The sequence below is a fragment of the Podarcis bocagei genome (genome assembly GCF_964188305.1).
Source record: "Podarcis bocagei genome assembly, chromosome: 8".
Taxonomy (NCBI): Eukaryota; Metazoa; Chordata; class Lepidosauria; order Squamata; family Lacertidae; genus Podarcis; species Podarcis bocagei.
The window spans coordinates 8,583,172-8,871,529 of NC_138133.1; the positions used below are offsets into that span (position 1 = coordinate 8,583,172).

Consider the following 288,358-nt stretch of genomic DNA (forward strand, 5'->3'; position numbering starts at 1 on the left):
AGTTAGTTCTTGGTATGAGCTTTTGTGTGCATGCACACTTCTTCAGATACACTGAAACAGAAGTTGCCAGATCCTTCTATATAGTGAGAAGGTGGGGAGGGGTATTACTCAGAAGGGTGGTGGGAATGGGAGATTGGCAGATAGCTGAGATGAGCCTGTTGACGACTCTAAATGACTGCAATAGGTCTTACAGGAAAAGGCAAGGGGTGAGAAGGTGAGAAATGGCTTAGTCATGTATAATGAGATAAGAATCCAATGTCTCTGTTCAGACCAGGTCTCTCCATGGTTTTAAGTTTGGTAATGAGTTATATATCTTTTCTATTTTTAAATTACTGGGTGATGCCCAATGTTCTGCGTGCAGACCTCTGCTTGGGCTATGAGCCCACCGCACCCTCCCAGACCCAGATAGGGTCTGGAGGCTCCTCCAGCCTTCCAGGGCATTTTTTGGGGGGTTGCATGGGGATCTGAGAGTGGGGAAGGGGACGAGGAAGCCTTGTTGTATGAATAGGCCATTCTGCTGGAGAGCTGACATTGTTGGCTAAAACAAAACCAAAAAGTACTGATTCTGCATACAGGATCACCTCCATGTAGAGAAAAATGTGATTTAAAATATTGTTAAAGTCAGAGTAGGCAGGCAGATCCCAGGCAAATGGAGCAGCTTTGTAATGCACTGAAATATGAACGTGAAGACTGTCCGGACGCATGTATATTATGGATATCATTTCAGAATTCTGTGGAAACCAGTTGCACTAAGGTAGCTACGTAAATGTGGAATCATGCTTTTGGGTATTACTTATTTCTTTCCTTCATAAAATTTAGATACTGCTTGATCGGTGTAAAAACTTCAAAGCAGTTTATGCAAAAGGCGATTTTGTGTTGGTTTTGTCATGCGTCTGTGTGAAGTGGCTCTGAGTTTGCCAGTGGAACGGAGTGACTGAAAGCTTGCTTCCGCTGAAGGCAAGATTGTACGTTTGCCAGAGGCAGAGCTCTCTCTTGAGCATATCGAGGGGAAGCGGGTGAAACTCACAGAGAGCTGAGTCAGGGGTCAAAAGTGTCCATTAAGCGCAGAGCTAGGTTATAATGTTGGGACAGTCAAGCATGAAGGAAACTGAGCAGCTTTATCTCAAGGCTGAGCTAACATGGGGCTTTTCCAAACTTACGTTTTGCCCTGTTCTTTCCAGACACAGGTCTGCACTTTGAAGTTCTGAGCACTCTTTTTTTCTCCTGAGAGCTTTCCCTGTGAAAGCCCGCTCTTTAAATGACAATTTGGGTTTTCAGCAGATGGCTGTTTGCTCCAATTCAGCAGTAAAGAGCAGGTTTTCAGGGGCAAAACTCCAGAGCAAAAAGAGAGCGCTCGGACGCAGTCTTTTAAAGCATCAACCGTGCATGGAAAGGTAAGTGTGGATGAACCCTTTGTTTATCAGATCTCTGGGAATATTGTAGGATTTAAGTTGCCTCTCTGTGGATTCCTAGCAAAAGGATAACTGGGGATAAAGGCCTAGAAGCAACAGAGCAGGCTATTTATCTTGCTTTCTTTGTATTTTTGGTGAGGAGGGAGGGAAAGATGTGAGGAATATATAAATGAAAGAGGGAGCCGGAAGGAGAAAAACAGGGGAGATGGGCTACGGAGGTGAAAGTAGACTTAGAAGGAACTTCACAACACTTCAAGGTCAGGATGGGCGGCATGCATGAGGAAGGGACCTCTTAGCCTTACATAGAGGTAGGCACTCTTTTCCAGGAAGCCAGATTGCAGGCTACTTTCATAAATGTAAAAGGTAAAAAGGTAAAGGACCCCTGGATGATTACGTCCAGTCAAAGGCGACTATGGAGTTGCGGCGCTCATCTTGCTTTCAGGCTGAGGGAGCTGGTGTTTGTCCACGGACAGCTTTCCGGGTCATGTGGCCAGCATGACTAAACCGCTTCTGGCACAACAGGACACTGTGATGGAAGCCAGAGCGCATGGAAACACCGTTTACCTTCCTGCCACAGTGGTACCTATTTATCTACAGTGGTACCTTGGGTTACAGATACTTCAGGTTACGGACGCTTCAGGTTACAGACTCCACTAACCCAGAAATAGTACCTCGGGTTAAGAACTTTGCTTCAGGATGAGAACAGAAATCGTGCGGCGGCGGCACAACGGCAGCAGGAGGCCCCATTAGCTAAAGTGGTGCTTCAGGTTAAGAACAGTTTCAGGTTAAGAATGGACCTCCAGAACAAATTAAGTTCTTAACCCGAGATACCACTGTATTTGCACTGGCATGCTTTCGAACTGCTAGTTTGGCAGGAGCTGGGACCGAGCAACGGGAGCTCACTCCTCCACAGGGATTCGAACCGCCAACCTTCTGATCGGCAAGCCCAAGAGGCTCAGTGGTTTAGGTCACACAAAGACCAAGTAGCCGAGACCCTGGGCAGCTGGAGCAAAATGGGGCCACCACTATTGGGGCCTCCGTTTAAGGAAGTGGGTGGGCATGTTTGGCAAAATGTGCATCAGACAAATGATCAGTGGAGTAAGAAAGGATAAAAGGATCTACAAAGATCTTATGTTGATCCTTCCATACAGCCCTGCGTTTCGGAAAGGATAGATTTAAAAACCCTTTTGGTTGTAAGCCTGTGTGCCAATAGGGTAACGGGAATTCTCTTTCAGAATCAGTAAGATAGAATCTATTTGCTGGAACCTTCCCATGAAGGGAATTAAGCCACCAGACCAAAGTTTTGCAAAATTTAACCGCTCTGAATTATCTATGTGACCTAATTCAGCCAATTAATATATTGATAGAGATATAATATTAATATACCGTGTCACTGTGACATTAAGTACATTCTCATTTGGCAATGCAGCCTTAATGACATTAACACTGAATCCTGAGGGCTCCTTTGATGACTCTTCCACAGATCCGTCCTAGCAAATTGATTATAACTATGAATCATCCTTTCTCTTGGGATTAATCCACCCTTTTTAATCTCCAGAACATTCATCTTGAAATTCTTGGTGTAGCAGTAATTGTATTATAGAAACCCGAGTATTATAAATTTTCTGTACTTCCTTCTTGCTACTTGCTACTTAGGTTTCTGCCTTGGGTTTATACTCTGGCTCAGAAAGGCTTTTGATTCTGTGATATTTTGTTTGATCCCCAAGTTTTGACCAGTCATTTTGACCAGTCTGGGCACCACAGTTCAAGAAGGACACTGACAAACTGGAACGTGTCCAGAGGAGTGCAACCAAAATGGTCAAAGGCCTGGAAACGATGCCTTATGAGGAACGGCTAAGGGAGCTGGGCATGTTTAGCCTGGAGAAGAGGAGGTTAAGGGGTGATATGATAGCCATGTTCAAATATATAAAAGGATGTCACATAGAGGAGGGAGAAAGGTTGTTTTCTGCTGCTCCAGAGAAGCGGACACGGAGCAATGGATCCAAACTACAAGAAAGAAGATTCCACCTAAACATTAGGAAGAACTTCCTTTTTTTTTTAATAAATTTTTTTATTGGTTTTACAATTTTTTATGAACAATACAAACAAATAAAGAAACAAACAAACAAACATGTATAATTTCATACCCTTTTTTCATAAACCTCACTTCTCCGACTCCCCCAAACCTCCCCTTTCTACATCCCAATTTCCAAAGTTATTTCAGCAAATCCTAAACTTAACATTAGGAAGAACTTCCTGACAGTAAGAGCTGTTCGACAGTGGAATTTGCTGCCAAGGAGTGTGGTGGAGTCTCCTTCTTTGGAGGTCTTTAAGCAGAGGCTTGACAACCATATGTCAGGAGTGCTCTGATGGTGTTTCCTGCTTGGCAGGGGGTTGGACTCGATGGCCCTTGTGGTCTATTCCAACTCTACGATTCTATGATTCTATGATTTGTTGTAATTTTTAAAAATTTCATCGCCTACCAAATGCACACACACAAACACACAAGCAAACACACAGAGAAAGATAGAGAGAGAGTCTGAAGAACAGTAGGGTAACTAACTCATGTATTCACCAAAAGAGGACATGAATCACAAAAAGAGGATCAAAGAAGACACAGACGTTTGCAAAAAAATAGGAAATTTATGAATATGCATGTCTATAAGTGTGTGAGTGTGTATTCAAATTTAGAAATAATTACTGTAATTAAAAAACAACAACACAATACATCTGATCGGTGACTTTTTAAAATAAAAAAAGCTTCTGACACTCACTATGAAGTTGTTACAGTAAGTGCCACACAGTTAACATGGGGGGGGGGGCGTTGTCAGTACTCCATACCCTTGAGTACCCCCATAAACACTCCCCCTCCCGCTTTCTGGGCACAGATGTGCATTTTCCAGCTCCATATCCAAGCACTTTCACCGCACCCAACTTCTGCTGCTTTCCTCACTCTTTAACGTTGAACAAATGGCAATTTGGGTTTCGCACAGTTTGCTGTTTGCTCCAATTCCGCAGTAAAGAATGGGTTTTCGCGGTGAAAGCGCAAGGGCAAAAAATTTAAAGCCCTCTGACATGGAGCTTTACAGTGCGGACCTGTGCCTAGGACTTGCTGATCAGAAGGTTGGTGGTTTGAATCCCCACGACGGGGTGAGCTCCCGTTGCTCAGTCCCTGCTCCTGCCAACCTAGCAGTTCGAAAGCACGTCAAAGTGCAAGTAGATAAATAGGTATTGCTCTGACGGGAAGATTAACTGCATTTCCATGCGCTGCTCTGGTTGGCCAGAAGTGGCTTAGTCATGCTGGCCACATGACCCGGAAGCTGTACTCCGGCTCCCTCGGCCAATAAAGCGAGATGAGCGCCGCAACCCCAGAGTCGGCCACGACTGGACCTAACGGTCAGGGGTCCCTTTACCTTTACCTTTACGTGACTAGGAGATCTGTGTCCCTACCCTAGGCTGCTGTCCAAGGCTGGGGCCAGTCGTATTGCTCTGCTTTGCTTTGGACCACATAAGCAAGGTGAATAGGGGAATTTTTTTTGTGTGTGTAGTAACATCTTTATTGAAAGTTCAGAAAGTACATGTCAAAACATGGGTTGGAGTTTAAAAAGACATGTCAAGATGGGACAAGTTAAAATTGTCATTGCTGGACAAAATTTCAGTAATAAAAATGAATGTTTTGCCTAGAATGATGTTTTTATTTCAAACAATACCTTTTGTGACTAATGATTTGTCGAAGAACATCCATACCTTCCTACTCTGTTCAGTACAGTGGTAGATCGGGTTACATACGCTTCAGGTTACATACGCTTCAGGTTACAGACTCTGCTAACCCAGAAATAGTACCTTGGTTTAAGAACTTTGCTTCAGGATGAGAACAGAAATTGTGCTCCAGCGGCAGCGGGAGGCCCCATTAGCTAAAGTGGTGCTTCAGGTTAAGAACAGTTTCATGTTAAGAATGGACCTCCGGAACGAATTAAGTACTTAACCCAAGGTACCACTGTAGTGCTCTGGGTTTTGTATGCTAACCTTTTCCTTCCTGGGTTACTGGCTTTGTTGGGGTTCTATAAAGGCTGCTGTTTTTGGAGCTGGGAAGCAATCTGCCTGCAAACAGATTAAAAAAAAATCTTTATTGAAAGTTCAAAAAGTACATCATAATATGTGTACTAAACATGGTGAGACGTAGATAAAAGAGAGAACCTGAAAAGGAGAAACAGAATCCATGTAGAAAGGAAAATAAAGGGGGACACCCCCAAAAAACTGTATATTTTACAAGGTTGTTATTGTACTTCACCAGATCTTAACCTATTACAGTATTTGTGAGACTGGATTCCAAATATCATTGCTTTGTCCATGGCAAGTCTGTGTTTATATGTAAGGTGTTCATATGTTGTGAGTTTGTATAAGTCTTCAGTCCAATCGTAGAAGGGAGCCACATTTTTATTTTTCCAATTCATCATTGTCAGTCTTTTCGCTGTGGTAAGGGCTCATATTGTCCTTTTGTAAGGTTCCATATTCTGGGTATATAATTCAAGAGGATATTTTGCTCTGTAATTGTAAGGTTGTTTCCATACAATTCTATTGATGGTTTCAGCTACCTTCTGCCAAAAATCTTTCAATATAGGACAGTGAATTTTGTCGTCTGGGCAGCCCAGGACCTCCAGACACACTTCCCAGGCTTGCGCTTCAGAGGGGTCACTTTGGTGCTGCTAAGACAAGAAAAACAATGAAGGAGGCAGCAGGCGCTGTGATTCTCCAGCGGTTTGACCATTCCTGAGGCGCATGCCATTGTCTCTTGAGACAGACAAATGCCAGCAAAATGGAATGTCAGGGTATGTTGTTGTTGTTTAGTCATTTAGTCGTGTCCGACTCTTCGTGACCCCCTGGACCAGAGCACGCCAGGCACTCCTGTCTCCCACTGCCTCCCGCAGATTGGTCAAACTCATGCTGGTAGCTTCGAGAACACTAGCCAACCATCTCGTCCTCTGTCGTCCCCTTCTCCTTGTGCCCTCCATCTTTCCCAACATCAGGGGCTTTTCCAGGGAGTCTTCTCTTCTGATGAGGTGGCCAAAGTATTGGAGCCTCAGCTTCAGGATCTGTCCATCCAGTGAGCACTCAGGGCTGATTTCCTTCAGAATGGAGAGGTTTGATCTTCTTGCAGTCCATGGGACTCTCAAGAGTCTTCTCCAGCACCATAATTCAAAAGCATCAATTCTTCGGCGATCAGCCTTCTTTATGGTCCAGCTCTCACTTCCATACATCACTACTGGGAAAACCATAGCTTTAACTATGCAGACCTTTGTTGACAAGGTGATGTCTCAGCTTTACTTTATGATAAAGACGTAAGGACAGAGCCAGACTTTTCCCACTGTGTGTGAGCATCCCACGAGTGGAACACACCTGTTGGCAGAAGAAACAGTCTGGATCTAAGCCGTAGAGTTTTATTATGACACGAACGTCATGTCATTCCAATTTGCCTGCCCTCAGACCTTCACTCCCCACCCCGAAATAGAATCCTTATGAATTGTGAACTTATCTGATCTTTTCTTTCACAGATGTAAACATGCATTTCTATGCAGCACTTCTCATAGGGACTGTGTACAAGAACACAATATGTTTAGCGTATTTTATCATTCATTTTTAAAAAACCGCTTACTAAACGTATGTCACAATCTTGACAACATCCCCAAATTAGCCTTATTTATTTTTAAACGCTTGTCTGAGTGAATAAATTGGCACATTTGATTCCCTCGTTTATTAAAAGAATAAACAATCTTGCCACTCTTCACCTTTCCCAGTATTTGAAGATGGTCAGTATAGATTCAATTAACATGTTGTCAAAGGCAACATTGAGTTCAGACTGCTGTTCACATTACTATTTGAGAAAAAAAAACCCCACTCCAGTGCAGTGTAACTTTCATATCATCTTTTTTCTTCAAATTCTGTGAAGAATTTTTTGGATCCATGGCCCGGTCTCCGTTTCAAATAATACAAAATGTACCAGCCTGAATCTTATAGGTTCCTTCAAAATGGTGTGTGTGTGTGTGTGTGTGTGTGTGTGTGTGTGTGTGTGTGGAATAGTGTTAAACGATAACGGGAGAACTGGTTTCAACTTCTCATGTTCTGAAAGAGAGAGTGTGTCAGGGACCGGGCAGAGGAGGAGTGGTGGAGACCGCCTCCCCTTCCAGGGAGGAGGAAGAGGAAGACAGTATAGATTTACAACAGGGGTTTGCAGGAGGTCACAGCTCAGAGGCAGATGAGGGGGAAAGCTGGGAAATCATGGGAGAGCCAGAGCAACACTCAGCTGACGCATTGTCATTAGAAAGCATTCCAGACCCACCATCTCCCAGAACCCGGCGAGCCTTAAAAGTAGGAGAGCAAAAAGCTCAAAGACAGAGGGCACGTAGCAGCACCCGTAGAAGAGACGACGAGAATGATGAATGAGGAAGTGGGAGAGATGTGTGGGTGGTGATTCACTCGGGACAATGCTGTTATCCAAGAGGCTGGGTTCTATAGCCTCTCTCTGTAAAAACTGAAATAAAAAAGAAGTGTAAGAAACCTTTTCTTGTCTTATACTTTTTTGGGCAACCAGCCAGGAGCATCCTGACACAAGCAGGCCTTTGGCTAATTAAACAATCTATGGCTTTTGAAACTGTAGGGAGTGGGTTATTGTTTTCATTCATTACTATGTTATGTATTTTTGTGTTCTTATATTGTAACCACCCTGTGATCCTCAGATGATGGCGGTATAGACATTTAATAAATAAAATAAATGAAAGTGAGGTGGCCACCTCAGGTATCAGGATCCACAGGGGCAGTGGATTTGGGGTCCATAGTCTCTCTCTGTAAAGATTGAAATAAAAAAGAACTGTAAGAAACGTTTTCTTGCCTTTATACTTTTCTGGACAACCACCTGGGAGCCGCTGACAGCATACTGACAGAGAGAGAGGGAGAGAGAGAGGGAAAGAAAGAAAGGAAGGAAGGAAGGAAGGAAGGAAGGAAGGAAGGAAGGGAGGGAGGGAGGGAGGGAGGGAGGGAGGGAGGGAGGAAGGAAGGAAGGAAGGAAGGAAGGAAGGAAGGAAGGAAGGAAGGTGGTTACCTTCATTCCATCATAAAGGTAAAAGTAAAGGGACCTCTGACCAATAGGTCCAGTCGTGGCCGACTCTGGGGTTGCGCCTCTCATCTCACTTTACTGGCTGAAGGAGCCGGCGTACAGCTTCCGGGTCATGTGGCCAGCATGACTAAGCCACTTCTGGCGAACCAGAGCAGCGCACGGAAACACCGTTTACCTTCCCGCTGGAGTGGTACCTATTTATCTACTTGCACTTTGACGTGCTTTCGAACTGCTAGGTTGGCAGGAGCAGGGACCGAACAACGGGAGCTCACCCCGTTGCGGGGATTCAAACCGCCGACCTTCTGATTGGCAAGCCCAAGGCTCAGTGGTTTAACCCACAGCGCCATCCCATTCATTCCATCATAGTCCAATACAAAATGGGCCTTTGTGGTAAGGACAAGCATTGGTTCCTAGTGGCTGGGGTACAATGGGCAGGGAAAAGATTTAGCTCCTAGTCACAGATACTCCTCATGCATTAATGGAAGTGAAATGGCCTTGTGCTCACCCTACACCGATGCAGAGACTGGCCATGTGCCTGTCAACTGTGTGCTCGGCCTCAGTGAGAAAGAGACACAGGAGACTACAGTTGTTGTTGTTTAGTCGTTTAGTCGTGTCCAAATCTTCGTGACCCCATGGACCAGAGCACGCCAGGCACTCCTGTCTTCCACTGCCTCCCGCAGCTTGGTCAGACTCACGTTGGTAGCTTCGAGAACACTGTCCAACCATCTCGTCCTCTGTCGTCCCCTTCTCCTTGTGCCCTCCATCTTTCCCAGCATCAGGGTCTTTTCCAGGAGACTACAGATGTGTGCCCTAAGGCTACTTCCTGTACCCATGCATAGCCTTTCGCACTTGTGCTGAATGTGAGGACCTGGGTGTTCAGCACCTACATTTTAAAGGGGGGGGGAAGATGGTAGACATGACCCTGTTGCCCCCCTCATGAATTGGTTGGTGGTTCTGTGTACCCCCTAATGAGATTATCCTTTAGATGGCAGCATCTGGCGATCTCCCCCAGCTATGAAGCACACAGGGTGCCTTTGTGCAAGTCAATACCCTCAGTGTTGATGCGAGGATGGGGGCCAGCATGCCACATATGAATGAGCACATTAAAAAAAAAACCCAGAGCTCTGCAACACAGGAGTCAATCAACGGAAGGAAGGAATGGGACTTATTCACATGGGTTCAATAAGCCAACAGATGGGTCTGGGCACACCCCCTAGTTTACCAGCTGGGACCCAATTAGCATGACACCACATCTCAGATCATTGCCATTGCATAGACTTAGCCAACCCGGCCATGGCAGAGGCCTGATGAAATTTATCACCTCTGTTTCAGCAGCCTCGTATTCCACCCATCCCTTAAACATTATTTGCTCGCATAGAGTGACCATGAAGTCGGAAACTAAACTCTTAGGAAGCCTTAAATGTTCAGTCACTGGTTTCTCTGCATTGTTGTCTGCAATGTCCAATGTGCATCTCTTAACTCTCACGGCCAGAGAATGTTTGGTTTGCCCCAGGTAAGGGCCTATCCACACTTCTGCTTGTTCCAAAGAATCATAGAATTGTAGAGATGTGTCAGGGAACTGACATCGGAGCGAGAGGCGAAGGGGAGGCTCCCAGATGATGCTGGCGAAGGACCCAGCAGCAGGGGGAGAAACAGCTCAGTAGAAGGGGAAGCCAATCAGCGCAACACCAGGGATAAAGGGGGGCAGACGGGGGAATCGGAGGGAGGGCTCCAGGACTCTTCACTGGACATCAGTGAGGAGAGCCCAGGACCTCCGCTACCCGCGCCTTCCCTGCGCAGAAGACTCCCGCGCAGTGAGAGGAGGAAGAGACTGGGTGTCAAACAACTTTTATGTTGGAAGAGGTTCAAGAAACGCCCACTGATGGATTCTGCCAGTGACTGAGGCAGCCACCATGAGAAGGGGCTGTGCAGTCAGAAAGGTTTAACAAGGCATATTAACCGAGAAAGGCACCAGTTTACGCACGAGTAACTCATACCTATTACAAGATGGAAGGGACCACGAGGGTCATCTAGTCCAACCCCCTGAAATTCAGGAAGCTTTTACTCAACATGGGGCTCAAACCCACAACCCTGAGATTAAGTCCCATCTTCTACCAACTGAGCTATCCCAATGGCCCAAGTGATTTAAAGTTGTAGGTCTGAGAGCCTTTGCTTTTGTCCTCCCTAAAATGAGAGCACGGGTTGCGGTGGGGGCTACTTCCTGTTGCCAGGCAGGTTAATGGGTATTGCCTGGCGCAACGATTGGCTGACCGGGTTGCTGGGGCAAATTGCATGTAGCAAATTGGGTGGGAGGGACCATAGGTATTAAATATTGGGTCACACTGCTTTTGCTTTCTCTTTCGCAGAGTGCATCGGATCACCCGCCCGCCTGCCCTGTGTTCCAGTTGACCTTGCTTTGCCTGTCATGGGGTCGTCTGCCTTGGTGCAGGGGCCTAGTAGGAATTTTGCCATTTGGCTGATTGGCTGGTGCCATCTGGTTTTTTCCTACTACTTAGCAATTCATCACAACTTGTAAGGTTGCGGTTAGGCATTGGTTATAAAAAGCTGGTGGTGGAGGGGTCAGGATAGGCTGTGCCTGCCCCTCCAAAGGTGCTGGAAGGGAATTCCGTTAAAGGAATCCTGGGGCTTGCCACGATTTCGTCCAATCCCTGAATTGGGACCAGGGCCGGCAAGCCTTGGGGAGCTGGTTGGGTGAGCGGTGAGGGACTGTCACTCAGCTCAACTGATCCCCAACATTGTTTTCCCTTCACTGCCTTCCCATGGAGTTTGGATAGTCAGTTCTGTCCCAGGCGGGGGGACAGATAGTCATAACCAATGTCTAAGCAACCACTTACAGATTTTGTATTTTAATAAAGTTGTGGCCAAAATAGTGTCAAAAACCTTAAACTAAAATTATGTGTGATTTGTGAATTATTTTGAGGGGTGACTTGGGGACCTCCACACGCAAAACCTGTGGTTTACTGCTGAATCCAAACAAACGTCAATCTGCAGAAAACCTGATTTACATTTGTTCAGATTCAGCAGTAAAGAGCGAGGTTTCTCAGGGAAAATGGGGGGCGGGGAGGGCAGGAAACTCTCGGACCTGTGACTTAAAATCACTTGAAATCACAGGACAAACAGAAGTGTTGCTGGGCCCTAAATCAAAGAAAGACTTGGTTGGCAGGTGATGGCATAAGCAATATTGGAGGATGTGCTGGTGTATGATCTCTGGATAGTATACTGTAGCTGGCATTTGCGTGGACAGGCGGAGTCCCCAGATCCCGAGCGGTCCCCCCCGTCATGTGAAATAATGACTCATGACAACGTGCTATGGGATTAAATTGGCCACAACTTTATTAACTTTCAAATGTGGGTAGACCTTGGCTCAGGCATTGGGCGTTCTCCCTCCCCAGTCCCCAGCCGGGGACCTAGGGAGCATCAGGGTTATCCAGTGTGTGTGTGGGGGATGGGCCGGCTCTGGAGAACATATGTTCAAGCAGAGATAGCCGCCCCCGTTACGCCGCCGCCGCCGCAGGGGAGAGCAATGACGACCTTTCGGTGTACGGCCAAAGCCTCCCTTCAGAAAACCCCTTTAACGGGGAACCCTGGTATCGCCGCCGCAAAGAGGAAGATGGACTAAAGGATTCTGCCCAAGGCCTGAGACCGCCAAAGTTGTGGCGTTTTGCTACGGGAAAGGCGAAACCTGCCAATGCAGGGAAATTCCTTTCCGGCCCTTAACAGCGACCTTAACGTAGCAGCGCCCGCATACCTGTGAAGAAAAGTTAACCTGCAAAACCTGTGAAGAAAAGTTAACCTGCAAATAAGACATTAACTGAGGGTGGGTAGGGTGGGAGAAGCTCTGGAGCCAAGTGAGGATTCCCAGATAAGATCCTCCCTCTATTGTGTGGGCAGGTAATCCCTCCCCTACCTGGCCTGGTCTCCTTGGCAACGCTTCCCCCAGGTGGGATTGGACAACTGACTGAGGTAGGCGGAGACCTCCAGGTATCCCACCTGAGGGAAGGCAAACCAAGCCTATGCTGTTGGAGCCGCTCCAGATCTAGGGGCTGCGCGCGTCCACGCAAAGGGTGCCCCCCCCCGTTTTAAGCGTGGAGCGGTCATTTCAGACCTGTAATTACAGTGAAATTGGAGGTGTGTGTTTTTAAATGCACACTTGAACTTTCTCTGAACACACCCCTATATACTGCATTAATAGACCACAGCTCTGTGTTTTGCATATTTGTTGCTTCCACGGGCTAAAGGATTCCCACAGTTTTGTGTCAGATTATTAGTAATCAAATCCTCAGCTAATTGCTACTCTTCCGGTTTGCATGTCGTATCTAAGGCTGACGGCCATCTGCTCCTGGTGGTTTATCCCCTCTGAGGTTTACTACCTTTCTCACATAATTCTTACTATCTTTTGTTTTTCATCCTGCACTGCAGGCATACAGACAGCTTGATGTGTTTGACAGAGAGAGTCCTATTTAGTATCCCCCCCCCCATTGAATTTTATCACTTTGAAGCCACAGATGTGTTAAAACATTTTTCATAAATGCATACTTCACAACGTTCTACTTGGGGGACGTTTAATAAAATAAAAGCTTTTAGACCCAACAGCCTGCACATAAAAGTGTTTTAGGCAGCCCGTGGCCCTGATAAAAAGCATTTGTTTCCTCTTTCAGTCTCTGATCCGTTTATACTATCAGTGGGCTTAAATCACCCGCTGAAGCAAATTCAAAAAGAGGTTAAAATGCCCCTGAATGCATACAGGCTGAAAAATCTGCCTCTTTTCATCTTTCCCAAAGTAGCTGGGCAAACAACATCATGGTCTTTATTTCAGTTAGACCGAATGGTGGCGAGCAAAATCAAACATGGGCACAGCGCTTCTTGATAATGAGCAAAGATGCAGAAGTAAACTCCCTTGGCTTTCCCCACTGTGTGTAAAGAAGGGATTCGAATCATGTTAGAAATCCTGAATCAACAAATCCTGAAAAGATAGCAAGCGGCTCTGTTTATAAAAGCAAACTCTTACATGGATCCTAAATGGTGAGCTTATTTCCTCCAACTCCTCCTCTCTGAATTTGCTTAAAATTAGAGTTCTGTCAAGATTCGTGTCCAGGTATGCAATATTTAGGTTTGCTTGAATTTGGATTTTCTAAAAAAATAAAAATTAGAAGTTAAATGGAAGTGTGCTTTGGTTTTGCCGGTTTCGCAGGAGCAGTGAAGGCTGGGCAAATGGCAAAGCAAATTGATAGCTTTAAAAGCCCACCTGGGAGGGATGCTTATTCCTCAGCTGATGACTGCAGAATCCAGTGGTGACATGTACCGTATTTTCCCGTGTATAAGATGCCCCCATGTATAAGCCGACCCCTATTTTTTTAAACCCCAAATTTAGAAATTAATTAGCTTTTGGGGGGTGGGGGAGGTCACTTCCGCCAATTGCTCACCCACCTGCCCGCCACTGCCGATCGCTTGCCACAGCCACTGCTGATTGCACACCTTGCCGCAGCCACCATTTGTCTGCCCATTCGCCTCCACCAACAACCCAACCGCCCACTTGCCGCAGCCGCCAATCACCTGCCCACCTTGCCACAGCCACCAATCACCCACCCAATCACCGCTGCCAATCTCCTGCTTGCTGCTACCATTAATCACACGTCCCCCCCTTAATCACATGTTTATTATTCTTGGTGAATAGGCGTGCTGCTCTCTCATACATAGGCTTGGACAGCAGCAAGCCTATTTGCTGCAGGCACCTGGAGATGGGCGGCACGTAGACAAGGAGGAAGAGGAAGAGAAGCTGCTGCCACTTTGCACAGCTGCTATGGTGACCCCACTGCAAAGCAACATCAGGGCAGCGGCTTCCTCTTCCTCCTTGGTGCTGTTGCTCTTGGGTGCCGCCTGAGGCAAGTGCCTCAGCTCGCCTCATTGGTGGGCCGGCTCTGTTCTTCACCCGGCTGTTTTTATATTCTTTAGCGTCTATTATGAGAAAAATCATAACTGTCGCCCTCCCCCTCGCACATCCCTGCACATTACCAATATTTCCACTGAGATAATTGGTTTCTTCTGCATTGCAGCCTAAAGGGTAAACAGGGTATTAAAGCCCTGACAGCTATTTAGAATGAAAAGCAGCCTCAGGAGGCTGCAATTTGGGAAAGAGGGGTGAGAGAGGGAACGCTTAGTTTTTAAAACATGCATCTGGAACGGGGGCGGATGGGTGGGAGGGAGAGAAAGCTACTATGAGGGGGTTTTAAGTGCGAAACCAGCCATCAGAAAGAATTAACCTACACACACTCCTCTGCTCCAAATTGAAGCCTGTGAGTGCTTATTTCCATTATTTTAAAAATTAGTCAGCTCTCAAGCTCTCATTTATATAAAAATAAATAAACCTCTCCTCCCAATCTTCTAGGAATATTGAGACAACCTTGAAACCACAAGTCAAATGTTGTATTTTTATTTTTTAAATCGGAAACTGGCTTGAAGCAAAAAGCAAAGTGATCTGTGAAAGATTTGATTCATCTTAAAATTCCCACCCTCTCCTGAAAAGGCAGCCTGCCAACTGCTCTGTTTTTCTTTTAGCTGGCTTATCCAGCAAACATGCCTATTCCCATGTCCAAAGCTGCCTGGAAGCCTTTGTGAGTGCCAAAGCCACCTGCTATCGTTTTGACAGCATCCACCAGGAATTTATGGGGCATCAACTCCAACATCTGTTGCATGCTGAGAACAAGGAGGAGAGTGTAAAAATCAGACTGTTGTGCTCATTGGCTTGCAGTCTGAATTGTAAACAAGCCCCACACAGATGAATATTGGTGTGCTTCAGAAATTGGGCATCTATTTTACCATAAACTGTCATGGGGGAGATGTGGTCATGGACTGGAGGCAGATAGTTTCAGGTATTGATCCCTGGGATCTCCAGTTAGAGATTTCTTGTAGCAGGATCTCCATTTGAGACCCTGGAGAGCTACTGCCACTTGGGGTAGACCTTATAAGGCTATGTCAGGGGTGAACAAACTAACGCCCGCAGACCAGATCAGGCCCAATGGCCTTCAGGATCCGGCTCGTGGACTGTCTGTGGGGAGAGGGGGCATGGCCTAGCTAGGTCTATCTAGTAATACAACTCTATGGTCCTTTACCCCTTCATGCACTAACTAGAAGTCAGGCATAGTTATGTTTGACTACCATTTCCTTCAAAGATCTAGCATGGAAAAAGAAGGGAAAGGGGCTATCAGAGCAGGATAATGAGAAATTCAAGGATTCCTCTTCCCAAATATGGGATAATTGACTCTCAGCCTTTTGATTTATAGCTTGTATAGCTGGGGATGTAGCACCCCCCCCCCAAGGAAGGTCTGGAATAGACTATGGGCTATTTTTCAGCCCGGGATGACTAGCAACTGAATGTGCCGCTCTGTTAAAAAGCAACACCCTTGGTGTTAAGATCTGCAGTGCTTTATATTCATATGCAGTCTTCAAGTAATGAAAATACTTATGTGAACTAGCCTTGAGTCACTGAGATAAGTAGAGATTTGTGGAACACACATTAGGCATGGTTATTACCGTGCGCCGGTATAGACTGAAGAATGCTAATCACACAGTTTGCCACATGTTGTATTGTGGAATCCTTACGTTATGAAGTATAGTCCATTTTTAATTTGTGGGTTTTCCCATAGAACACACATTTCCCATTCAGGGCAAACAAAAGTGAGCACAGGTTTCTGTCACATAGTAAGTAACTTGAGTTTCAAAGCTCCCCCAAGACTCCTGCTCAGAGGCCATATAATAAAAACCGCAATTTTTGTAGTTATGTGGAAGGAAGCAGAAAGAGTTACAGTCATGATACGAACTTTTATTCTGACATGTGCATGATTAAAAGCTCAATTATTGTAGCATGACCTTCTTATGCATGAGGATATGTCATAATAGGAGTCTAGAGACTCTCATATAATATTGGAAATGAAGGTGGAGAAAGGCTTGTTACACAACGATCAATGTGAATGGCACACTGGGGAAGGGAAACTGGGATGCAGAGATACCTTTAGCCATCAATTGTGTTAATGTAGTGGTTAGGAAGGCTAATGGCAAAGTTACCATTCTTGGCCAGCTGTGGGGCGAGTGCAGGTGGAACATGACATTTCTTGACTTTCAGTACCAGGGGGAAATATGAACCTGTTTTTATCAACCTCCAAGCAGCAGAAAAGAACTAAAGATGCAGAAGTTATGTTGTAGAACCCATTCACTAGAAAATTCCCACCCCCCTCCCTTACATTTTTCTAAAAAAAAAATTTATACTTTTCAGATATATACATTTCACTGATTTTACAATCATTTTGACATTTAAAAACTTGACTTCCTTCCCCCTCTTTCTATGATTCCTTAAATTTATTTTTAGTATCTTCTGCATATCCAAATTAACTTAACTTACTCATTTATTTATCTTCTTTAAACATATACTCATATGTAGCTGCAGGTTATTACAGCAATCCTGCCAGTGTTGTTATCTGTTTACAATTTATCTGCAATTATTCAATAAACCATTTCCATTCTTTTATATAAAAAAGTTTGTTATCTTGATTTCTTATTCTTCCAGTAAGTTCTGCCATTTCTGCATATTCACAAGTTTTTGTATCCATTCTTCCTTTGCTGGGACTTCTTCTTTCCATTTTTGGGCAAGTAACATTCTCATGCGGTTCGAATCCCCGTGAGCTCCCGTCGTTCGGTCCCAGCTCCTGCCCACCTAGCAATTCGAAAGCACCCTTAAGTGCAAGTAGATAAATAGGTACCGCTTTATAGCAGGAAGGTAAACGGCGTTTCCGTGTGCTGCGCTGGTGCCGGTTTGCCGGAGCAGCGTCGTCACGCTGGCCACGTGACCCGGAAGTGTCTTCGGAGAGCGCTGGCCCCCGGCCTCTTAAGTGAGATGGGCGCACAACCCTAGAGTCAGACACGACTGGCCCGTATGGGCAGGGGTACCTTTACCTTTAACATTCTCATGCACTCAGTGCCGGATTTACGTATAAGCTAAACAAGCTATAGCTTAGGGCCCCACTCTCTTTGGGCCCCCAAAAAAATTAAAAGAAAAAAACTCTGGATACTTCTTAATTGTATTTCAGTTCAACAATTACTTTGATAAAATACATATTTTGTTACATGCAAATGGATTTAGATACCTATTAGTCCATATATTACCATATAGCATATAAGGTAAAGGTAAAGGGATCCCTGACCGTTAGGTCCTGTCACGGACGACTCTGGGGTTGCGGCGCTCATCTCGCTTTATTGGCCAAGGGAGCTGGCGTACAGCTTCCGGGTCATGTGGCCAACATGACTAAGCCACTTCTGGCAAACCAGAGCAGCGCACGGAAACGTCGTTTACCTTCCCGCCGGAGTGGTACCTATTGATCTACATGCACTTGGATGTGCTTTCGAACTGCTAGGTTGGCAGGAGCAGGGACCGAGCAATGGGAGCTCACCCCGTCACGAGGATTCGAACTGCCGACCTTCTGATTGGCAAGCCCTAGGCTCTGTGGTTTAACCCACAGTGCTATCCGCGTCCCATATAGCATATATTCAACACAAAAAACAGCGACAATTTGTTGTTGACAAAGGACAGCTGGACATATAAAGGGCCCCATTACCTTCAGTAGCTTAGGGCCTCGTCAAGCCTAATTCCGGCCCTGCATGCACTAGAGAAAATTGTGATAAGTAAAAATAACCCAATATACACCTGTAGTTGCTGCTGGCGTAGAAGTGCATTAGCACATTCTTTTGTGGGTCAGAGTAAATTGTCATATTATCATTATTATTTTTGGTGGTCTCTATTGCCACAACCCTATTTCCATTTGCTGATGTCACCTGAGTACAGTGTTGCCTCGCAAGACGAAAAGAATCCGATCTGTGATTCTCTTCGTCTAGCGGTTTTTTCGTCTTGCGAAGCAAGCCCATTAGCGCCTTAGCGGATTAGAGCTATTAGCGCTATTAGCGCTATTAGCGGCTTATCGGCTTATCGAATCAGCTGATAAGCGGCTTAGCAGCTTAGAAAAAGGGGGGGGGAGAGGAAAAAACCCCGCAGGAATTCGCAAGACATTTTCGTCTTGCCAAAACGGAAAACTCTTTCGTCTAGCGAGTTTCCCGTCTTGCGAGGCATTCGTCTTGCGGGGCACCACTGTATAGCATCACCATTTTTGTTCTGGTGACCCCACCCCACTCCCAGCCAACACCAAACAAATGACAGGCCTTTCTTCCGATTGCTGCATGCTGAGGTAATGCCTGGTTCAAGGACTGCCACACAAGTGAGTCCAGGGGTTGGGGGGTTTACCTCAGAGATGCCAAATTGCACCCACAGAAAAATCTTGCCTTTATTGCTCCACTGGCAATATGAGCTCCCTGCCTGGAAGCATTCTTCCGCGTAATCATAATATTTATATTATATCCGCTCACTTGTGTGTACGTGTCACCAAAATTAGAATATTGGCCAAGGAAACTTTACAAGAGCACATTATCTGATTGCCCTTCACTTAATACATGATATGAGGGGCAATCCTATGCATGCTCATTCAGAAGTAAGTTATGTTGTGTCTTACGCGGCTTGCACTCTAGTAAGCATGTTTAGGATTCCAGCCTTAGGGTACAATCCTATAACTACTTACCCAGGAATAAGCCCACTGAACTCAATGGATTGCACTTCTGAGTAGCTTTGTACAGGACTGTGCCGTGCATTTTCTTTCCAGAGTGTGCCCGTTGTGACATATGAGAATACTAAAACAATTGTAAGACTTGCTTTGATCCTGTTCCCAATAAAATACAGTGGTACCTCGGGTTAAGTACTTAATTCGTTCTGGAGGTCCGTTCTTAACCTGAAACTGTTCTTAACCTGAAGCATCACTTTAGCTAATGGGGCCTCCTGCTGCTGCTGTGCCGCCGGAGCACAATTTCTGTTCTCATGCTGAAGCAAAGTTCTTAACCCAAGGTACTATTTCTGGGTTAGTGGAGTCTGTAACCTGAAGCGTATGTAACCTGAAGCGTATGTAACACTGTATTAAAATCACAAAAGAATGGTTCTACCTTTTCCCCAGTACAGTGGTACCTTGGTTCTCAAACTTAAGCCGTTCCAGAAGTCCGTTCCAAAACCAAAGCGTTCCAAAACCAAGGTGCGCTTTCCCATAGAAAGCAATGCAAAATGGATTAATCCATTCTAGACTTTTAAAAACAACCCCCAAAACAGCAATTTAACATGAATTTTACTATCCAACGAGACCACTGATCTATAAAATGAAAGTAATAATGTACCGCAGTCACACAATCAACCATTCAGTAGATGAACAGGGTTCCACACAGTCACAAAAAAGAGCCACAGAAATGCAAAATAAATAGCAAAACCAGACAGACCTCAGATAACACTCAAAATGGAAGTGTAGCACTCAAATCGGAAGTGTAACACTCAAAATGGAGCATGTTCAGCTTCTGAAAAAAGTTCGCAAACCAGAACACTTACTTCTGGGTTTGCAGGGTTTGAGTTCCAAGTTGTTTGAGTACCAAGGCGTTTCAGAACCAAGGTACCACTGTACATACAGAAAATATTTTCCTCATCTATTTCACAAAAATGCACATCATTGTTCTGTCTCTATCCTACCATGAAATCTGTAGTTTTGGCTACTTGTGCAAGTGATATTTCTTCTTCTTCTGGGTTTTCGTCAACCTGTTTTGTCATTGATTGTCCTTTATAATTAAATCTCATTTCAGCACCATCTGGCATGTGTCTCTGCTCCATTTAAGGTGTTCCCCCTTTGGCCAGGAGCAGAACATTAGGGAATCTTCAATTACACTGGTTATTTTTTCCTTCTAGATATCACATTAACAGCTGCGATTACCACCTACTGCAGGTTCCCTGACCACCCGGGACATCACTGCCTTAGATTCTGAAACAATTCAAGAAAAGAGTGTGTGTGTGTGTGTGTGTGTGTGAGAGAGAGAGAGAGAGAGAGAGAGAGAGAGAGAGAGAGAGAGAGAGAGTTGATCAATTCAGATTGATTTGGATGTGGTGATCTTGCTCGATTCCACGCTGAGATCTCCCCTCAGGAAAACATTTGTTTGGGGCTGTGATCTTGCATTGTGCCTTTTGGGGTGCCGTGAGAGCACAGCCCTGGAAAAGCCACATCTTTTGGGCTCCATGATCTCACATGGGAAAATGCGCATCCTGGTTTTGGGACTCAGCATGTAAGTCCTGTGCTAGACTTTTCCACATACAGTAAACCTGCAACTTATTGCACATTCAGCTTGATGCGCTTGGCAATTTAAAAATAAAAATAAAAGAGGGTGGGCATCTGGGGGGAAAGACTTTGGCAGTCCCACCTGCCATTGAACCCAATGCATTTTGACTATATGCAATTTTACCTTAGGCACTGTTAAGTTGTGGGTGAACATATCAGATGGCACAGCGATTCTTCAAACAGCTCTTGTTTATTCACAGGCCAGAAGAGAACTGAACTGAAGGGTTCAGCCAGCCTGCTTATATAGAGCTCCACTACAACGCAACAGTAACCATTTTCTGTAACTATCCAATCACTGAACATCACTTTCAATCCCTTATTTGCATATGTGGACCTGAGTGAAAACTATCTACAGTATCCCCCTGCTGGCCCACGGTGAGAACTTCATAACAGGCACGATCCTCAGAATGTAACCCCCTCATAAGTTGTGGCCTAGCTGTATTAGACAGTGCCACTCATTCATTCATTCATACATACATACATACATACATACATACATATAGGAGGAAGTAAATGGGTGAATTCAGGGATATCCCTGATCTGGAGGCTAAATCTTTACCTTCACTCTGGTGACAGGTGGTTCCCCCGCACAGGAGGCTGAGGTGAGGGGGCGTAAAATTGAGAAGATCCATTTTGGGGTGCCAAATTTTGGGCTAGCTTAGGGCACCATATTACCAAAGATTACCAAAGTCCACTCCTGCTGGTAACTCCAGTTTCTGACTTAAGGGTAGGTTTATCTGTTTTTCTACTTTAGTCCAGGTTATTGAACCACCTAGTCTTGACTTCTCTGCCACCTCTATCTACAAGGTTATTTTCCAGAGTATAATGGCAGAGATACAAGGTTGGTTTCCTCCTATTCTAGAGAGATAAATAGATAAGTAGTAAGGTTGAAAATAAATATTCTCTTCAGAGATTTCCTTTGGAAGGTGTTTGACGGTGTTTCTGCCTGTTGTTTTGAAATGTTTTGCCCCCACCAAAGGTAGGTTTTGTTCAATTATTATCAAGAGAAGTCAACCTCCCAAAATATCTTCGTCATCACTCTTGACATCACCGAGGCGGCTGCCTCAGATATCATCCATTAGCTGACTCGCCTTACTAATGGCCTTGCAGCTTTTGACACTGCAAAAGCCATTTTGTTCTCAGCTGTTTTTGCCTGATTCTAGGAAAACATTTTGCCATCTAATGGGTAGAGTGCAGTATTCTTAAAGCCAATGGCTCTCTGTGCAAACAGTTGTTACGTAAGCAGAGCCAGATAATGTAGTGGAAAAATTGCTCCCGGACAAATCTTTCAAAGCATTAAAGGGGGGGGGGTGAGTATTCTGTTTTGTATGTGTATGTTTAATGTTTGAAGGGAAGAAAGCACTTATTTGAACAGTGTTTCACGCTCACTACTTCCTCAAGCACCAGAAAGTTTCCATGGCAGCCTTTTAAAGGTTTGGTTTTCTTGAATCTTTGTGTAATATCTGTTTATTTACAAATATACATGCTGAGCATGGGGAGGCAGACTGACAGCCAGCTAGACAGCAGAAAGCATCCTCTACTCAGAAGTAAACAGCATGCCCATGGCTCCTTCTTATCAGGCTACATAATTCTTTCTCATGCCTATACACAGGACCGTCCCACCCATGGGGCAAGGTGAGGCAACTGCCTCAGGCAGCCAGATAGTTGATCAGCTTGCTACGCTTGATTACATTTATCTGTATAATTAAACAAGACCATTTGACTGTTTCTGTAGGTGTAGAACTTTATGAACTTCCCGAAAGAAGCTACATAAGCCCCCCTCCCGCCCCACTGCCATGACTTCAAACTTTTACATTCAATATGCTAGATGGGAATTGAAGTGCTGGTAGTAAACTGGAGAGGTATCTTCCTTGTCACATAAGATGAACACACACAATTATAAACTCATTCTAAGGTAAATAAGAGGGAAAGATTAATCAGCTTCTTATTATCTTGTCAGGAAAATACTAGGAATGTCAATTATCCTGCTGTGAATTGCTTTCATTTGATGCAAAACAAAAAGTCCTCAACATGCCTTCAATCACATAACCATTAGATGACAAGAGGGAGTAGACATCAAAGAGGGAAAATAACTTCATAACCTTTTCTGTCTTTCTTGAGGCTAATTCAGGCATTTGAGAGCAGGAAAATGCTTACTTGGGTGCCACATGCTCTACAGTCATAGCGATACAGGGCAGATTAGCATGGCAAGAGCACATTTTCTCCCCGCTTTCATTCATTCATTTAAGAAGCACTTGTAAGATGCTTAATAATCTCTAAGCTGTGTACTGTCGAAAAAGCAAGTTGTCATTAAAACACAAAACAGCAGCAGCAACAACAAAAACACATGGGAGCAAATAAGAGCAAATAAAACAGATTTGGGAGAGTCAGACATGTAAAACGGGGTCCAGTCTTACTAGTGAAGTATTCCATATTTGGAGGCGGAGCTTGTTGAGTGCATGCGCTTCACACATAACAGGTACAAGCAGGCAGCCTGGCTGGGAAAAACCTCCCCATGAGATCATGGAGATAGCCAGCAAACCTATGCAGCTTACAATTCTACAAATTCTATACTCTTTAGCCTTAGCATAGCATACCCACTGCATTAGAGATGGATTGGGAATTGGCCCCACTGAATATGGAGGGCAAATGCTTGTAAATAATATAAAGTAAAATAGATGAAGCTAGGAACTCTCTCTTTCTTTCTCTCTCTCTCTATATATATGATGGTGAATTTATTCTGCCATCATTTCATATCCTGTTCAGTCCAGGAGTTGCACAATGATAGCTGCTTCACCGTAATAAACTGTTAAGCATGCCAGCCAGACAGGGAAGGATATTAAAGCAGATGAAATGAGATAGGTGGGAATTGTAACACGTATTCCTATAGCAAAACACCCAGTCTGCTCTTCCCCACTCAGATGGAACCCCTACGAGAGCATTATGAAACAGTTTCTGTTTCATAAGGCTGTTGATGGTATCAATATCAGACACATGGCAGAGGCAGAACCAAGTCACAAAACCACAGTAGACCTGGACTTAGAATCAGGTTCTGCATTACACAAAATATTCACGTCACGTTTTCTCCTTGGTGGTGACCCTGTGTTTAAGCTGCGCCTCTTCAAGCTGCAGATCGGGGTCTACATTATTGCATGCTCCTGTTAAAAAAAACACCCAAATAAATCCCTGCACATAGAAAATGACCATGTCAGGGAGAAGACCGGGTTTATCTAGTTTTCTGTATGGAAGTTTTCTTCTTTGCATATGGAGAGTTATTTCATCATACAAGTCCACATCTGCAGTCTGCTGCGGTACAGCTCAGACACAGGTTGGCTACCTTGGTGACATCTAGGCAAGTGACTTATGACAAAATAAACGAGAGCCCCTTCCTCTTGTTGAGGTCAGTGTTGCAAGCAGTACAGGCCAGAAAAGACATTGTGTTGTCTTTTGCTGTTTACACGGAAAGTCATCACAAGCTGAGATAATGGTAGAACAAAACTTTGTCCTTGATGAGGTCTTGAAGCCTGCAGAGAGTAGTGTCAGGGAACTGCCATCAGCCCAGAGGCGAGAGGTGGAAGGGCAGCTGGATTACAGAGAGCCTCCAAAGATCGTGGGAAGCAGCACTTCCTCAGTGGAGGAGGATATTTCCGTTCCACCTTAAAAGGGAGCAGGCTTTGTGAGTCACAGAGTCTGCGTATTTCCTGTTCACAGGATGTTTCTGTTGTGTCTTTGCTTTTGTTTCTCTCTCTGTCTCAGAGACACTGAAGCTGGCAGTCATGTTTTCTTTGTTCTGACCAATGCTGAATAAACTTGTAAATAATGCTCTCCTGAGTGCATCTTTCGCTGTGAATTATCTGCTGATAGAGCGTGCATCAGCTCTGGAATGTGGCATTCTATTTCTGGAGCTCATGTCGCTAATAGCTGATACTGTGTGTCTACGGGAGATCGATGGACGTCCAGAGACGACGTGGGGCCGAGATGGACTTTGTCTCCCTGGCAGTATCCCAACAGGAGGCCCCTCCTCTAGTGGGAAAGAGCTGCAGGGCTTGGAGGATACAAGAAAGAGCCAAGACACCTTGCCTGAGCAAAGCGGGGAGGAGGGAGGTTCACCTTTACCCAAGCCTTCCCTGCGCAGTAGGTTTTCACGCAGAGAGGGGAGGCATCGGCTGGGGGTCAAGAAACTACTCTGCTGGGGAAAGTTTAAGGACCACCCACTCTCAGATTCTGCTAGTGACTGAACCAGACATGGAATAGAGGCGTTCTGCATTGTAAATGTTTTTGCACCAGTAATAAAGCCTTTGAAAAGACCAGTGAGGGATCTTGCCTGTTCGCTCTCGAGCAACCACACCAATAGGCATAACAAGTAGTGATAAATTTATCAAGCCAGGTCTCTTGGGCCATAGATAATTTTTAGCTCATTGCAGAGAATTTGTTGATAATAGTGGAAAGAGAATATAAGGAGGGATGGCCACGGTTTAGAAGAATTAAGATTTCATGTGGGATGTTGCGGTCCTTAGACACTGACTCCATCACTTAAGTGAAGATGCTGAAGAAGTTTGGAGATGGAGACTTGGATGCAAAATAATTGAAAATGAGATGAGTCAATGCGAAAGAAAATTTAGCTAAAATGAATAGATAACAAAATATCCATTCTATTTCCATCCCAGCATCTCTAGGGTAGACTATTTTGATATTAACACCAAGGTATTTCAAATTATTGTATTTTCCATAGCTCTGTCTCCCTGTTTCAAAAATCTATAGTGTGAATGCCACCAAATAACAGGCATTTGCTTGTGCTAATACAAGTTATTTCTCCAGTTTCCGTGCTAGAAAGGACCTGTTGCAATCAGTAGCATTTTCTTGTAAAAATATAGCCCCCAATTTCCTTTGTTCATGGAACAGCAAGAAATAGGTTATATTTGTTGGTAGTTACATAAACTGAAAGAAAGGGCTCGGGAAAGCTTGACAGACGCACAAGTAATTACATGTTTTGTGTTTTGACTCATATTATACAGGCTGATGACTTGTTCTGGCTGAAGGCCCATCATAAGTACAAAAATAAGCACTTCAGACACATTCATTCTGCACAACAGACGGAAATTAGCGAACCTTTCTTGAGAAGGCATCGCCTTCCTCCCACACATCCTCTGCCACCTTCCATCTCCCCTTGAACCGAAGTAAACCAGAACTGAATATGCTCAGACTCCTCACACTAAGGATGTGTGATTATGGATGATGGACAGATCCCTTCTACGTCGACTCCATAAATAATCAGGAGCAGCTACCTGGTAGCCCAGAAGGCAAATCTAACCCGCAAAGAGCCTTTATTTGGCCCCTAGGAGACCTAATTTTTTTTAACTAAGAATAACCACTTTGCTGGAGGAGACTCTTGAGAGTCCCATGGACTGCAAGAAGATCAAACCTCTCCATTCTGAAGGAAATCAGCCCTGAGTGCTCACTGGAAGGACAGATCCTGAAGCTGAGGCTCCAATACTTTGGCCACCTCATGAGAAGAGAAGACTCCCTGGAAAAGACCCTGATGCTGGGAAAGATTGAGGGCACAAGGAGAAGGGGACGACAGAGGACGAGATGGTTGGACAGTGTTCTCGAAGCTACCAACATGACTCTGACCAAGCTGCGGGAGGCAGTAGAAGACAGGAGTTCCTGGCGTTCTCTGGTCCATGGGGTCACGAAGAGTCGGACATGACTAAATGACTAAACAACAACAACAACAACAACAACCACAGCTCACAGTTCAGCTCCTGAAGAAAAGAAGCAAGGATTGGGCCATGTCATGTTTATTATATTGCTATGCATTCTGGAAAGGCACAGTGCCATGGTTGATCTGTTTCTTTGGGGCAGCAGAAAGACAGGTCAAGATAGAGGATGGAGAGTTGCAGCAATGATGAGCAACATGTAATTGCCCATAAGACATAGACAAGATGGAGGTGATGCTGACAGGAAATGGCCATGGTTTGGAGGGAATCAGACCGCCTGTGGTTGTTGTCTCTGATTAGCCTGGGGGTTCTTCTTGATGGAGAAGCAAGCTGGAGTTGTTGACAGAAGTACCTTCAACTATAGTTTACTCATTAGGAGGTTTTTGACTCATCAGGAAGCATTTCCGTTTTTCCGGGCAAGCGAGAACTTGTTATGTTGATCCATACTTCTGTAACTTCCAGACATGATTACTGAAATGGGCTTCACTTGGAGCTGCCCTTGAAGACTACTCTGAAGCTTGAGCTGATGCAGAATGTTGCTGACCTTCTGACAGGTGCTACAAGGACCATCACTCCAATCTCTTCTGGACTGATTGGAGTTCTTGTCCAAAATGTTTGAAAGGCACCAGCTAAGGCGAAGGCTGCCTCACAGCTTCCCACGGCCACATATTTGCCACCTAGCTCTAACAACTTCATCTTCATCTGGCTATGTTCAGTATTGCAGGGTTTTTTAAAGGACTTTTGCATATTAATAACCTGCTTGCTTACTGCCAATGTTTCAGTGTGAAATTCCTTTTGGGGCACCAGCCTGCTAATATAAGGCAGCAGAGATTCTTGAAAAGCATATCTCAGACAGAAATATGTTTCAGAAATTATAAATAACTCCCCCCCACCCTCTCGTCTCTTTTAATTTAATGCTCCATTAGTTACTTCCCAGCTGCTTATATTACTTTCTATTCCTCCACATCCTCCTGCAGTTTAATATTTCATCCTGCTGAAGCCTGAAGTTCTGCAAAACCTTTACTCCAGTGCGGTTCCATTGATACCAAGGAGATAACTGCAGAGCAGACAGTTGGAGAGTCCCTGGCATAAAGCTGTCCTTCCCCCAATTACCAGCATCTTCAGACAGAGTCCCTAATTACTGCACGTCATCCTAATACTTAAAAACCATTGGGATATATTTGCCAGTGCCGTTTTAATAAGCTGCATCGTGTAACCTCCCAAGAGGAGCACACGAACAGCTTGTTATAAAGATAATTCATGGAAATTATATTTTTTTTTTTAAGTTTCTTAATTATATGCTTGCAAAATCGCAGCCCTTTAGTAAAGTGTGCTTCATCCTTGGCTGCCTGATTCTTTTAAGGTGTGTGTATAGCCCCCCCCCCAGTCTTCTGAAAATTTGTTTTCCCTTTTGTCTTTATCTATTATATGTATCAAAGGTGGACTGGAATACCGATCCCTCCATAGGCATGCTGGTGTTGGTGTCAGTTGCCTGTTATACTAGGAACAGACAGCCATCCCTAGGGTAAGACTTGAGGCTTCCAAGCCAGAATGTTACGAAAGCTGCTTGGCCTTGAATATCATTGGAAATCCATTCCTAGTGGTGGAGATGGTGTCAGCAAAGATGAATGAAGACTGACATATGTTCTAAAATGTAGAGCAAAGGTGGGGGAACCTCCAGCTCATGGGCAGACCCACTGTTGTTGGCATCCGTCTATCTGGAGAGGCAATGGAGTGTGCCTCCGGGGGTGAAGTCAGACCACTGTGTTAGCATCACCGAAATGACTTCCCTGGAGCGCATGCCTGGGCAGTGTGCATGGAGGCCCTGAGCTGCCCAGATGAAGACTCCCCCTCTCAGCCTCACTGATGTGGTCCAGAGGAAAGCAGAGCAATATGTGTGGCACCAGCTTGGCTGCAGGAATTGCTGGAAAGAGGCGTACAAACAAACAGCCGTCTTAGGGACTCCGCTCTGGTTTCTGTAGCATTTACTCCTTAGCTTTCGTTTCTACCAAAGATATCCTTCAAGGCAGCAGAGGTTTTGGATCAGAGGTTTCCTTCTCCTAGGTGGGCTACCTTCCCAGGTTGATGAGCCCCATCTGCCCCTCACTTCCCTCTACAGCATGTGCAGAAACAGCCTCCTTGATCATTGGACCCGCCATTGTTCTTGTCTACTCAGTCCGCCAAAGCCTGTCTCACTGAGAGTTTGAGACCCATCAGCTACTCTCACCTGGCCATTCCCAGGGTGTGGCTGCTCTTGCATAAGGACAGGTGAGAGCTGAGTGCAGGGTGGGGACCAATGGTGGACAATGTATCTGGTAAAGTACAACATGTTTCTCTCTCCCCCCCGCCAGAGGTACTACCCCTTCTCTAACACAGAGAGAGATCTTCATATGACATCAAACGTCAAATGCGGGAAGGTCTGGCCACAAAGGAAGGCTTAGGGCATTCTCCCGGTTCTTACTTTGTATTCAAAAAGTGCTGCAAGAAGCACATTGTTGTATCACAATGGAAGAGCTCACAACACCCGCCCACTACATTATGAAGCCTCGCTTTTCATGTCACCTATCTGTGGATACTGTGGGAATGTTCAGGGTGGCAGGAGAAGATATATTGTTTATTAATATCCTTCCTAACTTGCACTAGTTCCTTTACTTAGCAGAGTTTACGTTCCCTTTTTTACATGCACAGCAGATAGCTGGTTGCAGGCTCATGTGAGCCTCTCACTATTATACAACTCAATCTGTCTCAGATTGAATTGTACGTTCCTGGTAAGTTCCCGTGAGTCCCTCTAAAAGAATAAAGACCATAATCTTATTCAAAGTCAATAAAAGAAATTTACTTACATCAGTTCACAGTTGGATCCCTGAAGGCAGACTTAGTTACAAATATGTACATGTAGATCTAGCCCATATGGGGGGATAATCCCACTGCCTTTGCTAGCTAAAAGCTAGAAGAGCAGTCCTAGCTAAAAGCTGGTCAAACGACGAAGGAAGTGGAAAAGAGGGAGAGTGCTGTGTGACTAGTCCTTTTGTTACCTGGACAGGTTAGGTCACACCCACCTTCTATCACATGCAAAAGGAAGGATGCTCTAGCCTAGAGGAACAGGAAGTTTCCACTGACCAAATATTCCCTCACATGTCTTGTCTAGCATTACAAGGAATGTTGTACTTGACTGCCTCTCATGCATTACATCCCATAGATATGAAAGTGAATGATTACCTTCATTCGCAGGTGGCTAACTGGAGTGTGAATTTCAGTTCTTTTCAGAGGACTGTATGTGAGAAGTCAAACTAGTTCATCCGATTCAGGTGTAGGTGTAGGGGCTTTTCAACCTTTCCCGCTTTTATACTTTATGTGTGCCTATCAGGGTAGCAACAGAGGCCTTTCTCCCTCCCCTCTTCAAAACTACAGCTACAGCATGTTTCAGCTGCCACCATGCTTGCCAGCAAGCAGTATATCTTTTAAATCATTCCAGAAGCATGCTGAAAGTGGGTTGGAGGTCTTATTTTAATTTTACACGTGGGAAGTTGAGTGGGAGAGAGGAGGTGGTTTGTTGGCATCTCTCTAGGGAAAACAAAGAAAGGAACAAACAACCATCACAATTCAAGTAAGTTCCTCTCTCCTATACAACTTGTCTGAATGAACCTATTGACTTCCCCATCCCCTGAAATCAACCCCCCCAAAAAACTCAGCATAATAAACCCAATATTTAAAAATAATTCATATTTTACAATATCTAATGGCTGCCATGCAATGGTGGTTCTCCCCCCCCCCTTTCATCTGACAGTGTTGGATGCTTGGCATCTGACGATATTTAGTAATTGGCTGTATTTGATTGTTGGCATGTAGCGCTGTTTCATACGCGTCAGCATTTGACAGATGAAATGCAGTGATGTTCAGTGTTTGACGCCTTGTGAAGTTTCATATTTTATGCCTGCCAAAACAATCGTAGAATCACAACTTTGGGAGATACCTCAGGGGCCATCTAGTCGAATCTCTGCCGATACAGGGAATCTGCTGTTACGCTATGGCCTCTGCTTTAAAATCTCTGATGAAGGAGAGTCCACCACACTCGGAGGCAGTCTGCTCCTTGCTGAACAGCGCGTAACATCAGGAAGCCCTCCCTAAAGTCTAAAATGAAATCCGTTTTCTCATAATTTAAACTCTCCTGCGCTCTGGAACAACAGAAAACAAATCTGCTCTAATGTCTATGTGACAGTGCTTCAGATTTCTGGAGATGTGGCTCTCAAATCACCACTTAATCATTTCGTCTCCAAGTTAAACATAGCAGCTCCTTCAACCTTTCCTCCTAGGACTTGGTCTCCAGGTCTCTCGCCTTCTTTGCTGCCTCCCCTGTTCCAGTTTGTCAACTCAAGTACCTAATTACTCAGACATAAGGCTAAGGCTGCATTCAGATGGCACTTTGTTTCCCTGACGTTTTCTTACCTGATAACTCCTGCATTTTATGCGATAGTTCCCATGACATAAAAGTCACTTGTGGAAATCTAGTGGAGGTTTAGTGTTCATTTCCATATTAATTGTTTCCAGAAAGAAAGAAAAAGTAAACTTGCAACCCTGTAACCTCAAAACATCGCAGGAGTTTTGCGCTGTAATTTCAAGTGATGAAATTTTAGGTGGTATTCTGACATACAGTTCATTTCCGTCATTTAACATTTAGGGTGAGAAGGCAGTAGCAGAACGGGAACTGTAGTGTGAAAGGAACACTGGAGACTGGGACAGAAGCATTATACACAGTAAAACTAACACAATAAACCCAACGCCTGAATGCAGCCTAAAGCACTCCCATTCAAACTCTGAGGCAAAATTTAATGTCTAAAATGTGAATTGAAATGTCGTATTCAGAGAGAGTCTAGTAGTTCAATTCTGTGTTTTTCAGCTACATTAATGTACATTTTTAAATTAACGTCATCAAGTGTAACTGTCAACTGTTATAAAATGTTTTAACGGTCTGTTGACTGTTAATAAAGTAAGAAAGAGTGCAGGGCAAAAGAGACAGGGCCTTTTCAGTGATGGTCCCATGACTTTGGAATGCCTTCTCTAGATTGGTATAGACAGCTCGTTCATTGATGATTTTTCAATGGACCTTGAGGACTTTTATTATTCCAAACTGCTTTTCATTGGTGTTATTTTACTACACTTCTGCTGTGGTCTTATATTGTACTATTTTTGCTGTCTGCTTTTATACTTGTTTTATTATGGTCTGCTGATACTCTTTTAATCTGCTACTGTGGCGATATTTTTAGATGCGCTGTTGAGTTTTATATTATTTTTGCTATTGTTTTCTTATTCGTAATGTTACAGATATGTTTGAGAGCTTCCTTGAGGGAGTCAAAACCTTGAAAGGCAGCCTATAAATATCGATGGTAGTAGCAATTATAGTAAACAATATTGTAAATAATAATGGTGACATGCTGTTGACTAGTGATGACTTGCATGGGAAAATATGATACAGTCCTTCAAGCTAAGATTTTTGCAGGGCAATGGAGTAAGTTCATATTTATATCTTGGGCTAAAATGGCCGTGTTCCTTAGACTGTAGTGATGACCTGCCTATGTCAATAAACCAACACAGAGCAAACCGCAAATAGAATTGTCATGTGCTCCCCACCTCCCTGAACTGTGAGTCATTCCAGGGGCAACACTGAAGCTTTTGTGGGAGGTTAGCAGCCACTTCCAACAATGTAGATTCTTGCTAGTGAAGGGTTTAAGACCATAGAGCTGTGCTGCTGATAGGCAAACCCACACCACAGAAATGTATTTGATAGAGGGGGATCTGTGTAAGGTCATTTCCCTTCCTGTCCTCTGGGGGAAGGAACATATAGTATTTCCTGTTCCTTTCTCTTCCTCCTTTTCTCTTTGGCCAGCAGTGGGAGTAGACGTATATCCAATTGCTCCAGCACAGGCATATGCATAGCTGTCAACGTTTTCCCTTTTTTAAGGGAAATTCCCTTATTCTGAATAGGATTCCTCGCAAGAAAAGGGAAAAGTTGACAGCTATGGACATATGCATGAGCTTTCTTATACAGTTGTACCTTGGAAGTCGAACGGAATCCGTTCTGAAAGTCCATTTGACTTCCAAAACATTTGGAAACTAAAGCACAGCTTCTGATTGGCTGCAGGAAGCTCCTGCAGCTAATCAGAAGCCACGGAAGCCCCATTGGAGGTTCAGCTTCCAAAAATAGTTTGCAAACCAGAACAATCACTTCCGGCTTTGCAGCGTTTGGGAGACAAAACATTTGAGAACAACCGGTAAGCTGTTCGAAAACTAAGGTACGACTGTATTGTAAATATAACTATTTTGCCTGTGATTATTTGACTGCTGTTGTTGGGGAGAACAAGTGCTAGACTATGAATGAGTAAGTAAATCATATTTTAAACTTACTTCTTGGTCTGTTGTCTGTTTCTTTGTTAAGCAGTCAGAAAAGGGGGAACCAGCTTGCTTTGCAGCTGGACACAAAAGAATTCTTCACAGCCTCATCCCTGTGCTTCCAGTTTTTCTGCTAAAGGCAGAAAAAAATTAACAAATTTAATAAATAAAAATAAAATAATTAGGCCCACGGGCTGCAGAGGTCTTCCAATTGTAGCAGCAGCCCACCCAGCCCATTGCATCCCCACCAAGCGTCTATGGTTTCAAAGCAACCTCAGCTGCCTTGTAGCATGCCTTCTGATGAAAATCCAGGCCAAATCCAGAATAGAAATCTGAGCACTTGCGCCATTCAGTCATACTAGTAACACACAAAAAACTTCTACTGTGGTGAGCCAGCATAAGGATTGTGAAGGATGTTAGAAAAGGGTCCCCTCCCACTCTTAAATGCACCCTGCCAACTATTGATATAAGCAGCAAACAGGCATGTGTCAAGACACAGGAGGAGTCTTCTAGCAATCCCGTAGGACGCTTCATAAGACAATAAGGGCTTGAACAACTTGGGGCATCTTTGCTGGTCTCTGACACTCCCCTTCTGGATTTAGGCAGAACAACCAAGGGAACATGCGCATGGGGATTGTTAAGTTGTGGGTGAACATATCAGATGACACAGTGATTCTTCAAACAGCTCTTGTTTATTCACAGGCCAGAACAGAACTGAACCGACGGGTTCAGCCAGCCTGCTTGTATAGAGCTCCACTACAACGCAACTGTAACCATTTTCTGTAACTATCCAATCACTGAACATCACTTTCAATCCCCTATTTGCATATGTGGACCTGAGTGAAAACTATCTACAGTATCTCCCTGCTGGCCCAGGGTGAGAACTTCAGTACATAACAGGGATAGTTTGTAAGCAAGCATCATATGCAACACTGAAGAAGAGGAGAAGAAGAGTTTGGATTTGATATCCCGCTTTATCACTACCCGAAGGAGTCTCAAAGCGGCTAACATTCTCCTTTCCCTTCCTCCCCCACAACAATCACTCTGTGAGGTGAGTGGGGCTGAGAGACTTCAAAGAAATGCGACTAGCCCAAGGTCACCCAGCAGCTGCATGTGGAGGAGCGGAGAAGCGAACCCGGTTCCCCAGATTACGAGACTACCGCTCCTAACCACTACACCACACTGGCTCTCTGAGCATCGTTGCTGATCCCTGGGCATCAACCTTCACTTCCAATTTCCCAGCTTTGTGGTGCTCGAGGCAACATGAGATAATCTCAACTCTGATCTCAAAATGGAAAGGTTAAAAAAACCCCCAACAATGCAATAAGTACACAGGGGCAGACAGACACTCCCGCAAAACAGAAAATAACTGAGACAGACGTCCAGGCAGTACCCATTCCAACCAACTACAGCTGAAAACTCTCATCTCAGTTTGCATTTCTTAGTACAGAAAATATTGATCTTTCCTATTCTGATTAGTTCAGGACTGTTCTGGAATATGTCTTTCTTTGTGAAAGAAGCAAGCAGAGGGACATGATGTTTTGGTTATTTCTGCTGGGAAGCTGAGCACAGCTGGTTCTGTTATCTTTCTGTCAAGGTCGTGCTGACTATAATAGTAAGAGCAGGAGGAGTCTGGGTCTCACACACTTACTTACTTACTTACTTACTCTTTCTATCTCCTTTGTTCTGGTATTCTCTTCTGTATGCTTAGTTTAGTCTTATTATAAGTTCTTGTAAGTTTTATTGTAAGTGCTGCAACTGGATTTTTATGGACTGTGCCAATCCTGAATATTCTGGATTCATGATCATTATGCTTACCGTATTTTTTGCTCTATAAGACGCACCAGACCACAAGACGCACCTAGTTTTTGGAGGGGGAAAACAAGAAAAAAAATTCTGAATCTCAGAAGCCAGAACAGCAAGAGGGATCGCTGCGCAGTGAAAGCAGAAATCCCTCTTGCTGTTTTGGCTTCTGGGATAGCTGCGCAGCCTGCATTTGCTCCATAAGATGCACACACATTTACCCTTACTTTTTAGGAAGGAAAAAGTGAGTCTTATAGAGCAAAATATATGGCATTTTGCCTTCAGTATTAGTAAAGCTCTGCTGGATGAAGTACAATTGCCTCTGGTCTATTTTTTTTTAAACTCTGCTATGTGTTTAGGTTTTTTCCTACTCCCCCTTCCACGCACCGCACTCCCTGTCCGGTAGCAGACAGTGAGTTTGCTGTGGCTGAGTTTGCCTGACCTCCTTATTGCTGAGTTGCCAGGAGGGAGAGGGGCAAGGTGGGAGGGAGGCTCCGCCATCACAGCTGCATTGTGGTGATCTCACTCACCACCTCACCCCTCTCCTCCTGGTAAACAGAAGCTACTCAGCCACCTGGAGGTCAGGTAAGCATAGTCATTCCCCCGTGCCATTGGCTACTGTCCTTGCCTCCTTGAATTGCAGCCAACTTTCCCCGCGGCCTCTTTGCCCCCTTTTTCAGCTGGAGGGGGGGTGCCACCTCCAAACTCTGATAGTTATCTTTTAGAGAGGTTCCTAAATGGGGAGGTTCCTGTTTCCTGCCAAGGAATTATCAGCCAGCCATATTGGACGATCAGCTCACAACCCATCTGACAAAGGAATAGTCTGCCAACAGTTGTAACTGATACACGACGCTTTTCAAGGGAGTCAGTATAAGCACTCAGTTGATAACTACGCACTTAATGACTTGCCGCTGAATAGGGCGGCCAATTCTGCACCTTCACAAGTGTGAGCTCAAATAGTGGAATGCGAAGGGAGAAAGGTCTGCTCAATGATTTCCCCCTCTGGCTGTTTTTCAGCTAAAAATTGCTTCCCCGGGTACTTTTCTCTCACTTGGAAAAACATGCACTCCTAGTAGTGGGGAGGGAAAGATTCATTCAACCGTATGTTACATGTGAGGCTAGGAGAAATGTTGCAGTCCTGAAGTAATGAATATGCCAATAATAATAATAATAATAATAATAATAATAATAATAATAATAATAATAATAATTTATACCCCGCTCATCTGGCTGGGTTTCCCCAGCCACTATGGGCGGCTTCCAACTGAATATTAAAAACAATACAGCATCAGACATTAAAAACGTCCCTAAACAGGGCCACCTTCAGTTGTCTTTTAAAAGTAAAATTGTTTATTGCCTTGACATCTGCTGGGAGGGCATTCCACAGAGCAGACACCACTACTGAGAAGGCCCTGTAACCTCACTTCTCACAGTGAGGGAACCACCAGAAGGCCCTCGGCGCTGGACCTCAGTGTCTGGGCTGAACAATGGGGGTGGAGATGCTCCTTCAGGTATACAGGACCAAGGCCTTTTAGGGCTTTAAAGGTCAGCACCAACACTTTGAATTGTGCTCGGAAACGTACTGAGAACCAAAGAGCCAATGAAGATCTTTAGGACCGGTGTTATATGGTCTCAGCGGCCACTCCCAGTCACCAGTCTAGCTGCTGCATTCTGGATTAATTGCAGTTTCCGAGTCACCTTCACTATGTGAACTAGTGCCAAGTATTTCTCACTCAGATATCCAGAGAACAATTACTCAAAGCTTGTTCATTATAGGCAGCCCAAGACATGGTCAGCCTATCTCAGTCGACCATATTCTGCCCCTGCCTCTTTGAAGGATGGGAACACAGGGTTAATTAAACCCTTTGCTTTCAAAATGCTTGTGATCAAAATTATGAGCGCTATGCTTTTCCTACTAGAGTCAATACTATGGAGCACTCCCAGGAAGCAAACTCTGCTGGAGCTTATTTGAATAGATGAAGAACATGAGAGTAACTAGTTGCCGAGAGTAGATTAGAAAGCTGCTGTTGCCATGGATATGCCAGGATTCTCTTTACAAATTCCTTGCAGCTAAAGAGCACTACGTTATGCAGATACACCCAGGATCATGGGCTCTGTGTCTCCAGAGACCAGTTGCTGGGGAAGACAAGTGGGAAAAGGCTGCTGCGCTCAGGGCCAGATTAAGACCTTTAAAGGCCCTGGGGCACTAAAAATATTATGGTGTCCCCTCCATAAAAACAACACTAAACCGTAACACTTTTTTCAAAATGACACAAAATTTACATGCATGTCTGCATGTGCATCATATGACAGGATTTGATTTCCTTGTGTTAGTTTGATCTACATTAGTAGTGTTATAGGTTTGTGGGAGGCCCAGATTCCCCAAAATTCCTGAGTGCTGGACCCTCCCCATAATTCCTGGTTTTAGTAAAAGTTAGAACTAATCAAGGTTTGATAAAACTTTGCCAAACATGGAAACCCCCTGGATTTAGTTGTGCTAAAGAGCCAAGCTGGCTTGGCAGAGCTGGATGGATGGGCATTTTTGTTGTTGTTGTTTAGTCGTTTAGTCGTGTCCGACTCTTCGTGACCCCATGGACCAGAGCACGCCAGGCACTCCTGTCTTCCACTGACTCCCGCAGTTTGGTCAAACTCATGCCGGTAGCTTCGAGAACACTGTCCAACCATCTCGTCCTCTGTCGTCCCCTTCTCCTTGTGCCCTCCATCATTCCCAACATCAGGGTCTTTTCTTCTCATGAGGTGGCCAAAGTATTGGAGCCTCAGCTTCAGGATCTGTCCTTCCAGTGAGCACTCAGGGCTGATTTCCTTCAGAATGGAGAGGTTTGATCTTCTTGCAGTCCATGGGACTCTCAACAGTAGACAAAGGCTGGTGATGGCCCACCCAAGAAGCCATCAGGGATCAAAGGGGAGATGTGCCCCTTCTTTGATGGGTGCTAGTGGACAGAGGCGAATGCAAGGTCTAGGGCTTCAGCTTTGAACACCATAGGCTTGGTCCTTGGAGTTGGTTGGCAGCGAGAAGGAGAAGAAGGGGCAGAAGTCCAAGTGATCTGGGGAGGACAAGCTGGAACAAAGAGACACAGAGCATGGCTTTTTGCTGTTCTTTTGAATCCAGTGCTGCCCTTAAGGGTGAAACCAGACCCTCATAGGATGTGAATGCTCTGCAATCCCCCCATCTAGGTTCAGGTTGTGTATATATGTGTAAATATCATAAAGACACCACAGTCTCTGCCATGCCTCATTTCCAACAGGAAACATGGACCCTGGGTAATCGCCTGCAGCCTCTGGAATCTCACACCTCTCAGAGACAGGGGTAGCCTAGGGCTTGCCAATCAGAAGGTTGGTGGCTTGAATCCCTGTGACAGGGTGATCTCCCGTTGCTCGGTCCCTGCTCCTGCCAACCTAGCAGTTCGAAAGCACATCAAAGTGCAAGTAGATCAATAGGTACCGCTCTGGTGGGAAGGTAAACAGTGTTTCTGTGCGCTGCTCTGGTTTGTCAGAAGTGGCTTAGTCATGCTGGCCACATGACCCTGAAGCTGTACGCTGGCTCCCTCAGCCAATAAAGCGAGATGAGCATCGCAACCCCAGAGTCGTCCGCGACTGGACCTAATGGTCAGGGGTCCCTTTACCTTTACCTTTTAAGGAACTAAAAGAAGGTGTTGGCGCAGGTTCCACAAATCTAGGTGGCTCAAGAATTTGATAATGATGATGAAAAGGACATATCAGAAAGTCTGAGGGATGGAACATTTCTAAGAGACTGTAGTAAGAATGACCCGTGTGCTTGAAAGGTAATGAAGCAAGAAGAGATTTGCTAATCTGTGGTTTAAATGGGGCAAGAACACAACTTCCATCATCATGCATGGAATACTCTGGGAAATAGGGAACTAAGTGCAACGTGGATAGTTTGACTAATGCACAAAATATTTGTGCTTGGTGTAGCATACATTGTTATCATTAATTTCATTTCTACGCTACTTTATATTTTAAAGGGGGGGAAATCCTCAAAACTGTTTACAACATATAGAGACATCAAAGCAATCCAGAATAAAGTCAAATAAAAATATGCATTCAAAGCAATGTAATTAACATGAAACATTATCTTAAAGATTTTAAAATAAAACATTACAAAGGAGTCAACGCAGCAAAGTTAACAGAAAAAAAACCTTAAATATTTCAAAACAAAATATTACTTAAGGAAGTCAAATATAAAACTCACATTTAAACTATCACAATTAAGAAGAGAATAAAATGCTGTTTTAAGCATGAAACGTATCTGCTGCTGTTGCTGCCAGTTCTGCCAATGATGGTTCATGGCAGCTGGCAGCTGTGGAAGCTCAGGCTCAGTGACCTGGGTCTGCACTAAGAGACGGCCAAGATGGTCTCTGGCCTCTTCAGCAACCTCAACGTTTGTAGCTGGAATCAGTCAGGATCTTGCCTTCCCAGGCCAAGTGGGAAAAGACCTGCAAGGCATGGCCAAGCTGGGAGAACAAATAGGTTGCCTTCCAAATCTATAGACTCCAACTCCCATCGTTCCTTTTTTTGTATAATTTTTAATTTATTTTAAAAACAAAAAACAGTTCAAATCGAAATATCTAGATTACCCCGAATCTCCTGACTTTCCCCCATCCCTTCCACGGGTCCTAGAGATATTATTTACAACTGCATATCAATACTTATCCAAAATTTTAATCCTTCTATATTATCCATATTTTTCATTACTTTACAAGTGTGATTAAAATTCTGTTAGTGTTTTAACCTGCTTACAGTAAGTAAATTACAAATTTCCCCATTCCTTATTAAAGTTCTTGTCTTCTTGATTTCTGAGCTTCCCAGTTAATTTTGCCATTTCGGCATAGTCCATCAACTTGGTTTGCCAGTCTTCTCTGTTCGGGGTTATTTCTTCCTTCCATTTCTGGGCTAGTAGCATCCGTGTGGCTGTTGTCGCATACATAAACAATCTTTTATGGTCCTTTGGTATCTTGGTACCTATAATTCTTAGTAAAAAAAACCACCAATGTTTTTTTAACAAAAGTTTTTTAAAACATTTTTTCCCCATTTCATTATATACCATCTAGAATTTTTTACTTTACACGCCCACCACATATGATAAAAGGTACCTTCTCTTTCTTTACATTTCCAGCAGATATTTGAACTTGTTCTGTACATTTTTGCTAATTTGACAGGTGTCAAATACCACCTATACACAGTGCCAGATTTATGTATAAGCTAAATAAGCTATAGCTTAGGGGGCCCCCAAAAAAATTTAAAGGGGGGAAAAACTGGATGTACATTTCCAAAATATAAGATAAAAAACAAATAAAATAAAACCTACATACAGCAACCTTGTTTTGTGTTGTGTAGATTCCTGTGATGTAAGCAATGGGCCCCGCCCTGTAATGGGTTAGCCTGCTCCCGAAAATCTCACTGGTTCACTCATTTCTATATATAGGGTGCCTACATTCTGCATGGACTGGTTTCATGGCAACATGTGCAAATGGCTTTAGATACCTGTTAGGTCCATAAATTACCATATGGCATATATTCAACACAAAAAACAGTGCCAATTTGTTGTTGACAAAGGACAGCTGATGGATCCAAAAGCTGACAGATTATGTGGAGTTAGATAGTTTATCAGAAAAAATAAAGAACAAACCAAAACAGGAATTTATCTCAAAACGGGAAGTCTTCAAAGTTTGTCTGAAAAACACAGTAGTTTAAACTCTGTCGCAGCATTTGAATAACTTTAGTAGTAGATTTAAGAAAGGTATGAAACTTAAGATATATCAATAATTAGTTAATTTAAGATAAAAATGTGTATTCGCAACAAATAATAGATAATTGAAATAAGGAATGGATGGGATGTTGGGTCTATAGTCTAAGGACTGCTTTTTGCTTTATTGATTTGTAATTAATATTGTCTTTATCACTGTTTTGTTTGCATTTTTGTTTTGTTTTTTCCTGTTTGGGTGTATCAATAAAAAAACTAAAAAACTATAAACAAAACTAAAAGCAAAACAAAGGGCAGCTGGACATATAAAGGGCCCCATTACCTTCAGTAGCTTAGGGCCTCATCAAACCTAAATCCGGCCCTGCCTATACATAATTTTCATATACAGTGGTGCCTCACAAGACGAAATTAATCCGTTCCGCGAGTCTCTTCGTCTTGCGGTTTTTTCGTCTTGCAAAGCACGGCTATTAGCGGCTTAGCGGCTATTAGCGGCTTAGCGGCTATTAACGGCTTAGCGGCTTAGCGGCTATTAATGGCTTAGCTGCTTAGCGGCTTTAAGAAAAAGGAAACAAACCCGCAAGAACTCGCAAGACGTTTCGTCTTGCGAAGCAAGCCCATAGGGAAATTCGTCTTACGGAACGACTCAAAAAACGGAAAACCCTTTTGTCTAGCGAGTTTTTCGTCTTGCGAGGCATTCGTCTTGCAGGGCACCACTGTATCATATTTTTCACTCCATAAGATGCACTTTTCCCCTCCTAAAAAGTAAGGGAAAATGTGTGTGCATCTTATGGAGTGAATGCAGGGGGGAGGCAGGCAGGGAAAGCCCCCAAGAGCCGCACACAAGCTCCACGCGGCTCTGGCGAGCTTTTCCCCAGGAGGGAAAAGGACTGACGCGGCCAGTCAGTCCCTTCTCCCTCCTCGTAGAAAAGCCCGCAGGAGCTGTGCGCTTCTTAAAGGGTGTGCGGCTCCTGTGGGCTTTTCTACGAGGAGGGAGAAGGGACTGACTGGCCGCGTCAGAAAAGCCTGCAGGAGCTGCACACCCTTTAAAGAGCGTGCCGCTCTTGGGAGTTTTTCCCCGAGGAGAAAAGCCTGTAGGATCCGTGTGCTCCTTAAAGGCTCCTGCTTTAGCTGTGCACAGTCTCTCCGGCCGGGAGAGGCTTCGCGCAGCTAAAGCAGCCAGGACAGCGAGCAGGATCCATCCCGGCCGGAGAGGTTGCGCATGGCTAAAGAAGAAGTCAGGTTAGCGAGTGGGATCCCGCTGGCTTTGCTCTTTGGGGCTGGGGGGGGGGAACCCGGGCTTCCCCTGGCAGCCCCGAGAAGCTCTGGGAGAAGCGGACAGGCTATAATAGTTTTTTTTCTTGATTTCCCCCTCTAAAAACTAGGTGTGCCTTATGGTCAGGTGCACCTTATGGAGCAAAAAATATGGTAATTTTCTTTCAGTGAACAACATGCCGCGAATTTCAGTTGTGTTTTCTACAGCTCCCATCATTCGTGACCATTGGCCATGCTGGGAGTTATCGTCTGCAGCATCTGGAAAGCAACATTTTGGTTATGCCTGGACAGAGAATGCCAAGAAGCAAGTGCAATAGGCACTTTGCTTGTTCCACATGCGAAGGCTGCTGAGTGTGGCAGGAGGGGGGGGGACCCGATGATGATACTCTTCAAATACCCAAAGGACAGTCCAAACAGCTTGCCCTCTTCTGCCCAGGTGACTCTTGAACTGGGTCTCAGGGGCTTAGCGTATGAGAGTAAATTCCTGATGAACATGAGAAGCTCTTTCAGAGCATTTTTGGAACCGCTGCGGTTGCATACAAGAATACTTGTGGCCAAGGGATGGAAAGATCACAAGGCTCCAAAAATAACAGATTGGCAAATCAAATTACAGGAATTGGTGGAGACGGCTCAACTGACTAGTAAACTCAGAGGAAACTCAAAGCAAAAATTTGCAGGAAGATGGGATGGTTATAGAAGATATGTTCAAAAATACAATAATACTTTTGACTCCGTGCTAGCGTTCGAGTGATAAAGGAACTAAAAGGAGGTGGACAACAATTAAGGATTTATTATGTTTTCAGAATGTATTGGAAAATTTATATAGAACGGTTTATTGTTTTGTGTACATTCGCTTGTAAAATAAAATATATGCAAAGGGACTTGACAGGAAGTCAAAGTTGAAGAAAAGATTTTGTAAGATAAAAGGGGAAAAATATTTACTTTCATTATTCTCTCTCTCTCTCTCTCTCTCTCTCTCTCTCTCTCTCTCTCTGTGTGTGTGTGTGTGTGTGTGTGTGTCTGTACATATGTGTGTTTTGTATGGAATGTTTGGGAGGAAATAAGACGGTAAATAACAAATAACAAACTAAATATTGATGTATGTAATGTTTATTTCTCCATTATATTTAGTGGTAGCATGGTTGTAATGTTTTTTGTAACATAAAACCATTCAATAAAAATTATTATTATTTTTTTTAAAAAAGCATTTTTGGACAATCAACCCAGTTCCTCAGGATGGGCAGGCACTTCCTCACTGGAGGTATTTAAGCAGAGGCTGGGCTGTCATCTGTTGGGATTGCTCTGCCCCAGGAGGTCTTGCATTGAGCCCCAGGGGTTTAAGGTAAGCCTCTGGAGCTGTGCTGGGATCTGCCAGAGTCCAGTAAGCCCAAGTTCTGTTTCGCTGGTGTTTTTTCATTTTTAAAAATCTTGTTGTTTGATGTGACATAAAAACATCTTGCAAACCTGCCATGCGTTTTACCTCGAGACTTGATTGATCTGATTCCCTTCCAATAAACTCCGAAGGGGCAACGGCGACTTGGCGCTGTGCATTATTGTAATGAGCACTTTAAACTAAGCCTTCGCCATCTGCTGCGCTTCTCTGCAAAGAGGGTCTAATTTGCAGTTAAAAGAGGGAAAAGGGGAGAAACAAAGACGTCAACGTGCTCCTCCACACCGGCATATTCTTCCTAGCATTTGTTGTATTATATCTAAAGTGTGAACAAAGAAAGAGTTGGGCGATTGCAAAAATAAAATAAAACAGTGTTTCATGCTCCTCACTTCACCAAAGTGGTAGAAAGTTTCAGGTGGTTAAATTCCTTTGTAAGGAGGAAATGCTGGAGAATTGTGTATTTTCACATACAGTGGTACCTCGGGTTAGGTACTTAATTCGTTTCGGAGGTCCGTTCTTAACCTGAAACTGTTCCTAACCCGAAAGCACCACTTTAGCTAATGGGGCCCTTGCTGCTGCCATGCCGCTGGAGCACGATTTCTGTTCTTAACCTGAAGCAAAGTTCTTAACCTGAAGCACTATTTCTGGGTTAGTGGAGTGTGTAACCTGAAGCGTATGTAACCTGAAGCGTATGTAACCCGAGGTACCACTGTATACAAATTGAGCACTGCAGAACCACCTGTCTGGGAAGCAGCATCCAGTCTGAAAAGCTTGCAGGTGTTGTGAGATTTCTCTTCTTCTGATTGTTACTGGATGAATTATATTTAATTAAGGTGGTTTCCATGCAAGCTTCCCACCTCTAGAACTGATAAAAGGTGCTCCTTGGGCATTCAGACCTCCTGCAGTGAGGACCTGTTGACCTCCCCCCAAATCACATTCCTCTTCCCACCTTCATCACTTTCCATGTGCTGCAAAGGGAGCTTGGAGATGCAGACACAGAACCTGTGTCTCTGGTTGGAGGCAGGAAGATACTGATTAGAACTCAGGTCAATGGAAAATTGAGGTGATATCACAGCCGTCTCATTCAATTCTGGTGCTTTCTAGCTAGAGATGGGGGAGAAGGCTGATTCCATTTGCATTTGTAATTGAACCTGCATAATTCACACCAAGGCGGAATGCGGGTGGCGCTGTGGGTTAAACCACTGAGCCTAGGGCTTGCCGATCAGAAGGTCGGCGGTTTGAATCCCTGCGACGGGGTGAGGTCCCATTGTTTGGTCCCTGCTCCTGCCAACCTAACAGTTTGAAAGCACGTCAAAGTGCAAGTAGATAAATAGGTATCGCTCCGATGGGAAGATTAACTGTGTTTCCGTGCGCTGCTCTGGTTTGCCAGAAGCGGCTTAGTCATGCTGGCCACATGACCCAGAAGCTGTACGCCGGCTCCCTTGGCCAATAAAGCGAAATGAGCGCCGCAACCCCAGAGTCAGTCACGACTGGACCTAATGGTCAGGGGTCCCCTTTACCCTTTACCTTAATTCACACCAAACCTGTACAGTGGTACCTCGGGTTACATACGCTTCAGGTTACAGACTCTGCTAACCCAGAAATAGTGCTTCAGGTTAAGAACAGTTTCAGGTTAAGTATGGACCTCCGGAACGAATTAAGTACTTAACCTGAGGTACAACTGTATATGAATCAAAACACAGCCATTCGTTGAAAATTGCACTTCTCAGAATTTTGCAATGCCAAATCTCCCTCCCTCCAGGGCGGAGGACGGGTGTATGTGTGCGGTGGGTGCAGTCCGCCCCAGGTGTCACCACTGAGGGGGGTGATGAAATGCCAGGTGGCACTCACCGTGGGGCCTGCAGCACGCCTGAGCCACCTGTCTCTCCTGGGAGAGACACCTTTACTCGGGCACATGCAGGCTCCGCGCTGCCTAAACGGTCCACTCACTGCCTCCCCACCAGCTGTAGGGTGGCTGGGTGAGAGGAGGCAGGCAGACTCCGGAGGCTCTGTGGTGTGCCTATTGGTGGCTAGCCCTGCCCTTGCCCCGCCGCTATGGGCAGCTTGCCCTGCCCCTGGTGCCCCAGCGCCTTCCTCCGCTGCTCCCTCCCTCCCTCCTTCCCTTCCATCTCCTATATTCATTCTCCCTTAATGCCCATGTCCATGTTGACATGGTGCCATCTCTCCCCCCATTGTAGATTAAGACCCTCAACCTTAATCCAGACCAAAAGGGAAAGTTACAAGGCCAAATTGATGTTTTGGCTACAAATGTTACAACTCTGGACTTAACAAATAACATTATTGAATTTGATAAGGATTTGAATCAGGAAGTCTATTCAACAGGACAAAAAGAGAAACTTGAGAGCTTTGAGAATTTGGAGAAGGAGATATATGTTGTCCCTGAAGAAAAGGATGGAGGAGCTGTAATTTTGCAGATGACCAAGGAGAGCTTGAGGCCAGACATGACGGCAACAAACTTGATGTGGAAAATCTGGCCTGAACTGGAGATTGAAAAATGGAGAGATCTCCTTATGTGGAGATCCGAAGACCTAAGGATTACAAATTTGCTTAAGGTGGAAGTTGGAGCTTTGGGGACATTTGGACTTGAAAGGAGTAAGAAACAAGATTTGGGCTCCACTTTTAAGTATGGAGGTCTGGCTGGAAGAAACATGGATCCCGTTGGGCCAGAGCTTCTCCGAGATTTGGTGTTCAATATTAAGGACTATCAAAAAAACCGGCAGAGAGGAATTGAGAGAGAATTAAGAGCCTCGGATGTGAGATCTCCAGGCTGATAGTAGATTAAGACTGATAGTTCTGGATGGGTTGTACTTCCGGCAGAGAATCAAGCTTGCAGTTTGGGGGTTCTTCTGTTTCCCAGCCACCTGTGTGGAAGCCCTGGTGCCTTTTACCAGCTTCAGATGGTATGCCATCTGCAAACCTACCCAGAGAAAGGACCTAGCCTTTGTCCTTCATGCACTGGCTGCTCAAGCCTACATTATTGTAATGTGCTGTATATGCCTGAGCTCTATGATGGGTAAGCTGTATGCCTGAGACCTTTCTATTTTCTGGAATAGCTGCCCAGAGGGGCTCGGACAACCCAGTCAGATGGGCAGGATACAAGAGTAAAATTTTTGTTGTCAAAAGGAAGTGGTTCTGTGCCAGACAGCACTTCCCTCTCTCAACTCATTGGTAGTTAGCAAAACAAAGGCCAGAGTGGAGAGTTGTGTTATGTGAGCTGGAAGCTAGAAGCTGCAGGCTGGACAGCGGGGAAACAGAACCATGCCTGGTTTCTGTGGGAATCCAAGGCAAGCAAGTACCTCTTGTCTGTTAATGCTGTGAACTCTTGAACTGCAGGCTCAGGTTGTACATATGTGTAAATAAACCATACAGGTGAAACTCGGAAAATTAGAATATCGTGGAAAAGTTCATTTATTTCAGTAATCCAACTTGAGATAGACTCATGACACGCAAAGCGAGATATGCCAAGCCTTTATTTAATTGTGATGATCATGGCGTACCACTGATGAAAACCCCAAATTGTATATACTAAAGAGATCACAGTCTCCGCTGTCCTGCAGGAAACACAATGTAAGAGCCCTGAACCCCCTAGAACCTCGCACTGCTTGGAGGTTAGGGTGATGTGCAACAGGATGAAGGGTGGTATAGAAATGTAATAAATAATAATAATAAAACCTCAATAATATGAGGCTGCCTTTAAAGGAAACCCAGAAACTTGAGCTGCTGCAGAATATGGCTGGTCTTGTGTTCATTGAAGCCAGATGGCTGGTACATATCACATATCTGTACCAGTTGGGGTGGTTCATTTCCCAGTCCACATTCAAAGTGCTAATTTTGCTCTTTAAAGCCCTCCCGTTGCTCTGTCCCAGCTCCTGCCAACCTAGCAGTTTGAAAGCACACCAGTGCAAGTAGACAAATAGGTACCACTTTGGCTGGTGAAGTGTCCCGTTGCACCAGAAGCGGTTTAGTCCTGCTGGCCACATGACCCAGAAAGCTGTCTGCAGAAAAACACTATTTCCCTTGGCCTGAAAGCGAGATGAGCGCCACAATCCCATAGTTACCTTTGACTGGACTTAACCGTCCAGGGATCCTTTACCTTTTTTTACCTTTACTCATGCTTTAAAATCAGGGAAACTGGCAGACAACAGGGGGGAGGAGTTTCTCAGCGGTGGGTGGCCAAGAGATGGTCACTTGGCCCCTTCCATTGTAGTATTCAAGGGGGCTTTCTAAAAACCACGTGTTTCAAAAGGCTTTTAATTGATGGTCACACACATTGCTGTTTGATTTTATTGCTGTTGCTTTGGAAATGGTACTATAGGGACCGAATTATATTTTAAGGCTTACGGCATCTGTTATGATATTGACTGAAACAAAATCCCCATCTTCCACCTTAACCTCCCATCTTAACAGAGAATAAGTCCATGCAATTGCATTCATCCCTTGAGGTCTTGGGCAGTGTATTTCTTGATTAACGTGTGTTTATGAAAATCTAAATGCACTTTGATGTTGCTGTAAAAACAATGTAGTATGTTAATCCTAAATTAGGCTTTCTGCATAAGCCCTCAATAGCCAGTCAAGTGAATTTCCCCACTCATGGAAACGATTGTTTTACCAAAGTGCCCTCTATTGGCAAGAGGTAGATAATGCAGAACCTGATGTTAGTTTTGGCTCTACAAAGCAAACGGGTCTTTCCATTTTTTTTGTTGTTTAGTAATTTAGTCGTGTCCGACTCTTCGTGACCCCATGGACCAGAGCACGCCAGGCATTCCTGTCTTCCACTGCCTCCCGCAGTTTGGCCAAACTCATGCTGGTAGCTTCGAGAACACTGTCCAACCATCTCGTCCTCTGTCGTCCCCTTCTCCTTGTGCGCTCCATCTTTCCCAACATCAGGGTCTTTTCCAGGGAGTATTCTCTACTCATGTGGTGGCCAAAGTATTGGAGCCTCAGCTTCAGGATCTGTCCTTCCAGTGAGCACTCAGGGCTGATTTCCTTCAGAATGGAGAGGTTGGATCTTCTTGCAGTCCATGGGACTCTCAAGAGTCTCCTCCAGCACCATAATTCAAAAGCATCAATTCTTCAGCAACCAGCCTTCTTTATGGTCCAGCTCTCACTTCCATACACCACTACTGGGATGTATGTTAGAAACTACTGGGATTTCCATGTTAGAAACCCGCTTTACGGTATTAGGCAGTCTCTTGTAACTATTCATGAAGGCACTAAGAGATGCCATCAGGGGATTGGGGGTGAGGTGCCATCGACAAATGACACCCAGCTCTCTCTGTTCCATATGAAGCAGGAGAGGCAGGTCTGGCGTTGCCTGGAGGTGGCAATGTGCTGAATCTGGAAAAGACAGAGGTGCTGTGCCCTGTGGGATCTCAGATTAGGAAACTGGAGAAATGACCTCTTTTGGATGAGACTGCACCCCGCTTGAAAGAACAGGTATGTAACTTGGGGGCGTTCAAGAGATCCAGCTTCAGCTCTGGAGGCGCAAGTGCCTTCAGTGGACCTGAGCTCCTCTTTCTAGCTACAGCTGGTTTGTCAGCTATGACCATTGCTGGACAAAGAAATCCTGGCCCCAGCAACTCACTTCCAGGCAGGAATGTTGCAATGTACTGGGTGTGTGTGGTGCCCACAAAACCTGCATTGGTTACTAATTTGCTCCCAACCCTAATTCAAGGGACTTATATTGACAACGGAAACTGCTTGGGTCCCAAATATATGAAGGAGTGTCTCCTTTTGTATCAACCTACCCAGCAGGACGCGGGTGGCGCCTAGGACTTGCCGATCATAAGGTCGGCAGTTCAAATCCCTGCGACGGGGTGAGCTCCCGTTGCTCGGTCCTAAATTAAAAAAAGAAGCAGTGGTCAGAGCTCCATGCCCCAGGTGCCCAGAAATTGGAAATTTTAGGTATATCCTAAGTGCTAGAATAAGGGACACGGGCGGCGCTGTGGGTTAAACCACTGTGCCGCTTGGGCTTGCTGATTGAAAGGTCGGCGGTTCGAATCCCCACGAAGGGGTGATCTCCCGTTGTTCGGTCCCTGCTCCTGCCAACCTAGCAGTTTGAAAGTATGCAGTGCAAGTAGAAAAATAGGTACCGCTCCAGCGGGAAGGTAAACAGCGTTTCCGTGCGCTGCTCTGGTTTCGCTAGAAGCGGCTTAATCATGCTGGCCACATGACCCGGAAGCTGTACGCCAGCTCCCTCGGCCAATAAAGCGAGATGAGCGCCGCAACCCCAGAGTTGGCCATGACTGGACCTAACAGTCGGGGTCCCTTTACTTTTTACCCAAGTTTTTGGATTGGCAGGAGTCTCTCTTTAAGACAGCACCACTGGCAGAAGTTCACGTGGCAGCAAACATGAGAGGGCCATCTCCGGGGCAGCCCCCCAGGGTCATAGAATGCCCTCCCCTCCAAGGTGTATCGTCCACCAATACGATATGCTTTCTGTTGTCAAGCCAAGTAATACCACTTTGCTGAGCCTTTAGGGTGTGGAGTGGAAGTACTCAAGTTTCTGCTGCAGAATGCTGTTAAATTCCATATTCATTGCAGGTGTTAACTACAGTGGTACCTCGGTTTTCAAACGCCTCCATACTGTAGTCAAACGTTTCAGAACTCGAACACCGAAAACCCTGAAGTAAATGCCTTGGTTTTCGAATGCGCCTCAGAAGTTGAACAGGAAAGGCAGTTTCCGTTTTGACTTTTCCGAATTGAGGCTTCCATTTTGAGGCTTCCACTATCAGTTTTGGAACTTGAACAGGCTTCCAGAATGGATTGCGTTCGAAAACCGAGGTACCACTGTATTGCTTTTTTGTTTTCTAATATTGTGTATTTTAATTTTATACTAATGTACATCCCTTGCCCTGGGACCGTTTGGAGAAATGCGGTCTATAAATGTAATTAGGTAGTTAAGTGCTTTACAGAGCATGCTTCCTTCTTACTCACCACCTAATTTCCAAGTCTGTACTGTCCAGTTTCACGATCAAGGCAAGAACTTACCGGGTAATACGTGACGCTGTTTCAAGAACTTTAGGCAGGAATGGGATATCCTTTATTATCTCTGACCCTTGTCAGTGTTGGTGGGGGCTGATAGGAACACCTATATAAAGCCCCCAACAGTTACTCTTTACATGGGGGGGTGGAGGTCCCATTCACACCCATGGCAGCTTTTCTTCAAATGCAAACAGCAGGTACAGTGTCTGCAATCCAGATCAGAAGCCCCCTGTAAACACCACAACCAGAGCCAGGGTCATGGACTGCATCAAGCCCTTCACAGCTGCAATTCATTTTTTACACATCTAGAACATTAAAAGTGCTTTATTTGGGTATACAGTGTTTATTATCTGCACCCCCCCCTCCTGATATGTGGCAAGTGGGCGCATCTCAGGAAATGCCCTTTGTGTAGTTGTTAAGTGCTTTTCTGCCTCCCCTTCACTGGCAGCTTTCTGGCACGCTTTTAAGAACTAGACTTTTCACAAAGCATTGGGCAGGACAATGAATTGTACCTCCCGATTTGATTTTAATCTGGGTCCTCGCATTTTATTTTGTTGCAATGATTTACCTCCCCCCCCACCAATTGGGATGTGGGTGGTGCTGTGGTCTAAACCACTGAGCCTCTTGGGCTTGCCGATCAGAAGGTCGGTGGTTCGAATCCCCACGACGGGGTGAGCTCCCGTTGCTCTGTCCCAGCTCCTGCCAACCTAGCAGTTCGAAAGCACGTCAAAGTGCAAGTAGATAAATAGGTACCGCTCCGGCAGGAAGGTAAACAGCGTTTCCGTGTGCTCTGGTTTCCGTCATGGTGTTCTGTTGTGCCAGAAGCAGTTTAGTCCTGCTGGCCACATGACCCAGAAAGCAGTCTGTGGACAAACAATGGCTCCCTTGGCCTGAAAGCGAGATGAGCATCACAACCCCATAGTCACCTTTGACAGGACCTAACTGTCCAGGGGTTCTTTACCTGTACAGTCATACCTCATGTTACATTTGCTTCATGTTATGTTCTTTCAGGTTACGTCCCGCGGTGACCTGGAGGTACCGGAAAGGGTTACTTCCGAGTTGCGCCGCTCGCACACACGCATACGCGCAAAATGATGTCACGCACATGCGCAGAAGCGCCGAATCGCAATCCACGCCGCTGCTGATTGCCCTCTTTTCATGTTGCGAACAGGCCTCCAGAACAGATCCCGTTCGCAACCAGAGGTACCACTGTACTTTTTACCAATTTTTTTACTATTTTGTTTTTTTTTTATATAAAATTTTTTTTATTGGTTTTACAGAATTTTAAAGAACAAACAAACACTTAAAAAGACATACAAACACGTATAATTTCATAACATTTTTTCATAAACCTCTTTTCTGAGACTCCCCCATACCCCCCCTTTCTGCATCCCAATGTCCATAATTTTGTAGCAACTCCCAATTGTTGTTTTCCAACCTCTGTCATCTTAGTCATCTCTGTATTCTGACCTTATATCACTGTATCCCTTTGTTCCTAAAAACCACAACACTCTAACATTCTTCAAGTTTATAATAGTCCTTAAGATAACTTTTGAATTTTCTCCATTCTTCTTCCGCCGTCTCTTTTCCTTGGTCACGGATTCTGCCTGTCATCTCGGCCAATGTCATATAGTCCATCACTTTCATCTGCCAAATTTTTTTTTTTACTATTTTGCACAGTGTTCTTATTTGGAACTCTTCAGGTAGCAGCCCTCATGGAGAAGAGCCTCGGATATAATCCAAAGTTGTTGGGTAAATGTGTAAGGGTTCGTGATAAAACACAAACAAGCTTTTCAGAAGGATGCTGAGGGTGGGGGGTGCCTTATGTCTGCAGGACAGTATTTTTAGGATCTCAATAGCAACACCCACACTCTGGAGCAGGGGTAGGCAACCTAAGGCCCGTGGGCTGGATGTGGCCCAATCACCTTCTCAATCCGGCCTGTGGACAGTCTGGGAATCAGCGTGTTTTTACATGAGTAGAATGTGTGCTTTTATTTAAAAGGCATCTCTGGGTTATTTGTGGGGCATAGGAATTCATTCATCCCCCGCCCCCAAATATACAGTGGTACCTCTGGCTAAGTACTTAATTTGTTCCAGAGGTCTGTTCTTAACCTGAAACTGTTCTTAACCTGAAGCACCACTTTAGCTAATGGGGCCTCCTGCTGCCGCCGGAGCATGATTTCTGTTTTCATCCTGAAGCAAAGTTCTTAACCTGAAGCACTATTTCTGGGTTAGCGGAGTCTGTAACCTGAAGCGTATGTAACCTGAGGTAACACTGTAGTCCAGCTGACCACATGGTCTGAGGGACGGTGGATCGGCCCACAGCTGAAAAAGGTTGCTGACCCCTGCTCTGGAGTGTGCTGCTACAAATGGAGCCAGTCCTTTTAACTTCCCTCCATCTGTTTCAGCATCCAGCCAAGCTGTTTCTATTTGCGAAAGTGTTTGCTAATTGCTGATATTTTAACGCTGTGGTTAAAATCTGCATTGCAGTGGAGTTAGATTTGATAGCTTTAACTTCTAATGATTGATTGCTTTAAACATTTTAGCTGTTTTACAACTGGGCGAGTTTCAGATGCTCTGAGTAGTTAGAAAAGCAAAGAATGAGTCTTTTAAAAAATAAATTATTGATATCCTTATCACAATCAACCAACATTGAGGCAAAACTTAAAAACAATACATATTTTCAGCGTGCATGGGAGTGGCAAATGAAGTCTGATCCCTGCAAAACAAACAATCTAAATAGTCGCTTCAATTACATTTTGACACTTATGCAAATATTCATCTGTTAAATGTACAAATAATATTTATTAGAAAAAAATTATACAGACATGTAAAAAATAATCTGAAAACAAGTGAAACTACGTTAGATGTTTATACAATTTCAAGGTTTTTAATTATTATTTTAAACTCCAGTTTCTATATATATGTAGTAAAATTCCCAAAGCGGAACAACATGAAATGTGAAACACATTATATGAATATACCATATATACACATTCTCACAGAGAAAGCATCTCATTTTTCTATATACTGTAGATATTGTGTACAGAACTCAAACCATGCTTCAGTTAAATTCATTAAAATTGAAAGGCCTACTAGCATGAATAAAGGACATGATTTGATCGAAAATCTTCTCTTTTCCTTTTGAGGCAAATTAACAAATTTAGGGAGTAGACAAATCAGTTTTGAAAGTGGCCAGAGAGTTATCACTTCTCATTATGTGAATTTATTTGTTTTGCTCCACTGTCATCTCTGGTCAAAAAGACGCACTTGATTTAGAAACAATACCTCAAATCTACAAAACCTGTAGATTGATTTAGAAACAATACCTCAAATCTACAAAACCTGTAGATTCTCACATCATGAGAAGGAACCCTTCTTTAAAAGTGCCTTAAGCTTTGCAGAGACTAGTGAACAAAGAAGCAAAACAAATGTTTTTTTAAAAGTTCGTTTCATCCACATTTCCAGTGAAAGTTGTTTGGAGAACATTTGGCGTAACTAAAAAGAGACTTTGTAGTCTCGGGAATTCACTTCCTGCAAGAGAACACTTCTATTTGCATAGATGAACATTCCCCCCCTCCCTGCCCCGACTTAAAGAGCTAGTAAGACAATCTATTGTCTTCTTGTGGCATTTAAGGCAATGCTCAATAGCTTATTGTTTCTACTGCCACACAAAGTACTTCAGGCTACATTGAACAAAGATGTCCTCACGACATCTCAACAAGAGTTTATGTTTTCTGCCAGCCTCCAAGGAGGGAGGTTCATGACTCTTCCCATCTGAAGGAGGTTATTTCAGATGGCACTGCCACATTTTCCTGTATGGTAAAAAAAAATCCGTCCTCCAGGAACTTTATGAGCAGCCTTCGGTTCTCCCAGCACACTTCAGTAGACTGCGGACTTCTGCTACGCCGCTCGTGACAGCAGGAGGAAGGCTCTTCGCATTGACTGCTTCCCAAGCTTGGATGGCCTCCAAGACTTTAGGTGGATTGCTAGGACCCAACTCGCAAAGCGCATATGCCGCTGCCAACTGGACACCCCAGGCCACATCTGCAAAGATGGGAAAGAGAACCATTAATAATGCCCTTGACCAAAAGCCATTCAGGGTTGCGAAAGGAACACAGTCAACTCAGTGGAATATGGCACTTTCTTCTGGCATCCTGGTCTCTTAAGCATTTGCGTTTCCCAGGTCAAACTCACTTTTCAATTTCCCCTCACACAGAAGCTGGGCTTCAGTGCCTCTAGAGAGATTATTATTTTTATATAGGAAGCGCTATAAAGGTAAAGGTAAAGGGACCCCTGACCATTAGGTCCAGTTGTGACCGACTCTGGGGTTGCGGCGCTCATCTCGCTTTACTGGCCGAGAGATCCGGTGTGCAGCTTCCGGGTCATGTGGCCAGCATGACTAAGCTGCTTCTGGAGAACCAGAGCAGCACACGGAAACGCCGTTTAACTTCCCGCCAGAGCGGTACCTATTTATCTACTTGCACTTTGAGGTGCTTTCGAACTGCTAGGTTGGCAGGAGCAGGGACTGAGCAACGGGAGCTCACCCCATTCGAACCGCTGACCTTCTGATTGGCAAGTCCTAGGCTCCGTGGTTTAACCCACAGCGCCACCCGCGTCCCTAGGAAGCAGTATAGAAATGGTCTAAATAAGCAGAATGCCCACGAATGTTCCTGGGCGTCTCCTTAGCACAGGGCAATAGCTGTCAGATGCTTCTCCGCATTACAGTACAGGGCAGAATGGTTGTTACCTTTCTCTTTGGCATGCTGGAGAAAGACCCCAATAACGGAACTGATGTTTTCGACCGCAGAAAAAAATCCTTCTCTCAGTCCTATTTGGCCTAGGCGACCTGTGAAGAATCAACAGAAAGGGGTGATTTTTATGTAAAGTACTTCAGAGTGTGGGGGGCTGGGGGGCACTGACATAACTACATACGAAAATGAATGAGGATGAAGCGAGGCTAGAAAATCTCTTCTGCCCTACCATTGGACATCTAGCTGCTGCATGGAGGAGCTTAAAGGGATCGTCTTCGTCCTGCTGAAGGAAGCGAAGATCTCCTGGCACTTTATAAACAAGGAACTTGCATAATGTAAGGGAATGGGTAAGAGTCAGATCCTGGACATATTATTTGGTTCCGATAAGGCAGCAAGCGTGAGAGAGTTGTGGAGGGCACAGCTAAGAAGGCAGCAGAAGGGAGACAAAGAAGGAAGAGCAAAGACAGCCAAATCCACGTTTATTAATCAGTCCTTCTGCCCTCTGACTCCAAGAAGCATGTTGCCATTCAGCCAGAGATAAAATGGATACAGGACGCTGCAGAGATCATTAATAATAATAATAATAATAATAATAATAATAATAATAATAATAATAATAATAATAATAATAATAATTTATTTATACCCCGCCCATCTGGCTGGGTTTCCCCAGCCACTCTGGGCGGCTCTCAACAGAATATTAAAAACACGATAAAACATCAAACATTAAAAGCTTCCCTAAACAGGGCTGCCTTCAGATGTCTTCTAGAAGTCAGGTAGTTTTTTATTTTCCTTGACATCTGATGGGAGGGCGTTCCACAGGGTGGGTGCCACTACCGAGAAGGCCCTCTGCCTGGTTCCCTGTAACCTCACTTCTCGCAGGGAGGGAACAGCCAGAAGGCCCTTGGCGCTGGACCTCAGTGTCTGGACTGAGCAATGGGGGTGGAGATGCTCCTTCAGGTATACTGGGCTGAGGCCGTTTAGCTTTAAATGTCAGCACCAACACTTTGAATTGTACTCGGAAACGTACTGGGAGCCAATGTAGGTCTTTCAGGACCGGTGTTATGTGGTCTCAGCGGCCACTCCCAGTCACCAGTCTAGCTGCCGAATTCTGGATTAATTGTAGTTTACGGGTTAAAGGTACAGTACTTTTTCATGTATAAGATGAGGGTTTTTTTTGCTAAAGCAATGTCCAGAATTGGGGCTGGTCTTATGCACAGTTAGCGCATTGTTGGGACGGGCGATTGGTTGCTGCTGCGAGCATGATCTCGTCAGCTGCGATTGGTGGTTGCGCCAAAGGCTGCTGCTGCAGTAATTGTGTGTGGGATTGGGACGTCTGCTGTTGGTGAGCGGGATAGGTTGTCTCGGCGACACGTGCAATAGCCACCATTGGTCTGGCGGGTGAGTGAATTTTGGCCGCTGAAAAGCTCATCAACTCTGGGCAATCCTCCATTTTCTTAATTTTGAGTCCCCAAAAATAGGCGGCGTGTTATACACGGAAAACGATGGTATATGCAACTACGTGGTCTGCAGTCTTATTTTTGGGGTGGGATGTGGGGAGAGATGCCAACAACCCTCTCCTATTAGTTCTCAAGAGACTGCAGCCAGAATGTAAAAGCCATCACCACCGCAAGTTACCGGCTCCTTTTATTCATGCACACAGACGTGGACTAAGTGGGGATATCAATGTCTCCAGCAGACAAATGGAAAGAGTAGTCCAACAAGCCTGGTAGCCACAGAGAAAGCGCTGCAGGAGTGCATACTCACCAATCAGTCTGAGAACTGTTGCTACAATTATATCAGAAGGGGAAGATACGTTGCCATTGCCCTTTCTGTTCTTTATCCACTTATCCATGATAGGCCAGAGTTCTTTGCTGTGGAACGAAGCGGACAATGAGTACATATGTGCTGACTGCCTCCCTTTTTGCCTTTTGAAACCAGCTTGACCTGCCAGACCTATACTCCTTTGGAATGAAAAACCTCCAAATGCTTTCGAATTGAGAAAACATATTACCGTATTTTTCACCCCATAGGCCGCACCTAGTTTTTTGGGGGGGAAATAAAGAAACCCCCCAAGGTGCGGGGCTGGGGCGGGGGAAGCCTGAGCTTCCCCCGACCCCAGCCCCCCGAACAGGCTGCTATCCGCAAGCCGTGGGAGAGCTGCGCGAAGCCCGAAGCCTGGGGCGTGCTGAGCTCAGCGCGCCCCAGGCTTCGGGGTGCAGGCAGCTCTCCGCAAGCCATGGGAGAGCTGCGCAAAGTCGCGCAGCTCTCCCACAGCTTGCGGAAAGCTTCCTGAAGCCTGGAGAGCAAGAGGGGTCGGTGCGCACCGACCCCCCTCGCTCTCCAGGCTTCAGCAAAAGCCTGCATTTGCCCCATAGGACGCACACACATTTCCCCTTCATTTTTGAAGGGGGAAAAGTGGTCCTGTAGGGCGAAAAATACAGTGGTGCCCCGCAAGACGAATGCCTCGCAAGACGGAAAACTCGCTAGACGAAAGAGTTTTCCGTTTTGGAGGTGCTTCGCAAAACAAATCTCCTATGGGCTTGCTTCGCAAGATGACAACGTCTTGCGAGTTCCTGCTGGGTTTTTTTCCCTCCCCCCCTTTTTCTAAGCCGCTAAGCCGCTTATCAGCTGATCCGATCAGCAGATAAGCCGCTAAAAGCCGCTAATAGCGCTAAGCCGCTTATCAGCTGATCCGATCAGCAGATAAGCCGCTAAAAGCCTCTAATAGCGCTAATAGCGCTAAGCCGCTAATCCTTCAATGGGCTTGCTTCGCAAGACGAAAAAAACCGCTAGACGAAGAGAATCACAGAACGGATTCTTTTCGTCTTGCGAGGCACCACTGTACGGTAAGTTGCAGAACAACAAGGTTGGCTTAGCAACAGCTGCTCCCCGCAAGCGTATTAGAGGAAGCAGCCTATGGTGAATGGATGAGCCAGGCTGCACACCTTTATTTTAATTATTAAGTACAATAAACAACAAAGACTCGTAATACCTTATGATATGATCGTGGGTCCAGCGCCACTTTTGATGTGAGCACAGCAGATCAACAGCAAACACATATTCCCATGTGCTCTCTTTCAGGTCTTCTCCAAATTGCTCACTGAGCTGAAATTCCATCTGTGGACACAACTGTATCGCCAAAAGCAGGCTAGAGACCATCATGCCAACATCTGCTGGTGCATTCTGGAAAAATGAATGAATGCTGATTTTGTTCTCAAACATTCTACCCACAAGACCTTATAGAGATGGCTAAAGATTAGTGAGACAACTGGTCACAAAATGGTAGTGCAGATGAACAACCAGTCCCAAAATGGAGCAGAATTGGGTATAATCAGCTGGCTATCACTGACATCACATTCAACTGCTATCAAATCCATCTTTGCCTTTAGAAATGGCTAAATTCTTTGCCGCTGCATTTTCCTTGTGCCAAGGAGTTCCACGGCTCTGATTTCCTCTCATCCGCAGGCTCTAAGTGGAGAACATGTTGTCTTTTATATTTCCCCCTTTCTACTACCCAACATGCTTATAAAAGTATTTTTTTACCCACCTCACAGTGAAAATGGCAATATTATAAGTAGTGGTTTTTTCAGTGGTTTTATTTGGCTCATATTTGGTTCAGCGGCATGTGAAACTGCCCCCCCCAAAAAAAATCAAACCCACTTTCTTCAAAGTGATGCCCAGCTCTTCAGAAAGCAGCATTTGATTAATAGATAACACAATAAATATGCACACTGGCCCTTTCTTATGCCTCTGTGAAAAGTGAGATTCTGCTCTTGTAAAATCAACAACCAACTCTCTTCTGGACAAACGCAAAAAAGGGATCCTGTCAAATGCTCATACCTCTTCCCAATTCAGGTAAGTTCTCAGACATTTCAGCACCTCCCCTCTTGCACGCTGCCTGGCAACCAACTGGATAGCTTTGCTGATCACACCTTCCGAGGAAAAGATCTCATCCCACATGTTTGCAATAAACAAAGTTAGTATGGCCGACTTGGGAAAATCTGGCAGGGAGAAATTAAAATAAGAATAATCAATATGTATATATATATTTCAAGTTGGACTTGAAACAAAATGTTGCATTCCCTCCTCTTGGAATACTATATAAGCAGTGAGGGGCTAAATCTTTTCCCCTTTCCATGTCCCTTTTCCAGTTTACGCTCAATTCTCTCTCTCTCTCAATTCTCTCTCTCTCTCTCTCTCTCTCTCTCTCTCTCTCTCTCTCTCTCTCTCTCGGAGACCACTGAGCATGCTCAGTATATTAATCACACCTCCATACCAGCTAAATGTGTCTCCTGCACATACTCACAAAATTATCTATTTAGATCTAAGGATCTTAGGCTCTCCTCAAGCAGCCATACCCTAAAGGTAGCACCAAGGATTTAGGCTGCAATCCTAACCCCTGGGTGGCAGTGGTGGGACTTGTTTCTTATTCTATTCTATTTACAAAAACAGATGTTAGATACAGTGGTACCTCAGAATGCGAATGGGATACGTTCGGGAGCCCCGTTCGCACCCTGAACAGAACGTAAGATGCATCCGTGCGCTCGCAGCCGTGAGCAACGAAACCCGGAAGTAACACGCTTTTTATTCCGAGGTATGACTGTACTGCTGTATGATAAATATATATACATATATCACTGCAGTTTACGATATGAAAACATAAAGCCAAGCTACAACATCATAGGATGTTAAAAACAAGTTGAACGCAAAAAGAAATTAAAAGCAAACATCCAAAAACTTTATTGCCTGCATAGGCGGCTGGTGGTGCTAGGGTAGAATAGGCAGCCAGGAAGCGGGAGGGGCAACGCTCCCAGGTTGGCATAGTGAAGAGACCCTGATAGAGCCCACTGAGATCACCATGGCTGTGCTGACTTAGGATCCAGTGGGTCCAGTGGGTGGGCCTCTACCTCCAGGGCAGTTTACAATCTTTCATTTAAAAACAAAAACATAAATACGTAAAACCACAAATCATTTTGTTTCCCCTGCATTTGTGTATGCTGATGCCTGGATGCTTACAGTATATTCCGATTCAGGTTTTTAATATGCTTGTGTATTTTTGTTCTGGCTAGTGAATCACTTCGGAACTTTTTGTAGCGGGAAGCAATGTATATATATATTTAACAAATCCAACCTAACCTCAATGCAGTAGAGAAGGAGATCAAGCCCCTCCGCTAGGGAGGAAGCCCCAGGCGTGAATAAGGTCCTCTGCATTAGTTCTTTATCCTGCAGACGCCCAGTCCACGCAATTATTCCCCATTTTGTTTCTTAATGGAGGGCAGGAAATCACACAGACCAGGCCCGCTGCCCAGTTCGCCAGTTGCGTGGAGGGTGTGGTTTGCAGTGGAGGCTGCGTCACAGAGGAGAGGGGATTGCACCACTTCTTCTCCATAATACTGCAGCGTTGCTCTGACGGAAATGTATGAACCAGGCCTGTGGATTGTTTAATCAGCCAACAACCCTGGTAAACAGACCTTTGACAAAACAGCGAGTATACGTTGATTTATTTCGTTAACGAATCGCTTCCCATGAAACATCCAAAAGCGATTAACATATCTGAGGAGGATTCAGCTGGAACATAACGCGTAAGATGCTTTCCGCCGTAAAAAAAAGACAAAGACAGATCATACCTTCCTTAAGAAGACTGTAGCAAAACAGGCGTGCTTTTTCAAGGTCTCCCAGCTGCCGGCATATTCCAACATACACCCTGCAGAGGGCCTGAATGTGATTGTGGCCCAAGGTCATCTTCTGTTTCTTCAATTTCTTCAGAATAGTCTGCAACGCTGTCTCGGCTAAGTGCTGTAACATGCAAAATGGTATTTTCCATTGAGGATATTTCAACATGCATAATATACCTTATTATCAGAAAATAATATACTTCTGTCCTTGAACAGAAATGCTGATGATCTTCAGAGCTACTTCTTTATCAGATACAGGTGATAAATTAGAGAAGAACAGAACTGTCCAAGCAAGGACAAGGCTAAACATGTTTTAAAACCACTGGAAAAGTGCACTCGTGGCAGTTTGCAGCTGAAACTGGTAAGCTGCAAAGGTTAAAAATTCAGAAAACCAGCAACTAAACACCACAATAGTAGGAGCAAAGGACTAAACGCATGGCAGGTACAAGAAGTAACAGCAGAGTGAATGTTCTTTTAATGAGCCATCTGAAACGTTATATGAAAGAAGACCAACTGGCCATTCCACATGCAGGCCAATGTAGGTCAAGTTCTGATACAACCTCTGCCAGTGATGTGTGTAAAGGAATCTATGGGGAGGTGTCATAAGCAGAGCACAAGCAATGCATGCAGAAGATCCAATCCCTATCACCTCCAGTGAAAAAGGATCTCTGCCGGATTCTGAGATAACTTCACATTTGTGCACAATTGTCACCTTAAAAAGTTTGAAAGAGCTGTAATCCATGCAGGGCATTTTTGAAGGCCTTAATTAATACCAATATAAGGTTGAAGATATTCTAGGGCCTAAGTTGGGAGCCAGCACAGCTGAACAGTGGCTGGGTGGGTATGTTCCTGGCTTCTTATCCTATCCAGACATCCAAACACAAATGAGAAACACTCTCAGAAATAAAAAATCCTGAAAACAGGTTGACAGCACAACTTTGGCAGTGGACCTTGTGCTGAATCTTTCCCCTCAAATCTTCCCACGGTCTTTCTTTTTTGGGGGGGAGGGGGGGGGTAAAAGCACTCTTAGATGGAAAGACCTTAAGTTCCCTCATCCTGAAAGATGCAGTAACAGGGAATCTTACCACCTGCAGGAGCTTCCAGTGAGATTAATTTCAGGTCTGAGCCTAAGCAACTGGGGAAAGCATGTTTAGAGAAACACCAAATGAGTACTGATAGAAAATGCGTTGCCAAACTTTGTTGTCGGTTAACTCTTCTTTGGCTTAGCATTTATGTACTGAAGCCTGGATCGCGGTTTCCTTTTCTTGACCTATTTTTGGGGTAATATCAAATTTATTCTGTGTTTGTTAAACTGTTGACTTTTGAATTTACTGACATGCTCTGTATTCCGCACATTTGTATTTTGATGTTTTGAATGTTTGCTGCAAGCGGCTTTGGCTGCAGCTGATTGTGGAAAAGCAGCATATATGTAAACTCAAACAAACAGGAACTTGGGAAGGTGATCACTCCAGAAGCATGCTGCCACTTAAAAAACTGGCCATCACGAACTGGCTCTTAGTCAATGAAGTGGAACCCAAAGAGCTCAACAACTCCACTAAATGAATAAGCTATCAGACAAGTTGAAGTGTTTCAGAAATGTCTCCATACAATTTTAGAGCCAGTTCATCTAAGGCAGGGATAGATTCACCTGAACCAGGTTTACACAACAGCCCTCCTCTTTGCGCAGTTCAAGGCACCAATGTTCCTGGGTGTTTGGAGCAGGGAGGGTCACAAGATTTACAGATCTGATGACTGGGTTAAGATGGTTTCCCTACTCCCTCCACAAGTTCCGCCTTATTACAGATATCCAGATAGAACTTGGATGTGCGAACTGTTCGATACATTTGGATCACAGTGAAATCTGCTTTCAGAAGCCTTTGTAAACCAAGACATAGGCTTAAACCTGTGAAACACAAAACTAAAGGACAGGACTCTCACTTGGGGGGGGGTCTGTGGATCACGTGGAGTGGGGCGAAAAGACAGGGGTCTGAAAACACACAGCACATTCTTTATTACCAGCCAAAGCCCATATTGACTGAATGCCCCTCGCAAGGACCCTATCTGGTGCACATCAGATTTCTGGGGATGACTGCACCCCCATCACCCCAGCAGAAGATGTTGCTTTATTTTTATGGTGTTTAAGGGGGGGGGGTAACAGTTCCTCTGCTCTGAATGCTAATGTCGAGATTAGCACTTCAGCCTGCAGATTCTCATATACAACAGGCTCAATAGAGACAACTGTGAGCAAAGTCCTTGCGCACTTGCTCACCTGTGGAAGAGACGAGCCGGGATGGGTGGCGGTGGCAGCAGCTAAGTTTGCAAGAAATGAGAGAGTGCAAAAAGTTTGAGAAACACTGGGGTAAACACAACATCAAAATCCCCATGGATATTAGCTGTAAGGGACCGAAAAACTACCTTTTGGTCAAAAGTGTACGTCTCTGTGTGTGTTAAGCCATGCAAATCCAGCTTCACGCCTTTAACAAAAACCAAGATATGAGTCAACATCCCCAATCAGCCACAGCAAACATAATTATATGTCCACATATGAACTGCAAGAGGCGACATGATAGCTTGGCAGAGAGGTGGGTTCAAATGGTCTCCTCTATGGCTTCTACCGTCTTAGCTACTATTCCAGAAGGTTCCATGCTCATTGTTTGGTTGTATGAGCTAAACCAGTTTACTGGTATTTTTTAAACAACAACAACAAGAAGAAGTGTAACTGACCTTCTTAGCAACGCCAAGTTCATAAACGGCTTCTTTCTCTTCATCTCTCATGGCTGGGAGCTTCGAGGTATTGCCCACCAAAACATGGCTACGGATAACAGGTAACAGGTCAAAACAGGCTTTGGAAACTTTCTCCAATGCTACCACCACAATGTTGCTATCGGAGTCATCGCTTTTCTTCGCAGCCACAAGCAACTGTGAATCGGCTTCACCGGTTAAGTGAGTACCACCCTCACTACTCAGATTGATGGTTTCCTCAGCAGGGCACCGTACGCCAGCATCTGGGACTCTAGCTGAAGGTTCCTCCTTGCAGACGTTTGATTTTGGCGACTTGCTATCTAGCCTTAGCCTTTTGGCATTCTTTGGCACAGTCACAGGTACTAATGCCCTTTTCCCAGCGTAACACACATTGGAAGACAGTTGCTCTGGGTCAGGCTTGAAACTGCTCCCCGTTTTAACAAAAGCAGTGGACACAGAAGCAATTGCTTTAAAGCCACTGATCTGATGGACCGGCTGTGGGGCGTTTTTGCCATCTAGAGAAGACGACCTACTCAGCTGAATGTTACCTTTCAGGATGCTGAGAGTTCTGGCTCGGGCGGATAGCTCTGGATACATGCTGTCCAAGATTTTCACCGAGTTTTCCTGGGGTACAGGTGGAGCAGTGCCGCCAACTGCTGATGGAGGAAGTCTGCCAGGCACCGGGAGGGCGTGCTTGGGAGTGGTGGCGCAAAACTGAAGAGGCGAAGACAGAGCCCTCTGGCGCATCGGCGTGCCAGAGGGAGAAGGGGTGGTAAATGTAGCGGGAGACTTGCATTTGGGGATATCCAACAGCGGCGACCTTAGAGGAGGAACTGGAGTTTCACGTAAAGGAGAATTCATTCCATCAAGTGGGGAAGGCAAAGAAGACTGGCTAGACGATGACATCAGTGGGGAGAGGGGCCTAACAGTTCTTGGGGGAGTAGGCATCAGAGGTGGGAGCAAGGGAGGTAATGGAGGGCCCATCTCTTCCCTAATTTTTGTCAGGGTTTTTGGAGGAGAATACACTGTAGGCGTGGAAGTATCTGCGTTGGCAAAAATGGTCTCAGTGAGCAGTGCTTGCCGGCTTTTCCTCTTCCCCTTGCAGCTAGGTATTCTCTGGAGAGGCCTAAGACCTGCCTCTGCTGAAACATTTATAGAGTCTGACGGTTCAAGCATTTGTCCTGCTCCGTTATTTCTGTGAGATGCAAGAGCAGTGGGAGATTCCACTTTCTCAGACACTATTTTTTGTGGTTTAGAGCTAGAGCTGGAAGATTCGGAGGCAGGTGGTACGGAATGCCGGCTGGTTTGAGCAGCAAGAGTTTCCCCCTCGTTCTTTATATGGGTTTCCTTGTTGTGGGAAGCACTGGCATCCCCATCAACACAGACAGGTGTTAACTGGTTCTGCGTCAGGCTGGAGCTGCATCCCGAAGGGCTAAAGCTTCTTTCTTCCTCAGAACTTGCTTTCCCTTTAAAGAAATCTAACTGGGTTTCTGAGGTTTCTACACTAGTGCCACTGTCTTCTGAGTGTGGTGCAACTATATCACTATTAAATTCTGGATCACTTGCAGGAGTCTTCCTGGAGAGAGATTTTCGGTCATGTGTTTGCCCTTGTCTCATCAATGAAACAACTGCTGAAATGCTTTGTTCTGCTTGCCTCTCTTCAGACTTCTCTATTGCTGCAAGAGATTCCGATTTGAAGGAGGTATTTTCATCGCTACACATCAGTCTTGTTGCGTATGAATGTTCCCATATCCCTTCCGTCACTTCAGCAACATGGGAGCCAGTGTCATGTACTGAAGCCGGCATATATTTCGGGGATGCCTCTTCTGTTACATGGGACAGCTCCTGCTCACCACCCACATCTGCTCTGGACACGGCAAGCGTTGGTTGTGGTTTTGTGCAATTCACCTGCCTTAATGCGAAAACCTCTTCCTCTGGATAATCAAAGGTAGATAATTTCATAAGCATTATAGTACTTTCAGACACGGTCAGTTCATTCACCCCTTCAGATCTTGCGCCTCTGCTTGATACTGCATCAGTTTCTTTAGCTGTTGCTTCACTCAGATTAGGTTCTAGCTCACACTTTCTTGAAGGAATTCCTGACGTCTTACCAGGAGGAACAAGAAGCTTCTCATCACTTGGAACAGATTCACTCACTACAAAAATGTCTACAGAATTAACACTGTTCAGACTCGATGCCTCAGCAGTTTGTGCTTTAGTGAGCTCCCCACAACACATTATCTGGGATTCCTTGAGAGTTGGCTGTTCTCTGGCTTGTTCGATTTCCATTTCATGGAAACTGCAACAATCTAGGGACTTATTTTTGTCTACCTCAGAATCAAGAACCTTTGCCTCTTTACTTGTCAAGTCTTCTCCAGAATCATGATCCCTATAATCAGCATCTTCTTCTCTGCTTGGAGAGGAAGGGGTAATGTACCCTGGGACAGAGCTTTGGCCATTTCTGCTGAAGAGCTCATAACTGATTTCAACGTTGGACACAGTGACATTGGAGGGATCTGCAGTGGACTTAGAACCAACTGTTGTAGTGACAGAGGAAGTTGTTTCTATAACTGCACTCTCTGCTTCTAATTCATCTTGAACAGACTGAGCAGGACCTTCATTTGTGTTCTGTTCTAATTCCACCCCGTTTGTTACAGAGCACTTGTAATTCGTTTCTGTCCCTTCCGCAGCATGCTTCATTTTATCAGATGAATTGCTTTCAGCATTCCAGGTTGCCTTTTCTTGAGGTGGTGCATCATTTTTTCCATACTGCAAATCTTTAAAAATCAAACTGGGCTCCACATTTCTGTCACACAGAGTTCCAAGAGCAGATGTTTTTTCACTTCCTTCTTCTATAATAAACTGTGCAGTCCCAGTTTCTGTTATTTTCAGCGCTTCACTATCTTCCTTCTCAAGCCGTTCTGATGTCAGGCATATATCTTCCTCAACAGCCTCAGTGTGCTGAAAGTTAATTGAAACGCTATGCGTTTTAGACTTACACTCAGGTTTAATGCCTGCATTTTCAACATACCCTAGTTCTGAAGCACTTTCAGTGACATTCTCTGATTCAAAGAGTGTGTGTTTACTTTCAAGAGACCCCTCAGGACACCCTTCAATACTAAATGCTTGTGCTGCTAACATAGAACTGCTTTGATAATCTGGCTCCTCTTGTAGCGATTTAACAGAATCTTTTTGGTCAATGTATTGTTCTAGTTCTACACATTCTTTTTTTACATCCATTGATTTGGGTTTCATTTTGCCTACAATGTTTTCATTTTCAACTTTCCGCTGGTCATCTTCTCCATGTTTAGTAGGCACAGAAGGGAGAGTGCTGCTTTCACCTATATGATACAATGAATTATTGCATTCATCACTTGCCACTGTAATATGAGAGTGGGACTTCAAGGTATCAGCATTCCCTAGTTTATTCTCCCCATTTAATTCATATTGCTTGCCACATTCCTCTTCGCTCTTCACATTTTCTTCTACGCATTGTGATTTGATGGCTGCATCGGAGACATGAGAATCTTTTTCAAAGTCCTGTGTAAATGTTATCTCAGCATTTCGTTGCTGGAGCAGTGCCCCAGAACACTCCATTTCAGAGAGGAAATTATGGTTAACGAAATTCATTTTCTCTTCCGTTAATGCTTCATCACTGCTGCCAGAGCAGATCCCTTCAGTTGCATTTTGTTTGTCTGTTGTTGCAGATTCAGTGTGTTCTTCACCAATACAATTTCCTTTCTCAAAATTAAATTTAGATTGGATATCACTGGGGCCATTCCCCATTCCTCCTCGCACATCACCAGAAACATCCTTAAAATTTTCAGGAGCTATGAGCACATTTTCAGTAGCTAAAATGGACCCTTTGGTTTGCTGCTGATTGCCACCTTTGGGTGTTTGAAGCCAATCACCTTCCACTGTCCCAGTGAGCTCTTCCTTCTCTTCTTTCAAGAAGCTACTAGGCTCTTTGGGCACATGGTCAATGCTGCTTCCAACGTCTTCTTTCATGGGCATTGACTCAGCTGTTTTTTCTTGACCTTGTGAGTTAGCCGATGGAGACGATAAAGCAGTTATCATGAGTTTGTCTTTCGCTTTCGTCATATTATCTAAGTTTTTGTTGACGTTTTCTGTACCGTGTGCTGCTGGTTCAGTGGCTGTGTGTGCCTCCAAAAAGTCAGAATTCTCCTGCAGACGCTTCTCACTCTTTGATATGGCACCTCCCTCATTAGGATATACTGATGTTTCTGTCACAGGGTCGTGACACAGCGCTGACTCTTCTTCCGTCAATTTGCTAAGTCTTTCAGGCGACTCCTGAGAATTGCCATTTGTATTGTTTGCGCTAAAAGAGATGCATTTGCTCCGAGATTCTGCTGAATGATTCTCGTAAGAAATTTCAGCTTTTGGTTCATTTCCCCCCAAAATATTTTCAAGCATTTGCACATCCTGGTTCATTTCATCTTCATCACTGGAATCTGTTAAGTTTCCAAATAACGTATCCTTAAAGAGATAAATGAGAAGAATTAATATAGTACTCATAACAGTTCAAATGTTTTATGAACAGCCATTCAAGTTACACTGTTCATTCCTTTCAAAAAACTGATACTGCTAAAGACACAGCACTAAAAACATGACAGGTGTAGTTCTCACTAAACCAGTAAACCTACTTCTGCGCTGTTCCGCTTCAGATCAGAGCTGCAGCTTTACATGGTGGCATTCTCTTTGAAACCATAAAAACCAAACCATAGAAAGCTAGAAAAAAGGAAGTAGTTCTTTCTGAGAAACATTTTTCTATTGAGGTTTCTTGAACAGAGGTTTTACCACTTCAATGAGAACTAAGACCAAGATAAACTAAGGAGTATCTATCAGAAACAAAGAGAGAGTTCCTTTTTACAGGGCTTAGCTCACTTGCAAAGGTTCATCTTAATCCATAAAAACATGAGTCATTTCACTATTTAAACAGCAATGCTCAAAGTGACGCACAGTCAATAAAACTAAAACACAGGACCACCACAAAAATAGCAGCAGCCAGAAGCTAAAAATCCAGGTGTTCAATATACAGTGGTACCTTGGTTTACAAACTTAATCTGTTCCGGAAGTCCGTTCTTACACCAAAGCATTCTTAAACCAAGATGTGCTTTCTCATAGCAGCGGAGGACTCAGTTTACAAATGGAACACACTCAACAGGAAGTGGAACATGTTCTGCTTCCAAGGCAAAGTTCACAAACCAGAACGCCTGCTTCCGGGTTTGCAGCGTTCTGTTTCCAAGTTGTTCATAAACTAAGCTGTTCTTAAACCAAGGTACCACTGTATTCTAAAACCAAACTGTTTTAACCTAGCAATGGAATTAGCAAGGATGACATCCTAACCGAGAAAGCTATCATTTTACACTTTAACAGTTCTTACTTAAGGAAGTCGGGGAAGGAGAAAAAACAACAGCTCCCTATGACAGAGCCGCTGCTCTCATGAATCACAACAGGAGCTGCCACCACATTTATTGTCTTAATTTATATCCCACTGTTTGACAATATGTTTAGGGAATTTAATATTTAATGCTGTATTGTTTTAAACACTCGATTGGGAGCCGCCCAGAGTGGCTGGGGAAACTCAGCCAGATGGGCGGGGTATAAATAAATTGTTATTGTTATTGTTATTGTTATTGTTATTGTTATTCTTATGTTCCATTAAACTGGATACAATGGTAACGATTCTTTTAGGTCCGGGCCTACTATACTCTGAAGGCAGGTAATTGTGGGGGTTTTTTGGATAGTTGAAAGTGGTATAACAGAGAAATCACTGCCCAGGTATATTACACATTTACTGATTTTATCCTGCTATCGGGAGGGTGGGGGTAGTATTTTTTTGCTTTTTGGAGCACTATGAATACCTGCAAAGCCTGTTCAACTGAGAATGAGCCAAGTGTGCTACCCATGGATAGCACTGCCTCTTTCTGGCCACCTGGCTCCATCCACAAGTAGACTTGCTGTACTGTATTAAGTCAACATTCAATCAAGATTATGACATTACTAGGGCACACGATTTTAACCCATATTTTGACTTACTGGAGTAGCAGCAGGTGAAAACTGTATGGGAGACAGCAGAGGAGGAAGAGGCCTAACCCACTTCAAAATATCTCGCAGATTTTCACCAACTTCGTCCTGTTCCTTGCTGAAAACATCCACGTTGCCCTCTCCCAAATCTGTCTCTGAGATGACTTCTAGAGATCTGTCTTCGTAAAAAGTGCCGCCACCATTGTAAGCGCCCGTGGTTTCCATGGCCTTGCTTTCTACTGGGCTACCATGCCCAGCAAGTCTGCCGCCCAGCTTTGTCTGCAACGGTGCCAAAGAAACGTGCGTCGTACAGGTTTCAGGTGAAGGACAACCAGAAGGCCTCTCTTCTCGAGGTTTCCTGAATTGTTGAGGATTCCGCGGCGTTTCTATGGGGCAGAAGATCATCTACAATGTAAACAAGGTTTCCATATTTCCTTCACTTTCTGAAGGTTTTAAAAAAAGTTTTCAAACCAATTTTAAAACAAATGGTTTATTATACATGTTACTGAGTGCCCTACCGGTACACCACTGTGCTGTTGAAAGGTTTTTTGCAACTCCACAGGCCCTCCAGAAAGTATCCCCTTAATTATTATTTTTTAATTTTAAAAATCCAGGTGTTAATTTTACTGACCACTCTCGGGGGCCCCCTGCTGTGTTTCTGGGGTGCCGTACAGTTTTTGTAACCTTCCCATGACCCTCACAAATTTTTTCCTTAAAAAGTGTAAGACATTCCTAGCGCAGTCTTGGAAGAAGGCATAGGAGGAATGAGGACACGCCAAGGAAGATTTCCCTGCAGGTATATATGCATATATTTTGTTCTTGCATTTAAATTATGCAAATATTAAAAGCATAGTGCAAAGTCATTCTAAAAGTTAATTATTGGCATCCGTCTGTCGTGAGATTCAAGGGCAGAGTGCCGTTCTAAAAGTACTCACTTTTTTCCCCACGTGCTCTTGAATCACCATGAAAATCTGTTGCTGCAGGTGAGAAAAGAGGCAAATTTTCTTTACGCTTCTTGAAAATTGCAACATACTTTTTCTCTCTCTAAGGAAAGCGACTACTTCCAATTATCTCTAGAGCTACAGTACTTGGGTCTCACCTAAGATGTAGTCATTTTTGTTGATTTGACTTTTTCCTGTCGAGCTGTCAATACACATCCAGAGCTCCTGCAACAGCAGCTTAATTTTTTCTGTAAAATAAACAAACTGTTATGGTACTTGCAGAGAAACATGGATTAATAGAATATATATCTATATCTGTATCTGCACACATATTTCTTCACTAATACAGGGAATAAGAAGCAAATCCCAAACTGCTGAGGTTATGTCTGTTCCAGTGATGGCAAACCTCTAGCCTACTAGGCCTCCTCTATTGACTTGCCAAGGCTTCTCAGTAAAGTTGAAGGAAGCTTGCTATGTCAGGATCTGTTACCTAAAGACACCTGGAGGTGACAACTCCCAACAGAGCAGCTCTCTCTTTGCTGCTGGTTAGCTATTTCCTTGGAGAGCTGAGCAGGGGACGGAGGCCCACCACTCTGGTCCAATGTTCAGGAAACATATGAGCAGTGATATGAATGCAGCACTTTCTTGCAAACTGCCCTTGGAAAATGACTGAAGGGCTATACAAAAATACAGTGGTACCTCGGGTTACATACACTTCAGGTTACATACGCTTCAGGTTACAGACTCCGCTAACCCAGAAATAGTACCTCGGGTTAAGAACTTTGCTTCAGGATGAGAACAGAAATTGTGCTCCGGCTGCGCGGTGGCAGCAGGAGGCCCCATTAGCTAAAGTGGTGCTTCAGGTTAAGAACAGTTTCAGGTTAAGAACGGACCCCTGGAACGAATTAAGTACTTAACCCGAGGTAGCACAAATGAGTCAGCCCAATTTCTCAACAAATCGATGGATATTCAGCAGAAGTTCTGACTTTACACAATTTGTTACAATCACAAGCTAACCAACATGTTCTTTTCCTCTTCTTGACAACTCCCTTGAGCCTGTGCCTCCTCAGAGGACTCAGCCTGTTGACATGATAAGCAATAGCAAGAAATCCACCTGAATCTATCTAAATTGCATCATTTCCTTCTTGCCTCTGCTTGCCTCTTTGCTAAGTAAGCGGCGATTTTTTAAAAGAATGGAATGAAATTAAGGAGCTCTGCTTGTATCCCTTTGTTGGTATTCTCAGCACTTTGTGGCATGATCACCATTTTATTTGCATGACACCTTTCCTTGAAAAGATTCATGCTGAAAGCGGCTTGCAAAAAAAAGGAATGCATCTCAAAATCAGCCACTGCAAGAACAATTCCATAGCAACATAATAGCAAATATAATATCAAACAAAAAAACCACACACCAATATTTCAGCATTATAAATATAAGAAGATGACACCTCCTGAACATTGCAAAAATAAGAAGGGAGACTGATAGCTTTGCCCATGATGTGGCCATGGCTTCCTGGTTGGTACTTGCACATAAAAGGAGAGGAATAGATTCAGGTCTTGTCACCCGGAGCAGGAAAGAAAGCACTTCCAGGCGACCAGGTAGAGAAGCTTCTTTGAAAGCAAATGTGTCCTTCTCCCCACCCCTTAACAGGTCATGAATGCACTCAACTGAACCTGGGTGGGCAGACAAGTCAAATTTTTGCCTGTTGATCTGAAAATGGCAACTGCACTTCAGACATGGCCTTCTAAACAAACAAACAAAAAAAGTTCTAGTGTCCTATACAGCTTGCAGTGGGAAGGGAAGGGTTGAAGAGATAGCCCAAACTCCCACTCGGCAGATGCCCAGCATATACAAAAGCACAAATGTTTTCGGCCCCAAATCACTAGCTTTGCCAGGAAGACCAGGGTTAAATTCTAAAACACCTCTCTACAATCCAACCCAAACACATCACAACTTTTCTTCTAAAATTCCCCCATGAGCGCAACAGAACCCAACAGCTTGTTCCTCACCCACGCAGATCAATTCCTTACAGCTCTGTTGTCTGCCATCTAATCCCCTAGGCTTCCACTCACTCTACAAAACTGGGGAAATTGCAAATGTTGCCTTCTGCTTGGCCGTCCAATGCTCTCCACGCTCACTGAAACGTGCTGCTAATTTCAAGGGAGCAGTGGTGACAGGCCACGGCTGAGACACCCAGCATTAGTGAGCAATGCATCAGTCTCTCAGTGGTTCAATAATTTGTAGGGGGTTAGATGCTGGAAAGCAAGGTCTTGGGTATCATGTCTGACGACCTCGTCTTAGGCAATGATAAATAATTTGTCTCCATCCAACTGCAGTTCTAAGAAGCAAAGAATACTTACAGCAGAGTAACAAGTTCAAGCTGACATAAAACCTATCGTAGGGGTAGGCAACCTAAGACCCGGGGACCGGATGCGGCCCAATCGCCTTCTCAATCCGGCCCGTGGATGGTCCAGGAATCAGCGTGTTTTTACATGAGTAGAATGTGTGCTTTTAATTAAAATGCATCTCTGGGTTATTTGTGGGGCATAGGAATTTGTTCATCCCCCCAAAAAAAACAAAATATAGTCTGGCCCACCACATGGTCTGAGGGACGGTGGACTGGCCCACAGCTGAAAAAAGTTGTTGACCTATCGTCATGCAGCTTGTTACATGTGGATGACCACAAAGCAAAACCTTTGGGCTTGCTGGCTGAGGCGGCCATGCTCTCAAGCCCTTTTCTCAGCCAGATCTTGGGGCCTTGCACATGTCCCATGCAGTGGGCAATCTCTCCTATTCAGCTGCTTTAGAGTCCATGCAATAATCCAAGTAGGGCTGAAGGGTGAGGCCTTGTAGTATGAGGATGTGATGTCTGTACAGATGACAACTCAAAGAACAGCAGCTATGAGCAATTGCAATCTTCTTATATTAGAGAGAAAATATTTATACATACCAACCTTTGTCTAGGTCTGCTACAGGACTCGCTCTCTCACTTTGGGTCTCAGCATTCTTCAGCACTGAGGGGAAATAAGACAGACACAGACATCAGATCAACAATTAAAACTGGAACCCTGCCACTGAAACTCTATTAAGGTAAAATAAAGTGAAGCATCACCTTTCTTTTGCTTTGCATTCGGGAAGCCATCAGTCTTCTCCTGTCAACATCAAGGGAAGAAAACCATACCACATTAACATCCTTAACTTGTAGTATTGTCAGTGGAAAGAGATTCGACTCGGGTTACTGTTTAAATTACCTCATGACCTCTCAAATGTATTATACAGTGGCACCTCAGGTTACAAACACCTCGGGTTACAAACGCTTCGGGTTACAAACTCCGCTAACCCGGAAGTAGTACCTCGAGTTAAGAACTTTGCCCCAAGATGAGAAAGGAAATTGCGTGCCGGCGGCGCGAGGGGAGGCCCCATCAGCGAAAGCGCGCCTCAGGTTAAGAACGGACCCCGGGAACGAATTAAGTTCGTAACCTGAGATTGGGAGCCTCCAGATTTTGCTAGACTACAACTCCCATCGTCCCTTACAGCTGGCTAGGGTTGATAGGGGTTGGAGTCCACCATCATCTGGAGGGTCACAGGCTCCCTGGTTTCATAGGCTTGGTGGAAAATCGGAACTGTCCCTTGTTACTCTTGCCATCTCCTATCCTTCCCCTTCTGTGCTTATTGTTACCTCTTCATTCCCTCTGTCCAAATTTAGACTGTAAGGTCCAAGGTGGAGGGAGGAGGAAAGAGCTGTCTTTTATTTTAACCCCCCCCCCCAATTATCATGGCACATGGGTACCGTGTAACAATAACTTTTTTACTTTGAAATAAAAAAAATTCCTTCCAGTAGCACCTTAAAGACCAACTAAGTTAGTTCTTGGTATGAGCTTTCGTGTGCATGCACACTTCTTCAGATACCTTTTTTTACTTTGGACCTTAAAGCAGCAACAATTCTGCCCAGCAGCCTAAACAATTTCTGTGATCAGTTCTCCCCACATTGTCTAGTCTTCCACCAGTTTACCCATTGCAATGATGGGAAATAAGTCATCAAAAGATAAGAACAGTGGGAAATGTAGGCATGCCAAGTCCACATTTATGACACACACTCTGCATCTTGGGGGGGAAATCATTAGGAGGAGATACTTACTCTGTAACTTATAACAAAGCATGCAAAGAAACACTAATTTGTGCTTACTGCAAAAATGCAAAAAAACCCATCCTTCCCAAACCCCTGCTTAAGAAAGTTACCTGTGCTTTCTTCAATTCCTTCTCAAGAACTTTCTTCTCTGCTTTCAGCTGCTTGAATTCCTGGATGTGCTTTGCTGCAGCCTCTTCATTTAAAGGAAAAAAGCAATCAAAATGCATGAAAACCATTAAGCTAGACTTAATGGCACAAAAGTCAGCAAACAAGGGCAAAATGGACTTGCATGGTGATGCCTTCCCTTTCAGATTTGTCAAACTCTAACAGTCTATCTAGGGGTTGCAGCATTCAGCTCTGCACTATCATGTATTTCATTAGGATTTCATCACACTGGATAAATGCCGCTTGGCTCGGTCAGAGATATGTATTACCCTACCAACTGAACACAACAGCTCCACAGCTTTTTCTCCAAATGCGTAAATGCCCACATGCCTTAGAATTCTGCTTAATGAGCCCTAGGGAACTCGAAGTTTATTCATACCAAACACCATTGACAACAAAACCTTTCCGTGTAATAAATATATATTTGCACCCTTCCATTTCAACAGGTCAAATTCTTAAATTGTGCTTTGTCAAGGTTTGCTATAAGACCCTAAAATGCATACAGATATCCTTAAATGGCAATAATTAAGTCTGAGTTCTTTGCATAATGTTATACTCGGATAAAAATTTATGCAGCAATCCAACTAGGTTTTTCGGAAGTGGTTATTCAGCTACCAGGGGTTTGGCAGAGGTACTACACTGACATTTAATTTATAAACACTCAAGAGACAAATTTCTTAACAGTTATTTTACTTTCCTTTGGACATTAAACAGGTAGAGTAATACGTGACATGAAAATAAGGACAAAAACAAACAAGAAATAATTTTAAGGAGCTTTCATTCTTAATTTCAGGATCTTGTCACGGCTACTAACAGCTGCCCAGAGCTAGGACAGGAGAGCACAATTGTCTTCCTGCTGTCATTTCTCATATATTTTCATGAGAAAATATAGTATAAACCTTTTATGATTTAAATAATGAAATTATTTTACAGCTTTCTAAAAACAGACCACTCTAAATTCTAACAATTCATGACTTAAGGCAATCTTGGAATTTTTATACTTTGATTGACAGTTTCATTAAAACAGGGACTCAGCTACACAGCTGCAACTAAAATGTTTTAAGTGCAATATACAATGTGACACTAGATGGTGAGCCTAATGGAAAATTCAATGTATTTTTAAAAATGCTTTTAAAAAAGCATTTTCAGAATGGTTTTTATATGTGTGTACATTCCACCCAGATGTATAATTAACCTTTTACAAGCCAATTCATTCTCGCACTAGCTAGCTCAATTTTATCTCAGGAATTGTTCTTTCTTTTATTCCCATGAAACAGAAGCAAAGCATTTGACACTGCAATCCTGATATTAGTTGAAATGGGGCAAAAGGTAAAGGCAACAGTGAAGAAAGCAAAAGGTGAATCAAACTCAGGTTTTTAGGGCAAAATTGTTGGTGTACCTCTCAACCCTACTTAAAATACACATAAACTATGCAATACTCGCTTTCCTTACAACAATGTATTACTTTAAACCTAAAGGTTTTCTGCATCTGAAATGTGAATTTATTTGCAGTGAATTACCTTCAAGTTTCTTCACTTTAGTTTCCAGTTTCTTCTTCCTGACCATGTTTAAAAAAAACAACACAAAAAAATGAGGATAGTATTCTATTGATACAGATTTTTGGCTTTTTGCTCAATCTAATACAGTGGTACCCCGCAAGACGAACGCCTCGCGAGACGAAAAACTCGCAAAACGAAAGGTTTTTTCATTTTCGAGTTGCCTCGCAAGACGAATTTCCCTATGGGCTTGCTTCGCAAAACGAAGCTTGCCCCGGGGACAGCGGGTCTTCTCTTTTGAAGCAAGGGGCGGCGGGGAGATCGCTTCCCCCACCGCCCCTTGCTTCAAAAGAGGTCCGGGGGCAGCGGGAAGCGCTCCCGCTGCCCCCGGACCTCTTTTGAAGCAAGTGGCTGCGCTTCTCCCCGCAGCCGCTTGCTTCAAAAGAGGTCCCGGACCTCTTTTGAAGCAAGTGGCTGCGGGGAGATCGCTTCTCTCCGCAGCCGCTTGCTTCAAAAGAGGTCCAGGGGCAGCGGGAGCGCTTCCCGCTGCCCCCGGACCTCTTTTGAAGCAAGGGGCGGTGGGGAGAAGCGATCTCCCCGTGCTCCGAAGCCGGGCGGGGGGGTGGGAACACCTGCCCCAGCCACCCCGCTTCGGAATGCTGCTCCGAAGCGGGGTGGGGGGCAGGAGCACCTGCCCCAGCCGCCGGGCTTCGTAGCGCTGCTGCGAAGCCGGGCGGGGGGTGGGAACACCTGCCCCAGCCACCCCGCTTCGGAACGCTGCTCCGAAGCGGGGTGGGGGGGCGGGAGCACCTGCCCCAGCCGCCGGGCTTCGTAGCGCTGCTGCGAAGCCGGGCGGGGGGGTGGGAACACCTGCCCCAGCCACCCCGCTTTGGAACGCTGCTCCGAAGCGGGGTGGGGGGGCGGGAGCACCTGCCCCAGCTGCCGGGCTTCGTAGCGCTGCTGCGAAGCCGGGTGGGGGGTGGGAACACCTTCTGAAGGCGGGCGGGGGGCGAAAGTCTTTGTCCCCCCCTGCCTGCCTTCCCAGGGGCTTTTAAATCGCCCCGGACAGCGGAGAAGTCCTCCGCTGTCCGGGGCGATTTTAAAATGCCGCCCGCCAGCATTTTAAGATCGCCCGGACAGCGGAGAAGTCCTCCGCTGTCCCAGGGTTTTTTAAATTGCTGGGGGTGAGAAGAAAAGCCCTTGTCCCCCCCCCCCCAGCCTTCAGAAGAGGTCCAGGGACAGACTGTCCCCGGACCTGGTCTGAAGGCGGTTTCCCTAGGAACGCATTAATTGATTTTCAATGCATTCCTATGGGAAACCGTGCATCGCAAGACGAAAAAACCGCAAGACGAAGAGACTTGCGGAACGAATTAATTTCGTCTTGCGAGGCACCACTGTATATGGAACATAAAAGCTTCCTTGATAACACAGGTTTATTATGATTTGTGTAGCTCAGGCTTACACTTCCGGTTGAGTTTTGAATTAGAAACTGGACCCGTGCCCAGTTCTTTGTGATGCTAGGACCCCACAATCGTCATCACTGCTACACTGTCTCTCCATAAAATATATCATACATCAAGGGAGAGGAGCAGGTAGAAAAGTCATGGCGAAGGAAAGACAGCATGCTGCCCAGCTGGGCAATGAGTTTTGGTTACAGGCCACTCTGAACATATCTACTCCATTCACTGCAGCAAAGAACGCACCATCTCCCAGAATGAGAAGTGGTCGGAAGTGCACTGTCAGGGAACTGACATCGGAGGGAGAGGCGAAGGGGAGGCTCCCAGATGATGCTGGCGAAGGACCCAGCAGCAGGGGGAGAAACAGCTCAGTAGTAGGGGAAGCCAATCAGCGCAACACCAGGGATAAAGGGGGGCAGATGGGGGAATTGGAGAGAGGGCTCCAGGACTCTTCACTGGACATCAGTGAGGAGAGCCCAGGACCTCCGCTACCCACGCCCTCCCTGCGCAGAAGACTCCCGCTCAGTGAGAGGAGGAGGAGACTGGGTGTCAAACAACTTTTATGTTGGAAGAGGTTCAAGAAACGCCCACTGACGGATTCTGCCAGTGACTGAGGCAGCCACGATGAGAAGGGGCTGTGCGATGAGAAAGGTTTAACAAGGCAAATTAACCGAGAAAGGCACCAGTTTATGCACGAGTAACTCATACCCATTACATGCACTAATTCAGAGTGTGCCCCAGAGTTCTTTGCACCACTGAATAGGGAAGTCAGGTAGGTCAGATGTAGCACATGTTTCCCCTTGCACACTGTTTTTGGCCAGGCTAGTACACCTCCCATCCAAATCCTACATCAAGGCACTGCGGGGCACATTCATGTTGTGCATTTCACGCAAGGATCAAAATAAACCTAGCCTTTTTTGTCCGGAAGACTAGAAGTTAAGTGAATGTCCCCTCAGCCAGCAACCATTTCCACGTAATCAACAGGACTTCATTTGTCGTACCACACTTCATGGAATGTGGGTTCTGATAACCCGGGTCCCAAATAGCGAGAAGGGTAGGTAGGAAATGAATTCAGAACGGGTTGCTTGCCTCTCTTTTTGGACCGCTAGGCTTCCCCTCCCCGAAACACCACCTAATATGGTTTTGTGTTTCAGTACTGGCTATGTGGCCCTAACAACTGATGTGATGTACAAGAAGTATGTATTTTTGGCTCCGTAAGACACACTTTTTCCCTCCTAAAAAGTAAGGGGGAATGTAAGTGCGTCTTATGGAGCGAATGCAGGCGGGAGGCTCTGCTCAGCGCTCCCTTTGAAGAGCAGCGTGGAGTGTGTGTGCGGCTGTTGGGGGCTTTTCCCCGAGGAGGGAGAAGGGCAGCCCGTCAGTCCCTCCTCGGGGAAAAGCCCCCAAGAGCCACACACATGCTCCGCACGCTTTTTAAAGGGAGCACGGCTTTTGCGGGAGGTGGGGGAAGGGACAGAGGGCAGCCCTTTAAAGAATTTTTTTTTTCCTGGCATTCCCCCTCTAAAAACTGTTGGGATACTGCCAGGGAGACAAAGTCCATCATGGCCCCCAAGCCGCCTCCGGACGTCCATTGATCTCCCGTAGACACGCAGTATCATTCAATTAGCGACACGAGCTCCAGAAATAGCCTGCCACATTCCAGAACTGGTGCACGCTCTATCAGCAGATAATGCACAGCAAAAGATGCACGCAGGAGAGTATTATTTACAAGTTTATTCAGCGTTGGTCAGAACAAAGAAAAACATGACTGCCTGCTTCAGTGTCTCTGACACACAGAGAGAAAACGCAAAGACACAACAGAAACATCCTGTGAACAGGAAATACGCAGACTCTGTGACTCACAAAGCCTGCTCCCTTTTAAGGTGGAACGGAAATATCCTAACAAAAACTAGGTGCATCTTATACTCAGGTATGTCTTATGGAGCGAAAAATACGGTAGCATATGATTAATTCCTATACTGAGAGAGTTCTTAATTCCCTCTCTTTCCCCGCAAACATTACTATAATCTGAACATAGAAGAATTTTTCATCTAACTGCAAAGGTGAAAAATAGTATAAATTCACTATTTGGTTCATTTATATGACTCACATCGTGTCACTTTTGTTCATTTCATCTTTCACCCGAACATATTCCAGATGAGTTTCCTGGTATATCTTGAGTGAACTCTAGTTAAAGAAACAGATAGTGATTAAAATACAGACATGCAAATAAACAAGTATTTTCTTATAGCTAATGCACTGATTCCTAATATCATGAAACAGCATTGTGAAACTCAGAAGACATACACTAAATAAGGTTGCAGGAGAAGGGGTGTCCACAGCTGTGGAACCACCACTAAAAAGACTCTGGCCCTGATGCCTACTAGGGCTGGGCGGTATTAGCTTGAAATAGTTGAAAAGGGGAGGCGCCGAGGGAAGAACGAGCTCCATTGGCCAGATACAGCTCCGTCCTCCGCACACCGGGTGCTGGTGACAGAGGGAGTCCCTCTACTGCCAGCGCTGGCACGCCAAGGGAAGAACGAGCTCCACTGGCTCCAGTGCCTTGTTCCTCCCTTGGTTTGAGGGCCAGAATATTTCAGAATAAAAAGATCTTCTCATGGGCCAAATGGGGAGGCCTGGAGGGGTTAATCAGTTAGTCCTGTGGGTCTGAAGCTCCCCTTCACTGCATGGATTACAGAACGACCCTCCAGCTACCTTCTTAAGGTCACTCTTGTGCAAACCCTCACTCAGGGACAGGCAATCCAGATGTCTCAAAGCAGGCCTCACCACTTTCTTTCTAAATATTTTCTAATTACATTGAAAAGAACATGGTACCAGCAACTTAGCTGAAAGGCATATGAGACTAAGTGATGTTTAAGAAAAAGATGAAATTTGAAGTAATATTATGTTTGAACTAAACTGATAAGTAATGGACAAAAATTATTTGAAGTTTGAGACATAATATTTGAGAAGTATAAATTAAGAACTGAAACAAGGTAATAAATTACTGTCTATAACTTTATTATTGAGAATGCAGGGAAGGGAGATGTGAGGAAGTCCAGTTAGGTTTGAAAAAATGTGTTATGAACAGTCAGGATGTTTTTATTTTATTTTAGATTTAAGTTCTTGCTTATGTATGTTTTTCTTTGTTTGTTATTTCTTGGTGAAGGGATTGTAGATGTTTGGTGACTTTTCTTTGTTTGAAATTTGCAATAAAAAATATTTATAAAAAAATAATAATTTCTAATTACCTTCTTCTCCTCCAGCTCTGCCTTCACAGATCCCAGCTCCTCCTGACACTTTTCTAGAGGCAAGATTTTCTGCAGCATTTGCTCCACTTGGTGACGAAGTGTGTCATTTTCTCTGAAACGGGGCAATTAATATAACAGAAGTGGAAACAAAACAAGAGACTTGCATGCAATATCTTACTGTCTCCGTGGACACAAAGTCACAGTAGTCCCATGCCCTCCCACCATGGCCCAAGCCACATAGCAAACACAAGCCAAAATGTCCTTATAATATCCCATTGCACTCTCAAACATATTTGCTTAAAAACTATTCTCAGCACCTCACTCTTTTGTCTCAGGGAGCAGACAAAGTACAGAACCAATTATTAACACCCAGAGATTCATCCAGCAGTGATAACTCCCAAGCCCAAAGCCGTGGGCACCGTCTCAGAATTCAAGCAGAATGAGTTCTTACCTTACAGCAAATTGAAGCTGTGATATCTGGTTAAAGAAAACCTGAAATGCAGAGATTAGCTCGATGGCCACAGTTACAGATCAACAAAACCCGCTGTGCCTCAGAGGCATTTCTTATGAGTCTGTTGATAGTCTGATAGCAATATTCATGTACGAAAAGGATGCATTTCATGTCTTGCCTCAAAGGAAGCACGAAGAAGATATTTTATTCTTACTCTCAAGTGCCCAAGAACTTGAGAACTGTACAGAGCAGAACCTGACATGTCAATGGTTGAGTTTGCTTTTACCATGTGTGTGAACGGCAGCTTGTCTTTGCTTGCTTAATTTTTCCTACCATCGTCTGGCAATCTCACATGCAAGATTTGAGCCTCTGTAGACTTGGGGGTCTACCTACAAACTACACCTACAACAGGAGAAACATTTTCTCTGATGATCTTCTGCTGACACGCAAAAAGCATTTTTATTCAGACAGACTTTTGGTCCAATAAGCTGACTTGTTATGATTTGCAGTTTGCTCAATTGGACGTTGTTTTTATCAGTTTTACCTTCTTTTATGCTGTTCCCATTTTATCCTTTGTATTTTACTCTGTTAACAGCCTTCAGCAGTATTTGGGATACACATATTATACATACCTAACAAACAAAATGTAATGTTGGTTATGATGAATATACTGAGCTTGCACTCTGGATTTTCCCTTTCAATCTGTGCAATTAGGAGCCTGGTTTTTTTGCAGCATGTATGCATTTTTCAATGAAAGCACAACAAGACTTGTTTCTAAAGCACCTGCACCCAAATATTAAAAAATTAACCTCAAAGCAGCAACCTTCAGGCTTTAGCATGACAGTGAAAGACGGGGTCAGGATACACTAGAGGCTTCAGTTACAGAAGCCTCTTTCACACAATGTTCACAAAAGCTGTTCCCGTTGCCAAGGAAACAGGATGCCTCCTTTCTGTCAAGGACACTGTGGCTGCTGTTCCCTACCTGTGTGCTGCTGCCTGATGCAACTCAGGGTAATCTGAGCCTTGGCAAATTACGCCACCAAGATTTCAAGTCACAAAGTTGCTACCTTTTCAACAACATCTGTAGGGTGCGCAGTTCAGCCACCCAGTACAGACATGCTCACTATGTATAATTAAGTTCTAACACTTAAACACACCCTACCACCACTTTAGATTTCCCACAACAGTGCTTTGCTCCAAGCAATACACATTCAATTTATTTCCTAGGAAAAGAAACGCAAAAGGATATCGTTGCACTTTTGCTGGTATTCTGTCAGCAAGTGGCTGTAAGAGAGAGAAGGGGGGGGGGAGAATTAAATGCAGGTCCATGCTGAACAAATACATGAAATATTATTGTGCCTGGTGTATATTGAAACTGATCTCTGTGCTTTATAGATTAATTAGCAAGGGCAGATATGCTTTCTCATGTTACTACAAAAAATCAGATTTATTTATTTATTTTAAAAATGTAACACATCCTTCCACTTCTCACACCAGTATATATAATATATTGCACATATGTTCACACATAATTTAAAGCCAAACCATGCCTTAGTGTGTGTGGCTTATCAGTGAGGTCTACTGGAGAGTAAGATATGGTTTGGCTCTCAGTGTGTTATCCAAACCCGGGCTCATGGACTGGCTCACTCCAGACAAATCACGAGCTGTAACCAAGGTCTGCTCCTGGTTTACATCTTGTACTATATTTGGGAGGATGCCACACTATGCCAAACCATGGCTTCGCTCTGGGTAGCACAACAGCAGGAAGAGGGCAATTGTTGTCACCTTCTCTTCAGTAGCCTGTGTGCTCGTGCTAAGCCATCTTTAGCTTAGCATTATGTGCTACCTGAATCAATGTTTGCCCATTTACAGTCCTTCCCCCACACAGCGTCTTTGTGGACTACAAGAACTCCTGCAGTCCTGTGCTGAAAAGTTAAGTCTGCTGCACTGCATCAGGGCCATACTGAATGCAATTTTGCAGAGCAGGGGATTTTACTCCCATTGGGTTTGAATAAGATTGAAAGCAGTCGAGCTGTGCACAAGAGCGGAAAAATGAAAACAGTTGTTATGCGTACACAGGTGAAAAATACATTTGTACAAAAATGGTGACAACGTACTTACTCGGTATCAATGATCTTTTGCTTTAATGCAATTAGGGCAGCTACATATTCATTTAAATTCTGAAAGAAAAAAATGTAGAAGCCAGTTAAGAAAATTCAGCCCCCACACTCCAATAATATATTTTAAGTTCATACTACCCAAACTGGGAATATGTTAGGAACCTTTAGTCTGCAGACAGCAAAAAAATAGGGAAACTGAAAGGCAATGCAATCACAGACAAGATGAAGCAGGTGGCAAATGAATATGTAAAAATCACTTAGATGATTTTTTTAAAAATAAAAAAATTAAAAGGGAAAAGAACCCGAATAAGCTTAGTATATTTACAGTACCTAAATTTAAAAAAGAAGCAGTGGACAGAGCTCCATGCCCAGGTGCCCAGAAATTAGGAATTTTAGGCATATCCTAAGGATGTGGGTGGCACTGTGGGTTAAACCACTGTGCCGCTTGGGCTTGCTGATCAAAAGGTCAGCAGTTCGAATCCCTGCAATGGGATGAGCTCCCGTTGCTCAGTCCCTGCTCCTGCCAACCTAGCAGTTCAAAAGCACGTCAAAGTGCAAGTAGATAAATAGGTACCACTCCGGTGGGAAGGTAAACGGCATTTCCGTGCACTGCTCTGGTTCGCCAGAAGTGGCTTAGTCATGCTGGCCACATGACCCGGAAGCTGTACGCCGGCTCCCTTGGCCAATAAAGTGAGATGAGCGCCGCAACCCCAGAGTCATTCACGACTGGACTTAATTGTCAGGGGTCCCTTTACCTTTAAGCATTAGAATATACAAACCCAAGTTTAGCCTTTTCAGTGGTAGCTCTGCATTTGTAGAATGACCTTCCTTTCCAAGGTTTGTCTTGCCCTCACTTTATATTCGTTTTGATACGGAACGGAAGGGGGGGGGCTCCTTTCCCCCTTCCTTCTAGGAACATCCGAGGCCCCGCTTATTCCTATGGCCCCGCTTTAGCCAATCACAGCCATGCATTCGTCCTGCAGAAGCTAGCTCAGGGAGCTCCTGCACACCTCATTTCACCCCTGACAAGCTGCTGACGGCCCCCCCACGGCGAGAACAATGGATCCGAAACCAGGGACCTCCTGTTACAATGTATCCATTCTGTTTCTGCTTTTGCCCTATAGTACAGAATGGGTTTGAAATCATTGAAATCTTTAGAAATTGATATAAAATCAACCGTAACTCCGATTTCTTCGCTCTCAGTGTCATTCAACTCAGTTCCCCGTGGACTCCATGATGCTATCCCTACTTCCATAATCCCCGAAGCGGCAGGTCACGTACGCAGGAACTTCTTAATTCGCCAAACCTTCCCTCTAGGCAATATTAGGTGGCAGACGATGCTTATCTCTGACCCATTGTCTTGCCACCACCAGTACTCAATAAATATGTATCTATGTATATTTCCCGCTCCGCATATCCCCCCTCCCTCATCCGAAAATGCTAATTAATGTAATCCCACCTTTTCATAATGTATTCATGACGTGTAAAGTATATTCATGATGTAACTTGTGAAACCCAACCTTCCCATAATGTATTCGTGACGTTTCATGCACTGTATTCTGGGATATGGAGGGAAATTTCAAAAGTTCATGTCACCCCTTTCTCTGGGTTCAATCTCGCCTTGAACCTGTTGCGCAATAAACTTGGATCTTCTGCAGTTTGCTCCTGCGTCCGGCTGAGCTCATTTTCTTCCGCAGGGACCCACGGACTTAGTCCGATGAGCTGGGTGGCAGAGTAACCCCGCACCCAGATTTTAGCCGTAACAGTTGGCGCCCAACGTGGGGCTTGTGGTTCTCCCGAGCTGCTGACTGGGGGCCCCGAAATCTTCAGCCGGCTCCGGGCCATTTTGCCTGGGAAGATCCTTTTGGACCCCCAGCCATCTTCCGGGCGGTAATCGAAAGCCCTAGGAGTTCAGCCGGGGAGCAAAAGAGGGATCCAGCCGGCTTATTCATCGATCCCGGGATCATCATAGAAGACGCGTGAGTATAAGGAAAAAGGAAAATCCAGTGCACTGGTGGGAAGGGGGTGGAATCTCCTGGCAACTGAATTCTCTGCCCTCCTCTCTATCGCTCCTTCTTGCCTTTCTCTTGGTCCGGTTAGTGAGAGAGACCGTGGACCGCTGCTCAACCCGAAAGGGGGGTTCTGAGCTCTATCTCTTTTCCTTAAAATCTCCAGCCAGCCGCACCAATTGGGAGCCCGAAAGTAAGACGGAGAGACCCGACTTGAAAGATAGCCGACTTTCCGCAACGGGCATCCCAGTTGAAAGCAAGGGGTTGGAGCTCTCTTTCCGAACTTCCCTAGCGCCCTAGCAAGGGGGCGGGAAGGAGTCTGGCTTTCTATCCCAATCCCAGCCGCACTGGTCGGTGCCATGTAACCGTGCGTGAGCCCGCTTCCAAAAGCAAGGGGGATTTTCAGTTCGAAATTCTATCCAGGGACCACCCGATCTGGCACCGCATGGCGCGGGCGTCCAGTAGGGCCCCTTTTCCTGAGATGTGACGATAGGTAGGAGGTTGCCAGGAGGGATAGCCCATGAGGAATTGGGCAGGACCGGCAGAGTGGAAAGAGACCCCAGGTTATAGGAAATAAGGAAATAGGAAATAAGGAAATAGGAAAGGGAACGCAAGGAACTGGATAGCTAGAGCTCTCTAAAACCCACTAAGGAAGTTGCCAGGCAACTAGAAGCCCCTTCTCCTCTTTACTATACGTCCCTGTACTAAGCATACCAAACCCCTAGACATACCAATCCTAATCAACCCCTCTTTTTCCCCTTCTCTATCCCAGACACCCCCCCCCCAAAAAAAAAGGAAAAGGAAAAAAAGCAACAACAGCAACGCATGCATCTATAAAGGGGTACCCAGTCAACCAAGCGTTGTGAGCCCTACCAGTCTGATTACCTGGTGGTGTGTTTGAAGAGGCAAGGAGGCTCATAAAACCATGTGGGACCTTCCTACTAATTTCACTTAATGAAGCCAAAGGTAGTGGCCCATCTCCTTGCAATAACCAACTAAAGGATGAGAATATATATGTTTACATGTTGTCTGTTATGTGTGTTGTCTGTTAATACATATATGAGAATATGTATGTTTACATGTTGTCCGTTATGTGTGTTGTCTGTTCCTTCTGTCTCTGGCAGACTGCCTTTCTTAAGTGTGCATAGTTTAAACTGCAAGCTTGCTTCAAAATTTAAATCTAAGGAAGCCATGCTGGATCTTAGCAGTCCTAAATAAGAGAAAATGAGAATGAAGTGTGCAAATGTTTACCCCACCTCTTGCTTTGCCCCAACTTTTGAGATTGTGAGTCTACAGTCTTATTTTGGAAGGTGCTGATAACCTAATGTTTCTGCTGCAAAAGCCTAGTTGAGCCAACTGCTCTCAAGCTAAAATGCAGTGTATGTATTTCATTAAGCATATGCCTATGAAAGTATGGTGTTCCTTCTAAGAAAAATATCTGAGTCCAGTTTTAACTTTGATTTGGTTGGACAGAAGAGTTATTGTAAGGCTCCTGATATCAGTCTCTATAAGACTTCCTGGCTTTTTTTTATTAGAAAATGCCCCCCCCTTGTTTCATTCTGTCTCTTCCAGGGTTTTTTTTTCCCCCTTCTCCTTCTTATTCTGTGCCAGGTAAATTTACTCCTGAGTAAGCTTCCTTTAAAGGAAACTGCAAGGGGGGGCATAGATTAGGCTTACTATTGCTCTGCAAGTTCAACAAAATTGTCAAATCTATGGCTGTTGTAATTATTTGTGAGTGGTTATATCAATTGAATTAACTTTGCTTTATAAAAGATCCTCTCCCTATCTTAGGAAAAATGTTAACTTCAATCTTCCTTTAAAGATAATTTCTATAGGTATGTGTGTGTTTCTGGTAGTACAAATCTTGCTACGAACCCTGTATTTTAGGGTTGGACTAGATGACCCCAGGTCCCTTTCAACTTTCCCAATTTGTGGCTGATGAGTTGAAATTCAGCCCAGGTTGGCTCTTTGTTTTTTAAAAGGTGTGATGAGAGGTGAAAGCCATGATGTTTGAAGCAGAACTGGTGATATCAGGCATTTAAGTGATTACAGTGTTTATCATTTTGTCTATTATTTACAAAAATCAGACTTAAAAGTCTACTCAAAGTTTAAGCACATACAAATGGATAATCAAGTAGAATTAGCCTTGACCAATCCATTTGTCTGCAAATGGTAAGGCCGAAATGACTGAGAATGTTTTTTTTAAAAAAAAAATCCTATGAATTCTAACTCCCTGGCCATTTTTACTCATAAATAAGAGAGCGGTTGATTGTTCCGCGAATGGCCAGAGGGATATTAGCCCTTCCCTGTACATAAAGGAAGCAGTCTCGTTTGCTTGGGCTGAAATCCCTAGCTTTGGTGAATACTTAAATTGCTGAGTTTCTCTTTTTTGTTTAAAATCAAACCCTGTTTTCAAAATCTACTCCATACCCTTCCCTTCCCTTATTCAAATGTTAATTTAGCCAAAGGATGCAACATTTTCAATGGTACAAAGGGTTTGCTGAGACATGAACTCTGCACATGCACAGAGGCTAGATCAACTAAAGAACAGAGAGAGAGAGAGAGGACGGGGGGGGGGACTGTAAGGAGGGAGAGGAGGTTTCTTCCAAATGTAAAAGAGAAGTCGGAACCATTGAGGGAAATCACCCTTAATCTGTCTTTGCTCCAGGGGCTACTTAAGACAAAAGGCTACAAAAAACAACAACAACAACAACAAAAACTAGCCCATCAAAAGTCAAGAGCTTTCCAGGTTCCAAATCTTAACATGCCAAATTCTTTTCACAGGTAAATATCAAAGCATTCCCCCCTCAATGGGAATTTTAGGAACAGCATTTCCTGACAGGCTTCTCACATGAAATAATTTTCCCTTTTAACAGGATATGTGAACCCCGATAACAAAGTGCTTGTCCCTTTTTCCTCCCACAGCAACTTTCTTTCTGTTCTGTGAAACACGTCTGAATCCCTGCTATATTAGTGACTTCCATCTCTTTGTGGCTTTGACACTTTTTTAAAGTTACAAATAATCTGTTTTCATTTATTTAATCCGTTTCTCCATGATGTCTATGAAGTTAATCGAAGCACAACCAAACATTGTTTGTGGAATGGTACTTGTTTACCTTCGGCCTGAGCATCTCTTATTAATTCTGTCATTTTGGCTAGTGCAAGGTACTTGCACAACTTTAAATTGCCATTCATTTTTTCCTTGGTATTAAGTCATTTTCCAGTATTGTCCTATTAACATTCTAGCCGATGTTGTCACATCAAGAAACACTCTTTTATTTTCATTGTTACTTCAGATTTCTTAAAATTGTGTGTCTTAGCATTTATTTATTTTTCGTTCCTCATAAGTCATTGTGTGTGTTTCATTATTATTTTAACCTTGTATTTTTTTTACAGTTCTCTTTCCCTCCAAAGTGAAGGAAAGCAAACAAACTTGGCAGATAATAACAGTAGTTATAGGAAAATGTGATAATAATATTGGAATGAATGAAACGCTTAATTCGCTAAGATTTTATTATTTGCAACTTCCAACAGAAACCGAAGGACATCCTTTTCGCCTTTTGCCCCCTCCCTTTTCTAACTGTCTTTAAGCCCCAAAACCCTGCCCCTTACAGGATATCACTTCTACAGATGTGCAATGATGAAAAGCAGCAACAACCCCTCATGGCTAAGGGGAGGAGTTGAATTGCAAGGACATTTTCTCACTTTTGAACCTTAAGACTGTGCTCCAGGATTCAAAAGATACATGCATAAAAGATCACAATTGTGTCAAGATATGTAACTGATATTTAATTAGTTTGTTTTGTATTATGTGTTATTATGTAAGAATGTTGAAATGTGTCTGACAGTGTGATTTCCACAAAGGGGGGCAATTTTTGTGTGTAATTGTTTTTATGTTTAATGTCTAATTGCTTACACACCAATGGAGAATTCTCATGCATTTTATACTTTCTAATAGCTCACACTATTGTGTAGTCCAATGTTTAGATCAATTTATAACCACATTTAATTGTTCCACCGCCAACTTTCCCTATCCATTTTAAAGTGTGTTAAACCTCGTTTTGCCAAGGACAAGCTTCTGGATCCATAAAACACCAGGTACATGAAGGTGCATATGCTTTGGTTTAGCAGGAATGATCCCTTATAGAGTTAAATTGACTTATTTGGACAACTGCCCTTGTTAAGAATGGTTTTCTTTTAACAGATTGGTTTGAAGAGTTGAGAACCATGGGGCAAGATAAATTCAAATTGGACTCAGTTTGAATTGGGCACGTGTATCCAGGCTGCAATTAGCCTTTTGGTCCTTTAAGTGCAAGTGAGCAACCCCCATGCGTGCAAAACCACAGCCTATAATAGAATCCCATAGGAAGGCCAAGGCGAAGACCTCTCCCTCACGAGATGCCCAAACCTGTGCCAGCTATGGTGAATGCCAGGCAACATGGTTAAATGAAAGCCCTGAGGGGATTCAACAGACAGGATGTGTTGCTGTAGCACTATGTCAGTGTGAGACCACAGAAGAGCTAGCTTGACACCTGAGAAATACACAAAAATGGCGAAGGACAAAACACCAACTGCATTTTTCAGTCATCAGACCTTCCTGCTAGGTGTAAAGCACAAAACACTATTGAGAATGCCACAAGTAATTTAGCAACAAAATACAAGAGGTGTTCTTTATATAATACCCTATATGCAGCTACCTGCACTGCTATACTTGCAAATGACCGTAAGAGGCATGGCTTGCAAGTCCCTTTCAGGTTTGCATAAAGCCACACATCCCATTCACCGAGATTTAGGGTGCGGAGAAAAGATTTGCAAGTTCTTACAGAACTTTAATGCAAATCTATCTCCGAATGGGGGACTGATACGGAACGGAAGGGGGGGGGCTCCTTTCCCCCTTCCTTCTAGGAACATCCGAGGCCCCGCTTATTCCTATGGCCCCGCTTTAGCCAATCACAGCCATGCATTCGTCCTGCAGAAGCTAGCTCAGGGAGCTCCTGCACACCTCATTTCACCCCTGACAAGCTGCTGACGGCCCCCCCACGGCGAGAACAATGGATCCGAAACCAGGGACCTCCTGTTACAATGTATCCATTCTGTTTCTGCTTTTGCCCTATAGTACAGAATGGGTTTGAAATCATTGAAATCTTTAGAAATTGATATAAAATCAACCGTAACTCCGATTTCTTCGCTCTCAGTGTCATTCAACTCAGTTCCCCGTGGACTCCATGATGCTATCCCTACTTCCATAATCCCCGAAGCGGCAGGTCACGTACGCAGGAACTTCTTAATTCGCCAAACCTTCCCTCTAGGCAATATTAGGTGGCAGACGATGCTTATCTCTGACCCATTGTCTTGCCACCACCAGTACTCAATAAATATGTATCTATGTATATTTCCCGCTCCGCATATCCCCCCTCCCTCATCCGAAAATGCTAATTAATGTAATCCCACCTTTTCATAATGTATTCATGACGTGTAAAGTATATTCATGATGTAACTTGTGAAACCCAACCTTCCCATAATGTATTCGTGACGTTTCATGCACTGTATTCTGGGATATGGAGGGAAATTTCAAAAGTTCATGTCACCCCTTTCTCTGGGTTCAATCTCGCCTTGAACCTGTTGCGCAATAAACTTGGATCTTCTGCAGTTTGCTCCTGCGTCCGGCTGAGCTCATTTTCTTCCGCAGGGACCCACGGACTTAGTCCGATGAGCTGGGTGGCAGAGTAACCCCGCACCCAGATTTTAGCCGTAACAGTTTAGACACCAGGCAAAAGCTCATCTTTTTTGCCACACTTTTAGAGTTTGGTGGGGAAGAGTCGTTATCGAGTTTTGATGCTGGCAGTTATGTTATTGTGCTCCTTTCCTGGCCAATTCTCAACAGGTTTCCTAACATTTGGTGGGAAACTTGGAACCTGAGCATCTTTAAGAATTAAGTAAAATCAATTTAAACGGAATGTGGGAGGGATTTGAAATCTATTTGTTCAGCAGCATCATACAGTGTGGTTTAAAACATATTTCAAAATGTCAGGGACAAGATGGATTAGAAGTTGTGGGCACCTTCTTTTTCAAGTATGAAGGCAACAAGCAATCACAATAGAGTTTTTAAAGCTATTTGTGACTATATGGCTCATATTCAGGCAGGCTTGTAGATCACTGTTTGCCGGCTTGGTTACAGCAAGTAAGAATCATCACCAGGTGACTAAGTAGGGAAGACTTTGTTCATTGGAAGATACTTTCTTCTCCTTTCAAATTGTTGATGTGTTACAAATCCTTGAAATAGGTATGCGTGAGCAGGAAGTGAGCCCATAAACATTTCCTACTTGTATATATTATCTCAAGCAGTTCCATCCAAATTTTATTGGGTTTGAATTATTCAATCGTCTTGATCCTTTTCTTTTTTCTTCCCTCTACCTTCTGTGACAAGTTCCGCTGCATATTTCTTTAAAGGACTCGCGGCCCTAAATCAGCATTTTCAGTGAGCTACCCACAATGACTTTGAAGTCTCTTACAGCACAATCCTAACTATGTCTACCTATAAGTAAATACTACTGATTCCAATGGGGCTTACTCTCAGGTAAGTGGGATTACAACTACAGCCTTAGGTTGTGATCTTACTGCAACTTCTCCAGTGCTGAGTCCCATTGAACTCAACTGGGCTTACTTCTGAATATACATATCGGATTATGGTGGTGCTCACTTGATTTTATAGACTTGGGTTAGTTATCTTTTCCTCCCCAACTCTCTGAAATCACCCTTGCAACATACCACTATTATTATTGGTAGTAATCTTTTATTATTACAATTCTTTAATAAATTAATTGGGGTGTATGGGTTGTTAGGGGAGGTGTAGCTAGGGGAGGACATGTTGTGTTCCTTCTGGGGTAGTTTGTCCACCTTTGGTCCCCACCCTGTACTCAGCTCTCACCTGTATCTCCTAGAAGCTGCCAGCATGGGACAGCGGCCACAATCCCAGGAAACGGCTTCAGCTGGCCAGCTAAACCAGGTGAGGGGAGCCAATGGGCCTCAAACCCTCTGTGAGTTAGGGACTTCCCCTGCATGCTCTGGCGGATTGTGTGGATGAGACCAATAACGGGTCCAACAGTCAAGAAGATGGTTTCTGCACATGCTGTAGAGGGAAGCGAGGGGCAGATGGGGCTCCTCAACCTGGGAAGGTAGACTATTTAGGAGAAAGAAAATACTGGTCCTAAACCTCTGCTGCCTTGTGGGATACCATCAGGAGAAGGCTAAGGAGTAAACCCTCCACAAATCCAGAGTGGAGACCCTAATACAGTTGGATGGTGTCATGTCTGCTACCTTCCAGCACATAGCTGTCAACGTTTTCCTTTTTTTAAGGGAAATTCCCTTATACCGAATAGGATTTTTTTAAAGGGAAATTCCCTTATACCGAATAGGATTCCTCGCAAGAAAAGGGAAAAGTTGACAGCTATGCTCCGGCAACTCCTGCACCTAAGCTGGTGCCAAACGTACTGCTCTGCTTTTGTTTGGACCCCATCAACAAGGGTTGTGTCATCTAGGCTCCCCCCATACACATTGCCCAGGCTTGTGCTCCGGGGAGGTCAGTTTGGTGATGCAGTTTGACTTCACCGCTGGAGGAGCATCCATTGCCTCCTGAGTCAGATGCCAACAACCATTTATTAATTGCCTTCTAAATCACTGTCTCAAGGCAATTTACACATAAGATAAGACCATTTACAAATTCCACGCCTGCTAAAAACATTCCTCTTTTAGACAAGGCTACCCAGATACTTAGAAAGTTGAGGTGATTTTAATCCATTTTTGGTTTTTTTTAACTTTTGTATCTTTTAAAGCATGGATATGAATTATTCTTGATTTTATTGTGTTATCTTTCTGTAAACTGCTTTGGTTTGTGTGTGTGGTTTTTTTTACAATGAGGCAGTGTATAAATTTTATGAACTACAGTAAATAGTTAAAAACACAAGAACAACAAATATATTTAAAATGAGACTAAATCTTAGCAAGTGGACACTCACAAAGTTTGGGGAGCTTGTTGAAACAAAAATCATATTCAGCTGCTTCTGAAAAGTGCAGATACTGGGTACCTGTCTCAACAAGAATGCTTCTCCACAGAACAGGGGTAGCCCTGCTGTGAGTTACTGTGGAGAGGGTTTCTGAGATATTTGGGACTTGAAGGAGACTTGCAGACTGCAGTGTTCTACTGGGTGTATAAGGCAGCCTCTCAAGTAACCTGGTATCGGCTAAGGACTACAATAGGTTCCTGGAATGCCTCATAACTTACTTTATCCACAATTTGCCAGAACAATTCTATAGCACCTGAATATGTTTTTTAAAAAAAATAAATACCCAGATCGCTCATATGAAAAACAGTTGAGAATGTGAAGACACATGCCTATATATCTCCCACTGAGACAAGTGATCAGCTATGCCATCCATCAACTCATATTTTACAGTGAGGTATCAAATATGAGAGGGACGCGGGTGGCGCTGTGGGTTAAACCACTGAGCCTAGGACTTGCCGATCAGAAGGTCGGCGGTTCAAATCCCCGCAACGGGGAGAGCTCCCGTTGCTCGGTCCCAGCTCCTGCCAACCTAGCAGTTCGAAAGCACGTCAAAGTGCAAGTAGATAAATAGGTACCACTCCAGCGGGAAGGTAAATGGTGTTTCCGTGTGCTGCTCTGGTTCGCCAGAAGCGACTTAGTCATGCTGGCCACATGACCCGGAAACTGTACACCGGCTCCCTCGGCCAATAAAGCGAGATGAGCGCCGCAACCCCAGAGTCGGCCACTACTGGACCTAATGGTCAGGGGTCCCTTTACCTTTACTTTATCAAATATGATAGATGAAAGAACCTCAAAGCCAAACTGCAGCTTTCTAGCATTTTGGATACAGCTTCTATTTGAGGTATGGACAGCTTGCCCTCTTCCTGTTATACAGTGGTGATTCCCAGAGTTGTCAATGAAGACAGGCTTCCTATAAAATTTGCTATGGAAGAACAAGTAGCATAAGGTCCTGGGGAAGAGAATCCTTTGAAGGGTCAGCAAAACGTGGAGGAAAAGGTGATGTAACGTACCTGCAAACACTGTACAGTTGTGATATTCTACAAACTACAATTAAGGGATGAAGGAAAAATAGGATGCAGTGGAGGTGAGCTGTACTACAAATTCTTATGCTAAACTGTACCTCAGAAGGCTTTCTCCTTCAGCTGACATATACATGCACAAACACAAATATGTTCTTTCACTCGTTCTCACTTTGCAGCAAGCAATGGAATTTCACAAATGAATTTTAAAGTCACAGCAATGGGAAGCAATGATCACATTAAAACCTTTATGTTCAGGAAGCTATGGCTCTTTCAGACAATGGTGCAATTAGGAAAATGGTATTGAGTTATACTAGAATTTCAAAGATATATTACTTACTAAAATTGAATAGCATATAAAGTAATTATATATGAGTTTAGGGTAGCAGACTTTGTCTATTGTTAGCAGAATATGCAAATGATCAGGCTGAAAGTGTTAACTAAGAAGCAAGTCCCAATGTGTTTAAAGGGGCTTACTCCAGGTAAGTGTATTTAGGACTGCAACCTTACTGTGTGTATTAAAAAGTTTGCTGTTACTTAATTTTATGAGGTATATGGTGTTCTGTACAATAAGGCTGAGATAATAAGTTTTGTTTTTGTTTACAACAGCACTAATAGTTTCCCCCTCCCTTTTTTTTGGGGGGGGGGGCTTATTTTAGTCCTGTATTCCCAGTAGCAAAACCCAAAATAGATTCCTTAGATTATAGGAGTTTACAGCTGTATTTCTCACTGCACACACACATATTTTAAAGCTATATTTATTTTCAGGGAATGACTAACAATATAAAAAATAACCAAGAAACCTACCCAATCCTCTAAGTTCAAATCACCAATAGGCCCTTTAAACAAAATAAGGGCAGATCACAAGCAAGTCAAAGTAGTCTTAACAAATGAATAAACACATATTCAAAAATGTTTACTGGGCTGCTTAGGACAGACCACAATGTAAACTTCATTATCTAACAGAAAATGTTATCGAAACCTGATAGACTGATTTAGCCACAGTCCACTTTAATTTAACTAATGTGCTTTCCCCTCACTAAAACAATTCAATTCAAACAATCTTTTTATACATCATTCCACAGTACGTTCTTTTATTAACAGACCACACAGCAAAATAATATGTGGAAAGTGACACTTGCTTTCGAAGTTCGTGAAACAGCGGGGAATTAGATTTGATGGGGGAAATAAATACACACCGAGGCATCAATGTTGCTCCAGCTCCAAAGCTGCCTGGAAGTCTAGCATTCGCACAACACATGCAAGAGTATGTGAGCAGCTCCTAATCAGGCACGTCCAAAAGGTGCTCTTTACATGCCCCGAGGCACGTCCCAGGGCACTGAACATGGAACTCTTCACGTGGTCAAAGGCACTGAACAGGGAACTCTTCACATGTTCAAAGGCACAAAACAAGGAACTCTTCACATGCTCAAAGGCACCGAACAAGGAACTCTTCACATGCTCAAAGGCACAAAACAAGGAACTCTTCAAGTGCTCAAAGGCACTGAACAGGAAACTCTTCACATGCCCCAAGGCACTGAACAGGGAACTCTTCACATGCCCCAAGGCACTGAACAGGGAACTCTTCACATGCCCCAAGGCACTGAACAGGGAACTCTTCACATGCCCCAAGGCACTGAACAGGGAACTCTTCACATGTCTCAAGGCACTGAACAGGGAACTCTTCACATGCCCCAAGGCACTGAACAGGGAACTCTTCACATGTCTCAAGGCACTGAACAGGGAACTCTTCACATGCTCAAAGGCACCGAACAAGGAACTCTTCACATGCCCCAAGGCACCGAACAGGGCACTCTTCACATGCTCAAAGGCACTGAACAGGGAACTCTTCACATGCCCCAAGGCACGTTTCAGGGCACCGGACTGAATTCAGAAGCCTACCACAAGCCCCCCGGGTTCGCTCCCTACCTGCTGGAGGGCCCCGCAGTTGGCGCAGGCCGTGGCCGCCTCCGCCGCGATCCCCGCTGCGGCCGCCGCGGGCGGGGTCTCCCCGGGCATCATGGTTGCCGCCTTCGCCCATCCGTCGCCGGTCACCGACCAGCCTCGGGCGGCAGCGGCACGAGTGACGGAATCCGGATGCAGAAGCAAGGAAGGTCCTCTCCGGGCGCCCCGCGACGCGACGCCCAGCGGGAAAGGTCCCCACCACCCGCGTCCTGGTGGAAAAGCTGTCCATGGCGCTGCCTAACAAAAACGATATATGAATATATTTTTTAGGCTTTTCCAGGGACAGAACGACAATGGTTCTCTCAGCCTCTGCAGCCACTCGCTGAACGGACTCTGCCCTTAGATGCTCCGCTGTGAAGGGGTTTCTGTCCTCGGACAAGGCACTAGGAAAGGTCAGGCGGGAAACCATGGCGACGACTTCCCTCGTTGCCAAGGAGCCGGCAAGGGAGCGGCCTACAAATCCCAACATGCCGCGCGCGACTCTCGCTTTTTTTTTTTTTTTTTTTTTTTGACCGGGGTGCCAAAGTTTGGGGACGGGATCGCCGGCAGGCCAAAAAGGTAAAGAAAGGAGAGTGGCTGATTTCCTTAAGAATGGATCGATTTGTTCTTCTTGCAGTCCATGGGACTCTCAAGAGTCTCCTCCAGCACCATAATTCAAAAGCATCCATTCTTTGGCGATCAGCCTTCTTTATGGTCCAGCTCTCATTTCCATACATCACTACTGGGAAAACCATGGCTTTAACTATACGGACCTTTGTTGGCAAGGTGATGTCTTTGCTTTTAAGATGCTGTCTAGGTTTGTCATTGCTTTTCTCCCAAGAAGCACGTGTCTTTTAATTTCGTGGCTGCTGTCACCACCCGCAGTGATCATGGAACCCAAAAAAGTAAAATCTCTCCCTGCCTCCATTTCTTTCCCTTCTATTTGCCAGGAGGTGATGGGACCACTGGCCATGATCTTCTTTTTTTGATGTTGAGCTTCAGACCATATTTTGCACTCTCCTCTTTCACCCTCATTAAAAGGTTCTTTAATTCCTCCTCACTTTCTGCCGTCAAGGTTGTGTCATCTGCATATCTGAGGTTGTTGATATTTCTTCCGGCAATCTTAATTCCGGCTTGGGATTCATCCAGCCCAGCCTTTCGCATGATGAATTCTGCATATAAGTTAAATAAGCAGGGAGACAATATTCAGCCTTGCCGTACTCCTTTCCCAATTTTCAACTAATTTGTTGTTCCATATCCAGTTCTAACTGTAGCTTCTTGTCCCACATACAGATTTCTCAGGAGACAGATGAGGTGATCAGGCACTCCCATTTCTTTAAGAACTTGCCATAGTTTGCTGTGGTCGACACAGTCAAAAGTTCTAGTGCTTTGTTAAAGAGAAAGTACCTGTTGCTCACAAGCCCCTATAGTACAGACTCCACAGCAAGGAGAGGGGCTGTCTTTGAGCATGTGAAGAGCTCCCTCTTCAGTGCCTTGGGGCGTGTGAGGAGTTCCATGTTCAGTGCCTTTGTTCATGAAGCTATTTGTGGATACATTCCTTATACCGTAGAACAGCATATGCTACATGAGAACGCAAGTGGTGGCTGATACCCCAAAGATTACCGACGTTTCTGTTAAGCTGTGGGTGAACATATCAGACGACAAAGCGATTCTTCAAACAGCTCTTCTTTATTCACAGGCCAGAACAGAACTGAACTGAAGGGTTCAGCCAGCCTGCTTATATAGAGCTCCACTAGAACGCAACAATAACCATTTTCTGTAGCTATCCAATCACTGAACGTCACTTTCGATCCCTTATTTGCATATGTGGACCTGAACTATCTACAGTATCCCCCTGCTGGCCCAAGGTGAGAACTTCAGTACATAACAGTTTCTTTCCCCTTTCTGGGCTCTGCGCCCAGCCCCCCAAGCTCACAGATAAGGTACCATCCAAGCAGGCCAATTTGTGGGTATCAACGTGAGCTGTGTATGAGCTCAATGCTGCAGCTACTGCTGCCCATTAAGAATGGCGTCATCTTGGAGGGGCCACTAGGGGCGCATCGGAAGATGGCTGACAATAACACCTCTCCGACCCACACGAGGTAATTAGGAGGCTGTGATGGGAGTAAATAGCCTCCCTACCCCCCAAAGGTTATGGGGGGGCTGCCCTTGTGTAGTGAAGTTATCATTGTTAGAAAAATCATTCCTTGGTCAAGTGAAAGAATGTGGCCTTGTGGGTACTTTGTCAGCCATAAGGACCCTGGGAAAGGGAGTTGTGTATCTTTAAAACCCAGACTTTCTGGCTCCTTGCCATGAGAGGTTTATGGGAGGAAAGGGGTCCTTGATTAATAGAAGGTTTGACACCTGGGCTGGTGGTAAGAATCTCTTCCTCCTTCCCGGAGGTTGTTTGTTTTCAAATTGCTGAGAATTGGGGATCTGGTTAATTTCCACAGGTGGGAGGAAGATCCTTTGATTAAGGGTTCAAACCTAAAACTGACCCAGCTGCAAAAGAATGAGCTGATCAAACTAAGACTCTTGATTGGCCAAAAGTTACGACGCAAAGTCAGAATTGTGGATAAAAGATCAAGGGATGTTTTGTTCGAGGCTCTATGCCATTGCTCTGCAACTCGCAAAGATGCCCGGCTGTAACTTCCATCGTTAGCAGCCGTTTCGTCCTTTTGAAATGGAAATCCTCAAACAGCTCCATTTCGCAACAGCTTGAAAGGACTCTCTCTGCTCTAAGTCTGTTCCTTTGTGGGTATGTAAAAGCTAGTTATAATGTACAACGTTGTTATTTTTATGTTTGTAAGACTCCTAAGATGTGCCTGTGGTTTTTCCACATGTTTTTGGTTTTTCTTTTAAAATAAACTTTTATAGTAGAACCTGTTGGTATTTGTGCCTTTTCCGGGGGAATAGCTAAATCCAAGCCTTCTGCTTAGTCACGCTTTACCGAGTGAACTTCTGCCTGCAAGCCTGTGGATGCAGCTTGTAAGGAGGGGGGGGATTGCCAGGTTAATTGGACACACTCTTCTCCCTGGATTGTGTCTCTGGGTTCCCCTGAAATAAAGGGAGTGGTGGCAGCCTTACCGGTGTGATTTCAGTCTGTGTTTGAGAAAAGTAAGTTCCCTCGCCAACCTACTCAAGAAACCTGAACTGGCCGGAGAGCAGAGTCAGGCGATGGAGGGGTAGTGTGGGCGAGTGGAACGTTACTACACCTTGCCTGCTGTGCCCTATACCACCCCCGAATTTGTGGGGATGGGGGCACTAGGCAGAATGCCCTCCTGTGGATCTCGGTGCTCCTGGACGCTGATCCGCGCTGCTAGCTGCAAGAACGTCAAAAGGAACAATTAGGAAGAAGCGAATGCACATATTTCAAGGAAGGAGGGGGAGTAAAGACTGCTAACTGAAGAGCTCTCTGATAAACAAGACGAGTCAGAGGAACAAGAATCAATCATGAGAAGATATGCCAAGATTCGGTATGGCAAAGGGACTGGATGGGGGAGGGGGAAAAAACTTGCCTTTCTTTCCTCTATGTGATTAAACAAGAATCCCCCTCCCTCACAAGTCAGAAATGCCGTTTTAATGACTTAAGCTGTGGATTTATGGCTGTGTGGAGATAAATTTTCTAACCAAAGCATGTTTTAAGAAAAGCGTGGAAAATTTAAGAGTTTTGGAATGACACAGTTAAAAATACCGTCGCCATGTTGGCAAGCTCTGTCGGAGGACTTGAGTCTGGGAGGAGGAAAAGAGCTGTTTTTATATTGTGGGTGAGACTCCTCAGTGGGACTTAAGAACGACAAATCCTGAGATTAATGATGGAAAGAGCGATGTTATTTATGAAAGTGATGATATATGGAAACCATCTCGATATGAGGATTGGACGAACGGAAAAATCCACACAGGATATAATTGGTGTTTATCTGCTTAAGGAGATTATCAGAAGAGATCATAAAGAAAAAAATAAAAAAATATACGAACAAGATGAGATGTGGAAACAGCAAGATAAGACTGGATAGAATTATGAACTTTATTTGGACTGATTTGGATATTAACGCAGTAGCAAGAAGATGATCAGAATCCCCCCTCCGGAACTTGAAATATGGGTCCCCTCAACAAAAATTTAAAATTCGGCTTTGCAATTCGGAATTTATGTGATGTGATTTGATTTGATTGGTTGGTTAATAAAAATTATTGAAAAAAAGAAAAAAAGAATGGCATCATCTTGAATATCAGCATGGCATACACAGCCGATCCTCCGTATGTCCCTGTTTTCCAGGGACAGTGCCTGATTTAGAGAAGCCGTCCCGGTTTCTGATTTGGTCCCCGATGTCCTCCTTTTCCTTAGGATGTCCCTATTTTCATTGGGACAAATGTTGGAGGTATGGAGCTCTCCGACCCCCGAGTCGTCTGAAGGCAATCCTGTATAGGGAAGGTGTTTTGTTTTTCTTAAAAAAGTTTAATGTTTTATTATGTTTCTATATATGCTGGAAGTGGCCCAAAGGGGCTGGGGCAATGCCGTCAGATGTGTGGAGAATAAATTGTAAAAATTTCATTGTGGAATGGGGCAAAGTTTCAACTTGACTTGAAACTTTTATTATATTTAGAATAAACTTTCCATGTGGGGATTATTTTTGCTAGACTTCAAAAAGCAGGCACACTGCTGTCTCCATCTTGCTTTTGCTTCTGAGACTACCCTCATATGTCAGTCATTTATCTGTCATGGAATCACACTGAATGTGTTAATTGATAGCACATTTCCATGTCTCTGTTGCACATAAACTTTTGGACTCTGATTATCTGAATGATTAAATGGAAGTAAGTTCCACTGAGTCCAGTGGAACTTACTACAAAGTACGGTAAGTATGCATAAGTATCTTGAATAGCATAGCTGCTATAAAGTCCGATCGTATGCATGTTTATTTAGAAGTCCCATTCTTTTCAACAGGATTTTACCGAAATAAATATGGATTAGACTGTATTGTAGCCTGGCAAAACTGGCCGGCAAGAGCAGGGAGGATTACATGAAGACAGGAATTCCTGTATCTGAATGGTGAGGCAAGACTTTGTACACCTGAGCTGGTGTGTATGTGTGCGCACACACACAATTTGGACTTCAATACAGGCAGCAAAATGTCTTAAGGTGGGATTTCAGCCAGGTATGTGCAACAACTGCAACTACACACAGTCTTCCAAAATCAAGCTACATGATAGTACTTATATTTAAAGCAACTCACTGTTTCCCAGCTGTGGGAAACCTTAGATCCTTCAGTTGTTGCTGAACAACAAATCCCACCAGCTTCATCAAGCATGGCCAATGTGTGCTGTAGTTCAGCATCATCTGGACTGCTAAAGGTTCCCCATGCTTGCTCTACAAATAATTATTAACAATAATCATATTTACTATCTCATATCCCATTCTTAGGGATGCGGGTGGTGCTGTGGGTAAAAGCCTCAGCGCCTAGGGCTTGCCGATCGAAAGGTCGGCGGTTTGAATCCCCGCAGTGGGGTGCGCTCCCGTTGCTCGGTCCCAGCGCCTGCCAACCTAGCAGTTCGAAAGCACCCCCGGGTGCAAGTAGATAAATAGGGACCGCTTACTGGCGGGAAGGTAAACGGCGTTTCCGTGTGCTGCGCTGGCTCGCCAGATGCAGCTTTGTCACGCTGGCCACGTGACCCGGAAGTGTCTCCGGACAGCGCTGGCCCCCGGCCTCTTAAGTGAGATGGGCGCACAACCCTAGAGTCTGTCAAGACTGGCCTGTACGAGCAGGGGTACCTTTATCCCATTCTTATGTCAATGAGCTCATGAATTTCTCATTTTCTATTCATAGTCAAAAGAAGTCTAGAAACTAGTCTGAAAGACCATGACTTGCCCAAGGCCACCTGATGAACTTTATGGCTTGGCAGGTCTGCTCAAACCAAGACCAAATATGGAACTACCTGTCAGCTTCATTTATTAAGTGTACGGATCACTTCCCGTAACGTAACGTCCCAAAGCGATTCACAAGAATAAAATACAATGAAACAGTAATAAATAAATAAGTGCTTAAGTAAATTAAAAAAACATAACAAGGGTGTCTCTGGACTTAAATTTGAGGCTCCTGCAACAACAACAAAATATTTAGAATATACTGGACCCCATTACATTTGTTTAAAAAGGGCTATCAAAGGTATTTAACTGTTGGAGATGTAATAGGGGTAATGTGGCTCCCGTCTGTGATTGGACTGAAGACTTATACAAATTCCAACATATGAACAACTTGCATATAAACACAGATTTGCCATGGACAAATTCAGTGATTTTTGGAATCCATTCTTACAAATACCGTAATAGGTTAAGATCTGGTGAAGTACAATAACAACATTGTAAAATATACAGTTTAGGATTCCCCCCAGTTTTATCTTCCTTTCTACACGGGGTTCTGTTTCTGTTTCTCTTTTTTGTTTGTGTCTCACCATGTTTAGTGCACATATTATGATGTACTTTTGAACTTTCAATCAAGATTTTTTTTTTCATCTGTTTGCAGGCAGATTGCTTTCCAGCTCTAAAAACAGCAGCCATTATAGAACTCCAGCAAAGCCAGTAACCCAGGAAGGAAAAGGTTAGCATACAAAACCCAGAGGACTACTGAATAGAGTAGGAAGGTATGGATGTTCTTCGACAAATCATTAGTCACAATAGGTATTGTTTGAAATAAAAACATCATTCTAGGCAAAACATTCATTTTTATTACTGAAATTTTGTCCAGCAATGACAATTTTAACTTGTCCCATCTTGACATATCTTTTTAAACTTCAACCCATGTTTTGACATAATTATTTTGGAACAATGTACTGTTCATATTTGTCATAGTACTTAACTTTTAACAGTATTTAATAGATAGTGATTCAAGGAAGGGGTGTCAGCTTATATCACAATCTTATATTAAGTTTATATTGAGCTTATCTGGTGCACAGGGGACATTTCAGTTGTTGAAGAGGATTATAAGACCATGTCCACCCTGGGCACCTTTGGAAATTACTACAAATTCTTCATGAAGTTCATCATCATAGCTGTCAACTTACAGATTTGAAAATAAGGGACCAGCAACCTCGAAAATAAGGGATCAGCAGCCAAAATAAGGGATCAACAATTACTTTGATAAAATACATATTTTGTTGCGTGCAAATGGCTTTAGATACCTATTAGGTCCATAAATTACCATATAGCATATATTCAACACAAAAAACAGCAACAATTTGTTGTTGACAAAGCACAGCTGGACATAGAAAGGGCCCCATTACCTTCAGTAGCTTATTTAAGGGACATCATCAATAAGGGACAGCAGCGGGACATGGCGCTGGGATAAGGGACTGTGCCGCCAAATAAGGGACGCTTGACAGCTATGTTCATCATGTCCACCCTGTGGATTATTGATTCCAGGTGGAGGTTGGATTAGGCTTAGGCAAAACCTGCAAGTTAATGAGTCAACGCAGAGCAGCATCTCCTTTCTATTCTGCAGCATCTCCTGCTAATCCACAATGACTATGAGGCCAGGTAAAGAAGGGAAACTGCTCTTGATTCACAAAAGGTGGTTCTGGAAGTATGTGGATAACAGTGACCCAGACCCCTCCAAAAAAAGTTTGCTGACCCCTGTTTTAAGATTAACCACCAGAAAAGGAAAATATTAATATTTTCAACTGATATTAACAACAAATAGCAACAAATAGTGATTGTTGCTATGAGGAAAGCAAAACCTGCAGATGGGGCCAATCTGTTTGCAGGCCAATTGCTTCCCGGTTCCAAAAACAGCAACCATTATAGAACCATAGCAGGGCCCACAAACACAGTACCCTAGGAAGCAAAAGGTCAACCTACAAAGCCCACAGTATTACTGAATAGGGTGGGAAAGGAGGGATGTTCTTCAGCCGACTGGGATTGGGCACAGCCAGCCTTTATAGGCTGGGGGCAGACTGGGGTGAAGCCCAGCCCACTTAGACTGGCTGTATTATTATTATTTAATTATCTTTATGTATGTTTATATATTTGTATTTTAATTCAATAAAAAAGAAAAGAAAAGATTAAGACAAGAAAGGGGGGGATACAATACAAGAATTTGCATTATTATACAATCGTTCATTGAATTTGTAAATAAAAGAAAATATTCAAAGATTACCTAAAAACATATTGTCCAAATAACAATCTCCTTGCAGAATTAAACTGATCCTTGTAAAATACAATGTGCAAATGTTAATTTGTTAGAGTACACAAAAACAAATTAGGGTAATAGAAGGCTGTGCGTTAAACGTAAATAACAATACAAGTACAATGGGAAGAATTGGAAGCCTTTTATTTAGCCTGGCTGTATTTGTCAGGAATCAAATAAATGGATGGTGGGAAAGCCTGCCAATCCAAGTGGCCGGCATAGGAATTCTCCAGCTGCCAGCCACCTAGTTGCAGCCCAGCACCAGTCTGGGTAAGCTGCCATTCTCTCTGGCCACCTCCTTGTTGGTATTTTGTGGGAGGGATTCAAGTGTGCACAGGAGATTTAGGTTGGTGCAGTTAAAGTGGATTAAAGTGCTCAGTCATTCAGATTGCTCTATAGAGTCCAGATATAATCTAACTTCTGCATAAGCTTTGTGCAAGCAAATCAAGATGAATGCCCAACAAATAGTATGTCAACTCACTGATTCCTACTCAAGTTGTTGACTATGCCTCCTGTCGAAGAACAATCTTCATCCGCTCTTCTTTTTTTAACATATGACCAAGTCCACTCTGTAGCTCCTTGGTCTTTTCCTGGTTGCCTTGGTGAGGACCACCAACTCTTGATTCCAGTTGTAGTTTGGATTTGGCTTAGGCACTGGAGGCCTGGAAGAGGGCTGGCACATGATTACTGGATTACTGGAGCCTAGAATTACTGGATCCGCCCAAGACACAGGTCTACACGGATGACTATGACTTCTGTCAAAGAACAATCTTCATCTGCTCTTCTTTTTTAATAGATGACCATGTCTACTCTGTGGGTGCAGGGTCTTTCCCTGTTTGCCATAGTGTGCACCAATGCTGAGGGAAGAAAGAAATGTGACCATTATTACCAAGACGTTTTGATGGGAATGGATGATAAATCATTAAGGCGGCTCATAAAAAAACTTTTTTTTTTTAAAAAAAATGCCTGCTCCAAAGGTCTTAACTTACTACAATAGAGATTATATAGCTATATTTAAAATTTCATGCATATCAGTTTATATCTTGACCCTCCTGCACCGAACTGAAATTTCAGCCTTTGCGGCATAGGAAAACGGCCAAGTAAACAGTTATTTTCGTCACTTTATGAAAAATTCAGCTTTATTTTATGGTCTTGTTATTTCTTGCATCCATTCACCATTTACTCATCCCCTTGAACACATCCTGCTTCACCCTTTCCCCTTGGCTGCCCTTTGATGATGCTGACCCTCTCTCTTCCTTTGAAAACTAAGGGCTCAGCAACACTTATGGTATCTTTGGTCCCACTCTTTCAGGCAGAGCTCCGGGGCTCACGCTTTAACGCTCCATGTCAGAGCACTTTGCTGGGGGAAAAACACTTGTTAAAGCTGAATCAGTGCAAACATCCATTTGTGTTTTCCACTGATTGACATTTGCTTCAGTTGGGCTTTAAAGAGTGTGTTTTCAGAGGGAATGCTCCAGAGCAGACTTCCTCACACTCGCCCCCCCCAGATGTTTTGAGACTACAATTCCCACCCCACTGGTCCTGCTAGCTAGGGATCATGGGAGTTGTAGGCCAAAAACATCTGGAGGGCCGAGTTTGAGGAAGCCTGCTCCAGAGCTAGAAACAGGTGCTCAGACACAGAGCTTTAAATTGTGGGCTGTGCCAGGAAAGAGCGGAGGAAAGATGAATGTTGATAAACCCTAAATTATTCCAAGAAGACATTATAGAGAAGGAAACGGCTGGCATACGGGCTGCCGATTAATCCCTGGAGTCTGCTAGCCCTGTGTTTGGGCGCACAGTATCTTATGGTGCTGGCCATCTCCTCTGGATACCTCATTCAGGGACAGGGGTATTTAGCTGTCTACTGGAATGCTTCAGCAGGGCCTCCTGCACTTATCCTCAACCTGCATGTTTGTAAATAAGCTCAAATATTACAAAACACAAGTAAGTCTCCAGTGATTTCCTTCCAAAGGAAACCAAACCTGGGTAGGCACCACACCTGGGAACTTTCCACTGCTCAGAGAAGAGCAAATATATTGGGCTGCTGCAAACTTCCACTGAAGAAAGTCAGGAGTGTGAAACACAAGGATGGGGATGTATCTGTTTGGTCTACACGGGAATATGTGTCTGTTTGTCTATCTGCTTTGTGTGCGTGATGCTTCCCTCAGCTGGGGTGCTGCTCCGAGTTGGTTTTATTCAGAATATTTACACGACGTACAATGAGAAATGTTCTTGGGGTGGTTCACAACAATAAAATACCGAAATACCACTATTTAGCTGCCCTTTATGGGCACGGGAGTCAACCCCACGGAACTCGAGTCAAGGAAGAAGACGCGTGTCTGGCGGTCACCTGGTCTCTTTTGACATGGGCCCCGCATTCTTGCAGGTTGGGGTTGGCACAAAAGACACGTGTGCGCGCGCGCACGTGTGAATGAGTGAGCGAGCGCGGGGAAGGAATGTCGAAGTCGAGCTCGGCCCCGTCCCTTCGCCCTCTGACCCGGAGGATCCCCGGCCCTCCTCGCCAAGGAACACGCCGCCACCACGGCAAAGGAGGGCGGCCGGGCGGTCCTCTCGGAGCCTCGCCGCCCCTCAGCTCTGGCCTTGACGCGCGCGCGAAGCTCGGCAGCCGCCGCGCGGGCCTCGGTTCCAGGCGGGACCGTTAGAGCGGGCGGGCGGGCGCAGAGCGAAGCGTCGCCATGAAGCTGTTAGCGGCGGCGCTGCTGCTCCTCTTCGCCGCCGGCCTCGGTGAGTGAGGGCGGGCTCCCTCACGCGCGCGCCCCGTTTAGGGACCCGGACTGGACAAGCCCAAGCTGCGGCCCTCAGGCGCTGTTGGACTACAACTTCCATCATCCCTGTCCTCTGGGCCCGCTCGCTAGGGGATGATGGGAGTTGTAGTCCAGAAACACCTGGAGACCCCAGGTTGAGAAAGGCCCGAGCACCTCGTTGTCTATCATAAAATGAACACGCTGCCCGATGGTTTAAAAACCCTCAACGCGGTTTACAAAAAGATAAAAGCATTGAGAAGAAATCACAACCATGCTTTAAAACATAACAAAAGTTAAAATACTAAAACGGGTTGCCTCAGCTTTCTAAGTGTCTCTGAGCAGGGAACGCTTTGCGCAGGCGCCTGCTTGATCTCAAGTGGCAGAGAGTTCCCAAGGGCAGGTGCTGCCACACGAAACGATCAGGCGCTGAGCAATAAGTAGGGCAGGTATTGCAGGTAAACGGGTCCCTATCTGAAGATAGTATGTGGAAGTTCAGTGTTCAAAGTATTCCATATATATTCTCAGCCATCCTTAAAACAGCACAGAAAACTGGTCTACTATTACCATTATAACACTATCTGAAGAAGTGTGCATGCACATGATAGCTCATACCAAGAACAAACATACTTGGTCTTTAAGGTGCTACTGGACAATTTTATTATTATATAAATATATTTCTACTCCGTCAGACCAAGCCGGCTACCTACCTGAATCTGGGTCCCTATTTGTTAAGGGCTTTACCTTGATCTTGGCCAGTGCCAATCTCTGAGTGCAGACACTCCATGCTGACCAGGCCTCCCTCCTTCAGCAATCGTGCTGCAGAATTCTGCCCTAACTGCATCTTCCAGCTCAGTCCCAAGGGAAGCCGCACACAGAACACATAGGCATCCTAACAGAGATGGGTACAGCAGATGGTTTAAGGCAGATGTGGGTATCCAGTTGTCAGCTTACTATCTAGGAAGAGGGGTCAACCTCAGTGTGGAGGAAATGTCCTTTAAAATCTATCTCTGCCTTGAAACATAGGAACCTAGGAAGCTGCCTTAACTGAGTCAAACCATTGGTCCATGTAGCTCAGTATTGTCAACACTGACTGGCAGCTTTCAACAAAAAATTAAAAATACATTAAAACTTCAGTCATTTAAATCTTCCCTAAACAGGGCTGACTTCAAATGTCTTCTAAACATCAGAGGGTAGTTTATTATTTTGACATCAGGTGGGAGAGTGTTCAGATATACTGGGCCGAGGCCATTTAGGGCTTTAAAGGTCAGCACCAACACTTTTAATTGTGCTCAGAAACGTACTGGGAGCCAATGTAGGTATTTCAGGACCAGTATGATGTGGTCTTGGCAGTCACTCCCATTCACCAGTCTAGGTGCTGTCTTCTGGATTTGTTGTAGTTTCCAGGTCACCCTCAAAGGTAGCCCCACGTAGAGCATGTTGCAGAAGTCCAAGCAGGAGATAACTAGAGCATTCACCATTCTGGCAGGGCAGTCCGCGGGCAGGTAGGGTCTCAGCCTGCGTACCAGGTGGAGCTGCCCTGGACACAGAATTGACCTGCACCTCCATGGACAGCAGTGAGTCCAAAATTACTCCAGGGCTGCGCATCTGCTCCTTCAGGGGCACAGTTGCTCCATTCTGCAACCCCGTCGAAACCGGGCCCCTTGGTTTACTGAGGAGCTCTGGAAAATGAAGTGGGATCTCAGACAGCTAGAGCGAGTATGGCGACGGACTCGTTACGGAGCCTCAAGAACATTGTATAGGACGCTTATGAAAGCCTATGAGATGGCTATGAAAGCTGCTAAGAAATCTTACTTTGCAGCTTCCATTGCATCCGCTAGCTCTCGCCCGGCACAACTTTTTAGAATAATTAGGTCAATAACGTCCTTAGGAGGACAACCAAATTTAAGCACAAATTCGACCCACAGCTGTGAGGCATTCGCGAGCTTTTTTGCTGAGAAAGTCCTGTTGCTCCGCCGTGACCTCCCTGCCAATTTAGATACAGTGACTGAACTGGAGGCTCCTCGACTGACTTCAGGTCCAGTGTTGGACCATTTCGATCGGATACTCCCTACTGATGTGGATAGATTCCTCCAAGTTGGTAGGCCCACCACCTGCCTCCTTGATCCGTGCCCGTCTTGGCTGATTAGGGAGTGTCAAGATGTTGCGCGGACCCCCCTGGTTGAAATTATCAATTTGTCCCTTGACACCGGGACATTCCCAGGGGAACTGAAGGAAGCAGTGGTGTGTCCACTCTTAAAGAAAACTTCATCAGATCCCTTAGACCTATCCAATTACCGCCCAGTTTCAAATCTTCCATACCTGGGTAAGGTAATTGAGAGAGTGGTTGCTGAACAGCTTGGTAGGTTTCTGGAGGAAACATCGACATTAGATCCATTTCAGTCCGGTTTCCGTCCTGGTTTTGGGACGGAGACGGCTCTGGTTGCCCTAACAGATGATCTCCGTAGACAACTGGATCGAGGCGGGTCAGGACTGCTGATCCTTTTAGATTTGTCAGCAGCCTTTGACATGGTCGATCATGATCTTCTGGACCACCACCTCACAGACGTGGGGATACAGGGCATAGCCCGTAACTGGTTGTGCTCTTTTATCTCTGGTCGGGGACAGAGGGTGGCACTAGGGAGGGAAATGTCGTTGCGCCACTCCTTGGTGTGTGGAGTGCCGCAGGGCGCAATTCTCTCCCCGATGCTTTTTAACATCTTTATGCGCCCCCTTGCCCAGATTATCCGGAGTTTTAGGCTGGGCTGTCACCAACATGCTGATGACACTCAGCTCTATCTTCTGATGGATGGCCACACCGACTTGGCCCCGAACACACTGACCAGATGCTTGGAAGCTGTAGCTGGATGGTTTCGTGGGAGCCGATTGAAACTAAATCCTTCAAAGACAGAGGTCCTATGGCTAGGTCAGGATGACATGGGAATGAGGGACTAACTCCCTTCTCTTGCGGGGGCCCAATTAGTGCCATTGCCTTCCGTTAAGAGTATGGGTGTAATCCTTGACGCCTCCCTTTCCATGGAGGCGCAAGTTACAGCAACAGCCAAGGCGACATTTTTCCACCTTCGCCACATCAAGCAGTTGGTCCCTTACCTTTCCCGCCATGACCTGGCCACAGTGATCCATGCGACGGTCATCTCCAGGCTTGATTACTGTAATTCGCTCTACGTGGAGCTGCCCTTGAAGCTGTTCCAGAAACTCCAGCGGGTACAGAATGCTGCAGCGAGGCTCCTCACAGGGTCTCTGCCATGGGAGCATATTCACCCAGTGCTTTTCAAGTTACACTGGTTCCCGGTGGAGTACAGGGTCAGATTTAAGGTGCTGCTTTCGACCTTTAAAGCCCTTCACAGCCTAGGACCCTCGTACCTACGGGCCCGCCTCTCCTGGTATGCCTCACGGAGAGCCTCAAGGTCCATAAATAACAACACCCTAGTGGTCCCAGGCCCTAAGGAAGTTAGATTAGCTTCAACCAGAGCCAGGGACTTTTCAACACTGGCTCTGGCCTGGTGGAGCGCTCTGCCTCATGAGACCAGGGCCCTGCAGGATCTGATTTCTTTCCGCAGGGCCTGTAAGACAGAGTTGTTCCGCCTGGCCTTTGGCTTGGAGCCAATTTGATTCCCTCCCTCTCTTTCTTTTTTCTTTTCCTTCTCCTCCTGCGATGAGGCTACATTTTAATATTTTAATGTTCCATTATTTTAATGTTGTATTTTATTTTTGTTTTAAAGTTGTAATCATTCATCTTGTTTTTATTATTGCTTGTAAGCCACTCTGAGCCCGGCCTTGACTGGGGAGGGTGGGGTATAAATAAAAAATTATTATTATTATTATTCAGGACCAGAGAGTCTCCCACACCCGCCCGCCCCCTGCCCCCCAGAAACAGTACTTCTGTCTTGTCGGGATTCAACAAAGGTTGCTCTGTTAAATTGCAAACCACCTGAAAGAGTCTCCTTCTGCTATTTTCTGCAGATGCAATAGAAAGTCCTCTTTGCCGTCGCCACTTGGTAGGCTCAACGTTGAGCTCTAACCCATGTCCGGTCTGATTCAAAATGAGGTTTCTGCCACCGGCAATCCTGCCGTCTCAGCAACTGTTTCATCACCCTCTGCTCTGGGCTTCATACAGTCGGAGAGGGCACTTCGGAACCAGACAGTCCATAGCCCTGGCTCAGCCAATCGCTGGGCAGCAGCAAAAGCAGCAATCCTTAAGAGCCTTTCAGGCCCCTCTCCAAGGCAGCTGTAAAGAGGCCAGGCAGGGCTTTCAGGGTCTTCTCAGGAGGCCTGCTGAGATAAAGAGGCTCAGCCAATCCCTGCCATAGCTTTTCTGCCGTCATCAAATACATCTCAATAGAGAGTGTTCATTTCATTTGTAAAAGTACTGTTTCAACATACCCTTCTGATTGTTTTGTTTTCTTTTGAATTGTCCAGAGCACACAGACTTACGTTATTACAATAAAAAAGAAGATATACACAATTCACCTGCAGCAACAGTAAGTGACCCCCTAGTCTTAACCCTTTGGCTTCTGGGTGTGGGATGTAAAGGTGCAGCCAAGTGCAACATTCAACAGAGGACTAACGGCCTCCATGTTCTAACCAGTAGCTGTGACAACCAGTTTGTCGGTTGCTGGTGGTTTTGAAAGATAACTGCTCAGTTGCAGTCTCTTCAGGACCAGCTCCCTCTGGTATAGTTTATTTGCTTGTTATGTAACCTAAGCCTGCCTTCAGGTCCAGTTCTGTAAACCTGAATGAATCTGAGAGTAAAATAGTGTTATATTAACATGAATCAGATTCATGTGTGTATTCTTTAAGAGGGATTCAAAGGGATTTTTAACCAGGAAGGCATCTTTATTAGTAGAACTCAGACGAGTCAGCAACAAGCTGATCGCTGCATAAACTTATAAAGGGGATTCTTTAACTCTGCTAAAGCAAACCTTTCCACAATGGGGAGGCTGTAGCTCAGTGGCAGAGCATGCGCTGTGCATGGAGAAGGTCCCAAGTTCATTCTCCAGTGTCTCTAGGCAGAGACCCCATCTGAAACCCTGGAGAACCATGGCTGGTCTTAGCGTGACACGTGACCCAGGCCACTTACTAATCTGCACTGGATTTTGATTTCAGGAGTCCATAATGGCTAGCTCCAGAAGGTGATCAGATTGGGCCTTTTCTAGTCCACTACTACCTCAACAGGGCCACTGGTCTTATATTGCTCAGAACTGTCCAGAAGGTCAGAGGCAGTATGAGAATTCTCAGTTTATGATTGCTCTAGACAAAAGCGCCCGACAAAAGATTTGTTTGTTTATTTCTTAGGAAACATCTTACCCAAACTGTTCAGCAGCAAGTTCCCGGAATGACTTACAAGGGTTCAAAGAAGCCCAGCAGCAGCAGCAGCAGCAGCAGCAACACAATAAAAAATGCCAACACATATGACAATGGAACTTCCCAAGAAACCAGCATGGTGGAAAAAATTCCAGGAATGATTAAAAATGGATGAATCTAAAAGGCACTGAAAGGAAAAGAGAGATGACATGGGAGAAGCCTCCTTAGAGAGGGAAACTGATAAGGCTGCAGGCGCCATAAGGCGGTAAGGGGTACTGAGAGAAAGGCCTTTAGCTTAGATTATTGCAGACAACCGCCGGTTCTCTCGGCCTGAAGCAAGATGAGCGCATCCCATAGGTGCCACCCAGGGGTCCTTTAATTTCACCTAGACGGCAGCTACATGAGAATGGCTGCGGTGGCTCCCTGCTTGGGGAATGCTCTCCCAGGGAGGCTCACATGGTACCTTTATCACATATTTTTAGGTGCTAGGCAAGAAAATACTCCTCTTCTCCCAAGCCTTTGGCTGATTAAACAATCTATGGCCTTTTATGTGGTGGGTGGTGACATGAATGAATGGAAGATGGTTAGAAGCACAGTTCTGGGTGAATTGAAACTGGGTAGGAGGGGGAGGCTTAAAAACTGCATGTAAGGCTAGTTAATAGAGAATTTCAATTGTGTAAATGCTGCATCAATTGCTTTTTTCTAATTTTAAAAAACAACTTTAGGACGAATGCTTCTATCAAGGATACATACAAGGGTTCCCAAACTCTGTTGCAATACTCAGCACCTGTTATGGGCTCAGGTAAGAGATTCCAACAGCCTAAGTCAATTACCGTATTTTTTTTGCACCATAACACTTTTTTCCTCCTAGAAAGTAAGGGGAAATGTCTGTGCGTGTTATGGAGGGAATGCCTACGGGTGGCATGCCTATGGATTTTCCTCCTCTAAAAACTATGTGCGTGTTATGTTCGGATGCGTGTTATAGAGTGAAAAATACGGTATCTGTCAAGCCTAGCAGCAACCTGTCTCTGGCATAATCCAGGTACCAGATGTTTCACAAAAGTACATGCAGTATATGTCCTGTCTCTCCAATCCCCATCCTTGTGTTTCACACTCCTTCAGTGGAAGTTTGCAGCAGCCCAATATATTTGCCCTTCTCTGAGCAGAGAAGAAGGAAGGAAGGAAGGAAGGAAGGAAGGAAGGAAGGAAAGAAAGAAGCCAGAGAGAAGAAGGAAGGAAGCAAGGAAGGCTGGATGGAAGGAAGAATAGAAGGAAGGAAAGGAAAGGAAAGGAAAGGAAAGGAAAGGAAAGGAAAGGAAAGGAAAGGAAAGGAAAGGAAAGGAAAGGAAAGGAAAGGAAACGAAGGAAGGAAAGACGGAAGGAGTTGGAAGCCAGAGAGAAGGAAAGAAGGAAGGAGTTGGCTGCCAGGGAGAAGAAGGAAGGAAGGAACAGGAAGCCAGAGAGAGGAACGAGGGGAGGAAAGAAGGAAGGAAGGAAGGAAGGAAGGAAGGAAGTAAGTTTGGAAGGAATTGGAAAGCAGAGAGAGGAAGGAAGGAGTAGGAAGCTAGAGAGAGGAAGGAAGGAATTGGAAGCCAGAGAGAGGTAGGGAAGGGAAGGAAGGAAAGAAGGAACTGGAATAGGGTGCGGGGCCACCTCCGCGGGCGAAGGGCTGGCCGGGCAGGACAGAGAACTTTCTGCGGAGAGGCGTGGCGAAGGGCCAGATTGCAGGCTGCTTTGGAAGAGAAGCAGCAAAGCACTGGGGCTGGTAGAGCAGGAGAGGCAGAGCTGCAGGCAGACCTCAAAAGCCAGGTGGATTGGGGGGGGGGCACAAAAGAGGCTTGGTTTTTGCAAATGAGCCACTAGAACTAGATGAGCCTTTGGTCCCTTCCAACTCTGTAATTTTGATTGTATGTATGTATGTATGTGCATGGGAAATGAGGGGCAGATGTAGCTCAGAAACCTGGGAGGGTATGTAGTAGCAGTAGTAGTAGTAATTTATTATTTATACCCCTCCCATCTGGCTGGGTTTCTCCGGCCACTCAGGGTGGCTTCCAACAAAAGATTAAAAATACATTGAAACATCAGTCATTAAAAACTTCCCTAAACAGGGCTGCCTTCAGATGTCTTCTAAATGTCAGGTGGTTGTTTATTTCTTTGACATCTGATGGGAGAGCGTTCCACAGGGTGGGTGCCACTACCAAAAAGGCCCTCTGCCTAGTTCCCTGTATGTAGGAGAAGGAAAGCTGATCTGAAATCTCTTGCAAGGCATCATCGGGGAAGAGAATGCTCAGGAGAAACCCTACACAAATCCAGAGTGCAGTCTCTAAAACGGTTGGATGGCACCTTGTACACCTCCGTCTGGCAACTCCTGCAACCAAGCTAGTGCTTTCCTTTGGGCCTCATCAGTGAGGCCAAGAGGGGGACCCTGCCATCTGGGCACCCCAGGACCTCCAGACACATTGCCCAGGCTTGTGCCTTGGGGTGGTCACTGTGGTGCTGCCAGCGCAGCTGTTTGACTTGTAGTTTCCATAGACATCAGGCTGGTGGCTCTGGATAACGGGAGGCCTGACTAGAGGGAACCCAGAATGGGGAACCTCAGGCTCCAGGTCACATGCGGCTTTCTAGATCTGAGCGTCTTCCCAGGCCACACCAGCCCTGCTTTGCCACCCTTTTTGTGTGTTTGCGCCAGGCTTCAATGTGTCCTCAAACCCAAATTACCAGAACAGGTACCAGAAAAGAGGAGCTGTCCTCAGTAAATTAGGTTGGCTGGGACATAAGATTTGCGCTGCCATTCTGCTCCTCCCTCCCAGATCACCTGTCTTAGCAGTAGTGTGCGAGGCGACAAAGTTTCATTCACAAACAAAAATCACTGTAAAGCTGGAAGAAGGGGACAAAGTACTGTGGTTCCTCGATTTAAGAACAGTCCTGTTTACAAATGATTCGGTTTACGAACTCTGCAAAACCGGAAGTAGTGTTTGCGAACTTTACCTCAGTCTAAGAACGGAATCAGAACGGTGGAAGGGCACAGGCGGCAGGAGGCCTCATTAGGGACAGCGTGCCTCGGTTTAAGAAAGGACTTCCGGAACAGATTAAGTTTGTAAACTGAGGTACCACTGTAATGGTTTCATTTCTGCTTTCCACGCAGCTGGTAAGCCTAAGAGCTGGTTGTTGGGGGGGGGGGCAACCTTAGCTGTGAAGAATGCTTGGATATGTGCCTAAGAATACAAACTTTGCTTGATGGGTAACAGGGACGCAGGTGGCGCTGTGGGTTAAACCACAGAGCCTAGGACTTGCTGATCAGAAGGTCGGCGGTTCGAATCCCTGTAATGGGGTGAGCTCCCATTCCTCAGTCCCAGCTCCTGCCAACCTAGCAGTTCGAAAGCACATCAAAGTGCAAGTAGATAAATAGGTACCGCTCCGGCGGGAAGGTAAACGGCGTTTCCATGCACTGCTCTGGTTTGCCAGAAGCGGCTTAGTCATGCTGGCCACATGACCCGGAAGCTGTCTGCGGACAAACGCCAGCTCCCTCGGCCTATAGAGCGAGATGAGCGCCGCAACCCCAGAGTTGGTCACGACTGGACCTAATGGTCAGGGGTCCCTTTACCTTTACCTTGATGGGTAACTGGCAGGACTTGCAGTCTCAGCTTGCACCTGCTGATGCCAACCCATAATGAAGCCCCTGCATGCTGTATACAAATGCAAAGAAGGACCTGGAGAACCATTCACAGAATACTTTTCACCTGTACTGTATAAGCAAGCAGTAATTTATTAGGCAGCTACAAGTCATATAAACAGCAGGAGCCTGGCCCAGGTCTGGTCACGTTGTGTCTTCTCGGTTGCTCAAGCTATTCACATGATAGGGGCAGCAGGAGGGAGAGAGGAGAGAAGACATGATGGAGCAATACAATAAGGAGAATCCGCAAAATGAGGCAAAAAAATAAATGGTGCATCTGCATTTCCTTAGCACCACCCAGAAAGATGGAGAAGAGATTGGAAAAGCCATCTTCTCCCATAGAAGCCTCTCCACTCCCTGCATTGTCTTTGAAATTTCTGTACCAGGGCTGGCCCAAGACACTTTGGCCCCTAAGGCAAACCGCAAACTGGCACCTCCTGCCTGTCAGGGAGGAAGGACTGAGTGAAGATCTACATCAGGAACTGGGGGGAATAAAGCTGTGCATTGGGAACAAGAGTCGGAGGAGACCTGTTCACCAAGAGGCCGCTGTAGAGGTGGCATGGGGGGTGGGCTGCCAAAGAAAGCACAGATCCGGCCTCCAAGGAGTGCTGTCACTGCCACCACAGCAGCAGCAGCAGGTGATGCGTACTTTGGAGGCCAGATCTGCTGCCCCTATGAATCCTGCTGCCTGTGGCAGTTGCTTTACCTTGCCTCTTGGGTGGACTGGCTCTGCTTTGTACCTTTCCTAGGTGGGGCAAGATCTAGTGTGGGGCTTTGCCTGGAAGTGCTGCTGCTGTTATGAAACAGTTTCCCAAGCAATGCCTGTCACTGCTTTGCTCAGCCTTCACCAACGTGGTGCCCACCAGATGTTTCAGACCACAACTCCCTTCAGCCCTGGCATCAAATGGCCAAGCTGGCTGAGGCCAACAGGAGCTGCACTCCAAAACATCTGGAGGGCACCACACTGGTGAAGGCTGGCAGAGTTTTAGGTGTGCCATTTAACATTTTTGAATTGATGAAACCACGCGATTTGAGAAAACAGTACAGTGGTGCCCCGCAAGACGAATGCCTCGCAAGACAAAAAACTCGCTAGACGAAAGGTTTTTTCATTCGCGATTTGCCTCGCAAGACGAATTCCCCTATGGGCTTGCTTCGCAAGACGAAAACTTCTTGCGACTTTGTTAAACCGTTTAAACCGTGCTTCGCAAGACGAAAAATTCGTTAGACGGCAAAAATTGCGGAACGAATTAATTTCGTCTTGCGGGGCACCACTGTATCTAAATAATTAGAATGGATACTATCCTATATTTTAAACAGACCAAATACAGTTAAAATTGAGTAATGATGAATAATAATGTATAATGTTGTAAACCAAAAATTCAAAAGAAAATAAGAAAAAGCAAACATTGCTGTCATTAATAGGACAGTATTTAATGAGTCTTTTGTTTGTAGTTGTAGTATTTATATATTTATGATCTATAATTTAAGGAGACTTATAGTCATATATCCCCATAGAATAGCAGAAGTCATGAACATTTTTTTTTAAATTCTTTGGAATCCTGCCTGACAGTCCCCTCCGAGCAAAATTCCTCCTTGTTTAGAAAGGCTTGGGGTTGTGCGATTGATTCCTGCATGCGGTATGATCCTTCCCAACTCATGTTCCATGTCAACCACAAGTGAGGCCCACCTCTTTGGGGTTGTGTTATAGCAAAAGGGTTCCTAACATCAAGCTGCTGCCCTAATATAGAAATTGCCCAAATAATCTGCTGTCTATAGTACCACTTTCTAAGGTATTGACGGACTCCTCTTGGTGTTAATGATGAGGGTCTGAGGGAAAATCAATGCCCCATGAGCTGTGCCATCCATTTGTGTTGCTTTGGCTGACTGGTTCAGGAAATGCCCTGGGCTGGAATCCATGTCAGCAGCCTCCTAAAAGTTCCCTTTCTTTTACCCCTGACATCACTGCTGGATTTCCCCCCAGTTAGGTATACAAAAGCTGAGTAAGGGTAATTCCACCTCAACCTTGATGTGGTACAAACTCTCATTTTCTGCATCACAGTCCGTCACTCAGTGCCAGTGATCAACTGGAGGCTGATGGCTGTGGCAGGGTGTCTGTGACTCTGCCTGTTGCATCTTCCGCTCTTGGCCTTCGATGACCTTGGGTGGGCCCTGAACCTTAGTCTCGGCTCAGGACGAATGTGAATGCTCTTTGAAGGCCTTCTAAGCCCAGAGCTATATGGGTGCTGTGTTGTGGGGGTTCTCCTTCCTCCCCTTTGTGTGTTGTGCTAAAAGAACAACAGCTGTGAGTTCAAGCAGTCTGGCTTGTAGGGGTGCCTGGAGACAAGCAGTAGAGGGCTGACTGCTGGCTGTGCCACTGGATCTGTGCCATTGGGGGACACTGTAATGCACACTGTGTGTCTGATGATGCAGTGGTGCATGTGGGGGCAGCCTGTGGGCATCATTGCTGGTGGAGTCCAGGATTGGTAAGCTTTGATGGTTTTCCAGGAATGCTGTGTCTATTGCGACTATTAAGCTGACTTCTAATTTTTGAGCTTGTTTGGAGGTTCTAGCAGGGGAGCGCAGCTATTGTATACCCTTGACCGAAGAACGGTACACTCCTTCTATCTGGGATGGTCGTCCTCTTCCACCGAGTGCGCAGCTTCGGGAGGGACGCACATGGAGCGGTGAGGGAGGAAGGGGACACCCGCCTAGCCGCCAGATCAGCCGAATCAACCCTGGCGATCAATGGGGTGACAGATGTCGCAGCCAGATCGCCCTCACATCCCAAGCTGACTTCTAATTTTTGGACTGGTGTAGAGTGAGACTGAATAGTAGATATGACAGTTACTTTGCTGGCAGAATAACAGAATCACTCTCTGGCCACCCCCACGCACAACCCCTGGGTAACCAGAGTAAAAGACTGCTCTGCCCATGTTTGTTTTCAGGTCTTATTTTACTGTGTGTTCCCTTGAGGCTCCTTGGAAGGAAATGCAGATTTTGCAGAGAAACCCAGTCCTTCCTTAATTGGTGGGAAAAACAAGGCAATTCAATCCATGTTTCGCTACCACAAAGGGAGGAAATAAATTAGGGAGTGATCCTTTTCTAGACTGCAACCAGCTCTGGAAGGAAAGTTAGTTTGTTTTTAATCAGTATGCTTTAAGTTAGTTGAAGCTTACCTTGTTTTGTCTGACGTGCTATATTCATCGGATCTAGTATAAGAACTGAAATGTAAAGAGAATTAAGTTTACCGGTACTTAACCTCAATTATATACAGATAAGCATACCTCGGCTTTGTCATGGAGTTAGCTTTACTATAAAGTCTGAAAATTAATTATTATTATATGTACTGGGGTGGGCAACCTATGGCCCATCAGAGGTTGTTGGACTATACCTCCCGTCTTTCCTGACCACTAGCCATAATGGGTTGTTGCAGTATAACAGCACCTGGAGGACCACAGGTTTCCTATCTTTGCTTTTCTTTCTTTTAGTGTTGGACATCATCTCCCTCCAGTATGGCCAACCACATCTGGAGGGATACAGACCCCCCCCCGATATATATGAACAGCAAACTCCTATCTGTGTTATTATGTAGCTGAAATGGCAGCTCTGACGCATCAGCAGGCTCAGACGAACCCCAAGGTTTGCAGAAATACAACAAAAATTAGGAAAAATCCCTAAGCAAGGGACTTCCCCCCACAAAAAACCCACAGCCCAATGCAAAAGTGGGTGAGAGGGGAAAGGGCATGTGGAAGTGGCCATGGCTGAAAAAGATTGCATTCTGTTGCAGGTCTTACTTGACCAAATTGTTGATGGACCAGAAGATTTCAGGTGTGTACAGGGCAGGCCCTGATAAACTGTGGCCAAAGTGACTTACTCAGAATCACCCAGGGACCCGCTGTCCTCTATGAAGTAGTTGCTGATTCGTGCCCATTTGACAATCAGGATGGCTGACCCAACCACAATGGGCAGAAAGAGAAATATGCTCAGAAGCACCCACGTCCGCATGTTGTCTTCGATGGCTCTTTCTGTAATATCTAGATGGAAACAAATTTCACAGCAAAGACTGAACCAGGAGAGCTGCCGCATTAGGCATTTTTAGCGTGGCACTGCCCAATGCTCCAATTTTATAGGATTTTTTAAAGATTAGAAAGTAAACTCTTTCCACGTTGCTAAAACAGCAACAACTAGAAAGGTTTTTTATTTTTTAATTTAGCATTATTGTGGTATAAAAATGCAATGACACAGTTTTACAGCACTATTCCTCTCTTTCATTAAAAAATAAATGGAGAGCTGGAAAAGTGTTAAATTAAAAGACCGTTTAAAAATATATATAAAATGGGGTTATAAAATGGCATCCTTCACAAAGGTCACAGTGAAGCTGCAGACAGAAGTTATGTCAAATCCACAGGTGTCAGCAGAACATAGCAGGTTATACACATAGAAAAATGCCCTACTACTAAAGATGTAGGAAATCAGTTGCAGTTCTGCTTGCAGCTTACAGCAGAAAAGCAGTAACTGGATAGCACTAGGAATGTGTTAACCTCTTTCTCTGCAGTGTTCTCTCTCTCTTCTGTGTCTAAGTGCTATCCTCATGTACAGCTCCTGTTCCTTTCACTGGGGTTTGGGCAAGAGTGTCTCCTGGTAAAGTGTCTCCTGTGGTCCAGGGTTATTACAAGAAGAAGAAGGTATTGTTTGGATTTTTTACTCTGGCACCAATAAGTTTTGTTCTGGCCCAATTAATCGTACATCAGCAAGTACACCCACGTTGACTTTGTACTAGTCCACAGGGATTCAGCTGGCACATCAGAATCCACAAGTCCATCACAGCCTGGTTTAGGGAGGGGCAGTAGTACTAAAACATTTGCTTAAAGAGAACTAGAAATACAGGGATGGAGAGAGGGGTTATGTCTATACTGAAAACATATACCAATTTTATACCAGCTTAACTGCCACCCTTCCCCCATTTCCTGGGAATTGCAGTTTAGTTCAGGTACCAAGAATTCTAAAACATTTCACTCGCACTGACTCTTATAAACACACAGCCTACAATCTTAAAGTTCCTTTGGAAGAAGGAGTGATTATTAAGCTAATGTGCTGTCACTTCTCATCTTTCTGCCTTGAGAAAGACAGAAAATTCAAGGGAAGAATAAAGAGGGGAATGAATGGCTTAAAACAAAAATCAAACGCAGTCCCATGGTTTCAGGCTGAGGTGAAAGGTGGGTCCTAATTCTAAACAGTTTGGAAACTACTGCAGCAGAGCTGTTTGTCAGGATGGAGGGTCTTGCTTTTACTAACCAGAAGCCAGCATGCGAAGCCCACTGTCAATGCTTCCTCCGAGGGGGCCTCCTTTTTCCTTGCAATTTGGAGGTGCCCATCCTGGATCACAGTGGCAGTTTCTTTTGTTGTTGCAAATCTGAAGGGGGGAGGGGGAGGAATAGCAAACATTTACTCCTTGCTTAGGTGCTTTATAAAGAAAATTATGCTTTAAGAAAACTTTATTATTCTTATTATTTCCTGAGTAGGGCCTCAGTTCTAGTCTAAAATAAAATTAAGGGTAAAGTAGTAGTAGTAGTAGTAGTAGTAATAATAATAATAATAATAATAATAATAATAATAATAATAATTCATTATTTGTACCCCACCCATTTGACTGGTTTGCCCCAGCAACTCTGGGCAGCTTCAAGCATATACAAAAACATAATAAAACATTAAACATTAAAAACTTTCCTATACAGAGCTGCCTTCAGACGTCTTCTAAAGGTTGAATAGTTACTTATCCCCTTGCCATCTGGTGGGAGGGTGTTCCACAGAGAGGGCACCACTACTGAGAAGGCCCTCTGCCTGGTTCCCTGTAACCTCACTTCTTGCAGGGAGGGAACCGCCAGAAGGCCCTTGGAACTGGAACTTCAAAGGTAGCCCCACATAGAGCGTGCTGCTGTAGTCCAATCGAGAGATAACCAAGGCATGTACCACTCTGGTGAGACAGTGTGCAGGGAGGTAGGGTTTCAGCCAGCATACCAGATTGAGCAGGTAGACAGCTGCCCTGAAAATAGAATTAACCTGCGCCTCCATGGACAGCTGTGACTCCCAGGCTGAGCACCTGGTCCTTCAAGGGCAGTTACCCCATTCAGGGCTAGGAAGTCCTCCCCCGTGTCCTCCAGGACCAGTACTTCTGTTTTGTTGGGATTCAACCTCCATCTGTTAGCTGCCTTCCATCCTCCAGCCGCTTCCAGACATTCACACAGGACATTCACTGGTTCTGATTTAAATGGAAGGGATCCAAATGTTCCCCACCCTCTAGACATGCCTGGAGTTGTTGAGCAACCACCTGCTCAATTACCTTGCCCAAGAATGGAAGAGCTGAGACTAGATAATAATTGGCCATAATGGCTGGGTCCAGAGGGAATCAGCTGAGAGGCCATCAACATGGGAACAAGACACCCCCCACCACTCTTTGGAAGTCATTTGGATCCATTAAGTGACCATTCAAATCAGTCCCACCTCCCTGCAGAGGGGAAGGGTCACAGAGAAGTCTAGTTGCACCAGGAAGTGATTTGACCATGGCACTTCTTTTGTTGTACTGGAACTTAATGTCAGATCACCCACATCCACAGTGGTAAACACCAGATCTAAGGCATGCCCATGATTATTAGTAGGGTCAGAGTTATTCAGGGACAGCTCCATGAAGGCCATGCTTTCCATGAAGTCCCAAGCGGTCCTGTGTAAGGTCATGTCAGCATGGATGTTCAAATCCCCTAGGGCCACCAGACTAGGTGTCTCCAGCAGAACATCTGAAGCAGCTCAGGCAGGGAATTCTTGGTTCAGTGGGGAGGTCGGTACCCCAATAGGAATCCTGTCCAACTTCTAGAACATGCATTCAGAAAACTGAGTCTCTTTAATAGGATGCCCGGTGAAAACTAATGACTTCCTAAAAATTGCTGCAATAACCAACACTCTGCCACCAACATACCCTGGGTTGCAGTGCTTAAGAGAAACCTGGTGGACAAGCAGCAGCAATAATAGCCCCATCTGCCACCAAGTCTCTGTTATGTATGCCAGATCAATTCCTCTATCCACGACCAAGTCATGGATGTGTTAGAATGTGTTAACAGATGCCTTGATCTCACAATTAGCAGTGGAAAGCATGCATTTAGGTCAGGGGTGGTGGCTGATGCTTTTCAGCCCATGGGCTACATTCAAGACTGGTCAACCCTCTACAGATCACATGCCAAAAGTGGTTGTGGCAAAAGCGATCATGCAAATTCTGAAGTCACCACACATAAAGTACACATGCAGACCAGAGACACACATGCAGGCAAGTAGCTCTATTTCTCTCCCCCGCAAACATACATGAAATCATACAATCACACCTGCGAAAGATGGGGGTTTCCCTTCCCATCAGTGTGCTGGGAGGAGAGAAAATTCTCCTCCCAGGCCATCATTCTATAAGGATTAAGAAACACTGTCTCTCCTCCCAGCTCAGGACTGTGATGCAAAGGTAAGACACCTTGCAAAGGCTTTCTCTTGCACCACCGCTGATGGCACGTTGGAGGAGCTCAGGAAGCAGGTAGGGGCACAATGTGCCATCTAGTTTTCTTATCTCTATGGCTGCCCTCAGAAACTGTCAAGCACCCTGAGTGTCTGCGGCTGGATATCTTCACATGAAGAATGGAGTCGAAGAATCCTAAAGCGGTAAGAGCTGGCTGTACCACTTCAAGCTATGCATTGGGGATTTTTTAAAGAAAAGTTCCCATATTAATTCCTTCCAAGTAGAAAATTAACACAGCAGTTAGAAGGATTACCTGAACTCTTCTTGCTGTGCTAGTTTTTCTACCCACACAGTGGTTTTCGTAAAAAATGAAACTCCCCAGCTGCAGTCTGAAGTAGGACAGTCCACTCCACCACATCAGAACTCCACCACCTCAATCTTTTGCATATGTACAACCAATTTCAAGCACACAAGAAAACACCAAATAGTTTCTGAAGGAAAACACACACCCCTCCTTTTTATAGCAGAAACACCAACATGGAAAATATAACATTCGTTTTACTTACTCCATGCCCCAAACACGTTTTTGTAGGATCACAATCATATTTCAGGACGTCATACTTTTCACATACTTGTTTGAGGCAAACCTTAAAAATAAATGAATCAATTTTCAGTTTTCAGAAGAGTTGCTGCCCTGCAACAGACCTTTTGCATTCACCAGACTGCATCTATGAGTGCTTCCAGACAGGTGTTTATTGCGAGATCTGTATGCAAGATTTTTCCATTGTATGTACAACGTCATCTGCATCAAAGTGGTAGTTTGTATTTCCCCCTCCTCCATTAATCCAGATCTACCCTTTTTACAGGAAAACCGCATTATCGTGGGAGGTTGGGGGGGGGGCAAGATTAACCACAATGCCATCCTCTTGTCCAGCACCAATGCCTAAAAACCTTTTCCTCTCCCAGTCTCCTCCACCTCCTATGAAAGTCAGAGGGCACGGCTGCCAGAGTAGTGATTACTACTAAATGGAAATCTCAGGACATACCAACAAAGGAAGAGTGGATTTGTAAATTAAGTGAGTATATAGAATTGGCAAAATTAACTTCAATTATATCAATCAAATCAAAAGTTAAGAATTGAGTGGAAGTATTTCGAAGATTATATGTCAAAATATTGTTCTAAAAATGACATGTTAATAGGCTTAGAATAAAAAATGTAAGCAATAACAAAACAAATAAAGAAGGAAAAATCAGAATTTAACAAAAATAATTTAGAATCATAGAATCATAGAATCATAGAGTTGGAAGAGACCACAAGGGCCATCGCGTCCAACCCCCTGCCAAGCATTTATTACAGAATGCAAGGAAAAAGAGGTAGAAAGAAATATAAAGAAGTCAAATTGCTATGGAGGGAAGCAGAGGGTGGGAGGTGGGTTTTATAATTAGGTGTATAATTATGCAGCTGTGCTGTTGTAATTTAGATATTATATTTTATGTGAGGGAATCATTGAGAATTTTGGTTATTATGTATACATGTTAAGTTTCAATAAAGATCTTTGAAAATAAAAAATAAAAAAAGAAAGTCAGAGGGCAGCTGATGGAGCCTGCAGACAGATTAAGTAGTGAGTGGCAAGTGGCTGCTGAGGAGATTTCACCCCTCCCATATCCAAGAATCTGCTGATGTTCTCTGCCGATTCTTCAGAGAGGAGGGGCGGTTTTCTGCTCTCTACTTATTCCGCTCCAGCCTCACATGTCAGTGTGAGAGAGAGAGAGACTGAGTGTTAGAGAGAGATCGTGTGTATAGATAAGGTTGCTGCTAAGAGCAGCTGCAGACACTCAGTGCAGTTCAGCATTTTTCGCTTAGACCTCCTTTAGCTCTGTATATAGTTGTGTATTATAGTTGTAGATAGAATAAAGAAGATAGTCTACAGAGCTGCTCTCTGAGTCATTTATGCTCTGCTATACTCTGCTGTGCGACGACTGTCTTCTTGTTGGAGTGAATCCGGTGCTCACAACTCTAAGCTGTGAGTCCACAGCACTTTGACCTGTTCCTGTGTAAAAGGTGGTCTCTGGAAGTGCTACCCAGCTCGCCTGGCCCAGTCGGGGCTGAAGTGTGTGAGTCCAGTTGGTGACACTGGCTCAATCGCGATGCTGAGCAGCTATTTTCTCACTTGCTTCCTCTTTGAAATCAGCAGTAGTAGCAACTCTCGCTTGGGCTCAGTCTGGTGCAAGAGGAAAAGGAAGAGGAAGAACTGGAGGAAGAACACCATGGCAGGAGGGGCACTGCATCATCCCCAACTGAAAGGAAGCCAAACATGTCAATACCTGAAGGCCAGGACAAAGAACCCCTTTCAGGCCAAAGGCCGTTCCCTCACTAGTCTTCCAAGGGCCATATGCTAAAGTGGATGGAACAAGAGGGGTGACAGAAGCCGGCCGTGCAAGTCTGTGGCCCTGCTGTGTGGGTTCACATGCGCACCCTTCTCTCCCTCTTCCACCCAGGCAAGCAAGAGGCGTCAGCACTGCTCAGGGACTTGTTGCAGCCAAGCAAAAGCAGTCCAGGAGGGCATGGCCAATGAGAGGTGAGATCTGTGGAGGGGGCATGGCCTGAGGAGACAGGAAAGTCTGCAGGGCTGCATTAAGACCCCTGGCCTTGAGGTCCGTCCCCCGTCCCCCGCTTTAGGTATACTTTATGAACAAACAACGTCTAACTGCATTTGCTGATTACCATCTCTGCTTCTCCCATCACTCCCAGCCCATCATACCTGTCTCCTCATAGCGGAAATTTAGATTTTAAGTTCTTCAAGCATGAGACCAGTGCTCTTCCTTTTGCTTGTGCTGCTCTTTAGGACACCATACGCACTGGTGACAACATTTAAGCAACAGCAGGGACGCGGACTTATAAAAAATATTGGGGGGGCCCGGGAAAGCTCATGAATAATAAATAAGCTCATGAATATGCAAATAAAGTGGCTCCGGCCCTAAATAGGGCAAGCCACGCCCCCCCAGCCAGCCGATTGGCTGGCTGGGAGGTGTGGCCAGTCGGGATTCCCCTGTTCTCGCGGGGGCTGAAACCGCCAGGAGGAAGGAAATTCCCCCCGGCAGTGCCTTGGCAGTGGCGGTGGTGCTGCGAAGCAGCGAGGCAGGAGCCCCCGCCCCCGGGATTCCCTAATCTCGCGGGGGACGGCCGGGGCTCTCCCACTAGGGCGCGCGGCTGGCTGGCTGGCTGGCGGGGGACGGCGGCGGCGCTCTGCTGGAAGGGCGCCCGAGATTATTGGGGGGGCTGAGCCCCCCCCAAATTTTTTTTGAGGGGGCTCGAGCCCCCTCAGGCCCCATGGAGTCGGCGCCTATGAGCAACAGTAATAGTCATGCTGTGTCAGATTGTATCCCTTACCTTTTCAGTTCCACATTTTGTACCCTCTTTCACCAGCATTGGGTCCGGAAAGCCCTCTGGTTGTTGAAGGTCCAGAGATATGCAAAGGGTATCTTGGAACGGAATGTACAGAACTGGAACGTCCATGTCAACATAAGGATTTCTGGTTGGATAGAGGCAAATTAACTTTCCACATTTGATATCCCTGTCAAAGGCATTTGGAGAAAAGAACAGGATCACACATTTGCAAAGAGTTGGGGATTATGTATTGGAAATATCTGTTTTTTTCACAATATCAGATTTGACAACGGAAGTACAGTGGTGCCCCGCAAGACGAATGCCTCGCAAGACAAAAAACTCGCTAGACGAAAGGGTTTTGCGTTTTTTGAGCTGCTTCGCAAAACGAATTTCCCTATGGGCTTGCTTCGCAAGACGAAAAACGAAAACGTCTTGCAAGTTTGTTTCCTTTTTCTTAACACCATTAATACAGTTGCGACTTGACTTCGAGGAGCAACTCATAGAACGCGGTGTGGTAGCCTTTTTTGAGGTTTTTGAAGACTTTGGTGATTTTTGAAGCTTTTCCAAAACTTCTTTTGCAGCCATTTGGTAAGTTAAACTTTTAAAACTTTTTTGGGGGGGTTTTGGATTTTGGGTTGGGGTGTTTGGAATTCAAGGACTTGGTGTTGGGGAGGGGTTTGCAAGAATCTGGAAGCTTGTGTGTGTTTTTTTCTGCATTTTTATGATTTTCTGTGACCATTGGGCCACTCTGCTGTTTTTTTTAAAAAAATTCTGGATTTGAATTTCTGTGTGGTGAGTGGCTGGGGGAACAGTTGAGGAGAGGGTTCTTCAGCAAGAAGCAAAGAGTGGAAGAGGAACCTTCTTCGAGTTGTCCCCCAGAGTCTTAGAAAATGTACTGTACACTTTGTTGATTTTTAAATGTTTTTCTGTCATGTTTAGAAACTTAATTTATTGTTCCTTCAATTTCTGAAATGCTCTCGACAGTATGTGTGACTTTAAAGAGCACTTAATAAACTCTTGTTGTACCAAATTTGGTTTTGTTTGGACTTTTTTTGACCATAGGAACGCATTAATTGAATTTCAATGCATTCCTATGGGATTTCGTGCTTCACAAGACGAAAAATTCGCTAGACGAAAAAACTCGCGGAATGAATTAATTTCGTCTTGCGAGGCACCACTGTATGTTTTCGAACATGTTACCTAAAAATGCATGCTCTTCATTACGCAGATGACAAACAGGAGGGGCTGGCATTCCTCAACCTTTGAAACATCTGGCATCAAAGATTATTGCCCAACCGTTTGTGCCCAACGGATATATTTTGGTATATCTTAATTTGTTGTTGTTGTATGGTTTTGCTGTATTGATTTTCTTATGTGAACCACCTTGTAATCATTTTGGTGAAAGGCAATCCACAATTAATTAATTAATTAATTAATCCTTCTCCTCAATCCATTTTTCTTTTGTGTTGTGTCCTCTATTTTTTAAATTAGTTTTTATTAAAGATTTCATTGTGTATCAAACAAACAGACAAAAAAGTACATATAGTGTCTCTACTTTCAATTCATAGAGTTTTTCCCCACAGTTTGTTAACATTTGGTTCTAGACACATATGCGATTGGGGGAAAAGATTGGGGTCCACTGCAGTTAGCTGCAGTGTGGTTTGCTTGTTTGTATGTGTGTGTGTGTGAGGGTGTGTGTGTGAGGGTGTGGGTGGTACCTGTTTATCTACTTGCACTGGCATGCTTTCGAACTGCTAGGTTGGCAGAAGCTAGGACAGAGCAACAGGAGCTCACCCCATCATGTGGATTCGAACCGTCAACCTTCTGATCAGCAAACCCATGAGGCTCAGTGATTTAGACCACAGTGCCACCCACGTCCCTTGTTACAGAGACAGAGCCTGGTGTGCAACAAGGTTTGGAAAAGAGGTGGATTTAGGGTAGCACACCTGGTTCCCCCGCCCAGGGCACAGGAGTCAAGGGTGCACCTTCCCCCAAAGTAAGCAGTGGGGTTTGGGAAGGAGGCGTGAGGGCTCTGGCAGGATCCTAGAGTCCTCCTGCCTCCTTCCCAAAGCCCAGTTAGCACTTGTCCAGCTTTAGGAAGGAGGTGGGAGGGAGCCTTGTGCCTCCTTCCCAAAGCTCGGTGCCTCCCTTCTCCGGCTTTTGGAAGGCAGCTTAGGGTGGAGTGGGGAACACGTCACATTTGGGCCTCACACAGGGCATCATATTACCAAGATCCGCCCCTGCTTGGAAGTGAACTGAGGGCTTGTAAACCTCCATGACCTCCCATGTGGTGTGCTTCTTGCACTGTTGGACTAACAGTGTGGTAGACACTGTGTTACTTGGTCTTGGGGGGGAAAAGATGCCGGTGACAATCCTGGCTCCAGCACCATGGGCCTTGATGCTGTAGGATGTGGTTTAGCAGACACCTGACTGTCAACCACAGTTTAGTGGGACTGACCACCAGCGTCAGGGTCAGAAAGCCAGTGCCGTCCCTCAGCTAGTGACACAAGAGCCTCCAGCTGGGTGTTCCAGTCCCTGTGGGAGAGTCATGACAGCCCACTCTACCTGGCTACTTTGATACTATATCAACAGTAAAAACATGCACCGTACAATAGAAGATGCCTGCCGCAGTTGCTTCTGTTTCCTAATCACATACCGCAAAGAACAAGTCTTAAATCCCTTTCTTATGTCAATCCCACAGTGTCCAAATCTATCTGTCTCACCATTAATTTCTTCATAACATGCTTGCGGAGCACTTTTTGACTCTATAAATATTAAAAGGATTTTGATTAGAAGGACTAAAATGAAACATTTAATAGTTTTCTGTTAGCAATGCTCTTAACAGATACTTTCATATGTGTAAAAACATATCAGTCTGATGCACAAAATCTGATATATTGGATTTGCCTCCACAAATAATAAATTTGTTAGCCTTGAAGGTGCTGCAAGACTCTTTGTTTTCACTGAAGCAGAATTATTTAGTTATTTAAAATATTTTCTTCATGCAGCACATAGTTAAACAATGAAGACCACTGCAACATGTAGTGAAGGCCACCAACTTAGATGGATTTAGAAGTGGACTAGCAAAATTATGAACGGTAGGTCTATAAATAGCTACTAGCTATGACAGATTTATATACAGTATAACCTCCTGTAGAAAGAGGGAGAAGGAACAAGAGAGCTACCGTATTTATCGCTCTATAAGATACACTTTTCCCCCTCCAAAAATTAAGGGGAAATGTGTGTGCGTCTTATGGAGCGAATGCAGGCTCCTTGGCTTCAGCGATAGCAACGCGAAGCCTCTGAAGCACAGAGGGAGCGCTCCCTCCGCGCTCCGGAGGCTTCGCGTTGCTTTCGCTGAAGCCTAGAGAGCGAGAGGGGTCGGTGTGCACCAATCCCTCTTGCTCTCCTGGCTTAGCTTCGCTGGAGAGGCACCGCACAGCTTTCCCTTTCTGTGCAGCGCCCCTTCAGCGAAGTGGGAGGAGAAATGGAAGGGGCTCCGTTTCTCCTGCCGCTTCGCTGAAGGGGCGCTGAGCAGAGAGGGGGAGAATTTGTTTTCTTGTTCTCCCCCTCTAAAACAAGGTGCGTCCGATGGTCGGGTGCGTCCTATAGAGTGAAAAATACAGTACTTGTAGGCTTCCTATAGGCATCTCATTGGCTACGGTGAGAACAGAATCCTGACTAGATAGGCCTTCAGAGGAAGCAGGATTCCTCATGAAGGCATTTGATGAAGGGCTTCACCAAAACAACCTAACTGAACAGGTTGGCATAGTGACTAACAACATTTGGGCTTGTGCCTAAGTCTAGTTAGGTAGCTAGTAGAGTGATTTTAAAGTTGGCATAAAATGCATAAAGCTGGCCATACCAGTCAGAATTCTGGTGGCCATCTTCTGCACCAAGGAAGAAGAAGCATGCCTTGGCAATGAGCCACATTGGGGACTAGTTGCAAATGTGGAAGGCAGCACAGCTAATGCCATGGGCTTCCCCTTCCAGCCAGCTTAGGTGAAAGGGCAGGTGTGTCAGGAGATCCCCCAAAACAGGGCCTGGGGGGAGGAGTGGGGAGATGATTTCATCTGCCGAGCAGAAATGCTTGCATTGTTGATGGAACAATCTAAATAGTGTGACGCTGAATTCTGCTCAAAGAGCCCAACAGAAACCCAGGACTCACTGGACGGGCAAACTGGTATAAAAGCTGAGGAAAGCTCATGGTGTAGGTGCGAGTGGGCATGCACACACAATTTGGTTACAGAAGGAACCTGTTTGCTTGTTTGCTGTTTTTAAGGGTAAACATTTCACTTTGTTTTTAAAAGAAGCAAAAAAGCAAGTTGTCTCACTTACTTTCACCAAAAAGATCCTGACACTGTAGATCAGCCGACTGACAGGATCCACCATAACAGTAGCCAGAATTAGAGGCACAGCTATAGCCATTCTGGGCATAAACATTGCTTGGGCAGGATGCCGAACTGCCATTGCAGTACTCAGGGAAATCACAGACACTATCTACAGCTGCTCTACAGATTGTGTTTCTTGGCTTGAACTAGGTGAAAAAGAAAAGGAAGAAGGAAAGTATCAATAGCATTTTTCATGGAGGACTACAGCTAGGGTTGAGGAGGATTCCCGCCGCAGTGGTACCTATTTATCTACTTGAACTGGTGTGCTTTCGAACTGCTAGCTTGGCAGGAGCTGGGACAGAGCAATGGGAGCAACAAGGCTTTGATGAAGAATCCCATGGGAAACTGTGGGACTATCTTACTGAACTATTATTATTATTATTATTATTAGTAGTAGTAGTAGTAGTAGTAGTACCATTTTATTATATATTTATTTATATCCTGCCTCTTCCCTAGAGATTAGTGAAGCCCTGCCTTGGGCTGAGCAGAAAAGGTACAAGTGTCTCTTCTGCCAGAAGGCTAGATGAGTTGCCACTGAAGGTATAATTCTGAGTGCAGTGAGCCGTCTTTGATCAGTAACTGCATTAGCCTGGTGGCCATGTGCATTGCTTTGCAATCAATAAAACCGTGTCTTCTTTCTGTGATTTGGATTTCTCCTACATGGCCTGCAGAACTCTGGTAAACCTTCACATTCACCTGTGTCAGTGCTTACATTGTTGCTGAGATCCTGAGATTCTTTTCTTACCCTTGAACAACACCAGCATTTAATGCTGATATGGAAATCCTCAAAAGTGGCATTCCATCTTTAAAGGAAATTCTTCCTTGATCTGATTGCATTTGAAAGTTAATTAGCATCTTACATCAGGCTGCAAATGGTTGTAACCTACTAAGTTCTACTCACAGTAGACCCACTGAAATTAATGAAACTAAACTTGCCATGTCCATTAACTTTTATGGGCCAGCTTTGTGCAGGATGAGCATTGGCTGCAACACAGAGGTTGCGGAGATAAAATTCAGAGGAAGTGGCAGTGTTGATTCAAACAAACTGAGGTGAATGTGTGGCTAAGGCAGTGAAGAGAGTACTTTAGCATCTTACCTGACAATTTTCACAGCACAATTCATTGCTGCACACTGCTCCACGGATAAATGTACATGAGCTAGTACAACATTTACTGTACTTACATTCCTGAAAACAAAAATCATACAGCTTTTTGTTTGGGGTCAGGAAAGAGTTTAGACAGTGAAAAAAAATATGAAAGTAAAAGATGAAACTCCAAAGCTTTTTTTGTAAGCTGCTTTGAAGGTTGTTGTTTTATAATCAAGCAGTGTATAAATTTTATTAAATAAATAAAAGTAAAGGTTTATACATGGAATCTGCCCAAATCTTTTCTGCTACATTATGCTTTTTAACACAGAGGAATTTCAAAAGACAGGAAAAGACAAGAGGGAAAGGTTGACTTCAAATTTTACTCAAATAAACCTGATTATAATACTATTTTTAATATACAAAGCAATTCTCATGAGGCATCCCGAAGGTAAATTTAATTCCTAGGCAGATATATATGGGTCCCTAAACTAACCTGGTTCTAAGCCAATGAGCTTTTTGTACTGTTGTTTGGATATAGGGTTAGTTTTAAATTCCTGACAGTAAACTGGTCTATATATATATATATATATATGGTCTCCTGTTGGCTTTGGTTGGCTTTTCAGATAACTGCTACATAGTTTTTCATTTGATAACCATGTTGTTGATGTTTTTAAATTTCAAAAGCTGTGCTAGAAGAGAATGCGACAAGTATATTTCCAATTTAAACACATCAGGAGCAGGCAGAAACAAGCAGAAGGGCCGTAGCTTAAGGTTACCAGATGTCCCCGTTTCCCAGGGACAGTCCCCGGATTTACAAATCAGTCCCCTGACAAAATCCTATCATTCCTACTGAAGTTAATAATAATAATAATTTTTATTTATTTATATCCCGCCCTCCCCAGCTGAAGCCGGGCTCAGGGCGGCTAGCAACAATAAAATAATACAACATTCTAAAAACATTTCATTATAAAACTAATTCAAATCAAATTGATGGCAACCATTGGGCTAGAGTTCTGTGAAGACTGCCAGAGGAGGGAGTCAGGCTGTGCCCTGGCCAAAGGCTTGGCGGAACAGCTCTGTCTTGCAGGCCCTGCGGAAAGATGTCAAGTCCCGCAGGGCCCTAGTCTCTTGTGACAGAGCGTTCCACCAGATCGGGGCCACAGCCGAAAAAGCCCTGGCTCTGGTTGAGGCCAGCCTAACCTCTCTGTGGCCTGGGACCTCCAAGATGTTTTTGTTTGAAGTTGAAAAGTGTCCCCAGGTTCATTGAAAAAAATTGTGGTAACCTTACCGTAGCTCAGTGCTAAAGCATCGGCTTTGAATGCTGAAGGTCCCAGGTTCCATCCCCATCATCTCCGGGTAGGACTGGGAGAGAATACTGCCTGAAACCTTGGAGAGCCGCTTGGTTTAAGGTAGCTGCCAGTTTTCCGAAAGGGGAGTTTGCAGCAGCCCTGGAGGCTTCCCAGAGCAAAAGTGGAAGGCAGGCAGAGGTAAAGGTAAAGGTAAAGGGACCCCTGACCATTAGGTCCACTTGTGACCGACTCTGGGGTTGTGCGCTCATCTCGCTTTACAGGCCGAGGGAGCTGGCATTTGTCTGCAGACAGCTAAGCCGCTTCTGGCGAACCAGAGCAACGCACGGAAAGGCCGTTTACCTTCCCGCCGGAGTGGTACCTATTTATCTACTTGCACTTTGACGTGCTTTCGAACTGCTAGGTTGGCAGGAGCAGGGACCAAGCAACAGGAGCATACCCCGTCGCGGAGATTCGAACCGCCGACCTTCTGATCAGCAAGTCCTAGGTTCTGTGGTTTAACCCACAGCGCCACCCGCGTCAGGCAGAGGTAGGTGGGAGTTATTCTAAATGTCTGCCTATCTATTTTAAATAATCAACAGGGCAGGACACACATTCAAATGAACAAACCTGGAAAACATTTAGGAGGTACTGACCTCTTCAGAGCCACAGTCACACTTCTCTCCAGCTTCCAGAACTCCATTCCCACAAAGCGCTCTGCTTCTGGCACTTCGCTTCTTATAAAACAATTTTAAATTAGGTCGATTAGAGAGACAGTGGGCTCCTCTGAATTTAATGAAATATTGGAAGTCTTCAATGCTGCAGCTGCTAAAAGCTTTAATTCCACTTGAAAGTCTGAAAAATAGTAAGATGAATCTGATATTATTATATGGCAAGCACACATACACACTCAACACATTTTTTAATAAAAACAATACAAAAAAGAGCCCCTTCCTTCTTATGCATGCTGAATGGAGGGCTGCCGAGTGCAGTGTTAGAATTCCTGCTCCATGACTGCAGTCATGGGATTGTTGTCTTTCACATGACGTGGTATGTTTTGACTCTACAGAGTAGGAAGTGATGGAGACAGGATATTTGTGTTACAGTGGTACCTCAGGTTAAGAACTTAATTCGTTCCAGAGGTCCGTTCTTAACTTGAAACTGTTCTTAACCTGAAGCACCACTTTAGCTAATGGGGCCTCCCGCTGCCGCTGTGCCGCCGCCGCATGATTTCTGTTCTCATCCTGAAGCAACGTTCTTAACCCGAGGTACTATTTCTGGGTTAGCGGAGTCTGTAACCTGAAGCGTCTGTAACCTGAAGCGTCTGTAACCTGAGGTACCATTGTACTGTGTTCCGTGAAGTGGGACTATTGTCCTTTGTTCTTGCTCTTTGCTGTCTGATGCTAGAGAGGGACCCATGTTGCAGTGTTCTGTGTGTGTTTATATGTAAATAAAATAGATTAGCCAAAATGCTGAGTTGATGAGGTCTATTACGCAAGCCGCGCGAACTCTGCGGATCCCTAAGTGTGCCGGTGTTTGTTGGCATTGGTCGCTGTGATGTTCAGGCAGAAGAAAGCTTTTGAAGCCCCCGAACGATCGATCAGGAGGGAGAAAACATGCCAGTCGGGCATGTGTCTCTGCCAGGGTCCTACTCGATTGTAGGACGAGCGCCTGACATGCAGCAGGAGGCCAGGCCAGTCTCTGAAACCTGGAAGGTGACCTGAGCAACATTTTTTTTCACCAAAAAACAAATAAAAACCTTTTAACATTTTTATGAAGTTTTCAAGAAGTTTTGTTACAGTCTGCATAGTTGCAGACATGGCTCCGAGGCATCATATTAAATCACTATAAAACAATAAAAGGTAGGATCCAGTTTTTAAAAATGAGTGCTTATTTTGTCCTACTTTCAGGTGGTCAACATCCACACCATAGATTTAAAGCACATGACTTCCCCCAATTAATCTGGGAATTGTAGTATACCGCTCATATAGCTACACTTCACAACCACTAGGTATAGTTTCCATGATTCTTGGAGGGAAGCCATGTATTTTAAATGTAAATTGTGGGTATTTTGCAATTATTGAAAGAATGCAAAAGACCCGAAAGAACTTGCTGTCTAGAGGCAAAAGGAGAAATGAGTGCACACAGCATGATCCCTCTTTAAAACCACCTCCAATTATCTAGAGGGGAGAAATAGCATAGGTCTCCAGTATTAAACAAGCTTTACACTTTCTACTTACTGGATTTTTTCCAGTTATATTTGGTACAAAATGATAACAGCAGATACCAAATCTATCAATAGCAGTGGAAGATTTTTGGCTCTTCAAAGTTTGCTAATGCACAAGCCCTATTTTATACACGGGTATAGCAGAACTTCTATAATTGATGCTTTTGAATTATGGTGCTGGAGAAGACTCTTGAGAGTCCCATGGACTGCAAGAAGATCAAACCTCTCCATTCTGAAGGAAATCAGCCCTGAGTGCTCACTGGAAGGACAGATCCTGAAGCTGAGGCTCCAATACTTTGGCCACCTCATGAGAAGAGAAGACTCCCTGGAAAAGACCCTGATGTTGGGAAAGATGGAGGGCACAAGGAGAAGGGGACGACAGAGGACGAGATGGTTGGACAGTGTTCTCGAAGCTACCAGCATGAGTCTGACCAAGCTGCAGGAGGCAGTGGAAGACAGGAGTGCCTGGCATGCTCTGGTCCATGGGGTCACAAAGAGTTGGACACAACTAAACGACTAAACAACAACATAGCAGAACTTCACCCCTTATGGCAGGAGTGGGGAACATCAGACCCACAGGCATAATTAGGCTTTCCTGGCCTCTGAATTTCTCCCAGAATTTGAGAGTAAGTTTTTAGTGTGTGGTGTTGTATTGTGCTTTTACTATTTTTTGTTGGGAGCAGCCCAGAGTGACTGGGGCAACCCAGCCAGATAGGCAACATATAAATAAATGTTGCTGTTGTTGTTGACAAACCACAGGAGATAAGCCTGTGCCTGTTCTTTGATGGTAAATTGCAGAAGAGTAGCCACCATTTCTGTTATCTCCAATCTCAGTACAGTGCTGAGATAGGAGATGAGCTCTGCTGCTGCCTTCCACTTTCCAAAGTGCAAGCAGAGGCTTATGTCCAGTCCTAACACTGAGCTGCTCAGTGCAATAGTCATAGTACTTACACTGCTTCCGTGTTCATTATGCAGACGAAGCCTCCTGGGCACTTGCACTCTTTGCCATTGTCATATTCCATCCCCAGGTTAAGGCCCAGCAATTGGGCCAGAATGACGGAGAATGGCTCTTTGCTCATCGACTTCTGATACTAGAAGGAAGAGGGAAAACTGGAATCAGGAACCAGATTATTCCACTCCATTATGGGTGACTAAATGCAAACAAGTCTCTTAGGAGCGTATTTTAGGAGCATCTTAGTACAGTGGTACCTCAGGTTACAGACGCTTCAGGTTACAGACTCTGCTAACCCAGAAATAGTACCTCGGGTTAAGAACTTTGCTTCAGGATGAGAACAGAAATCGTGCAGCAGCGGCGCGGTGGCAGCAGGAGGCCCCATTAGCTAAAGTGGTACTTCAGGTTAAGGACAGTTTTAGGTTAAGAACGGACCTCCAGAATGAATTAAGTTCTTAACCTGAGGTACCACTGGATTTAAGTTCATTTTGTAGAACCTAAGATCATATTGTGCTTTGCTCTAAAAACAGGGAAGGTGAAAAGGCACCCCTGTTCATACCCTAAGGGTGTGTCTGCAGAGCATGTTCAATCTGAAGGGTCACAGGTTACCCACCCCTGCAATACCTAAATCCAAGACAGGCAACATATACACTTTAGCCAAGAAAGTTCAGCAATACTGTACCAGAGCAACTCCTGCATCAAAATTCCGGAGGCACAGCTTCCCCATAAATCCTGCTCCTATATAATTAGGTTTCTCCCTGTAACTAAAACACAAAAGTAGATGGTGGAGTAGCTAAAAGGATTGTGTCTTCAAAAGAAATGGCAAAGTCTTCACATAATCAAGAAGGTGTGGAGAACATTACATACACAGTGGCTTTCCCAGGTCTTGTTGCCACAGCTGGTCTCTTCCACCATCATTTGCCCACAATCCCAGGTGAGCAATCTGCTATTTAGCTCTAACATCTGCTGGAATCTTTCAGTAGAAGGGAAACTTTTCCTGGCAGGGGCCCCTGAGCTGTGCTTCTATGCTTTCAAGTATCTCTGCCTGCTGTCCACTGGTTGCGGCTTTCTGTAGCTACCACTCAATCAGTGTCAGTTTTTAAAATTAAGTTTAGAATTAGATGCATGGTGAAGCAAGAGAAGGACACCATTTTCTTGTGCAGTTTCTGTCTTGCATCTATGACAGGTGCTTTGCCAACTTGGTGGTGTCCAGTTGTTTGGGATTACAACTCTCATCAGCCACAGCAAACAGATTGCTGGATATGACAGAAACTGTAACCCAAAACATCTGGAGGGCACTAGGTTGGTGAAGTTTCTGTCTCTCATATACCCTTTGGTTGGAGTTTTCTCTTAGATGTCTTAAATTGGCTTTTCCTTGGATCCCTCGATAATGTGAACATAACATCCTACAGCTGTCCAAAGATGCAGTTGATTTCTCTTCCTTATGCTGCCCCACACCAAGAGCATTTAACGTGGCACAAATATTATTTGATATGTAGACATTTTTCATCACATCTTCATCCAAGGAACTCAGGCAACTCTGTGACATAATGCTTTGTGAGGAAGGGCACGAAATAAATACTGTGCTGGATTCAACTACCATATTTTTCGCTCTATAAGACGCATGTTTTTCCCCTCCAAAAATTAAGGGGAAATGTGTGTGCATCTTATGGAGCAAATGCAGGTTCCTTGGCTTCAGCGATAGCAACGCGAAGCCTCCGAAGCGCGGTGGGAGCACTCCCACCACGCTCCTTGGCTTCGCGTTGCTTTCGCTGAAGCCTGGAGAGTGAGAGGAGTCAGTGCGCACCGACCCCTCTCGCTCTCCAGGCTTAAAAGATAGCCACCTGAAGCCTCCGGAGCGCGACGGGAGCTCCCGCCGCGCTCCAGAGGCTTCAGGCGGCTATCTTTTAAGCCTGGAGAGCGAGAGGGGTCGGTGCGCACCGACCCTCTCACTCTCCAGATAGCCTCGGGTTCCTTTCGCCTTCGGGTTGCCTTCTGCTGAAGCCTGGAGAGTGAGAGGGGTTGGTGCGCACCGACCCCTCTCGCTCTCCGGGCTTCAAAGATAGCTGCCTGAAGCCTCCGGAGTGCAGCGGGAGCTCCTGCCGCGCTCTGGAGGCTTCGGGTTCCTTTCACTGAAGGGTAGGTGCCCCTCCAGCTAAGGTGCAGTGCCCCTTCAGCTAAGCAGGAGGAGAAATGGAAGGGGCTCCATTTCTCCTGCTGCTTCGCTGAAGGGGCGCTGCGCAGAGAGGGGGAGTTTTTTCCCCCTTGTTCTCCCCCTCGAAAACAAGGTGCGTCGGGTGCGTCCTATAGAGCGAAAAATACAGTAACTGGTCCAAACTTGTGCAAAGACTTGAACTAGCACAATGGGACTTTCTCCCCTCTCCCCCATGCCCTCTAATTGACTGGGGGCCGGGTCCTGAGTACTCCAAGAACAGCATGGGGGGGGGGGAGATGGTTCCATGAGGCAAGCAGAAATGCTTGCACTGACATAACATTTGTAACCACGCAATGCTGGATTTATTCCTTGATAAACAGATACAGAATGATGGGCCAAGATTATTCAGTGAGCTTCATGGCCGAAGAGGAAACTGGAAACAGGTCTCTCTGGTTTAACTCTGGTATGCTATCTATAACACAGTGACTGGTCTCAGGCGCTTTTTATTTTAGCTTTACTTACGGAAAGGTCGGTTCACTTTCTATGGCCAGCTGCTGGCGCTCTTGCAATGCTATATTTTTCAGATAACTGCACAAAAAGGCTGAAAATCCTTTTATCCTAATAGTGCAATCCCAAACCCAGCAGTAGGTTCCATTAAGCTCAACAGGGCATGCTCCTAAGGAAAGTGGGCAGGATTTCCACTAACTGGTCTGACATTAACACATAGTTTCCTTTGTAAAACAGGCATTAGCCACATGAAGCAGGAAATGGGGCAGCAACAAGGCATGGTGACATGACAGCCCTTGTAGGAAATTAGTACAGTAAAAAGGCTACCCCCGCCCCTCATCAGCCATCAAGACAGCCACCTGCTTTTCCCATCTGAAGCCCATAAGAGAGACAATACACCATAACACTCCCAGATGCTTTTGAAGCGCCCTTTTCAACATGTAGCCTGGCTGCTGGATCAGGCCAAAGGCCCATCTAGTGCAACATCCTGTTCTTAGTGGCCAAGCAGGGTCTCAACGCAAGAGCACTCTTCTCACTTGTGAGTCCCACCAAGTGTATTCAGAGGCATTCTACCACTGACAGTGGAGGCAGAAGATACTGTATTTTTCACTCTATAAGACGCACATTTTCCCCTCCAAAATTTAAGGGGAAATGTGTGTGCATCTTATGGAGTGAATGCAGGCTCCTTGGCTTCAGCGATAGCAACGCAAAGCCCCCGAAGCGCAGAGGGAGCGCTCCCGCCACGCTCCGGAGGATTCGCGTTGCTTTCCGACCCCTCTCACTCTCCAGGCTTCAAAGATAGCCGCCTGAAGCCTCCGGAGGCTTCGGGTTCCTTTCGCTGAAGCCAGGAAAGCAAGACTCTCCTGGCTTCAGGTTGCCTTCACTGAAGGCGAAGGCAATGTGGGGGAGGCAAAGCTGCGCAGCGCCCCTTCAGCTAAGCGGGAGGAGAAATGGAAGGGGCTCTGTTTCTCCTGCCGCTTCGATGAAGGGGTGCTGAGCAGAGAGGGGGAGACTTTTTTCTCTTGTTCTCCCCCTCTAAAACAAGGTGCGTCCGATGGTCGGGTGCGTCCTATAGAGTGAAAAATGCGGTAGTTATCATTTTCTAGCTCATTGAGTTGTTAAACAAAAGAAAACATGTACAGTCATCCCTCAGACCACCATGTAAGTGTTTTTGTTTTTTTTTTTTAAACTACTACATTTGGGATGATTTTTCAGTGGGCGGGGGGAATTCTGCACCTGGAATGTGCAAACAACACATGTAAAATGTGAGCACATGCAAAATGGCTAGATGAAGTGGACTGAAACTGATCTGTCTGTCCCTAGTTTTAACAGCACTGCATTTTAATGGAAGGCTATGTTATTTATATTTGCTACCTACTCTAAGGAAGAAATATTGTTGAAGGGCACAACGTTCTATAATAAATATTTCAGTAAAAGGTGAAAGCTATGGCTCAGGGGTGGAATGCCTGCTTTCCACGCAGAAGGTTCCAGGCTCAATCTCCACCAGAAAGACGCCTCTCTGAAATGTTAGAGAACAACAACACTGACTCGGGCCCCACATTGTGGGTGCCCAGCACGCCCCACATCATGACGTCGTAGTGCAGGGCGTGAGCTCCAGCAGCGAGGCGACTGGACCCCTCCCACCTGAACTCCACACGTTCTTCCACCCTCTGCCCAAACTCCGCACTCTCTCTTCCATGGAGCATGGTGTCCACACACCTGGCCCTGCATTTTGTGGGTGCCCAGCCCCTATATGTGAAACCTTGTGAGTGCTTAGGCACCCAGAGCCTCCGGGAGAAAGCGCCTATGTTAGTGAGTCACTATCTCTCAGCGTTGACGAGTAAGCATGCTATAGCTATATTAGAGTGCTCTATATGAGAAAATATATCTCCTTACACTAACAAAAGTGCCAGATCATGAGGCCGTAGAACAAGATATGAATTTTTCCAACGTAGAAATTTTCGTAGTAACACATCGGGCTCTCCTGATGTTGAGATTTTATTGTGGTCCGTCCAGAACTCCAAAGCAGATAGAACAACTGTAATGTTAAGGCTAGAAAACATCTGAAAAGATGGAAAGAATGCAAGCTCAAATAAAGGCAAAGCAAAATACATGTTTGGCGGTTCCAACTTAATTTTTGATGAATTCATTATAAAGATTTGGGTGATTGTAAGAGCCTGGTCCTAATTTGTGCCAGGGCTCACCAGTTTGCCATTACACGTGCAAGATGCCAGGGGCTCAGGGCTGGTGTGCCCATGAGGCAAATGAGGGGGTGGCCTCAGGGAGGCAGCCTCCGGACAGCTGGGGGGAGGGGGCACCACAGTGCACACATTGCGACACACACACTGTCCGGTTGCATGTCGATGGTGGGCAGCGAGTGGCAACTGCTGTGACAGATAGAATCAGTCACCCATATCCTGGTATCAGATAATTCAATCTAATCTTATTAATCTGTAGGTTGTTAGTAGGGAGTGGCCATTCAGACAAATGTAAGCCTTCAGGATTGGGGGGGGGGGGGAATAAGATGGAGATAGTAGCCAGGTTTCAGCAACATGAAATGAGGATTCATGAATGTTATACTACACGTAACGTAAGTGTTAGATGCAGGTTTCTGATGAGTGATTTATTTATTTTTTGTACTGAACCCTACTGGAATCTTGTACATACGCCTATTATTATTATTATTATTATTATTATTATTATTATTATTATTATTATTTCTACCCCGCCCATCTGGCTGGGTTTCCCCAGCCACTCAGGGCAGCTTTCAACAGAACATTAAAAACAGAATAAAACTTCAAACATTAACAACTTCCCTAAACAGGGCTGCCTTCAGATGTCTTCTAAAAGTCAGATAGTTGTTTATTTCCTTGGCATCTGATGGGAGGGCATTCCACAGGGCGGGTGCCACTACTGAGAAGGCCCTCTGCCTGGTTCCCTGTAACTTCGCTTCTCACAGTGAGGGAACCGCCAGAAGGCCCTCAGCGGTGGACCTCAGTGTCTGGGTTGAACGATGGGGGTGGAGACGCTCCTTCAGGTATACTGAGCCAAGGCTGTTTAGAGCTTTAAAGGTCAGCACCAACACTTTGAATTGTGCTCAGAAACGTACTGGGAGCCAATGTAGGTCTTTCGGGACTGGTGTTATATGGTCTCGGCAGCCACTCAGTAAAGGTTTGAGAATGAGAATGAGACTTTCAAGACTGCATGCACATATAGATCCTTGGGCTCAAATGATGTCCCCTCCCCATTCCTCTTTTAGCGTGTCCACTTATGGTTTTAAACTAACCAGAGACTTCTGAACTGCGGAGGTTGGTTAGTTTGAACTATGGTTTGTTAACAAGTCAAGATCCCACACCAAAATTTGACCCTGGTTTGTTTCAACAAACGGTACTTTTAACTAAACAGAGTTCCTCCACCCCACCTCATCCTGGTCCCAGTTCAGACATAAAAGAAACTCTAGTTAGTTTTAAATGGGAAGCAAGTAGCTTCTGATCTCCTTCTCATGGCTGTGCCAGAAGAGCGGAGGGGAATAAGGAGTGTGTGAACCCAAGGTTCACTGTTACTGAAGGTAAAGGGTAAAGGGACCATTAGGTCCAGTCGCGGAAGACCTATCATCCAATGCTATGCAATTACTTTGCCAGAGCAGATGCTTGCAAGACAAGGCTGTTAAGAGTGATAGCCAAGTGAAAACATCCAAGTGGCTCTTGTTAGTACAAAAGAAAAACAAAACATGGCAGTCACTTACACTGTTGACAAAACCAATAAGCTGTGCTATGCTGTCGGTTACAATTTCTTTGCTTCCACCCAAAAAGTTGTACTGGAGAGAAAAACAGTTGCATGCATCATAGCAAAAATAAACAATAAAATAGACAATAGTTATGGTAGACTGCCAGTGTTGGCAACAGAACACTGGGTCATAGGCAACTTGGTCTGAGAGCTGAACCAAACGTTGGGCCAACATATATGGTAAAGGGATGTGAAGTGCTTTGAATGCACTTAGAGCTCGCCTTTCAGTGCATGTGTGTCTGTAGGATAGCAGTGAATCAAACAACCTTAGCAGGGTGAGATGGTCTTCAGGGTCCTCAACAACCTCCTGTCATGGTTGAATTGCAGTCTACTCCTAATATGCTAAGTGAGTATACGGTGTTATCTCATTTTATACTCAGTAGTAGCCCTGCAAACCAGATTAGACTGAGAGAAAATGGCTAGGCCAAGTTGACCCTATATGCCAAATCTCACCATCTAAGACCAACACTCTATCCACTACACCAGCGGTTTCCAACCCGTGTGCCATGGCACCCTGGGGTGCCTAAAAGATGGCCAGGGGTGCCGAAGGCAACACTGGCCTCTGTCCCTCTTTCCTTCCTTCCCTCCTCCTCTGATGCCCTCTTGCGTCTCTGCCTCCCAAAGGAGGAGCTGTTTGCTGCAGCAACCCTGGCTACAAGCTCCACAGGCGAATAGTGTGACCCAGGCGTCCACTGCTTCAGGAACTCGCTGCAACCAATCTACGCCAATCTGCTGCCCATAACCTACTGGCAGAACCTATTTGGTGTTTCGCAACTTTCTGACTAGCTGCAGGACCTTAGCCAGACCTAGCAGAGTACACGCAGAATCCACGGAAGCAATTGGCGACTTGGCTGCAGATAGGATAGACGAAGCAGGAACCAGGAACTTGTAGTTAGGTGTTTATTATATAGAGTGGACTATTTACAGGAACAGAACACGGATCTTTAGCTAGCTCTCTCTGACACGGCTCACAACTCCTACACTCACTGACACACTGAACCACAAACTACCAGTTAGTAGGCCACTAATTATCACTCCCTTGAGAGAGCTTGACCAGTCTGTCTCCGTGCCTCTGTTATCACCAGGCAGACTTCTTCAGATTGCCTTCTGGCTGTCTGCCAAACCTTAATTGACTCTGTGTGAGTAGCTGCACATACACAAATTCTCAACAAATGGTGCCTCTGGGTCTGGCCAGGGGGTGCTGGTTGCCAGGAGCTGAGGTAGCTTCAGAGTAAGCAAGCAAGTGGGTGAGAGAGCCCAGCCCTTACTGCTCAGAATGGACGAATAAGTAGGAAGCCAGGCAGGTAGGCACCATGCTGGCCTTTCTTGTGCTTGCTGTGTGCAATGCCTTCCTGGGAGCTGAATGCCCAGTGCCAAAGGGAGCCTTTCCACCCTGCAGGCGGCAGCCTCCCAAGGTGAGTACGGTACTGGCCTCACGTTTACCTTCGGCCAATGTCCATTGGGCCGCTAAGGCTGGGGGCATCCTCTTCCCAGGGCCTCTTTGGGGTGGTTCAGAGACCAGAGGCAGTGGCGGCAGCTGCCTGGAGGACTCCCAAGAAGAGGAGGCTGAGGGAATACTCCACAAGGGAGGGTGTCTGAAAAGGGGTGAGAGGCTGTAGGCAAGGGGTGACATAACTTGGCTTCTGAGGCTTGGAGTGTGTTTCCCCACAGGGCAGCCGCAGAAAGAATGTACCATATTTTTTGCTCTATAAGACTCACTTTTTCCCTCCTAAAAAGTAAGGGGAAATGTGTATGCGTCTTATGGAGCGAATGCAGGCTGCGCAGCTGTCACAGAAGTCAGAACAGCAAGAGGGATTGCTGCTTTCACTGCGCAGCGATCCCTCTTGCTGTTCTGGCTTCTGAGATTCAGAATATTTTTTTTCTTATTTTCCTCCTCCAAAAACTAGGTGCGTCTTCTGGTCTGGTGCATCTTATAGAGCGAAAAATATGGTAGTTGGTCAAGGGAGCAGGGACTCAAAAAGGTTGAAAACCTCTGCACAACACCATGCTGGTTCAATGAATTGCCCTTGTTAGCATTCCAAGAAGATGTATTTCTCGTGGTCAATAACTTACCAAACCCTTATCCAAAACGATATATATTTCTATATATCTGTGTACTTTAGTGACATCTGACAGTGGCTGAGGAAAGACAAAATAAATCACATTTAGTAATAATTTTTGTATTTTGGTCCCTGGAGCTTTTATAATACAAAATGGGTTAACGTTAGCAGCAGATTACTAGAACCAAGCCTGCATCAAGCTGCCCCACTCAAAAAAATCACTTCAAAAGCTGTGCATTTGTCCAGTTCACCTAACAGTGGTTTTCACTTTCCCAATTTATTCATCTACAGACAATCTCTCCAGAATAGGCACCAATGCACTCAAGTCCCATTGCTGTCTAAGGGTTTCAGCAGAGGAGTGTGGATAACGTTTAAAAAATCCAAAGCAGCATTCGGAAAATATGCACAGCTGTGCCCAGAAAGGTATTTTGATACGGTTTAGCATTAGGGTTTGGTGTTTGGAGGCAAGCAGGTATTGGTCAAGACATGAAGATGAGAGTCAAGCAAGAGGGCCATCAAGTCAACCTGATGGTATTATTATTTCTTAAATTTATTCACCATTTACTAGATAAAAATGTCTTAAGGCGTCATAAAAAGGATACAAGTACAGATGTTTAAAACAAATATCAAAAAGAAAAATAAACTGGAAGTGTTCATTCTGCAATACTATAGAAAGGATAAATCCTATGCCACACTACTAAGAGATGAACACCACAACCAGCTATACAATATGACCCCAATTAGGGATCAAATTAAACCTAAAAGTTTAAAATGGTGGTGCCATGTGCACCTCCCTGAAGACAGCATTCCACAACCGGGGAGTCACCTGTGAAAAGTCCCATTTTCAGGTTGCCATCACCTGCACTAGCCTCAGAGAAGGGCCTTGGGTGAGAAACACAGGCAGGTGGCTCAGTATGGCTCCACTTCTCTTTTGGGGATGGAATCATTCCGGCGGCATCAGCACTGAGGGCTGGGCTGGCATCCCTCAACCCAGTGCGCGTGCACCCTCCCCCCACCTGGCACATGCACACATGCACACACGCACCCCGGACGCCAGCAACCAATGCTATGCCACTGCCTTTTTCTGTTCTTTTTAATTTAAAAAAAACTTATTCTCCATATCCTGTGTACAGGTACATCACAGACATCCAGTGCAGGTAAGTTATGCAATGAGCATACAAAGGAAAATACACCTCTTCCCACCCCAGTAGCTATTGTCTATTTATTGCATTGCATCTGTACTGTAAGCCTACTAACCTAAGTTCTCAGGGAGGACTCCAAATAAGAAATGAATATTGATGGTAATCACTCCTAAAGGCCAGTTTAAGAAGGCAAGACACCTCTTAGCACTTACCGCATTATCTGAGAGCAACTTATAAGGCATGCCCTCGCTCCCCGGTTGTCTTTCTGTAGATGGCAAATCTTCTCTCCTAAGTAGACTCTGGAGGTTTTTGTTGTTTATTTGATAAATCAGGTGCTCAAAATTAGCCGAGTCTTTCAAATGCTCAACTCCATAGCTGACATTCTCAAACTGCAACAGCCCTCTGGAAAAAATAGAAAGTACTAGCCAAGGTTCAAGGAGACTATAGGAAAAGTGAGCTTAAAGGTAAAGGGACCCCTGACCGTTAGGTCCAGTCGCGGACAACTCTGGGGTTGCAGTGCTCATCTCGCTTTATTGGCTGAGGGAGCTGGCGTACAGCTTCTGGGTCATGTGGCCAACATGATTAAACTGCTTCTGGCAAACCAGATCAGTGCACGGAAACGCCATTTACCTTCCCGCCAGAGTGGTGCCTATTTATCTACTTGCACTTTGACGCAATTAGCTGCTTCTGCACAGCATCATTTTGAGCGTCTGCGCATGTGTGAGTGGCGAAACCCGGAAGTAATGTGCTCCATTACTTCCGGGTCGCCACGGAGCGCAACCCGAAAATGCTCAACCTGAAGCTACTTCAACCCGAGGTATGAATGTATAGAGAAGGAAACGGCTGGCATAAGGGCTGCCGACTAATCCCTGGAGTCTGCTAGCCCTGTGTTTGGGTGCACAGTATCTTATGATGCTGGCCATCTCCTCCGGATACCTCATTCAGGGACAGGGGTATTTAGCTGTCTACTGGAATGCTTAAGCAAGGCCTCCACTTACGCTCAACCTGCATGTTTGTGAATAAGCTCAAATATTACAAAACACAAGTAAGTCTCCAGTGATTTCCTTCCAAAGGAAACCAAACCTGGATAGACACCACACCTGGGAACTTTCCACTGCTCAGAGAAGAGCAAATATATTGGGCTGCTGCAAACTTCCACTGAAGGAAGTCAGGAGTGTGAAACACTAGGATGGGGATGAGAGAGACAGAACATATACTGCATGTACTTTTGTGAAACATCTGGTGCCTGGATTATGCTGGAGACAGGTCGCTGCTAGGCTTGACAGATAATTGACTTAGGCTGTTGAAATCTCTTACCTGAGCCCATGACAGGTGCTGAGTATTGCAACAGAGTTTGGGAACCCTTGTATGTATCCTTGATAGAAGCATTCACCCTAAAGTTATTTTTTAAAATTAGAAAAAAGCAACTGATGCAGCATTTACACAATTGAAATTCTCTATCAACTAGGTGCACATGCAGTTTTTAACCCTCCCCCTCCTGCCGCACAGTTTCAATTCCCCCAGAATTGTGCTTCTAACCATCTTCTATCCATTCAAGTCAATGTGCCAATGATAGCTTGTCTTAGAAAGAGAGAGCCTAGCCACAGTTATTTGTGCTGTTCATGGGAATTACTATTATCTATCAAATGTGTGCACTCCATCTGAGGATCACAGGGCAGTTTTCAATGCAAAAATAGAAAAATAGATTATTGTAGTAACAAGCAAAAACAATAACTACCACCCACCACCCACCGTTTAAAAGGCCATAGATTGTTTAATCAGCCAAAGGCCTGGGAGAAGAGGAATATGTTCTTGCCTGGCCCCCAGAGATATGTAATAAATGTGCCAGGTGAGCCTTCCTGGGTGAGCATTCCATTAGCAGGGAGCCACCCCAGACATTCTCATATTGCGGTCCTCTAGGTAAAGGTAAAGGACCCCTGGAGGGCAACTATGGGATGTGGCGCTCATCTTGCTTCAGGTTGAGGGAGCCGGCGTTTGTCTGCAGACAACTTTCTGGGTCAGGAGGCCAGTATGACTAAACCGCTACTGGCACAACAGAAACACCGTGATGGAAGCCAGAGAGCACAGAAACGCCATTTACTTTCCTGCCACGGTGGTACCTATGTATCTACTTGCACTGCTGTGCTTTCAAACTGTTAAGTTGGCAGAAGCTGGGTCAGAGCAGTGGGAGCTCACCCCGTTGCGGGGATTCGAACCACCAACCTTCCGTTTGGCGAGCCCAAGAGGCTCAGTGGTTTAGACCACAGCACCACCTGTGTCTCCTGCTTTACCTTTACTTGCTGAATTCTGTACCAGCTGAAGATTCCAAACCATCTTCAGAGGCAACCCCACATATAATGGGTTGCAATAATCTAAGCTAAAGGTTACCAGAGCATAGTTTGCAGAAGTTATGCTATGCCTGTTCAGATGGGGCGCAGCTGGGCACTCAATGCAACTGAGACCACTTGAGCCTTACGTGGAAGCAATGGATCCAGAAGCACAACGAAGCTGTGCACCAACTCCTTCAGAGACCTTTCTTTGAGTCCCTGGGCTATTTGAGGCAAGGTGTGGGAGGTAACTGGGGTGTGTGGGGTGTTCTGCTGCGAAACCCCTCCTTTGGAAATTGCTCACCAGAGAAGCTTCCCCATTACTTCCTTACAAATGCCATATGCATTTTTTTTTTACTTGCCCCCAGGCTTTTTACAATGTTTAGACTGAAGGGTTTATCTGATCTCAAAATGCCCTTTCCCCACAATCTTCTTCTGTGGTGAAGTTAAATCTTTATTGTTACACGCCACCCCAATCTCCATGAGCAGTGATATTCCAGGGGTTGCAGGCACACTGTAACCCAGGGTCTGTGTTTCCTTTTGAGAATGAGGCACAGTGGAGAATGGGGTGTCTTTATGATATATGGTTTATTTACACATACATACAACCTGTTTCTAAGGGATGCGGGTGGCGCTGTGGGTTAAACCACAGAACCTAGGACTTGCTGATCACAAGGTCGGTGGTTCGAATCCCTGTGACGGGATGAGCTCCCGTTGCTCGGTCCCTGCTCCTGCCAACCTAGCAGTTCGAAAGCACGTCAAAGTGCAAGTAGATAAATAGGTACCACTCCAGCGGGAAGGTAAACGGCATTTCTGTGCGCTGCTCTGGTTCGCTAGAAGCGGCTTAGTCATGCTGGCCACATGACCCGGAAGCTGTACGCTGGCTCCCTCGGCCAATAAACCAAGATGAGCGCCGCAACCCCAGAGTCGGTCACGACTGGACCTAATGGTCAATGGTCTCTTTACCTTTTTACAACCTGATTCTAGATGGGTGGGAATCCCAGTATTACACCCCAAGAGGATCTCTTGTGTCTCAGATTTTAAAGAGACCTCAGCCATAGCTCTGCATATCTCCCTTCTGCTTGCTACTTTCAGATTGGAGAGGATTTTCCTCCACACTCACTTCGTGCTCTGGCATCTCCCCACCCCCTGCCCCCCTCCCCGCCGCCTTCAAGTTTGCAAAACCAACACTTCCTTTCTGTTGGCTTACTTCAGGCCCAAGGTAATTCTGAAATTTCTACTGCCCAACTCTGGCATTGTCTTTGCTAACTATACCCCCTTTGCAGCTGGCACAGCCTCTGCTTTGCTGCTGACCAGGAGAGTCTTTGTTTCTTAATGACTTATCTGCCAGGGAATTCTCCTTCGGGGGGGGGGGCAGGGTTAGTCTGCATTTTACACTGCTTTTTTGGGGGGTGGGGCAGAATATTGCATGCAGGAATTTAGGAGAGACATGGTACCCCACACACCCATAACAATATTGTATTGCCTCAAAATTCTGTACACTGCTTTGGGAGGTGATGCATCTGACAAGTGGTGTACAAACACTTAAAATCAATCAATAAATGTCTGAAATGACATCCAAAGAACCTTTACCTGAATATGTGGGGAACTGGGATTAACAAAGCCTCCTCGGTTGTATGTATAAACCCAAAAGTCATTGGGCAAAAATGTTCTGTGAAGAAAACAACAAAATGATATTTACATTGGCACTGCAAAAAGAATCACTGACTTCCCTCTGGGAAAAGTCTCATAGGGTTGGGTTGAAGAGGTAACTAATGAAGATCCCCTAGAACGCTGCACTTTGTCTTTGTCAGCTAGCAAGCTGAGGAACAGAAACAGGGGATGCTTCTGAAATATGCTGGCAGTGCTAAGTGGAGAGGTACAGCATTCATAAATACTAGTAGCAAACTGCCTATCACAATGACGGAGGCCGAGCTCTTTACTGCAGTGCTTCCCATATCACCTTGGGAGGTTGTGGGCTCTCTCTCATTGGGGGTTTCTAAGCAGAGAGTGAATGGCCCTCTGTCGTGGATGCTTTAGCTGAGATCCCTGCACTGCAGGGGGTTGGACTAGATGACCCAAGAGTCCCATCCAACTCAACAATTCCATGATTCTGTGATTACACAGTGTAAGGGAATGGAGGGAAGGTTGTTCTCACCACAATGCTCTCTCCCTTTGCAGTGGTTTGCTTTTCCTCCCACTGAATTGAATGGTAACCATTAATTTCCACAGAGGAAATCCAAGGGTTGTTCTCAAGAGACACCATAGGGGGTGTTGAACTAAATATTTTATTTACTTTTGGTGTCCTTGGCAATTAATAAGCAATGTAGCCTGAGTGTTATTTCTTTATTGCTATTATTATATTTGTTTTATATGAAACTAATAAAACATGTATTATTATTTTTAAGGAAAAAGAATAAATTAAATTAGTTGGTGTCCACATAGTCTTCTCCTGACTTCTGTTTCCAGGTCACACTAAAGCATAACAGCATGTTGGAATTGTGGAATGACATTTTGGAAGCTGGTGTTTAAAGACAGAAATAGGAATAACAATATAAATTATAATCCAGGCTGGCTCCAGAATTTGGGGTGGGGGGTGGGGGGCCAGAATCTCACATGAACTTTAGGCCTTTCTCTCAGTACCCCTTACTGCCTCGTGGTGCCTGCAGCTTTATCAGTTTCCCTCTCTAAGGAGGCTTCTCCCATGTCATTTCTCTTTTTCTTTAAGTGCCTTTTAGATTCATCCATTTTTAATCATTGCTGGAATTTTTTCCACCATGCCGTTTTCTTGGGAAGTTCCATTGTTATGTATGTGTTGTCATTTTTTACTACTACTACTACTACTAATTTTTAGTAGTCATTTTTACTACTACTACTAAAACTGGGCTTCTTTGAACCCTTGTAAGCCATTCCAGGAACTTGCTGCTGAACAGTTTGGGTAAGATGTTTCCTAAGAAATAAACAAACAAATCTTTTGTCGGGCGCTTTTGTCTAGAGCAGGCATAAACTGAGAATTCTCAAACTGCCTCTGACCTTCTGGACAGTTCTGAGCAATATAAGACCAGTGGCCCTGTTGAGGTAGTAGTGGACTAGAAAAGGCCCAATCTGATCACCTTCTGGAGCTAGCCATTATGGACTCCTGAAATCAAAATCCAGTGCAGATTAGTAAATGGCCTGGGTTACGTGTCGCGCTAAGACAAGCCATGGTTCTCCAGGGTTTCAGATGGGGTCTCTGCCTAGAGACACTGGAGATTGAATTTGGGACCTTCTCCATGCACAGCGCATGCTCTGCCACTGAGCTACAGCCTCCCCATTGTGGAAAGGTTTGCTTTAGCAGAGTTAAACAATCCCCTTTATTCAGCGATCAGCTTGTTGCTGACTTGTCTGAGTTCTACTAATAAAGATGCCTTCCTGGTTAAAAATCCCTTTGAATCCCTCTTAAAGAATACACACATGAATCTGATTCATGTTAATATAACACTATTTTACTCTCAGATTCATTCAGGTTTACAGAACTGTATCTGAAGGCAGGCTTAGGTTACATAGCAAGCAAATAAACTATACCAGAGGGAAGTTGGTCCTGAGGTGACTGCAGCTGAGCAGTTATCTTTCAAAACCACCAGCAACCGACAAACTGGTTGTCACAGCTACTGGTTAGAACATGGAGGCCGTTAGTCCTCTGTCGGAATGTCGCACTTGGCTGCACCTTTACATCCCACACCCAGAAGCCAAAGGGTTAAGACTAGGGGGTCACTTACTGTTGCTGCAGGTGAATTGTGTATATCTTCTTTTTTATTGTAATAACGTAAGTCTGTGTGCTCTGGACAATTAAAAAGAGAACAAAAAAATCAATCAGAAGAGTATGTTGAAACAGTACTTTTACAAATGAAATGAACACTCTCTATTGAAATGTATTTGATGACGGCAGAAAAGCTATGGCAGGGATTGGCTGAGCCTCTTTATCTCAGCAGGCCTCCTGAGAAGAGCCTGAAAGCCCTGCCTGGCCTCTTTCCACCTGGCTTGGGGCGGGGCCTGAAAGGCTCTTAAGGATTGCTGCTGTTGCTGCTGCCCAGCGATTGGCTGAGCCAGGGCTATGGACTGTCTGGTTCCGAAGTGCCCTCTCCGACTGTATGAAGCCCAGAGCAGAGGGTGATGAAACAGTTGCTGAGACGGCAGGATTGCCGGTGGCAGAAACCTCATTTTGAATCAGACCGGACACGGGTTAGAGCTCAACGTTGAGCCTACCAAGTGGCGATGGCGATGGCGAAGAGGACTTTCCTCACCGCCTCTACTGCATCTGCAGAAAATAGCAGAAGGAGACTCTTTCAGGTGGTTCACAATTTAACAGAACCACTTTTGTCATTGGGCCCTGATAAAGACCCCAAAATCTCCTGCAACGATTTTGCAAAGTTTTTTTTGCAGATAAAGTCGCTCAGATTTGGAAAGAGGTAGACTACACCATGGGAGCAAGGCCGGGGAGGGAGAGTGCTAGAGTCCTGTCTAGTCGAGTTGCTGAACAACTCCAGGCACACCTGGAGGATGTGGACCATTTGGATCCCTTCCAATCAGGATTCAGGCCTCATCATGCAACTGAAACCATCTTGGTTATGCTGGTTGATGATCTCTGGTGGGCTATGGACAAAGGTGAAAGCTGTTTCCTAGTTCTGCTGGATCTCTCAGCAGCCTTTGATACCATCAACCATAACATCCTTCTGGACCATCTAGAGGAGCTGGGAGCTGGGGGCATTGTTATACAGTGGTTCCGCTCCTTCCTCCTGGGCCATGTCCAGAAAGTGGTGTTGGGGGATGAGTGTTCAGACCCCTGGGCTCTCACTTGTGGGGTGCCTCAGGGTTCCCTGCTCTCCCCCCCCCATGCTTTTTAACATTTACATGAAGCCGCTGGGAGAGATCATCAGGGGGTTTGGGCTGGGTGTTCACCAGTATGCAGATGATACCCAGCTCTATATCTCTTTCAAATCGGAACCAGTGAAGGTGGTGAAGGTCCTGTGTGAGTGTCTGGAGGCGGTTGGAGCCAAAGATTCTTATGCACAACTGTAGAGTGCACACATGAGGATCTTTGCTCATTCACTCACCTGGAGGACCCCAAGTGTGGAACATGTGCCCTGTTTGTGGGTTTCCCAGAGGTATCTAGTTAACTCCCATGGGAAGCAAGCTTGGGAATCACTGTGCAAAATATCATCCACTGAGTAGATGTTCACTCCATAGCACAAACTTTTGAATAAGTATATTTCTTAATTCCAAATACCTCATCTTCTCCTAGACCATCTTCAGTCATGTTGGATGGAATTTTCTTTGGAATTGTGATATCTAAAAAGGTTTGACAATCTGGAGAAGAAGAAAAATGCCAAGAAGTTAATCACCATTTAATGTCTATAAGGCGCAAATGTCACAGCACCGTAAGACACCTAAGAATAACATTCAATCACATTCAGTTGCACATTCTGAATTCACTGAGAAATGGCTGAATCCCACATGAAAACAGTGAGTCTGGAAACACCCTTAATGATATGTGGCAGGTTGCACCCACAACAAACTAGTCTGGAGAGGTCCTTAGATCATATTGCAGCCTGCTTGGGAGCAGGGGGCTGTCTCTCTAGAAATTCTATATACATTTACGTCATATAAATTAGGATTGCTAACCGAATAGAGACGTAGGAAAGACAAACCCTTGTGCCTTTATCAGTACCATTCTTCTTTTTTCTATTTTTCTCCATTTATTAAATTCTTACAACATATAATGACATTGTACACAAGTAATAAAATATCCCACCCTAACCCAGAAGGCAATACATCCAAAATAATATCCAAATAACACAATAAGTTCTTATCCCAGACTACCATTTGTATAGAAAGCAATAAACAGTTTGTAAACCAGAAACTTTTAGACTGTTTTCATTTCTAGCCATATGCATAACAAAGCTATACCAATCTGTTACAAGAGAATTTATGTTTCAAACCTTATGCCAATTTTATTTATGTTGATTTTCCCACAAGTGCTATTTGCCATATTTTATTGTACTAATTTGTCAGAGATGCACCCTACAACTTCTTTTAGCATCTCATTAGGAGCCACTATTAAAAGAAAACTTAGAGGTTTGAGCCGTACATTGACATCATTGCCTGTGAGAAGACTTGAGCAGCATCAGTTCTGGATATTTTGAAATATATTTTGACAAATCTTTTCCTCCCAGAACTTTCCCACCTCATATATGTGTTGATATGAGCCTAACTTCCTGCAACAGTTTGGTGAGCAGGAGGAACGAAAATGGGCTGATTGTACTGGTGTGAGATACCATTTTTGCACTATGTTAAGTGCTACTTTGCCAACAAAGGTCCGTACAGTGGTGCCTCGCAAGACGAAATTAATTTGTTCCGCAAGTTTTTTCTTCTTGCGAGTTTTTCGTCTTGCGAAGCACGGTTTCCCATAGGAATGCATTGAAAATCAATCAATGCGTTCCTATGGAGACCGTCCGGGGACAGAGGGGAAGCGCCGCTCTGTCCCCTCTTTTGAAGCAAGGGGCTGCGGGGAGAAGATCGCTTCTTCCCCGCTGTCCCCGGACCTCTTTTGAAGCAAGGGGCTGCAGGGAGATCGCTTCTCCCCGCTGCCCCTTGCTTCAAAAGAGGTTCGGGGACAGCGGGAAGCGCTTCCCGCTGTCCCCGGACCTGGGGCTGTGGGGAGAAGATCGCTTCTTCCCCGCTGTCCCCGGACTTCTTTTGAAGCAAGGGGCGGCGGGGAGAAGATCGCTTCTCCCTGCCGCCCCTTGCTTCAAGAGAGGTCTGGGGACAGCGGGGAAGAAGCGCTGCGCTTCCCGCTGTCCCCGGACCTCTTTTGAAGCAAGGGGTGGCGGGGAGAAGCGATCTCCCCGCGGCCCCTTGCTTCAAAAGAGGTCCGGGGACAGTGGGAAGCGCTTCCCGCTGTCCACGGACCTGGGGCTGCGGGGAGAAGATCGCTTCCCCCCGACACCCCTTGCTTCAAAAGAGGTCCGGGGACAGCGGGGAAGACCCACTGTCCCCAGAGGTTGCGGGGCAAGCTTCGTTTTGCGAAGCAAGCCCATAGGGAAATTCGTCTTGCGAGGCAACTCGAAAACGAAAAAACCTTTCGTTTTGCGAGTTTTTCATCTCGCGAGGCGTTCGTCTTGCGGGGCACCACTGTATAGTTAAAGCTATGGTTTTCCCAGTAGTAATGTATGGAAGTGAGAGCTGGACCATAAAGAAGGCTGATTGCCGAAGAATTGATGCTTTTGAATTATGGTGCTGGAGGAGACTCTTGAGAGCCCCATGGACTGCAAGAAGATCAAACCTATCCATTCTGAAGGAAATCAGCCCTGAGTGCTCACTGGTTGGACAGATCCTGAAGCTGAGGCTCCAATACATTGGCCACCTCATGAGAAGAGAAGACTCCCTGGAAAAGACCCTGATGTTGGGAAAGATGGAGGGCACAAGGAGAAGGGGACGATAGAAGACGAGATGGTTGGACAGTGTTCTCGAAGCTACCAGCATGAGTATGACCAAACTGCGGGAGGCAGTGGAAGACAGAAGTGCCTGGCGTGCTCTGGTCCACGGGGTCACGAAGAGTCGGACACGACTAAATGGCTAAACAACAACAAGTGCTACTTTTCCCTTTAAGGGAGAAGGGCCCTGGGCCAGGGGTAGGTTCAATCCCTGACATTTCCAGGTAGGATTGGGAGAGATTATTGCCTGAAATCCGGAAGAGCTGCTGCCAGTCAGTGTGGACAATATTGAGCTACATGGACCAATGGTTTGACTTGGTTAAGGCAGCTTCCTAGGTTCCAAGGCAGAGACAGATTTTAAAGGACATTTCCTCCACACTGAGGTTGACCCCTCTTCCTAGATAGTAAGCTGACAACTGGATACCCACATCTGCCTTAAACCATCTGCTGTACCCATCTCTGTTAGGATGCCTATGTGTTCTGTGTGGGGCTTCCCTTGGGACTGAGCTGGAAGATGCAGTTAGGGCAGAATTCTGCAGCACGATTGCTGACAGGAGGGAGGCCTGGTCAGCATGGAGTGTCTGCACTCAGAGATTGGCACTGGCCAAGATCAGGATAAAGCCCTTAACAAATAGGGACCCAGATTCAGGTAGGCAGCCGGCTTGGTCTGAAAAAGTAGAAATATATAAATAATAATAATAATAAAATTGTCCAGTAGCACCTTAGAGACTAACTAAGTTTGTTCTTGGTATGAGCTTTCATGCGCATGCACACTTCTTCAGATAGGGACCCCTTTACCTGCAAAACCTGCCCCACTTGTGCCCAGGGGGCCATTTTCATGGGTGGAGTTGGTGCCACGTGTTGCTCAGCGCCTGATCGTTTCGTGTGGCAGCACCTGCCCTTGGGAACTCCCTGCCACTTGAGATCAAGCAGGCGCCTGCGCAAAGCGTTCCCTGCTCAGAGACGCTTAGAAAGCTGAGGCAACTCGTTTTAGTATTTTAACTTTTGTTATGTTTTGAAGCAGGGTTGTGATTTCTTCTCAGTGCTTTTATCTTTTTGTAAACCGCGTTGAGGGTTTTTAAACCACCAGGCGGCGTGTTCATTTTATGATAGACGGCTCACAGGTGCTCGGGCCTTTCTCAACCTGGGGTCTCCAGGTGTTTCTGGACTACAACTCCCATCATCCCCTAGCGAGCGGGCCCAGAGGATAGGGATGATGGAAGTTGTAGTCCAACAGCGCCTGAGGGCCGCAGCTTGGGCTTGTCCAGTCCGGGTCCCTAAACGGGGCGCGCGCGTGAGGGAGCCCGCCCTCACTCACCGAGGCCGGCGGCGAAGAGGAGCAGCAGCGCCGCCGCTAACAGCTTCATGGCGACGCTTCGCTCTGCGCCCGCCCGCCCGCTCTAACGGTCCCGCCTGGAACCGAGACCCGCGCGGCGGCTGCCGAGCTTCGCGCGCGCGTCAAGGCCAGAGCTGAGGGGCGGCGAGGCTCCGAGAGGGCCGCCCGGCCGCCCTCCTTTGCCGTGGCGGCGGCGTGTTCCTTGGCGAGGAGGGCCGGGGATCCTCCGGGTCAGAGGGCGAAGGGACGGGGCCGAGCTGGACTTCGACATTCCTTCCCCGCGCTCGCTCGCTCACTCACACGTGCGCGCGCACACACGTGTCTTTTGTGCCAACCCCAACCTGCAAGAGTGCGGGGCCCATGTCAAAAGAGACCAGATGACCATCCGACACGCGTCTCGAGTTCCGTGGGGTTGACTCCCGTGCCCATAAAGGGCAGCTAAATAGTGGTATTTCGGTATTTTATTGTTGTGAACCACCCCAAGAACTTTTCTCATTGTACGTCCTGTAAATATTCTGAATAAAACCAACTCGGAGCAGCACCCCAGCTGAGGGAAGCATCACGCACACAAAGCAGATAGACAAACAGACACATATTCCCGTGTAGACCAAATAAACGCATTCCTATTGGGGAAGACGACGACGGGGCCCTCCTGGTGCGTCCAGACCCCTGACCTTCTCTACTCGCCCTTCTTGCTCTTTTCTTTAAACCAGGCAGCACTGCAAAGCCTTCCACATACTCCTCAGTAATGAAGCACACTCCCACACCCCAAATTTAAAATCAAGGTTTACTCAGCACATTTGACTTCAGCTCCCCGTTATGTGCAAATGGCAGCATTGCTGAGAAATACACCAATAATGTGTTTTGAGCACACTAGAAATGTGTACATGTTACTGAGTACGATTGTGTCAAAGAGCCAACCTTTCCCATCCACCGGCAAATTTGTAGCTGATTTCCAGACTTGAACAGTAAAAACTGATTGGTAAGTTTTAGCAGTGCAGTATACAGTTTAGCAAATATCAGGGAGACCACAATAGTTCAAGTATTTTATTATTGCAACTGCAGACATATATATGCAAACACTGTTAAAGACTTCTCTTTTTGGCAAGAATTATGAAGAAATTTACCAAACAAGCATATGCTGAATATTTGCCACCATGTGGGAATTATTCTTAGCATAATTTAACAAAAGTGTTTCATTCTCTGAAGCTATTGTAGCCGACGTATTTTTGTAACGGTCCTTGCACATTATGAAATTCTATCATTCTTGCCATGCAACAATCTTCATCTGCTCTTCTTTTTAAATAGATTATTATGTCCACTCTGTGGCTGCGTGGTCTTTTCCTGGTTGCCTTGGTGAGGACCATGGTTGGCCCCACCAACTCTTGATTCCGGGTGTAGTTTGGATTTGGCTTAGGCACTGGAGGCCTGGAGGAGGGCTGGCACATGACAGAGTGGAGCCCAGGATTACTGGATCTGCCCCAAGACACAGGTCTACATGGATGACTGTGCCTTCTGTCAAAGAACAATCATCATCTGCTCTTCTTTTTTAATAGATGACCATGTCCACTCTGTGGGTGCAGGGTCTATTCCTATTTGCCACGGTGTGAACCAATGCTGAGGGAAGAAAGAAATGTGACCGTTATTACCGAGAGGTTTTGATGGGAATGGATGATGACCGTCCACGCCACGTCCCAAAAGCATAAAGCTGATGAAGAATAACGTGTTTCCAGAAAGAGGTCTGTTTAAACACATATACTCATGCAAATTTAAATAAGTGGCTTTGCTTATGCACCAGGAAGCGTCATATCTTCACTATGGGCATTGAATTGTTTTGTAATAGGTCCCAGAGCTTAAGAAAGGAACTGATCATCCTGAACACCAGGGATGGGGAACTCCAGCTCCCATAAGCCCCAAGCAGTATGACCTGAGATTATTTAATTTATACCCCACCCTTCAGCCTGAAGAATCCCAGGGTTGTATGCAACAATTCATAAAATAGTGCACGTAATAAAAGCAACAATACATAAAGTAACAATACATAAACAAAAGCAACAATACATAAATAAAAGCAACTACATAAAGTAGCAGTAGTAGTAATAGTAGTAGTAGTAGTAGTAATAATAATAATAATAATAATAATAATAATAATAATAGAATGATGAGAGTTCATATTCAACAATTTCTGGAACTCTTTGATAGCCTTAGAGTAACTGAAAGAGAACGACGTTTTAGTGTTGCATCTGATTAAAGAACTCCTCAATGCAAAAGAAAAGAAAAACAAAAGAAGGACACCTCAAGGCTCGCTCTTGCTGAGGTTCTGCTTCTTTCAGCAATGGGGCCTCCAGGAGGTGGAAGGAATGATATTACAGGTATGATGTCAGATTAAGTGCAATAGGACAGCCTTTCTCAACCTTGGGACCCCAATACTGTTGGACTACAACTCCCATCATCCCTAACTAACTAGTGGTCAGGGATGCTGGGAGTTGGAGACCTACAACCTCTGATGTGACGTGACCTTGCCACACCTTTATCAGCAGTGACAACTATCTGCCTGGGGTCACCAGAAGGAATGGCAAAGCTGCATGGAGACTTACTGTCTTCCTTTGTGTCTTACAAGGCGTTTCACAAGTTACCTGCCCATTATTTTCATCCGTGCCATTGCTGGTGAAATTTTGGATTTGAGATTTGAGGCCACTTTTCTGGGGTAAATGGACAGTGAGGAATGTGCTTCTCTTCAAGAAAGCACATATTGTGGTATTTATATGTGCAGAAGCTGCTCCAGGATTTTAAACATAGCACATTACTTTAGTTAGTATACTAAAGCATACAGTGATTTTTTTCTTTAAAAATGTTTAGGGGTACTCTCATTTTGACTCAAGAAATCACCATTTTATAGTTCAAATCAGGGAAAATAAATATAGTAAATGGACAAAAGTGCAAAGAACATACATTACCTGAGGCTAGATTCCAACTCCTACTTCACATATTAAACGCTCGCTTCTGTCTGAGTAGCGATGGTAGTGATGATTCACCATGATAGAGAAGAAAATAAAATGTTTAAAATGTTTAGTTTCTTCTCCCGTTAGATTCACAAAATGTTTAGGGCTACGCATAGCCCTGCGTAACCCCCCCCGAAAAAAGCACTGAAAACGGAAAACGCACGCGCGCACGTGTGCGCGCGCACACACACACAAGAGAACCTGGCAGATTTCTGAGGCACATAGCAGTATAAAGCAAACTCACAGTAAAACTCCCTCTCTGCACTTGATAACAGACCTAACCGAAAAAGAACATCCTAGGATTCCAGACTACATTAACTCTTTCCCTAACACATTTTCCCCCAACCACATCTATCCACTATCTACGACTGCCACTGCTCTTGCTATAGAATCCTGTACTGTTGTGTGTTTGCTATTTAAAGGGACACTTGATTTAGGATCAGGAGGTTGATAAAAAACCTCCATGGTTAGCAAAATAATTAGCTGTCGCTGTCACTGGTCCATCTAACTTAGCCCTGCCTTTAATGACTGGCAGCAGCTGTCCAGGGTTTCAGGTGTTGGAGATGCCAGGGACCAGTGTGTAAAGCCATGTGCTCTGCCATTGAATTATGAATGGGGATGGGGAGAGAAATAATGAGCAGCATCCATTTAAACTGTTTAACCTTTTATCTTCAATTTGAAACTCTGTTTCTCCCTCTTCTGTTGTCAGATGCCATAGGATATTTGTTGTTGACAACCTAATACTGTATGTTGTCATTTTAATATTTTCCTTTTCTATAAAGATAAAGGGGCCCCTGACCATTAGGTCCAGTCGTGGCCGACTCTGGGGTTGCGGCACTCATCTCGCTTGGCCGAGGGAGCCGGCGTACAGCTTCTGGGTCATGTGGCCAGCATGACTAAGCCGCTTCTGGCAAACCAGAGCAGCGCACGGAAACGCCGTTTACTTTGATGTGCTTTTGAACTGCTAGGTTGGCAGGAGCAGGGACCGAGCAACGGGAGCTCACCCCGTCACGGGGATTCGAACCACAGACCTTCTGATCAGCAGTGGTTTAACCCACAGCACCACCCGCATCCCTTAAATCTTAAAACATGCTAATGTACCAAAGTTGATGGGCATTGCCATTCAAATGGGGGGGGGGGATGTACCGCGTCATGTGTTCTATCGCGCAGTGCAAGCCTTGCCTGCCCCCCCAATATTTTATTCAAGTTGGCACCCCTGCTGCCAACACTTTCAGCTCCCACTCCTCTGCTGTTTGTTTGTTCAGATACCAAGCAAGGGGCGTCAGCTTACATCAAAATCCAATTTTAAGTTTATATTGAGCTTATCTGGTGCACAGAGGGCATTTCACTTGATTTAGCGAAACATGCATTTCATGCAAAGTCCTTTGTTTGCAACTTTACTGTCATTCAGTTATGGAATGCTGGTGGGCATTGTTGGGAGCGCCACCTAGCTGGGAGCCTTCGGGAATTACTACAAACTCCTGAAGGTCAACACCACAGAGGACTGGAGAGAGGATATCAAGAAGGTCATGCTGCAGTCAGAGGTGGCCAACAAAAACACTGTGTTCTTTTTATGCAATAACCGAATAAAAGACGAGTCCTTTGTAGAGGACATTAACATGCTGTTGAACATGGGGGATGTGCCTAACATATTTGCAGCAGATGAGAGGGCCGACATGCAAGAAGTGGATACAATGACAAATTGCTATCCTGTGGACCTTCAAAAGCTTGATTTTTGAGCTTCACAAGTAAGTGTGGACTGGAACAGGTAGATTATATGGAAACTTGTAACTGTTTTCATTATCTGCAGTATCCATTGCAAGCTCAGTCTTATTAACAGGGCTGTTCAAAGACAATGGAATACACGCCATATGTTTAAGACACATGACTTCCTCTAATGAATCCTGGGAACTGTATTTTTCAGAGCTACAATTCCCAGCACCCTTAACAAACTACAGCTCCTGATTAGTTAGAAAGCAAAATCACTGATCAATTCTTGTACCTAATTGCACACTAAAATGCTGGTGCATTTTTGTCATCATTTTCCCTCCCGTATCTGAAATTGATTAGGAAATGTGGTGAACTGAAGATTGGAACAGTAAGGAATTAATATCTTGATTATGCCCTCTAACTTGGTTGTCCTCTTTAGGTTGCAACTTCAACCAGAATTGACTCAGACCTCCGCAGAAAGGGAGAAAAGGATGATCCACATAGAAAAGGAAACCATTGAGGTTTCTGATGCCAAGAAGGAGCTTGTGGCAGCAGATGAGAAGGAGGCCAATGAAGCAGCAGCTATTGCTCAGGGGATTCACGTAAGTGGGCTGTGCAGCCTGGCGCTCCCTCCCCATCAGAGCTCATGTTTCCAACAGTGCAGCGTCATAAATGAGAAATCCAAACTAAGAAAGGTTGAAAGAGCTATCAGCGATGTGCTGTTTCTGCCCTATCTGTGGTTTCCCTGGAGGAATGTATGCAATGCTGGTTCTTCTCAGAGTAGGCTCGTTGCAATTAAGGAACCCAAGTTAGTTCTGTCCTTTAATTTCAGTGAATCTGCTCTGAGTAGGACTACCATTGACTCCAGTCCTAAGTTTGCACCTCAAGTGTGGGAATGTTTGTCAGCCCAAGGGCCACCTCTCCTCCCGGGCAACCTTCTGAGGGCCACATGCTAGTGGTGGGCAGGGCCAGAGACAGAAGTGGAAGGGGCGACAAATGCCCATTTTACCTTTTGTACAGCTGGCTGGTTTCTTCATATCCATACCCCATCCACAAGCAAGGGACATTGCCAGAGTTCATGGACACAGTCCAGTCAGACAAAAACGGTTGGGGGACAAAGAGAGGGGGTGTTGCCAGAGGAGAGCTCTGAGGGTCAGAGAGAGAGGAAGAGAGTGTTCTCCATCCTCTGCTATGCCAACTTACCTGAGAGTAAGCCCCATTGAACTCAACAAGACTTACTACTGAATAAATATGCACAGGGCTGCACTGTCAGCACCGGATGGTCACACTGGGAACATGATGCTGCTGAGAGGGGATTCAATCCCTTGCCCCCCCCCCGATCTGATCTGCCTCCCCAAGGCTACTATTTACCCCAGAGCAGGGAGAAATTATTTCTTCCAAACACACATATGCTAAAAGTAACGTTGTTCTAAAACTGCTCCGCTTTTATGGGGTCACCAGAGAGTGAGTGTGATACAGTTAGAGTGTTAGACCGGGGCAACCAGGGTTCAAATCCCCACTGAGTTCTAAAACTCTTTGGGTGACCATGTGCCCGTTGCGCCAGGGAGTGCATTTGACAGGTGGGGACCAGCCACCGAGATGGCCCTCAATCAATTCCAGTCAAGGCACATCCAGTGGCTGCAGCTGCAGTAAGAAAGGAAAGGGTTGCTCTTGCAAAGTTCTTGTTCCACTGGACTGTGTGGTAGCATCCTGACCATGTTCTGTGAATATATTTGATGTGATTACAGGAGGAGTGCAAGGGGAACCTACCAAAACCAATGCCAGCCCTGGAAGCTGCTTTTCGGCTCTCGATAACCTGAACCCGGCAAATACCTCCCTTGTCAAATCCATGCAGAATCCACCAGGACCTATCAAGCTGGTCATGAAGCGCTTGAGAGAAAAGACAGAAAGAAAGCCTGATCCAAGTGGAAGCTGTAAAAACCAAACACAACAAAAAATCATTTATTGGGGGGGGGGGTCATGTGCTTCTTTGCAGATACTGAGCATTGTCATCATCTCACTTTATATTATATATTAAGATATTCAACCAGTAGACTTTAGTCCATATGGGCAAGTGGGGCACTGTCCCTCCAAGCTAAGCCTTTCCTTAGACAGCCCACGCCTCCACCTGCTCCTCCTTAGCCCCAGTGTTGCTGTTATAAAACTCATCAGGAAGGTGGGGGAGGAGAAATCTAGAATTAGTTGACTCTGCCTATCACTGGCTCTACCTCCCCACCACTGCTGAGTCTCCCGCAGCTTGCCCTAAAAGTCCAGTGGGGAATCAGCCTTCCTTGCATTCAATGCAATTAAATGGACCATAGATACAATTGTTATGGGAAGTGAGTCATTATAGTACCTTATCCATTTGCTTTGGCTTAAGAGTCACCTGGCTGCTCAAAAAACTATTTCAGGGTAAAAGGAGGGAGGTTGAAAATCTTCCAGATTTTTTCATGAGATATTCTTATTTTGAAAATATTTTAATATGTATGTATTTATGTGAAATTTCAGGTAGTTCCAAAAAGGCTCTAGGAAATCTGAAATTCCACAAAGGCTTGAAGACTTATGACAAAGATAATATCCCTCCAGCTTTAACTAAGAGAATTAGAGAGAAGTTCATCAACCATTTGGACTTTCAGCCAGCTGTCCTAAAGAATGTGTCATTCACCTGCGAAGGCTTGTGCAACGGGGTGAGAACCATGGACGTGCACGACCGTGTCACAAAGGAGGCGCCCCCAAAACGTGAACAAATCAGGGAAGATGAAGGTTTGTTCACTGCAGAAATGCAGAAGCTCAGTACGAAGCGAGCAGAACTCAAGAAAGTGATGGACCGCCTCCAGGAACTGAAGGATGAACTTGAAGAACTTAATAACCAGAAGAAAGAACTCGAAAACAGCATTGACGAATGCTCTCAGAAGCTGGACAGGGCTGAAAAGCTGAACAGTGGCTTGGGAAGCAAGAAGGATAGTTGGACGGAAGCAACACACTTGCCAGGACTTCGGCACCCTGACCTCACTGGGGATGTCTTGTTATCTTCAGGGACGGTGGTAAAGGAAGCCTTTACTGTTGATTACCATACAGAATTTCAGAAGAAATGGCTGGTTTTGTGCAAGGAGGAGAAAGTCCCATGCTCTACTGTGGTGTAGTGGTTAAGAGCGGTAGACTCGTAATCTAGTGAACCGGGTTCGCGTCCCCGCTCCTCCACATGCAGCTGCTGGGCGACTTTGGGCTAGTCACACTCTCAGCCTCACTCACCTCACAGAGTGTTTGTTGTGGGGGAGGAAGGGAAAGGAGAATGTTAGCCGCTTTGAGACTCCTTCGGGTAGTGATAAAGTGGGATATCAAATCCAAACTCCCCTTCTTCTTCTTCTTCTTCTTCTTCTTCTTCTTCTTCTTCTTCTTCTTCTGATTTCAGCCTGAGTAGCAATTTAGCGGAACCAGTCAAGATCTGTGCCTGGCAGATTGCTGGGTTGCCAATTGATTCCTTTTCGATTGACAATTGCATCATTGTTTCCATCTCAAGACGAAGGGCTTTAATGATTGATCCTCAAGGACAAGCCAACAAGTGGGTCAAAAATATGGAAAAGGGCAATAAGCTTTCCGTTATCAAGTTGTCTGACACCAACTCTATAAGGACTTTGGAGTCCAATGTTGTGGAATACAAAATGATTTATGAGTCTGCCAAACTTCATGAAGAAGAGTTTTCCGTTGAATGGAATCTGTTCACAGGTCTTGACCGCATGGTCATCTTCTGATGCCTGAGACCAGAGAAAATCATTCCAGCCACCCAACTGTTCACTGCAGTCAACATGGGGAAGATACATATCGAACCCCCAACATTTGATCTTGTTGGAAGTTGCTATGGTTCCAACTGCTACTCAGTTGTCATAGTTTCACAGAACTATGCCAGGAAATACGGCATCACAATAGATCACACTGGACTTGAATTTCAGGTAAGTAAAACCATTTCATTCCATGTTTAAGAGCTCCTGTATACTATGCAAAAATAATACTTGGTAACCTACAGGAGACATTCCTTGCCATGGCTAGCAACTAGCACTGGATAGAACCTTCCTTCCGCAAGACCTAGGCCATGTTTTAATACACCATCTCTTCTCTCCTTCCCCCACCCAATTTAGGGGATGATACAGGAGCACAGTATGACTCAACTGCCTGAAGATGGAGCCTATGTGAAAGGGCTTTATCTGGAAGGGCCCTGTTGGGACAGGGAGACCATGCGGATTGGAGAGCCTTTTCCCAAAACCCTCTATGACTCCCTGCCCATCATTTGGTTGAAACCTGGCAAGGGTACCAAAATTCTACACAAGGGAATTTACCTGTGTGCCATATTCGAAACCAGTGCTGAGAGAGGCACGCTGTCCACCAATGGCCAGTCCACCAATTACATCCTCTACATTGAGCTCACTTCTGATTTGTCCCAGAAACACCGGATCAATCAGGGCATAGTTGCGCTTTACCAGCTCGTCAACTAAATGGTTGATGACACATGCCTGCGCTTTCACATGTAAAAGCGCGGCTATAACCATCACCCCTTTAAAAACAAACAAGCCTTGGACTTCCGGGTTGGCGCCTCTGGCAATGGCAGATTTCCTCCGATCGGGAGGAATCCGCTCCGTGGAAAACAGGGTCTGAACTGCCACGGCGAGGAGGAGACCCATCAGAAACATCAGGCGGGAGAAGCCTGTGGACGTGGGATTCGGCTGGCACCTTTGCGCCCCCTCTACTCGCGGGGAAACCCGATTTTGGGGCTCCGGAGCGACGTGGGGTGAGCGGCGCGGTGCCTTGAATCGACTGCTTCTTTCACGGAGTGAAGCCACATTGCTGTTGCCGGAGAGCGCTGACTTTTTCCTGTGGACAATTGGAGCTTAAATAACTGTCCGTGAGTAGAACGGAAAATTGGAATAAGAAATTTCTTTTAATTTGGCACTGAAGCGGGAAGGTCTAAACAGGAAGTCTGCCTTCCTCTTTTTGTAAATAGATTGAAGCAAAGACACGGCAAGCTAGAGCTTAGAAAATCATTTGTAAAGGATCAATTTTCATCATTTAAAATTACTGAACCCCCCTTGGAAGCAGGAGAAGAGGGGAAAACTTTTTCTGGACTGATTAAACTTGCAGAAGACAAGCAAAGAAAAGCAATTCTCCACTGTCCTGAACCTGGGAGCGGGGTGTCAGGACAGAGGTCTTTGGGAAGTTCATTGACTATAGACAAACGTCTTTGACAGATAGTTAAAAGAAGAGAAACATATTGATTCCATTGTTCCCCTTCGCATCTAAAAGGAACAAAATATTGACAAAATATCTGAAAAAGGAAACTTTGTTGTTAGATTTGCTTTTTAAAAAAAAATAAAAAAAGAAAGAGAGAGAGAGAGAGAGAGAGAGAGAGAGAGAGACAGAGAGAGATGGATACAAATAGAAGCTTTTTCCCCTAGAGGGAGCTTGTGAAACTGTTATTAAATTCAAACTGGGGAGCTTTGCAGCTGCAATAGATTAAGATCGTGGGAACAGACTCTGACCTTCAACAACAATGTACTCGGAGGCTCTGGTGTTGGCCTTTCATAAGACAAGTGCTTTATTGGAACAGTTACATGAGAAGATGGATTTGATGACTGTTGGGATCGGAAAGTTTGGAAGGCAGTGGGCACTTATATAGAACCCACTCAGGAATTAACTCAGGAGTGTGCTTTGACAGATCAGATGAGGGAGGAGGTTGTTGCTGGACCTAGTGAGGCAGAGATGGAGGGAACTGTGGCCCAGCAGGAACATGAGTTGTTGGACTTGACGAATGAACCTGGAGAAAGCCAGATTTGGAGAGACAGAGTTCTGTTTGGCTTGGAGATGGGGGGCTGGATAGACCCCCCTATGCAGGGATGTTTTGACCTTTCAAATCTGGCTTTGGGCCGGGAGGCGTTCGGAGTTGTGCGGGCCCTTAACTTTGGAGGGACTTTGAAACACGCTTTTAAATACCACATGGAGTCCAGTGTTGACTTTGGAAAAGGGGCTGATCTGTCGAGAAGGGACAAAAACATTGTCAAGCTGGAGTCTTCCCGAGTGAAAGGAACAGAAGACAAAGTAAAGCACAGGTATAAATATGAAGAAGATCTGCGGATGGGACATGGAAGAGATCCAAGGGCCTCGGATATAAGGTTACCAGGTTGATGGACTAGATGGATGGGATAGAAAGGACTGACAAAACCCGAGACCAGGAGAAAGAGACGTTGGATGAAGATTAGAAGAAAGTTTTAAACAATTTATTTAGGGAAATCTTATAAAAGTAAAGAGTATTAGAAAAATGTTGGAATGAAATTATTTGGCCTTAGCAGAAATGTTAAAAAGAATTATGTAAGAATATGTCATGGTTAAGAGAATTTGGTATAAATAAGACTTAAATTTTAAGTTTTAGGGCCTTTTATGGTAAGATAAGGTTAAAATAGATTAAGGTAATTTAATGACAGAATATTTATGAAAGATGGAAAGGATTTGCTGAGATAAATAACAACTAGAATACAAAAAAGGGAGGTGTGAGGAGGTCGATGAAACAAGGTAATGACAGTTAATGATTTGGGAATATTGGATTTGTTTTTAAATTTTTTGTCTATTTTTGCTTTTTGATTTTGATGTATTATGTGTTTTGTTTTTCCCCCTCTTTTTGACCTTGTTTTTTTTATTGATTCGTATTGTTTAAATGTTACTTGTTTTTTCCTTCTTTTCCCCCCTTTGTTTCTTTGTAATCTTAAAATTTTCAATAAATATTATTTAAAAAAATTAAAAAATAAAAACAAATAAGCCTTAAGATTGGGGCTACAACCATCGCCCCTTTGAAAATAAAGAAACCTTAAGGCTTGAGCAACTCGTTTGATTGCACATTCATTCTGATTTGTTTCCAGGGAGGTTAGACGGCAGTTGCATCTAAACCATACATTTATGTATGCATGTATGGTCAAGGTCATGGGTTCGAGCCCTTGCAATGCAGAATGTTGAACTCAAGTCCCTTCTAGCTCTATGTGACTTCATAATACACCCATTCTTGTATACGGTCTTCCTTGCCCTCTCCCTTCTGCCCCAGATGTTCATCTCCTTGTGGTTTTAGGCCCCATCTACACCATACATTTAAAGCAATATCAAACCTATTTACACAGTCATGACTCCCCCTCTAAAATCCTGGGAACTGTAGTTTATTAAGGGTGCTGAGAGGTTAGTTCCTCTTCCTTGGGAATTGGAGCTTGCAGCTCTGTGAGGGGAACACAGCTATTAGATTTGGGGCATATATTGACTGATCATGAAGTTTATTTAAGCCTGCCACCTTCATTTTTATTATTTTATTATTGATTTTTCTTGCTGTTTGATTAGTCAGGATTCACACACACACTTTTTGTTTATTTTGTATGGGACAGACAGTCACAGCAGCATAGAAAGCAGTAGGATAGATAAGGAACAACTTCAAAAGGGAAAGCTATTATTGTAGTCAGTTGGACAGGAAGAAATGACTGAATTGGATGTAGAAGAAAGAACAGGATGAGTCACAGATGACACATGGGCTGCATGTCTGAATAATCATATCTTGAGAAGCACGGAAGATGTGCTGAAGGATGGAAAGACACATGGCAGAGTATCTGCTTCCAGGGAAATAGTCTTGTGCCAAGGTTGAAAAACTTGGAACGAGGGCTGCTTGGTTTGCCAATTCTATAGGAAGGCTGCCTTTGACCAGGTTAGAATGTATCTCTGCCTAACCCACTGTTACCTACTTTGACAGACAGCAGCTCTCCAAATGGGGTCTTCTCTCTTATCACCTGCAGATTGACCCTGGAGACCTTCTGCATGCAAAGCTATGGTGAGCGGTGGTGTTCCCCCAAATATCAGAGGACATATGGACTTGCCTAAAAACAAAGGCTGATGGACTTGATGGATAAGGCAATCAATGGCTGCTAACTATGATGCCTGCGTTCTGCTCCACACTGCCAGAGGCAGTCTGCCACTCAATGGCAGCTGATGCCAAAGCCACTTCCGACCTCGGGAGGAGGTGGTGTTGCGGGCTTCATGCCCCCAACACTCGCGCAGAGGCTTGCTCCCAGCCCTGCGCGATCAGGGGAATCCTCTGCCGCATCATCCCCCGGGCCAGGGGGTGTGGCTTGCCGCATTTAAGGCTTTCACTGTGCAGTGATCCCTCTTGCTGTTCTGACTTTGCTTTGCTGGAGAGGTGCTGCACAGCTTTTTTTTTTTAATAAAATTTTTATTGGTTTTTCACAATTTTTATAGGGACAAACATTACACATCACAAACAAACAAACAAACACATAAACAAACATGTATAACCGAATCCTTTTTTCTTAAACCTTATTTCAGCGACTTCCTCATACCTCCCCTTTCTGCATCCCAATTTCCACATTAATTCCAGCAAATCCTACCCCTTGGTTTTATCATATTTTCCTTACTTTTTTTCCCTTTTACTTAATCTTTTACTGCTGTAATCCCCTATTTTCTAAAAACCTCGACATTTTAGCATTCCTTGATTTTACAATATTTCTTAAGATAATTTTTAAATTTCTTCCAATCTTCATCCGCCGTCTCTTTCCCCTGGTCACGGATTCTGCCAGTCATTTCAGCCAGTCCCATGTAGTCAATCACCTTCATTTGCCATTCTTCCAGAGTGGGTAGATCTTGTGTCTTCCAAGGTGCTGCACAGTTTTCCCTCTCTGTGCAGTGCCCCTTCAGCGAAGCAGGAGGAGAAATGGAGCCCCTTCCATTTCTCCTCCCGCTTTGCTGGAGAGGTGCTGTGCAGAGAGGGAAAGAATTTTTTTCCTTCTTTTTCTCCTCCTCTAAAACTAGGTGCATCTTATGGTCGCGTGTGTCTTATAGAGCGAAAAATACGGTATGTGAATATTATTATTATTTTTGTGGAGGTCTTTTTTGCCTCTTCAGACCAGTTTCCCCCTCACTGTTAAAGATATAAACTGTGGGTGGCATATGCGTCACATACAAGCAACGTCAGGTCAAAATTCATTCCATGCAAATGTGCGGTGGTTTTTCTTTAGTAAGAAAAAACAGGTTGAGAAAGGTAATTTTGAACAGCGAACCAGTGGGCCAGAGGAGGCTTTTGCCCCTTGCCCGCCCACTATTTTTCTACTCCAAGTTACCTCTACTTCTCCACCACAGGGTTTAAGAGGCATTCTTGCTTTTGTACATGCATCTGGGATCTGCATTTTATATGTTTTCTACGGGGAATGTGTGAGCGCAGCAACAAGTTTACCTTGGAAACTATGGAGCTGCCTTTACAAAAGTTTGCGCGCTTGAAATGTTTTTGTTTTAGTGCTTCCGATATAACTGAACAGCATATGGCAGTTACCTTTGGTGGCTGACAGAAGGGCAAAGTCTCCAACAACGCCAGTGAAATATGAGCAGGCTGTTGATTTATTTCCATAAGACACATTTTGTGGAAGGGTCAGTGTTGTAAGGTATATGTCAGAAACAACATGCATATCTATTGCACATGTGATCTCAATGCAAAACTCCCAGAGGCCTGGAACCCATTTTGCGGAGTCAGTACTTGAAGCCATAGAAAATATGTGTACGGGGTACCTTAAACCCTTTTGCCTAATAAAGAACTTGTCACACCAGGAAGTAGAAAAAGATGGGTTTATTACACGGAAATTGTTAAGTTGTGGGTGAACATATCAGACGATTCTTCAAACATCTCTTGTTTATTCACAGGCCAGAACAGAACTGAAGGGTTCAGCCAGCCTGCTTATATAGAGCTCCAGTACAACGTAACTGTAACAACTTTCTTTAACTATCCAATCACTGAACGTCACTTTCGATCCCTTATTTCCATATGTGGACCTGAACTATCTACAGTATTCCCCTGCTGGCCCAGGGTGAGAACTTCAGTATATAACAGAAATGAAGGAGTCAGAGTGCATGGATGCAGTTTTTGACAGCAAGGCTACATATATTTGCAGACAGCAAGGCACATATGCACCTTGATTCTGAAGAGTAAAACAGAGATAGGGATTTGTACTGGGGTCACAGATGAGTTGGGTTAGGCGATATGTCAATGTATAATCTAAAACTGGTTTCAAGTCCATATTGTGATATCGGTTTCATAGTTTTTGACCTGGCCTGGCAATATATTGCAAATCATGATGTGCGTGCACGTCTGCTATGCCAAAATCACAATGTGGGGAAAAACTGTGATGCCAGCCCATGCCTCTACATATCTCCATCCTTATTTCAGACTTTGTGATGTATCGGTATATTGTGATGTTTAGCTGGTGATAGATCTTTGATGCTGAAAACCGCATCTGTTTAGGGAACTGTTTAGGGAAGCTTTTAATGTTTAACAGACTATTGTATTTTAATATTTTGTTGGAAGCTGCCCAGAGTGGCTGGGGAAACCCAGCCAGATGGGCGGGGTATAAATAAATAAATAAATAAATAATAATAATAATAATAATAATTATATCACCCAGCCCTATTCACAATAGGTACATTTTATATTGCAACTGCACTGATGCCACGATCCATGGAAATAAACTACGTAAAAAGGCCAGATTAAGAACTCATCATCACACACTATATACAGTGGTACCTCGGTTTAAGTACTTAATTCGTTCTGGAGGTCCGTACTTAACCTGAAACTGTTCTTAACCTGAAGCACCACTTTAGCTAACGGGGCCCTCCCGCTGCCGCCATGCCGCCGGAGCACGATTTCTGTTCTCATCCTGAAGCAAAGTTCTTAACCCGAGGTACTATTTCTGGGTTAGCGGAGTCTGTAACCTGAAGCGTATGCAACCTGAAGCGTATGTAACCCGAGGTACCACTGTAAATATTTAAATTGCATGCATCAGAATAAATACACATATAGTTTCTTAATGGAAGCAAGTATTATGGTGATAGTGGAGATACGAAATGCTGAGTTGTTTAAGAAAATATTCCATCTGAGTCTATTTTAGGTTGTAATCCCGTGCATGCTTACTTGTAAGTAAGAATCATTGAACATAGTGAGTAAATGTGTGTGCATTTGGATGAAGCTCCAGTTAATACTAAGGAGATTTGCTTTGAATGGGAGTGGCTCCTCTGTAGCTGTAAAGTCATTGTGAGATTCTTGCATCATAAATCTTTATTTTTTTCTTTAAAAATATTTTTTATTAAATTTTCCATTTTTCCAATATTACATTATAACAAAAATCATGATTCCCAAATCCCAAATTATCCCTTTCCCCCCTCCCCCCCAGACCTCCCTCAACCCCCTTCTCTGGTTTATTTTAACATAATATCAATCCCTACATATTTTCTTTCCATTCATTTTTTAATACATTTAATCTTATTTATACAAATTTTGTTATTTGTAAGTGGTTAGTCAAAACCTGCTAGTGAGTCCAGCTCTTTGCATTGCTTCTGTAGGTAAGCCGAAAACAGTTCCCAATCTTCTTCAAAGGATTTTTTGTGTGTCCTTATTTCATAATCTATCAGTTAGTTTTGCCATTTCGGCATAATAAATCTTTAAAACAGCAAAACCTTTAAGTACATCAGCGGCACAATGAGATACGATATATGCATTCTGTAGGAGAACAAAGGACCTATTGCTCTGCATAGCAACAAACCAACCACAAGGTAAAGGGGATGGGATTGTTTCGAGGGAATTTAGCAAGAAACGTGTGTATAATTTGGCATATTTTAGTGGAATCATAAAATGGCGAGGGGCAATGAAACGTGACGAATCACCTGCACATTCCCAGCCATCACCCAGTGCAACCCCCACCCTTTCTGACAGTGCAAGGACTCCTGGTTCAAAACAAAAGTCAAGCTTGAAACCTAGATGCAGTAGCCAGGAGTTATAGTTGGTAGACAGGCTCAGATATGCAGATGACACAACCTTGATGGCAGAAAGTGAGGAGGAATTAAAGAACCTTTTAATGAGGGTGAAAGAGGAGAGCGCAAAATATGGTCTGAAGCTCAGCATCAAAACAATGAAGATCACGGCCACTGGGCCCATCACCTCCTGGCAAATAGAAGGGGGATAAATGGAGGCAGATGGTGACAGCAGTCACGAAATTAAAAGACGCCTGCTTCTTGGGAGAAAAGCAGTGACAAACCTAGACAGCATCTTAAAAAGCAGAGACATCACCTTGCCAACAAAGGTCCGTATAGTAAAAGCTATGGTTTTCCCAGTAGCGATGTATGGAAGTGAGATCTGGACCATAAAGAAGGCTGATTGCCGAAGAATTGATGCTTTTGAATTATGGTGCTGCAGGAGACTCTTGAGAGACCCATGGACTGCAAGAAGATCAAACCTATCCATTCTGAAGGAAATCAGCCCTGCGTGCTCACTGGAAGGACAGATCCTGAAGCAGAGGCTCCAATACTTTGGCCACCTCATGAGAAGAGAAGACTCCCTGGAAAAGACCCTGATGTTGGGAAAAATTGAGGGCACAAGGAGAAGGGGACAACAGAGGATGAGATTGTTGGACAGTATTCTCGAAGCTACCAACATGAGTTTGACCAAACTGCGGGAGTAAGTGGAAGACAGGAGTGCCTGGCGTGCTCTGGTCCATGGGGTCACGAAGAGTTGGACACGACTAAACAACAACAACAAATCTGGAAGAAGTTGGACTGATGCCACGATGGTTGGCCCTTAACAAAGGAAAGAAAAGGATGCAAAAAGGCAATCAACTCAAAAGTGCCATAATTTTGAAAAACAGCATGTGAAAATCTCACAGTGCTGATTAAGGGTACAGAACTTTGCAAATACAAGGAGCAATCAATACAGCTTTGTGTTCTTTTTCTGGGGCAGTTGTTTTATAAAACATGCCTTTCCAGCTAAAGTACTCCAGATGGCAGCAAAGATTACCCAGGAAAGATTTCTACTTCAGTACAATATTACATTACAATAACAAATGTAGAACAGCACAGTGAAGAAATCCTCGAGACAAACTGATAAACCATACAATGGAAATTTGACCCCAATATTCCCCATGTCACCTTTCACTTGTGTTTTTTTTTTAAAGTCAAAAGGAATTTCCATCCAATGGCCATACAAATCCAATCCAACATTTGAAGTAGGGTGACTCAGTCCATTCCACCTTTTCTCATAAATACTTACTTAATGCCCATTATATCCCTACCAATTTTACCTTAATGCCTTGTAATTCTCCAGCATACACCTTTAAGACGAGGCAGCTTCGGAGTGTTGAGAACAACAAATTTGTCTATTTAAAATTAAATGGAAAAAGAAAGAAAGAACTTACTACACAGAGGGCATTTTTTTTTTTAAAAAAAGAATTTTGGATTAAGAGGAAAGGCAAAGATATATTAACAAGACTGGCTAAACAGATTGAATTATTAAATTGTAAGCTTGTCAATTACACACACTTTATAAATAATAGTAAATGGTGACTTACCTGTAGAGGTGGCTTACCTGAAAAAAGGAGGATGCCAGCATGGTTAAATACATAGCTAGAAGGCTTCTTTTCAGCAGAGAATGTAGATTCAAATGAGAAAATAAAATAGCACAACTCTGACCAAAGCAAATGTAGGTTCATGATAAAATGAGCAAAGGGGGGGATTGACAAAGCAAATGGCTAAAGGCATTAAAGCAGCGAACAACCTTTTATACACGAGGAGATGAAATCATTCTAAAAGGTTAATGACCGCTCCCCGCTTAAAATGTGGGGCGCCCTTTGTGTGGACGCGTGCAGCCCCTAGATCTGGAGCGGTCCCAACAGCATAGGCTTGGCTTTGCCTTCCCTCAGGTGGGATACCTGGAGGTCTCCGCCTACCTCAGTCAGTTGTCCAATCCTACCTGGGGGAAGCGTTGCCAAGGAGACCAGGCTAGGTAGGGGAGGGATTACCACACAATAGAGGGAGGATCTTACCTAGGAATCCTCACTTGGCTCCAGAGCTTCTCCCACCCTACCCACCCTCAGTTAATGTCTTATTTTGCAGGTTAACTTTTCTTCACAGGTTTTGCAGGATAACTTTTCTTCACAGGTATGCGGGCGCTGCTACGTTAAGATCGCTGTTAAAGGGCCGGAAAGGAATTCCCCTGCATTGGCAGGTTTCGCCTTTCCCGTAGCAAAACGTCACAACTTTGGCGGTATCAGGCCTTGGGCGGAATCCTTTTGTCCATCTTCCTCTTGCGGCGGCGATACCAGGGTTCCCTGTTAAAGGGGTTTTCTGAAGGGAGGCTTTGGCCGTACACTGAAAGGTCGTCATTGCTCTCTCCTGCGGCGGCGGCGTTACGGGGGCGGCCATCTCTGCTTGAACATATGTTCTCCAGAGCCGGCCCATCCCCCCCCCCCACACTGGATAACCCTGATGCTCCCTAGGTCCCCGGCTGGGGACCGGGGAGGGAGAACGCCCAATGCCTGAGCCAAGGTCTACCCACATTTGAAATTTAATAAAGTTGTGGCCAATTTAATCCCATAGCACGTTGTCTTGAGTCGTTATTCCACATGACGGGGGGGACTGTGCAGGATCTGGGGACTCCGCCTGTCCATGCAAACAAATTTGTGAAGGGCAGTTCTACCAATGGTTATTGGCTATAATAGCTAAATGGAACCTCCATGTTCAGTGGCAGCTTATCTCTGAATATCAAATGCCAGGGACATGCAATGAGAGATGGCTGTTTTCTGTTTTTGTTCCCTGAGGCACTTGGATGGTGACAGTTGGCAACAGGATGTTGCAAGAGAAGGGCTCTTAGCCTGACCCAGGAAGCTCTTAGGTTGTCATGCAATAAATAATAACAAGAAAATCTGAACTGCACCCCTTTGGCAAAACGATGCTTCTCACACTATTGCTCTGCAAACTCCCATCCATCTTGAACCCATCAGACAAGTAACTCAGTAATCCCCCATGAATGATACAAAAGAGTCTTTTCCTAGCCTCCAAACCATGACTCATGACCAGTGCAAATCACTTTTATTCCTTCAGGACATTCCACGAAAAAAATCCCTTCAGCAGGAGATAGGGAAAACCGTTTTCGCCTCTGTGTGGCTCCGTGAGAGTAACCTAATGCCCACGGCAAGCTCAGAAGACTGTCATTTGGCAAGGACAGGGTGTGTGTGTGTGTGTGTGTGTGTGTGTGTGTGTGTGCCCTCTCTCTGTGTGTGTTTCTATCAAGAACCTGTACACTTCCGGCCAACAGACTGGTTCAATAAATTTGCTCGTTGTCTTAAGTATTGCATAGAGCCAGTCTGTATGCAATAGCACAAACCAGCAGTAGGTGTGCTTGGTGAACGTGTATTGATGCCATTGCCATAGCTCAGGGATAGGGAGACTGGGGGTCTCCACATGCGATCGGACTCCCAACTTCCATCAATCCCTGCCAGCATGGCCAATGTTTGGGAAACATTCTTTGGCAATCCCTCGTAGCCGAGTAAGATTGTCTTCCATAAACACGGTTTTAACAATGAGTCCGTAAGTGACTGTGGAGGCCAGTTCTGGATCCACACGTCTTTCCACAGTGGGGACATTGGTTTCCGGGTGGGAGTTGATCACAGTGTGGATTTGCCAAGCGTGCCTTCCTCCTAGCACGTTTCTCCCTTGTGTCCTGAGTTTGAGTGTCTTCAAAGCCCATGACACTTTTGGTAAAGGCTGTTCTCCAACTGGAGCGCTCACAGGCCAGTGTTTCCCAGTTGTCAGTGTTTATACTACATTTTTAAAAGATTTGCCTTGAGACAGTCTTTAAACTTCTTTGTTGACCACCAGCATTACACTTTCCATTTTAAAGTTCAGAATAGCGTAGTTGCTTTGGAAGACAATCATCAGGCATCCGCACAACATGACCAGTCCAACAAAGTTAATGTTGAAGAATCATTGCTTTGACGCTGGTGATCTTTGCTTCTTCCAGTACACTGATATTAGTTCGCCTGTCTTCCCAAGTGATGTGTAAATTTTTTTGAAGACACCGTTGATGGAATCTTTCGAGGAGCTGGAGATGGCATTTATAAGTGGTCCATGTTTCACAAGTATGTAGTAAGGTTGGTAGTACAATAGCTTTGTAAACAAGCATTTTTGTTTCCGTGCGAATGTCCTGGTCCTCAAACACTCTGCCCTTCAATCGGGAGAAAGTCACACTTGCAGACCAGAGGTGATGCTGGATTTTGGCATCAATGTAGGCCTTTGTGGAAAGATAACTGCCTAGGTAGGAGAAGTGATCGACATTTTCCAATGTTACACCATTGAGTTGGATTTGTGGTGCTGTGGAGGGGTTATTTTGTACTTGTTGGTGCAGCACTTTGGTTTTTTGGATATTGAGTGATAAGCCAAGCTTTTCATAAGCTTCTGCAAAGATATTTAGGATGGTCTGGACGTTGTCATCAGCATACTGAAGCTCTATGACAGAAGTTAAGGTAACCTTACTCTTTGCTTTCAGCCTGCTCAGATTGAGCAGGGAAACATGGGAGGTGCATGGAATGTTATATGTCCCTCACCATTGCTGCAGCTCTTACGGTGTGCAAAACAGTCCTCAAAACCATGGAACTGTAGAGTTGGGCTGTAAATAGTTCTCCGCCATTCCTGTTGCAAGGAAGCTTCTGTGGACTTTTATTGTTTATTGTTCACTTTAGTCATGACAGATTTTATTTTTCCTCGATGAAATTGAATAAATAAATAATTTTGCCCCCATATCAAGAAATCTGAAGTGGCATCCCTGGGCATCCTATTGCTTTAAAGCATTGTGTTTATATATTACAAATATGTATATATACTCATTTTTCATCTGTATGCTGCCTTGAGTCCCTGTCAGGGAAGAAGGTGATGTAATAATAATAATAATAATAATAATAATAATAATAATAATAATAATAATAAAAATGATGATGGTAATGATAATAATAATTCATGCACAGGGCAACGTTTATATTAGCAAAACTGGAGAGTCATTTTTGGTGTTGTAGTCTTCAGCTTTGCTAATATGCAAAATGGCCAAGTTTTCTCTTTAGTTTTCTACCTAATAAGTCCATTTAAGACTCAGATCTACATTGGTAATGGCTGGAATTTATATTTTCAGATATGGAGAAACTAGCCACCGTGCGTTCCTTTGTCACAGCATCCTCAGGTGTAACCTGAAACCCACATCACATCTAAGGCAGCCAAATTGCAATCCACTTCTTCCATCTTAAAACCATGTCCAATGCTTTGCCCCCAACCCACTTTGATTAACATCCAGTCTGATGCCGAAAGCTTGCACTCAGTTTTGTGGCCTTTTGGCTTTGCCCGACTGTGAATTTTGGAATTCGTATATTCCAGTAACAGTTTTCAGTTAAACGTGCACTAAATAAACCCCAGCCTTCAATATACAGAAGAGGACTTCATTTCCTACGCTTCACCCAAGAGCCCTTCAAAGTTGAAAAATCCACCCTGGTAAAATGGATCCCAACTGCACTGGAAGATGCCTTATTAGCCTGGTATGGGCTAGTTTATTTATCAGAATATTCCCTTTGGCAAGCCTTCTGCTAATGATATCACCAATGGAGAGCTGGTGCTGAGTGAATGCTGGCACTCAAAGCAGCTTTTCTTTAAATTGAGATTAATAGCATCCCTGGATCTGCACATGTTTCCAGGTACCTGAAAGCAGAGTCTTTGTTATGAACATTGGTAATTTAGTTATGGCACGGTGTGTGTTTTTCTTGGGTTTTATAGCATCCTATGAGGTTGCCCTCGACTGTAGCAAAATATCATCCATAATCAAGCTAAACAAACAAAAAGGAAAGAAACAAATGACAGCCGTGGGTGTACATTCTGCAGTTGAGAAGAATTAACTCTACATCTGGGTCAACACTTGTGGAACTGCAGACAGAGAAACCATTAATAACATCTAGCATTTATATAGCACTTTTTAAAAAGGGTCTGAAGTCCTTCATGTACAATACAGGAGTAACCCTTAGAAACAACTTCATAAGGTACATCATGGGTGGGCAGAAATCAGACCCTCCAAGTGTCTCTATTTTCCAGGAATGTCCCAGATTTAGAGAAGCTGTCCCACTTTCAAATTTGATCCTGGAATGTCCCACTTTTCCTCAGGATGTCCCTATTTTCATTGGAGAGATGTTGGAGGGTATGGAGTTATCTGACCACCAAACTGTCTGAAGGCAAACTTCCTGTATGTTTTATTATGTTTTTATACATGTTGGAAGCTGCCCACAGTGACTGGGGCGCCCCAGTTAGACGTGTGGGGTATAAATAGTAAAATTCTCATTATGGAATGGGATGCTTCTAATTTCATCAGAGAAACGTTGGTGGGCATGAGACGTCACACATGTGATTTACTTTGTTTTTCAGCAGAACCCCAACATCTATCAACCAGAGCCAGCTGCAGAAGACATACAGGGCTGGCCCAAGACATTTTGGCACCTGAAGCAAACCACAAAATGGTGTCTCCCCCAGCCAGGGAAGAGCGGGTGAGTGAAGATCTACATCGGGAACAAGGGTGGCAGACCAGCAGTGCTGTCTATTTGCCAAGAGGCCGCTGTAGATTCAACATGGGAGATCTGGCCTCCAAAGAGCTCGCCACAGCTGTTGCTGCCACTGTAGATCCTGCCACCTGAGGAGGTCACCTCACCTTCCCTCATGGGTGGGCTGGCCCTGGTTATAATTAAAGAACAGAATGCCTCTGCACTTATCAGCCTCAGAATTCATTTTCAGTACCAGAAATGAACTGAGCTCAAAGTCACTTTGCATTAAGTCCACTCCTGGTCCTGCTTAGCATTCTTCATTTCAGCTAGGTGGAATAAATAATGTAGGTGGAATAAATAGCTTTGCTTGAGCTATTGTTGAAGCACCGGGAGTCGGAAATCCTCTCCAATCCACTGCAAATCATCAAGAGCTCTCCCAGCAGATCCCAATCTGCCAAATTGGGTGAATATGTCAGATTTAGTTTCTCATTTCACCCCACAGGGCTGAGAAAGTGGCTTGTCTATGTTCATTTAGCAGGTTCATGGCTGAAGTGAACTAGATTTGAACTGCAGACTTCCTAGCTTGCAGATTGCACCCATAGGACTCTTCTGTATGTTCTGCAGGAAATACGGGTCTCAGAACTCCACCTGTTGCATCTCCACTGTAATGTGGTTTTGAGGCATGCATGCGCAGGAGGCGCAATCTGCAGCCTCAAAGTGGTGGCCGAGAAAGTTTTTTGCAGGACAACTGCCAAAACCAGCCTCTACTGCAACCCTCTCCTCAATCCCTTCATCATCATTCTTTAAATGATCACTGGGACTAAAACATCTAAAGCCCACAAATTTCCATTGAACCATGGTGAAGATTTGGCTCTGGGCGTTTATTTTGTGTTCTGTAAAGAAAAAGGCTAGCATGGCACACAGCTTATGCATTTGGTACCATTTACAGTGGTCTCTCTGTGGGTGCAGACAGGTGTGTACCTTTGCGTCCTGCTCTTGAGGGTAAGACTCGAACCAGTGGCTTCAAGTTACGAGAAAGGAGATTCCAATTAAGCATCAAAAAATCTTTCTGACAGTAAGAGCTGTTTGACAGTGGAATGGTCTCCCTCAGGAGGTTGTGGACTCTCCTTCGTTGGAGGTTTTTAAGCAGAGGTTGGATGGTCAAGGATCCATAGCATAGGTCAAGGAAGGATGCTTTAGTTGAGATTCCTGCACTACAGAGGGTTGGACTAGATGACCCTAACTGGGGATGCTTCCAGCTCTACAATTCTACAATTCTACAATCTATGTGGTGGTGTGTTGTTGTTTAGTCGTGTCCAACTCTTCATGACCCCATGGACCAGAGCACACCAGGGACTCCTGTCTTCCACTGCCTCCCGCAATTTGGTCAAACTCATGCTGGTAGCTTCGAGAACACTGTCCAACCATCTCGCCCTCTGTCGCCCCCTTCTCCTTGTGCCCTCCATCTTTCCCAACATCAGGGTCTTTTCCAGGGAGTCTTCTCTTCTCATGAGGTGGCCAAAGTATTGGAGCCTCAGCTTCAGGATCTGTCCTTCCAGTGAGCACTCAGGGCTGATTTCCTTAAGAATGGAGAGGTTTGATCTTCTTGCAGTCCATGGGACTTTCAAGAGTCTCCTCCAGCACCGTAATTCAAAAGCGTCAATTCTTTAGCGATCAGCCTTCTTTATGGTCCAGCTCTCACTTCCATACATCACTACTGGGAAAACCATAGCTTTAAGTATATGGACCTTTGTTGGCAAGGTGATGTCTCTGCTTTTTAAGATGCTGTCTAGGTTTGTCATTGCTTTTCTCCCAAGAAGTAGGCTAAGAAAACTCCATGGGCAAAGACAACAGGCTTCCAGCTCTACAATTCTATAATTCTATAATCTATGTGGTGGTGTAATAAGCCCTATTACCTTGTCTTTACCAAAGGCCTTGGCACAGAGAGAATCACATATATTAGCAAAGTGACCATCCTTGGAACTGGAATTCCTTTGCTTCTGTTTAAAACATTTTATTAACAGTGTTGATTGTGAGGGAAGTCTCAGGAGAAGCTGGGGTCTGAGAAGTAGTACATTCACTTGTAAAAAAAGAAAAGAAAAGAAAGAGGGGGGAAGAAAGAGGGAGTCAAGCTAAATCTAATAATTAAAGTGAATAAAAAGATACTTACATTGTTCAAGGCTCTGGTGAGAATACTCGGGAACTGTGTTTTATCTTTACAAGTTTCCTTTCAGAATAAACAAGCCTCCATTGCAATGATCTTCCCAGTAGTAAAATGCCTGGGAAACATTTATTCCACTCAAAATAACTCTTTGGGAGTAGAGCACTTGGATTTAAATTCAAGGACTTCAATTAAACTAACTTTTGACCCAGGCTGCCTCTGATAACACAATAGCAACATTATCTTCTCTAACCCTGGCTTTTGCAGGTGTGCTGCACTCATTGTATAGACACCCACCCACACCCACACACCATTAATCAAGGGGCTAGGTCTTTGAAATGGGCATTCCACCCCCTCAAAATAAGACAGTGATTTTCTAGGCCGCTTAGCTTTGATAACCTCCGACATATGAGCGTAAGAAAGATGGGAAGGGGGAAGAAGCAGTTATGTTTACCAAATACACTTGGTTTCTATAGTGAAGACATCTCTGGCATGATGAAAGGTTAAGAGATCCATGGGGGGGGGGGAGGAGAAGGGGAGACTCTCCGCAAGGTCAATAGGTGGGGACTGTTTCAAGCTAATTGGACCAGGGCAAGTGGGGAGGGGGTGCTTCAGATATACAAAACAAATCACTCTTCCTAGTGATTTCCCAGTGTGAACTACCATTCTTGATATAAAAAAAGGTCAGGTATGATGTATTTGTTATGCACACCATTGCAGTGATGACTTGCAGTGCTTCCACACCACCCTTTCCCCCGCTATAGGCACTTTTCCACCGGCAAGCCACAAACCACTGCATTCCTGTGTTTTCCCTGTTATTGTGCCTCTTCCCCCTCATCCTTACCCCACAGGGCTGATTTATTGTATGTGTGTTGTTTTTTTAAATCAGATAGAGTATCTTTGGGTATGAACTGACAGTAGTGTAATTATCTCACCCAAGATGACGTGGTCCATGCCATTGTTGGTGAATGTGCAGAATCCCACCTCTCCATCACAAGCAACACCTGTCCATCTTCTGCTGCTGAAATTTTATTTACATGGTTTTGTATGTTTTGTGGTATTTTGTGCATTGTGATATGCTGCTACTTTTATTGATTAAAGGTAACGGGACCCCTGACCATTAAGTCCAGTCATGGCCGACTCTGGGGTTGCGGCGCTCATCTTGCTTTATTGGCCGAGGGAGCCAGCGTACAGCTTCCGGGTCATGTGGCCAGCATGACTAGGCTGCTTCTGGCGAACCAGAGCAGCGCACGGAAACGCTGTTTACCTTCCCACCAGAGCGGTACCTGTTTATCTACTTGCACTTTGATGTGCTTTTGAACTGCTAGGTGGGCAGGAGCTGGGAGCAAACAATGGGAGCTCACCCTGTCGCGGGGATTCGAACCACCGACCTTCTGATCGGCAAGTCCTAGGCTCTGTGGTTTAGACCACAGCGCCACTCACGTCCCCACTTTTATTGATTATAGATGGGCAATTCTTTATTGTGGTTGAACTGTTTAATTAATATTTACTTATGTTTACCATACGTTTCCTAGTATAAGACGAGGTTTTTTCTGTTATAATAATGTGAAAAATTTGGGGTCATCTTATACATAGGTAGCGCAGAGTGGGGATGGGTGATTGGTAGCTGCCGTGAGTAGGAGATTGTCAGCAGTGATTGTTTGGGTGATTGGTGGCTGCGGCAAGGGCTGCTTTCGATTGGCTGTGAGATTGGCGGCTGCTGGCGGTGAGCAGGTATACGATTGTCGGCTTCAGTGACGTGTGATATTGGCAGCCTTGGCCAGGCGGTTGAATAACCCCCCCCCCAAAAAAAAAAGCTCAACAACTCTGGGCAATCTTTTCCCATTTTCTAAATTTTGAGTCCCCAAAAATAGGGTGTGTGTTATACATGCGGGAATACGGCAATTTTACTGTTTACTATTAGATTGTTGAATGTTGCTGTGTTTGATATAAGTTGTTTATTTTAAAGTTATTGTGACTTTTATATTGGATCAGATTGTTACTATTAATGTTTCATGTTTTATTATGTTTTTATGTCTTGGAAGCTGCTGAAAGTGGCTTGGCAACCCAGCCATATGAGCGGGGCATATTATTATTATTATTATTATTATTATTATTATTATTATTATTATTATTATTATTATTATTATTATTACTATTAATTCTAAAGCAGTGGTGAAACTGCAACCATTTCCCCTCCATGTGTGCAGCAAATCAGGAAGTTTATCTTGCTTGCTGGGCAGGGGAACACAACAGGCCAGAGCGTTTGGCAGCCGAGTGCGGAGAAATCAAGGAACGTTGCAGCCATGCGTGAACCGACCAGCCCTTGCTGATGGTTGCAAACTAACGGCATGAAAAACATCCATTGGTTTGAAAGTTCTGTGGTGGATCATTCACACTTTTGAGTCATATACTGAGTATACATGTGCAGGCCAGCCCTTTGATTATTCCTCCTCTCCTTTCCTGTCAATTAACGAAGAACTGGTATCAATAACTTCTGAAGTATCTTAACATATATGCAGAAATGAGTGGTGCGAGTCCTGTGGGTTCAGCCTTTGAGATTGTCTGGCTAATTCTGCTGACTAGGCCTTCTCCTGTAGTGAGTGCTTAAACCCCCAGCAGTGTTTAGACTGGATCCCTGCCAGTCTCCCAGGGAACATCCTATGTAATCTAGGCCACAAGCACAGAGCAGGTGCACTGCAGAAGGTTGCCTGCAGGTCACTCCAGATAAGCCAAGCAACTGAGCCAAGATGGACCCGGCAGAAAGCAAGAATGTTGCCTTTTCTCAAATTCTAACGAGAACAATGAGGTTGATAACTGTGTTAGCAAAATCAGCAAAAGAGTCTTGTGGATCCTTAAAGACTACTACATTTTCTATTAGCTGATCAGTGTTATTTTCTTCCTGCTGCGCTTCAGCAAGAAGAAGAAGAAGAATAAGAAGAATTAGGGTAGTAGTTTGGATTTGATATCCCGCTTTATCACTACCCTAAGGAGTCTCAAAGCGGCTAACATTCTCCTTTCCCTTCCTCCCCCACAACAAACACCCTGTGAGGTGAGTGGGGCTGAGAGACTTCAAAGAAGTGTGACTAGCCCAAGGTCACCCAGCAGCTGCAGGTGGAGAAGCAGGGAAGCGAACCCGGTTCACCAGATTACGAGTCTACCGCTCTTAACCACTACACCACACTACGGTTATTGTTGTTGTATTTATACATACATACATACATACATACATACATACATACCCTGCCCATCTGGCTGGGTTTCCCTAGCCACCCTGATCAACCTACAGTACACATAAAAACATAGTAAAACGTCAAACATTAAAAACTTTCTTAAACAGGGCTGCCTTCAGATGTCTTCTAAAAGTCAGATAGTTGGTTTCTTTCCTTGATATCTGATGGGAGGGCATTCCAGAGGGCGGGCGCCACTACTGAGAAGGCCCTTTGCCTGGTTCCCTGTAACTTGGCTTCTCGCAGTAAGGCAACCTCCAGAAGACCCTTGGCGCTGGACCTCAGTGTCCAGGCTGAGTGCGATCTGAGAGCAGTGCCAGAGAAGAAGAAGAAGAGTTTGGATTTGATATCCCACTTTATTACTACCCGAAGGAGTCTCAAAACGGCTAACATTCTCCTTTCCCTTCCTCCCCCACAACAAACACTCTGTGAGGTGAGTGAGGCTGAGAGACTTCAGAGAAGTGTGACTAGCCCAAGGTCACCCAGCAGTTGCATGTGGAGGAGCAGGGAAGCGAACCCGGTTCACCAGATTACGAGTCCACCGCTCTTAACCACTACACCACACTGGCTCCTTCCAGAGCGCCAGCTTTGAGTATCATGATGACAAACAGTCACCTATACATACCTGGTGTAGCAAGGCGTGGCATCTTGAAGACTCACCACTTTACTGTGGTAGAAACTTTCATGGATAGCTGCCACTTAATATTTAAAGAGTCGCAAGATTCTTCTTTATATGCCTACTCTCTTTCTTCCCACTGCTTCCACCCTCTTACTGAGCACACCGCAAGCCTAAATGATTAATAAGTGGAAGCAACATCACAGAGGTGATGATTAAGATATCTTGAAAAGGTAATAGATTGGCTTTTAATAACCCACCGTATTTTACTCCTGCCGAGAAGTGGAATGTCTGCAGCTGAATTTATGAGTCTGGATGTATAATAAAATGCCTTGATTGAAACAAATAAATTACAGGACGTCTCATTTACTGCTGGGCAAAGAATAACAGTTGAGCTCTGTGTTGTAAAGTTTATTCTTTTTGTGGCCAAAGCTCTAAAGTGAAGAGGTGACAGCAGAATTCACAAAATTCTGCTGAAGCTAAGAGGTGGCTGCTTTTGTTGTTTTTGCAGAATTCCCTTGCTGTATTTTTTTCCCCTTTGGAGCAAAAGAGCTTCCTATCCAAGACAAATAAAAAGTTGGCAATTGTGCGATTGTGTATGTAAAGTTGCACTAAACCAGTACCCTAACTGATAACACAATTCTGCAAACTGAAAGCATAACCTTCCTTTTGACAATGAATTTTAGCCAGGCATACATACAGTTATCGGGGTAGGCCCTAGATAGCTGTATGGCATCCCTGTGAAGCTTCCTCCCTGGTCCTTCAATCTGTTCAGCCTATGGTGGGATCACATTTTGTTACAGCAGGCAGAAGAAAGCAAAGCGGTTGGACAGATTTTCATCTCCCATTGCCCTTAGGGATTTAAAAAATGTCTTAAACGATGCCTTATGAGGAATGGCTAAGGGAGCTGGGCATGTTTAGCCTGGAGAAGAGGAGGTTAAGGGGTGATATGATAGCCATGTTCAAATATATAAAAGGATGTCACATAGAGGAGGGAGAAAGGTTGTTTTCTGCTGCTCCAGAGAAGCGGACACGGAGCAATGGATCCAAACTACAAGAAAGAAGATTCCACCTAAACATTAGGAAGAACTTCCTGACAGTAAGAGCTGTTCGACAGTGGAATTTGCTGCCAAGGAGTGTGGTGGAGTCTCCTTCTTAGGAGGTCTTTAAGCAGAGGCTTGACAACCATATGTCAGGAGTGCTCTGATGGTGTTTCCTGCTTGGCAGGGGGTTGGACTTGATGGCCCTTGTGGTCTCTTCCAACTCTATGATTCTATGATTCTATGTAACAGATCTCCAGGTTGCAGTGTGACAAAACTGGCCAAACAGCAATGCAGATTTAGAAGCACATAGCTAAATTATTGAGGTCAGTAGCTACCAGCAGTGCAGTGCAGATGAGTCTGGATTGCTCTTCCGCTTCTTAACAGCATGGATCACTGCCCCTTACCAAGTGGCCATTTTTGAATCTAAGGTGCATTGCCTGTCTTTTCTTGCTGCTGCATGGAAACGCACATGAATCTGACCTTTGAAGAATATGGCTCTGCCCCCTTTATATTCATCTCGAGTGGACCGGAGTGAAGCCTGCTCACTCAGGGTCCGCTCAGCTGGCCTCGCCTCCACCAAAGCCACTGATTGGATTATTTGAACCGGGGTTTGGCAGGAACCCCCAATGACTGTGACTTACAGGACCAGGGCCTTGGCATGCAAGGGAGTTTGAATACTGGTGGGAGGGTTTAGAGTTGGATTTGGATGTGTTTGGGTAGTGGTAGGGTTAGCGTGATAGGATAGGGTTGGCATCATTATTAGTCACTGTTTTATAGAAACCAAAGTAACAACTAAGCTAGGACGTAACTGAAACCATGTGCTTCTATGTGCTGAGTGCCTTTGGTTACTTCTGTTAATATTTCAAAATTGTCCCAGCCACGCATGCCTACAGTAGAGGTTAGGAATCATTCAGTAACACGGTATCTGTGGTGGCAGCGGAAATAAGGAGAGTTTCAAACACCAGGCAAAAACCCACCTCAGAGCTGTGTGCCTTACAGTGAAAGAAAAGTGGTGGCACAGGGGAGTTGAGGTAGATAAGAAGAAGAAGAAGAAGAAGAAGAAGAAGAAGAAGAAGAAGAAGAAGAAGAAGAGGAGGAGGAGGAGTTTGGATTTGATATCCCGCTTTATCACTACCCGAAGGAGTCTCAAAGCGGCTAACATTCTTCTTTCCTTTCCTCCCCCACAACAAACACTCTGTGAGGCAAGTGGGGATGAGAGACTTCACAGAAGTGTGACTAGCCCAAGGTCACCCAGCAGCTGCATGTGGAGGAGCGGAGACGCGAACCCGGTTCCCCAGATTACGAGTCTATCGCTCTTAACCACTACACCACACTGGCTCACAGTGTGAGCGTTCATTTCAAACTTACCAAACGTGTGGTCTCTTTCTATGCTAAGGGGAAGTGGGAAACTTTGGAGGAAACTTAGAAGGGCATATTTTAAATGTCTAACAGCCTGTATATCCACACTTTACTTTGCTGCATATTTTGTGATTTTAAATCTCTGCTGGAGCTCTCTCACCAAAGAATACTTGCCCCAAGCTTGGATTTTGTCATCCAGGGAATTACCCTTCTTCTTCAACCAAAGTACCAAAAACCTACAGAAAGCTGCAGCAGCTCTTCTACACGGCTTTCAACCTTCACAGGGACAATTTGCATCTTCTCGCCCCAGCATTTCCCACAATGCATGCCAAATACCCTTCTCATACAGGGGGGCCACATATAATACAGGGACACGAGGTATCTAGAGACTGGTTACTGCAGGGGTTGGCAAATTAAGGTCCGCGGGCCGGATCAGGCCCAATTGCTTTCTAGATCTGGCCCACGAATGGTCTGGGAATCGCCACGTGGATCGCCAGCGCATGGATCGCCAGCGTGCACGTTCTTTCCCTCTCCCTCTGTTATGTGTTGGGTTTATGTTACAAGGCGCGTTCTACCCAATCGTAGAAGCATTGGTAGACGAACGTTCTAATGGCAAGTATGCGCATGCACTTTTAACTGTCAACTGTCAACGGTCAGTTTATCCTCGGCATTATTCTTGTGTTGTCCAGTCAGTTCGGTTCTTGTTTTTCTATGAGTGAGCGGTTGTTAAATATTAAATAAATGTTAAATTAAATCTGTTAAGTTGTGGGTGAACATACCAGATGACACAGCGATTCTTCAAACAGGTCTTGTTTATTCAGAAGCCAGAACAGAACTGAACTGAAGGGTCCAGTCAGCCTGCTTACATAGAGCTCCAGTACAACATAACTGTAACAATTTTCTAAAACTATCCAATCACTGAACGTCACTTTCAATCCCTTATTTGCATAACTATCTACAGTATCCCCCTGCTGGCCCAGGGTGAGAACTTCAGTACATAACAAAATGTTAAATAAACGTAGTTGAGGAACTTATACTGCCTTGGGCTTCTGACTTTTTCCGAACATTTAACACCTTCCCTCTTCCTCACACGGCTGCATTTTTCTCATCAGGGATGGAGCCATCTTGTCCCACACCGGGTGTCGCCGATGGCGGAAGTCAGCTCGCCCGCCTGCCCGCCTCAGCAGGGCGGCGCTGTGAAGGGGCCGTGTGACGCCAGCTGCCGACTGCTGCTGCGTTTTCCTCCTGCTCCTCCTCCCTCTCCCTCAGTCCGCCCTTCTTTCCTTTTCCTCACCCCTTTTCTGCACTGCTTCCTCACATACTTTCTTTGCCACCGCCTGCCTCCCTCCTTCATTCCTCCCATTGCATTCAGGTGGGTTGTTGCGGTGGCCGCAGCCGCTGCTTGCGGGTTGGCGGGTGGCTCTCTCTTCTCCTCTGCGGTGCCTCTCAGGAAGCAGCAGCAGCAGGTGGTGGGTAAAACTCCGGCAACACCCCAGTTCCCCTACCTCCGTCCTCGGCTCCTCCGCCGGGGCTGCTGCTTCTGTCTTCGCCAGCCAGTGCAGCCTCCTACCCTGCCACAGCGCATGGCTGGCTATTGGGACGACAACTGGGACAGGTAAAGTGAAACATCTTCAGACCTCTTTGTGGGCAGGCGAAAATTGTTCACCCCCCCATATAGTCCAGCCCCCCACAAGGTCTGAGGGACAGTGGACCGGCTGAAAAAGTTTGCTGACCCCTGGGCTACTGGGTCAGAATCCAGATTCAGCAGTACAGTGGTACCTTGGGTTAAGTACTTAATTTGTTCCAGAGGTCTGTTCTTAACCTGAAACTGTTCTTAACCTGAGGCACCACTTTATCTAATGGGGCCTTCCGCTGCCACCGGGCTGCAGCCACGTGATTTCTGTTGTCATCCTGAAGCAAAGTTCTTAACCTGAGGTATTATTTCTGGGTTAGCGGAGTCTGTAACCTGAAGCGTCTGTAATCCGAGGTAACACTGTATTAGAGTTTGTTGGTGGGAATCTGGGAAGGCTGCCTTGTTGCTTGCCTCTTGGCTGGAGGGAGGGGCGGCTCACAGAGCTAGGAGGAGGAGAATGTTCCGGATAAAACAGTGAAAGGGACCGGGCTTGCAGGTCAGAACAGTTTCTAGTTGCTACTAAAGACCCAAGTGCTTCACATTGGCCAACAAACAGCTTTACTATTCCCAGAGGCTATTAGACCTCCCAAACATATGTCAATTGGTTCAGGTGCTTCCTAGGAACGGGTAGCTTTTTTTACGGGAACTTGATGGGGCGCTTCTATGACTTGGAGATTGCACTGTATTCAGTGTCATGGGGCAGGGATCCTCATTGCACCTGCAGATATTTCCCAGAACAAAACAGGATAGCACCTGACTACAGGCAGAGTTCAGACATTAGGTAAAATCAAGCTGATGGCATGTGGGGTGATTCTTGTGCCAGCCTGCTATTTGTGTTGGCTTTTTACAGAGTCGGATTTGATTAATTCCACGATTTTCTCCAACCCCCAAGTTCTTTGAAACGAGGTCTACCGTTTCACATGACGTGTCTTTGTAACCTGACAAGGGCCCAATGGCAATATAAAATATATATCTAGGAGGATGAAGAGTGAGGGATTAGAAGCAATTTAATGGAAACACAAACCTGTTTGTGAGATAGAAGACAGCTTATTATTGTTCGAAATCTGGAATTCAAGCCGCCTGACTGTCAGGACCTGGAAGAAAATGCTGTTCCTACAGAGAATAGCACCAGGCCTGTTCTCCTTCATGTGTCAGCTTTTACCACCTGGAATGATCTAAAGCAATCACTATTCACAAAGCAAAGAAACAGGTGTGGGGCTAGGGGGAAAAAAGAGAGAAAGAACATTTCAGATCCTCTAGCTACAAGTAACCAGCTATAATTCCAACAGTGAGTGTCACTCATCTCTTATTTTATCAGTGGCATGGTATTGCAGAGCAGTCCTAGACCTATATTAGGCCAGAACTAGACCATAAAGAAGGCTGATCGCCAAAGAATTGATGCTTTTGAATTATGGTGCTGGAGGAGACTCTTGAGAGTCCCATGGACTGCAAGAAGATCAAACCTCTCCATTCTGAAGGAAATCAGTGCTCACTGGAAGGACAGATCCTGAAGCTGAGGCTCCAGTACTTTGGCCACCTCATGAGAAGAGAAGATTCCCTGGAAAAGACCCTGATGTTGGGAAAGATGGAGGGCACAAGGAGAAGGGGACGACAGAGGACGAGATGGTTGGACAGTGTTCTCGAAGCTACCAGCATGAGTTTGACCAAATTGCGGGAGGCAGTGGAAGACAGGAGTGCCTGGTGTGCTCTGGTCCATGGGGTCATGAAGAGTCGGACACGACTAAACAACAACAACACACCACCACATAGATTGTAGAATTGTAGAGCTGGAAGCATCCCCAGTTAGGGTCATCTAGTCCAACCCTCTGTAGTGCAGGAATCTCAACTAAAGCATCCTTCCTTGACATATGCTATGGATCCTTGACCATCCAACCTCTGCTTAAAAACCTCCAAGGAGAAGGGGATGACAGAGGACGAGATGGTTGGACAGTGTTCTTGAAGCTACGAACATGAGTTTGACCAAACTGCAGGAGGGAGTGGAAGACAGGAGTGCCTGGTGACAGGGAAGGTACAAGTACAGTGTGAAAGGAGAAGTGGAGAAGAAATGTCAGGAGATGAGTAAAAATACTTTGAGAAGCTCAAGGAAGGAAAATTTGCAATAAAAAAACCCTTCGAGCAAATTGTGCCTAGAATGAGGAGACCGAGAACCCAGCTATACAGCTGCAAATATAATGTTTTAAGTGTGTTTTAAGTGCATTATATTATTAAAGTGCATTATATTAAGTGCAATACAGTGGTACCTCAGGTTACATACGCTTCGGGTTACATACACTTCAGGTTACAGACTCCGCTAACCCAGAAATAATGCGTCAGGTTAAGAACTTTGCTTCAGGATGAGAACTTTGGCGGCATGGCAGCAACAGGAGGCCCCATTAGCTAAAGTGGTGCTTCAGGTTAAGAACAGTTTCAGGTTAAGAACGGACCACCGGAACGAATTAAGTACTTAACCCGAGGTACCATTGTACTCCAACTAATCAGAATCCTACTGTTTATTATTTTCTAGGGTTTGGGGTGTGTGTGTCTCCCAAATCTATAACAATACTGACCTTCCTAAAGATCTCTTATAATGATTCGTGAGTATGTGAAGTGCTTTGAACCTGTATAGAAGTTTACAACCTACGGTATATAAGATATATCATAAACTTCATATTTATTCTACCTCAGTTAAGGAAATGAAAGATTCTCTGTGTGTGCATGTGTGTTGGAGGAATCTGAGGAAAGCAATGCATGTGGTGGAAATCAGACTTTCTGTTCCGAAGCAGAATTTACCTTGACTGCAAAAGAGCGAAATGTTTCCAGGCTGACTCACGCTGAATATTTGCTTCTGCATTAAAGATAGTACTAAATGGACTGTGAACAAAATGACAGGGCATAATTTCTGTCTGGCTGTGGCCTGGAATTAAATTCTAGCTTGGAGCAGTTGGGGGCGGAGAGAGAGAGACTGTGATGGCATTCATGGCTATCATATAGTTACAACTGGAGTCAGAGTCACGGCTGCATGTTTCTCAGACAGAGAGAAGTATGTGCCCCCGGGCTCACCAAGCATCCTGTGTGTGTGTGTGTGTGTGTGTAATGCTATATATCTTGAATGGTGTGGAAGATGACTTCCAGGACGAAAGAAGATCTTCTGTGAGCTCAAGTCTGACAGAAGTCATGTGGTCTGTCTCACGTAACCGTCTGGGAGAGGGAAAAAAGAAATTGAGATGGCTAGGGTTTCCACTGTAAAATAGGCCAAACCTACACTAATAATGGGACGTGGGTGGCGCTGAGGTCTAAACTGCAGAGCCTAGTGCTTGCCTATCAGAAGGTTAGCGGTTTGAATCCCTGTGACGGGGTGAGCTCCCATTGCTCGGTCCCAGCTCCTGCCAACTTAGCAGTTCGAAAGTACGTCAAAGTGCAAGTAGATAAATAGGTACTGCTCTGGCAGGAAGGTAAACGGCGTTTCTGTGCGCTGCTCTGGTTCACCAGAAGCGGCTTAGTCATGGTGGCCACATGACCCGGAAGCTGTCTGCGGACAAACGCCGGCTCCCTCGGCCAGTAAAGCGAGATGAGAGCGCAACCCCAGAGTCGTCCACAACTGGACTTAACGGTCAGGGGTCCCTTTACCTTTACCTTACACTAATATATATATATATATATATATATGTGTGTGTGTGTGTGTGTGTGTGTGTGTGTGTATGTATGTATAACCTTGCTCTAATGAAGCAGCATAACTCATGGTCTTCACTCCTGAATTTTATAGACTAGACAGATGAGGCGTCAGTACCACTAAATATGTGAGAAAAGCAATGGTAAGATCAGAGAGGCTGACACTTCTATGGAAGCCGTTTTTGAAGGAAGAAACAGATATCAGGCCATGTTTTCTTATTGGGGCAATTTTCATAGCTGAGCTATTCACCACAGGGATCAGCCTGACCACCAGCTTAATGGAAGGCAGCTCAGGAGTCGGGGTCATCACTCTCTGCGATTCCCTGTTCCCATACGCAGACAGCATTGACATCCGTTGTGGACGGGGAACCTTGCCCGATGGAATGACCACAACTCATGTGGTGCATTGGGCTTGATGCTACCACCTGAGAATTAGGAACAGCACCACTTGGAGTGTGCAGTGTAATGTCAAGGAGCAGTTCTCCAGACAATTGCCCCTGAGAAGCACATTTTGCATGACAGAATGCGGCAGCTAGACTGGTGACTGGGAGCGGCCGCCGAGACCACATAACACCGGTCTTGAAAGACCTACATTGGCTCCCAGTACGTTTCCGAGCACAATTCAAAATGCTGGTGCTGATCTTTAAAGCCCTAAACGGCCTCGGTCCTGTATACCTGAAGGAGCGTCTCCACCCCCATCACTCTGCCCGGACACTGAGGTCCAGCGCTGAAGGCCTTCTGGCAGTTCCCTCACTGCGAGAAGTGAGGTTACAAGGAACCAGGCAGAGGGCCTTCTCGGTAGTGGCACCCGCCCTGTGGAACGCCCTCCCATCAGATGCCAAAGCGATAAACAACTACCTGACCCAGCCAGATGGGCGGGGTACAAATAATAAATAAATTATTATTATTATTATTATTATTATTATTATTATTATTATTATTATTATTATTATTATAAATAGCAATAGCAACAACAATAATTATAGTGTGGCAGCACCTGCACTTTGGAACTCCCTGCCTATTGAGATTAAGTGGCACTTTCTCTATACGCTTTTCAGCACCTGTGAAAGCATTCCTGTTTAGACATGCCTACCCTGATGCTTAAAATGTTGAGGTACCGTATTTTTCGCCCCTTAAGACACATCTGACCATAAGACGCACCCAGTTTTCAGAGGAAGAAAACAGGGAAAAAATATTCTCAATCAAATGTTGTACTAAACTATTTAATAAACTACTGGTATACTGAGAGGGACAGGAGCTGTATGTGTGTTTAGTGTGCGCGCTCAAGGAGCCAGCAGATCAGCTGAGACACTGGGGGATTTGCGTAATTTTTCCTCTCCCTCATCCCGTGCCCTCCCATCCCCAGCAGCCTTCCTATTTTACTTCCTGGTTTTCACTGCGCTCGTGGCTCAGAGCTTGAGGTTGGTGTTTTTTTTGCTGCTGGTTGCTTAAATTTTATCCTTCCCGATAATTTTTTTCCATTGTTTTATCTTTTTGTAAACAGCTTTGAGGCAGTTTTCGCTCCTCTCCCCCAATCAAGCAGTGTATAAAAGTTATATTAGTATCAACATTCCCACTTCAGATAAATTCATGAGTGTAGGTAATTTTTCCAGAGCAAAAGGTGAGACTAGCTGCAATCTGCCTCTTTCAGTGGCCTAAGGTCAGAGTATGCCAGCCTCATAGTCCTACCAGATTTGGCTATCAGTCAGTGAAGAACGCGGGTGGGACGTGGGTGGCGCTGTGGGTTAAACCACAGAGCCTAGGACTTGCCGATCAGAAGGTCGGCGGTTCGAATCCCCACAACTGGGTGAGCTCCCGTTGCTCGGTCCCTGCTCCTGCCAACCTAGCAGTTTGAAAGCACGTTAAAGTGCAAGTAGATAAATAGGTACCGCTCTGGTGAGAAGGTAAACGGCTTTTTCCATGCGCTGTTCTGGTTCGCCAGAAGCGGCTTAGTCATGCTGGCCACATGACCCGGAAGCTGTACGCCGGCTCCCTCGGCCAATAAAGCAAGATGAGCGCCGCAACCCCAGAGTCGGTCATGACTGGACCTAATGGTCAGGGGTCCCTTTACCTTTACCTTACAGTGAAGAAAACATTCAAACATTTGGAAAGTGAGCCACCCTCATGATAGGTCTGTATGATAGATCTGGCCTGCCTTCAAATGTTTCTTCATGGTCTCTTTAAATCAACACCAGACCCCATGTGCATCCTGACTACAGCAAAATATTTTTATTCTTTGATTGCAAAGAAACTAGATTCATGGAAATGGGTAATGTTTTGTCTCTGTGTTTGGAAACAAGTGGAAATATTTGTTCAGCACAGAGAATGGGATGAGTAAGCTGACTCTTTCTTCTTTTCCCTCTGAACCCAGCCATCACCAGCATGGCTATTACGCAATGGCAACACTTCCAAAAGTTAATAATTTGGGACGGGACCTGAAGTGACCACAAAACGATGAGAACAGCAGAATTCTTCAGCTGCGGAAAGGTCGACGCTGCCAAGCCCTGACACTTGGAGTGGATGAGTCAGAGGTTTACATAGGAACAAATTCAGAATCTTGCTTCCAATAAATTACCTGTGACTGTGTCTGGATTAGCTGAGACTAAGTCAGAGTCTTTACCGTTAAGTCAATTTGAATGTCACAACACCTGCTGCTGCAGTACTACCCAAAGACTTTCCCAAAGACATCCAGCAGGCAGCATTCTTCTGAATTTATCCAAAATACACACTGGGGCATGCAAGCTCTGCTAAGCTTGGCTTGGCTTGCAGATCAACAGACAGAGGCATGGTGGCGTTGAAAGAAATATTTGTTAAATATAAAGCAGAGGAAGCTGCAAAAGCAGAAATGACTTCTACTTAAAGATGTATGTTCCCTATCAGTTCTTTGGCTGGATTTTACCCTCCCCACAATAACTGTGGAAACATTTCATTGCCATGGTTGAACCAGCATAAAAAACAGATATTATAATATAGTTTTTAGAATGTCCGTGTGGCAAAAGAGATACATGAGACTTCCATGATATGGTCTTTAACTCTCACTACACTATAAAGTAGGGATGCGGGTGGCGCTGTGGGTTAAACCACAAAGCCTAGGGCTTGCCGATCAGAAAGTTGGCAGTTCGAATCCCCGCGATGGGGTGAGCTCCCATTGCTCGGTCCCTGCTCCCGCCAACCTAGCAGTTCGAAAGCACCTCAAAGTGTAAGTAGATAAATAGGTACTGCTCTGGCGGGAAGGTAAACGGCATTTCCGTGCGCTGCTCTGGTTTGCCAGAAGCGGCTTAGTCATGCTGGCCACATGACCTGGAAGCTGTACGCCGGCTCCCTTGGCCAATAAAGTTAGATGAGCGCCGCAACCCCAGAGTCGGTCACGACTGGACCTAATGGTCAGGGGTCCCTTTACCTTTACCTTTATACTATAAAGTGGGATGAGATTGATTAGAGCAGCTGCTTTAGAGAGAGCTCCATGGTAAGCTAAATTCTGCATTAAGGTTTGCTGAATTCTGTCACCTATGTGCATTATGCCAGGACAATATAACACCAGTCCTAAAGGATCTTCATTGGCTCTCAGTACATTTCCAAGCACAATCCAAAGTGTTGGTGATGACCTTTAAAGCCCCCAAAGGCATCAGCCCAGTATACCTGAAGGAGTGTCTCCACCCCCATTGTTCTGCCCAGACACTGAGGTCCTCCTTCGAGGGTCTTCTGCTGGTTCCCTTACTGCGAGAAGTGAAGTTACAGGGAAACCAGGCAGAAGGCCTTCTCGGTAGTGGTGCCCTCATTGTGGAACGCCTTCCTTCAGATGTCAAGGAGATAAAGAATTACACAACTTTTAGAAGACACCTGAATGCAGCCCTGTTTTGGGAAGTTCTTAATGCTTGATGTTTTAAGATACGCTGTAAGCTGGCCAGAGTGGCTGGGGAAACCCAGCCAGTTGGGCAGGGCATAAATAAAAGTAGTGGTAGTAGTAGAATCATAGAATCATAGAATCATAGAATCATAGAGTTGGAAGAGACTACAAGGGCCATCGAGTCCAACCCCCTGCCAAGCAGGAAACACCATCAGAGCACTCCTGACATATGGTTGTCAAGCCTCTGCTTAAAGACCTCCAAAGAAGGAGACTCCACCACACTCCTTGGCAGCAAATTCCACTGTCGAACAGCTCTTACTGTCAGGAAGTTCTTCCTAATGTTTAGGTGGAATCTTCTTTCTTGTAGTTTGGATCCATTGCTCCGTGTCCGCTTCTCTGGAGCAGCAGAAAACAACCTTTCTCCCTCCTCTATGTGACATCCTTTTATATATTTGAACATGGCTATCATATCACCCCTTAACCTCCTCTTCTCCAGGCTAAACATGCCCAGCTCCCTTAGCCGTTCCTCATAAGGCATCGTTTCCAGGCCTTTGACCATTTTGGTTGCCCTCCTCTGGACACGTTCCAGTTTGTCAGTGTCCTTCTTGAATTGTGGTGCCCAGAACTGGACACAGTACTCCAGGTGTGGTCTGACCAGAGCAGAATACAGTGGCACTATTACTTCCCTTGATCTAGATGCTATACTCCTATTGATGCAGCCCAGAATTGCATTGGCTTTTTTAGCTGCCGCGTCACACTGTTGGCTCATGTCAAGTTTGTGGTCAACCAAGACTCCTAGATCCTTTTCACATGTACTGCTCTGAAGCCAGGTGTCACCCATCTTGTATTTGTGCCTCTCATTTTTTTTGCCCAAGTGCAATACTTTACATTTCTCCCTGTTAAAATTCATTTTGTTTGTTTTTGCCCAGTTCTCTAATCTGTCAAGGTCGTTTTGAAGTGTGATCCTGTCCTCTGGGGTGTTAGCCACCCCTCCCAGTTTGGTGTCATCTGCAAATTTGATCAGGATGCCCTTGAGTCCATCATCCAAGTCGTTGATAAAGATGTTAAATAAGACCGGGCCCAAGACAGAACCCTGTGGCACCCCACTAGTCACTCTTCTCCAGGATGAAGAGGAACCATTGATGAGCACCCTTTGGGTTCGGTCAGTCAGCCAGTTACAAATCCACTGAGTGGTAGCAGAGTCAAGACCGCATTTTACCAGCTTCTTTACAAGAATATCATGGGGCACCTTGTCAAATGCCTTACTGAAATCAAGGTAGGCTATATCCACTGAGTTCCCTTCATCTACCAGGCTTGTAATTCTGTCAAAAAATGAGATCAGGTTAGTCTGACATGACTTATTTTTCAGAAATCCATGCTGACTATTGGTGATCACAGCATTCCTTTCTAGGTGCTCACAGACTGTTTGCTTAATGATCTGCTCCAGAATCTTCCCTGCTATTGATGTCAGACTGACTGGGCGGTAATTATTTGGGTCCTCTCTTTTCCCCTTTTTGAAAATAGGGACAACATTTGCCCTCCTCCAGTCTGCCGGGACTTCGCCTGTTCTCCAGGATTTCTCGAAGATGACTGCCAGTGGTTCTGAGATCACATCTGCCAGTTCTTTTAATACTCTTGGATGCAGTTCATCTGGCCCTGGAGACTTGAATACATCTAAACTAGCCAAATATTCTTGTACTGTCTCCTTAGTTATTCTGGGCTGTGTTTCCTTTGCTGAATCATTTGCTCCAAATTCTTCAGGTCGGGCATTGTTTTCTTTATCGGAGAAGACTGAGGCAAAGAAGGCATTGAGGAGTTCAGCCCTTTCTGTGTCCCCTGTTTGCATTTCACCATCTTCTCCTCTGAGTGACCCCACTGTTTCTTTGTTCTTCCTTTTGCTACGAACATACCCATAAAAGCCTTTTTTGTTGCTTTTAACCTCTCTAGCGAGCCTGAGTTCATTCTGTGCTTTAGCTTTTCTGACTTTGTGTCTACACGTGCTGGCTATTTGTTTGAATTCCTCTTTGGTGGTTTCCCCCCTTTTCCATTTTTTGTACACATCCTTTTTTAATCTTAATTCAGTTAAAAGTTCTTTAGATAGCCACCCTGGCTTCTTTAGGCACCTTCCATGTTTCCGTCTCATTGGTATTGCCTGACGTTGTGCTTTTACTATCTCCCTCTTAACAAACTCCCAGCCATCATGAACTCCCTTTCCTTTTAGTATTACTGTCCATGGGATCTCACCCAGCACTTCCCTAAGTTTTATGAAGTCGGCTTTCTTAAAGTCAAGAAATTGAGTCCTAGTATGCTTGGCTGCTCCTTTCCGCTGTATAGTAAACTTCAGAAGAGCATGATCACTCGCGCCTAATGATCCTTCCACTTCTACCCCACTAACCAGGTCATCAACATTGGTTAGGACCAGATCTAAAATGGCTGTTCCTCTTGTTGCTTCTCCCACTTTCTGGACAATGAAGTTGTCTGCAAGGCCAGTGAGGAATCTGTTTGACCTTATGCTCTTGGCTGAGTTTGACATCCAACAAATATCCGGGTAATTGAAGTCCCCCATTACTACTATCTCCCTTCCTTTTGCATGCTTGGCCATCTGTTCCAGGAAGGCATCATCTATGTCCTCCGTTTGGCTTGGGGATCTATAGTAAACTCCCACAACGAGGTCTCTGTTATTCTTCTCTCCCTTAATTTTGACCCAAATGCTCTCACATTGGCTTTGAGGTTCTAAATCTTGGATCTCTTCACAGGTATACACATCCCTGACATATAACGCCACTCCTCCTCCTTTCTTGTCTGGTCTGTTTCTCTGAAATAGATTGTATCCCCCCATTATTACATTCCAATCGTGGGACTTATCCCACCAGGTTTCAGTGATGCCTATTATGTCATATTTAGTTTGCTGTACCAAGAGCTCAAGTTCATCTTGTTTATTTCCCATGCTTTGCGCATTAGTGTACAGACATTGAAGTCCATTAATCATTCCCCCGTGTCTCTTATTTAAGGATTTTTTCCTCCCACCACTAGGTCCGCGTGCTGTTTGCTCCATTTGGTCTATGACATTTGGATGATCATCTTCATTAATTGATAGACTCCTACCTTCAGGAGCACTGTCTCCCTCCCCCACATTAGTCAGTTTAAAGCCCTCCTGATGAGGTTTCTGAGATTTTTGGCAAAAACATTCCTCCCAACCGTTGTGAGGTGCAGCCCATCACTTGCCAGAAGTCCATCTTCAAGAAACTGCAGTCCGTGATCTAAGAATCCAAACCGTTCCTGTTTACACCATTTGCGAAGCCAGCTGTTCACTTCCACTATTTTCCCCTCTCTCCCTGGGCCACGTCGTTCAACTGGGAGGACAGACGAGATGACAATTTGTGCATTTAGTTGCTTCAATTTCCTGCCGAGAGCCTCGTAGTCTCTTTTGATCTTCTGGAGGCTATTGCTTGCAGTGTCATTGGTTCCCACATGAACCAAGAGGAAGGGGTATTTGTCAGTGGGTTTTATGATTCCTTGCAGTCGTTCAGTTACATCTTGGATCTTAGCCCCGGGGAGACAGCACACTTCCCGAGACATCTTGTAGTAGTAGTAGTAGTAGTAGTTCTTCTTCTTCTTGTTTTGCATGATTTATTTTGGGGTTTTCTCTGTAAGATTTATTCTGATTCTGTTGGTTATGGGGCAGGGCAAGTGTTGAAGTTCTGCTCTCTGGAAATTCTATTCAGTAACTCTTCCATCGCCCAGCACTGCCCATTTACTTTCTAGAATTATATTTGCAACCATTAGTCCTTAGAGACCTGCTCCTCTTTTTATTGAATCCTTTTTGAGATCCTTGAAAAGTTAAATCCTGCAGCCAGTAACACAGGCTGTAGTTATTTCTCATTCAGTAGGAGGAGAAAAGCATAGGAAAGGATCACTAAGCCTTCCTATTCAAAAGGAAGAACTTCTGTAATACGGATAATATGAGAGACGTCCAACCAGTCTGAAGCAAAGTCATTCAGACACTCTCTAAATATTGTTGAGGTTTGATGTAACATGTGGTCAGACTTGGAAGATTTATCTTGTTTTTGTTGTTGTTTTAATAAAGGAGATTTTCACATCCATTCTTGAAATGTTTGGCAAACTTAGTCATATATAATGCTCACAACAATCTGTGCATTGGTCTAACAGTAGCTGCCAAGAGATCTCTATAAAATGTCATTGCTAGCCCACCATCTCAGTAAATGCTTCTTAAAGCATATGCATGGTTTTTTTTTGCTGAGTCTGAAAACAGGTTTGAAAAACTCATGCCCAAATTTTCTTTTTTTAAAAAAACTTATTGGCCGTGGGACTGCTAGCTGCTAACTGATTTAATAAATGCAGCAAGAAATGGATGCAATAAAAGTTTACAATGGACTGGACATCGGAAGCAGGATCTGAAATTACTTTTGAGACGAGACATTAAAGAAACAAATATTTTTTTTATTAAACTTCAGATAACATAAATATTCAGATTTCCATTTGGAGTGACAGCACCGGAAAATCTTGAGGAAGCAACAACGCTGTAATTGCAGTTTACATTTTACTCAGGGCTGTGCACACTCTGTATTTCCAACAGTGAAAAATTCAGCACCAAAAAAGTCAAATTCTGTGTTCTCCATCAATTTTGCAAACAATACAAACATGTGCATTTTTACATATTTTGCAAAATTTATTCTTCTTTTGCAACTGAAGCCCTATCACAACAGCAGAAATGTTGTTGAGCAATTGCTCTGAAATCTGAGGCTTTGGCAAGCATTGCCCCCACACATTTAAGGCTGCAATCTTTTATAAACTTACCTGGGCATAAGCCTCTTTGAGCTCATTAGAATTTGCTTTCAAGTTGACATACAAATGATTGCACTGCAATGTATCTTGGCAGCCACGAGAGCTAGAAACTTGTTTAATGAAATCAAAGATACTCTGGAATTGGCATTCCGTGCTCAGTAACATATATATATATGCATTTCTGATCTGTGGAATTGCAGAATATACACAGCTCTGATGTCAGCATTCCGTGCAGCTTCTAAACTTGCAAAACATGTTCCAGTTGCCCTGAATAGTATTACATTGCAAAAAAGAAAAACATTTTCCTAGGCTTAATATGTTACTATGGTGCTGGAATCTAACATGGTAGTAGTACCTTATGTTTAAATGCAAACATAGTTTTGGTATAATCAGCCATTTAAGTAACACTGATGGCAGAACACTCTTTTTACACTTAGCAGTACAGCATAAAACAAGGACATTTAAATAAGATCGCTCATTTGAAAACAACAAATATAAAGGATCTTATTATCTGGCAAATGTCGAGGGAAAGGGCACCCCTGAGGAGTGTCTTTGCCTGCCCTCCCCCTCAGATTCTCTCATCCCTTAAAAGCTACAGATCTAACTAAAGCAGTTTCAGGTTTATTTATTGGCCAAAGAGCCTCAAGTATGTTTCAACTGCTGTAATCAGTTCCAGTCTTCATTTAAATAGGGCGTTTATAGATTCTGCCACTAGGGCATGAGGCACAAAGCTGCAGGTGAGCAGCAACACTCACCTGGGAGTTCTCCTACACAAGGTCCCGTGGAGTTGGCCGGGAGCTGTGCAAGAAGACTGGTAAAATGCAATAAATATCTTGGACGCAATCCAGTGCAAAGCTGTCCCCGCACAATAAGCCCAGTGGAAACGCTTCTGAGCTCTTTGCACAGCCGCCACAGATTTTGGTGGGGTTCGTGCAAGAGAACTCCCTGGTAGATGGTGCCCAAAGGGGTGTTCAAAAGAACCAAAGTCCTCCCTTAGGACGGACTTCTCTGTTGCTGGCTTCAGATGTCCATGCTCCAGGCAACTCTTCGGTGTCGTCTGAAAAGAAGATGCCATGGTCTGAAGGACCAATTCAAACGCAGAAAATGTCCCTGTTCATTAAAACCCCTTCCCTCCATTCGTCTTAAGAACAGGATGCTTATCCCAAAACCGTAGTGGGGTGGGGGTGGGGGTCACTTCAGAATACAGTACTGAAAAATATTTGAGACACCTCACTCATCCAGGTAGCTATTGACTACATTTTGTGTCCAGGCTCATTGAATAATTAAAGTAGGCTTCAGAGCAAATTGAAGTCACTCTTGAGAATCATGTGTTCAGCAATCACAGTTCCGGGTTTGAAGGCGCAGCAAGGTTTGCACTCAAAAGCTACGCTTTTTGCCTGAGGAGCAAGTCTTCCTTACAAATTTGAGTTTACACAAGACCTGCAGCATTGCTTCCCGTAGAAACTATGGTTACAAACGCCGTGCTGGGGAACCAAGTGGCACCAGTTAAAGTAATCCTTACAGAAGGTATCTGAAACGAGAAGAGTCAAAAGAGAGAGATAAGACTTTAGACAATATGGCACTATTAGTGGTTGAAAGAAACAGGGTGAACCCAGACATATACAGTGGTACCTTGGGTTACATACGCTTCAGGTTACATACGCTTCAGGTTACAGACTCCGCTAACCCAGAAATATTACCTCAGTTTAAGAACTTTGCTTCAGGATGAGAACAGAAATCGTGCTCTGGTGGCGCGGCAGCAGCAGGAGGCCCCATTAGCTAAAGTGGTGCTTCAGGTTAAGAACAGTTTCAGGTTAAGAACGGACCTCTGGAACGAATTAAGTTCTTAACCTGAGGTAGCACTGTACAGTTTATTATTGGCGGTGAGCCTGCTCTAGAATCACACAAATCTTGTGTTCTCTTGCCAACCTAGTGGTTCGAAAGCACCCAGTGCAAGCAGATAAATAGGTACCGCTCCAGCGGGAAGGTAAATGGCTTTCTGTGCACTGCTCTGGTTTCACCAGAAGCGGCTTAGTCATGCTGGCCACATGACTCGGAAAAACTGTCTGCGGAAGCAGACAAACGCTGGCTCCCTTGGCCTGTAAAGCGAGATGAGCGCCGCAACTCCAGAGTCATTCACGACTGGGCTTAATTGTCAGGGGTCCCTTTACCTTTAATCTTGTGTTACTGTGACATGACATCATTTTCTTTCTTCTTCACAGCTGTTGCTCTGCACAGCACTGAATAGTTCAGAACTAGTGACATCACCAGGTGCGCTGCCTTGCCTCCATGCATGCACGCCATGGGGCATGCTGATGTGTCGTGTGAAAGCCCTGTGGCTTGTACGCATGTCGTGAGCACACCCTGCAGCATGCATACACATCTGCCGCAGAACTTTGAGGGGCCTGGCCCCTTCATTTAAAATATTCAGGGGGCCCTGACCCTCTGGACCCCTTACTTGGCACACCTGGATATAACTAATCGACTTCTCCCCTCCCCCCAAAAATATATATTTTTTCAATTTAAAAAATGTTTTTAACAATCGCCTTTCCTTTTTCTTTAAAAGGATGAGTACAAATTTAATGGAGCAAACGTTCAAGTAAAATAAGGGATAACAGTTTGCCTGAAGCAGCAAGATGAGGCTGAATCACCATTTGATTCATGGGATGGTACATTTGTAAAATAAGGACGCAGGTGGCGCTGTGGGTTAAACCACAGAGCCTAAGACCTGCTGATCAGAAGGTCGGCGGTTTGAATCCCTGGGACGGGGTGAGCTCCCGTTGCTCGGTCCCTGCTCCTGCCAACCTAGCAGTTCGAAAGCACGTCAAAGTGCAAGTAGATAAATAGGTACCACTCCGGCGGGAAGGTAAACATGTTTCCGTGCGCTGCTCTGGTTCGCCAGAAGTGGCTTAGTCATGCTGGCCACATGACCCGGAAAAACTGTCTGCAGACAAACGTTGGCTCCCTCAGCCAGTAAAGCGAGATGAGCGCCACAACCCCAGAGTCGTCCACGACTGGACCTAATGGTCCCCTTTACCTTTACCTATACCTTTTGGGGTGCCCCTATATGATGTAAGTCATAGAGCTCCCTCTTTTGGTGGTTTACCCTTAGTTTGACTCCCTGTAGATGGGTAGGAGTCAAGATATAGTTTGGCTTCACCCAATGCCTAAGCCAAACCACTCACATCTGTAACCAATAAAGTTGTGGCCTGTTTTAGCCCATAAACCTAAATACTTGCGTCTGTGTGTTTATTAATCAGTAGGGAACTGGGGGCCCTGGGGCCATGAGGCCTTGGCACCCAAGAAAGCCATGTTGAGAGCAGCGCCTCTCTTCAGCCAGAATGCCCCATTGCCTAGACTGCTGCAGCCAAACCTTTACAGGTAGAGAGGCTGTTCTGACAGGGGCAAGTCCCACCTGAGAAAGCTTGGCTGATGGAGGTTTGGATGGCACAGATCAGCACTGTGCAAAGCTCTCCTTCTCAGGTGAGGCTGTTGTCCTAAGCAGGTTTGCCACCGTGCCAGAGAAGACTTGGCTGCAGGATGTAGGAAAGGTGTGGATTTGTCAGTCCCTCTGTGGGTTAAATCACAGAGCCTAGGACTTGCCAATCAGAAGATCGGCTGTTCGAATCCCCGCGATGGGGTGAGCTCCCGTTGCTCGGTCCCTGCTCCTGCCAACCTAGCAGTTCGAAAGCACATCAAAGTGCAAGTAGATAAATAGGTACCGCTCCGGCGGGAAGGTAAACGGTGTTTCTGTGTGCTGCTCTGGTTCGCCAGAAGTGGCTTAGTCATGCTGGGCACATGACCCAGAAGCTGTACACCGGCTCCCTTGGCCAATAAAGCGAGATGAGCGCCGCAACCCCAGAGTCGGCCATGACTGGACCTAATGGTCAGGGGTCCCCTTTACCTTTACCTTACAACCCCTTAACCTCAGTTGGTCTGTTCAGCGAGTCCAAACCTTAAATGCAAAAGTGAAAGCTGGGAAAAACAGCAACAAAAGAAACAGAACGTACCTTTCTTTTCAGGAAGAGGGCAGAAGTTGGTGTTACAGGCCTGCGAGGTGACCGGCTTCTGGTGCAGCAGACATCCAGTGGCTGGCCTCCCGTTGGCTAGACACTGAACTGACCTGACTTGCATTCCTCCTCCACAGGTTGTTGTGCACTGTAAGGGAAAGCGGAGCCCAGCCGCACATTTAATAGAATGCAAACCTTTTAAAAATGTAAACAGAGTAGTAAAGACAAGAGCGTAATCGCTGCAAATTTTAGCAATGCTGCTCCAGTAAGAGATCTCTGCAGTATTCTAGCTACCTGTTTACTTTGGATTATTACTGTCATATATGCAGTTAGGGCCTTTCACACGCTGCCCAATCCTATACCTGTTAATATAGACATAAAGCAAAGGGCATAGGGCTGAACGTTCAGCTGCTTTATCTGGTCCCTTGTGATGTATGTCCCCATTGGGCTACAGTTCCCACCATCCCTGTACCTGGAGGGCCAGAGCTACAGTTTGGAAATCACAGGGAACTCTGGGAAGGAGGGTTGACTGTTAAATCGTTCTGGGAATAGTAGCTCTGGGAGGGGAACAGGGGTCTCCTAACAACTCTCAGCCCCCGTAGCAAATTACAGCTCCCAGGTTTGTTTGAGGGGGAAGCCATGGCTGTTTAAAGTGGTATAAAGGTAAAGGGACCCCTGACCATTAGGTCCAGTCGTGACCGACTCTGGGGTTGCGGCGCTCATCTCGCTTTATTGGCCGAGGGAGCCAGCGTACAGCTTCCGGGTCATGTGGCCAGCATGACTAAGCCGCTTCTGGCGAACCAGAGCAGCGCACGGAAACGCCGTTTACCTTCCCGCCGGAGTGGTACCTATTTATCTACTTGCACTTTGACGTGCTTTCGAACGGCTAGGTTGGCAGGAGCAGGGACTGAGCAACAGAGCTCACCCCGTTGCGGGGATTTGAACCGCCGACCTTCTGATCGGCAAGCCCTAGGCTCAGTGGTTTAACCCACAGCGCCATTCGCGTCCCTTAAAGTGGTATAAGAGTGCTTTAAAAGTATGCAAGGAATGTGTTGCCAAATCAAATAAAGATTCCCTGTTTTTAAAAGACAGGAATGTGTTGCCAAATCAAATGAAGATTCCCTGTTTTAAAAAAACTATTAAAAAATCAAAAAGGCGTTTTAATTGATTTGTCTAACTAACCAATGATCCCCAAAACACTTATTTGGGTGTAGATCATTGAGCTCAGTGGGGCTTGGTTTAAGATGAATAGGTTTTCAAGATGTACAATAGTTCATAGTTTCCCCAATGCAAATTTCCAGCCAGAACTTGGAAATTCATTCATCAGCCTCAAAAACCGGTAGTGCAAGTTTCCCAGGAAGCTACACGCTTTCCCTTCTATTTTCTCAGGAATACTGTGGGATTATCCACACCTCTGTTTGCCCCACTGCTTTCCTCCAGGGAAACCTTTAGCACTGAATTGGAACAAACTGCAATTGGGTTTTTTGTGGATTGATGTTTGTTCTGATTTAGTGCTAAAGAGTGGGTTTTCCAGAGGAAAGTGGCAGGGAAAAGGCAAAAACGCTCAGACGGTTTCAGCAAGTTGTGGTTTCCAATCTTAAATTTGGATCACTCTGTTTTTGAATCAGTTTGTGATTCCCCCCTCCCCCCCAAAAAAGTATGTATGAAAAAACTGAACATAGTACATGTTCCTCAATATATGCATTTTTATATGCAATTTTGTCTAACGTATGCATTTTTCTAATTTTATTTAACACAATGCAATTTTATGTCATTTTCATTAATGTGCACATTCTTTATGCTGTTTCCCCTTAAAACTTTGTCTGAGGAGTATGGTCTGAAAGCACATGAGGCCACCACCTTCCTGATGGTGGTCAGTGCCTGGATGGTTGACTGCCTGGGAACTAGATATATACTACCTTAAGTTCCATGAAAGAAGAAAGGCAAGATATAAATGTAATAAAACAACGACAACAACAGTAGTTAACAGCAGAAGCAGAAGCAACAACAACAACAACAGTAAGCTTATTTAGTCAATTATTTGGACAGCAACCTGCAAAAATTTTAAGGCTAGCTGCATTTCAGTTTGCATATTGGTTCAAGAAGTGTGAATGAGGTGAATTTGCATTAAAATGTGAATGGGGTTATTTCCTTTCTCTTTCTGTGCTTGTTTTGCTCCAGAGAGCTAAGTGGAAGTCCACAAATCTATGTGCCGGTTCCTATACAACGCCCCTCCTGGACTTCATTTCATGGTCATTCTAGAATGCCATGAAGAGATAGAACCCAGGAGCAAAATATGATATATGTTACCGTTGCTACTGCACTCTTTTGCAATGTTACAGTCATTTCCTCCAAACCAAATGTTTATTTTTTTAGTACCATCCTTCCGATGAAAGGTAACTTCCATAAACTTAAACTGCCAGCTCAAAAACGGATGTCCAAATGGAACAGCCAATCCAAGAATAAACCTCCATGGGCATCAAGCCATTGTATCTTTACAGTCCTCTCAAGTGCTTAGCATGGCTTATGGTGTGAAAATGCTTACAAGCGACTGAGCACCAGCAAGCCATTAATAGGTAACCTAAAACTGTGCTAAGTGCAGGGGACTTGCTGGTTTCTATGTCATAAACACATAGACGGTTCCCTGATAATTGCTAGGTATCATGATCTGCAACAATATGCTACTTATTTCTACAGGACATGGACTCACCCAAACTTTTAGCTTTGAATAAAGGTGGCCCCACTTCAATGTTCTTTTCTGAATATCTCACTAAAATAATTGGACCCCTTAATAAGCGGCTGGTGTGAGACAGCCCACAGTGCTTCGTAAAGCAAATAAAATGCATTCTCTTCCATAATTTCCCGATGAATATCTTTTCCCTTCAGAATTACGGTTTTCATGTTTACTGTCCACATATCTTAGATGTCTGCTAAAACATTTTTGTTTTGGTGAGCCTTTTTGGACAAGTGAACAAGGGATACATACAGATTTTAAACTTTGCAGATTTTATTTGTATATTGATAATTTGTTTTAAATTGTTCGGTTGGCGCTGTGGGTTAAACCACAGAGCCTAGGACTTGCCGATCAGAAGGTCGGTGGTTCGAATCCCCGTGACGGGGTGAGCTCCCGTTGCTCGGTCCCTGCTCCTGCCAACCTAGCAGTTTGAAAGCACGTCAAAGTGCAAGTAGATAAATAGGTACCGCTCCGGTGGGAAGGTAAACAGCGTTTCCATGCTCTGCTCTGGTTCGCCAGAAGCGGCTTAGTCATGCTGGCCACATGACCCGGAAGCTGTACGCCGGCTCCCTCGGCCAATAAAGCGAGATGAGTGCCGCAACCCCAGAGTCGGCCACGACTGGACCTAATGGTCAGGGGTCCCTTTACCCTTACCTTAGTCTATATAGCTTCTAAATAAATAAGGGGTACAAAATATCCACACATTAGAATGAACAACATTTATATTGCACTTGAGGGAGGGGTTCAAAGCCCTTTTGCTATGTGCCCTTTTTTTCATCTGCCTCGACTGCCAATTAATCAATTTCCCGCACATTTGTAGTCTCTATACTACACAAGCCAGCTCTCTCCATAGACCAGACCAGGAAGTAAAAGACCATGCCAGCAGCATAAACACAGGGCAAAAGAGACACTGTTTGAAAGAAGCATGATGGATGAGGTCTAATGTGAAATATAAAACGGGTTCAAAGTTAGCGGCATCCTTACCTGAGACCAAGAAGAGGAAAACCAGTTGCCTTGACTTACTGGTGAATAAGCAGAGTGCCTGGGACATGGGTTTAGGATGCAGGCTTTTTCCAGGTCTATGTTTGGTTTCTGAAGGTGGGAACACTTCTTAGGAGCAAGTTCTCTGTATTTTCCAGAAACATATTTTTCTGCACAGTTCAGTGTCCTCCTCTGCACTCCCTTTCCACATGTCACAGAGCACTAGAAAAGGACGTGCAGGGAAGAGAATACAGTGACAATGCATTAGCATTAAAATTTTAGGTCCCCTATCTCTTTTACAGGGACGTGGGTGGCGCTGTGGTGTAAACCACTGAGCCTAGGTCTTGCCGATCAGAAGGTTGGCGGTTCAAATCCCCGTGACGGGGTGAGCTCCCGTTGCTGGGTCCCTGCTCCTGCTAACCTAGCAGTTTGAAAGCACATCAAAGTGCAAGTAGATAAATAGGTGCCACTCGGGCGGGAAGGTAAACGGCGTTTCCATGCACTGCTCTGGTTCGCCAGAAGCGGCTTAGTCATGCTGGCCACATGACCAGCTGTACGCCGGCTCCCACGGCCAATAAAGCGAGATGAGCGCCGCAACCCCAGAGTCGGCCACGACTGGACCTAATGGCCAGGGGTCCCTTTACCCTTTACCTTATCTCTCTTACACCTTTGCCAGAACACTATAAATATGGCTTAACTGTGCTTTTGGTCTGAACAGCATCTCTGCAGTCAGCACAAGAATATTTCCACATTGGTTGCTCAATGATTATTAATGCTTCTGATCATCATTCAAGCAAGTTATCTTCTATTCCTCCCCCTCCCCAGTTTTTTTTAAATTTTTATTTTCAAACTGACACTCCACATTCTATGGCATAATCAGGGGCGGCCAAGACATTGGCCCCTGGCAGGGCGGTGGGGATCTGCAAGGATTTCTCCTTAAGGAGAAAGATTCCTTAAGGAGTCTTTGCAAACACTCACCACCCCTCTGCGGTGAAACATTGTGCATTGGAATGCCTCACTTTTGCCAAGATTCATTCGATCATTTGTATGTCACTTACACACACACACACACACACCCCAAACTCAAAGTGACTCACAGCAAAGAAGCAGGAATGCATTTCAAACACACATTACAAAAACCATTTTGTGTTCAGGGAAGTTTTTAATCTGTGATAATTTACTGTATTTTTGGTTTCTATGGAAGCCGCCCAGAGTGGCTGGGGAAACCCAGCCAGATGGGCGGGGTACAATAAATTATTATTATTATTATTATTATTATTATTATTATTATTATTATTATTATTATTTACCGTATTTCCCCATGTATAAGACTAGGTTTTTTAACCAAAAATTGGTTTGAAATTGGGGCTCGTCTTATACATGGGTAGTGCTGTGGGGTGTTTTCTTAATTTGGAGGCCCCCAAAATAGGGGGTGTCTTATACATGGGCATAGCTGTCAACTTTTCCCTTTTCTTGTGAGGAATCCTATTCGGAATAAGTGAATTTCCCTTAAAAAGGGGAAAACGTTGACAGCTAAGACATGGGGGCGTCTTATACACGAAAAAATACGGTCATATTTCCTAATAAGATAGCAAAACAAAAATAATAGCATAACACAACAGCATGCCAAAACCCACTTTTCAATACAGTGGTACCTCGGGTTAAGAATTTAATTCATTCTGGAGGTCCGTACTTAACCTGAAACTGTTCTTAATCTGAAGCACCACTTTAGCTAATGGGGCCTCCCGCTGCCACTGTGCCGCCACTGCACGATTTCTGTTCTTATCCCGAAACAAAGTTCTTAACCTGAGGTACTATTTCTGGGATAGCAGAGGCTGTAACCTGAAGCGTATGTAACCTGAAGCGTATGTAACCTGAGGTACCACTGTACTATAAACCTACAAGATTACTTAAACAACATGCAGTACGTAATAGCAAAAGACTGACAAGGGAGCTTCACAGTTTCACCTTAGTCCTAGAGACGCCCCTCGCAAGATGCCGCTCTCAGTCCTCCTACAGCAGCTTCCTATCAGACTTCTCATAAGATTCGGGGAGAAGGGGGGAATTCCATAGGCTTTGGTGCGGGTCTCTGCCCCAGGGGTGGGGGAGAGCAGCAAGCAGTGTCGCATCACTCTGCCACCTCCCTTACCTGGTTTGCATCTCTGGCGGGGGCAGAATCAGTGGGGTGGGCAGGGGCACCGCCTCTTGCGCTTCTGCCGCCTGAGGCGGTTGCTTCACCCCACCTCATGGGTGGGCCGGCTCTGGGCATAACTAACTGCCTGCACTCACCACTTTTGGTCACTGCTGGAGGGAGTTACAATGTACAGTGCACTGCTGCCGCTAATGATGTATTTATTTATATCTCGCCTTTTCCCCTGAAAGGGACTCAAGGCAACTTACAGATAAAACAGTAATTTGCCTTTGCGACTTGCTTCTGGTTGGCTACTGTGGGAAACCAGCTAATGGACCTTGGGTCTGATCCAGCTTCACATCGTTTACATAGGAAACTTGCTGGTCGCAGGGGTGTGAATGGCAGGTGTATATCCTTAAACATCTGTGTACAGTGGTGCCCCACAAGACAAATGCCTCGCAAGACGGAAAACTCGCTAGACGAAAGAGTTTTCCGTTTTGGAGGGGCTTCGCAAAACGAATTTCCTATGGGCTTGCTTCGCAAGACGAAAATGTCTTGCGAGTTCCTGCGGGTTTTTCCCCCTCCCCCCTTTTCTAAGCCGCTAAGCCGCTTATCCGCTTATCTGCTAAGCCGATAAGCCGCTAAAAGCCGCTAATAGTGCGAATAGCGCTAATCCGCTAATTCGTCAATGGGCTTGCTTCGCAAGACGAAAAAACCGCTAGACGAAGAGACTCACAGAACGGATTCTTTTCGTCTTGCGAGGCACCACTGTACATGTGTCTTATTAAAGCTCCCTGATGCACACAAACCAGTTTGTGGAAGGGCATGAACCTGCCATACACAGTTTGGGCATTTGCTGAAGGAGACAAACGATTAATACCGCAAGCACATCTGCACCGTGCGGAACCGCTACTTGATGAACAGTCAAAACTTGGCTCTTCCACAGTGTTACGAGAGACAAGGTGTTATTTTTATTTCCAGTCGCAGTTTCTGCTTGGATAAGATCTGTGGAAATCCCATTGCGAACCCCTGACGAGATAGCATTTTTTAAAATCCCTTGTTTTCTGCATAAGTTATAATTGTGTGTGTGAGAGAAATGTGCTTACCGGTGTGCTCTATAGCGCACATATTTAGAAATAAATTCTGCGCAGGTTTGAAATTCCGTTTAGGGTAGAAGTTGTAATGAATAGAAATGCCCTCTCCATTTTCTCACCTCGGTCCACGTGGACACAAACCACTGGATCTTCTTGTGTTTGTGGCATCGCTTCAGGAGGCAGGCTTCTTGCATCTTTGGTTTCAGTTCTGAGGCACAGGCAGCATCGGACAGAACCTGAGCCCAGGGAGTGGAACTGGAGCTTTTGCACAAAACCACTCTTTTCCTCCAGCCTTTCCCACATGTTCGAGAGCACTGAGAAAATGGAACGGAATACAAACATTTAGGGGTTGATGCTTTCCAGAAGTTGCAGGTGGGTGGGAGGGAATCAAGACATAATGAAAGATGTTAGTAGGATATAATTTTTTTAAAAATAAATAAATTCCGGAGCATTAATCACTTCAATAAAAAAACAACCCACCGCTAAATTTACTGCATGTTAGAAAAATATTTTAAGAAAAATTATTCTTACAAATGTCTCAGATTTAGAACATTAGGACCACCATGTGAATGAAGTCAAAGGTCTGCAAGCAAATCATCAGGCCAGCTGCCATTCTATACACTACACCCTGACAAATTTATACTTGGAGGCATATTACTGGACTGCAAGGGACGTGGGTGGTGCTGTGGTCTAAACCACTGAGCCTCTTGGGCTTGCCGAACAGAAGGTCGGTGGTTCGAATCCCCATGATGGGGTGAGCTCCCATTGCTCTGTCCCAGCTCTTGCCAGCCTAGCAGTTCGAAAGCACACCAGTGCAAGTAGATAAATAGGTACTGCTGTGGTGGGAAGGTAAACGGCGTTTCCATGTGCTCTGGCTTCCGTCACGGTGTTCTGTTGTGCCAGAAGCAGTTTAGTCATGCTGGCCACATGACCCAGAAAGCTGTCTGTGGACAAACGCCGGCTCCCTCGGCCTGAAAGCGAGATGAGCGCCGCAACCTCATAGTCGCCTTTGACTGGACTTAACTGTCCAGGGATCCTTTACCTTACCTATCAGACTGCACATGGAGACAGGAAGTCTGGAGCACATGAGTGAATAGTGGGAGCTCTTTGTGCTGGGGCTCGGTCAGGGTACCTTAAATATCCTGGGAGTGGACCTGAGGGGAGCCTACCTGCCCTTTCAAGCCCACCCACTAGGAGAGTCCTGCCTCCAAATCTGCCTGCCATTGGTCAGTTTGTAGGCAGGCTTGGGTCCAAATACCCAGCTGGTGAAGAGGAGATCTAAGCTTCTTCCAGCCGGCAGGGGAGCCTCCATCATCTGTAGCCCCCACACCAGATCCCGTGATACAAGGCATTGCCAGCCTGCAATGCCACCGTACCTAAAAGGGTAAGCGGACTTGTCGGAACAGCTCTAATATTTGACGAAAACTCCTGTGAATTTTGTTTACCTCAGACCAGGAGCCAGCACTCCAGGTTGGTGGGCAGTTTTGTTTGTTGCAGGGTTCCTTGTTGGCTGGGGCCGGGAATCGACAAAGAGAATCCGACACCCATTCTGGCTTGTAGTGAATTCTCTGCATGCAACGAACGTAGCGGTACCTCTCGCCTGCTCCACACGTCAAGCTGCACTCGCTCCAGTTGCCGACAGACCAGCTAGACGAGGAGGAAGAAGGAAAGATTCAAAGAAAGGCATTTAGCGTTTGGGGACAATACCAGGGGCAAGGAATCAATTTGCACCCATATTTTCCCACATGGGGAACTTTTGAGACACACGCCAATGGTGGACGCAGCCAAAGGCATAAAGTGGTGTTGGGAAAACGGGTGGGACTCTTATCTTTGGGAAGCACAGGGCAGCCACTCAAAAGTCAGGCATTTACACACACACACACACACACACACACACACACACACACACTCTTTTGATCCTCAAATCCAGGCATCGCCACAGCTCAAAGGTACAATGTAGACAGGCAAATGAGCTCAAGATGGATGTGGAGCAGCAGCAGTGCAGCCCAAAGAGCATCCTGAGGGCCAGAGAGAGAACTGGAGGTCCACATTCAGTACCCAGGCCTGAGATTCTCCACCCCTGGCCTAAGCCAATGTGAATGGCATTCGACTCATTTCTATGCACTGTATTTCCATTCAGGATCTCCTCCAAAGATCTAAAAGCTATTTAATGTTATCCTCATCATAGGAGGATAAGAAGAAGAAGAGTTTGCATTTGATATTCCGCTTTATCACTACTCGAAGGAGTCTCAAAGCGGCCAACATTCTCCTTTCCCTTCCTCCCCCACAACAAACACTCTGTGAGTTGAGTGGGGATGAGAGACTTCAGAGAAGTGTGACTGGCCCAAGGTCGCCCAGCAGCTGCATGTGGAGGAGCGGGGAAGCGAACCCGGTTCACCAGATTACGAGTCTATCACTCTTAACCACTACACCACACTGGCTCAGAACTCAGACAAGAGTCGCCTAGGAAATTCAGTGGGTAGGGAAAATTTTGGGAGCATCAGGTGCAGCCATAGAGTCTGTTTGGAATTTGCTTGTATAATACTTACACCAGATATATTTGGTGATGCGGTGGGGAGGGGTGCAGTAAGCAATCTGGGAGGGTGGGAACACAGTCCCAAAACTGTTCTGCACTATCAATCAAGCCTCAGTACTGAAAAATACTGTTTCCCACACCTGTTATTCTGACAATCTTAACTACTGAAGTGTTGGTTGTAAATTAAAAATTCCTTCCAGTTCTTGAGATACTTGACCCCTCAGAAAAGTGGGATACAAATATTTTAATAAAACAACCACATTAAAAATAGCGGGAGTGCAATCTTTTATAGCGACCTTACGATCAAGGGAGACATACCAATGGAGGAAGGTCCAGTTTGAGAGAGAAATGGTATGTACAGTTAAGAGTATAAGCGGTGAGCCAAGGCATTCCTGCTTCAGTCTCACTTTTAGTAACCAAAAAATTAAACCCCTGTGTTGCAAATAATTATCAGTAATATCCAAGGCAACATGATGACCAAGTACAACAATGAGATGTCAATATAAACTCTTTATATAATCTATACAGAACATTGAACAGTATGAAATATGCACTCTCTGCAAAACCAAATAAACAGAAATCTTATAATCTCTGAAAATCACAAAATATGCACTCTTGATGGATTCTCTTGAAAACATAGAACCAAATAAACATAAGTCTTATAAGTCTCTGAAAGTCTTTGTAGACTATGCGAGTCTCTGAAAGAAGCAATGGGTCAGATTCTTATCTGGTGAAAACAAGCCATAAATCTTTGTTTTACGACGTCCAAAGCTGCTGAAGTGGTCCGCAAACAGACGTCGTGAACAGTGATTCCGGATATACCCCCTGTTTCGTGGAATTCTTCTTCAGCACAGCAGAAGGATACAGAAATGCTTCACAAACTGCAAATGAATCATTGAAACGATGACCTGCATATGCATGGCAACTGACAATAACTCAAATTATTATAAACCGTACGCATGAATAATTTGAGTTATTGTCAAATGTTGTTCATTTGCAGTTTACGAAGCATTACTGCATCAGTCTCACTTTAGTCATGAATTTGCTGGATAGCTCTTTGCAAATCAGTAGCAAGAAAGAGTAACATTTCCTCCTTCCTGCCTGATTCATGATATGCTTTGGGGGGGGGGGAGACTGTCAAACATTTTGTTTTTTATTGCGCATTTCAAAACACAACATTCTAGAAGAAAGGTGCTGGTTACATCATGCACCCTCCTGCATCTCAGCGCTGCTACGAGAGAAATAATTCAGTGTGATGGGGACTCCCCCTCAATCCATCATCGCATATTGGTAAGTGTTAAATGTTTGGAAGAAGTCAGACGCCCAAGGCAGTATAAGTTCCTCAACTACGTTTATTTAGCATTTGTCAGTGACAACAGCTCACTCCTAGGAAAACAAGAACCGAACTGACTGGACAACACAATAATAATGCCGAGCAAGAACTGACCGTTGACAGTTGAAAGTGCATGCGCTTACTTGCCATTAGAACGTTCGTCTACCAATGCTTATACGATTGGTTAGAACGTGCCTTGTAACATAAAGGTAAAGGTAAAGGGACCCCTGACCATTAGGTCCAGTCGTGGCTGACCCTGGGGTTGCGGTGCTCATCTCGCTTTATTGGCCAAGGGAGCCGGCGTACAACTTCTGGGTCATGTGGCCAGCATGACTAAGCTGCTTCTGGAGAACCAGAGCAGCACATGGAAACGCCGTTTACCTTCCCGCTGGAGCGGTACCTATTTATCTACTTGCACTTTGATGTGCTTTCAAACTGCTAGGTTGGCAGGAGCAGGAACCGAACAACGGGAGCTCACCCCATCACGGGGATTCAAACCACCAACCTTCTGATCGGCAAGTCCTAGGCTCTGTGGTTTAACCCACAGCGCCACCTGCGTCCCTGCCTTGTAACATAAAATGTGTTAAACCCAATATATAACAGTATGCACAGCTTGTTTAGACTCCTCCAGCCTTGTTTTCTGCTGTTTTTAACAGCCACATACATGTTCCACTTCTGCCACTGTATCTAGGAACCAGTAATGAAATGCAGACAGAAATCATAGGACACTCTGTGCTCACAATTTCCCTTGTTCTGCTGTTTGAGAAGATGTTCTAGTCATTGACCTTAGGAGCGGACTTCAGGCAGCCTCGGGAATCTGACCATGCTTTTCTCTCTTCCCCCAAGATTACTGCCCGATATCAGAACTTGGCATGGAAAAGGCCGGCAGATGATGACAGCTGATTGGCAAAGAGTGCGGAAAGAGAGAAACCTGGAGCAGTAACCCAAGTCCTCTGCAAGTGACCTAAAACATTCCCGTCAACACGTCTGGGATGTTCTACTTCACAGCTATCTCTTCCTCTCTCTCTCTCTCTCTGTCTCTCTCTCCCCTCTCTCTTCAAAACTTGTTGCCTAAACCATGAATGCACAACACTTCGCTCCAAGGTGAAACTCTGTGTGTACTACGCTTCTAAATGTTTTGTGCTGGGCAACCCAGTCAGAGGGGCGGGGAACAACTAAGAATATTTATTATTATTATTATTATTATTATTATTATTATTATTATTATTATTTATTATTATTATTATTTCCCGAAAACACATATTATTCCATGAAGCATGTAACACCAAACTGTTACTGGACACAAATCCTGAACTAGGACTTACCGTATTTTTCGCCTTATAGGACGCACTTTTCCCCCTCCAAAAATTAAGGGGAAATGTGTGTGCATCCTATGGGGCGAATGCAGGCTTTCACTGAAGCCTGGAGAGCGAGAGGGGTTGGTGCGCACCGACCCCTCTCGCTCTCCAGGCTTCAGGAAGCTATCCGCGAGCCTTGGGAGCCTGCGGGAGTTCCCGCCGGGCTCCCACGGCTTGCGGAGAGCTGCCTGCACCCCGAAGCCTGGGCGCGCTGAGCAGTCGTGCCCGGGCTTTGGGTAGCTCTGCGCAAGCCGCGGGAGCCCTCCCACGGCTTGTGGAGAGAAGCCTGTTCTGGGGGCTGGGGTCAGGGGAAGTTCGGGCTTCCCCCACCCCAGCCCCATGCCTGGGGGGGGAAAAAAAATAATTTCCCCCCCTTTATTTCCCCCCCAAGAAACTAGGTGCGCCCTATGGGCCGGTGCGCCCTATGGGGCAAAAAATACGGTAGTTTCAGGGCTGTTAATCTCACCAAGTCAAAGTCAAGAGATCTTTTTTCTCTGTCTTCATCATTCTGTCCTCAAACCCTGCCTCGAATAGACAGCTTTGGTTCTGCGGATATTTATGAAAACAGGAGCAAGAAATCAAGTGAAAGGGGGCTGAGCACAGAAATCGCTTATACAGCTATCTCAGTAGCCTCCTCCCTATCTCTATGAGAAAATTCTGTTTTTCTATATGGAAGCGCCTTCAAAAGTGTGACCCCCGAACTACCTACAGCTTCATTGGTGTAGCCTATAAACTCTGCAACCACTTGGTTCTACTTGGAGTGTCGTCCAGTCCCTTCTTTGCGCTGTGCAAACCACCGTAGCTTTGCTCCTTCCTGTATTGCTCAGAGAACATTGTGTATGTTGGCGGTTCCCTCCCTGTGAGAAGTGAGGTTGCAGGGAACCAGGCAGAGGGCCTTCTTGGTGGTGGCACCCACCCTGTGGAACGTCCTCCCATCAGATGTCAAGGAAATAAACAACTACAGTCATACCTTGGTTTACGAACGCTGCAGGTTGCGTGTTTTCGGGTTGCGGATCGTGCCGAACCCGGAAGTACCGGAACGGGTTACTTCCGGGTTTTGGCGCTTGTGCATGCGCAGAAACACAAAATGATGTCACTCGCATGTGCAGAAGCGCCAAATCATGTCACACGTGTGCGCAGATGCGGCACTTCAGGCTGCGAACATGCCTCCTGCGTGGATCACATTTGCAACCAGAGGTATGACTGTACCTGACTTTTAGAAGACATCTGAAGGCATCCCTGCTTAGGGAAGTTTTTAATATTTGATGTTTTCTTGTGTTGGGAGCTGCCCAGAGTGGCTGGGGAAACCCAGCCAGATGGGCAGGTTATTATTATTATTATTATTATTATTATTATTATTATTATTATTATTATTATTATTATTATTACCAGGGGAGAATGCAGCCCTTGAGCTGGTAAAGATCCCCGGCCCTGTTGTATGCACTTACTTGGGAGTAAGTCCCACGGACTCAGTGGAACTAGCTTCTGAATAAGCATGCATAGGATGACTTGACCTGCAGTTTCCACAATGGGCAACAGCAGCTTGGAGAGGAGTTGCAGGATGAGCTCCTTCTATATGGTGCAGCGTGTTCTTTCTTTCTTTTTTTAAAGATTACTTTTGTTGCATGGGAAAGTACCATGCTATAAAGGGCTCTCATGCTGAAAAGGCCATATGAATAAGGGTCCCTGTCAATCATTTCCTGTTAATAATCCCCTCTCATTCACTGCTATCAACTACGCCAGCTCACGCCTAATTAATGGTCATGTCAGGGGAGACAATGGGGCCATCTCTGTCACACACCCACAGAACACCTTGTTTCAATCCGTACCTAACATTGCTGTTAGTGGCCTAGTTTGAATATCACTATAAGGGCTTATCCACAGGTACCTTAAAAGCTCTCAATCCAGGCATTTATTTTTTATTGTTTGCTCCAAGCTTTCCTCATGAAAACCCGCTCTTTAGTGCTCAGTTGAAGCAAATGTCCATTCAGCTTTTTCACAGATTGCCATTTGCTCCAGTTAAGCTTTAAAGAACAGGTTTTCACAGGGAAACCTACCAAGCAGAAAAAGGAAGAAAGAAAATGTTGGAAATGTAAAGAAACTGAAGGTACATTCTTTCACCTTTGGTGGATGTGCCCAAGATTAAGGGTTTCTGGGAGATGATATATAATGAACTGAAAAAGGTATTTAAATATACCTTCTTGAAGAAACCAGAGGCCTTTCTCCTGGGCATGGTCGGCCAATTGGTGCTAAAGAAGGATAGAACTTTTTTTATGTACGCTACAACAGCAGCAAGAATACTCATTGCAAAGTACTGGAAGACACAAGACCTACCCACTTTGGAAGAATGGCAGATGAAGCTGATTGACTGTATGGGACTGGCAGAAATGACTGGCAGAATCCGTGACCAGGGAGAAGAGTCAGCAGAAGAAGACTGGAAAAAATTTAAGGACTATCTACAAAAATATTGTAAAATTAAGGAATGTTGAATGATGTTGGATTGAACTTAAGTGGTTTCAAGCTGTAATTATGATAAAATGACTTTCTTTTTGTAAGAATTTAAAGCTATAACATTTTAAGATGTTGAGATAAGGATTTGCTGTATAAGCAACTCAAACTGGGTATACAAGAAGGGGAGGTATGAGGAGGTCAGGGAAATAAGTTACAAGAAAATAAGTTGTGAAATTTATGTGTTTTTAATATTTTTATGTTTGTTTTTTTTCTTTTTGTTTGTTAAAAATCGGAAACTTTAATAAATATCTTTTAAAAAAAGAAAAAGGAAGAAAGAAAGGAAGAAAAGGTATTTGAACACTGGGTTTTAACATGTGGACAGTGCTTGAAAGGAGCAGAGGAAAGCTAAGTGTGGATAAGCCCATGGTCAAAGGATAGCGAATGTGTAAATTGCTCATGCGAGTTGCATCAGCCCCCAAACCTGGGGTTAGCCACCCCCTGCTCTACAGCTTGCCATCACTTCCTGTTAGACCAAATGAAGTGAGTGCGTTTCCTTAGACCTGAGAAATCAAATCAATAAATAATAATGATAAATAAGGATTAAACTGGAATTAACTGGAATTGTATCATCATCTTCTATTACCCATAAGAAGAACGTTACATAAATGTTTTACGCTGCACAAGTTTCGATTATGCTCAGCAATTTAACAACCAGCTTAAGCTTTGCTCTGGTGTAAGCCTAATATTTATAGACTTCATGAGCTAGCTCAGATGGCTTAAATGCTCAAATCTGGGACTGCAGCCAAACCCCTTCAGGGCTTGCAGCCATGAATTCTAAAATATCCCATGTAGAACCCAGAAATGATGTCTGGAAGGTTCAGACGGCAATGCGATGTCTCTTTTAACTCGAGAGAGTGCACATAAATGATGTAAGGCACTATATGTGCACGCAGAGCCATGATATAACTGCTTGCCCATTTTAACATGTGCCGTGATTAAATAACTATTTCACTACGATGATTCAGGATCAATGAAATTAGAAGTGTCCTCAAAGTGCTGGAGTGCCTAAAAATTAAAAACCGTATGCTTCTTTCTGAAACTGCAATTCTAGGTAGGCACTTTTTTTTTGCAGAGTATTTTACTCTGGACTGTATTCCTTTTTCTTGCAGGATCCCAAATGAGAGTTTGGTTGTTATATTGAATAAGAGGCATGCAAACCTGAATGTGATATCTATCTATCTCCAGGATTCAATGTTTCCCCCCTCTTTCATACTCTAACACAACTAAGATCCTGACAAGAGGTCATATTTGCCATGTGAAAAATGTCCCCTGAGCATCGAGAGACACAGAGAGCAGAAACCACAGCCCTTTGGCAACCGCTCCCTGTCAAAACTCTAGCCAGCATGGTGCTCTCCAGATATTATAGACTACAACTCCCATGATGCCCCATGTTTCCCGGGGCTGATGGTACCTAAAGTCAGCAACACCTGGAGGGCTTATTTTTATGGCTCCATAGCAGGTAATTGCATACCCCTAAGTGTCCCGATTTAACTGGGACATCCTGGATGGACAGACGTCACCCCAGCTTCTGATCCCATCCCAGATGTCCCATTTTAGCTCCTGTGCTCCGGCGCTTTTTTTTTGGTTCTGTGCTGTGGCTTGAGTCAGTTGGTTCACACCAGAGCGCAGGGTCAAAAAATGGAAGGAAACTTACTTGGACCCTGCACATCACTACTCCTCTTCCTCCTCCTGCCACACTTCTGGAAATATATCTACAGCGTTGGAGGAGGCGGAGGCAGGTTTTGTGATGCTGCGCAGGCCAGGGCAACCTTCTGCAAGCCAGTCTGGTCTGTACAGCATCTCCTGATACAGAAGAGCAGGAGGCGGAAGACAGCAGACAAAGGTATTACTATTACCAAATAATAGTAATAATACTCAGCATTTCACTCTTCAATATAGTGAGTCTTCGTAACTTAAGAACCATCAAGACAGGCATGGCTGAAGATCCAAATATTCAGTTTAAACGGTTTTGAGAACAGGTAAGGTAGGGACGCGGGTGGCGCTGTGGGTTAAACCACAGAGCCTAGGACTTGCCGATCAGAAGGTCGGCGGTTCGAATCCACGTGACGGGGTGAGCTCCTGTTGCTCCGTCCCTGCTCCTGCCAACCTAGCAGTTCGAAAGCACATCAAAGTGCAAGTAAATAAATAGGTAACGCTCCAGTGGGAAGGTAAACGGCGTTTCTGTGTGCTGCTCTGGTTCGCCAAAAGCGGCTTAGTCATGCTGGCCACATGACCCGGAAGCTATATGCCGGCTCCCTCGGCCAATAAAGTGAGATGAGCGCCGCAACCCCAGAGTTGCCCACGACTAGACCTAATGGTGAGGGGTCCCTTTACCTTTAAGGTAGTTTACTAGTACAGTGGTATCTTGGTTTTTTAAGTTAATCCATTCCAGAAGTCCGTTCTTAAACCGAAACTGTTCTTAAACCGAGGCGTGCTTTCCCTAATGAGGCCTCCTGCCGCCGGTGCCCTTCCACCATTCGGATTCCGTTCTTAGACCAAGGTAAAGTTCTCAAACCGGGACACTACTTCCGGTTTTGCGGAGTTTGTAAACTGAAGCTTTCTTAAACCAGACTGTTCTTAAACCGAGGTACCACTGTATTATTTCCATATTACAGGTGGTGGGTTAGGACAAGGAGAAAGAAAAAGAAGAGGAATTGGAGGCTAATAAAGGAATTCATGGCTGGTGGGTTAAACTGGGGACAGGGCAGCCGTACACAGGGCCAACATTTCCTGGTCCCAGCCTGGGCCGTTCACGACAGTCGGAGAAGGCAGCCCTTCAAATCCCCTGGTCTCGGAACAGGTTAGAGCTTTATAATCAGTGACTAGAAACTTGAATTTTTGTCCAGAAATGAACTGGAAGCCAGTGCAGATTGAACAAAACCTCAATAACATTCCCTGGAAGAGCCTCGGAAACTTTTCATCAAAAAGTTGTGTTGCAAACATTTTTAAATAAATGCATGCGCCAAGAGGAAACACACAATTTGCGAAGGGTTTTATTACCTTGGAGGGCAAGCTGCCATTTTGCAAGGAACAATTCCAGGAGCTGGTTGAGTCTTGGGGTTACAGAAAGAAGAATCCACCTGTACCTGCCCGTCTTTGTAGCAACTTGCTTTTGTGACCATTTGACCTGCATACAAAAGAACACAGGTGGCTAGTACCAAGTTGCAAACAGCTGCATGCATCCGAAACCCAATCTCTTGGTTATCTCAAATCCACCGTGTACGTCTTACATAACCCAATGTAAATAGCAATCTCGTTTTTCTGATTGCCTCCTGTGGTTCGGGTGCCCAGCTCAAATAAACAAGTCTGGTGTTTTCCTTAGGTATTTGCTAATTACATGACTGATTATCTCAGAGCAGCTCTGGTAATCATATACAGTGGTACCTCGGGTTAAGTACTTAATTCATTCCAGAGGTCCGTTCTTAACCTGAAACTGTACTTAACCTGAAGCACCACTTTAGCTAATGGGGCCTCCTGCTGCTGCCATGCTGCCGGAGCACAATTTCTGTTCTCATCCTGAAGCAAAGTTCTTGACCTGAGGTACTATTTCTGGGTTAGCGGAGTCTGTAACCTGAAGCATATGTAACCTGAAGCGTATGTAACCCGAGGTACCACTGTATAAGATTTCCCTCTAATGCTTATGTACGTGACGTATAGCTGCATAAAACTAAGCTTTTGGGGAGAAGGTTCCAGAACACCTGGCTTCCTTTCCATTCACAGGGATGTACGTGAGAAAATTTCAATGACCAGATCAGGGAAATGCTTCGGATTTTTGCAGAAGAGAACAAGTGTTCTCTTAGAGTAGTCTATTTAGGAATATTTACAAAATTCTCCTCATCCAAACTTGTCTCTGGATTTGGGAGTTCTGAAGTAGCTAATCATGCAGCAAGATTGTTTTCTTCTGCTATGGAGGGTAGGACCTGAATCGATGGTTTCAAGTTACAAGAAGCTGTTCAAGAGTGGAACAGACTCCCTAAGAAGGTGGTGGACTCTCCATTATTGGAGCTTTTTAAGGAAAGACTGGATGGCCACCTGTTACTGATGGTTTAGTTGAGATTCCTGCATTGAGGGAGTTGGGCTAGATGACCCTAGATAATCGCTCCAAATCTACAGTTCTGTGATTCTATGATTCAGTCCACCAATCTTTCTTTTAAATTTTCAGACCATGTACGCAGTTTACTGAAGCTCAGGAGTGCATATGGGCATTGATTAAATCACATGACAACAACGAATCTTCATGTAATTGCACGATCACATCAACAATACTTCTTGCACACAGTTTTAAAATCAATGCACATATGGCATTGTCAGCAGAATGTCAACAGAAAACTGTAGCAAACTAAGCACGCACCAATTCCTAAATGAATTTTGAAAATTCTCCAAGGTAGCAGAGTGCAACAAGAGGCAAAATCAATCCACACAGAGGGGCAACAGAACAGGACAGGGGGCATCTGCTCACACTTCAGTCTTATTTGCTTATGCAGAAATAGAGCTACAGAGATCAAGAGTGCTGGGATGGTGCCTATATAATGGGAACGGTCTAGTTCACACAAATAGTTGTGTGGCGGTTGCTTAGATTGCAAGCGTGTTCCACGCAGTGTGTTTGATAGTCACTGCATGCCTTTTGTGTCATGGCATCATTCCCAGAAGGTTTACTTTAGACAAAGCTCTAAGTGTGCAGAGAGGCCTTCCTTAACCTCGATGTGGTAGGACTACAATCCCCATCATGGCCAGCCCACATGGCCAGTGGTCAGGGATGATGGGGTTTGTAGTCCAAGATCGTATGGAGGTCAGGTTTGAGGAAGGGCCGTGTGGTCATGTATGATGGCAGAGCAGCACTGCACCCAAGCCTTCCAACGGGTACAGCTGTCCATCTCAAAGCTCAACAGTCTTACATGTGGTGGATCCCACAGGACCCATGCAAGCAATGCCTCACATTCACAGGGCTACACGGTGCAGTCATGGACATATAGTATCTGTGAAAGGTACGTGCAGTTTGGCCCTGTGCCCACTGGACTTAAACATTTGCTCCATCCCCTATAGAGGGTGGGAAGAACATCCTGCTAATCTATGGGTGATGTTTTCCCCAATAACTCCCTTTGGCCTTGCACCTTCTTTCTCCTCTGCTGGCATGGACACTTATCTGTGGGGGGCTGGCAAGGTGGCAGTGCCTCTCAAGGTTTATTTAATAACTCAAGAACACGCCACGCATTGCTTGCTCAGACACACTATGAGGAATCCTCTACGAAAGGCAAAGTCCCATGAACACAGCGAAGGAAATGTTTCAAAGAGTCACCTGTAGACAAGCAGAGACCAACTCCTTTCCTACTGTATCTTTTCCCCACTTCCCCTCACAGATCTGCTTGCCAGCATACTTTTGTTACCTCGCAGCACTTTGCATGAACTTGCTTTCTCCTGACACAAAGAAAACAGAACGTAAATTCCTTTCAAAACTACCAATAAAAGGCGGCATGTGAGGCGACTTAACCCTTCACCCAGTGTTGGAAGGATTCTATTCCACAATTTATTCCCCTTCTATTATCAGGCCTCCCTGCCTCCGCAGTCTGCCTCATGTGCTGAGCTCGGCTATTTTTGTTTGTTACACAATGTGTGGCTTGCTGCGCCTCCAGACAAACTGGTCATGCATTTTATAGACTTGCCCGTCACATGCTGTCTGCACAATTAATGAGCAAGAAGTTCAGAGGCTTAAATGATAACAGTGACAGCACAGGATAGTTCCAGCAAGAGGGAATTACTCCGAATTGTTTTGAGAAGCAAGCGTTGGGAGGGAAGGCAACCACAGCCTTTTCATCTGCACAGATAAAACAGATGTCTGTCTTCCCGACATTTCCTTACTCGTTAATTCTCATGTTTTACGCGATCTTTCACATGATGTACAATCCACTTCTTGAAATTTAGTGGCACCAAGCAGAAACTTACAACTCATTTCCATGTCGTTTCCAGGAAAAAGAAAACCCATTTGCAATTCAGTTGACTTAGAAAATCACAGGAATTTTGCATTTTCATTTGTCATGACCAGGCCACCGCCGTTCACTTTATGGAATCTGGGGTGGAATCTCTCCTCTAAAACACTTCAGAACACCAGCTTCAAGCATTAGCATATAAACATTTATACATGGCATTTCTCTCCAAATTGCCAGACATGTTTTTTTGGCCTCTTTGTATTGCTCTCATGGCACCATCCTCTTAGCTCAGGGGTCAGCAAAATTTTTCAGCAGGGGGCCGGTCCACTGTCCCTCAGACCTTGTGGGGGGCTGGACTATACAGTCATACCTTGGGTTACAGACGCTTCAGGTTGAGTGTTTTCGGGTTGCGCACCACGCCGAACCTGGAAGTACCGGAATGAGTTACTTCTGGGTTTCGGTGCGTGTGCATGCACAGAAGCACTAAATCATACTTTGTGCATGTGCACATGCATGTGTAGACACAGCGCTGCGGGTTGCGAACGTACCTCCCACATGGATCACGTTCGCAACCCGAGCGTCCACTGTATTTTGAAGGAAAAAAAAGAACAAATTCCTATGCCCCACAAATAACCCAGAGATGCATTTTAAATAAAAGGACACATTCTACTCTTGTAAAAACATGCTGATTCCCGGACCGTCAGCGGGCCAGATTGAGAAGGTGATTGGGCCCGACCCGGCCCCCGGGCCTTAGTTTGCCTACCCATGTCTTAGCTCTTCCTGTCTAGCTGGCATGGGAACAGTTAGCATTTCAGAGAAAGTTACCTTGAAGCAACCTAAATTTAGTTTCCAGGGCCACACAACTACATTTCCTCAGGCCACAGATGCCAGCATGTTCCAAGATGACCATGGATTCCTCTCCATTTCTATTTAGATTATTTGTGTGACATCCACAAACTTTACACCAGGCAGGCGAGTCACCAGGAGGTAATCCACGCACCCTTCACAAACCCAGTGGTTTATGCCCATATAATGATCACACCGTTGTATTACCAGGATCCCTCTTGCTGCTGGGGGGATCCTCCATAGAAGATATCAGGTTTCTCCCACAAGGAATGGGTCTCTTCTAAAATATCGTTTCCCTTTTCCCCAGAGTGGCCCTGACCTACTCCAAGATCCTCATTTTATAGGACAGCAGGGAAGCTGTCACCTTGGGAGTGGGATGCTGCTAGCATATCTCTAAAGGCCTTGCCAACCGACCTCTCTGGCTCTCATCTTCTCCTAAGCAGCTACCTTGGCCTCAAGGGATTGGGTTTGTTCCCTGAGGGCTAGCAGCTCATTGCACCGATATGATCTGAGAGGAGTTTTGCAAACTGAAACAGACACCCCTCGCAACAACCCCCCCCCCAGCAGAAGAAATACAGCGGTACCTCTGGATGCGAACAGGATCCGTTCTGGAGCCCAGTTCGCATCCTGAGCAGAACGCAACCCCTGTCTGAGCGTGCCACGACTTGCCACTTCTGCACATGCATGTGATGTCATTTTGAGCGTCTGCGCATGCGCAAGCAGCAAAACCCTGAATTAACCCATTCCGTTACTTCTGGGTCGCCGCGGAACGCAACCTGAAAATGCTCAACCTGAAGCATATTTAACCCAAGGTATGACAATAAACCTTCAATCACTGCTGTCAACGACAAAGTGACCCATGGGAAATTAGATGACAACTAAATATCTGGCAACCTATATATGTCTCACCATGGATGTGTGCACTGGCGGAGGAATGGGGGGGTGGGGAGAGTGCACCGCCCCTGGCACCATTGGGGAGGGGGGCACCATTGGGGAGGGGGGGCACCATCGCGGCCACCGCCCCAGACATGCCATGCACCCCCAAGCACACCAGGCACTATGCCCCCAGGACGCAGGCCACGCCCCTGCGGGGATGGCAAGCCACACCCCCGGGATGCGCGCCATGTCCCCTGGGACGCAGGCCAGCCATGCCCCCGCCTGCTCTCTACTCCCGGTGCCAGAGCACGCTGCTCAGACAGTGGATGTGTGTAAAGTGCAGTGAATGTCTGTGTGCTTAATGGTTTCCACTCTTTCCCCTCTGCAACCTCCCACTCCAGCTGCCTTTCTGTTCCATATTATTTTGGCTCTTTAATATCCAGAGCTCCAGCGATAAGAACAGTGGTGAATGGGCAAAGGCTTAAGTGGCTTCCTTCCCAACCTTGGCTTCTCCCCTGGAAATTCCCCTTCCTTTTCTAACAGAGAAGCCTGGCTGCTTAATTTTGAAAAACACACAGGCTGCCGAGCGTTTAGTTCCAGTTTTAGCCATGTGAAATTCAGTAATGTATCAGTAACTAATCCTAACGATCCAGGAGATTGTAACACATATACTGTAAATGAAAAGTTGAAAAGATGAAAGGAAGGTTGTTGTTTTTTTCCTGGGGAACAAACTGATCACTTAAAAATACTGTTACAGTTTGACAAGCATAGCAGCCTTAGATCAAAGGCAAAAGTATTTGCATTAGAGCTGCCGAAACAAGGACCAGATTCACAGCTTCTGATGGATCACAGCCACTTTGACCTTTACCTTCTTGATGACATCAGCTCTTCTTTTCCCAGTGTTTTGGTCTTTTGAACCAGGTGGCAGATGTTCACAGAGAACAAGTAACAGGATTATCACCCCATATGGAGGCTGCTCAAACTCTGGCATCTTACAATTTACTCTTTGTCTGAAATCGAGCCTTGGTGTCCGGGTACCTTCTCAGAATACAAGGCAGTGTAGCTGAGAGCATCCACATCCGAGGGCAAGTGTGTATGTCTGTGTGTGTTTGCTACACATTCACACACACAAAATGTTCATGGGGTCAACTTAGAGATAGGCAACTGGAAGCCCAAGATCCATCAGTTTTGACCCCCCCCCCCCAGTTTCACCATCCAGTCCTCAGGCCTGATCCTGTTTATATATAATATAATAATAATTTATTATTTATACCCCGCCCATCTGGCTGAGTTTCCCCAGCCACTCTGGGCGGCTTCTAATCAAGTGTTAAAAACGATACAGCATTAAATATTAAAAACTTCCCTAAACAGGGCTGCCTTCAGATGTCTTTTAAAAAGAAGATAGCTGCTTATTTCCTTCACATCTGAAGGGAGGGCGTTCCACGGGGCGGGCGCCACTACCGAGAAGGCCCTCTGTCTGGTTCCTTGTAACCTCACTTCTCGCAATGAGGGAACCGCCAGAAGGCCCTCGGTGCTGGACCTCAGTGTCCAGGCTGAATGATGGGGGTGGAGACGCTCCTTCAGGTATACAGGACCGAGGCCGTTTAGGGCTTTAAAGGTCAGCACCAACACTTTGAATTGTGCTCAGAAACGTACTGGGAGCCAATGCAGATCTCTCAGGACCAGTGTTATGTGGTCCCGGCGGCCACTCCCAGTCACCAGTCTAGCTGCCGCATTCTGGATTAATTGCAGTTTCCGGGTCACCTTCAAAGGTAGCCCCACGTAGAGCGCATTGCAGTAGTCCAAGCGGGAGATAACTAGAGCATGCACCACTCTGGCAAGACAGTCCACAGGCAGGTGGGGTCTCAGCCTGCATACCAGGTGGAGCTGGTAGACAGCTGCCCTGGACACAGAATTAACCTGCGCCTCCATGGACAGCTGTGAGTCCAAAATGACTCCCAGGCTGCGCACCTGGTCCTTCAGGGGCACAGTTACCCCATTCAGGACCAGGGAATCCCCCACACCCGCCCACACCCTGTCCCCCAAAAACAGTACTTCAGTCTTGTCAGGATTCAACCTCAATCCGTTAGCCGCCATCCATCCTCCAACCGCCTCCAGGCACTCACACAGGACCTTCCCTGGCTTCACTGGTTCTGATTTAAAAGAGAGGTAGAGCTGTTTGCCTCTACCACCAACTTTTTATGAAGCATAGCCAGGAAACAAGGAACCCCTCCTTCTTCACAGAGGAATCCAAAGCCCCAGTCTACTCTGATGGAGATGTTTCGAATGGAGCAGAGGGGCCTCTTTGCTCAGCTCTGCCAGCAGGGAAGACCCACCATTGGCATGGAAGCGAGGAGGAGCCAGGAAGCAGAAGAAGAGAATGGTGGAAGCAAAGCCACTTCTGCCCTTTGGAGGAGGTGGAGTTGCGGGCTTCACGGCCCTAGCCCCAATTGGGGGGATTCCCGGCCACGTCACCTCCTGGCCAGCCAATCGGCTGGCTCTGGGGATGTGGCCTGCCTTATTTAAAGCAGGACGTGGCCGGGGATTTCCCTCTTTGCTGCCTGCCAGCTGTTCCGGCTTTTCCCACCCTCCCGCCCTTTAAGGTTTTCGTTCCTGGACCTTGCTATGGACCTTGGTTGGTCGCCGTTGAGGGTCCTGGGAGGAATTTTTCCACTTGGCAAATTGGCATCAGCCACTTGGTGTTCGCCTACCTCATAGCAAAATCGTCACAACTTTCTTGGTATTGGTGGTTAGGCACTGGTATTGCTCTGTAGATGGAAGAGGAGAGGTAGCGCCATCATCTGCTCCACATATTGGAGGGTAGTCCAATAAAGGATTCCAGGGGGCGTGGCCCTGTTCGAAGCCTGGGGAGGTGAGGGCCTAAGGCACGCCCCCTATTGGTGACCCCTGGGGAGTTCCTAGTTGATGTGCATCAGCAGGACTCCCCCCTACTGGTGGTTAACCCTTCCCAGACTTCAAGCGGACGGGCTGAAGTTGGATATAGTTGGTTAGGACCAATGCCTAAGCTAATACCGCTCATCACCTGTAACCAATAAAGCTGTGGCCTTATTTAGCCCATTAACCTTAATAATTGTGTCATTATTTCCACTTGGGGGGCGGGGCAGGGACTCACCACGCAACAATGATATCTCCAGTGGAGGAGTAGGGAGGAAGGGACAGAAGAAAAGGGTCAGAGGTCTCCAGGATGTATAAATGGTAGAATGTTTGCTCCGATTCAGCGCTAAAGAGAAGGTTTTTGTGGGGAAAGCTCAGGGCAAAAGCAAAACAAAAAACCAACACATGGACAAGGGAGTGTTAAAGCACAGACCTCTTGCCTGGAAAGGGTTAGGGCAAAAGTTAAGTGTGGATACGTCCTCCATCAAGGAAGGAAAAGTCAGAGTGGCAGTGGGAATGAAAAGGCTCTTCCATGGGAATCAGAGCACTTATCACCTGCAAATGACAGGTTCAAGTGTGTTGCCATTCCTGCTCCAACAGCCGCCCATCAAGACGAACTGGGCCAGAAGTGCTACCATCCCATTAAAGCAGAAACAGTGGCTCTGAATTTCCAGAAAAGGAAGTCTTCTCTTTAATTGGTTACTGCTGCTCCTTCTACTTCCCAATGGCCAGCTAATAATGTTCTTCAGAGTGACATGTGGAAATACTTGAAGTCTTAAAAGTATTGCTTCTTCTAGTGTCATGTTAAAGCAATACTTTCCTCTGCACAGTGAAGATCAGCGTAACAAAGTATTGGGCCATTGCCATATTTAACATAACACGAAGGAGCCAACCTAATTATATAGCCCATAAATGAGCTTTCTATTCCTACAGGTTACATTTTCGAGCAGCCTGGAAGTGCCTAGTGAGGGCTATTCCTGGACAGGAAAGAGTCTGTGGTCTGCAATAAAACTGTATTTTTGAACATTTCAGAGATACATTACCTCCTCCACACAAGACGGAGCATTCGGAATGGGTGACGGCCCATGTATAGTTAGGCTTCAGTGCTGTCATTTTTTCACTTTCTGCCTTGGGAAGGGAATATTCCCAGCCAATTCCTAGGTTTTTGCCTTGAGAGAGAAGCTAAGAAACAAAAGAGGGGGAAAATAGCAGCATAAGCTTAGCATTTGCTGAAATTTTGAATGTGGAGTTAGCAAGAGTGCTTCTCTGAAAAGGAAGTATACCTTCTAAAGATTTACTATTTATTTATATACTTACTGTTAAGCTATTATTTATATATTGCTTAATATAAAAAGCAAACTCTAAAGGTTTACTACAGGGGTCGGCAACGTGCAGGCCATGGGCCGAATGCGGCCCACGAAGACTGTTTTACCGGCCCCCGAGCTTCGCCCAAACTGAGCCGCCCGCTCGACGAGTCCCCCGCATGCTGCGCTAAACTGGTGCAGTGGGGCGGGGGGACTCGCTGAGCAGCACCGGGAATCACACCTGTGCATGTCCAGATGCCAAAAATCGCTTCTGCACAGGCACAATTTTGGCTTCTGGGCCTGTGCAGAAGCGATTTCCGGCGTTGCGGACATACACAGACGTGATTTCCAGTGTCGCACTGCGCCAGCTCAGCCAACAGACAATCTCCATGGGAGTAATCCGGCGCATGGCCAGTAAACCTTGCTGATCCCTGGTTTACTACAACAGCAACAATGGGTGGTGCTCAACTAATGCATAACACTGATGGAACATGTTGATTGGATATTACCCAGTAATAGTAACTGAATTTGTCTTCATACATTTATTTATTACATCTATATGTCAGCTGGTCCTCCAAGGAGCTGAAGATGGTGTACCTAGTTCTCCCCCCCCCCCGATATTATCCTCACAACAACCGATTAAGGTAGGTTAGGCAGAGAGTGAATGATTCTACAGTAACATGCTCTAATGTCAGGGACTGGCGGGGCAGAGGAGGGGACCACTGGAATGACCCAAGAGAGGGGACTAGTTATTTATGGGGTGTCATGCCACCTGCAAGTCAGGAGCCAAGGGAGGAGGGGGAGTCAGGGCAGTCTGAGGCAGAGGAAGGTGGAGAAGGGGTAGTTGAGATGAGGTACGGGTCAGTAGATTCCCCATCTTCCCCAGCCCCGCTGTCTCCTAGAAGTAGGAGGGGCTTGAGAAGGGAACAGCAGCCATGACTTCCATGTTGGAGAAGTCTCAGGTTAGGTATGAGAGGCTAGTATATGTGATGGTAATGTAAAATTATTAAGAAAGCCTGGGAAGCGACATACAGTGGTACCTCTGGTTGCGAACGGGATCCGTTCTGGAGGCCCGTTCGCAACATGAGCAGAACACAACCCATGTCTGCGAGTGCGCGGGTCGCGATTTGCCACTTCTGCACATGTGCGTGACATCATTTTGCGCGTCTGCGCATGCATGAGTGGTGAAACCCGGAAGTAACCCTTTCTGGTACTTCCGGGTTGCTGCGGGACGCAACCTGAAAATGCTCAACCTGAAGCAAACGTAACATGAGGTATGACTGTATAAAGATTTGAAGAATATGTTGAAAATGACCTTTGTTAAAAAAATTGAAGCTATTATTTTGGAAGGTACAGGACTTAATGGATTTATCATGCAAAAGACTTTGTCCCTACATCTGAGAACAGACTCCAGGCCAATGAAGATGAAGATGAAGAAGATGAAGGAGATTGGCAAAACAAATGAATGAATTATGGTGGACACGCTAGACAATTTGAAGCCCTAGAAATATGGTGGACACGCTAGACAATTTGAAGCCCTAGAAATAAAAAGGACATTGTTCTTTTTTATTATCTCTTAAAAAAGGGAGAAATGTTCAGGCATAATTAGTAAGCTTTGTGTATTGGCTTCTATGTTAGTTGAACCTTTAAAGGTCAAATGTAATAATATGCACAAGGTTTTAAAATCAGATAGTTAAGAGTATAAGACTCAATGGACGTGTATAAATAAGTACAAAAAATGGAACCAGGAGGGGGAGTTGGAGGGAAGGCAATTAATTAAGTAGTATGATTTTGATGTTTTTGTTTTGTTTTGTTTTAGCTCTTTTTTGTTATCATAAAATTAATAAATTGTATATATAAAAAAGAGAAGTCTCGGGTTGTGGGAACACAACCTGTCAGAAGAGGGCCTATAACTATCAGACGCATGCCTTCCTTATCTGGGACAGGCCATGCCATGTAACTGCACAATGTTCTCTCAACTTTTGGACCATGGAACTTAAGTATCACAACGTAACGTACCTCTATTACCACACTTTCATTTGTTGGCCCAGGAGCAGTTAATGTCTCCGGCTGGTTAGGTGGCCTTCGGTAGTCAAAAACGGATCCAGCAAACGTGTATCTCCCTGGCCAGTCAACGGTCCAGTAGCCATTGAGGTGGTATTTTTTACTGGAACTCCGAACAGCAATGTAGGAGCTGGAGGTGTTCATTTCATACACACGGATGCTTCGTGCTCCAGCAGGGATAGTAACTAAGTTGTAGTACTCTAGACAAAGGATGAAGAGAAACCGAGTTTAGTATCCTAGCCAGCACCACATGAAGGTGGGGAGCCAGAAGGGAATTGTTCACTCATCAAGTTCTTGTTTAATTTTAAGGCTCTGTTGCTGCTGAGACTTAAGTTGGAATACTCATGGTGTGCAACATTAGCTTCTGTGACTGGCAGCCAGTATAAAGTTCCTGTATTAAATATTAGGAACCTGGTCTTCCGCCCCCTCACTGGTCAATAGTGCAGGTAACTCCAGCTCCTGATTTTGCAGACCTTGGGCAGGAGAGAACACACTCCAGGTAGGGATGTAGAGTATGGTGGTCCATGGATCTTGCCTGAATTGTTTTCATGTTACCCAAGTGGCGTGGTTATCGCTCCTGCTACCCCCTTCCTCTATCCTCTTCTACTTGGGTTAAAAGCAGGGTTTTCAAAGAGGGTTTTGCAATATACCCAGCTCTGTTTTAACATGTGTTGGTGGTGGGTGGATGTGATGGTGACCCTGTATTATTAGGGGACAAGGGGAATTCGTATACAAGGGGCAGCGTTGAAGCTAGCTACTTGGGCACCCGGAGCGGTGTGCACCTGGGGGCGGGGCGATCCACCCACGGGGGTGGGGTGGTCTGCCCACAGGGGCAGGGTGATCTGCCCACGGGAGCAATCATCGGGGTGGCACAATCCACTTGGGGGTCCGATCACAGTTTGGCAGTGCGATCCTCCTGGCAGGGGTCCGATTGTGGCGCAGTGGGGCAATTTGCCCAGGGGGGATTTTGTCACCCTCCTCTGGGATGGTACCCGGGACGGACCCCCCCTTCCTATGCCTCTGACAAGGGGCACATCCACGCTTAACTTTGGCTGCACACTTTCTAGGCACAAGTCAGTGCTTTCCTTGTCCATGTCCAAGCACCGAAAACCCACTCTTTAACACTGATAAGGAACAAACAGCAATTCAGAACAGATTCCGTTCAGCCTCCGAGGCACAACTGTATTTTGGGAAATTGCTTGTCTAGTCCAGTGTTTCCCAACCACTGTTCCTGGTGTGCCGCGAGATGTTGCCTGGAGGGAGGCGGGCGAGTCGGGCGGCGAGAGGCGGGGCGGCGGCGGCAAGGAGAGGCCACCCAGCGCGGGGCTCTCGCCGTCTGTCTGCCTGCCTGGCTGCCTGCGAGCTCGGCGGGCAGCGCCTCCGTCCGCAGCGCCCGCCTCGCGGCTCTCATTCCCTGCCCCTGCCAAAGCTCACCCAGCCAAGCCGCGCTCTCCTTCCTGCCTCGCTTTGCTGCCTCCTCCCCCCCCACCCCCAAAGCTTGGAGGTTCCCCGGCAAGGGGGAGGGAAAAAATTTGAAACTTACACTTTCGTGCGTCCCTCCCGGCGTGACGCTGCGCGCTGACGTCACGGGGCTGTAATGGTGGTGTGCCTTGAGATTTTTTTCATCAAACAAGTGTGCCTTTGCCCAAAAAAGGTTGGGAAACACTGGTCTAGTCCATATGCCTCTGGACACCTCTTAAGTTATCATAACCAAATTTTGCATAGTGGTTCCTGAGATCAGGGAGCAGGTATTAATCTGTCTTTGGATACACTTTAGCACCAGTTTGAATCGAGATAGCAGACTGAACCTTTCAAAAGAGATTTCTTTGGTTTCTTTGAACTCTTGAGCAATGCCAGCTACGAGTCTGAAGTTACTCATGCTGTTTCAATGCACACTTACGATTTGTAGGGTGGTATTTTGTGTACTGCCCCTTATATATTCTACAGCTTGAATTGTCTCCTTTGCACACTCCACAAGCATCTTCCACAGAACTGGAGCCTAGGACGTGATCACAGCCAACCACCTGCAAGGCAAGGACCACACGATCATCTGCAACGTCTGCGTTTAGATCACAGTGATAAGTCAGTTGCGAAAGTTAGAAGGAAACCATCAGACTTTTAAATTTTTATTTCCTAGGCATGTTTCATTTCTCCAGACAAAAGGCTGAGTAAGCAGACATTTGGGGGAAAGAAAGCCTCATTCACCTTGGGTAATTGCCAGGGTATTATTGCTCATAATATGAAACTATGTTGACATGTGGAATCTCCCTTCCTTCCCCCCCCCCCCCCGCATTCTGTAACTCTCCACAATAGGCCCAATGGCCTCTTCATGCCCTCTGGGTGGAGCGGCAGAATAAAAGTGGAACAATAAAAAATGAGAAGGGGTCAACACCTTACTGACAATTTAAAGTAGGGACAGCCAATTTCTGCTGCTTCTTTTTTTACTAGCTCACGCCAGGGCTTCCCCAATCCATAGCTTCTCTTCTCAGCCCTGTTCCAACACTGAAAGTGGCTGGAGGAAAGGGAAAAAACCAAATTCCTTGAGGGAAAACTGTCGCTGAAGTTTTTGCTGGATCTGTCTGTAAAGGTAAAGGTAAAGGGACCCCTGACCATTAGGTCCAGTCATGACCGACTCTGGGGTTGCGGCGCTCATCTCGCTTTATTGGCCGAGGGAGCCGGCGTACAGCTTCCGGGTCATGTGGCCAGCATGACTACGCCGCTTCTGGCGAAACCAGAGCAGCGCATGGAAACGCCGTTTACCTTCCCGCCAGAGTGGTACCTATTTATCTACTTGCACTTTGATGTGCTTTCAAACTGCTAGGTTGGCATGAGCAGGGACCAAACAACAGGAGCTCACCCTGTCACAGGGATTCGAATCGCCGACCTTCTGATCAGCACCTTCTAGGCTCTGTGGTTTAACCCACAGCGCCACCCAGGTCCCTGGACCTGTCTGTGGGTCACTGTATTTGTTCTCTTGTCCTGCACCATTTCTGATGTTATGCTGTATATCTTTTGGAAGCCAGCTGCAGAGCAAACTTAACCCATCTACTCAGAAGTGAGTCCTACCAAATTCAGTGGGGCATTCCCCCAGGTAAGTGGGGTTGGGATTGCAGACTTTTATTACTTCAATGGAAACAGAGTATCGTTGCATTCTCAAAAAGGAACAAAGAATGAGCAACTATGTTCATCTTCAAGGCCGTCTTTAATTTATTTTTAGAAGGAGAGGCCATATTTAATATTGTAATGAGAGCAGGGTTAGATCTGAATGGGTTTTTGTGGTTTCCTTCCAATCCTGTGCTTTTACAGATTAAGACTGGATTCTGTACAGAAAGGGACTGCTAAAATGGCCAGACCAGTTTCTTTGTTAAGTAGATAGCCAGGTTTGTTAAATATCTGTTTTGTAATGTAAGCTAGGGGTTAAACCAAAGAGCCTAGGACTTGCCGATCAGAAGTTCGGCGGTTCGAATCCCCGCGACGGGGTGAGCTCCTGTTGCTCAGTCCCTGCTCCTGCCAACCTAGTAGTTCGAAAGCATGTCAAAGTGCAAGTAGATAAATAGGTATCGCTCCGGCGGGAAGGTAAACGGCTTTTTGGTGTACTGCTCTGGTTCACCAGAAGTGGCTTAGTCATGCTGGCCACATGACCCGGAAGCTGTATGCCGGTTTCCTCGGCCAATAAAGCGAGATGAGCTCAGCAACCCCAGAGTCGGCCACAACTGGATCTAATGGTCAGAGGTCCCTTTACCTAAATGTAAGCTAGGGCAATGAATCATCACGGAAACTTGTAGTTGGAGACCCTTTTGAAAGGGGAGCAGGCCTCCCCCTCCCCTGGCTAATGATGATGACAGCAAGGTGTTTATGTCTGAAAGAGAACAAAGGGCTGTCAGTTTGGGGACTCGAGCTGAAATTGAGAGAGGCCTGACTTGTTCCTTGCACAGAATCAAGTGGTTTGGGGTTGACCACTCCCCCCACTGCCAAACCTAATGCGAGAGCAGGATCTGTGGCAGCATTAACATTATGAACTTTCCATCTGTATAGGAGCATAAATAAACCTCTCATACAAAATGCCAGCAGCCTCTAGTAACTGTCATGCCATGAAAACCAAACCCAAGCGATGCGCCGGGAACAGTGACATCTCTTACTACTCGGAGATTAAGATGCACATAGCAATATTGCAATTCTATACTACATCAACACACCTGAACCAAAATAGCTTCAAAAGACTAAAAAAGTGTGCCTCTATCAAAATTAGGCCTAACCAATTAATTCAACTAAAGCCAGGCCCTATGCCTGTTTACTTGGAAGTAAGCCCCACTGATTCCACCATAAAGCAGGTTTTAGAGAGCTAATCTTTGGCCTGATCTTTACACCAAAACTGGAACAGAAGAGGAACCTTTCTCCTCTTCTACCTCACTTCCCCATATCTAGTTTCTTGCTCTAAAAATTAGAGCAACACGCCATCCCTGGCTATACATGATCAGAGCAGAACACCATATGGCGCTACCTTACCATCTAAACCCTAAATGCACACCGGATTAAACAGTCATAGTTGACTGATCTATTGATTAGGACAACTGAAGCTTCCAAGCCATATTTCATTTCCTGAGACCAGAAGCAGGAGTTTTGGGAAAAACACAACTGTCACCAAAATAGCGACCCTGACTTGACTCTTCCTTTCTCTCCAGATAGCATTTCGCAATACAACATGTATACCGTGTTGTCATTCACCCTCTTGACACTTCACTTTGCTGCCTGCATCCTTTTGTATTGCTAGATGTTGACCAGAGGGTAGAAGAGAGGAAGACGAGACTGTTGTCGATGTTTTTTGGCATCAGCCTCATGCAACTCCTGCAATGTCCAATTCCAGCCTGGCATTTTACCCCTCCCTCTTGAACAACATAAAATCAAACATAATCAGACATCACACTTTGCCTTCATTGCTTATTACGAGTAAGGAATGTTGAGTGAATGGCAAAATAGAGTACCTTATTTCATTATTACCTCACAAATCCCATCTATACAGACATTAGGGCTATCTTCCAAGCAGGGTGTCCCGTCTTTTACTTTGTTCGACAGAGAAAAGAAGAAATCAAAGCCTTCTGCAATACAGTACAGCTTGCACAAGTCTTGATCTGAAATGCAAACACAACCACGAACATACATTTATTTTTGTCCATTGGACTGTTGCTTGGGATGGGGGTTGGACACAGATTAGGGTAGAATAACCCTCATGTTATCTTAAAACAAGGGATCTGATGAAGCAGAGGTCATGTTTGCATGATTTATGAGAAAGGATCACCCACACTTCCATTTGCACCGCAATTTCTTCCGTCAATCTGCACAAAACCCAATTGATGTTTGTTCCAATTCAGTAGTAAGCAGTGGGTTTTCCTGGGGAAAGCCGCAGAACAAAAATGCAACCTCTCCGACCCATACCTAGAAATCGCGGGACAAACGGAAGTGTGGATGAGCCCAAAGAGAAAATAATATGCAGTCTAAAAGCCCAGCTGAATTGGTCCTGCAGATACTGTGATCCTGGAGGTGAGTGGAAACCACCAAAGTCACATACGGAAGCCCCACATGTTCCTTCCATTGCACGGAACGTCCAGGCATCTTCAATTGCGTACTTGCTTTGGGTGGGGAATCATGCCCATATCTTTAAACAGCAGAATCTTAAATCACAGATTTAAATTCACCTGCTACTTGAGTGTAAGGCTTCCACTTGTAGTTCCATCCTCTGAACCGCTTGCTGTTGAATTCTGCACACTGGGCTGCTCTGAAGCCAATGCTGTTCTTTGGGCACTTCTGACTGTTGCAGAGTTTCAACATCCGAGAGGAACCCTCGCAGAACTTTCCTCCATGCGACGGTCTGCAATGTTGAGGTGGGGGAGGAAGATTACTTCACATCAGCTGCTAACCATTTTAACAACATGTACTTGAATAAACCAACACAAAGCAGAGGGTAGAGTAGCCATTCGCATAGCGACATTTTGATTCCAGCTTAGTTGAATCCATCAGCCTCAGTGCATTCAGTACAGGTTTCCTTGCAGTACAGTGGTACCTCGGGTTAAGTACTTAATTCATTCCGGAGGTCCGTTCTTAACCTGAAACTGTTCTTAACCTGAAGCACCACTTTAGCTAATGGGGCCTCCTGCTGTCGCCGCACTGCCGGAGCACGATTTCTGTTCTCATCCTGAAGCAAAGTTCTTAACCTGAAGCACTATTTCTGGGTTAGTGGAGTCTGTAACCTGAAGCGTATGTAACCTGAGGTACCACTGTACTCTCAAGTTGAGGTGCAGGTGAGCTAACAACAAAGTCAAACTGCACCAGTAAGCACAGGATGCCCCCCCTCTTCTCATTGTCATATGCTCAGCTCTCACTGGATCCTTCTTCCAGTTAAGCAAAAACCACACCAGCTCCTAACTTGCAGAAAGCTTTTGTTCCCAGGTTCATTCCCACTGCCCCCTTCAGTTGCTGATTACATAGAAAGGCATTCTGGAAAAGCAGGCTGTTTACAAGACCAATCCCTATACAAATTAACATTTAAAAAGCCATCTGTGTCAAGGTCTGAGGTCAATGTGGAAATCCCCCATAACTATTTTAATAAAGTTGAAGGATGTGTACATTCCAAAGCTAAATGTGCTTCGTGGCTTGATGGGGACTGCATTAAGGCACTTAGAATATTCTTCTTTGTGCCAAGAGAAGGTCAAATGATAAGCCCAGGGAACTGCAATTATGCATATCATATTATATCCTAAGTTTACCCCCTAGTGAGAAGACATCCTCCAGCTACCAGGCAAATGTCTGGTAGCATATTTCTGCCACGATTACCAAGCATCTAGTTGGCACCAACAATACATTGCGTAGGGGGAACAGGTCAAGTGACACTGAGAAAGTTCCTATTCCAATCGAATACAGACGTTAGTTGGAGGATGCAGACAAGGGCTTCTAGTTTCAGTACAGATATTCTTGAGCAGTAGATCACCCTTTTTGAATCCATCTCTCCGACTTTGTCTAACACCTGGTCTACACATTTAGCACACTGAGGTGACAGAATAGACTCTACTACATGAGGTGTACTTGACTAAGTGAATACCGGGCTCCATAAAAACAAAACAAACTTGCAGCAAATACAAAATTAGCCTACACAGAGCAGTCTGGACCACAAACTTCACCTTTGACATGCTATTTTCTTTTCGTTTGTAGGGTATGTTTTAAATCAGGGAGCAGTAAAAAGAAAATACGGCACCTCCCCTCATCTGAGGTTGGGAGGGGCACAGTCAATTCCACCACACCAGGCTTCTACTCCATTTAATTTTACACAGTACAATATCCATATCTTACATCCTTAAAATTCAAGCAGACTGCAGTTTCAATATGGCCTTATATACCTTTATGTGCTCAATAACAAACATCTGTGCTTATTTTGATTGGTTAGCCAAGATTGGCCAAAGTGTTTCCCTCTGCATTTTCTGAAGGTGCCTGGAACCTCTGTTACATTTTCTGGAAATCAGCCTGAACATGACCATGCCAGTTTTGCAGATACCATGCAATGGAAATGCACTCTCAGCATCTGAACGCTAAAGGAAATGGTTAAGAAGTTGGTTTTGAACAAAGATAAGCCAAGAAAGCATCCTAAAAACATCTGGTTAAACTTTTGAGGAGCAGAAACAAATAACTACCTCCAGCGTGAAGTACTGGTTATGGCTGAACATAGGGAGGCCTAGGGAGACCCAGGTTCAAATTGCTGTGGTGCCACAAAGCCTAATTCTTGGCCTTGGGCAAGTCACTGTCCCTCAGTTTAACCCATACCTTAGTTTAACCTGTGAAGATAAAGTAGGAGGCTATGCATAGCTCCCCAGAGAAAGGGTGTGCTTTAAAACATTTCCTTAGCATTTAAATGTATTTGCTGAGATTCCATGTTATGGGAAACACCCTCCCCTCAAACGTTTTTTAAACAATTGATGATTTTTATGTCTCCATAGTGCTCTTCCTCCAAGGAGTACAGAAGTAAGTCCCACTGAATTTTGCTCCTTTCAAGGAGCATGTGACGCTGTCAGTGTGGTACATTAGCAGTCAGACCTTACAAATGCACACTCTTGCTAGTTAGCATGAGAAGTGGCTAAGTCCACAGAGCTGTATTGTTGGTAGGTAGATACTTAAACCATAGAAATACAATTGCTAGAGAGGACTCTGTGTTATGTCATTTCCCTTCCTCTCCTGGAAAGGAAGGAGCATATAATACTTCCTGTTCCTCTCCCTCTCTTCCTTTGACCAACTTTGGATACAGACATGCCTCTGCTCGCTGCATGTCTGAAGCTGGTTAAACTGTAAATATACCGTATTTTTTGCTCTATAACACTCACTTTTTCCCTCCTAAAAAGTAAGGGGAAATGTGTGTGCGTCTTATGGAACGAATGCAGGCTGCGCAGCTATCACAGAAGCCAGAACAGCAAGAGGGATTGCTGCTTTCACTGCACAGCGATCCCTCTTGCTGTTCTGGCTTCTGAGATTCAGAATATTTTTTTTCTTGTTTTCCTCCTCCTCCAAAAACTAGGTGCGTCTTATGGTCTGGTGTGTCGTATAGAGCGAAAAATACGGTAAGTATTTTGCCTGCATACTTTTTTCTGGCTACTGTTGCTGTGAACTAAAGAATGATTATAAAGTAAGTAAATCTTATTTTTAAACTTGCTTTACTAGCTGTTGCCTGATTCTTTATTAAGCAGGGTAAGATGGGACAGTCATCTCAGAACAAGGTTTGAAAGCCTAATTCCTATGCTTTTGTTGCCAAGGATGGGATTTTGAAACTCTTCAACCCACATATGAGATAAATTATCCATTAAAACCCATCCCACAGTCAGATCACTGGTCTACTTGGCACAGAGATGTCTGATTCAACTAGCAGTAGCTCTTCATGCTCTCAGGCAGATGTCTTTCCCAACCCTGTTAAAAACAAGATCCTTTTAACTAAAGATCCTGGAGACTGAAACTTAGGATCTTATGAAAGCAAATTGTGTGCTGTGCTACTGAACAATGGAAAACTGTATCACAACACTTCTCAAATGGAGGTAAACAGAAGGCTCATCCATACTTCCATTTGCCCCGCTGCTTTCCCCCAGGAAAACCCGCGGTGTGGTGCTAAATCAGAACAAATTGCAATCAGGTTCCCTGTGGATTGACATTTGTTCTGGTTTAGCGGTAAAGAGGGGTTTTCCCGGAAAAGTGGTGGGACCTGTGCTTTCTGGGCACAGGAGAAGCAGAAGTGTGGACAAGCCCCAGTCTTGTGTTTTGCAATGTTTGCTATAAACAAGGAGAGGCACCCAGTGCATGACATTGGTGAAGCAAACTATTGTTCCCTTGCGCCTTAGCTGCTGATGCAAAGCCATGGTTATGACTTTGCAACATCTGGCTTATTCCACCGAATTTAGACTTGAAGAAAAGAAACTCGCAGTCACCTTGGATTCGTACAATTTCGCTCTCGGTGAGATATGCCTCCTCCGCAGGTTCTGGAACACGATGACCACCGGGACCACTCTGACCACTGTCCGTGGGTTGGCTTGGGCCCTTCATCGCCATACTTGACACACTGCCCTCCACGGCACCACTGAAACATATAACGTGTTTGCGGATGTTTGCTCATTGCTCCATACTTTCAAGTGCAAATTATTTTGCATCAAGAGTTTGCAACACCACATGTCTCACCAACAATGAAGCCACCTCACTTATATTATCTATCCCACCCAACCACACAATTTTAAACTTTGCTTAATACTTTCTGACTTCTCGAGACTGCTTTTTAGAAGCTCCCTCCTGCTTCAGTTATGGACTGAGGAATCCTGACTCCCTGAACTGGAGGGAAGGGGTTAGTACTGAGTGGAGTTGTCACCCTGCTTGTAGACAAAAGCTCCACTGGGCACAGAAAAGGGAGCATTTGCCAGAGAGGCTCCTGCTACACTGTGCTAAACTCTACAAGCATAGATCTACCCCCAGCAGTGTGCTGAGTGCATGTAGGGCAGCAGAATCCATGCATACCCTACCAACATTATATGTCTTCATTGGCAATATTCATAGGTATGCAACAGACACACACAAGTTGGGAGGTGGAGCCTAGTGCCATAACGTGCCCCCACTTTGTGCATTAATTGAAACTTCCTTCCGCAGGGCCTGTAAGACAGAGCTATTCCACCTGGCTTTCAATTTGATCTTAGCCTGATCTTTTATTCCCCTTCCTTCCCTCCCCCTCCCCTTTTTATGAAGATTACCCACTCTGGGATCCCACAGCTAATTCTCCTCTTGTCTCCATGCTGGCCCAAATAGGACTAATTTAGCCAGCTAGCCCTGGTGATCATCTAATGTTTATTGGATGGATTTCCCCCCTAAATTGATTTTTGAATCCTGAATTTATTGTTATTCACATTTTATACTGTATTTTATGCTGTTTTTGTTGCATCAATTAAGTGTTTTAAATTTGTTGTTAGCCACCCTGAGCCCAGTTTTGTGAACTGGGAAGGGCGGGGTATAAATAAAAAAAAATATTTATTTATTTATTACACTGGAGCCCCCAAAGAGGACATATGTGCAGATACAAGAGACCACAAAATAGGAACACAAATCTTAGCTGCTGAACCGCAGCCCTGATATGCAAGATTTATACATGGGTTGTATAAATTGTGAGCATTTCTTAGCTTTCAGAAGTCCTGCTAGGACTGAGATACAAGTTAAACCACAAGAATTTGGGTGTTTTGGTGAACTCCCTTGAAGATTTATGCTTTCTTTTGAGACACCTGGACAATGTGATAAAGTACTGTATGTTCAAGGTCACACTGCTTTTCCAGGAGACAAAACAACCAAGTGTGTGTTCCATTTCAGTGTCTCCTAGCCTTCACTTGGGAAGTTAACACACTTTTTGGTGTTTGACGATTTTGATGAGGAAAGTAAGCAAATCACACGGCACCAAACTATTTATCCAGGATAAATACTGGCATTTGTTTTTTGTTTTTTTTTTTTGCAACAAATTGGATGTATATACACCAGCAATCTGTGGGTAGGGATGGGGGTAGAAATTAGATTTAAGTTCATATTCAAAGGTGGATCTAACCAATCCACACTTTCTGAAACAATCTGAGAACTGAAACTTTGCCATCCTTTAAAAGTCACATGAGAAGGAACGCGGGTAGCGCTGTGGTCTAAACCACAGAGCCTAGGGCTTGCCAATCAAAAGGTCGGTGGTTCAAGGCCCCATGATGGGGTGAGCACCCATTGTTCGGTCCAAGCTCCTGCCCACCTAGCAGTTTGAAAGCACATCAAAGTGCAAGTAGATAAATAGGGCAGGAAGGTAAACGGCATTTCTGTGCACTGCTCTGGTTTGCCAGAAGCGGCTTAGTCATGCTGGCCACATGACCCGGAAGCTGTCTGTGGACAAACGCCAGCTCCCTCGGCCTATAGAGTGAGATGAGCACGCAACCCCAGAGCTGTCCACGACTGGACCTAACGGTCAGGTAGGACTGGACCTACCTTTACCTTTACAAGTCACATGTCCCTGAATTTTGCAATGCAGTTCTCCAGGCAACTAATACGACCAAAAATGCATATACTGGGATAAAGTGTTCACAAAAACACATAGTGAAAACAGTGTACAAAAATATATTATAATAGGGAGAATTGATTAGCAAAAATGTATAGATTAGGAAAAACTGCATATAAAGATGTGAATGTTTGGAGGGATTCATGCTAAAATGATGATGGATGTTCTTGAGCGCTTAAGATAGAAAATCAGAAGTTGATTCAGAAGTGAGGAGAACTGGGAAAATGAGGAATGAAATTGACACCCTGCCTAGGTTTTCGGGAGGATGTGTGTGGCTGCTGCTGCTCCTTACACATCACCCCTCAGGTAATGTTTTGCAAAGAAATGTGGGGTGAGATGTGGTATTGCCACATGCAGCACTTTAGAATATCTGCCTGGTGGCCCAAGCAGAAGTTGTTCTCCTCATGTGATTAGAATCAGTGGAGATACACTAGAAAGGGCCACCACCTCTGCCACATGCCTTGGTGCTCAGGCTTCCTATTCTCCGTGCATTGAAGGTAGAAGTCTGCATTGAAAAGCCCACTGAACTCCTTTCATGATTTAGAACTCTGATTATGCACAGTTCTGAAGTGTACAGTGAGCTTCCCTCATTGCATGGAGAAAAGGGACTCTGTTTTCCCTTAGCTGGGAACTGTGCAACAAGGTTATTACTGACATTTTCTTTCTTTCTTTCTTTCTTTCTTTCTTTCTTTCTTTCTTTCTTTCTTTCTTTCTTTCAAAAAAGCCAATACATGCATCCTGCCATTTTTCAATGTAAAGAATTAGAAAGATCTACAAATGCGCACTTGTTTCCCTTTGGTGTTCTGTGCCCTTGTTAACCACCAATCAAGCTGAATATTCAAGTTACTCCCGCTAAAGTATTTCTGGCTTCAGATCATGGTCTTAAAAAGGGGCTTTGCTGTCACTGTCTTGCTTCGTTGACATCTCTAATTTACGACCCTTTTTAAAAAAAGCTTAGTCAGCAATGAATCAGAGTTCAAAAGGAAAGCTAAATCTTGGAAAGGGGGTGGGCTGTCTGCAGCATTCGACTAGACCATCCTGCTCAAATTCCAGGAATAAAATAGAAAGCAACACAGTGGCTGCTGATCTGAAAGGGCTCCAGGATTTGGGTGCTCTTCAGGTCCTTTTGCCCATCTGCAAATGTCTCTGTTGAGTTCTCTGGCCTCATTCATATGTTACCTGGAGTGGTGAGGTTGCTACCATCTTTTGATTGCTCTCATGCTGCTCTTGGTAACATCCAGTCCAGTGTGATAAGGGTGAATTGTGACGTTTTGAATCATGCTAGCAACCTGGGTGGGATGTGGGTGGCGCTGTGGTTTAAACCCCTGTTCCGCTTGGACGTGCCAATCGGAAGGTCAGCGGTTCGAGGCCCCATGACGGGGTGAGCTCCCGTTGCTCGGTCCCTGCTCCTGCCTACCTAGCAGTTTGAAAGCACGCAGTGCAAGTAGATAAATAGGTACCACTCCGGCGGGAAGGTAAACGGCGTTTCTGTGCGCTACTCTGGCTTCGCCAAAAGTGGCTTAGTCATGCTGGCCACATGACCCGGAAAAACTGTCTGTGGAAGTGGACAAACGCCGGCTCCCTCGGCCCGTAAAGCGAGATGAGCGCCGCAACCCCAGAGTCGTTCGCGACTGGACTTAGCTTTCAGGGGTCCCTTTACCTTTACCTAGCAACCTGGCCATTGCACAACCATGGGATTCCTCACAAACCACAAGGGTAGAAGTTATCAGGAGTAATGTAGGCACAACCCTGCCTTGGCAGATAGTCATGTCTCTCCAGGAAATGCAGAAATGGGGTCTGATTATCAGTAAACTTATGATTTAGCTTGTGTACCCTAAGAGAACATCTAGCAGAGGTGCACCAGGCTATAATCTGGTTCTGGGCCTAAGACAGAAAGAGAGAATCTGTGGCTCTCCAGATGTGGACGACTCCTCAGCCCTAGGCAGCATGACCAGTGGCCAAGGATTATGGGAGCTGTAGTCCAGTAACATTTAGAGGGCCACAGGTTCCCCATGATCGGCCTTGGAAATCCCCAGAAGGGAAGCTGCCCTCACAAGTTGCTATCCAAGAAGGTTTACTTCTCTTTAAAACAGTTCTGGTAGATCCAAACTTAGGCCTCACCTCAACTTCCTTTGGCACTGTGCTTTCCAGAAACAGATATGCACTTTAAAGTTCCCTGTTTTTGTCATTTGTCCCAGAGCCTTCCCTGGGAAAACTCGCTCTTCAGTGCTGAACTGGAGCAAGTGTCAGATTACTGAAAACCTGTTTGCTCTGATTCGGTGGTAAAATGTGAGTTTTCCTGGAGAAAGCGCCAGGAAACAAACACAAAAGAAAGTCTGGATGAACCCTCAATCATGCTTAGAAAAGATTCATTATAAACAATAGGAAATAAGTTATTTGTGATTGTCTGTGTAGTATTATAATATAAAATAACTATAAAAATAATATGAGGGGAAATATCCAAGATTATTTAACATATTGCCATCACTATCTAAAAGAAGAAAGCAATAATTCTATATTATCTAACGCTGCCCAAGATAGTATCCACTTAGATAGAAAGCTGCTATTGATTAGCCGTCTGACTCCAATTCTCACAATTTTTAATCATTCACTTAACCTGATTATTTCCCAACATCCCAGAATCCACTCATCAATCAGTGGTAGAACTGGAAATTTCTGTATCTTTGCCATTTCAGTTGCTAATGTTGGAGAAACTACTTCCAGATGTGATTTCCTTAGAATATGATAAGGATAACTAAAAAAAGTAATCCTAAAGAAATCCATTGGCAGCCACAATTTTTTAAATTATCTGAATAGTTTGGTTCCAAAACTCCTATGCAATTGCACAATGCTAGGAGCAGCGAATCAAAGTCCAGGGACGTTTGCCTCCAATTGCCTCTCCCTTCAGAAATACAATGAAAGCTATTTGCAATCCACTGCATGGAGGTTCCCTCACTCATCCACAAAACTAAGTTCCTGGCACATGAAATCAAAAATACCCTTCCTTTCAAAGCCACAAAAGGGAACCCCCCTCTATCGACAAGCCAGTCTGCTACATTCCACACAGGAAGGCAAATGCATTCCCACCAGAATTGAACTATTTGTCCCGGGGATAAATGTGGCTCTCCAGATATTGTCGGACCATCCCTCATTATCGGCTATGCTGGCTGGGGTTGGTGGGAGCTGGAGTCTGACAACGCCACAGGTCCCCCATCCCTGGCACAAAATGTACATGTCTGAGGCAAAGTGGGTGACACCAAGACACAGCAAGGAGATAGGTTCAGGGCAAGTTGCTTCACTTCCAGACATGGCTTGCCTTTGCTCATCAGTCATAATGTGTAACTCATGCATACACCCATACAATCCTGTATGAAGATGTAGGCCTCTCACACCACCACTTTGACTTAGCCAAAATAGGAGTGAGGAATTCAGGAGATTTTGCATCAGTCAACGTTCAGTAGTGACACTGAATGTTCAGCCTGAACACTGAGGTCCAGCTCTGAGGGCCTCCTGGCAGTTTCCTCACTGCGAGAAGTGAGGTTACAGGGAACCAGGCAGAGGGCCTTCTTGGCAGTGGCGCTTGCCCTGTGGAATGCCCTCCTATCAGATGTCAAGGAAATAAACAACTGCAGTGGTACTTCCAGTTGTGGACGGGATATGTTCCGGAGCTCTGGTCAGATCCTGAGGTTTCCGCAAGCATAGGGACCGCTTCTGCACATGCACGCACAGCGGCAGACTGCTTCTGTGCATGCGCGTGGTGCGAAACACGGGTTTGCCACTTTCACAACCTGAAGTTTACGTTACCCAAGAGTAACATAAGCCAAGGTGCTACTGTATCTGACTTTTAGAAGACATCTGAAGGCAACCCTGTTTAGGGAAGTTTTTAATGCTTGGTGTTTTATCATGCATTTAATATTCTGTTGGGAGCTGCCCAGAGTGGCTGGGCAAACCCAGGCACACGGGTGGGGTATAAATAATAAAATTATATTATTATTATCATTATCATCATCATCTTCATCATCATTACTATGAGGTGGCCTGGTAGAGCGAGCAGGGGGAGGCGAGCCATGAATGGGGAAATGAAATCCATTGGTTTTACTCACTATACCCAACATGCAAAACGGCCTTTCTAAATTTCAGCAGGACTCGCACCTGTAACTGACTCTGTACTCTTCATATGTAAAATATAAGATGAAGAAAGACTGAGAAAGCTTGCTAATATAAGTTTGCCATGAATGCCTTCTGTGTAGCACATGCACCCTGATCCAGAGATGGTAATCCATGGGCGGAAGCAGGATTCTGTGCATGGATCAGAGATGGTGAGCATGTTTCAGGAGCACAGCTTTATGCAGGCATTTTCCGTTATGGCCAATCTGTGCATTCCGGTTAGGGAAGTATATTAGAATGTTCATCCGTTTGAAAGTACTACAGTTCTGATATGTAACTTCTGTATTTGGATGAACGCACAAGCCTGCTTCTGTCTGTGAATTACCTTTACTGGACCAGGCACTGGTATTCTTACATTTCAAAGTACAGTGGTGCCTCGCAAGACGAAATTAATTCGTTTCGCGAGTTTTTTTGTCTAGCGAATTTTTCGTCTTGCGAAGCACGGTGTCGGAAAAGTTTTGGAAAAGCTTCAAAAATCACCAAAAACCTCAAAAAAGCCTACCACACCGCGTTCAATGAGTTTCTCCTCGAAGTCAAGTCGCAACTTATTAACGGTGTTAAGAAAAAGGAAACAAACTTGCAAGACGTTTTAGTCTTGCGAAGCAAGCCCATAGGGAAATTCGTCTTGCGAAGCAGCTCAAAAACCGCAAAACCCTTTCGTCTAGTGAGTTTTTCGTCTTGCGAGGCATTCGTCTTGCGGGGCACCACTGTAACTATCCACAGTCACCTCATTAGATTTCTCTGTTATTGTTATGGATTAATCTCAGGCATGGCCCCCTTTTGCTTTGAGAATGAGTTACGATTTACGGCAAGTGAAACTTTAGAAACTGAAAGTAGGAGAGTGCAGCAAGGGAAGCAAATGGACTGTACATAGTATACCATCTGATTTATAGGTGAAGTAATCTATTTGAGATTAATTGTCCCTGCCTGTTATTCTTGGACAAAAATAAAATGAAAACTGCACCCACCACTTCTCTTGGGACTGTCAGTCAGGATTACACCCAATTTAACCTAAAAGCACATGTTCACTTTGATGTGAAGATCTTAAACTGTGTCTGTCTGCATTCATCTTGACAAGTGCTTTGTGTATGATATCCTTAAAATCTAGTCTGGAGTCAAATGACTCAACAGTTCAGTTTGGAAAAGGAGAGTGATATGATATTTCTTCTTCTAGGAACTGGAGCTATCCCTCCTTCGAGTCATCGCTAAAGAGATCAACTACGTTAATCTGTTTGGATTAGTGGATTATCTGGAGCCCTTTCTCACCTCTTTATGGAAACATGTAAGCCACACAAAGCCCATCAAAAATGCGAAGAGGGGAGACAAAAAATCCCTGCATCACCAGGTCCACATTGCTCTTCCTCTCCATAGGGGAGTGTGGCAAGAGGTGGTGGCAGTTTTGCAGCAGGGCCAAATTAAATATGGCACCATTTGTGCAATTAGCACTGGCATGAATTTACACTAAAATTAGCAACTCTATGAATAGTGGCAAACCTAGACAGCATCTTAAAAAGCAGAGACATCACCTTGCCAACAAAGGTCCGTACAGTTAAAGCTATGGTTTTCCCAGTAGTGGTGCATGGAAGTGAGAGCTGGACCATAAAGAAGGCTGATTGCCGAAAAAATTGATGCTTTTGAATTATGGTGCTGAAGGAGACTCTTGAGAGTCCCATGGACTGCAAGAAGAACAAACCTATCCATTCTGAAGGAAATCAGCCCTGAGTGCTCACTGGAAGGACAGATCCTGAAGCTGAGGCTCCAATACTTTGGCCACCTCATGAGAAGAGAAGACTCCCTGGAAAAGACCCTGATGTTGGGAAAGATGGAGGGCACAAGGAGAAGGGGACGACAGAGGACGAGATGGCTGGACAGTGTTATCGAAGCTACCAGCATGAGTTTGACCAAACTGCGGGAGGTAGCGGAAGACAGAAGTGCCTGGCATGCTCTGGTCCATGGGGTCTCGAAGAGTTGGACACGACTAAATGACTAAACAACAACAAATGAATAGTGGTTTTTTTTAAAGTGTCAAGATTATGGTGAGGGAGGGAGGTGACCTCCAACCCTTTGCTCCCCACTATAGACCTACGCTGAATCGTGTCTCCCAGATTTCCTCGAATAAGACTACAAATGGGGCACCCTTCTAGTGCAAACAGTAGTGCTTAAGCCCCCTTCCCTTCTCCATCAGGGTGCCAACCTGTATCTCACATTAACACTTAAAAAGCACAACACAATTGCTAATTAATACAGAATGAATGGGGGGGGGGGTTAATTTGGAAAGAAAATTAACCCTCAGAGTTAATAGCATGGCCACCTTGTGTTACTAAAATGTAAAAGTGGCCCTCACATAATTTGAAGTTTGGACCCCTAGTGACTAAGTGGTGTTACTAAATGAATAGCTTAGTAGATCATACTCTCAGGAGATTGGGAGGGTAGAGAAGGAATGAGGAGGCAGAAACAGTACAGGGTATGGAAGAGAGTTTTCCTTGTGGTGTGGCTGCCATCAAAATGGTGGTTGAATGCCTGAAGCTCCACCTGGGGTTAAGGGGGTGGTCAAATGTTTCCCCCCAAGTGAACCCATGCAATTATATGGGAGGTACCCACGCTAATGCATTATCTCTAGGACACAGTGATGCTAATGTGCTCCTCCCCCCCAGTAATCTATTGGATCCTTTTCAGTAGATAAAACATTTTCACAGTAGTGGGGAATCCTGATTTTTAATGGCAGCAACATGGCAACAATGAATATTTAAATTGGGCCTTGAAATATTAGAATTACTATTAAGTTCAAACTTGCTTTCGATATGTTGCATGGAATATGAAATGAACAGGAATATGAAACAGCTCTGCAAGAAAAGTAAGGATACCTTTGGGTTTACATATGTGAAAACGGATAACCCTCTTGATAAGATTAGAGGAAATGGGGGTTTCCTAGTAAATTGTGAATTGAAGTTTACTCATTTAATGTACTGCACCTTGTGATGAAAAGGTATCAAAGGGCCCTTTATTTTTCTTTATTGTTACAAGGTTTTTTTTAACAGGTGTATTTTGCAACATGTCATTGATGCAATAACAGCGCGTTCGTGTTGGATGTATACTTGATCACCCACCCACCATTCCCCTTTACTAGCTGCTATGTGATGCTTTTGCAATAGAGAGGCACTCCTGCACAGCAAAAGCAAGGCAAAAAAATAAAATAAACCAGAGCATTTCAGATATAAAATGTTACAGGATTTCAGCAGGCAATTACCTGCACTGACTGGAAATGAAGCAGCATGTCTGGCCTGAAACAGAATACTGTTTCCTGGCACCAATGGTGCTGACAGCAGGATGGAGTAAAACCATCCCTGACACCACCATGAGCACAAATCGTTAGGAGCACACTATAAAAGGGATGTCCTGAGAGGCCCGCAGAGAGAACCCCCTTTACTCCAGGGATGAGGAGTCTGCGACCCTCCACCATCCCCAGGTAGCATGGCCAATGGTCAGCGAGGATGGAGGTCACCTGATTTCCCACTCCTGTTCTACTCTCACAATCCCATTCTCTTCTTTCACCATACCAATTCCACACCAAACCATTGCCAAACTAAAAACAAACCTTCCTTACCATGTCATATCCACATGTTGTACCTTCTGCAGCAGGCATGAATTTGGTTTCACATTTTCTGCCGATCCGATGGCACCACAATGCTTTGCAAATATCCTAAATGGGAAAAAATGTCAACAAACTGAAGTCGGCATTTAATTTCTGAATGCATCCACTGTTGCAACTAAAAAAGAGCAAACGCATGCAGTTGATCATGTCCAATGGTCAGTTGACTATGTAATTTTCAGTGGGTAACACCTCCATGTGGAGGTACATTTGACCAAAATTAGGGGCTTCTGTCCACATAATCTCACATCAAAATATCAATCTACTAGATGGCTGAAGCTTGTGCAGTGTAATGGCTAAAGTGCTGCACTATGGTGCAGGGTTCAAACCAGGGTTCAAACCCCCACTAAACCATGAAGCTCACAAGGTGACCTTGGGATAGTCATGGTTGCTCAGCCTAACCTACTCACAGGGTTCTTTTGAGGATTATATTGGGAGGAGAGAACCAGGCACATTACCATTTGAGCTCCTTAGAGTTTGGATTTGATATCCCACTTTATCACTACCCTGAGGAGTCTCAAGGCGGCTAACAATCTCCCCCACAACAAACACTCTGTGAGGTGAGTGAGGCTGAGAGACTTCAGAGAAGTGTGACTGGCCCAAGGTCACCCAGCAGCTGCATGTGGAGGAGCGGGGAAGCGAACCCGGTTCACCAGATTACGAGTCCACTGCTCTTAACCACTACACCACGCTGGCTCTTAGAGGAAAAGGTGGCATATAAATGTAGGACATAAACAACACAGGGCAAACCAAGAAGCTCCTTGAGTTCCTCTGCCATTTGAGATCCAGTCGGTGGTTACTTGGGTGAGGACCTTTTCAGTTACGGCACTCCATAGCACAGGCACATGGTCCTGAGCTCCTTGGATTAAGGGTAGGATAAGTATGTGGTGAAACAAAACAGGCTCTTACTTTTTTGAAGTCCATCATGCACAGCTTGGCTTTCTCACCGAACTGCCACTTGCACTGCGTGGCAGCATCATACAGCTCCCCTGGTAGCTTCTCGGGGTATTTGTACTCATGCACGGGCTTAGGCTGATCAGCAAGACACAAGGACTGAGCAGAGCTGCAAGAGACCCAAACAAGGTGTATTTGGATATGTCAAATGCAGTTTTAAAAGGGACCCGTCTTGCAGCTAGTCAGCTGTGAAACAAGGCAGTTCTAGGTCAGCTATGGACAAGAACGAAAGGATATAGGAATATGGGAGCGTCATACTCTGCTTGAAATGACTAGGTTTGAGATAAAAGAGGTGCAAGGGAATTGTGAGCTGGTATTTGGGGTCTTAGAGAAGCTATTCCTTAAGCTTCCTTGGATGGTCAGCTGCCTGCTCTGACTCTTGAAGGCAAAAGGATTAACTGTTGCCATCTTTTCATACTATTGTTTGAGCTAAGATACTTTGCTGCAGCCTCTGTTCCTCAGCTGAGACCATTTACTGGAGAGGACAGCTGTGTCCTAGGGCTACTGGAAAGCACTGAAGAGACAAACAACATCCTACCAATAACATGTTAGAATTCCTGCTCCATGATTGCAGTCATGGGATTGTTGTCTTTCACATGATGGTGTATGTTTTGACTCCACAGAGTGGGAAGTGACGGAGACAAGATGTTTGTGTTACTTTGTTCTGTGAAGTGGGACTATTGTCCTTTGTTCTTCTCTCTTTGCTGTCTGATGCTAAAGAGAGAGGGAGCCATGTTGCAGTGCTCTGTGTGTAAATAAAGTAGATTAGCCAAAATGCTGAGTTGCTGAGGTCTGTTACACAAGCTGCGCAAACTCTGCGGATCCCTAAGTGTGCCGGTGTCTGTTGACATCGGTTGCTGTGATATTTGGGCTGAAGAAAGCTTTTGACGCTCCCGAACAATCGACCAGGAGGGAGAGAACATGCCAGTCAGGCATGTGTCTCTACCAGGGTCCTACTTGAGTGTAGGACGAGCTCCTAACATAACAACCCTCTCCTCCTGGATGTCACCCCAATGTAATAGGGTGCAGAGGACATCGGTAGCACCTTCAAAGACATGTATTTTCACCCTAGATTTGGGGGTAAAACTTCCTTGGACTACTACTGCTGATGGCAATAAAAGCAGAAAGTTTTGATGTGGTCCTTTCCTGTATCAAAGTAAATGTGTTTTTGTTGCATTACAGGAAGTATTTATTTTTATTTATTTAAAAGCATTTCTAAACCAGTTTTTTTTTTTTTTAAAGAAGAAGGTATGTGAGGAAGAATTTAGGCACAGGCAGAAACTGGAATCCCAGGTTTCCTGTGTGCAAATGAAATTGGCAAAAGAAAACCCCTAAACTGGTGGTATACTCCATCTACTGTTGGGGTTCGACTCCCATCAGCTCCAGCCAGCATGGCCAATGATCAGGGATTAAGGGAACTGTAGTGCAGGAACATTCAGAAGGTATCATTTTGGCTACCCCTCCTTAGACTTTTGAACTGGATGTTCTGATTCTAGATTAATACAAGGACTACAAAACCTGGAATAGAGCTATGTTCTACTATCAGGAACTACAAATAAAACCATTCACAAATCATTCTCAAGGTTTCGAGAACACATCAAGTCTGCCGGACCTGGGTGTGTACATTGTAACTCCCCATTGTAATCAGCACTCAGCAAAATGGTGCCCCACCCCTGTCCCGGCCAAGGAAAAAGGGGGAGTGAAGAACAACATTAGGAACAAAGAGAGAATAGAGCTCCACATTGGGACCCACTGCCCCTGTGGATCCTGCCACCTGAGGTGGTCGCCTCACCTTGCCTAATGGGTGGGCTGGCCCCATTTGATATCTTTTATCATCAGAGCCTCAGCATATCTAATGATACTAGCTGACAATGTGCAGAGGGCTAAACTGTGACTGGAACAGCAATGAAGTTAGCTCTCAACTCTCTGGTGTTCGACAACTTTCTGGTTCAAATCAGACCAGTAGTTTGACTTGCATCTAGTTGTCTTCAATTCTGTGCTGTTGAAAAACAAGATGAGCACATCCTGGGGATATCAGACGCGTGAGTGGCTGAGTCTAACATTAACCCATTCTCCTAAAATAAGTTCCACCATACAGGCATCACTAAATGGGATGAGATCTTCTGCTATTCATAGTGGAAGCACGACAGGACAACGTGGTCAACGCTATTAGCGTGACTGAGAGAAATTTAGCACAGGAGGATTCTGCACGGAACGTCTTAGCATTGCAACACAACATCCATCTAACAAATGACAGAAAAGCAAGTCAACTCAAAAACTCACTGCAAGCTCATTCACTGAATGCTTGCGGTTTTCAGAAAGCTGAGCAGATCCCTGTTACGGGTGCATCTGTTAAGAAATGCCTAGTTATCTACCAGTGCTTCACTCACATGGAAGTTGATTCCATTTTCACAACATTTTCCTATCTGTAAATCCCCACATTATAGTTGAGCATTCACACGATGTAAAAGCCACCTTTGGAACCACAGTAGAATCTAGCACAAGTTTATCACTTATTTCCTTATTAGTTGCAAAAGGGTTTTTAACCCCCTGTAAGCAAATACAGTAAGCCCACAACTTGTGTGGCGGTTATGTTCTGGGGATCATGCCTAAAGCCAAAATCACATATGGTCAAAACACATTGGGTTCAGTGCTGAATAGGATTGCCTAAGTATTTTTCTCCGGAACGCCCACCTTCCTTCCTTCCTTCCTTCCTTCCTTCCTTCCTTCCTTCCTTCCTTCCTTCCTTCCTTCTTTTTGCCAAGCACGTAAAGCTGAATGTGCACAAATTAAATGCATGTAAGTTGTGGGCTTTACTGTAACATGGAAATGAACACTAAATTTGCACCATGTTCCACTATTGTTCCAGATATAGGTTTTACACCATGTGAATGCTCAAATATAATGCAGAACGTAGCAATTAGGAAAACAGAATAAACTGCGATGTGAACGCAGACCCAAGGTAGTGAAATAGTTTGTCGAGAGATACAGGTTCAAATCTCCACGTAGCCACGAAGCTCACTGGGTGATCTTGGGACAGTCACATTCTCTCAGCCTAACCTGCTTCACACGGTTGCTGCGAGGGAAAAATAGGACCATGAGGAGAGAACCATGTATGGTGCCTTGAGCTCAAACCCACAGCCCTGAGATTAAGTTTTGAGGAAATCCTTTATCAAGTGAAGTGTAAATCTTCTTGATTAAAAATTGTTTGTGATAAGCTTTCTGACTGTTATCTTACCGAAGCAAACACTAGTTGGTAAAATGGAGTAGAAAAGTTGACTGGACGCCCCTTGCCCCGAATCCTAGAGGAGGCAGAGCATTAAACATACTCCCTCTAATTTTCATTATGGTCTATATAGTAAGAAAGGCAGCATTCTTGTGACAGTGGGCCCTTGGGTGGTCTTGGGGCCTAGCAAATGTCCAGTCAATCCACCATCCCAAAAGATCTATGAATGTTATCTATCTGCTCTGGTATACTGAGCCACAGGTAAGTTAAAACATCCAGATTTTCCTTTATCAAAAGTGTGGGGGCAGGAAGGAAAGTTTTCAGTGACTCAACTCTCATTTCCACAACATGCATACCTTAGAAATTTGTAGAGATACTGACGGCTACAAGCTGACCAGGAGAAGACCCCATTGTGTCCTGCCAGTGTGGGTGACATGATGTTACCTTCAGACTTTTTGCAAATATTTCCCTCTCCGTCATGGATCATGCCAAAGCTGCAAGAGGAAAAAACGATAACTTGCATTCTTTCTATATAAATACTGCCTAATAATACCAGCACTCTGAACTGCAAATTCGTAAGAGAGCTTTCTCGGTTGTGCACCATTTTTAATCCTGACAAGTTTTTAGAAAAAACTATCAATAATTTTTAAGGACTCTTTTGAAAAGTATTCCTGCTGAATATTTTTACCCAATATGATGCTTCTCCTAGGGTGATAGTCCCAGTCATTGTTCCAGCCCCCAAAGCCATAGAATCTGAACTCTGAAACGCTGACCAGATGAAACATGAAGGCAAACAAGCAGACCTAAATTACGATATGTTTGTTTGGAAGATCGTATCACAGTTTGAATTCTAACCACAGTTTGCTCAAACAGTCATTTGGCTTGTCACCAGATATTTAACCGAAGCACAATGAATTTCTACTTCACCTGTTAGAAAGGATGCTGGAAAACAAACAAACAAACAAATATTTAGTATCTCTTTCCAAAGATATGCATACAAACTTACTTGTGTCCAGACTCATGAGCAATAGTAAATGCCAGACCAAGACCAGTATCTTCATTAACTGTGCAGCTGCGATATTTACTGCACATTCCATTTATTGGAGCAAATCCTGGTAAATTAAACGTAAAGGGAGGGGAAACAGCATTCATTAGGAAATGGTCTTTGTGAATGTTAGTTTAACAAATACCAAAAAAGAAAACACAAAAGAACTTGGTCTGTTGGCTTCAAAATGCATTTGCAATACTTGGGTTTTGCAAAGTAGACTGCTGCTGCCACCGTCACACAGCTTCCGTGTTGTTATACGAATTACAGTGGTGCCTCGCAAGATGAAATTAATTCGTTCCGCGAGTTTTTTCGTCTAGCGAATTTTTCGTCTTGTGAAGCACGGTGTCAGAAAAGTTTTGGAAAAGCTTCAAAAATCACCAAAAACCTCAAAAAAGGCTACCACACCGCGTTCTATGAGTTGCTCCTCGAAGTCAAGTCGCAACTGTATTAACGGTGTTAAGAAAAAGGAAACAAACTTGCAAAAAACGCAAGACGTTTTCGTCTTGCGAAGCAAGCCCATAGGGAAATTCGTCTTGTGAAGCAGCTCAAAAACCGCAAAACCCTTTCGTCTAGCGAGTTTTTCGTCTTGCGAGGCATTCGTCTTGCGGGGCACCACTGTAGAAAGGAACTGCTTTCGCTGCTTTTGTGTATCTCAGTGCGCAACTGGATCCCTGCTCTCTCTCTCTCTCCCTCCCACACCCACACCCTGAGCACACCACTAATTCCTGACCAGAGGTATTGGCAGAGCTATTACACTGGATAACAAAATAGAGGCATCGTTCCCCCATCACCTGAATATTGCAAAACCCATGGCAGACATCTGATAGCTTGTGATGGTCGTGTTTAATTCCAGCATTTATCACACTGATGTCCTGCCCTGAGGAATCAAATGGGTATACACTGAGAGGCGGTATGGTTTTGGACTGCAGAACCCCAATTTATTTATTTATATATTCCATTGTTCTCTGAGAAGCTCCAGGAAAACGGGGGTGGAGGTGGGGGTGGGTGGGACAGAAGATCCCTTCTCAACATCAACCCTCAAATTCTATTCCTACAGATGCCCGTTAGTTTGCAACTATTCCACCACTGTTGATATTTGTGGGGCATGGTGGGTAGCATTTCTCAGAGGGCAAGATAGGATAAGGTTACCAGATTTTTTTCAAAGAATCCGGGGACACTTTTTTTTTTGAAAAGAGAAAAAAGGTTATTTTTTAAAAAGAAAATTAAGAAGTAATACAGTGGTGCCTCGCAGGACGAAAAGAATCCGTTCTGTGATTCTCTTCGTCTAGCGGTTTTTTCGTCTTGCGAAGCAAGCACATTGACGGATTAGCGGATTAGTGCTATTAGCGGCTTTTAGCGGCTTTTAGCGGCTTAGAAAAAAGGGGGGAAGGGGAAAAAAACCGCAGGAACTCGCAAGACATTTTCGTCTTGCGAAGCAAGCCCATAGGAGATTCGTTTTGCGAAGCACCTCCAAAATGGAAAACCCTTTCGTCTAAGCGAGTTTTCCATCTTGCGAGGCATTCGTCTTGCGGGGCACTACTGTATCTTCTCTTCTATGGTCTCCTGGGTCCCACGGCCTTCCTCTTGGCCCCGGCCTCCTCTTTTGGAGCGCTAGCCACCGTGGAGTAGGCTAGGGTCGGGCATCGGCTTCACCATGCATCCTTGCCCTCCCAGTGCTCCCCTACCTCTCCTCCTCAGCTGTGGCAGCAGCAGTGGCATGGCAAGGTCGGAGCTCCCCCCTTTTTTCTCTTTCCTCTTTCTTTCTTTTCTTCTCCCCTCCTTCTCCCTGTGTCGGCTCCAAGGTTTTCCTGGCCCCAGAGTGCTGCTGGACAGTCGTCTGGGTGGCCAGGCATTCTCACTCCCAGCTCAATTTGGGTCACATGGGGGGGTGTCAGCGGTTCCCCCAGTTGATGCACTGGGTTTCCCTGGTTCCCCCTTGGCAGTGGCAGCGGCAGCCTCAGCAGTCCAGAGCCAGCCTGGTAGCACAGTTGGCTCTGGCTGGCTTCAGGAGCTGCTCGCTGCCGTGACACCCGCCCTTTTGACTCGCCAGAAGTCTCCATATGACGTGTCCTGTGCCGTTGAACCAATCACGCAACATTCATTCCCTACTAATAAATCTACAACACTTAAACTATAAACCCGGGGACATTAAATGAAATCCGGGGACATTCTGGGGACGGATTTTGTCCGGGGACAGATTTGTAAATCTGGGGACTGTCCCCGGGAAACGGGGATGTCTGGTAACCATAAGATAGTGTCTAGGACCCTTCAGTTGCTAGAGTGTAATCATAGGGCCAATATGTGTTTAGCCGGTTAAGTGTCAAGCCAGAGACTGGATTTTAGGTATTTAGCACCATCAGCAAAATACATTGATTTTGCCAAGGCCTTTAAGAGCAGGGGTTAATGCTTCAGCGATGACCACAGTAGGTTGCCAGCAAGGACTCACCTAGCGTATCACATGGCTCGTTCTTCCAGGAACATATATCTAGGCCGGTAAGCAAAATTGCATGGTCATGGCGGCTCCCATCCTTCCCCATCAGCCCGGACTGCCACTGACAAAAACTACTCAGGGTATGGTCAGCGTGGTGATTGATCACGAGCCCTGGCTGAACAGAAGAGTCAAACAGAAGAAAAAGTCCAATGGGAACCGGGAATGAGATTTAGTTTTGTAGCTGTGGGTGAGTTGATAAAAACAAGCAGGTGTTTAAAGGGAAAGGCACAGTCTCGGAGACTGGCTTGGCCTTACCGCTATGTCCCTGGCCCCCTCACTGAATGGCCGCTTGGCCACAGCTTGCTCGCTCCTTGCACAGATGGTGAGCAGACACAGAGGAAGGGAGGCAGGCAAGGGGCGACCCCAGTGTGGCGTGGCCTGGCACTCCTCTCTGCGGGTGTCAGGGGGATTCGCCCTCCAATTTGCCAGCTGGGCTTCTTCCTTTGTGGGCTGGCAGACGCCACAGTGTGGCCCCACTTGGCTCCTGTGACAAGGGCTGGTGGGGCAGGCTCCGTTCACCTTCTGCAGCCTGCCTGGCATGTGTGCGCACCCTGGGCATTGGCACTACGACGCTTATCTCTCAATCAGAGCAAACCGCAATTTGGGTTTCCCCCCAATTGCCATTTGCCCTGACCTGTCAATCAGTGTTCTTCAGTTGTACCTTGGAAGCCGAATGGAATCTGTTCCGGAAGTCCGTTTGACTTCCAAAACGTTTTGAAACCAAAGCGCAGCTTCTGATTGGCTGCAGGAATCTCCTGCAGCCAATCGGAAGCTGCAGAAGCCCCATCGGATCCGGGTTCCAAAAATAGTTCGCCAATCAGAACAGTCACTTCTGGGTTTGTGGCGTATGGGAGCCAAAACATTCTGGAACTAAGCTGTTTGAAAACCAAAGTACAACTCTATATGCTATATGAACTGTGGTATCCAAATTTGAAATATATTGTACGTCATCATTAAACATAAGCACTGGAGGATAGTATGAATCTTAGCTCTAGGTTCCTCTTTAGAAAAAAACAGCAAGGGAGAGGAACACGGGTTCCAAAATATCAGAAGCAGGTTGTAAATATCATTTAAAATAAATCGATATTGTATCTGAAGATATTATGATGTTTGTCCAATATTTCTTCCTCCTTTTTACAAAATCTGTTATCCGACATAATAATAGGAACGAAGGATAAAAGTAAAGAAAATCAGCAGAGCCCAATTGGACTAAGAGTACCCAATGGACAGGATTGGGTCCAAAGTGTTCACATAACCTCTACTGACCAAGAAGTAAACTCCATTTGAATTTAACAGAATTTACTTCTGAGTAGGCAAGGTTAGAATTATGCTGTAACTACCTAAAAGCTGCCCTTATAAAATTAACAAGTACTAACTGTTCCTTTAACTCCCTTTGCTGCAAAAGAAAGAATTGTAAGCAGTGGCGCAGTAAGCAACAGATTTACAATTACAGAGCAGCAATTTTTAAGCATAAGATGTAAAGGAAAATTATACCACAGGTGTAAGATCAAAAGATTACTCTCCTTACTCTTTTCATGTTGGACGTGGTCCAAGCACGAAAAGCTAAACATTCAATGTAATTAACCTGTCACTTAAGGAGTCCTGATCGCTCAGCACATAAAATGAAGCATTACATTGCTAGTAGAGCGTTCTACTGCACAGGGGTTTGGAGACAACTCAAAAAGAAAAAAGGAAAGAAGCAAGTAAATGAAGGGAGAGTAGGCTTTCGTGTCCCTGTCAACACAGTTGTAACAGCTGGAATAGTGAGGATCAGGAGCTGTTCTTGTGGGGCTCAATGTAGGAACGATACAGGCTTCTGTATCTCCAAGTATGGAGTTTTTAAGTGCTTCCTTAAGTGGTCAGTTCAGAAGCGTGTTCCAAATCAAATGTGTCTAGTGGAGTTAGGCACACATGGTTGGGGACTGCGAGTGAGCTGAGAGTTCATATTGAACCTCCATTCTTACACACATCATTTCTCCACCATCTCTAACCATCAGTATGGGTCCTGTATACCTGAAGGAGCGTCTCCACCCCCATCGTTCTGCCCGGATACTGAGATCCAGCGCCAAGGGCCTTCTGGCGGTTCCCTTATTGCGAGAAGTGAGGTTACAGGGAACCAGACAGAGGGCCTTCTCGGTAGTGGCCCCCACCCTGTGGAACACCCTCCCTTCAGATGTGAAGGAAATAAGCAGCTATCCTATCTTTAAAAGACATCTGAAGGCAGCCCTGTTTAGGGAAGTTTTTAATATTTAACGCTGTACTGTTTTTAACACTTGATTGGAAGCTGCCCAGAGTGGCTGGGGAAACTCAGCCAGATGGGCGGGGTATAAATAATAAATTATTATTAATTATTATTATTATTATTCTCGTGACACTGTGGTTCACGGTCCACACTAAGAATGAGTTGCTTAGAACTGAGCCAGTTAACAATGCTCACTAAAAACCAACCCCTGATTAGAACTGAGCATGGAGTCAGCACAACTCTCAGCCACGGAGAAAACACTGGGAAATCTGTGCTTGTAAAGGAGAGGGTTGTTGGAAGATGGCGTCATGGCCGCTTGTCAGGTCTTCCACCCTTGCTTCACTCTTGCGAAACCATTTCTGCCATAAGTCTGACAGACTGAACTTTGACAATAATGAGTGGGGGTCTCTAATAGTAAAACGATGTTTAATTATTCAGCTTCAAAGAAAATGGTGCAATATTCGCGGTTACCTGTTCTTCTTCCAAAAGTATCAAGCCAACAACTGCGATATTGATATTTCCTCCAATGGTTCCATCTCTGAACAAAGCAGAAACCTAAGAGGAAATACCAAAAATGAAAGCCGATGAAGCTAATGCAGTACCATCATTTGCCGTGAAAAATTAATTATCTTAATTATTTGATTTATATACCGCTTATATGCCAAAATGAGGCCTAAGCAGTTTATAACTATAAAATCAACAAGTGATCAAAATATACAATGACAAATCCATTGGGCATTAAAAGATGCTTAATTAAAATATATAAGGCAAAAATTTAAAAGGTTTAACACTTAAAACACCAAAACCAGAAGCTCTCTTCAGAGAACCACTTGCCTAAACAGGTATGTCTTCAGGAGCTGGTGGAAGGTCAACACTGAGGGGGCCCCTCATATTTTAGAATTAGGGCTAGAATACAATCTATTGGTTTCATACAAATGCCATGCTGCTATTTCCCGCTTATGGAAAAGTGCTTGGAAATGTGCCCATTAAGCAATATATATATATATATACACACACACACACACACACACACATATATATATATATACACACACACACACACACACACACACACACACACACACACACACACACACATACACACATTACTCTTGTAACTTTGCTTATGTATCTGGCCTATCAATGTTTATGCCACAATATGTTTACCTTTAATGTGCCACAGGAGTCTTTCTTTTTGTTGTTGTTACACGTAACAACAGATTGTTGCAATTCTTTTGGTTTTTTTTTAATGCAGTATAATTTAACCAAGGGATGTGGGTGGCACTGTGAGTTAAACCACAGAGCCTAGGGCTTGCCGATCAGAAGGTCGGCAGTTCGAATCCCCGCGACGGGGTGAGCTCCCGTTGCTTGGTCCCTGCTCCTGCCAACCTAGCAGTTCAAAAGCACGTCAAAGTGCAAGTAGATAACTAGGTACCGCTCCAGCAGGAAGGTAAACGGCGTTTCCGTGCGCTGTTCTGGTTTGCCAGAAGTGGCTTTGTCATGCTGGCCACTTGACCCGGAAGCTGTACGCCGGCTCCCTTGGCCAATAAAGCGAGATGAGCGCCGCAACTCCAGAGTCATCTGTGACTGGACCTAATGGGCAGGGGTCCCTTAACCTTAAATTTAACCAAAGTCGGGTACTTAAACCCTACTGATTTCAAAGGGGGAGTTAGGCACAAGATTGCTACCTGAGCAACAGAACAAAAAGGCACATTAATGGTCAAGGGTGGCCTGGGGCCATTATTTTCTTGTTTTCATTTATAATGTCTGCCACTTCTTTACTTCCTCCTTTTTACAACTATGTCTACATCCTGGATGCCCACACCCTGATAGTGATCAGAAAGCTCTTGATATTGTTCCCTGGATGCATGGATTGTCAGCCTAGCCTCCAACTACTAGAGGCTATGGCTCTTTCTCCAAGACTTTTACACAGCCAAGGGAGGTGGTGTCCCTAGAAGTCAGGCAGCCCATGTAGCTGCTTAAGCTTGCTTCTATAATTGTCCTGGCCCCAAAAGACATGCTCAACACTTTCGCTGCAATCAATGAGTCTTAAACGTGCTCAGTTTTTGCCAGATCATACCCTTACTTCAAAGGAGAAAGAAACCCATACAACATGCATCAAAGTAACCTTCCTCCTGCAAAATCGGTACGTGATTTCAGGGTTGCAGGGCACAAAACAATGTGCAACAAGGGCGACATTTGTGGTTCATTAACTTTTACTTCCATGTTGCACAGATCTCATCGCTCCACTCTCAGGAAAACTAAAGATTAACTAAATCAGACATGCCACAAAGCATTACGGCTATATACACTTTAGCGGCTTGAAACACAGTGAGGTCGTTTCCCCACAACCTGTGTTTGAAGCAGCTGTAAGGGCCAGGGAGAGGGGTGGGGATGCCTCAGTCTCACTCCAGAAAGCATCTGAAGCGGTGAAGAGAGTACAAACTAGTGGCTGGACATGCTTATAAATTGACAATATTAATTTTGAATCTGTATTCATCACCCAACGTGTCTCAAGAAAAAGGACTATCATACCATATTGAGTATAGTCAGGACGTACGTAGTAATATTGTCATGGCCATGGTTTTGCATCATCTTTTTGTCAACCACCACCAAGGTCTCAACATTCAGCTCTTTGCTCTTGTGAGCCTTCATAAGAGATCGCTTGCTTCGCAGTAGATATCTATATTCATCTGGAAGGATGTAAGTGTCTCCATCTGGAGGCTGGGGCATATCTGCAAGACGCAAGACAGGAGATGTCCAAGTAAAACTAAAACTGTATTTTTTCACAGAGTAATGTCAAATCAAAGAGCTAAACATGTGAACAGGATTATACTAGGCTCCCAAAAAGTAACTTCCATGTAGCGGGAAAGAATTATAGCAGAGCATAGCATCCATTTATAAGGCAGAAGAACACCTTGGTGTCTCCACTTAAAGCAGGGGTAGCTAAGTTGTGGTACTTTAGATGGGCTACAATATCCCAAAACTATTGGCCACAGCATAGCTACCTACAGGTTAATGGATCTCCTGTAGCAATGAAAGCCTTGTGCGGAGATCTCAGAGACCCACAGCCCTGGGAAGGGTCAAGTACGTGTGGCAAGAACTTAATACATTTCCAGATGACAGTGTTTACTGATATTTTTAAGCAACTTAACACCACTAAGGTTCTTAACATCCTGCTCCATCCCTTTCTTTCCCTTCTAGTGTTTCATGCACACTGTACAGAACGTTATTAATCATCCCTGTTTGATTTCCCATGTACAGGTGCCACTGGAGAAAAATAGGATGGAGACAGGAACCACACTGCTCCACTCAGGTGCAGGGAACCTTTGGCTCTCCAGATGTTGTTGAACTACAACTTCCATCATCTCTGACCATTGGCCATGCTTGTAGTTCAGCAACAGTTAGACGCCGAAAGGTTCTCCTCACCCCTCACCCGACTCCAGTAAATGTTAGTACCAAACCTGTTAGCTTAGGCAATGTTGCCAGAGGCTGCTGTGCACTACTACACGATCGCTAAGTTTGCAAAATTGTACAAAAACATTTACTTTTTAAGTCCTATTGATTTCAAACTGGTCCATTAAGTACACACCTACGTCTCTCCTGTTTAAATAAATTTATTTATTAAAATATATACTGCTTAATATAATACAAATCTCTAAGTAGCTTACCTTAAAGAATCAAAAACAATGAGACTTAAGGCCTATTTTACTTTGGCTGAATTGTGCCAAAGAGGTTTAGGAAGATACTGGCAAATATTTTGATCTGCACTTAACTAAATGTAACCGTTTTGAAAGACCTTACTAAAAGTTGAAGGACAGAACAAAGAACACAGTGATATGTTCATCCAAATCACCGCTCACACAGTTAGGGAACAAGCACCGTGGTAGAGCTTAGTACCAGTCTTTTGTGTGCTAACTTTAGGAACAAAAAAAGTCAGAAGTGAAACCAGAACATGACAACAGGCTGGGGCTACAGGTGTGATTAGAGAAGACTGTTTTCACAGCTGATGTCAAAGTTGGTTGAGGCAGACAGGAAACACCAACATCCAATGCTTGGGTCCAAAGTGTTCACATAACCTCACTTCCTACCTCTTACTTGCGAAGCTATTTGTTTACTGGAAAGGAACAACTGAACTGCAAATGAACAATCTTAGCAACAGCTATACAGACAGTGGAATTAACTCAGGTGGGGGAAACTGTGTCCTTACATACATTTCTTGCGCCTCCCACAAAAGTGCCGTTTTTGCCGCCGCTCAGAATTGCGATGATGATGGGTCTCTTGAAAAACATGATTGTGAGTATCCACTTCCCTTTGCCTCTCATCATTCACAGTTACCTCATTATCAAATGCCAGCTGAGGCTCAGTAGATCTCTTATACAGTACATGAGGGCGGTGACCGTGAGGAGCAGAGAAGTTGTGTTTAAGTGCAATATTTGGAGGTAGTGGTTTCAGCAAGTAATCAGCTTCCTGCGTCCTTATCAAGCCAGACTAGAAAGACAAAACACAATTAAAAAAGAGAACAGTGGCTTCAGATTGTCCTTCAGAAGATACTCCTTCCTTTTAAATATTTTCCTTTCCCACACTAAGCTCCTAAACAAACCTTAATTTGTACAGCAGGTTTTTTAGACAACAGAGGTCCTTTGTAAACTTAACACTGGCTCCCTACAAATCAGAATCTGAAAACTAAAAAATCATTCTAGGGAGAGGCACATTCCTTTCTCCGGATCAAATCCATCCTCTCCCCTCTCTTCCAAATTTCCTTTGGAATTTTAATAATAATTTAATTAAATCTTAACATTACATATACACCGATGCTAACTGTGCTTGGCAATGCTGGAGTTTTTTTTTGTGTAAACCCAGTGTAACCCCCACGTAAATGGGGGGGGGTACCTGTATATTACATTCTTGGGAGAAGCCAAGACTGGATGCAAGGCTGTTGTTGCTCCGTGTATAGTTCTGTCCTAAGAGAGATTTACTCTATTATTATTATTATTTAAAAAGAATGTCAAGAACACTTCCTAACAGTATGATGCACCAATCCATTTAATCAGGTGTGCCAGCTCGAGGGGGCCAAGGTGTCTCTGGCCCCCTCAATATTTGTCGGAAGGGGGCCAGGTCCTCTCAATGTTGAAGGGGCCTGACACGAGTCACATGTTCATGAAGTCACATGCATTACACATCACGTGTCCCAGCTTCAGTGGGCAGCTCCTCTAGAATGCTCTGCCTCCTCCAAATGTCACACAAACAAAGTGCAACATGAGTAATGTCCCATGCATATTGGGGGCAACCCGGTTTCTTTGCATTTAATATTAAGCACCAGGGATGCGGGTGGTGCTGTGGTCTAAACCACTGAACCTCTTGGGCTTGCCGATCAAAAGGTCGGTGGTTCGAATCCCCACAACAGGGTGAGCTCCCGTTGCTCAGTCCCTGCTCCTGCCAACCTAGCAGTTTGAAAGCACCTCAAAGTGCAGGTAGATAAATAGGTACCGCTCTGGCGGGAAGGTAAACGGCGTTTCCAATGTGTTGCTCTGGTTCGCCAGAAGCAGCTTAGTCATGCTGGCCACATGACCCGGAAGCTGTATGCCGGCTCCCTTGGCCAATAAAGCGAGATGAGCGCCGCAACCCCAGAGTCGTCCGCGACTGGACTTAATGGTCAGGGGGTCCCTTTACCTTTACCAGGGAAATTGTAGCAACCAATTCATACAGAGATTCTAAAATGGAATTCGTCACAGCACTAGAAACCCTACCAAAGGAAACAATTTTAATTTGGCAAAGCCAGAGGCTGGGTGAGCTAATAGTCTTTCCCACCACTATGATTTTATATTTCCTACTATAAGGCCAAGGGCTCATTTGCCCTCTGGGTCAAGCATGTAGTAGATCTCTGGGTCTCCAAAGGCTACCTCTGAAGGAACACCTCCTATGTGTTATTGTGTTGTCATATCAACTTACAAAACACCGCACAAAGGATTGCAGAGTGCTGTACTTACTAGCGTTTTTTAAAAAACTTCCCAGAGCATGGTAGCATGGAGGAAATCAGGGTAAAAGTAGAAAGTTTCATATCTGGGCGGGGGGAGGGGGGAGAACTAAATCAGGAACATTTAACTGGTGTTTGGGCCTTAAACCCATATTTCATCTGGAACAATTTTGAGAAAGGGCACAGGGATTCCTATATCCCCATTGGTTCTGGAAATGACACAGCAGATGAGTAGCTGCAGACAAGGGCTTATCCACACTTTCCAGGCACAGTTAACGCTTTAAAGCTTTGTGTATGAGTGCTCTCTCTTTCTCTCCCCCCCAAGCCTTCCCTGCCAAAACCTGCTCTTTACTGCTGAATTGGAGCAAATGGCAATACGCAGAAAACACAACTTGCTGTTTGTTGTGCTTCAGCTTTAAAAAGCATGTTTTTGTGGGGAAAGTTCTTATATATATTTATTTTTATTTATGATTTTCAGTTTTATACATTTCAATAACTTTACAATCATTTTAACATTTCAAAACTTGACTTCCTTGCCTCTCTTTCTGCGGTACCTTAAATTTACTTTTTAAAATATTTTCTGCATATTTGCTCATCTACTTTAAATATATACTCTAATAAAACTGCACGTTATTACAATAATCCTGCCAATGCTCTTTGTGGGGAAAGTTCTGGGGTGAAAAAAACCTGTGCAGCACAGAAAAAAACCAGCACAGACCTGTGCCCAGAAAGAGTGGGGCAAAAGTTAAGTTTGAGTCAATTGGAATGAATTTACTACTGATTTCGTCAAAGCTTTTCAGAGCGGAACCAAAGGGTTCAGCTCATCCTTAATCCCAGCAAGATGAGAGAAAATCACGAATGACTGCTGGAAGCCAATTAACCCAGATATGCAAGATAAAAAATGATAGGTTATAGTTTGGGGAGTTGGGCATAAAGGCGGATGCCATAGCCACCTGGCCAATATAGTGCTTCATGAGCATAATAAACAACACAACTGTATATAATTACTGCTTCTTAGAGGTCCAAATGCTAAGTGCTGAATACATCAAGGAAGTGTGTGTTTTGCTCAGTGCTAGAGAAGATCCAAATAATTTCAGAAAGAGAGCAGCCTTCATTGCTAACAATTAATTTCCCAACTTCTCAATTGTCAGGGAACTGACATCGGAGCGAGAGGCGAAGGGGAGGCTCCCAGATGATGCTGGCGAAGGACCCAGCAGCAGGGGGAGAAACAGCTCAGTAGAGGGGGAAGCCAATCAGCGCAACACCAGGGATAAAGGGGGGCAGACGGGGGAATTGGAGAGAGGGCTCCAGGACTCTTCACTGGACATCAGTGAGGAGAGCCCAGGTCCTCCGCTACCCACGCCTTCCCTGCGCAGAAGACTCCCACGCAGTGAGAGGAGGAGGAGACTGGGTGTCAAACAACTTTTATGTTGGAAGAGGTTCAAGAAACGCCCACTGACGGATTCTGCCAGTGACTGAGGCAGCCACGATGAGAAGGGGCTGTGCAGTCAGAAAGGTTTAACAAGCCAAATTAACCGAGAAAGGCACCAGTTTACGCACGAGTAACTCATACCTATTACATCAATGCAACATTTTTTTCTTTTCTCTGTGCAGTTTGCAAGCTTGCTTAATACTTGGTAATTTTTGGAAGCTGTTACACTAGTGCTGCTGTTCATTTATTTCTCTTATGCTCCTACACAGCTACCTATATATTTAGGTGGTGTGCAAAATGTGTTGACTCAAGTATCATGCGATGACTTGCACATATGGCTGTGCCATCAAAGGTTAAGGTAAAGGGACCCTGACCATTAGGTCCAGTCGTGGACGACTCTAGGGTTGCGCCGCTCATCTCGCTTTATTGGCCGAGGGAGCCGGCGTTTGTCCGCAGACAGCTTCTGGGTCATGTGGCCAGCATGACTAAGCCACTTCAGGCAAACCAGAGCAGTGCACAGAAATGCTGTTTACCTTCCCTCTGGAGTGGTACCTATTTATCTACCTGCACTTTGACATGCTTTTGAACTGCTAGGTTGGTAGGAGCAGGAACCAAGAAAGGGAGCTCACTCCGTTGCGGGGATTCAAACCGCCAACCTTCTGATCGGCAAGCCCTAGGCTCTGTTGTTTAACCCACAGCACCACCCACGTCATCAAAGGTTAGCGACTGCCAAAAAGTCCTATTACTCAGACTAGGAGAAGCTCATCAAGCTAGTGGCAGTAAAGGCAGGGAAGAAGACAAACTTTGCTGCTTCCATTTCATCCTCATTGTGCAGAGTCATTTACAGTCTGGCCCAGAACCAACAGCAGCTCACTGTGGCTTGTTCACAAAACATTTTGAGGGGGGAAAAATGCTTGCATCCACCAGGATCTTGATTCTGCTGTTACAGCAGCTGAATCTTAAGGGGTGTCCAGAGGTCTACCCATAAGATGGCAGAGGTCAAGCAGTATCCTTCTCAAGGATTGCTTGACCCACAAAACCAGTGGCCTCCACTCTTTCTGCAGCCACTACTTCCCCATCTTCTGCCATCCAAGGATGCTCCCAACTTACCTCAGGATGGAAGGAGACAGGAGTGGCTGCGAGTGCAGCAGAAATTAGAATTGGATCCAGCTCTTGGGCAGAGCTTTATTTTTCCCCTGAGGAGAGCATGGGGAATACATGTCACATCATCCCTAAGGGAAAGTGATGCTGTTCATATCAGTTACCGCAGATGGGGGACTGGGCTGGTGGAAATAGACCAGAATAGCATCATCTTCCCACCAGGGATGCTGTGGTGTGTAGCCTGAGTGCACTCTTTGGTGGGAAAGGAAGCTCTGCAGGGGAGCTGAGACAACCTCTGTCATCAATGGGGCCCCCTTCTCCTACTCTGGGTATGTTGGGAGGATAGCTTGGCCGGGGGGTGGGGGAAGGTGGCAGAGACAACAAGCAGGAGTTCCACTGACCATGACTGATTTATTTATTTAGCTAGTTAATTAGTTTATTTTTTTATATCCTCTCCTTCCTCCATTCCTGAGCATAGGCCAGTTAACAGCACAAGATCATTAAACCAAACATAAAAATATAGTAAAACAGCAGCGAGAAATATCTACTGGGCCACACTCTGAATGCAATGCAGTTCATGATCCAAGTGCCTGGACAAACAGGAATGTCTTCAGCCTGGGTTTTAACATGCCAAGCATAGGGGCAGGACAAATGTCACCTGGAAGAGTTTTGCATTTGCTCAGTTAAGAGGTTCACAAAGGATCCCTTTGAGGAAGCTCCTTCAAAGTAAACGAAGGGATACTTGTGCATCCCTAAATCCCTCTTAGTAATTCTTATGCACTCAACTCAAGCAAGAGTAGCTTTCAGCTGACTGTTTTGCAGCTCCCAGTGACTGGAAAGCAGTGGCTGACGAACAAACCTTGTCCATGAGTATGTGGAGATACTTTAGTCATCCCAACCAAATTATTTGATGGTTACCTCCATGACTGCACATCCCAGCATGATGTCAGCAGGCTTTAATGTAAGCTTTGCAAAATGAATTATCTTCTTTAAGATAGGACCAAGGGCTGATTCCCACATGACACTGTGAGAAGGTTTTGATGATTTGCATGTGTGAACGAACCATAAGGAACTGCTTTATACAGAGTCAGGTAAAAGTCCACCTGGCTTAGAACTCTAACCAATAGCAATTCTCCACATGTGTATTCACGTGAACATGTGATAGAACACTTCAGTAAGTTTTTAGCTAACACCTGAACATCTCTGATTGGAAAAACAGAATTATGAAGTTACAGAAACCGCCTTTGGGTGGAGATGCGCCTTTAGGTCAAACAAGAGAAGATAACATCATCCCTGGCACTCTTGATGAACATCAAATTATTCAGCAGCAAAATATATTCAGTGAAATCATCTCTGCAGAAAATGAATGCCAGCTTCACTGAACTTTCAGTGTTTATGTACAGATCTCCATCCCACGTCGGGTGGGATTCACCCAACAAGGCATATGCAAGGACTTTTGCTTGGGTAATGGGGCTTTCCCCCATGCGCCCCCTACATTTGGAGAACCCCCAGAACAGTGTGTGGCAGGATGCGGTTGTTCCACCCTTAGCCAATATTCTACTCTAAGGGGGCACTTCCAACATGATGGAAGCAGCAAGCTTGTGTTTCAAACTGCCTGAGGACAAAGGGAGCCACAACCAATAATGGCTTCCTGGATTAGCTGTTTCGATGTACATGTATATACCACGTTTGCACAACTTGTGACACACCAGGCTGAATACAGCTCACAATGGCAGAATGAGTGAAGCAGGGATGGAAAGGAACTGAGAGGAAAATGGCAGTTTTAAACAACAGCAGAGGTTTGAGTGAAGCAGGTATGGAAGGCTACTGGGGAGCTGTGTTTTTTTAAGCACCTGTTTTAACGAAAAGAAATGGCAGAGGTAGGTGCAACACAGAAACTAACAAGTTTTCCAAATTCCCTTTTCACTGTTCTCAGACCTTGTTTTAAATTGCCACATCCCCGCCTCAGTGTCACCCCCTGCTCGCTCTACTCAAAATCTACTGTTTAAAATCCCAATTTTCACCCTCTCAGTGGTTCTCCCTTCTTGCTCCAGTTCTGTGGCCACTGCCATTTTAAAACCTGCCTTCACTTTTGCTCCCCTTCATGACCCTGGCATTATGCAAATCCAGGTTTGTGATGAGGCACTACATATTGTCCACTGGGAGTTGCGCTCTGACATTCTTACAATAAACGCTCCCCATGAACAGAGGTGGGTGGGTGGAATTATAGCTTCCACAAAATTATGCACAATATTATGATATATATATATGCTGACATGCTTGTTTTATGTATATATATTTTTCACACACTCAGCTACATACCTATGCAATACATGTGGCAGTAAAATGTATGTTTGCTGGTACATTCTTCTTGTGAAATGTTTCATACATAAAAACAAATTTAAAAACAACAACACAAAGTCTCCTCCTTTTGAAGCTTCCACAGATGTTTTCCTTGCACATCCATCCTGAATTTCATTGTAACAATAGCTACAACATTTTGCATTTAATTTTCCCCCTCAACTTGTTGTTCCATGTTTACTCACCAATCCTCCGCATGTTGAAAGTGCTACAGATGAGTTTTTGTGCAATCGCAAGACACCTTGATAAAAGCAAAAGTCTTCTGCTGGGTATGTGTGTATTGACTTGGTTCTCCCCTTGCCCAGGGTCTGTATTGTAAATCCAGGTGCCACGAGAAAATCTGAAGTCTTCAGGTCAAGCTGGAAGTCGTGGCCAAATCCATGGAAATGGAGGTGCAGCGAGTCAGTTTCTCCCTCAGATGCTTCTCTCTTCCTCCTTTCATGGTGTGCAACTCCATGACTTACATAAGCCCCATTTTGGTCTACTTCATATGCTGTCACAATAACATATTCTGTAAGCAGTCAAGGCATAGAGTCAGAACTTTCAGCAGCATGGTTGGCGGCAGATGCAAATGCAAGTGTTTGCATGCATTTGTACGCACAGATTTCCTGTTGCAACCTGGCTACTGAAAATGTCCCCTGGGAGGAGGGCTTGATTGTTAAATTGCTCTGGGTAGCCCTATGAAAGGAAATAGGGGTCTCCCAAGAACTCTCAGAAGGGACGTGGGTGGCGCTGTGGCCTAATCACTGAGCCTAGGGCTTGCCGATCGGAAGGTCGGCGGTTCGAATACCTGCGACGGGGTGAGCTCCCGCTGTTCGGTCCCTGCTCCTGCCAACCTAGCAGTTCGAAAGCATGAAGTCAAGTAGATAAATAGGTACCACTCTGGCAGGAAGGTAAACGGCGTTTCCGTGTGCTGCTCTGGTTCGCCAGAAGCGGCTTAGTCATGCTGGCCACATGACCCGGAAGCTGTACGCCGGCTCCCTCGGCCAATAAAGCGAGATGAGCGCCGCAACTTCAGAGTCGTCCACGACTGGACCTAATGGTCAGGGGTCTCTTTACCTTTACGAACTCTCAGCACCCACCACAAACTACAGTTAGGATTCTCTGAGGTGGGACTTGACTGTTGGTATGTTGCTGATTTAAATGTAGAGTGCAGAAGGGGCCAGAGAGACCTCAAATCATGGGATCAATGGGTTTCATTATATCCATCATGAGTCCAAATTTGGCCCTTAAGGCCACCCCCCCCCCAAACCATGACCAGCTGCCTTTACACTTGACATCACACGTGTCACATGCTAGGGGCAAATAAGGATGTCGCTCCAAAGGAACAATAGGAGAGCAGTTTCTTAACAAGGAGGCTTGCTGACTGCCCTGACAGTGCTGCTGGGTTAGGCTCCACTAGAGAGCTGCTCATTGGGAATGCAGAGTGCTTTACAATCAGCTGCTCATCTTTTGCCGGCAGTGGTTTGATTTCACTGTGACATCAAGTGATTGATGGGTGGACCTATCAAAACTGGCCCAGGGGGTTGTGGGCTGGATCTAGTGTCCCACCCCTGCAGTAAATGGGAGTTTTGTGGACATAGCCTTTTTGCATTCCTGCATAAAAGAATCCATTAATCCATTATCACAATTTTTTTAAAGCAGATTCATTTTCCTAGCGATTACAGACCTAGCATTTACTCTGCATTTCAAGGGTAGATGATGAGAACACATACCGGTAACTTATTCTAAGAGCAGTGAGGTTGTGAGGAATCTTGTTGTGTTTACGGCCCAGATGATCCTTACTAGATGCAACAGAGGGGAAGGGGAGAATTATATACACGATGGCTCCATCTTTGCCAGAAGCCATGTGTTTAATCCATCTAGTTCCAACTTACAAAGGATAGCAGTTTCCTCAAAGCTGTTTAAATGCTATCTTGAGAGCATCTCAAATAAAAGTCCTGATAAACTTAACGAGAAAGTTCCACTTGAATTCCAGGGAGACCTTCACTGAATGTTTCAGGCTATTAATGTTCACTATTCAGCACCCCCTGGTGTCTTCCTTCTTATCTCCACCAGCACAACTGCTTTTAATACAGACTTGTAAATTGGCTCTCAAAAGTCACAGCCCTGCAACATTTTTCAAAAAAGACTTGCTTGCTGGGAGTGTTTGGTGGTGGCAGTGGGCTGGATGGCAGGCTCCCTGCCTCCTCGCCGATTGCTGAGACTGCAAGAAGAGGGTTTGCTCCTCACGCAGCCAGCCTAGAAGCTTAGTAGGCTGGTGATAGAGCCCCTTTGCTGCCAACCAACTACAGTCACACCTCGGGTTACAGCTGCTTCAGGTTGCGTTTTTTTGGGTTATGGACCCGCCAAAACCCAGAAATACTGGAACAAGTTACTTATGGGTTTCGGCGGCCGCGCATGCGCAAAAGCGCTAAATCGCGCTTTGTGCATGTTCAGAAGCACCAAATCACAGATGCGCAGATGTGCCGCTGCGGGTTGCAAACACTCCGGGTTGTGAACGTGCATCCCGCAAGGATCATGTTCGCAACCCGAGCGTCCACTGTATATTTATGAATGGTTACCTGGGGATAAGTCCCATTCAACTCAGTGGGACTTACACAGACAAAGGGCTGTGCTGTCATTGTATGAATATAAACAGAAGCATGGTGTGTGCGAATAAACCCAAGTACCTGATTAACACCCTGATCCAGAGAACTCAGTTGGTAGAGCACATGACTTTAAATCTCAGGGCCATGGGGGTTCGAGCCCCACGTTGGGCAAAAAGAAGAAGAAGAAGAAGAAGAAGAAGAAGAAGAAGAAGAAGAAGAAGAAGAAGAAGAGGAGTTTGGATTTGATATCCCGCTTTATCACTACCCAAAGGAGTCTCAAAGCGGCTAACATTCTCCTTTCCCTTCCTCCCCCACAACAAACACTCTGTGAGGTGAGTGGGGCTGAGAGACTTCAGAGAAATGTGACTAGCCCAAGGTCACTCAGCAGCTGCATGCAGAGGAGCGGGGAATCGAACCCGGTTCCCCAGATTACGAGACTACCGCTGTGCAGGGGGTTGGACTAGATGACCCTCAGGGTCCCTTCCAATTCTCTGATTCCATGTTAGGCAGGCATGAGATTTGCTCCATGTCCAGCAACAGAAAGACACCAGTCTGGCAGCTCTTTCCATCTGCTGCTGCTCCTTTTTGGTGTCTCTGCTGGATGGGAAGGAACAACCTTTGCTTCGTGAGCATCATCCAGCATGGAAATCCACGAGGCTGCCAGAGAATGGTAGAGGCAACCTGTGCCTTCTCTGGGAGTCTGCATGACTCCTCCATGGGGAATGGGGGAGGCTCCCATCACAGTTAACAAAGTGAGATACTGAAGGAGGGGGGGGGGGGTCAAGCACTGCACACCTGTTGTGACCTTGCTGGGTTTCTATGAAAAGAGTGCCCCCACCCCCCGCCCAGAAACATAGGTGACTTGTCAGAGGAAGGGACAACCACTCCACCCATCTTCAGACACCCTGCTCACTCACTCACCTGGGTGACCTTCCTAATCACCTATGGCAACCAGGTGAGTACAGTGGTGCCTCACAAGACGAAAAGAATCCGTTCTGTGATTCTCTTTGTCTAGCGGTTTTTTCATCTTGCGAAGCAAGCCCATTGACGGATTAGCGGATTAGCGCTATTAGCAGCTTTTAGCGGCTTTTAGCGGCTTATCGGATCAGCTGATAAGCGGCTTAGCAGCTTAGAAAAAAGGGGGGAAGGGAAAAAAAACAGCAGGAACTCGCAAGACATTGTCGTCTTGCGAAGCAAGCCCATAGGAGATTCGTTTTGCGAAGCACCTCCAAAACGCAAAACTCTTTCATCTAGCGAGTTTTCCGTCTTGCGAGGCATTCGTCTTGCGGGGCACCACTGTAGTCAAAAACAAATATGCTTTATTCATCATGTTGCTTTCTGACACTATTACAGAACAGGGTAGTTGCAGTTGGGTATTTTGCATCTGGAAGTTTTGTAAGCCTAATAATAAAAAAAAAGGGCCGAACTTCCTCCGGTCACAATCGTGAGGAAAGGGTGCAGAATCCACAATATTTGGATTGTTAATGAGGCTCAGTTCTGAGTGGAGCAACTCAGTAATTGGGCAGACGTTTCCTTCTGGGCTCCTCTCACCATGTAGTAAGACCTCACTGAGGGCAACAGTTACTCATTAGCTTGAATGTGTGTGGATGTGATTTCCTCACCCATTAAGTTATTATTCTTAGGTCTTATGTTGCAGGGCAGCAGCCACTCCAGACGGGAAGAAAGCCAGTTACAAATATATCCGTTTAATTTAAGAAAGCCACGCTAAAATAGCATATACATTTATGTGCCTGTGGAAATCCGTTAAGGCCGATCAAAGGCAATGCCCATATTTCACAATCTCTGCTATTCCAGATATCAACATATTAATCAAAGAGTTTTCACTATTCGTTTATAGAAAGCAGCAGGTTTTGTTTACAGCCCAGTCGTATGTTTTTGGAATTAAGATGTAATTGGGAGAAAGCCCGATTGGGCTCAGTGGGGCTTATTTCTCAGTAGACCTGCATTGGACATGTAGCCTAGAACAGCCACAGAATCTAAACATTAGCAACACCTATTTCAAAACACTTTGTGATCCCAGGTGCATGAGTTATCAATCCTATTAATATGGGCAGAACCTCAATCAACCACTCCAAATACAGTGGTGCCTCGCAAGATGAAATTAATTCGTTCCGCGAGTTTTGTCGTCTTGCGATTTTTTTCGTCTTGCGAAGCACGGTGTCGGGAAAGTTTTGGAAAAGCTTCAAAAATCACCAAAGTCTTTAAAAACCTCAAAAAAGGCTACCACACCGCGTTCTATGAGTTGCTCCTCGAAGTCAAGTCGCAACTGTATTAACGGTGTTAAGAAAAAGGAAACAAACTTGCAAGACGTTTCCGTCTTGCGAAGCAAGCCCATAGGGAAAATCGTCTTGCAAAGCAGCTCAAAAAACAAAAAACCCTTTCATCTAGCGAGTTTTTTGTCTTGCGAGGCATTCGTCTTGCGAGGTACCACTGTAAAACCCTATGCACACCTACCTAGACAAAGGTCCCATTGAACTCAATGGAGCTTACTTCACGGGAGGCATGCACAGGATTTCACCATGTGACTGCAATTCTATGCACCCTTATTCGGAAGCAAGTCTCCCTGAATACATGGAAACTCATTGACTTCTGAGTAAACAGGCATCGGGCTTTACAAGCCCCATGTCAGAAGAGCTCCTGAGCATATGCAGAGAATTATAAAGGAAGCCAAAGAGATCATTTCCACTGGACACCAGCCAACTCCCTTACAGGCAAATATAACCAATCACAAGGGTTAATACAATATAGGATCTACTCTGCTCACTTACCACTGTTGTCTGTGAACTCCAACAACTCAGAGTGCAAAGAGGAAAGGAGATCTGGGCTCCTAGCGGCTGCTTGACCTGCACATGTCACAGGTGCACCCTGGAAAAGGGAGGGGGTGGCAATAATAATAATAACAACAACAACAATAACGCTATTATTTATACCCCACCCTTCTGCCCTTCTGGATGGATATATTCAAAGATTTAAGAAATATAGGCAAATGGGCAAAGGTTAGAAGGAGCAGACTTTCTTTATGGACTCTCTGTATTGCAAAGTCCTTCTTAATGCAATCAGCATTATTTGGGGTGGTCCTGCCGCGGAGATCACCGCATACTGGCTTTACTGCAGTTTGCAAGAGAGAAAGCGAGAGGCGGCTTTCGCACAGCTGTTCTGGGAGAACCTACCTGGAGCTGCGCTTGGAAGAGCAGCCAAAGCCACAGACCCGCCAGGCTGCCGGACGGCATCCTCCTCTCCCGCCAAGCGGAGCTCCGCAAACCACCCCTAGCGACGGAGCAGCCCGGACGCCGGGCGCCTGGCTCCTGTTTTGGAGAGGGAAGCGGAGCGCGCTGCCAGGGTGGCAGAGAGCCGCATGCCCCGGAGCGGCAGCCTAAAGCGCAGGCATGGCAGGAACGAGCGGAGCCCTCCTTCACTTGGCTGCTGCGGGAGAGGGACGCCCAGCGGCTAAAAGGTGCCTCGTCGAGAGGGGCGGCGGGCTGCGCTGGCGAGGCAGGAGGCGGCAGGTCGGGGCTGCGCGGCGCGCCAGGTGCGGCTCTCCATGGCCAGGCGCCCCAGCTGCGCTCCGGCGGCGGCGGTGGCAGCAGCAGCAGCAGCAGCAGCCTCCGTTGGGGAGGGGGCAGCCGGCCGGCTTCTGCCGAGGGGGCAGCTCTCCCTGTCCCGCCCAGCACCTGCTGCTGCTGCCGCCCCCCTACTCCTCCCACGTAGAGGCGAAGGAGAGAGGGGAGGGGCGTGGGACTTTGCGCGCAAGCTCGCCGACTCTGTCTTTGTCCTCGCGGAGCAAGAGGGGCGGGGGCCGGCCAAATTATGCAGACAAGTGTGTGTGTGTGTGTGTGTGTGTGTGTGTGTGTGTGTGAGAGAGAGAGAGAGAGAGAGAGAGAGAGAGAGAGAGAGAGAGAGAGAGAGAGAGAGAGAGAGAGAGAGAGAGAGCGCGCGCGCATAGGGAACCAGGGATTATTCCATGCCCATTTCCCCTGGAGAGATCAGCTTCGCTGCCAGGGTTTAACTTTGCAATACAGAACTGTATATGGAAAACAATGGGTGAAAGTGCTCCTGAGCAGGTAAAGAGTGCGCTTCTTTGCCCATCTCTCAGAGAGAGGGAGAGAACGAAGTGGTAAATTTCTTTTTTATATATAATATTTTTTATTAATTTTAACATATAAATTATAATACATACCACAAAGCTTCACCACTTATACAATCTTTTTGGGGACTTCCATCAGCACCTCTGATGACCCACCGTTTTAGCCACTTCTTATGCATTTCTTAAATTCATATTGCCTTTAATTATCTCAACTAACCATCCTCCCCTTTATCCATTTTTGCAATAGTTCCAATAATTCACCTCACAAAACGTCTTGCAAACCTACAAACGTAGTCTGACCATCACAATTACTTTTCAGGTAGTCTGTAAATTTACACCAGTCTTCTGTGAATTTCTGGTCCCGCAGATTTCGAATCCTTCCTGTTAGTTTATCTCGAAGTAGTAAATTTCAACAGTGAAAGAATGAAGTTACCATTTCTGGATGCAGGTGGAGAATGTCACTGGGATTTTTATTTTTAAAAATAAAATTTCCTCATAAAAAAGCAGTAAAAGTAGGATAGAGGCAGATTTAGGGGAGCACAATTGATTCAGTTGCGGTGTGTGTGTGTGTGTGTGTGTGTGCGTGCGCCTCCGTGGTACAACACTGATTTACAATAGAGTGCAAGAGGCAGGGCACTGCTGAAATCTGACACCAGAGGACGCAGCCAAAATTGAAAAAAATTCTTTCTGATATACTTTTCTACTTAAGGAATCCTTTAAAAAAAACAAACACAAAAACATATAGATTGGAAATCTCCAGAGAGGTCATCTCCTGCCTGCAGGCAATGATCATGTCTGCCATCTGCCTGTCTCAGGAGTCTGTCACTTTATTCTGCTGCTGTGGTCTAAACCACAGAGCCTAGGGCTTGCCGATCAGAAGGTCGGTGGTTCAAATCCCTGCGACGGGGTGAGCTCCCATTGCTTGGTCCCAGCTCCTGCCCACCTAGCAGTTCGAAAGCACATCAAAGGGCAAGTAGATAAATAGGCACCGCTCTGGTGGGAAGGTAAACAGTGTTTTCGTGCAATTCTCTGGTTCACCAGAAGTGGCTTAGTCATGCTGGGCACATGACCTGGAAGCTGTCTGCGGACAAACGTCGGCTCCCTCGGCCAGTAAAGCGAAATGAGCACCGCAACCCCAGAGTCGTTTGCGACTGGACCTAACGGTCATTGGTCCCTTTACCCTTTAGACCAAGCCTAGCTACAGTGACGCTACATAGTGGGGACGTGGTTACTGTAACTGGTGGACTTGGACCCCATTTCTAAATCTACCCAAATTTCTAGGATCCTCAGTAGCATTTATCTGCTCCACAGGTGAGCAAGCAGAGATTCCCTGCGTGCTGCTTGTGGACTGGAGAAGGACATCTCATGGTTGCCTAGGAGAGGGGCCAAGCAGGATCTCTGTGGAAACCCCCCCCCCACGTGCCTTAAGTCACACACAATGAAATATAAGAGCAAAGCAGCAGTTCTCTTTTGAGATGATGATGGGACAGGAGGGAGAATTCACCTCCACAGATCCCATGTGCAGTGGTGTAGCGTGGGTTGTCAGCACCCGGGGCAAGGCAAGTAATTTGCGCCCTCTAACCCGTGGATTTTAGCACTCGAGTGCGAGCGCGCCCCCCCAGATGTTGCGCCCAGTGCGGCCGGCCCCCCCTGAACCCCCCACACTACGCCACTGCCCATGTGCATCAGCAGGCGTCCTTTGCCAGCATGGGCGTAGCCACGGGGGGAAGCTGATGCCCCCCCATCCACAAAAAGTATTGAAAAGCATTGAAAATACTCAATTGAGTTCCGGCCCACCCAGCAGAAACCTGCCCCCCTGTAATGTCCTTTTTTTGGGAGGGGTTATCTGTGATCTCCCCCCCCCAAAGCCCAACAACAAAATTCCTGCCTATGCCCATGTTTGCTGGGAAGGTTGTTCTATCTATAGGGTTTGACTGGTGCAATAAAACCTCAAACATTAAGAACTTCCCTAAACAGGGCTGCCTTCAGATGTCTTCTAAAAGTCAGATGGTTGTTTATTACCTTGACATCTAATGGGAGTGCACCACCACCGAGAAGGCCCTCGGAGCTGGACCTCAGTGCAAAAAGCAGGCAGAGCAATGAATGAAAAGTGTGCCTTTTCTACAGAATGCTAGTTTCTTCACACAGTCACAAAACCCTTCTCTATTCCCCCCCCCCCCATCCAGGTCATCGACCAGAGTTATCAGAGCTCAAGGGCACATTTCAGATGGGTAAACCACTCAAGGAGGGTGTGGAAGAAGGTGAGAGGTGTGGTCCAGGAGGAGATATAGCCAGGAGAGAATCCCAAGAACCAGGCAGAATGGCCTGGAGGGCTGATTTGGGCCTGGGCCTAAATTTCCCGCCTCTGGTGTATAGGATTGCAGCCATAAGATGATAATTTTTTAAAAAAATCAAAACAATTCATGTATTCCCTCCCTCCCCCAAGAGAGAAATAATGTGCCTGATTACCCAAATTTGATGCAGGCACCTAAAAATTTGATTCCCCCACTGCCAGTTCCCACTGTTGCGACTGGTTCTGACTCTGTGCAGGCATGAATAAAGAGAGTTTAGGTGCAGAAAAGGCCCGGATGCTAACATGAAAATGCATACTACGAAACTCTCTGCTTGCCAGCTGGCCAAACCAAATGTATTAGCAAAATTGGCAAGCGGAGGAGAATGACACAACTTTCAGTGCTGTGACAAATTGCATAGCCTTGTTTGGGGGTGGGGAGCTCATCCGGAAGAGGGAGCTGGGAATGGTTCAGGCACAAATGCTTAACTCGGTGTTTGCAGCTGTTCCCGCAGCCTGGGGTTTGCCATGCCCACACCAAAGCGTCGGCGCCATGTTCTGCGTATAGGTGGAGAAATCTGAATCATTTACTCCCAGCCTTCAGGCCAAAGTGACAGAACAGAGGCAGAACCAACTCTAAGGATGGAAGCCAAGTGAATAAGGGTAGACCTGAACCTTTCGTAGTCATGCGAAAAGGGGAATTTTCTCCAGGTGCAGTTTTTCTCTCTCTGAGGCTCTGAATTGGCACCTGCCAGAAAACCTCCTTTCTGAACAGCTGTTTCCACGCAGGAAACATTTCCCTTAATATCATTTTGTTTTATTTTTTTCCAAGTGAAATGTTGGGTGTACACAGAATTTATATATATTTTTGGTTGTTTTCAAGTTGCTTTTGTATTGGAAATTGCAAATGCCCTGTAGGCTAGACAATAAAACGTCTCCCCCTCTTGCTTTCTTACATAAAATATGAAATTGTGATCCATCAAGTGAGTCACAACTTATGCTAGCCTGGACCACTAGGTATACTGTGAATCACAGCCTTCTCCCTGACATGCTAAGTTTTATATGTATGGAAATTTTTTAAACAATGAGGCAGGATTTCATCACATGAGATCCCACCTGCAGACTGAAATGATACAACCCAGATACAGATTAAGCACCTCAGTGGGAGCTAAGCCACAGCTGGTTCTCTAGGCTAGGATCCAGCCTTCAAGACTGATGTTCTTGGGCAAAGCTCCAACACCCTTGGCATCCTTAACGGTTCAAGGTCTGCGGTGACACTCACAGCTACATTAGAAACGCCAGATATTTTAATGATGAAGAGGAGAATGAAACATTTTCCTCCAAACCAACGGAATTCTAGAACTCAAAAGACATCGGACGGCAGGACAAGGATGGCAGCTGAGTCCTACGCATGTTTGCTTGGAAGTAAATTCCACGGGTCTTAATGGGAATCGACTACCATTGTTGCATCGTCCCTAGTCATCCATCTAGCCAAGCAGCTAGGGTGACTGTCAAGCATATTTTACACGTTGAGTTGGCTGCTTTGGGCTTCGTGGGCCACCATTTATGCAGACCTGGACAACTAGGCATGATTAGATTTGAAACCAATATAATAATTTTAAAGAAGATTATATCTGGCGATGGGCCAATATATACTGTCTCACAAACGTATGTCTTCACCTTGGTTAAACATCAAGGTCAATTTTTCACCTGTTAAGGAGAACTAGATCATAATAAATCATTGAGTGGAAACTGAGTAACTTCCTTGTCTTTACATTGGCAGAAACCACAGACTAAAATGACCTTCAAACTTTACCTCATTAAAAGCTAGCATTTATAAGTGGCGCTAGACACACAGAGCCACGTGTGGTCTCCTCAGTCATGTTGCAAGGAGATTTGATCGTTCTTTGCAAATGTCGACAAGGCAAGTGGGCGGCTGCCACAGGATGGTTTGAAGACACATTCTGTACCAGGATTTAGATTATAAATAGGATCAAGAATGCATCTTCTATCTCAAAGGGCAGTCACTGAGATTACATGAGGGAGATTGGAATATCTGGGTGCTTTATACCAGGCAGTGGCTGGTGTTTCATAGTACAGTCGTACCTTGGAAGTCAAACTGAATCACTTTGACTTGCAAAACATTCAAAAACCAAATTGCAGATTCTGATTGGCTGCAGGAAGCTCCTGTAGCCGATCGGAAGCCCTGTTGGACATTCGGGTTCCAAAAGAACGTTCGCAAACCAGAACAATCACTTTCAGGTTCAGGAGCCAAGATTTCCGAGTTTCAGGCATTCGGGATCCAAGGTACGACTGTACAGTGGTACTTCAGGTTACATACGCTTCAGGTTACATACGTTTCAGGTTACAGACTCCACTAACCCAAAAATTGTACCTCGGGTTAAGAACAGCAGCAGGAGTCCCCATTAGCTAAAGTGGTGCTTCAGGTTAAGAACAGTTTCAGGTTAAGAATGGACCTCCGGAAAGAATTAAGTACTTCACCCAAGGTACCACTGTACTTGATTAGCAGGACCTTGAGGACAAATCTTGGTTACCAGGTTTAAGCAGTAGTAGCAGCAGCAGCAGCACCACCACCAAAGGAGTGAATCAGTTGTGATTTTTCCCCACGAGTAGCTACAAGCTCACTCACTGACACATAGCCTTGGTTTGGCTTAGCGCTAATTGTGAGCCAGGCCAGTGCATCCTTTGAAGGCCCTACCTGGATAGAAATCATCCCTGAACTCTATTGTGACAGGAGATTCAGGTTCGTCATCTCACTTGGTGTGAGCCATATTTGAAGCAAAAGCAAAATGGCAGCATTGGGTTTTGATGGGCCCCTTAAGAGGTCTTGACTCTGGAAAGATCCCAACCTTGCCAGCTGCAGACATCAGCCATGCCTGCTTTACACTTTCACTCTCTACTTTCCTGTGTTTGCTCTAAAAGAACAGCCCTGCCAGGAGGACTCCTCATCTTTCATCACTAAATGGTGCACAAAAATGACCTAGGTTGAAGCCATGTTGCCAATTTCTGACCTCAGTTACACATTTACTCTACTGAACTCATCTAGCAGCTGCTTTGTCTCTCATTCTGCATGCTCCCCCTCTCATTCCCTCTCTGCAGTTGGTCAAATTCTTTTAATCCTTAGATAAGGAA

At 45.1% G+C, this 288,358-nt stretch overlaps 5 protein-coding genes and 2 long non-coding RNA genes across 21 annotated transcripts; 3 read left to right on the forward strand and 4 right to left on the reverse strand.

Moving 5' to 3' along the window:
• Window positions 1-53,414: 53,414 nt before the first annotated feature.
• Window positions 53,415-96,500, reverse strand: ICE1 (interactor of little elongation complex ELL subunit 1). Of its 3 annotated transcripts, XM_081206125.1 has the most exons (20): window positions 96,351-96,495; window positions 83,332-83,390; window positions 82,459-82,494; window positions 81,211-81,228; window positions 80,760-80,871; window positions 79,619-79,695; window positions 76,076-76,113; window positions 74,501-74,583; window positions 73,374-73,413; window positions 73,216-73,275; window positions 70,419-70,508; window positions 70,255-70,296; window positions 69,332-69,705; window positions 63,254-67,768; window positions 60,482-60,650; window positions 58,695-58,855; window positions 57,847-58,037; window positions 56,619-56,725; window positions 54,848-54,946; window positions 53,415-54,144 (listed from the first exon to the last, which is right to left on the reverse strand). In XM_081206125.1, exons 1-20 carry the CDS (start codon window positions 96,441-96,443, stop codon window positions 53,948-53,950), a joined length of 6,561 nt encoding a protein of 2,186 aa, XP_081062251.1. In that variant the 5' UTR covers window positions 96,444-96,495; the 3' UTR covers window positions 53,415-53,947. The 3 variants fall into 3 exon arrangements, with proteins under 3 accessions (XP_081062251.1, XP_081062252.1, XP_081062253.1); XM_081206127.1 differs by lacking the exons at window positions 53,415-54,144; window positions 54,848-54,946; window positions 56,619-56,725; window positions 57,847-58,037; window positions 58,695-58,855 and adding an exon at window positions 62,799-62,839 and having other exon boundaries at window positions 60,526-60,650; window positions 96,351-96,500; XM_081206126.1 differs by lacking the exons at window positions 74,501-74,583; window positions 76,076-76,113; window positions 79,619-79,695; ... (3 more) ...; window positions 83,332-83,390; window positions 96,351-96,495 and having other exon boundaries at window positions 73,212-73,275; window positions 73,374-73,418.
• An 863-nt stretch (window positions 96,501-97,363) lies between these two features.
• On the forward strand, window positions 97,364-128,751 carry LOC308593913 (uncharacterized protein). Of its 10 annotated transcripts, XM_081206719.1 has the most exons (7): window positions 113,102-113,185; window positions 113,358-113,434; window positions 120,093-120,133; window positions 120,905-120,990; window positions 123,924-123,997; window positions 124,761-124,870; window positions 125,990-126,943. In XM_081206719.1, the coding sequence occupies exons 1-6, from the start codon at window positions 113,171-113,173 to the stop codon at window positions 124,777-124,779; spliced, it is 312 nt and encodes a 103-aa protein (XP_081062845.1). In that variant the 5' UTR covers window positions 113,102-113,170; the 3' UTR covers window positions 124,780-124,870; window positions 125,990-126,943. The 10 variants fall into 10 exon arrangements, 8 of the variants coding, with proteins under 8 accessions (XP_081062842.1, XP_081062843.1, XP_081062844.1 ...); XM_081206716.1 differs by lacking the exons at window positions 113,102-113,185; window positions 120,093-120,133; window positions 125,990-126,943 and adding exons at window positions 112,740-112,897; window positions 128,411-128,751; XM_081206717.1 differs by lacking the exons at window positions 113,102-113,185; window positions 120,093-120,133 and adding an exon at window positions 112,740-112,897 and having other exon boundaries at window positions 126,294-126,943.
• Window positions 116,376-157,943, reverse strand: LOC308593737 (disintegrin and metalloproteinase domain-containing protein 2-like). 3 transcript variants are annotated; one of them, XM_081206343.1, is made up of 21 exons: window positions 157,893-157,943; window positions 154,369-154,448; window positions 152,861-152,922; window positions 150,696-150,774; window positions 148,093-148,169; window positions 146,988-147,177; window positions 145,647-145,712; window positions 143,533-143,604; window positions 141,684-141,850; window positions 137,808-137,889; window positions 137,125-137,264; window positions 134,603-134,801; window positions 132,670-132,759; window positions 131,521-131,719; window positions 129,839-129,947; window positions 127,186-127,327; window positions 124,361-124,441; window positions 121,601-121,718; window positions 120,180-120,339; window positions 119,482-119,526; window positions 116,376-116,477 (listed from the first exon to the last, which is right to left on the reverse strand). In XM_081206343.1, the coding sequence occupies exons 1-21, from the start codon at window positions 157,939-157,941 to the stop codon at window positions 116,450-116,452; spliced, it is 2,235 nt and encodes a 744-aa protein (XP_081062469.1). In that variant the 5' UTR covers window positions 157,942-157,943; the 3' UTR covers window positions 116,376-116,449. The 3 variants fall into 3 exon arrangements, with proteins under 3 accessions (XP_081062469.1, XP_081062468.1, XP_081062470.1); XM_081206342.1 differs by having other exon boundaries at window positions 127,186-127,369; XM_081206344.1 differs by lacking the exon at window positions 157,893-157,943 and adding an exon at window positions 157,373-157,543 and having other exon boundaries at window positions 127,186-127,369.
• Window positions 157,944-158,943: 1,000 nt separating this feature from the next.
• LOC308593954 lies at window positions 158,944-161,058 on the reverse strand. The gene is made up of 2 exons (XR_014011136.1): window positions 160,868-161,058; window positions 158,944-159,527 (listed from the first exon to the last, which is right to left on the reverse strand). It is a non-coding gene; the product is annotated as an uncharacterized lncRNA (long non-coding RNA).
• Window positions 161,059-164,454: 3,396 nt separating this feature from the next.
• LOC308593864 (dynein axonemal heavy chain 3-like) lies at window positions 164,455-165,765 on the forward strand (the record flags this gene model as incomplete). Its single annotated transcript, XM_081206636.1, has 2 exons — window positions 164,455-164,556; window positions 165,131-165,765. Exons 1-2 carry the CDS (start codon window positions 164,472-164,474, stop codon window positions 165,763-165,765), a joined length of 720 nt encoding a protein of 239 aa, XP_081062762.1. The 5' UTR covers window positions 164,455-164,471.
• A 37,262-nt stretch (window positions 165,766-203,027) lies between these two features.
• ADAMTS16 (ADAM metallopeptidase with thrombospondin type 1 motif 16) lies at window positions 203,028-282,266 on the reverse strand. 2 transcript variants are annotated; one of them, XM_081206175.1, is made up of 23 exons: window positions 282,002-282,266; window positions 281,600-281,696; window positions 276,405-276,730; window positions 269,563-269,839; window positions 267,884-268,083; window positions 265,820-265,903; window positions 263,062-263,221; window positions 260,574-260,679; window positions 259,924-260,061; window positions 256,297-256,450; window positions 255,343-255,438; window positions 245,443-245,591; window positions 241,684-241,856; window positions 240,989-241,119; window positions 237,891-238,014; window positions 235,946-236,190; window positions 233,666-233,804; window positions 225,082-225,208; window positions 215,789-215,990; window positions 214,463-214,657; window positions 211,122-211,340; window positions 207,404-207,551; window positions 203,028-204,924 (listed from the first exon to the last, which is right to left on the reverse strand). In XM_081206175.1, the coding sequence occupies exons 1-23, from the start codon at window positions 282,059-282,061 to the stop codon at window positions 204,809-204,811; spliced, it is 3,666 nt and encodes a 1,221-aa protein (XP_081062301.1). In that variant the 5' UTR covers window positions 282,062-282,266; the 3' UTR covers window positions 203,028-204,808. The 2 variants fall into 2 exon arrangements, with proteins under 2 accessions (XP_081062301.1, XP_081062302.1); XM_081206176.1 differs by lacking the exons at window positions 276,405-276,730; window positions 281,600-281,696; window positions 282,002-282,266 and having other exon boundaries at window positions 269,559-269,642.
• LOC308594044 lies at window positions 251,992-254,847 on the forward strand. The gene is made up of 3 exons (XR_014011260.1): window positions 251,992-252,083; window positions 252,913-253,020; window positions 254,777-254,847. It is a non-coding gene; the product is annotated as an uncharacterized lncRNA (long non-coding RNA).
• Window positions 282,267-288,358: the final 6,092 nt, after the last annotated feature.

Excerpts from the sequence above, each read along its gene's own strand:
- ICE1 (XM_081206125.1), bottom strand. The coding sequence starts at position 96,443 with ATGATGCCCGGGGAGACCCCGCCCGCGGCGGCCGCAGCGGGGATCGCG. Across the intron at positions 79,696-80,759 it reads CAGAGCTGGAGGAGAAGAAG|AGTTCACTCAAGATATACCA; the intron begins GTAATTAGAAAT and ends TTCTTTAACTAG. Across the intron at positions 56,726-57,846 it reads ACCCACGATCATATCATAAG|CAAAGAACTCTGGCCTATCA; the intron begins GTATTACGAGTC and ends TTCGTTCCACAG.
- LOC308593913 (XM_081206716.1), top strand. The coding sequence starts at position 112,842 with ATGGGAGAAGCCTCCTTAGAGAGGGAAACTGATAAGGCTGCAGGCGCC. Across the intron at positions 112,898-113,357 it reads GCTGCAGGCGCCATAAGGCG|GACGAATGCTTCTATCAAGG; the intron begins GTAAGGGGTACT and ends AAACAACTTTAG. Across the intron at positions 113,435-120,904 it reads AGCACCTGTTATGGGCTCAG|CTCCTGTTCCTTTCACTGGG; the intron begins GTAAGAGATTCC and ends CCTCATGTACAG.
- LOC308593737 (XM_081206342.1), bottom strand. The coding sequence starts at position 157,941 with ATGAAGCTGTTAGCGGCGGCGCTGCTGCTCCTCTTCGCCGCCGGCCTC. Across the intron at positions 134,802-137,124 it reads ATAATGAACACGGAAGCAGT|ACTTTCAAGTGGAATTAAAG; the intron begins GTAAGTACTATG and ends ACTATTTTTCAG. Across the intron at positions 127,370-129,838 it reads TTTAAGACTTGTTCTTTGCG|GGATATCAAATGTGGAAAGT; the intron begins GTATGTGATTAG and ends TGCCTTTGACAG.
- ADAMTS16 (XM_081206175.1), bottom strand. The coding sequence starts at position 282,061 with ATGCCGTCCGGCAGCCTGGCGGGTCTGTGGCTTTGGCTGCTCTTCCAA. Across the intron at positions 260,680-263,061 it reads CGAGCCATGTGATACGCTAG|GATTTGCTCCAATAAATGGA; the intron begins GTGAGTCCTTGC and ends TTAATTTACCAG. Across the intron at positions 204,925-207,403 it reads CCCTCTTCCTGAAAAGAAAG|ATACCTTCTGTAAGGATTAC; the intron begins GTACGTTCTGTT and ends TTCTCGTTTCAG.